Genomic DNA, 288,358 nt, shown 5'->3' with positions numbered 1-288,358 from the left:
TTGGTGGATCCAGAGGGGCCCCAAAAATACTCTGAGTTTAGTAAAAACATTAAAGTCTCTCCTGAGTCACTCAGAAGGTATGTGTGACATCACATAACGCCGCTAGTGACTGCCTTAAACTGCACATGGGTTTTTAAAAAGTTTATGCCTATGTGCTCCAGTGTCACCTATCAACACTAGAGCACATATGCAAATTCCATGTGCAAACTGAAGGCAGCACAACGTGTGATATGCTGGGTCCCACCAGGGCCATTTCCTTTTGTTATGCTTATGTCTGCATTCCTATAAAGTGCTTCTGACTCATCCTTTTTAATATCTTAAAGAGTGAAGATAAACGTTAGTAAAATAATGAAGATATAATAGTTTCTATCATAAGCCTGCATCTATGCTGTGGTGTCTGAGTGCATTTACGTAATTAAAACAAAGAATTCAGCATAAGAAGTAGTGCTAATGGACGCCTCCCCTCACCCTTTACAACCAAGTGCCATCTGTCATTTACAAAGAAAGCTGGCTTTTCAACTACCTTCATTTTTATTAGAATTTATTATTTTTTATTTCCATGGCAGAAAGCCTTTTTTGGTTCCCAGGCTACAATTTGGGTTATATAAATCAAGTAGCGCAGAAAAATGTCAGGTGTTTGTTGACTAGAATAATGAGTGTTGCTGGTATGTGCCTCTGCATGAGAAATACACTTAGCACTAGAAAACCTCACTGAACTTGGGCAACCACTGCCCTGACTGACCCTTTATCTACCACATTATTCAGATCGTCCACAGGGAGCAAATCTTTTCTTCCTTCAGGATTTCCTTCCCATCTTCTGAATCTTCACTCTCACCTGGTCCTCACCTTCATGTCTGCACTCCTGTTTGAAAACAGGAATACCAGCAGTCTCTGTCTGGTCTTTTCCAAGATGTATGGAATGATCGGTTGGTTCACTGTGATTCATTGTTGTTGTTTTCCTTTTTTCCTTCCTCGGCGTGGGTGTATGTGTTAGACACCGCCTGGCAGAGAGAACGGCGAGGGAAGGAGAGGTTGGGGTGTGGGTCTGAAGCTGGAGCCGGGGGGACTCTCTGTACGTGATAAATGAACAGTTTCTGTTCCTGGGTCTTATCCTTCAGCACTTCTGCACCTTTTGGGGAAAAAGGGAGGAAAAAAACCATAAATCCTGGTCTCTCTGAAGCTGACACATTTTCAATCCATTCTCTTTGAGTTTTCTGGGGGCAATGCTGCCAAGCTGATCATCTGTCCTCAGAACAGACAGCCAAGGTGAGCAATGCTTTCCTAACAAAGATTATAGGAGTGATGGTATCATCAGCAGATGAAGCTGGAGACCACATTGTCCTCCCCCTAGTTTAATAATGAAATTTGTTTCTATGTCCTTTTGTGCTTCACCTTCTATCCATAGTTCTAACTGTGCTACCTCAGTGTCACAGGATCTTAATGTACTTGTCACGTAGCTCCTTGCCCTCATTTTACGGGCAGGGAGTGAATCATAGACAGGTCTTTCTTGTGGGATCTGTGGCCACTGCTTTACAGATCTGGACTTGAGTGACTTAAATAACGACAGTGAGAAGGGAATCAGGTCTGGGCTTCCCCAGCCCCCCTGACCACCACAGATGCAGCGGATCAGAAATGCTCCATCCAGAACAGGACAGACCTTTGCAGCAGAAACAGCTCCTTTTCCTGCAGCACCAGGAGGTTCACATCCCTGGGTTTAATAGAATAATATGATAATAGAATTATTTGGATTAGAAGGGACCTTGCAAGCTCATCCATTGCCACTCCTGCCATGAGCAGGGACCTTGCAAGCTCATCCATTGCCACCTCTGCCATGAGCAGGGACATCTCCAGCAGCTCAGGTTGCTCAGAGCCCCATCCAGCCTGCAGAGCCCCATCCAGCCTGGCCTGGGATGTCTCCAGGGATGGTTCATCCACCACCTCTCTGGCCAACCTGGGCCAGGCTCTCACCACCCTCAGGGGCAACAATTTCTTCCTCATTTCTAGCCTATCCCTTGCCTGTGTGAATGGGCTCGATGGCAGAGTCTCCCCACAAACGCAGCTTTTCCGTCGCTGTTTGCAATACCCGACTGCTCCGCGGTCCCCGGTTTCTGCACAAAGCGACCGGTTCTTGTAAAACACAGCAAGAAATTCCTGTGGTGATGTTTCAAAGTGCCAGCACATGTGGCCTGCTCTCTGGGTACATATTTTTACTGTTTCCATTTCAGCATGATTTAAGGTTGTGGGGAAAATAGTTACAAAGGGAGAGAAAAAATATCCCAAACCCCAAACTCTCCAAGACTGCTGAAGTTGGGCAGTTTAATTTCATACTTAGCAATCACAATCTGCACTGAGATAATTAGACTCAAAAGTCACAAGAAAAGCTCCAGATGTTTCCAGACCTGTTCAGCAGAGATTCTGCCTTTGATTGTGACAGTTTAGCATATGAAATAAAACTGTCTATAGTTGGAACCGGAGTTTAATTTCTGAGGTGAAAAAAACATTTGCCTCATAAGAGGAAGCTGTCTCAGAAAGGAACAAATAGCTTGTGAAAACTAGCAAGATAAAAGGCACAGTTAAGTAAAAGTTAATGAGTTTTGCCTTCTGTAGGGTTAAAGTCCTGGCTACAACTGAAAGGCCATTGGGGTATATGAGAAACTATTACTGCACACAAAGATAAAAATAAAAAAACCCTCTCCTTTTTGTCTGTTACAGTAATAGCAATAATTCTGAGAAACAAAAGAGGCGTACGGATCATCCCTGCCCACCAAAGAATTTGAAAGAAAGACATATGGATAAATCACAGTACTTGCAGGTTTTCAGCTGGATTTTCAGAATTTTTCTATTTATTTCAGCACTGGACCAGAATGAAGTCAGCAATGACACCATGAATTATTCCTCATCTCCAGTTCTCAGGAACCAACTGAAGAGGCTGTAGAATGACTGAGAAAGGAAAAAAAAAAGCAATTATGAGAGAAGAAGCTAATTAAGATTCTAGACTATTGGAAAATCCCAGTGCCACAGAATATGAAAGGTCAGGTAACTAAGAAACAGTCAAATTTAATTTACTTTCCCCTTTAGCTTTCCAAGAAAACCTCTGCAGCCAGAGAATATTTCAGACCCAAAGGAAAATTGCATGGAAATATTAGGTGCACTTTAGAGAAAGGGCTTATTTAAACTCTTTCTCAACAGCGCTAGAATATCATTCTAAACTACGCAGTTATCTTTGAACTGCCAGAATATAAATCAGGAGAAAACCAGCAATTATCCTGGTTATCCATCCTTATGTGGACACACAAAATCAGAGTCCACTCTGGCTGAGTTTTCGTGCTGCAGGGCTGGAATCCAATAAATTCCAATAGTCGCTGTGAAACATGTGGTCACGAATAAAATCTCTCCGGACTGGTGAGGAAAAGATACGACTGTGACTCTGCCAAAAGGAAAGAGGTGAGCATGTTCAGAAATCTTTATTATGTTACCTGACTGGCTGCTGGGAGAGCCGGTCACATCCTGCCCAGTGGCAGCTGGTATCAGAGCTGATCTCTAGGTCTGGGAGCTGCGTTTATCACTTCCCAGCAGGAATCATTGACTGGGGTAATATAGTCCAATGGTTCACTGCAATATCACATCACAGACTGGTTGGGGTTGAAGGGACCTCTGGAGATCATCCAGTCCAACCCACCTGCTCACGCAGGGACACCAGAGCAGATCACACAGGTCGGTCCAGGTGGGTTTGAATGTCTCAGAGAAGGAGACTCCACAGCCTCTCTGGGCAGCCTGGGCCAGGCTCTGGCATCTCACAGAAAGAACCTTCTTCTCATATTCAGATGGAACCTCCTGTGTTTCAGTCTGTGCTCGTTGCCCCTCATCCTATTGCTGGGCACCACTGAACAGAGTCTGCTCCATCTTCTTGACACCCACCCTGGAGATATCAATTAGCTTTGATCAGATCCCTCTCAGCTTTTCTTCTCCAGGTTGAACAGCCCCAGCTCTCTCAGCCTTTCCTTATAAGAAAGATGCTCCAGACCCCTCATCATCTTCGTAGCCTGCTGCTGGACTTCCTTATCCTTCTTAAGGATAATCATATCATATTGTGATATGTTTTCCTTTCTAATAACATTTGTAATTCAGACACAATTCATACAGTTTTGGTTTTTTTTCTGATAAAATATCCTACTGAGCAGTTTCCATATATGGTCAAAGTTACCTAGAAAGATTTTTGTAACCCCTACCTGTGTAATCAACTGCTGCACAATAACATAAAAACCTCTTGCAGCTACAATTAGCCTGGATGGATCCGAGTCCTCAAGTAATTTTTCCCATATTGTTCTTGTTCTCCAGCTTCCCTTTCATAAGACATGCATGACTGACTAGATTTTACAAACACACCAACAAAGTCCAACTGAAGTTCAAGTTGTTCCCTGAGCAAAACTGACCCAAATCTAAATTTAGCTGCTCCTGCATATGCAATAGTGTTATTTGACATTTTACATATGTTTGCAGCATCAAGCCATCTAGTCCCTCTTCCTCTCATCCTTTTCTTCTCTTCACCTTTGCCCAGTGCTTCCTGCCACCCTCTCTCATGACTCTTCACTGCACCCAGGGTCTCCTTTTCAGTGCGTTGCTCAATCTTGTCATAGTTGATGCCTCTTCTCCATAGCAGTCCATCAGACGCCTTTGCTCTAACGTCCACCAGTTTCTTCCCCTTAACAAGTGAGAAACATTTCTTCTTTCAAGTTTCTTTCCAGTGTGCTGGTCCTGATGCAGTTTGGCTGGTCACTGTGCAACCATCATGTCACTCAGCCCAAAGGGTCAGTGTTTCATTAGGTGACACCAATGAGGATGGGTGAAGGGGCAATAGCCTTAGCCTTAAATACATTTAAAGTAATTTGCTAATATTATCTTGTCTAATGATAAAAACACCAGTTCTCTAGAAAAACTGAGCATCACTCCTACTACAGCAGAATATAAGCAGCACATCCCCTTGATGGCCATGGCTCCCAAATCAAAGATGGCCAAGAAAGATTGATGGATGCTAATTTTCTCTTAATGTATAGCTGAATGAAACCACACGCAAGTAAAACCAAGTTGTTTTTCAATGCTAGGGAATAAGCCTTTAAAAATGTGACTCATGGAACAAAAAAACATCTGCAAAGGATATTCTCTTTAGGTCCTTGGAAAAAAGTCAATAGTGAAACTACATTGTGTACTGATGTGGATGCATTTCTCTGCTTTTGCAAACAGAAGTTTCCCTTCTGCATTTCTTGGAGATTGAGATCAAAACTGAATTTTTCCAGAGTCTGAAGAAGGGAACTTGTTCTTTTATTGGTGTTTCTCTGTTGTTCTTCATACTGATATCTACTCACCCTGCTTTGTTAAGGCTCATAACCTCCCTGTGAGCTGGGGGAGGATTATTTTCATTTTTCAAGGAGGACACCTGAGTTTCAGGAACTGACTTTTCTAAGGTCACACGGTGCAACAGAAGAAGGTACAGAAGCAGATATAGACCACGTGAAGTGCAGACCTGTGCTGAAACTATCAAACGGGTTTTCTGGGAGGAGGAGTTGGACCCATAGCTGAAAAATATCCTATTTTATTATGGACGCAGAAAAATCTTTTCAGAGAAAATCAATGTTTAATGAAATAGCAAAAAGAGAAACTGTTTTTAATATAGCTTCTGCCTCCAATTATAGAAGGAGAAGTTTTGTTTTCTTGTAGTTTGAACCACAACAGGATTCAGATCCTTCAGGAATGCAGCAAGACATTAGGCATGTCTTATTTATACAGTATATGTTATATTGTTTAAAGATACTTGATAAGACTTGTCTTCATAACCATCTGCTTCCAAACAGAATTCACACAGAATGCAACTACAGTTATTTGGACAAATGTATGTGCTTTCTAGATTTCACTGGTCTTACAGACAAGAAAATAATGGAATGCCTCCCAATTTGATTAGTATGAAAATATAATCTATTTATATTCTGTTATTCAGAAGAACACACTGAAATATGTCTCACTGTCAGACACAGACGAGTGTCATTTCTGCTAGTCCAGGTCTTTTGGTGAAATAGGAATATTAACATTTGTTTTTTGTAAGGATGTGTAGAAATCTTGTCAGTATGACTACTAGGATGCAATTCTGATATTCAAAACTCCAGGGAAGAAATTAATCCCTAACATAGATATTCTGAGGCTTTGGTGCATGGGGACAAAGCAAACACAATGGGTCACAGTCAGAGCACATCCTGTGAGAGCAACACATATCTTAGTTATCTTCAGGCATTTATATATTTATCTGTATTTAAGTTCACTCTCTAAGCTCTCCATAGAGTCCAAAGAAAGAAACGTCCCTGCAGCCATTTCTGCCATCCTCTTTTTCCCCATTGGCTCTTAAAAAAAGCCTAAACCTGAAATCTTGGATGGATGTTCGTCACCTGACATTGGATAGATCATCCCCCTTGCCAGGGCAAGAGATGCAAGTGCTGTGGCAGCTCCTTTCTCCTGAGCATCCAGAGAGGTTGGACAGCTGGCACCAGGACCATCTGGCCCATTTTTCACTCTCCCAACCTTTGATGTCATGGGATAGTGACTGTGCTGTAGCAAGTGGCCTGGGTGTGATCATAAGGATTCACTAAGGATAAAATCTGGCCCATTGGGGCATGATGTATATTGCAAACCAGAAGAGCATCAGTGCTGACAGCCTTGTGGTCCCTTGTGCCTTCCTCTGTGGGGTCTGTGCAGATGCAGTTAGAGGTTGTAGGGATGCAGGGGGGTTGGGCTAGGTGACCTTTGAAGGTCTCTTCCAACCCAAACTATTCTGTGATTCTATGATTCTATGTCTTTGAGAGGTTTCCCACATCCCACCTTGAGCATGTCTTCACTTGATGGAGAAGATCCTGGTGGCTTGGACCACTGATCAGAGACAGGGGAGGAGGTCCATGAGTCTGGAGCAGTGTAAGCTGCGTGATCTGTGGGTTGTCACATTTCACATCTGTGACAGGAATAAACCAGCTGGACGTGAACTGCTTTTCCGTTGGCTGGAAGATAGGGGCTGGATTGTGCAACTGGGGTCGGTAATGATGAGAATCAGGCTGTGAGACAGGAAGGCACACGCAAGAGGGGACTCACCCCAGGAAGCTGTTGCGGTCACATGTGGGGTCATACGTCACCGAATGTTGTTATCAGGAGAGACAAAAAAATCCACTAATCCAAACCAAAGCTGCTGTGCTGCCTGAGCAGAGGGAGCTGCTGGGGACTGTGACGGGCTCATCTGTTTGGAAAGCAGCAGGACCAACACTTTGTTCCTCTGGCACTCTCCACCCGACAGGCAAACAGGAGAGAAGGAGCCTTGCAAAATGTCAGCAGCCTTGTCCATCTGTGTTCTCTCCTTCTAACCTCTCAGGGTGTTTCCATTTGGCTGTTTGCAAGCACTGATGTCTTGATTTCCCTGTCTTCATTCTCAAACATATTAACATCCAGTATCTCTGAGTTTTAAGTCTCTCTGTATCTTCTTCCCCAACCCAGGTTTGACCGCTTCCTGCAAGACAACAGTTTGTTCATAGAACATGTTCTTCCTAAGCCAGCTCCTTATTTGGGCAGCTGCCTTTCTCTTTTTTTGTCTGTTTCCCATGCTAAAAATGATGTCATAGACTTTGTGTGATGGTAGAAACCTTCACAGTTCTGCTTTGTACTTTCCAGTCTAGCAGTGCCTTCTCCAGCAGAAGGAGAAACTCCAGAGCCTCTCATCCCTGTGGGATCACCCAGTTTATCCAACAGATCTTTTCAGTCTTTTTATTTGGGGTAAAAATTGGACTCCTGTCCAGAGAAACTTTGGTTCCTCTGCCTCAAAAATTGTACCCAAGTGGGTCCTCAGCTTTGGATCCTACATTGTAAAAGGCACCTCAGATCAGTGCTATGGAGCTATGGTTTCATCATCAGGAGGTTGCAAGCAACCCAACTGGGTGACACTTCAGACAAGCAGGAAAGAGAAAAAAACCAAAACAGTTAAAAATAAAAAGTCACTGGAAAACAGCTGAGATTTTTAAACATCCTGAATTTGATTCCTTAATCTCTTTTTCCAGGCTGAAAAATCCCCCAAGTGAGAACAAATGTATCTCAGACATTAAATACTTCCCCACATCTTGGAGAAAGCCAAACTCTGCAGAAACTGGAGCTTAGTGGGCCAGAAATTACATTTGGTCTCCTTCTGAATACCCTTTGCCACACTACAGACACCACAGCCCATGCAAACATGTGTTTTGGCGAAAACAGCATAAATCCTCCAAAACAGATACTAGATGTTCTTCTCAGCTAACAAAAGAGCGCTAACAGCACGTGTCAAAGCAATGAGGAGAGAAGACATAAGGAAATGGCACTGAGCTCCATGGCATTCTTCATGGTTAATTGGATAGACAGAGGCCAGGCTTGGGGCTGTATCTTTAACTTTTAAAGTGTTGCATGGAGAATTAAGCATTAAGAGGAATGGGAGTCATCATGAAACAAAACAGAAAACCTGGTGTACCGCTATGAAAATGTAAATTTAAGGACAGTGACTGCCAAGAGAGAGATAATTAGGTGAACTTCTGGCCTTATCTGCGAACTCTGCTGTACACTGTGTTGTTAAAAGCAATCTCCTGGTGAAAAAGAACGTCTGCCTCATGCTAAGCTGTTTAAACGGTGTACTGTAATTATGCATACAGATGTTTTAAGAATACATATGTAGGAAAGCACAGGTCTTTAATTATAGGTAGGGCTGCATTCAGTGCACTTTGTTCCATTGCAAACGAGCCTGTGCTGACCCAGGAGCGACTTTCCAAGGTCTGTTTGGGGAAGGCACAAGCCGCTTTCTTTGTACCATCTGAAAGCAGTCGCAGTGGCAATGACCCTCTTTAAAAGCACTTCTTCAGTCCAGTGCAATAAGAAACTGCTGGCTTTCCGCACAAGAACTGATCTCCTCCTGGGAATGTCGCTCTGGTGGGACAGTGGCACATTTGGCTCTTGGTGCTTCTCATGGCACAGCCGAGCACTCACCCAAGGGGCCTGACAACCCCTCACTCCAGACTGATCCTCAGGGAGAAGTGAAAAATAAGGCTGAATGTTCCCATCCCAGTTTAGCCCCACAGCTCTCTGAACCTGCTGCCCCATATTTTTGCCATCTTGTTGGACATAGGTTAGGTAGAAGGTTTTTACACTGAGGGCAGCGAGACCCTGGCCCAGGTTGGCCAGAGAGGTGGTGGGTGAACCATCCCTGGAGACATCCCAGGCCAGGCTGGACGGGGCTCTGAGCAACCTGAGCTGGTGAAGATGTCCCTGCTCATGGCAGGGGTGGCACTAGATGAGCTTTGAAGGTCCCTTGCAACCCAAACCATTTTATGATTCTAGGTGATGAGCGGCTGGCTGAGAAGATGTACAGTTGTCAGACCATCTATGACTCTTTCCTTCCCCACTTCTCTTTTCTACCTGCTGAACAAATCCAGCCCGCAGAGACAAAGTCACAAAGCAGGAACAGTGGTAATTACATGGTATGTGGCATTATTATTGTTTACTTGATTCTAAAAGGAAACCATGCTCCCGCTCCCATGCTCAGCTCAGCTTCTTGCGCCCTTTCCCAGTGAACAGTTCATCAGGGCAACGTCCCTGACTATGCATAAGCATGCAAAAACTTCAAGAGTGGAATTAAAATGCATTACCAGGACCAACAACATCAGCATGCTTAAAAAGTTGGTTAAGTAAGAGCAGGGGCAAAAGCAATGGCATCTTTCTTAAAAGTGATCTGCCTCTTGTGCATCCAGTTACGGCTCAGCACTCAAATATGGTGCTTTTTTTTTCTGTTAGCCTTCCAAAGCACACTTACCTGATAAAGAAAATCAAGACTTATTCCATTTTCTGCCTTGTTTCCTGTGCTCAGACCAGTTACCAACTCAGATGGGAATGGAGATGGGAGAGAGCTGTGGTACCCAGTCACCAGGAGTGCAAGAAAGGACAAGACCAATTTGACTCCCCATTTTCTTCCAGTTTTCAAATTGTAAACCAAAGGACTCAGCATGTAATGAGTTCATTAAGGGGATTAAGCACTTTTTAAAAATCAAAAATTAATTATTTGGAGACAGCAAATACCATACAAGTGTCAAGAAGATATTGTTCATATAAATATTTCTCTTTTTTTCACTTGGAAAGCACTCTGCAATGATATCTGAACAGGTTCAAGAAGGTGTTGGCTGGATGCACAGAGATACGCAGCTGAAGTAACAGCATGGGAGCCATGGGTTTGTGAGTTTTTTCATTTTTATTTTTGTTAAAAGAAAGTAAACTAATAAACAGGAAGGAGGTGCCTGTGGAGAGACCACAGTACATGGAAGGAGAAGGGAGAAAAGGTTAGAGGATGGTTAACAAACTTAAATGTGAGTGTTTCCAGACTCTCTTGGAACTGGATGAAAGGCGCTGATCTCCTCCAGGCTATTCTCAGTGGTTTTGGTTCAGCATTATTTAAAATATGCTTTCCTGCAACAGTTTCACCATTTCCTGACCTTAAAAAATCAGAATAAGGGAACTATTTCAATGGATTGGCCACGGTGACGTCTACTGATAACTTGAAGCAATGGCCTTGTCCATGCTTAAGTTTGTCAGCCTAGCTTTGCCCCTGAAATTATACTAGATTTTCCTAGCAAAGGCTTTCAATGGCAAAGAGATATGTAGAACATATAGCAGTACAGTGAAACATTTGGGTGAAGTATTATCTCAGGGTTTGGGGTTTTGCAGCAGAAGGTAGACTCATAAAGGACATTCCTCTCTACGGGCAAACTGTTTAAAACTGTCCATGTCTCTGTTCCTCATACACTCAGAAAAAACAAACAAACAAACATCTGTCTAAGTATCTGTGGTTCAGGCCATATTTATTCTTCTTTTTTTTTGTGTGTGTTCATGTTGCCAATAATTTCAATCATTTTTTTCTTTTTAAATACTTTGCTGTCTTGGATTATCCAGCCAGTAGCAATGACTCGAGAGAAAGAAGTCACTACTGCTAGGGTGGGTAAATCTTGGGATTACAAATTATAGATCATTTGCAACCCAAATGGAGTTTTGAAAAGGACCCTAAAAGTAATACATAATCGGAGGAGCCATGTCTTTCATTAGATCGAGTTGTCTCCGGTGCCAGAATCCACTTCTCAGTGAAACTTCTGCATTTTGTGTCTACTTCTATCCACAGAGAGTGTTCGCCTTAACTGGTCAGTGATGGAGGAGATGTCCACAGCAGATAGTGAGGGGCAAATCTAAATAATGAAGCCACTGATGGGACACAGAAATGTTTAGATAGACAGCAAAATTGGATCTCACAATGGTGTTTTTATATTTGTATTAATATATATGCTGCATTCGTCCTAATCTATTTTACATGGAGATGAACTTTTTAATTAGTAGGAAGACATTCTCTACACTTTGCTTTAACCTGAGAAAAGTTAACTTATTTAAATTGACAATTTTAGTTCTCTCATTTCCTTGAACTACAGCTGATGTGAAAAAGTTATACAAATGAACCACGGATGCGATTGCGGGATGGAGACCTGCATTTGCTCTCCTGCTTTTGCAGAAAATGAGAACTACTATGGAAAACCAGCTAAAGGACAATAGCGATGAAATCTTCTGTCTTCTTGGCAGGTGGGAAGTTCATCTCTGGAGTGTCACAGCACTCACAAGTGACATCAGGTTGCATAGAGAAACAAAGAAGTAATTGGGCATTTTAACTACCGTACCTTGTCTTTTAAAATAAGATTTTCTCTTTTAAGTTCAGATTTCACATGAATTTCCATCATAAATAGATCTCCCTCTCTCTTTCTCTGCCTGTTTTAGTTCTGACTACCAGAATTTGTAAATAACTAAATTTTACATGCAATGTTACGATGAACCATAACTAGATTTTTTCCTGTACCTGGACAATAATAGAGATTTGGAAAATACCCCTATGTCATGATGTGCCCACAGTTTTTTCTATGTATGAAGATGCTGTAATGCCATCTCTGCTCATTAAAATGTGTATTGACTTATTTTACAGATATACTAAAAGCATTGGCTATGGCAGAGCAACTCAAAATTCTTTGGCAGACAGTGCTCCCCAGAATTTACCTTCCCTGGCACCAGAAGGCATGTTCAGAAACTTTCTCTGTTCTGTGTTCAAGTTTTATGGCCACAAAAACATCTGCAGATATTTGTAAGAGTAATGAACCACTGGCACGTATCTGCTATGCAAAAACATCTTCTTTAAAGTAGTGATGAGAATGGTCCAAGCCGTGGACTCAGGAGCAGAATTTAGAAGATTTTTATGCTTTATTGGAGATTTCTCTTTAGCCTGCTCATGCATAAGAGGTGATTCTCCCATTCTGGAAATACTCAGTAGTTGTTCAGTAGTTAACCCTATGTATGGCTTTCTGAATCTTAGATTGGAATGTAAGCACTATCTTGGAATAAAAAGTCTAGTCTAGACACTTCATGAAAAATCAAGGATCATGTCCTTTGGAGTTTTTAAATTCAGTTCTGTCTGTAATTTTATCTCCAAATCTGCAAGCTCATGGGTTACGCAATGGCGGAATCAGTAAACGCCTGCGGCTTTTCAAGCTTCAGCCTGTGTCCCTCTAAAAACACCCAATTTCTGTTTATTCTCACATCACTTTTTGCGCAGATTAATTGAACTCTCACTTGAAAAGTTTCCAAAGGTGCTGGGAAAAGCCTCATACCTAAGAGGGTTTGCTATCAAATGAGATACTGGAGTCAGAGATTCAACAGAAACTTTAGAGCTGAGGCTGATGCTACAGGTGGCATCTGCGATTGGATTTGCCTGGAGTTTCTCTCCATTCCCCACTTGACCACAGGCTGCAAACAACTTGAGAAGCTGAAATGAGGAATTATGCAATATTACATTTTTGTATAAAGTTATCCTTCTTTAGTTAAACAGATTCCCTTCTTGTCTCCGTCACCATCTTTGTATTTTAGCCATGATGGTCTAGGGTTTAAGTGAGGCGATGGCTTTTTGGGGGAGAGAGTTTATCTTTTATTGGATTCCTGTAAGAGAACAGATAAGCACTCAAGCACGCAAGTCCAAATGTTCAGAAGGGAATTGCTTATTTGAAAGCTTGCCCTTTGTCTCCATTTTTTTTCATCTTGCCTAATAAAAGTACTTTTTCCTTGCAAAACTTGCCATGGCCAGCCCTGAAATGCTACACAGAATTCTGTCGGGGAACAGCAGGCTGGATTCCCAGTAGGAAGGTGCTCATAGACAATTTTTGAAGAGCTGGAATGCCAGCCACAAACATGAATTACACGTAGGTCTCATGGAATCAGGTGGGAGCAGGTCTGGGGGTTTTTGGCTGCAGACGCTCAAGCCCATTCCTTGGCAGCGTTACAGGAGTAATATTTGTACAAGGATAAAGCGCAACTTTGTCAAAGCATTTGCACAAATTAAAAACTTTGTTTTCCTTTGCTATTATTTATAATAGCGGTCTGAAAATAAAATAAAATAAAACAAAACCAACCCAAAGTTGGTTTGCCTATGAAAGAATTTTAATTGGTGCTCATGGCAGGACCTAGTGGCACTGTGGGTCCTTTCTCATGGACAAGGGCCCTGGGTTTCCTCCTCAGGCACAAGGAAAGTGGCTTGTTATACATTTTATCAGAGGAAAAGCATCACTGAAGAGTGGTCACTTCTGAGATCTGGCATATTTTACTCTCATTCTCTAACTAGTTAAACAATATCCTTGTCATCTCCAGGTTAGTGCAGTCCCTCACACATTTATTCAGACCCAGGACTGAAGATATTCCTTGGATAGATACACAATAACCTGCTTGGCATCAGCCTTCTTGGTGGGTGCATCAACAACCTGAAGATCTTACACATATATTTACACATCTCTCTCATACAGAGAATTTGCCCCAGTATCCCAGTATAATTATGTGGCTTCAGTCCAGCCCTTTTCACCACTACAGGAGCCTGCTGCTGTATCTATCCACTTAAGCTTTACTTTTCAAATATTGAAACACAAATGCTTTTAAATGCATAGGCTACACCTTGTGTGAACTGTGAGAATGAGGAGGAAAAGGAAAGTGTTTTCTTCTCATTGGGAATTCTTTATTTGTAGCGAGAAATGGGCTTTAATACAACAGATTTACTCTGAGTGATCTGTCTTTGCTGAGCTGGAGAACAAGTCATTTTTGCACCCATAATATGAAACAAATTTCTGATAATGTAGGTAAAGATTTCTTGAATTGAACTTCAGCTTTAAAAGAAAAAGGAAATAGCTGTATTTAAAACCTGTGGTCACATCGGGACCCTGGAAAGGTCTGCTGATGTTGAACACTTTGCTGGCAGCGGCTCAATACATGGGAGGTGCACTCTATGCAGCAAAGAGCAGAAAAATAACAAGTCAACTCTCCTGATTTCTCCAGAAATGAACACAAGAGAAAGACATTACATAGCTTTCTGAAACGAATGATCCCATAAACCTCTCACTCTGAGAAATAAATTTGTATACCTGCATAGGCTCATAATGGCTGAACACAGGACATTATTTTCAGATGTCTTGGTAGCTGATTAGAGCTATTTAGAAAGTGGCAGTTTCATTTTGTAGGCAAATGCTGGAATTCCTTCATTTCTTCTCATTTTGCACTGGAATAACATGCAGACAGTTGCTGATAGAATAATCAAGAAACAATAGTATTATAGTAAAAAAAAAAGCACTGATATCTTAGAGAAACAAAATCTTGACAGTTTCATTAGGAAACCAGAAAATGTAGTAAAAAATTGATATGTCATGTCAAACACTGCTACAAATGTGCACTTCTCCAGTTCCTGCTCCACGTCTGTCCTAGCAAGGGCTGGGACAGCGTGCATGGTTGTGGCTGCATCCTCCAGATTGCTTTTCTCTTGCACTGAGATTTCAGAGAATTTCCCAAGGACGCTGTTGAACGTGCTGGTGCCTGAATCCCTCGTGCCGTGACACCCGGTGCAAGATCAGGCTGTTTGATGCAGCAGATGGTCCTTGTTTCTGTCCCAGCAGCGCCTCGGGGGGATGATACACAGGGAGATTTGTCCTGACAGGTTCTGGGGGGTGAAAAAACATATTTTTTGGGATCTTTGATGTCTGTCTTTCTCATCCCAGCCTCATTTCCTCTGTTCAAAAGGCATCTTGGTCTGGATTTGATCCTGGCTCTCAAATTCTACCTTACCCTTACAATAAAGCAGTGGTGGAAATGGTGGGAAATGTTAGGGCATGAAGTCTGGTATAGACAAGAGTGAAACAGGTCCCAGAAAGTCCATTTTGCTCCAGAGCTCTTTAAAGTGAAAAGCTTCATACATTTATTCTTGCTGACAGGGTTAGAAATGTATGAGGCTGTCAAAAACAAACTCAGATGCAATGCTGTGTCTGTCACCATGTTGGTGGAGTTTAGATACGATTGAGAAAAAGAATTTGTTTCCTTGGTAGCAGAAAATTGCTTATTTTACAAGGTGCCATGGAGAGTGTTATCTACGTGGGATTTATAGGGTAGAGGTTTTAATAATGCATTTCAGCAGGAAAGGAATATATGTTTTATGACATACTTCCCAGAGTGGTGGTTGGCTTTTAAATGCATTGTGCCTTGAGAAATAATAATGCACCTCTCAGAGAGCTGTGATATCACTTGCCCCAAGGGCAGGTTGGATTTGCAAAAGGGTTGGAGCTCAAACTGTTCCCAAGACATGGAGCATCTGGACTGTAGAGGCACCCCAGCTGCCAGACATCCTGGTGGGACATCATCAGGAACACCCATGTATTAAAGTGCCCCATTATTTTGGACAGTACCTCTTTGTGTGGAAATGCCATTAGCACCAGTAGTGGCGTTGGAACCATAAAAAGCTCTTGCTGTAGGATAGTATTAATATCAGGATCCGGTCCTGTGAAATGCTGCTTGCTGACATCTGATAGCAACAGTGAGAGAGCGCGTAGTCTTTGAACTAGATTAAACCAAGATCAAAATGGTGCTGTTGCTTTTATATTAAAGGCAGAAAACACAGTATAAAGGCGCAGATATTTGGCAAGGGGCAGCTCTGCCAGCTGAGTGGAACGGACAGAGCGGGCTGAGCGGGGAGCAAGGCATGTTGCGTGACAAACAGCTAACGGGAGGATGGCATCAAGGAGGTGCAGAGTTATTTGTTGCTTAATGAAGAGCCTCTCGAGGTTGAAAATTTACAGTCCTTTCACAGTTCAATTTTGTCGGGGCATGGAATAAAAATAACCATTGAGAGGGGTGTAGCGGTGTTGCAGCGCACGGAGGAAGCAGCTCAGACCTTGCAGACCTCCAACACAAAATCATATTGACAAGGGAAGGCAGACTGAGAACACCAGCCAGCAAAGGTCATCTGGGGCAGAGCATGGGGGTGGTAATTAGGCTACTAATTAGATACTTAAGGGCAAGCTGGGGAAGGAAGAATGCTTTGCAGTAGGAAAAAAAGGAAGAAAAAATTCACCGGTTCCCTTCAGACCCGACTGCCTCATGATTGCTGAGACGAGCCAAGTCCTGGTTGAGATGAGAAGAGGTCTGAGCAGCTGGCAGTGCACATTTTCTTCACCGCAAAAGACCTGAACTTCAGAGAAGAACCTGCTGTGAGTGCTTCTCCACCATCCCCAAGAGAAAGCCCTTGTCAGATAAGTGGGATTGAAGCTGGATTTTGGTGAATGAGGGGTGGGAACAGAGGTGTTCTAGACAGGGATCATCCTTTGCAAACCAGGACGTGCTGCAGTCTCCACACAGCGTGTAGGTAACCAGACTAAAGTAAATCTAAAAAGTTTGAAAATATTCCCTGGGTAAAACCAGGTCCCCAGTGAGTTCAAGAAGTTGAATTTACATCATATAAACAGTACAACTTGATTTTTCTGAGGGAGCTGGAGTCCCTGCAGAATCACACACCTCATTGACTTGTGCTTGGCTTCATCCTGCTGCCCTCCTCCTGGTCAGATTTAAAAAATCACACTCATTTAATCTTATTTTTCCTGGGCTGAGAGATCAATAGTCCAGTCACACACAAATATAATCCAAATCTTCTTTCTGTACTGTTTTAGTTGTTATCACAAAAAAGGGCTCAGACTGAAAAGAACTTTCACAAAACATTGTTGACTCTGCCAGGATGGATCAAAACTAAATCTGTAATATGGTGAGAAGAGAGAATTCAAAGAGTGAGGAAAAAGTGAAGCCATTTAAGACACAAAATAAATGGGTCACTTTAGCTGTGGTTCTTCCACCTCTATGTTTTATCATGTTCATATTCTTATTATTTGAAGTAACGTCTCTGACGTAAATTAACCATAGTACCTGCAATAGGAAAAAGCTGCTCAGAACCTTAAGAGTAAAGTCAGTATCCTTTAGGAAATGTTTAGTGGAGCAGCTTTTTCAAGGTACATATGAAAATGGTTTTGATGGAGGTGCTGGAACTGATGGAAATTATTATTTAAAGGGCAGAGTATCTCCCATTGGGCTGATCCTGTCCCTGCGTCTGACTGAGCCAGGGTCTTGTCCCATCTCCAGATGTTTGAGACATTAGATGCCCTCCTGCGATAAGAGCATTATAAAAGTGACTGAAAATAAAGATTTACAGGTGTGTGGGCTCAGCAGGTACTAAAGTAAATACTTGAACATGGGCCCAGTCTATCCATAAATAAAATCAGTGAACTGTGCTGGGCCAACCAGGCGGGAGGAAAACTGAACGTAATTCACATTACACTCTGCTGCAATGGTATTTCATGTTTCTGTACACCTTGAAAATACAGCTTGGTGTCCATGTACACACTGTACAGCTCACATACATAATGGAAAATCTTGCCCCAGAGTCGATTATCCTGAACATCCGAAGCTGATGGGGAAAAATGGTTTTACAGATAGCCATTGGAAAGAGCACAATGCCTTCAACCCCATTGAAAAGACCTCCCAACAGAAAAATTACACTCTAAAAGAGTAAAAGACTTGACCGTGGAGCTTCTCCAGTTATATTGTCCCAAGAATTCAGCTACTTTGGTCAGAAATTGCATCCAATTCATTTAATACCGTATGTGTCACTAACACTTGTCCTCACAGTCTGTTTTTTATTTTCTTTTTCACTAGAATTGGGCTGAAAAAGGGAAGACTATGAATAAGGGAGAGGACTTCTGGAGCAGCTAATAACCTGTGCAGTGCGGGTAAGAGGGTGCTGGCCCAGAAAGTTTATCAGAGGTCACCTTTTCATCTCTCCAATAGCAGAAAGCACCAGGAGCCATCGCTCAGCTGGTGACTGGTTTAAAAAAAAACCCAAAACAAAACAACATAGATTGTCATTTTTCCTGCAGCAACACTTGCCAGACTCAGCTGTGGGACTCCTCGTTGCCTGAGGAAGTCTCCAGCCGAGCTGCAGGGAACACGGCGTACGGGCGGAAAGAAAGGACGGCTCTTTGTTTTCCTGTAATTTGGGATTGCTCTGTGCCGGCCCTGGAGCCTGCGTGAATAGCTGAGCATAAAGCTAACTATTTCTGTTATTTATTTGTGTTATTTATTTCTATTATTTATTATTTTCATTTAATTGTTTATTTATATTTATTATTTGGGGGGTGTCCTGTGCAGGGAGGGGAGTTGGATTCGAGGATCCTTGTGGGTCACTTCCAACTCAGGACATTCTATGATTCTATTCTATGATTCTGTGAGTTGGAAGGGACCCACAAGGATCATGGAGTCCAGCTCCTGTCCCAGCACAGGACACCCCACAGGTCACACCGTGTGTCTGCAGACATCGTCCAGTCTCTTCTTGAACACTGTCAGGTTGGGGCTGTAACACCTCCCTGGGGAGCCTGTCCCAGTGCTCCAGTGCTTGTTCCAGTGCTCAGGACATTATATATAGATAAAAAATTCTATATGAATTAAAAATTCTATAATTAAAAATGCATCTGCTTCTTCTCCTGGAAAACAAGAAAGAAATCAGGAACGAAACCTTGATTACAGAATTGGAAATAGAAGAGCATGCCAGGAAAGAGAGGAAGAGGAGACTGGGTAAATAGTTGAGCATAAAGATAACAATTTTCACTATTTATTTATTTATTTATTTATATTATTTGGTGGTTGTCCTGAGCATGGACAGGAGTTGAACTTGATGATCCTTGTGGGTCCTTTTCAACTCAGCCTATTCTATATCAATTAAAAATTCTATAGAAATGAAAAGTTCTAAATTAAAAATTCAACTGCTTTTCCTCCTGGGTAAAATAAAAAAAAACAAACAAAACTCAGGAATAAAACCTTGATTACAGAATTGGAAATAGAAGGACGTGTCAGTAAAGAGAGGAAGAGGAACCTGGTTAAATAGCTGAGCTTAAAGCTAACAATTTTTATTATTGATTTAATTCTCTATTTCAATTATTTATTTATTTTGATTATTTAGGGGTTGTCCTATGCAGGGACAGGAGCTGGACTTGATGATCCTTGTGGATCCCTTCCAACTCAGGGCATTCTATACAAATGCCAGGGATGCAGAAGAGCTGAGCAGAGCAGGCTCTTCTTCTCTGCACCCCCGGGAGGAAAACCCCACCAGGACAACAGGAAAGGCTCAACAAATACAAAGCATTTGGGACTAAATCAAAATTGCAATTTGGGATGGAAATGCTGATGTTTTAATCAGTGTTGCCACATCAACGGGAGATTATTTTTATTTTCTTGAAGGAAGCGGGGAATGGATGGAAATGGAGAATTTTATCTCGCAACAGACCTCCCACCTTCAATAAATGTGCAGGGAGTGCAAAGGGAGTTCAGAACGCCTTGGTGACTATTGAATGCCTTCCCAAGTTCACCATTCAATACTTTTATGTTATTTGCAGGTAGTAATTGACAGCGGCAGTTTAATTAAACAGAAACAGCAAGACAGTTTCTTGCTAAAAGGGCAGGCAATAGTAATTTTCTAGAAATGGATCCCTCCAGCTCTCCGTGAGGATAAACACTCAGAGCACTTGCAAATTCTGATAAGCAGCTTCAAACCTGCATTGTTATCTTGCTTTTTTTTATACTGTGAACTTGTTGGAAGGAATAAAAAGAGCTAGAAATCTTTATTATTCTTCCTAAGGGATTCATTGCATTCTACTTTGCGATGCTTCATCATATTACAAATTTTCACTGTACATGCTTTTAATAAATACTTATTGTTATAAAGATAATAGCAGTCTTATCACAGTAATGACTTTGCAGTAGTGTAAAGGAAAATAAATATTAATAAAGTTAACAGTAACCTTGGTACAGTAGAACACCGGTAAGTGGGAAATTTTCTCAGTGTTTTATAGTACAAGAAAGCTCTGCCAGCATTGGAAAGAAAAGTATATGAGATAGAAATGTAGATATTTTTGAAAAAAAGCTCAATGATTATTTCCTATTATAGATCACTGCTGTCTGTTTTATTAAGATTATTCTCTCAGCCCCAGTTCTGCCCTGAGGTATTTCTGCTGCCTACCAGCACTGCAATGAATGAAGGAAGGCACCATCTGGGCACTTGTCTTCCAGTGTGTATATAGGTCTTCTGGGGTTCTGCATGGATCCCAACATATGGGTCAGACTGACATTTCTTTTGGATCCAGAATCAAAAAAAAAGAAGCAACGGTGCTACAGCAGTTTTTCTAGGCAGTTCTGCATTTTCTCATCAGAACATTTTCCTTTTCCATAGTTTTTCTCTGTGGTTTGTACACCAGCTGAGCCCATCGGTGCAAGGCAAGAGCAGTTGTCCTGGCACAGCCCAGAACGCTGGACTAGCTGTGAATGATCCATATGTTCGATGTCCATTGCTGTGGGAGAGACATCCAACTTGTCCAGAAGTCTGGCTGCTTCATGGAATCATAGAATGGCCTGAGCTGGAAGGGACCCACAGGGATCCAACTCCTTGTATAACTCCATCATACACGTATGTAGCTGCACAGCCTTTCTTCCAGCCCATAATTACATGGGATGTCCTTCTCTCATGGATAAAGCAGGATACCAACTACTACAATACTAAAAATATTGTTGGAAAAGACACCCTTCTTTTCTGAGCAGAGCTATCCCATCTGGGTTGCATACTCATTTATAAACATGCATTGACACCCATCACTAACCTGCCTGAAAGTTGTGCCCCATCATTTTTAGATGTAGCTCTCAACTCATCAGATGAATCAGAAGAGGTTAATACCTTTTTTGACACTACAAGTCTTGCAAACAAAATCCAAGTGAAATAATAAATAACTTGGTCCCCAAACAAAAGATCCATTCCAAAATATGTTCAAGCAAGTCATCACACACATTTTGCCCTAAATCTTAGATTATCAAGAAAGGCTCAAATTTACAGAGATTAACTCCAGAAAACTTCAAAGACATTCCAATGTATTTTAATTACATAAAAGAATATGGGCAAAAACTCTGTCCTCAGACTCTTGCTTGCTATGAACCACTGGAAATCCTGGGCAAGTGGACAAAATCCTGAAATTGCAGCCTATCAGAGAAGAACATTTTGTTGAAGTTAATATATTATAGAACTCATTTAATAAATCGTTCAACCACACAGAAGTTTGCTCCCTCTTAAAAGGAAGCGTCACCTCCAAGTAAATCATCAAATACTTGCATCCCTTTATATTTCCCAAGCATTTTTCATTGTTCATTGTAGGCTGAATTTGAGAATGGGAGCACGTGAAACTGAGTACCAAAGCTTTTTGCATGATTTTACTACAGCATGTGTTGTGCTGGCCTAAAAACTCCTACAGGAGCCATTGAGACCAGTTGTCATATGTTCTGCAACAGAAAGAATAATCTATTCTGAATATACAGCTCTCAAACATACGGTCCTTTGCTAGTCCAATATGAGAGGTAAGCCAGCTTGCTGAAATTGCCATCAGAGGGAATAAGGATATTGCAAGACTTGAAATACGAGGCATAGAGATTTAAAATTTAAAAACCAAGGGTTTACATAAGGTTAAGCCTGGAATTTTTTAAGTCTTCAGAGTATGATAATTTTAAAGTTATTGTCTTTACTACGTTGACCCGTGTCACATTGTTCATTTGCTTTTATAGTTTGTGGACATTTTTACGCACTAAGGCATAAATTTAACAGAATAAACAGTGATTTAAAAAACTAGAGATGGCAACTGCAGAGCAGCCAAGCATTGGTTCTGATAGTGAATTTAACTTTAAGGTTTCCTGGTTTAGCAGATGGCAGATCTCAAGCCTGACATTGCATTAAAGTAACTTTCTTGAGTGCAGTTTTTTGGTAGAGCAAAGCATGTGGTCAAATTCACAGAAAAATCTGCATTAGCTGATGCTGTTACATTATCCATAACATTCAGCCATAGTAATGTCTTGACAAAAAGGATGTATGTGTGGATATATTACTCATCTCATCTCAGATATTTGGGCTTGGCTTTCCAGTTTGGGGAAGGTAGCTGGGTTTTACGATGGGATGGAATACATAGACATTCACCTCTCTGCACCGGCATTGCTAATCTGTCTTTCTCCACCTCTCTGATTTACAACAGTCCTTAAAATGCAGACTAAGACCTCTCGGTCGTGTTTGTGTCTCTGTCATGTTTCCATTTTTGTCTGGCTGTTACGCTTCCAAGCAGTCAGGAGCTGGCAGCCACTGTCTTAAGCATAAAGGGAATTGAATAAATCAATAATAGCCAAAGGATATTGTGGCAACCAGAGGTGTGAAGGAAAGTGGCCAGGTTTCCAAATGGCATCATTAAATATGGCAATATCACCTTGGCGAGTTAATACAGCACCAATTGCCCACGATTAACATGGTATTTTTACCACCCAGAAATACTCCAGGGAAATAAACATTTCTCAGCATTGCCAGGAAAGCCGAATAATTAATGAACAAAATGATGATAAAATGCAGAAAGTCTTTGTTCTTGAGCAAAGCGTATTAGTTTCTGGGACATGAGGCTCATTTGTAATCGGGATCTAATTAATATAATCAACACAAAGACTAAACACTGAGGAGAAGATTTTTCTGAAATAAAGATTGATTTCTGTGCCAGTCCTTCGATGTGAAACACTCACAATTGTATTTTTGCGTCCAGGAGCAGATATTTAGATGCCTAAATATCCATTTATGCATACCAATGGGCAGTTTGCCTGTAAAACTAGAAGAAAAGGAGCAGAGCAATGGGTTTTCCAAATCCAAACTCCCCGATGGTGCTTCTTGGCTCTCACTTTAAGGAGAACTGGCTCGATGTGCTTCTCTGTTCTCAGTAGTTCTGGGTAGAATTCACAAGCCATTGATGTGCTCCATGGCACCAGCACGAGTTCTTTGAATAAGGATGAGATTTTTGTCTTGCCTGCTCTATAGTAATGCCCAATGTTAATATTTCAGTTTTCACCAGAAGTTCTCAATGTTCTTTTCAAGCCTAATTAAGGTTCATATCACACTTAAGAATGAGGCAGATATCCTAATGGCAGGAAAAATGAGGATGAGAGAAGTGATGTGACTTGCTTGATATCACATAGTTGCAGCCCCGAGACTGAAATGCAAAGATCTTGAGTCTTGGTAGCTTGCTCTAACCACTAATGAATAATAATGACCGACCATATTGATAATTAATAGCACTTTCACCAAGCTTAATACATGTAAAGTGCTGCTGAAATACTAATTCATTCTCCCTCACTGATCATCGCGGGTATGCGTGATCTTCATTCTGCAACCCGCTCCTCTTTGCATACTGGAAAACCACTGAGTTAATCAGATATTGCTCCACGGTGGAACGCTGAGCTTGGAAATGGTTTCAGGATGAGGTAGGAAAGAGGATGCTCAGCGTCTGGCTTTGATGTAGGGGTGCTTGAGCTGAAAACTTGGTCTCCCAGCAGCAGAATCAGGCTCCATTAGAAACCCATTCAAATCATCTGAATTAGAAGCTATTTCTCTCTGCTGAGCCTCTGGAGAACCAAACATCAGAGGTCTCAAGCTAGACATGCGAATATTCTCCCTTAAGTGCTTATTATTATTCCCATTTTGCAGGTGGGTGAACTGGAAAGGACAGGACTCTGCTAAATTAAGTGAGCTGCCTGCAATGGTTAGGCTCTGCTCCCCCCATAAAACTCCTGGAAATGTGTATGAGAAAAAGAATGCAAAGCTGAATAAATCTCAAGGGAATACGTTTAGGTTGTAAAAATACAGAGATAGTATCATAATATCTCAGAGTGCTCTTGGAATATATGGTGAGTCATGAGCGCCGTATATTAAATGGTCAACGCTTATTCAACAAAAGCAATTTTTCATGCGAGACCACAGGAGTCACAGGAATTGGCTTTGCACCAAACTGCCTGATTCAGCAGGATATTCCCAATGTGCAGAAGCTTTGCTGCTATGTTTCAGCTTTTAGGTACTGGGAGAGAGGATGTAACCTGCACTATGAGAAACTAAGGGATTCCTTACAGGTTTAGTATGGTGGTGTTCTAACTATGGGAATAGAAAAAAAATACACATTAAGAATAGATAATATATGTATGAAATTCATCCCTCCCTTAACTATTTCTTCAGCTTGTATGATGGAGACTGACTTCTATCTCTCTGTTTTCTACCACCTCTGGTATTCTTCCCAAAGCCGAAAATTCTGTAATGACTACAATAGTCATTACAAATTATAATATAAAGAAGTGTTTATCAGTGTTTATCATTGCAGGTGGACTGGAAGAATCATTGCAAATTCAAATGATTTTGTAACGAAGCCTGAGTTAGCAAAAAAAAAAGGAATATTCATTTTTTCAGAAATTAGCAGAAAGAATAACTCTTGGAGAAAACACTTTATGTCAGCAAAGAGGTATGTGATTTATCTTTGTAATAATGTTTTTCATAACTTTGAAGGTAAAGACAGTTGATCTATCTTGATATTTTTCATACAATATCCAGCAAGTTAAATGACTTTATTTGCATATCTAAACCAAAGGCTAATCTAGCATAAGTGTGCTTGGGAATTCATCTCTTTGCAGCTGTGCAGGGTCAGGACCCCTCCTGTGGTCCAGAGGGAAAGGAGCATGTCATGGCCATCTCTTCTTTTAAAAGCAGGCTGACCTCATGCGTTGACCTCATCGGTGACATCCTACCTATGGGAACAGTCACTGACTGAGCCAGGTATCATCTGAGCCAAAACCGAGTGTGCAAAAGCGTGGCAGAGTGAGACCCCATAGCTGCACTCCACATTTTGTCCCTCCTACCCCAACAGTGGCCAGGTAGCAACTTCTCATCAGGTTTGAGGGACACTCGTGTCCCACTTGGGTCCCCTATCATATAGGGTTTGCTCTTTATACATGAATTTCTATTGCAACAAATGACAAGTCCATATGGTAAGCACTTATCCCATGAGCTCAACATTAACAAATCAGCCTTGATACTTGAAATATTTATACATTAGCGCTAAAAAGGACAGTTATTTTTTTTGTTCAGCAATACGAGGTGTTTATCCAGAATGTAAATAATTCACAAGGAAAGATTCATATGTGAAGGCACATCCATGCACATATATTAAATATATATTTGCTTCATGCCACAATCTGTGGTTTGTTTCAATTCTGAAGCCTCTGCTGAAGTCTGGGGTTTGCAAGGGACTTCAAGGTTAGGCACGAATGAGTAGCAACAGATGGGAAAGAGGAAAGATTAGAGTATGCAGGGGAAAGAGATTATAAAATACAGTTAATCTGTTTTTTCTTGAGGTCAAAATTAGTTAAGGAAATAAGGCACACACGTAATCCAAGTTCTCATTAAAACACATCCCTGATCAAATTTTAAATGTTTCATTTTGAATTCAGGAGCTGGAGGAAAGGCAATAAATGACATGAAAGTTAAAACTCCGGGCAGTGGAGTGCACACAATGTGGCCCAGTGACCTACAATTCCCTACCAGTGGCTCAGTGATGATATATATTAACATGCATAATAGATCTGGAGAGTGACAGTTTAAATATATGACACAGAGGGGAAAAAGAAAAGATTATTCTATAGCAGAAATGCAATGGCTCCAAGGCTTACGCTCTTCCCTCCTAATTCACAAGAGCAATAGGAAACAACAGGATTGTTCATTTGGGAGAGGAGAAGCCAGAAGCAAAGTTCCCATTGGCTTAAGACGCAATGACCCATGTCTTTAATCAGGAGCCACACGCAATGGTGACAGAGAAGCCACCTGATCATTTTAGCAGAGACCTGAGATATCTTAGAGCATCTTAACCCATTTACTCTGCTTTTTAGCTATCACAAACTCTTTGATCAAAGCTCATGACCTGTTACAGATTTCTAAAGACTTTAAAAAAATTTTTTTAATTAAAGCAAATAATTTATATAAGAGCCTGAACCAACCTAATGTCAAGCTCCTTGGCTGCTGGCTTGCCTAGTTTTACTGCTGCTGTGATGAGCCCTTGGTTGGTGTCATAGAACCATGGAACAGTTTTGGTTGGAAAGGACCTACCAAGCTCATCCATTCCAACCCTTGCCATGAACAGGGCCATCTTCACCAGCTCAGGTTGCTCAGAGCCCCGTCCAGCCTGGCCTGGGATGTCTCCAGGGCTGGTCCATCCACCACCTCTCTGGCCAACCTGGGCCAGGCTCTCACCACCCTCAGGGGCAACCATTTCTTCCTCATGTCTAACCTGAATCTCCCCTCTTTTGGTTTAATACCAGCACCCCTTGTCCTGTCATAACATGCCCTTCTGTCCATCCCCATCCTTCTTATAGGCTCCTTTTAAGTACTGAAAGGACACATATCTAAGAGTTACAGGAGGAGCAGCGTGAAACCCTCCAGCCATCGGCACATCTGAGCTATTTCTGGTACCAATTTGAACCATCTCTATTTGCCTTCTCAATCGTAACTCCTTATGCATATTATAGAGAATCCCAGTGCTGTGCATGCAGCAGGTTCAAAAGCTTTCCCTGCCCTTGAAGTCACACACACGTATTTCCAAAACCAGCAGGATTCACCCAGCTTCAAGCCTTCTTGTTGCATGTGGTGCCGCAAAAGCATTATGGTAATTCTGAGCGCTGAACCATTTAAAACCTATTTTAATTGATTCGCAGCTACTTCGTGATTCCAGCATATTGTTAAATCAGTGGCAGATAAAAGTAGCAGGAGGTAACTTCTTTTGTATTGCTGCAGGGAGAGCACACCTAAAATAAGGCATTAAATTCTGGGTACCTCATTGCCAGAGAGATGCAGACAAATTGGAAGAAATTCGTAGAAGAGCAATAAAAATGATTAAGGGTCTGAAGAGACTGAGTTATGAGTGAAGATTAAAGGAACTTTATATGTATCGCTTGGCTAAATGATGACTAAGAGGGAAATTATACCCTTCAACAAGCACTTGGAGGGCATAAATATTACAAATAAAAAGGAATTCTTTAGGGTGCTGAAGGACATACAGCTTGGGATAAAAGGATGGCATTAGGCAAAAGGAACCTGTCTCCGGACATATGTCGTTAAAATCTAACAGACCATTTCTGGGAAACCAAATTGTGATACATTTATCTAATCTTTTCTCAGTAATAATTTTTGCCCATTCTAGGAAAAAAGGCATAGTCTTCAACTGAAGACTGAGCAAGAACTCCTAGATGCAGTCCAGGGATGTGCACACCAAGAAGAATAATTCCCAATCCAAGTTGGGAAAACAGCAAAAAAGAATTCTGAGTATTTGAAGGTTGATATACCCTTTACCGAGAGCCAAAGGATGTATAAGATATGAAATTAGCGATCTGTATTTTAGGACTGTGCCTTGTTGCCGGGATACCATGGGGAAAATAAAAGTAACAATGCATTTCTTTAAAACATAACATTCCATTCATTTCAGTGAGAATCGTACCAATATTTAAATGAGAGGACAGACCACTACGAAGAATAAATCTTTCTGCTGTTTTCTCATAGCACCAACTTACAGGTCAGAACCCAGTTGGAAGAAGAGGCAAAATACTCTTCTCCATGGGAGCTGAGGAGCTGTGGCTGCTTGTCCCAACCCCAGTTTGTGTTAGGAAGTAACTGAGTGTGCAACGGGATGGAACGTCTGCATGAAACTGGGCTTTGCTGCGCCTCCGCTCAGCAGAGCGGCTCAGCGGCAGAGCCGTCTAAGTCCTAAAACTGTGAAGTACAACATATATATCACCTTGTGGTTTTTCAGACTTACTGCATGGAAACTCCACGGCTGAATTTAGAGGTCCCCACCCAGTAAATTATTTGCTTCCCGTCCCAGTTACCCCTTTGCTTTTCTGACCAAAGGGGGAATCATGAAGCTTCTCGCTCAAGCAGCTCTCTTGGGGAACTCAGCACGTCCATTTGCTCCTCGCAGCTTGTGGCAGAAGGGTGACAGAGACATTTTGGGGAAGTTTTTTGTCTTTTCCTGTCACAACCCACATCCGTTTCTGGGGAGATTACAATTTGACGTAAGGGTATCGGTTTCTGCTGGTGCCCTGTAGCAACATTCCTTGAGCAGAGCTTTGGGAAGCGGCGCCTGGTGACGGGAGGTCATGGGAAAAGGGCTCCCCAAAAACAGCAGGAGTGGGAAGTAAAAGTTTCCCGAGTGCTTGCGGGCAATGAACTTCCCCTGGTTTTTGGATCTGGGAGAGAAGAAGCAAAAAAGCAGAAACATCTGCCTTTCTGACCCCTCTTCATGAGAATAACCAAAAGATGCTGAAGCTGTAGCAGGCACACAGAGGAAGAGCAGGCTGCGACCCCGGATTAGCATCCCATTACAGCGGTGCTGTGAGGACACAATCTGATTTGTTTATCCCAGACTTAAATCTGGCTATAAATGCACAGCTCTGCTGCTGTCAAACCCAGCCACTGGACCTTTTTGCCAGGATTCTGCCCCAAACCACCGTCAGTAGCAATTCCCCTGTGTGAAATAAATCACCTTTAAAATTCACATGCTTGCACAATGAGTTATGTGCCTGCTTTCCAACACTACTAAAGGGCTCTCCCATCTTTTTTTACCAGATAAGCAGAGCTAAGAAACGTGCACAAACTTGTTTTAAAAGGAAGATGATCCCCTACATATTGCAGAGTGAGTACGGCAATCAGCAGAAATTGTTTACAGAGGTGAAGGTCAGGAGCTTTCATTTTATGAAAACAAATCTAGTTTGAGACAGTTCTACTATAGTTCTTATAATGAAATCTCTTCATTTCTTCCCTCTCTGAACACCCTGAGTCATGAGAATTAAGTCCAGTCTTAATTTTTAGATTTTTTAGATTATTTACTCTGACTGTTCTTTTTCTGACTATCCTTGTTCATGGTAACACAATCAGTTCCTGTGCCATAAAATATTGTATTTCTTTCCCTATCTTACCGGTTTATGTTGAAGATAGCTCCTAAGTGTCCGTGAGATGGGTAGACACAACCTTTATGGAGTGCCTGGAATTTGGTCTACTGTGTGTAGATACCACCAAGATACTCCAGCTGATGGTTGGTGAGGAATAGCAAGAACAGAGACTTCCCCAGGGAATGAAGATCTTGTTTTCATGAAAGCTTCATCCATTTTCTTTTTTTTTTCAAAAATACATAAAAAGGAAGGGAGTATAATTATGAAGAAATCTGGCTGAACATAATTGCTATTCAGAGCATCCCAGGAGGCCTAAAAAGGCCTTGTAGTGCAGCATGTTTAACCCAGACCAGGAACACTGAATATGCGTGAATATTTTATAAATCACAGGATTCAGCTAGTCAGGTGTTTTATTCTGTGAGTTTTTCTTAAACAAAGGATTAGGTGAGAAACAGATGTCACCTAAACAGAGGTACATTGTGCTGTAGGAAACCTGCATGTTTTTAAAGTTGGCCTCTTATTTATATGGTCTTACAGGTATATAATCACCCATTTGAAATCCTTAAGCTGTTTGGCTCCCAATCATAGCTGTGTAATCTGGAAGCTTCTGTTTTGCATTTTACTATTAAATTACATATGGTTTTGCTTCAAAACAGATTCCCACAAATTTGTGTAAGTTTCAGATGCTTCTGAAAGTTACAACCAAAGGTGGACTTGATCACAAAAGGAAACACTAAAACGCAGTATTCCCTGTTCTTTTATATTTAGCTAATGTTTCATCACCCCAGCTTCTTAGAAATAATGTTGCTAAATATTAAGCATGCAGATTTAAGCCCAACAGTGGGCTCACTTAGTGTAAGGAGGGAAACAGGCAGAGCTTTCCTCCTCCAGCGTGCACACACAAACCTTGGCCAGCTGCAGACACTCACAGCTGCACAGCCACTTCTGATACCATTAGCTTTGCAAGCGCTGCATTAAACTTTCATGTGAAACTGTGTGCGCTGCGTCACAGGACATATGTGCATATATCACATGGCTGACTTAATAAGCAGACTATACGTTTACAAATACGTTATATTTATGTATACATGGTAGGATTCTCTTGGTTAGGAATGAACTGATTGAGGCAAAGATTTTGGCTTCTTAGCCAATGTTTGTGCTGCTGCTGTTTCAAAACCGGACCACAGCAGCGTGTCTGCGAGCTACGCAGCACGAAAGTCTGACTGACTCAAGCGATGGAGACCTGGCAGTGTCTGAGCCATGTGTCTCCTCGGGGTGACCTCTGACTGCCCCCGCCACAATTTGGGATGCTGGTTTTGGGATGCCGTTTGCTTGGCACAGCTCGAATTCCTGCAGGATCGCTTAGGAAAGGCCCATCTCCATCCCAAAGCAACCCCAGCCCGCAGCTGGTGCTGCCGGGACCGGCGACCTGCGGGGGTGATACCCAGCGAGACCGCTGCAACCCTCCCCACCGGAGCCGCGGGGGGGCTCCACGCCCCTTCCCCCGCCGAACCGAGCCGAGCAGCCAAGCGGCTCTGCCAAATCCCCCCCCAAACCCTCCCAGGGGAGCCGCTGGGGACCCCCCGCCCCCGCGGAGCCGGCGGGGCTGAGCCGAACGGCAGCACGCCGCCTCCCGGGCTGCGCAGCGCGGCCGGGGAGCGGCGCGGGGCTGCTCCCTCCCTCTCTCCTCCTTCTTCCTCCTCCTCCGCCCCCCCGCAGGGCAGAGCCGGCGGAGGCGGCGGGCGCAGATGGGCGGACGAGCGGGCGCGGAGCGGAGCGGAGCCGGCAGAGGTCGGTGCGGCGGGAGGGAGGGAGGGCGGGCGCCGCGGGGTTGGGGTCCCCAGGCTGCTGCTCCCCAAGTTTGTAGGCGGTGGGACTTTGCGGGAAGTTGGGCAGGCAGCCGGCACCAGCGGGCGGTGCGGCTCGGCACGGCGGAGCGGAGCCCTGGGGGGCACGGTGCTCTAAACCCCACCGCCCAGAGCAGCCGGCTCTGGAGGTGCGGGGACACCTCCGGCTGCTCCCCAGCCTGAGTCCATTGTGAAGCCTGACGGTGCCCTCCCAGCAAAAGCGGGGTCGGCAGTGTCCCCTGCACCGCAGCGGGTCCCGGGGGTGCGGGCTAGGGCACCCCCCGGTGTAGCATCCCCCGGTGCTTCGCACCAGAGTGAGCGGGGGGGACACACTTGTTTAAAACGTGCCCCTGAACAGGTTAGTGCTCCGGGGAGGACGGAACGATGACAAAGGTAATGCAATTTGGTGTCGTCTCGCCGGGCAGATCCTGCTGCCTACCGGGGAACCGCTCGGTCCCTAATTTGCGCTGTTTTACGGTGGTTGGGGAGAGAAGACACTTGTGAAGCTGCTTTTTTTTTCCCTGAAAGATTAGTTTAATTCCGGCAGGGCATCCTACCTGGAATTAAGCCGTGGATGGATGTTGCCATTCACTGATGCATATTTTTAGGTGAAGAGGGGTATTTCTTGAATGCAAGCTGTGGGCTGTTAAAAATAGCTTCACGGCGTGCTTTTGCTGAGAATGCAGTCAAGGTTCAGGGATGGGTTATTATGGTTAGAGTCTGTTAAGCAACGATTCACCAGCTGAACTTTGGTAGTGTCTTTTTTTCGTGCTGCTTCATTATAATACTACAGCCATACTCTGCAGTGAATTGACTTTCTCAGACACTACTAGATTTGTATGTTAATAGGACAGGATAGTATTGCTAGGATGGTGTATCTAAACACCTACCAAACTTTTAGATATGCACATTTATTTGTATTTTTTTTATATAGTTCTGTGGTCTAAAGGCATCTTCATATTGATTTGCTTGCATATGACATAAGGATGGTTTCACTTCTTGAATTGTTAGCCAGACAAAAAAATCATTATCACATCACATAGAACTAACGTGCGCCTTTTGTATTTTGCGTCTAAAAAAAGCAGCTTAGCCAGCTGAGCGGATTACAGCTTAAAATTCAAAAGTTTGCTGGAACTGTTGGTCAAGAGTAAATATTTTTAAGGTTTAACTGAAAATCATATGCGCTCGTTTGCGTAAACAAACACCCAATTGAATAGCACAGCACTTGATACTGACTGGGGACTGCTTGATCTTTGGCAAAAAGGGAAATTTCCATCAATAAGAGGTCACAACATGGCTATGAGGTATACATATGTTTTTACATCTATGCTATTTGTATACATTGATATATGTATTTTATATACAGACAGACACTGTATATACACTGGAATGGAATAGTTGTCTTGAAGCTTTTTTTCTTTGCCAGTGATTAAAGTGTTTTCACACATCTCTTGCCCTGAGAGCTTCTCTGCTGCTGCTGGTGCCATTTCACTCTTGGGCATGGAGTCAAAGGATTCATCTGGCTCGTCACATGCCAAAAGAAAGAAAATCAATTTGAATGCAGAAAAGAGGAAACCAGTTGTATGAAGATTTAGTAGTGAAACTACCTTTTTTTTTTTTTTTTAAAGAAAAAGGCACTTAGATCCTGGGTCTGTTAAGTGCAGTCATCACGCAGTTCTGAAATCAATAACAAAATAGATTTATGGTTCAGGTTTTGTAATAGGAGGACTAATCACAAATTCAGAGTGTTTTATTTGGTGGTTGGTAACAGGAACATGATGAAACAGTGGAGATTTAAATGACAAAACACTTAATTCCACTAATGCAATGGAAGACAGTAATGGATTTTATCTTCTTTGCTAAACTAAAAGTAGATACCTGAAAACTGAATAAATGAGAAGGCTGAAGCAGACTCTTGTATTTGGATTATTATTTCATATGATTGAAGTGGAAGGATGAAGTTATATAATCCACTAGCAGCATCAGCAAGGAGGGGATTATGTTGGCATAATCATAGAGATGCAAATAAGATACTGCTTATATTTTAACGTTATTTTAAGCAACTTGTGGCAGGAGCTCTGTGAGAACCAGGCATTTCAGTGGGCAAAGATTGTTTGTAGCCCAGGTGATTTCAATGTTGGCACATATGTTTTTAAAGATGGACTGTGTCTGAATACTAAAGTATCTCTCAAAAGTATTTTTTTAGTATTTAAGATCAAGTTATTAGGTGGGTGACAGCAAAATCTTCTCAAGTTCATGATGTATTGCTGACCATAATACTATGAACTCCCCAATGAGGATTTCTTATCAAATTCCTCTGCTGACTAGAAAGGGAATCCTTTTTATTATTATTATTAACTGTTTTTCCTATGCTGAGTGCTTCCTCATATGTTCATAGGAGCAAATTTTAAGATGTCGTAACTCAGCATTGTGTTACTATTATATTCTGTGTTTTTAACGTTGTTCTGATATACTGTTCTCTAGAGATAAGCCAGCAGCAGAGTCCTGATCTTGCCTAAATGATGTATTGATTTAGGAAGTTAGAGCATCCAACTGTGTTTCTCTTTTGGTGCAGATACATAACTTGGGTGAAGAGACCCATGACTTCAACAGGTGCCAGTTCACTCCCTCTCCCTCCTAGGTCTTAATTACACTTACAGTTACTGTATCCTTAAAGGCTGTAAAACCCACAATCTCAGTAAATCCCAGATTCTGAGGAAATGTGTGGTGACATCATTCAGTGCTGCTCTGGATACTCAAGCGATGTGAATCCCCCCATTTCTGACGTCCTCTAGAGTTTGCAGGAGCTGTACCTTGGTTTAAACTGGATGTCTTAATTGCTGTTGTCAGGCTTCAATTCTTCCCTTAACCCACCTATTTTCCTCTGTACCTCACACAGTGAGGGATAACTCTGAATTCCCACCATACTCCTTGGCTGGAGTGAAATTGCTCAGCTGGAAGAATCCAAAGTGCTGTGGAAAAACAAGGTAGATTTCCAATAAGAGAGCTTTTTTAAAATTAGTTTTTAATTTTTTTTTTTCTGCTTTCCCCCACAAATTAGTACTTCTTATTTATTTATGGTTTTCAGTGAAGTGCACTGTTTTTCTTACCGATGAAGTGCGGTGCCAGATTTGGAGTCTAAATACTGCTATTCACATGACGGGACAGGATCTGTAAGCTCCTACAAATGCTTATCTCAAAGCAACCTGAATTATACCAATCTCTCCACTTATACTGCAATTTCATTACAATTAACTAAATACATATAGCCCTGTTGACCCATTCCCTTAAAAATATGTAGAGCCGTCTACGTATCGAACAGAAAGTGTGTTGTACAGTCACACTGGCTGTTTGTCCCTGTGACCTTTTCATTTGTGTTTCCTGGGCTGAAAGATACGATTACAATTCCATCCTGGTTGCTCAATTTGATTTTTACATGCGAGGGAGACATGAAAGCTACTGAGGAGCGGCAGGCGCGTTGCAATGGGAGCTCTGTAATCCTCTGATTACACAGCTGTGCCTGACACACCACTAAACAGCACTTTAGGGGCAAGCAGTTAATGCTGCTTTACCATGGAATATTTATCAATTTATGTTACACCTGGTTTCCAGCAGCTCTTGAACGTGGCTTGTAAGCACTAGTCTTAAGGAGTGTGGCATCCTCTGTAACAGGAGATGACCAGGTGATGCACGTGATACTTTGTGAAGAAGAAAAATGATGTCCACGTGGGTGCCAGCGGCTGTTGGCAATGACAAGGCAGCTGTGGTGGTGATGAGAGACCAGATGTGATGGTGAATGTGAACAGGAATGGTCCATGCCAGGCTCTGTCCCAATGCTGTCCCTCTGTCCTGTTGCAGCAGTCATGGACCCACCAGCCCCAGCCCATCACCCTGCTTCTTCCCATTCCCAGATCCAACTTCTTGAAATTCCCACAATAACCTGAACAGGCTGAAACACGGGTTTTCAAAATCTCTAAAGTGGCAAGCCTGCTGCTTTCCTTATGCACTTGCCAAAAACGAGGTAGGACACATAAGCTAACCCAGCTCCTGAAATATTTTTGGAGCTCCTGATGCAACAAGCCTTCATCCTTTGGATTGCAGAAAGCAGCCAAAGCCCCTGAAGCAATGTGGATGGTGGAGAGCACTTGGCTGCCAAGGCGCCCGCCTTCTGTGTAATGGGTTTCCTTTAAAATGAACTTATTCATGTGGAGAAATGTGGTGATGGAAAGGTAGGGAAGTGCCACAGGCCTTGGAAATTCATGCAAAGGTGGAAGTGAAAAGCAAGAAAGATTTCAGATCTGATATGGTGTCCACAGTCTGGAGAAGACAAGACACTAAAATTCCTTGACAAAAACTCCTGGAAACATCTGGGCAGCCCCAGCCTGGGCTTTCAATACAAACTCTGAAAGCAATCTGAAATACAGGAGCCAGGGTAGGTCCTAGGGCTGTAGACCCCTAAACTGTGCACCTTTGGTATAATTCTGTTTTTTTCCTTAAAGAGCAGCAAGTTCATTCAGTGCTCTTGCTTGGCAGGGTTGCAGAATAGAGATCTAATGGTTCACTACTTCCTAAAATTTACAGTTGCTGTGTTATAAATATGCTTCTATATACCAAGTGCTACTAAATACATACTTTTTATTCTAAAATGTATTGTGCTGTCATTTGGACTCATGAAATATGCACATTTTAAAAATAAGCATGGATTTTTTATGCTGACTGTCTAGGTTAATCCTCCCTATGAAGTGCACACCGTACAAGGTGCAAACCTGTACCTAAATAGCAAAATACTCAAACTGACATTTTTAATTTGCTTCATGCCTTACAGTGGGGAAAGAGATGTTTCACAAGGAGATCTTTTTCCTGTAAAGAACCTTGATGTTCAGTGTGGGTGAATGTACCCTGCTATCTTACCATCAAATTAGAAAAACTGATGAGATTGAAAAAGGCTTTTTCACCATTATTTTTTGTTTAATATATTGGTGCATGGTTTAAATCTGCCAAGTTTAAGTCTTACCTTGGAACTCCTCAGGATTAAGTGGAATAGAGGGAAGGACATTTCTTTCAAATAACAGCAGTCATTGTGTTACAGGTGAGTTTTAACCGGGAAGAACTCTGATATCAAACAAAAAGAGTGAAGATAAAATGTGAGATTCAAAGATATAGCGAGAAAAGAAGACTGCTTTGAGAAAAATGCGAACTTCTGTAAGGCACATAGGAAAAATAATAGAGATTTATCTGCAACATGTGTACTTAGGAGATGGAAGAAGCCTGGTAGACGGTGGTGTTGAAAGAGTGCAATGGAAGTGGGCAGCACTTTAGATGTGAGTTTACAATATTGGATGATTTCAGATGACTGAAGATGATGATGTCCTTATATGTTCTTCATGCCTAGTTTAAGTTCAGGTCTTGGAGCACTGTGCGGGGAAAAAAACCCCACTTAATTGAAGTGCTTTAGATCTGGCATCAAATTAGTAGTGAGATACCAACAAATAGGAGAGAATTCAGGAAAAAGCGCAATAGAAATCAGGATTCTGGAAGGTTTTGCACACGGTTTGAAGAAGATTTAAGAACCTGGTGTTAACCTTGCTGTGCCTACACTAAGATATAATGGCCTATGAGTGCCAGAATTTATTAATCCGAAGAAGGAGAAGGATTCTGTTTGACTGGTGCAGACAGGAGGTTTGACTTTAGCTGGAAATTGGAGGAAATGGAGGAGGAAATTTAATAGATTATTAGGAGTGTATATCACCTAATGAGATGGGTTTGCCTGCAGGGCCAACTCTTCACAGGGGAGCTTCATCTACTGAAAAATCTTTAACGGGTCTTAAAAACAACACTTTTTTGGACATCTGTCAAATGCCCTATCTAATATTCCTTTCCAGCCTCTGCAATTTTGGCTACTTGGTAGTTGAGAAATTTGTCTTCCAACTGAGATACATAGATATTAAATAGATAATGTTAAGTAGATATCTTTAATGTTAATTAAGTTAAATGGAAAATGAATTGGAAACTTGTGGATTTTCAAGGAACACTCTGCAAGCTCAGCTTTTCATAGATGTATTTCACCACGTTAGGCTGGTGGTTGTGCTTCTCTTCCAGCTTCAGTCACTGATCAGTGCATGTGTAGGGCTAATGCTGCACAGTTCGTAGAATCACAGGATGGTTTGCATTAAAGGGACCTTCGCAGCTCCCCCAGTGCCCCCCCTGCCCTGAGCAGGGACATCTTCACCAGCTCAGGGTGCTCAGAGCCCCGTCCAGCCTGGCCTGGGATGTCTCCAGGGATGGTTCATCCACCATCTCTCTGGCCAACCTGGGCCAGGCTCTCACCACCCTCATGATACAAAATTTCCTCTGGTGCTACTGGCTGTTTCCTTCAAGACAGTGGCCTGAGGAAATTTCCTGGAGCCATTTCTGGAAGGGATTTTGGATGTTGCTTTGTGGAAGTGGGAGAGGAGCAGGTTGCGTGTGTACATTGGGTGTTGAGCCCCTGCAGAGCTGATGCCAGTTCAGGTCCCCGAAGGAACGTGGGTTCACTCTGTGAGGTTGTGCTTCAGGCTCTGGGACTCTTTGCTGCTTTTCTGGCTCCCTGGAGCTCTGACCTGGGGTAACACTGTGATATCTGGGTCATAACTACATCTCTTGCAAGCGCAGAGGTTGGAGAAAAAGGCTGAGTGAAAGCACTCTTGTTCAATAAAGGTTACCAGTAGCAATTAGAACACAAGATACATGGTTGTCTCTTCATTTAAAGAGACAAAAACACGTTCTTGAGCAATTCAGCATTGAATATTACAGCTTTATGCCCTGAGCAACTCATCGGAGCCATTCATAAACTAAATAATTTAGATGAAAAATTTCATAAATTATAGAGCTATGGAAACAGTTTCTCAGGTTGAGGATTAACTTGCCTGAGGAACAGATAAGGATAAATCAGAATGAAACCACTATCGCTCTTGACATTTAGTATTAGAATTACTTTGCAAAGCTATTTATACCAGCTTTAAAACAGTTTCAACAAGAAATGAGACGTGAGAGGTGAACAGAAGGGGACAGAGGAACCAAAGCTCATCCCTGTCATTATAGGAAGGAGTAAAAATTCATTTGTCTAACATCAGGCTATTTTAAATACTGAAGTGTTCAACTCTTCAGAGAAGATTTTTGAACATTGCCAAGGAGATCCGCAAAATTAAAAATACACAGCATAGTAAAATGAAACACATATTGGTATCCATGGAAATCCCACGTGGATTTCTCTTGCATTAGGGTACATCAAGTGTAATTCAGCTCTTGGTTTCCACTGGTGTAAGTGGCACCAGAATTGAAGACATTGAAAATGTTTTGAGTTTGTTTTGGAGAAGTTCAGAGTTCTCTGCTTGATGAATTGTGTGGCTGTAGAGGTGAGGCTGGTAAAACTTAGCAGTGGTCTGCTGGAATGCAGTTCTGCCTTAATTCTCCACTACATTTTTATTTATTTACTTATTTATTAAAAAAAACAACTAACCAAATGACCTCAAAAGCAACAACAACATGCCCACCCCCCCCCCAACAAAACCCAAAAAAAAACCCCCACAAAACTACATATCAGTAACTCCTCTTTGGGTAAAATATCCTTCTCTATACAGCTTCAAATCACCCACTGTTATTTTATGCATACAACTTTAAAAATGGAATATTCCTGTTGTTTGATATCAGAGTTACTAGGTTGCAATAGCTCATTTTGGTGTAATACATGGGAATGCATAAAAAGCGTCTGAGTTTTGATAGCTTTTTCTTTTAATGGTACTCATTAAGTGTGTGTAGTAATCTATCTAGTTTCCCAATTATTTATCTTGCTGTAGTAGTATATTGGATAATATAAAAGTGTACTATGAAAATACAGGTAAGCGTGTGACAGTGATTTTTGTTGGACTGTTACAATTCATAGATTCTCAGGCTTTTAAGTATTAGAAAATTAATGGAAACTCCATGACAATGTGTATTTGTGCATTAAAAATACTTGTCTGTTACTGAGACAAGAACATCCCAACCCTAATCATTAAAAATGTTACACTGCAGCATTTCAGCAGCTTTCTTTGTGCATTTTTAAAGACAACAACTAATTCTGAAATAGCAAATATCATTAAGTCGCATTTAACAAAAAAATGGAGGGTTTCAAATTAGGTAATATAAATGCTGTGTTCATTCCAAACAACTATTCTCAGGATGAACCTCTGGCTTCATTAAAGTCAGTGAAATGTCTTCCTGCTGACTTCAGCATGCCAGGATTTTAAAAAATAAATTGAAATGGGATCTTAAAAAGTTTTCTTCTTGATGAATTACTGGAGCTAAAGTCGTTCAGCTGTACTTTTCTGTGCATATGTTCTTTAGTTCAGCCAGGAAGTCTTAAGGTGAAGATAATGTCTGGTGGGGACGAGGGTATGCGAGAAGGAAACAATATTTCTCCTTGAAATAATATATCAGTAGTTGTGGTATCCCAGAGGTCCCCTTTTATTGAGATGCTGCAGACATGTGCTAAGGGAAGCTGGCCGTGCAGGTGGACATTCCTCTTGAGGATATTTATGCCTTAAAAGTAATGAAAAGCTCCAAAGTCTAACTCTTTATTTAAAGTATTGCGTGACTGCATTGTGTGGATAGGAGTTTGACCAGACTTTTGCATTAAGTGCAGCATTCAGGCATGGGTTTAGCGTCATTTTTAGTTTTGTCCTTTTGGCATCAAGGATTTTTATGCAGCAATTGAATAGGAGGAAGGAATTAATTTGATTTAGCGATGTCAAACTGCAAATGAAGTTCCTCCTAGCACATCCTTCAAAGAATGCTCAATGGCGCTGCATTTAGCCTGCCATCCGCTTTATTTTTGCAGGGATATTTTTGAACTTCCTCTGCTGATAAATATTTAGAGTCTGTTTATATTTCATTTGATTTCTGTTAGATAGTGCTTACAGATTTATTTTTTTTTTCCCCATAAATACTTATTACTGAAGAAATTGGTTTTGCGAGCCTTGAAATTGCAGTGGTAGCAATTTTGTGATTTCAACTGTAGCTGACTGACAGTATATTTATTAATTGTCCAAGAGAGGCTTATAGCTTTCTAAAAGAGAACTTTATTTTGGGCTAGAGGAGTTAGAAGGGGAGCTGTAATTGCTTTATGTCTGGAGTGCAGATTTAGGTGCAGGAGGTCTGGATGGATTAGATGTGGCCATCGAGGATCAATAAGGTATGAACAGTGGAAAGGCTGTTTTCTGTTTGTAAAAGGACATTGCTAAGCTCAGAATGGAAATCGCAGCTATTTTTTTTGCTCAAATTAAAATCTAATGAAAAACAATTCGCAGAAAGCTGAGTTGATATTAATTACCTTGAGCACTTGAAGGATTTAATTTGCAAAATTCTGTGCAGCCTTTTCTTGCAACCTGGTTCTATATGATTGTCACTGATGTTGCCCAGCTAAACCTCAGTGCAGTTTTGCTACGCCTTGCTAATTCCTTTTTGGAGTCATGTTTTTCCTGATGTGACTGTGGCAATCCCACTTTAATTAGATAACAGCAGTTGTCACCATGCATAAGGATCACGATGTCTAGGGGTCTCAGAAGTATCTGTGTCAAAATAAATAAATAAAACATCTAAGAAGCTTTACCAAGAAGCAGAAAACTTAAAAATCGAATTGGTTAGCAGCACTGAAATCCCAGAATGTCAGGGATTGGAAGGGACCTTGAAAGCTCATCCAGTGCAATCCCCCCATGGAGCAGGAACACCCAGATGAGGTTACACAGGAAGGTGTCCAGGCGGGTTGGAATGTCTGCACAGAAGGAGACTCCACAACCCCCTGGGCAGCCTGGGCCAGGCTCTGCCACCCTCACTGAGAAGAAGTTTCCTCTCAAATTTAAGTGGAATGTCCTGTGTTCCAGTTTGAATCCATTACCCCTTGTCCTATCATTGGTTGTCACCGAGAAGAACCTGGCTCCATCCTCCTGACACTCACCCTTTACATATTTATAACCATGAATGAAGTCACCCCTCAGTCTCCTCCAGCTCCAGAGCCCCAGCTCCCTCAGCCTTTCCTCACACGGGAGATGCTCCACTCCCTTCAGCATCTTGGTGGCTGCGCTGGACTCTCTCCAGCAGTTCCCTGTCCTGCTGGAACTCAGGGGCCACAACTGGACACAATATTCCAGGTGTGGTCTCCCCAGGGCAGAGCAGAGGGGCAGGAGAACCTCTCTGACCTACTGACCACCCCCTTCTAATCCACCCCAGGTACCGTTGGCTTCCTGGCCACAAGGGCCCAGTGCTGGCTCATGGTCATCCTGCTGTCCACCAGGACCCCCAGGTCCCTTTCCCCTACACTGCAATGAGTTACCTTATTATATTGGAGCCTATAGCCACCAGATGTCACTCGTTTGGTGTACAGCTGTGCTAGGGAGAAATACACCCTTGGTGTGTAAAAGATAAAAAAAAGTAACAACTTGCTATAAGTGGCTTTGTTTCTGTTTGTATTCAGAATTGGCAACTATCTTCCTTGATAAATATTTTCATCTTAAACCAGATTGTATATATTTGTTTCTCACAAATACGCTAGACTTGCATTTTTTATGAGCCTTAAATGTCAGCAGTGACATTTTGAAATTCAGTCTTTAAGAAAATAATTAATAGACTTACTAAATACTCAAAAAGATGAAGGTACACTTTATGAGAATGACAGTTTTATTATTATGAACTGCACTATCATTAGAGACATTTTAACCAGTGGCTTAAATATATATTCGTCTTCATCTGAGTTAAAAGCAATGAGATGAGTCTTAAAGTCATGCAGGACTGAAAGCAAAGTGGAAGAATGTATAGAGAGGGGAAGGACCACTTCTAAAATTAAAAAAGAGTATACACTTATAGAATGATGCAGTTAACCCTCAGGTCTTCAAGGCTTCAAATAAAAGTATAAATAAAGATGGATGGATGGATGGATGGATGGATAGAAGGGGATATATCTCTAAAGTGGAAAGGAGCACGTGGTACCCAATGCAAAGCTATTTTTCCCAACCCAAATGAGCAGGAACAGTGTCAGCGAGCAGGGTGAGATCACTAATTGCTCATTTGCACTGGCTTGTGATCTAGGTCTTGGTGTTCAATGGTGTTTTTTCCTCCCATTACCAGAGATGCTAAACTGACTGGTGCAGACCCTCTTCATGCTCCATGGTCACCTCATGCTCAGTTATTTTTTGGTCTGTACCCAAAGGCAGCACTGTTAGAAAGAGGAAATTTCATTTTCTGGACTTGAAGCAGAAAGACTGAAAACTGAGTGATTTCCGGAAGGGTAATGATTAGTGGTTTTGTGATTGTTTTTTCTTTTTTTCCCCCCCTCTGGTACCTCTATTGTGTGTTTTTACATTTTAAATGTGCCTTCTACCTCAGCTTTCAGTTTAGGATGGAGTCACACTCGCTCTATGGATCTCATGCAGGTTGGAGGATGTAAATCCATTGCTTTGAGTGAATGATGTGAGGGCTGCTCTCCAAACTATTTTCCTTTTGAGTCCTCAGGAGCAGCTGTTTTGAAAGACTACCTACCTTCATTTCTCACCTGTGGTGACAAATGTACTCTAGTGTGGCATTCACTAACTGCAGGCAAAGTCTATGGCACAGACTTTTTTTCCCACCTTTTCTTCTACGCTTGAGCAAAAGTAGAGGTGAGCAAACCACTCCTTAACTAATAGAAATGGGGTGATTTAGTGTTTTAGCAGCTAGTATGAAAACAATTGTATTAATGAGGGCTCCAGTTGTTTATGAGACTGATGGTTTCACTTTCCTGCTATAGGTCTTGCACCCTTGGTCCTGAAAATGTCACCTGCCAGTGTTGGCCCTGTTAAGACCTGATATGGCTCTGGGATGGGGAGTGTGATGGCAGCTTAGGAGAGCCTGAAAAAATTACCTTCTATATCTTTTGAGCTTATAGAAGGACTGATATTCACTCCATTTAATAGGGTTAACAGGGGAAATTCAAAGTCAATGCTGTCTGCCTTAGACGATTTATTTAGAAATTGGATTGCCGGTGATTTTCTATTGTGTACAACACATACCTGAATTTTGTTCAAAGTCCCTCAATCCCCATGTAATGGTATTCTGGATGATGTTAGGAGATCTAGATTTTTCTTGGATTTCTACCTTTTTATGCCATATGGTAGTATAGGTAACACATGTCAGTACTCTGTCATTTTGTCATTCACAATTTGAAAAGTGCCTTTGAAAAGCACTCTGACACCTGCCATTGCTATTCACTCCAAGAAAGTGAGTTCAGTCCATGCCCCATGGGTCTGATGCACACGGACATTAAAGTCTGAGATTACCCCGAGTCCACTGTGTTTGGCACAAATGTTTGCAACTGAAACCAGTTTTTCAGGTTGGGCAGAAGCTTCTATATAAGAAGATTAATGAAATAATATATATATGTGTGTATATAAATATATAGTATTTAAAAGTTCATGTTTGGAGAGTACATTTTGTCTGTTCTAGATCAGCTTTGCTGGCATAGCTTAGCCCTGTAACCTTTAGGAGGAAAAGTAAGAATAACTTTAAAGTCAAGTGTTCACATGTAAAGGAAGAAAAACCATATAATTGTAAGGTTTTATTATGATTTGCTATTGTTATCAAAGTCTGATTTATAACGCTGAGCCATGCAATAAAGAAACTGAGGTCTATTATCAGCACGTAATTTATTTTTTCACTTAATGAGAACTGTGAAATTTTCTGAGTTTACAGATTATTCTGAAACTCTGCAGTCACCTTGATTATAAATGTTTTGAATACCAAAGGCATTTTTCAGGATTTAAACATGCAAGAAAGTTGTAAATTAAATCAAATGGTCCGTAGTGAGGACCTGGGATGAATGGTTTTCTAGCATGCCTAATTTCTCCATGTATTAGTGAAGTAAGCGCTATATAAGCAGAAGGACTGACTCAGTTATTCACACAGTAGGTTTCATTTTTGTCCACTGGAAAGAGTTTGTCCACCAGGGCCAAAGAGCTGATGCCTGTTCACGTTCCTTGTTGGCCCTGTGTGGTTTGAAGCCCTATTCCAGCTGTGGGACCTGCTGTATTGAAGCACCTTGGAGATGCCGAAGGGGATTGTCACAGTGGAGATGCCAACTCCCCCTTGAAAGCAAAAGCAAAGAGAGGAACTCATGGAACAATTGTGTCTCCAAAAGGTGGAGGGTTTCCATGGGGAGAGCACCACAGCAATTCATTATTTAAAAAAGCAACCAAAATAACCAATTTGGCTGCCAAGCTCATTGGCCAGACTCTCACATCTGGGTGATGAGGCTGTTGCATTGATGTTGGGGCTATTTCTGTTGAAGAAAGTGGGATTGGGGCAGCTTTGCTCTTCTGGTACCTCCACTGCAGAGGACACAATGCAGGGTGGAGGTGTCATGGTGTCCAAAACTGCTCCCACCAGCTGCTGAGTTGTATTCCTGAAGCTTTGATGGAAGACGTGGCATTTTGTGGCACTTTATTGCATGTTCTTCTCTTTAGATGTGGACGTGGAGTAATCTTTGTAGAAGATGGTGATTGATATAGCTTTTTGTGCAAATGTTGTGTTTTGTTAACAGCATACTTGAGGGTGGAAGGCATTAAATGAAACTGAGACACAATTTAATAAAAATTATTGATAGACCAGGTCAATATGGATTCATTTTTCACATTTCTCTGGATTTGAGTCACTAAAAGAACCATCTTTATTTTGGCATAGTCCCTGCTGCAGACATAGGTTAAGGAAATTGTAGTTTATTTCAGAAAAAGAATATCCCTTCCAAATGCATCTGTATGCTCTTGATGCCATCTTAGTCTCCTGCATGTCTGAGAGCTTAGACTGCATCAACAGCATAAACCAAGTTATTACATTAATCTCGTGAAATCAAAGATTCGTGTCTCTGACTCAAAGTTGTGTAAACACTGTTGGCAACAGACAGATTTCAGAGGAAATTCATTTGAATATGTGGGAGGTATTTTTGCTGGAGATGGTTTTTGGTTAGATACGTTAATTCTGCTAAAGGTGGAGTTTATAGATCCTTGCAAAGTATTTTGTGAGGCATATTCTGGAGATATTTTGAGTTATCTGCAAAGTTTTATAAGGTTAATGCTCTATGACATTTTTTTCTGCATCAGAAACTAAGCTTTTGGGGTTATTAACAGTCATGTATCTGTTCTTGAAAAGCTGGCTGCCAACTGCACTTGATGGAACTTGTGTCACTTCAGATTCCTTCTGTGAATTGCTTCAGTAAATGGTTTATTTCAAGGAGTGGAACCTGAGCTCCAGAACTAGTGCCGCTCTGATTTCAGCTGCAAAGCCCTAAAGCCACTCCATGCCCTCCTCCATTTGTTGAGAACCAACTATTTCAATAAGCAGTGCTGTTTAAAAATACAATCTCCCTCTGTTCACCTTTGAGTTGTGCCCTGCTGCCCCCAGGAACACGGGGATTTTTCGGCAGTGAGAGCTTTTGGGCAGAGAAGAACATTTGAGAACAGTTGCTCAACATTCTTCCTTAAAACTGTGTCCTCTGGGGGCTCAGGAGACGTTCTGTCCCACAGAGCAAGTGAGAGGAGCATCCCAACCCCAGACATAAAATTGTAGAATCACAGAATAGTTTGGCTTGGAATGGCTCTTCAAAGGTCATCTATTCCAACCCCCCTTCCATGAGCATCCCTGTAGAGCACCCAAGAGGTGTTCATATAGGAGTCCATGAGGACTAACCTGTGAATAGGATATTTATGCCATCTGGGAGCTGCATCAAAAGTGGCATTTCTTCTTTTTTTTTTTTTCCCCAAGTCTTATGAGGAGCAGCTGAGGGACCTGGGTCTGTTCAGCCTGGAGAACAGGAGCTGAGGGGAGACCTTCTGATCTCTGAACTGCCTGAAAGGAGCTTGGAGCACAGAGGGGGTTGGTCTCTTCTCCCGAGTAACAAGTGATAGGACAAGAGGAAATGGCCTCAAGTTGCACCAGGTGTCATGGTTGAGATGGACAAATGACAACCAGGGGAGGTTTAGATTGGATATTAGGAAAAAATTCTTCATGGAAAGGGTTGTTGGGCATTGGAACAGGCTGCCCAGGGCAGTGGTGGAGTCACCATCCCTGGAGGGGTTTAAAAGGTGTTTAGATGAAGTTCTCAGGGACATGGGTTAGTGCCAGAGTTGGGTTGTGGTTGGACTCGATGATCCTGAGGGTCTCTTCCAACTGATATGATTCTATGAATTTCTCAGTGCAAAGCCTTAAAAAGTGAGTTTTGACCCCTCTGCAGTTTAAGCAGAGGAAGAGTGGAAGGTTGGTTTGGGACACTCTCCCTACAACAGAAATTAACTAATTAACATCTCCATTGGAAAAAAAAGAAATCTTTTCCAGAGCTTGCCTGGGATCACCTCTGCACCACAAATAAAGACCATCTAGTTTGCTTTGCTAAATATTGCCTTTATGTTGCAGAAAATGTTGCAGAAGAGACAGGGTGTGAGGGAGCACAGACCAGATTTTTCTTGGGCCATTCATCATTATGCAGCTTTTTTTTTTTTCCTGGTTTCTTTCCATGGACCTTCAGTAAAGTTTGTTCTCTGATCTTTATCTTGTTTGTTTACAATCTGCAGTCCAGCTAAATGCAATGTAAAGCATGAAAAGGTATTTGTGGTTGTGTTCTTTCCAAGTGGAAAATAAATATACTGAGGCCAAACAGGGACAGAACCTGCAGGATACACAGTCAAGTGAAGGGAGTCAGCGACTTAGTGGCTGAGGAACAGATTTATCTTATTATTGTTTTGGATATTGCAGTATTTACTTACTATGTCCCATACACAGCATGGCTTTTTGTTCTTGTTATTACTGTTGTAAATGGGGGTCTTTGCGCAGTTCCAGGATTCCCAGGCTAGAGTTTACTATGTTATGAAAATTGTATTGAGAGCTGTGTTTTGTAGAGAGGCTGGTGAAAGGATGAAACGAGTTCTCTTTCATGTAATACTGGAAATCAGAATGAAGATATTGGAATTCCTTTGAAGCTTGTAATAGAAGTGGTATTCTTTAGCCGTAGTGATCTGAAAATAGGAGAGGACAATAATGAGTGTTTAATCCATCATTAAATGGCATTCGGTTCCACATCACATATGTGCTCTGCCTATAAAGATATATGTTGTTATCAACAGAAAACAGAGCATAGCCACACAGAAACTTCTTCAGAATGATGGTATCTTGTAAGCTGGTTAGTAAAATATATTGCACTTTTGTGCGGTTAAAGAGCATGTGATATAGATGAGTGATGGAGTTTAAGCCTTCGATGAAACACTCATGAATAATGGTAGGAGATTTGGAAGCAAATGTTGCTTGGCTTATGCAGAATAAACACCTTCTTAAGATGCTGAAAGCAATATAATATACTCCATCAGAAAGCTTTTGCGTAATTACCTGTAGCCACAAGTTACCTGCAAGAATTGTATCTGGTGATACTGTGTTACTCTTGAGATAACTAATCTGCAATTTCTTGAGAATACTTAGACCTTTTTGGGTTCTCCACTGGACTTTGAACCCCGAACCTGCTTAACTTTGGTACAAGTGTGTTTTTCTTTGGTACTTTAATGGTCTGAGATATCTGCTGTGTTGTTGCTTAAAGAATTAAAGTTGTTGAACAATTATAAAAGTTACTACTAAGCTTGGAACACTTTTTTTTTTAAGCAAAGACACAGTTGTGATTTGGCGTCAATGAATAGTTTTTGTTGACTAATTTGTGTTTGAATTGACAAGAAACTTTAATGACAGACTCAAATACTGAGTTTGTCTTTTCAGGATGCAGCTGTGTATTTTTCCTTTCACCCACTCAGCACTAGATGGAAGATGAAATGCCCTATTCATGAAAAAGTACTTACATGGTACTTATGTACAGATGAGACATGTTTTTCCATCCATTTTAATGCATGTCTCATGGAGAAGGTACCTTCTATGAGTCATCATAAAAAAATTCAGATGACTGTGTTAAGATACTGAAGTTTATGGAGAAAATTTGGTTTGGAGGTGGAGGAAAATCCCTTCTCAGTCACTAAAAATCAAATGAGCAGCTGTTAGCGTGTATGTCACCCTAGAATAGTCACAACAATATCGTGTTTAAAACAATGTTAAGTATCACATGGACCGATCGGCTTCAGAAAGACTGCTTATTTATGAAGCGTGAAGGTATATCAAATGAATCCTAGTAGATAGCATTCGTTTGCATTATTGCATGCAAAAACATTTTACCACACCATGAGATAAACAGGCACTAAGGGCATTATGTTACACATATTCTATTTATTCCATATAATGTTATTCATCCCTCAAAAGCAGCATTAAATTAGCAGCTGATCCCTCACAACCCACAAGATTTAGCAGTTCACACTGTGTACCCTTTGCAAAGTGGCAATAAGTATTAGATTTCAGATGGTGGGAAGAATATGTTTCTCACTTTAAATCGACTTGAGGTAGCAGCTGCTAAAATCAAGTAAAATCAAATGTGTATAAAGAACAAGATGGTAATAAGAGTAACATAACTGTGAATGCCCACTATTTTGCTGTGTGCCGAGGCTTAAAATGCTTGGCAGGACTGTTGGAAATAGTCTCAGAACATTTTTCTCCCACGTGCCAGTTCTGGACCAGTAATCAATGCAAGAGACAAAGACCCTTGTTTAAAATAACTCTTCATCACTGAAGGATATTTTTTCCTGCAAATTCAACTGCGCTGCACTAGCTCTCCATCTCTCCCTCAAATAAGAGTCAGCTGGCGCTCTGAATGGCAAGATCCATTTTTCTTCAGCACAACGAGGCTCTGCTGTTCGTCTCACCCAGCCTTAGAGGTGTGGATGGCAGATGCCTAAATCTCAGGCAGTCACTCGAACTTTATGTTGCAGCCAACACAGAGAAATTTGCTGTCCAAGAGTGATTTCCCCATGTTCAGATAAGGTGATGAAAATGAGCATGCTGTCCTCACCAAACCAAGCTTTGCATGAAGGAAAACCCCCTATCTCTATCGAGCAAGTTGCTCCAGAAGAGCTATTTGAGTAAATTACAGCAATATCTGTCCAGAGGCTCCAACAATGAAGCCTGAAAATAAAGCAGGATGGGCAGCTGTCAGGAGGAAATGCATAATGAAAAATAGCCTGCATTTGATAAGCAAACCCTGTCAATACTAGGCTGATTCTTTGCCTCTGGAGTTTTCTAAAGATAAGCACTTATTTATTTTTGATTGCAGCCTGACTGCAGGCCGTATGGGAGCTGTCTTTAGATATGGTATTTTTTCCCACCTGCCCACCTCCGAACCCCCTGGATTTGTTTGATAAAAATATCTGGAGTGGAAATGCTTCATAATGGATTCAGCCTTCATGCTTCGTGTTTCCCCGTTGTGTTAGTACTTAGAATAGGAATTTGGCTGATTTGTGGGATGATAGTGTGATTTATTCCTTGAAAGAACATAGAGGTAAGAATTTCTATTATCGTGAAGTACTGTGACATTCTATGTTAGGAATGAAACCTCAACAGCTGTTTGATCTTATTAAAAATGGAATAAAAACATTTGCGGCAAACCAGCCTTATCACATTCACTCTCTGCACCTGAAGTTCTATTTCAGGTGATCCCTTTACCTTTACACTGAGCTCTTTGGTTATTTTCTTTTTTTCTATGTAACAAAATAAAATAAATATGGCAAATTCAACCTGAAGAATTCTCACTGAATAAGTGATTTATTGTTCTATGCACGTCTTTATCTTATTCTTGACATTATTTGTCTTTCTGCAGATTTAAGAAAATACACTTTTTCTTAGCAAGGAGTTAAAGTTAAATCCCATTAGCATCAGTATTTCCTGTGTTCTGTCTCGCAGTGATTCGATCATTTTAATAAGGGACTGACTGGGGTTTTTTTTCTGTTATAGATGGGATTTCTGATTGTATTCTGAATACCAGAGCTTTTAAATCTAGCTCCAGATTTTTGGGAGAGGAATCTGAGCCCCACAGGATGGATCTGTTGGTTTATCTCTATTTTCATGGAAAGACCTCAAGGACTATGTATGATATATTGGGAGGTTGCTTGCAGCTACCATGAGAATTAAAGAAATAAAATTAATAAACTTCGACCATGTATGATGCTTTTTGAACCTGGCTTAAAATGGCTTTTCTGTGAGAAAACACGCAGTAATCTATGTAAAGACAGTTTTTTCTATAGTGTGCAATTTTTTCGTGTTCAATATCAATCTGTCAGGGTTTCTGTAGCACAACACCATGTGAGATGAACAGAAAGCCAGTGAAGTGAAAAGATGAATTGCTGGAGATGTTGCACATCATCAGCAGTGAGTTTTGATCAGGAGTTGAGAAGTGTGTCCTGTAGGCAAAATTCTACTTTGAGAATCCTTCTAAATACATGAGAACAGAATTTTGATTCCCGTTTGGACAAGAGGAAGGGTTTAAATACATTGATGTGAGCTCTGACCTGATGCAGGGTGAGGGATTCACGGTGCTTGGGACGTGTGAAGTTACAGGTCAGATGGCTTTTTTATTTTATTTGTTTATTTTTTCCAGAGCTTTTGGACCTGTTTTTCAGGAGAAATCATCACAGTGCTGATGCCCCCAATCCCTACACTCTCCAGAAACCTTCAGTATAAATCTTGCACAGAATAGCTTTTGGAAAACAACCTTGCGTGGATCCAAGGCAGGTTCTTAGTGCAGAGGAATTGTTGGCACAATCTCATCCTTACCCTAAATGTGGAGGAACCAGTTGGTTACCTTTGAAACCTGTACGGTAGTTTAGATCTAATTGGGAGACTATGACGTTTGGAGTTTCAGTAGGCTGGCTGGCTTTTGTTCTATTTTCCTGTCTGGACTTTTTATTCTGCAAGTCACCCAAAAATAAGTGATGGATCTGGTTCTAGAATGATTGAAATCAGTTGAAATACAAAGGAAAAACAAACAGAAGTGGTTAACATTTTTAGTGATATTTTCCTCCCCAAAAAACAGTTTAAGTCAAAAATAGGTAATAGCAAGCTTAATTATTATTTTCACATTTTCAAGACAAATCAAATGATAACGCATCCAAGAATGTGGATGTGGCACATCAGGAGCACAAGAAGCTGGACTTTGATAATTCCCAGGAACCTGCACAAAACATCAGAGGTAACGACAGGTTTCTGGGGAAATGCAGGTCCATGCTGTGGCTGATCCAGGACAACCTCCTGCTCCCCTTCCCACACCCCCTCTTCTTCCTCGCTTCCAATAATCTGTTTATTCAGCTAGTGTTTATACCCTAATTGAGTGGTGATTCAAGCTCAGTAACTATTTCCTGAGCATTGCAGCACAAATAATAAGCGTGGGTCCTTACTTGATTGAAATGACTGCTTTTATACACTGATTTTCGGGGAGTTTGCTGACTTTTTTTTGCACGTGGAGGGTGTCATTTGTTCCATTCTCACATTTTCTTTGGAAGTTTATTGATGAGGAAGGAGCAGAGAGTGTTTGGATTAGATCTTGAGAGAGAAACCAGCTGGGTTGTGGAATAAGCCCCGGTTGTTATTTAGGCGAGAATGCTGATTCAGTGGTGATTCAGGAGGTTTTCTTTGGCATTAAAAGGCTTTAGAACTGGGTCCTTTAAATAATATTTTACACTGGAACAAGTGTTCAGCAGTTGTTCAACAAGTTGAATGTATAATCATGGGTTATGACCATACAGTCTAGTTTTAAAAATGTGATTGCTTTTCAAGTGATTGCATTAAAAATGTTTGTAGCGGGTGTACATAATTCTTGGGAGTTGTATTTGTTGATTTATTTTTCTTTAATTAGTTTTCTTAAGCAAATAGAGGAGCTTTACATAACTTTGGTCTGCAGGAGTTTGCTGAGCTTTGTAATGAGTCCTGTGGCTTTTCAAAACCACTGCAATAGCGCCTTTTATTTCTGTTTTTTTTGCAAGGAGGTTGCAGAGGTCAGCGGTTCATGGTGCTCATTTTATTGACATGTCTTCTTTCTGGGAGCTTGTTCCTTTCTCTGCTGTAAATAGATGTGAGTTCAGGCAAAGTTTACTTCCAAAAATGTTAACTTGAGGAGCCAAATGTGTGCGATGAGCAGGACAGAGAAAACCTACGATTATTATTCCTCTCCTTTCCTGAGCTTTATTTTTTAAGGTCAGGTTTTTACTACTTGTACTGTTTATTTATTAAAACAGTACAACCTGTCCACTATCAGGATGAACTTCCTCACACCGTACAAATACTTCACTACACTTGTACAAATACTTTATTTAGCTTGTGCTGAAGAAACCATGTCTGGGAGCAAAGTCATTGTGCAGCTCAGCCTGATACAATCCTTATCCCTTCCAGTAAGGTCGGTAGCTAAAAAATATCTATAAAGGTGAAGTTTTGCAGGTTTTTATTTGTCCAGAGGTCATAAACATATCTTACACAGGCCGAAGAATTGCTTTTGTGCAGGGAGAAAGCTGGTCCCTGCTGCCATGGGCCATGTTGCAATAGGAGGAAAGGGAGAGGAATTATGTGGTTGTGCTGCACTGCTACTAAATATTGTGGGGTTTTTTGTTTGGTTATTTTTTTCATATGAAAATATAATGAAGGTTTTACTCAGCTGGCCTTGCTCTGCCCTTTCATGTTTCCTTTTCTCTTTATGAGTCATGGAAAGTTCATTATGGGACAGTTGTAGGCAGCGTTTCACTTCAAGACCTGCATGTTTTTGTGACTCATGTCACATCCCTGTTCTTCACAGGAGCTCTTGAGGGTGAACTGTTACTAAAGGGAGGTTCATTCTGGAGCGTTTGTGGAGGGCGTGGGGTCAGCGCTGCTCTGAGATTTCCAAAAAACACCAGCAGTGCAAACTGAGAACTTGAATTAAACAAATCTCCCTGATTTGACTGAGAAGGATTTAGGCAGTCAGAATATCTCTCCAGAATAGAAACTATAGATAAAACAACATAGTTGTTGCTCAAAGAATGGCATTAGATATCATCATTAAATTAGGAGCCATGTGCTCCTTCAGAAGTTACTAACCAGATCACATCCAGCAGTATTATCTTTTTTTTTCTAAAGATGCTTATCCATATTTCTATAGCATCTGTAGCTTTAATTTAAGAAAGAAGGATAGCCTGCTGGAGAGGACATGTTCCACACATCTGCTATGGGTGATGCTTCAGCAGAAGTATCTTCTTGTGGTGCAACTGCTTCGCATCACATATAGAAATTACAGACATCACAGCAGTTGAAAGTCTTCCCATAACAAGGAAGCAACAAAGCAAGAACGTCAAGTGCTCTTGTGTTTCCACATTTTAACAGCTCTAGTTTTTTACTTTTGCTGAAAAGTAATTAGATTCCTTGGGAAAAAGCCCATTTCTCTCAGCTCTAATAAGCACATCAACATACATATCCTTGGTGTGGTGCCTGACATGAGTAGCAATAGGAAAACAGACAGAAAGAACAAAGAAAATGTGTTTTGTGAGACCCTTGTGTGTGGGAGCTGTAGCTGAGGGGCACAATTTAGCTGAGTTTCATCCCATCTCACCTGAGATTTGGTGATTTTCTACCTTGTTCTACAGATCCATATTTTCAGGCTGTGATCTGCCCAACGGGACAATCGTAGCTCAGATGTTCAACTGGCACAGATATATCTGTCCCTCTCTCCTGCCCCAGCCATGGCTGGTAATAAATGCTCAGTGGAAGAGTATAAGAACAGGTATTAATAGATTTCTCCCACTCCCAACCCTTTCTACCTCCTGGGAATTGAGGATCGCGACCATTAATAGATTTATTTTCCATTAATTGTCTAATGCCTTTCAACTGCATTCATACTTTTGGCCCCAATGAGTTCCACATTTTAATTAAATTGCGTGAACAGAGGAAACCAAGTGCTGTAGCTCCACTGACATCAAACAGAGAAACAGTTATACATCAAGCTGAGAAATGTGTTACTGGGCGACTTGAAGTGTGTTTATAATAGGTTAACAGCTTGCCACTCTTTCATGTGCTGCTAGGAAAAGCTGGATATGATTAAAAGTAACAAGGCTAGTATAAAATTTAGCCTTAAGAATACTAGCAAAAGTTTGTTTCATCTTTATTTTAAAGAATTAAGAAAAAACAAAAGCACATTAAATATTAAGGCTGGTGACCTGAAGAATAGACCGTACACTTAGATGTCCAGAAGATGCGTGTGCATGTAAAATCTCTTCCATCTGTTTTATCTTATTCATAGAGGAGGAGAATTTTAGTTATATGACTGAGCATATGAAAGTAATTTATAGCTATTTTGATTATAGTCTTCCCTTATAATCCTTTAAGAGAAAGGGGAGGAATTTTATGAAATGTTTATTTAAAAGAAATAGAATTTCAAATATTTTCTATACCATGGACAAAAAATATGTGAATGATGACAAATCTTGCATGATTTATTTTTGGAGGAATTTCTCTCTTTACCCTATTTAGCTTCCCATATGGCAATGAGAACGACATGGTAGATCCTGCATTTTATGTGGTTTCTTGTAAGGCTCTAATAGGCAGCTGCTTGCTTTTCTGGTACCTCAGGTGTTACCTGCCATTCTGCAGCCTGTGCACCCAACAGGTCCTCTTCTAATATAAAGAAATATTTGTACAGGTAAATTAGCAGAAGAAAATTCTTGCCTGTTTGCTATTAAGTTCTCTGTTGCATATAAAAAAATTGTTGGCTTGAATCTGCTTCGATTTGAAACAGTGGTGCAGGTCTCCTTGGGTTCCACAGGAGTGTATTGAAATCAAAGGTAGCTATTCATTTTTTCCCCATTCCACGGTGTGTCATCTCTTATATCCATGTTTCCTACTTATGAAGATCCACATTTTTGTGGGGAGGACTGCTTTTGGCCAAGGAGCTTGAAAAGGTTTGCGCTGATTTCTGTTTTATGGTTAGAGCTGGTCTACACTTATGTACAACAGACAAATACTGTATAGACGTGATCATAAATAATTCACCATTCATTTCAACAGGAGGCAATTACATGCTACATTATTCAACAATACACAAAGACATTGCTTGATGTGTAAAGAGAGTAATATTCTGCCAGTGAACTGACAGCAGCTTTACAGCTAAAATATAAAAAGTTATAAATGGTTTATTACCAACTCAAATCTCATAACCTTTATTCTGCCTGCAATTCACATCCTTCTGCCTTCTCTATTGAAATACAGAAAAGGTGAGGTATATCTGTGGTTATGAGTCCTGGAATTGTTGAATGGAAGAAACAAACTAACAAAAAGATATTGTAGATGTCTTGATTTTGAGGAAAATGAGGGCTGTGTATGCTAGGAGAGATCCCAGCCTTCTGGTGGGCATCCTTCATTGCCTGGTAAAAGGTTGGGGAATTAACTTTTATTGAAAATATCTTGGTAAAGAGAAAGTAGAGGCCTTAGGGAACTATATCCTGACTTTTATGTGTTTATTACAGCTGGGTTTTTTTATTTCATGAACATGACAGTGGAAAATCATGTAAAAAGGCATGTCTGCAACTAGCAGCTATTTAAAAAAATCTACTTCTCTATTAGCTGAGTAGTATGTCATATTGCCCTGTGGTAGATCGTCAAACTGATAATCTAATTAAGCAGCCTGTTATAGTGCACACCCAGAGGCTGGCAGAGTTATGTCAAACCAAGACCAAAGTTTGACATAAATACTTTTAAACAACCCACAAGTTTTCTCACTTCCACCCTTCTAATGCTCTTCATCATCCTACTGGGACAGGGGGGCAGTGAGTGAGTTGCTGTGTGGGTCTGAGCTGCTGGGCAAGGTTAAACCACAGAAATCCTGGTATTTTCATGTTTAACAAGTACAGAAATGATTTATTTGTTACAGGACAGAAATAGGTATATCTGCCAGAAGTCCATACAATCAACATTGTTACAATTAAACAACTACCTACTGTTTCTGAGATGTTTTGAAAAGAACTTATAATGTAGTGTTATGAAAGTACTTATGTAGATATTTATTCTCAATTTCTGTGGTGCATTGTACCAGAACTGACTTTAAAAGCTAAATATTGTTCTGTGAAAGACTTATTAGCTTCAAAAATGTTTTAACTTCATTTTCAACTTAATGTTTTGAGTGAAAAATTCAACTCAGAAGACTATCTGGAACCTCCTTTCAACTGAGAACTTCAAGAAAGAATTCAAAGTCACTTTTTGGCTGTAAAAATCATGGTGTTGAAGGGTTTAAAGGAGGGTGGCATATACCCTGTGCTTCAGCCCCTGGTTTCTATGGATGTGGAGACCTTAATGGGACCCATGAGTGCTCAAGTCCATGCCCATGGTGGGTTCTGCATGACTCTTCCATACCAAAGTGCACACCATGAAGAGGATCTGCTGGATCCAGGGTCTTGCCTAAAAGTTGCACTGCTGATTGTACTTTTCATTTAAATAACACATCTTGCCATTTTTAGTGAGTATGAAGTTTTCAAAATGTATTTGGCTAACAGTGCTGAAAGCATCTTGGTGGCTTTGCAGTGTGTCACAGGTGGTTAAACTCATCCCGGAATCATTTGGGCCAGAAAACAGAGATACTGTAATGAGCCTTTGCTTGTGTCTATTATTTAATCCCTTCAATTTGCTGAATATTTTACTTTTGGCATTTGATTTTTTTCTTTGGCTTTTCATCTTATGTGCTTGAAAGGAACTTGTTATTGTCCTCTTAACTAGGGTTCTACCCACTTCAGGGCAGTTAATTTAAGGTTCCCATGCACAGATCGAGGGAGAACATTTAAACCTGTGTTACTGGACACTGTCCACAAATGCTTCCAGATTTAAAGAGCAGATTAAGATCTATTAGGCTAGTGAGCAGCGGAGGAAAGTTGTGTAATGTTACCTGTGGTAGCAACTGTTCATTGCTGTGAGCAGATGGGTGACTGACAGGAAAGGGCATCTCACTGTGAACTTGAAGCCAAATATTTCCTGATTTTAATATTATGAATGGCATAATTAATATACTGGGCAAATAGAAGGCATCCTTCAAACAGAGTTGCGAAATTATGTGTGGTACATTGTACTTTGATATGGCTTTGAATGAGGGTAAATATATATATGATGTTCAATGTTCTGTGTGTATCTATATATATGTTTTTGTTTCTTTAGGTTGTGCAATGAAATGCTTTGAAACCACCTCTGGGAAGATGAAGCTTCCAGTAGCAGTGGTCTGTTTTGGAATCCACTTGTTTTAAGAACACCTTGGAATTTCTACCCATATTTGCCTTTCCAGCGTAAATTGGTGGACAATGAGTTATTTTTATTTTTTGCATATTTTCATGCTACGTAACAATTTTTCATCCTTCTCATTTTGTTCAATGGGAAAAACTTGAGCGAGTTCTCTTAGCTGTTTCTTACTTCGCCACATTCCTCTTACTGAGCCAAATTCTTTGAAACCACATCCACAGTACATCTATTTTTGTGTGTATCTGTGTGTGTGGTTTTTTCTTTTTTTCTTTATATGGCATATGTCACTTTTTGAGTGCTTTTAACTATTCTGGTTTGAACCTGTCATTTTGCATTCCTTAGTAGCCACAGAATCACTCAAGAATTAAGTAACTTCAGATTTACAGAAGATGACTCATAAGCTTCAGGAACATTTTTATGGCTGCGCTTGGCTCACTAATACAGGAGTATAACAGTAGTAATATGAGGTATTGCATTAACTGTTGCATACATCTATTGCCAAATGACTTGCACAGGCAGTGTTTCAGATGCCGTGGACCTCGCCATAATAACCAGAAGTGTCCTGTTTGCAAAGGAGAAAGTAAGATCCCTTTGTACACCGACAGCAAGCAGATGAAGTTGCTCGCGGTTCTGGAAGTGAGGACTGATCACAGTGAAAGCTGGAATGGATTTTTCTGCTTGAGGAAGGGGAAGCTATGCAGCTTAATATTTGGGTTGATTATAATGACTCTAGTGATGGCATCCTACATACTGACTGGAGCCAAGCATGGCTTGTTGTTAATATCATCTCCCTTCCATTACGGAGCTTTTACTAGCAATCCAAGCTTAATGGACAATGAAAGCCTTAGTGACATGAAAGACCATTACCAGCCTTCTAAAATGAATATTTCATATGTAAAGGATTATCCAAGCATTAAATTAATTATTGACACCATTACTTCGAAGATAGAGTTTATAACAAGACAACGCCCTGATTTAGAAGAGCTGAGGAAACAAGAACCACATGTAAGTATGAATTAAAGTGTGTCTGAAACTGCTATGTGCTTGCTTATTTCAAGACTTTTGAGTCAATTTTTTACTGAGATAAAAAGATATGCAACTGCTCAGATGCTCGTATAATGATTTACACCATCTAGAACCTGATTTACACCAGCTGAAAAGCTGATATTGGAGATCATGCCCTTCTGAGTCATGGGTAAAACAGATGAGTTATATAAATGGTCTTGACACCCAAAACAAAAAAAATCAGCCAATATTCTGATAGCTGGACAATCTCATTGAATTTTTACCTTGTCTCATGCAAAATTATTCTAACTTAGATTTGCCAGTCATCTTAAATGCTAAATAGGAAAGGAGCCTTTCTAATAACTGATTACCAGTGTGCCTCCTTGAAAATCCAGTCATTGCAAACCTTGGATTTCAGAGTTAAGAACTGGAAGTTAATTTGGTTTGAGTATTACATGTTTGACTTAAAAAACTGATCCTTGCAGGGGAGTTGGGGGTTTACTGAGGTCCTTCCTGGTCTTAAAATCAAAGAATTTCTAAATGCATTTCTCTTCCAGTCTAACCGTTTGTGCAGGATTTGGTTCCAGTGTCATCAGAAGAAATAAGTTAGGTCAGCTTCATAGTTAAAAAAATAATAAGGGTTAAAAATGGCCACATGGTGTTTCTATTGTGTTCTCTTGCTGTGCTAAACTAGAAAAGTATAACTGTCAGTTTTTTGCTGCCTTGACTGAAATTGTTGTTCTTTATGTTGCAGATGTTTTCAGTAATTCCTAACAAATTCCTTCCAAATAGCAAGAATCCTTGTTGGTATGAAGAGTACAGAGGAAACACAACCACAGATCCTTATGCAACAAACTCCTATGCACTGTATTCAAAGCGCTTTCGAACCATATTTGATTACCTCAGGAAGGTATTTTGGAACCACTTGTACCATTATAAGGACAAACACTATCGCCTGCGCTGTCTCCCCCATTTCTACATCATTGGCCAACCCAAGTGTGGGACGACGGACCTGTATGACCGGCTCAGGCTACACCCCGACGTTCGGTTCTCAGCGATCAAAGAGCCACACTGGTGGACAAGAAAGCGATTTGGTGAGTTAACATGTTCAGACAAATTGTCCCTATTAAACTTTGACATTTCTTGTATATACGTGGGATGCTATTTAAGGATTTGCTCCATATTAGATTATCTTGAAACTACTGGAGTGAATAGTTTTGAAAAACGCAGGTGATGGATACTCAATAGGTTTCATCCTGCTTTTGTTTAACGGTGTTTTGGGTTGAACTTTTCAAGATGATGCACATTTCATTTGGTTTATTTGGAGTGGTTTGGAAAATCTAGGAAAAAAAAAATAAAAACACTAGATAAAACCAATCCTGTGAATTTGTAAAAGCAGGAAGAGGAACTACTAGGTTGTGATGGGTGATTTAAAGAATAGCAGTGATAGATTCATATTGTAAATTCTGTAATGCCTTTCTTACATGAATAAATGATGGATCAGGATTTGAAATGCAGGGGGCTTCAATTCAATAAATACAGCTGTGCTTTGTGGTAGGAGCTTCGTTAGTGTTACAGCTCCAGGCAAGCACTGAACAGCAGAGATGCTCTGCATTAGAAAGCGCTCTCAGGCTCGGGAACCTTCACGTATTTTCAATGCTTTATTCTGGGGTGACATCCCTATTTCATGAGGTGACCCTTCGCCTCTGAAGGCAGCCTTGAAATGCTGAGGTTATGGCCTGCTGGAGCAAGACGCATCCAGCCCTTGTGATTGCGCCTTCAAAGGGTGTCTGGGGGTGACGGGGCCAAGCGCGTCATTTTATCCAACTGAAGTGTTTATGTCCTCCTTGTTCTCTCTTCCCTGGGTGCCAAGGAAGGTCAGTCTTGTGGTTAGAGACTAGATGAGATGCAGAAGATCCAATTTCAATTTCTGACTCACTGTGCATTCGGTGCTTTCCTCTTCAATGCAGATGTATGTGTATTCCACCCCAGTTCTGGATTTTCCCACTGCTGGGTCTAGCTATTAAGTGCTGGTTTGCCTCACTTCGTGTGACTTTGGTATCAAAGATCACTGGCTTTTCAGTGATATTACTATTTCCAAGAGGAAGATATGGGTTATTTTACAGTGACATTACCTTCACTTCTTCCAATTTGCTGTTGCTTTACTGCAGACACTGCCTTTGGAACAAGAGAAAACCTAGCACTGTAGTGTAAATTGTTTGATGAGGACTTTGCATCACTGCTTTCCTTCGATGCTTTTCTAAGCTTCCTCGAAAAGGGAAACTATCTCTTCTAATGAACTGCCATGGCTACAGATGGGACAGACTTTCTGAGGGACCGGGACGCCTGCAGTGCTGCTTCTGTTCTTTATTTCAGGGTCGTACCTTCAATTCTTTCTTTCTTCTCCATGTGGTATTGCCGTTTCCATCTACCTTCCCTGTGCCCTGGAGCCCAGAAGAACCTCTGAGTTCCTGCAGATGGGGGCTTTGATCCTCACTGCTCGGTGAGGAAGAAGGCTTAGCCACAGATCTGGGATTTCTTATAGCTCATGGAGAAATGCTTTTGTTGTGTTCTTAGAATTTGTATTTCCTTCCTTTGCAAATGCCTTAAGAAAGTGGGTAAAATTAGTATTTTAGATATTTTTTAAATGTTTGTCATAATCTAAGAGTTAAAGCAATATGACGAAAATACAGTTTGGCTTTTGAGAGAATTTGGTCCAGTTTAGGAGCACTCTTAGGAGACACTAGTGTGAATGGGGGAGCTGAGCTGGTTACAAAGTCACACAAGAGAAGCATGGTGGTGCCCCCTGAAGCCCAACCAGAAGTCCCTCGTTCATCACAGTCAGCGGCTGACTGAAGACAAATGAGAAGAATTATCTCCTGACCTGAAGGTGAAAAGTCGGATCAGTGAAGAAAAGAGATTTTAGACTTGGACGCCTTCCAGTGTGAATGCCGTGCTGCTCGTGTCTGGGTGTGTAGATGCAAGGACTGTCTGCAAAACCATCTGTGGAAGATCGTGTCTTCCATGAGAATGCTGTCAGTAAAGGCTGAACCAAATGGATAGGTTAAACTAAAATCCTTTACACTGAATAGTTCTCTACACCTACTTTAGCCCCAACATAAATGTCTGGAATTAATGTTGGAGGAAGTAGTGTATCTAACCTCACCAAAGCAAGACCGGACTCACTAAAGCTCAGAACTGGACCTACCAAACAGGCAGAAGACTGTATGAAATCAGACCTAGGTGCATATAACTTCAGAACAAGGATGTATTTCTGTCTCTGTGCTGATATTCACAGACCCTCCACTGGCGTGGTCTTGTGGGGACCAAGTGCAGATCCTTGAAGAGAACTTCCTTTGCATAATGAGAATTTTGGAAATTATTTTGTAAAGGTCAAGAGTGAGGAAAGCTTGCTGAGTTTGGGATCTCATGGGAGGGAAAGATGACCTTCCGATTGTCTTAGGCTGTCTGTCATTGAGAGTGAAAGATTAAGTTTTTCTCCTGATGGCTCAGTTCTTTAATTCTGCCTCAACAGTGCATAAGCTAACGGTTGCTGGTTTTTGTTTGTTTGTTAATTTTTTAAGAGAGAGAAAAAACCCTCATAAAACAAATATGGCAAATAGACTCAAATAGATTAACAAGTGAAACTGAAATAGCTCGCTTCATAAGCCAGCTAGTTGGTATGTCTCTCATGCTCCTGGCTATTAACTTGGTTTAGTTTGTAGCGCTTATCTGGAGAAGAAAGTCTCTTTATTCTATGGCATTCTCTGATTCAGTGGATTTTTATCGGACTGACTAATTTCAGATGAAGCTAAACAGCCATCCTGGGGAGGCCCCATTTTGCAAATCACAGCTTTTCTGTTCTGATGGGATGGTTGACAATCCACAGGACTTTGTCCCAGTTTGACTGTCTCTTTCCTGCTCTTAGCCACAATCTTTGTTCCCATGAATGGGGTGGCAACAAAGCAAGGTAGTACCATGCTTGTACCTTTTTTGCCCAAAAATCACTGCTGAGCTTTCTTCTACCCTCACTACATCCCCTAAAGGGGAAAATCAGAGGGAATGGACAAAGGAACTCCCTTGCTGAGATTTCCTCTCACGTAATTCATAATTATTGGCCTTGCCAGAATGGGAAAGGGAGATCTGAGAGGTCCTACTCTAATCTCTGAGCTTTGCTCCTACTCTGTTGTCTCCCCAATACTGTCCTTGACCTCTGCTCACTTGAGAAAGTCTCTTGTGGTATGGTTAGGGGCAAGAAAGCAGAGACAGACATGAGGATCATGTGTAGAAAGTGGAGAACTGAGACTAGAGTGGGAAAGAAGAGTAGGAAAAGGAGGATAACAATCACAGTTGTGGCTTAAAGTGCTGGGAAATGCAGGGAGAAGGCGATACTGAACACACACTGGAGTGTAGGGAAGGAGAGGAGAAAAACAAGATGCTATCGTGCAGCTTAGTTTTCATTTTGCAAAAGACAAAAACATGAATGATTTACCAGTTTTTTGATTTTGTTAAGTGCGTGTTGATTTGCATATTTGGCATCGGAGCCTGTTCTCAATCTCAATACAGTAAATCTAGTGGGAGTCCTGTCTTACTTCAGTTTATATTGGTGCAAGTGAAAGCAGTATCTAGTCTTTTTTATATTCATTTCAAGAGCTAAATTTAGAAGAAAATAAATGCAAGCTATTCATGCAGGAACTGTAAATGGAACATATGAGATATTTCCTATCACTTTGAATTTATGGCTAAATTGTATAGTGTCTTGGACCTCAGCTACTTCATTATTGGCACTTTTATCTGAGCGTTACACTTCATCGGTTCAATTTTGTGCTGACGTTGGCTGGCTCAGTGCCAGTCATGTCAATGAAGCTGTCTTGGTTTACACCAGAGTTCATCTTGCCCTGCTATTACTATTATTATTATTATTATTATTATTATTATTATTATTATTATTATTATTATTTTAACTTCTCTCTTTTCACTGTTTTCAGGAATCATTCGTCTGAGGGATGGATTTCACGATCGCTACCCAGTGGAAGATTACCTTGATCTGTTTGACTTAGCAGCACATCAGATTCAGGGAGTGTTGCAGAGCGAAGCAGCGAAAGAGCGTGGCAAGACCAACAACATCATAATTGGTACAGCAAATCCAACCTCTGATAAATGTCTCTGGGTTGTCAGATTTCATAGCTAGAGCATAAGAGGGATGTTTCCCCACATATGAATGGTTCACAGCTCAGAGCCCCTGATGTTGGTTTTCTCTGGTGTGTGTGGAAGTGCAGAAGTTCTTGCCTTTTCCTGGAAGGTGGTTACTTGCTTCATTAAAAAGTTGTGATTATCTTTAGAAAATGCATGACCAAGCAGTGAATGTCTGATGAACATCAGTGTTTAATTAAATCTTTTTTTAAAAGAAGAATGAGAATGGCATCAGTGACTCCTTCCAACATTGTTTTATTTTGTTTTGATTACGAGGGGTTTGCCTGTAGTGATGGGATTTGAGCTTCAGGTTCAAGTGCTATATCAGTGTGTCTGGGATAACACCCTAATTATGGTATTACAACATACAATGGGTGCTGTAGAAATCCTGTAGCTGACTGGAGACAGTTTCCATGACAGTGACAGCTCCAAGAGGCTCTTCTGAAGCTCCAACATAAGATACATGTAGGAAGGACCACCAGTTTTTGTGTCATCATCCCTGTGGTGGACTGAAATAAAAATGATTAAACCCCTGACCTTCTGAGATAATCTCAGTTTCAAGAGCAGGAATATACAGAGACAAGTTATTATTTCTGTTCAGGGGTGGAACCTAGAAGAGCAGGACAGGATGCTATTTGAAGATAATCTTACAGTTTCCGTTGATACTAAAATACCTGGATAGCATTAAAATGGTTTAGAAATGCTGTTGTATTGTACTTTCCGGAGGTCCATGGTTAGGACTGGGCTTTAGGGAGCCATCCCTGGATTTCTTTATGTGACACACAGTGGTCAATCCACCATGCTCATCCACTGTGTCCATGGTGCCATTGGTTTACAGTGCCCATGAGGAACATCAGCAGAAATTTCTAAATTCTACTTTTGCTGTCTGCTGACACAAAGAAACTGAAGGGAAGAGAGTTTTACCCGTCTTACTCTGTCACCTCAAAGTTTCCCAGGGAAATCAGACACTTCCATGGTAATACTAGTTGTGCAAGAGACAGTTCCCTGTTGAAAAGAGGCTTTTCAAGTAGCCCTGAAGTAATTATTCTAGTGACAAGATTTTTACTGCCTCCCCTCAGAATAATTTTTTGCCTCATTCTAACAAAAAAATTGAACCTATTGTTGGCTTGATGAAATGTTGACGTCTTACGGTGTTTAAACCAGAGACTTGGCTATAGTCACATTTGTTCAGTACTTCCTCAGCCTCCATTTAAACGTATCATTTGCTTTATTAACATTGAGGAAAATTTGCAGGATGGGGCCTTAAGAAATGTTGCCATCAAGGACATCTGCAGATTTTCCTTCTACTTACAATATCTCCTGTCCTTTCATGAGTGAAGTGCTTATACTAATTAAATACACTAATCTAATTGGCAGCGTACATCTTTGATTACTTACCTCCTGTTACAGCCTTTTCTAGAGTTCACTTTGTGTTTCATTTTTCCTGTAGTCTCATTTCTTGTTTCATTAAGGTTCTGTTCGCTTTTATTATTAAGTTTACAGGAAAAGTCCTGAATGATTATACTCATGAAGTCAGTCTTTTATGATCTTGGTAAAAAAAAAAAACAAACAAAAAACCAAACTAAATCAAACAAAAAAACCAAGCTAGCTTGTCTAAAATGAATCTGCATGAATATCAGGTTTGCCTAGAATCCTCCATTTTCTTATTTCAGATAACTAGAAAGAAAAATCAAATTAAAACAATAAACATTTCTTTACTTAATCATATTACATTATTTTGAAAAGCTAAGCTCATCTGGATATTGAATTTAGTGGGTAATAATTGCATTTTCCCCCCAAAACCCCAATATCTAGAGATGAACCAAAGAGAGAGGACAGCGCTGATTTAGCCTGAGGCATTCTGAGCGGGACTTGTATATTTGTGATCATTAATATGATAAATTCAGAGGAATGCCTTATGAAAACACAGTATGATGTTCATCCATTAATGACTGAATGAAGAGGTTATACATCCAATCTTTAGGCAATTTAGTAAATCATATGTTCTTTAAGTCTATAAAAAAAAATAATATATTTTTGGTTGCGCTGCAACAATTTGACATAATTACTATAGCAATGATTAATTTATCTCATGTTTAGTATGGCTTGTTCTCTTTGCAGATACTAAATCTGTATTATAAACCAGAAAGGAACATTGTCAAATTGTCAGGAGTATTTTTGGCTGCTTCAGAAATTTAAAAGAGTCAGTAGAGAGGAGAATGTTTTTGTTTCTGCTTTTTGTGTCCCACCTGCCTGATTCTTGACAGTCACCCTGTTTTGGGAAGATTTGCTTTCTTAAGCCCAGCCTATTTTGGTCTGATTGCATTAGAGCAGCACCTTGAGTACCAGTTGATGCTCTAGCACAATCTGGTCGTGTGCCTGTGATCTTCCCTTGCTTATGCGCTACCAGCAGATTTTTGATGGTGGCAGCTGATTCAGCTAAAACAACTTACGTGATGTTAAGAGAATCTGCCCATTGATTTTACTTAGTTCAGATAGCACACGTGTCAGCAGATGCTCTTAGGTTTAGTCACTATATGTGAGCTAATTGGAATAAGTCCAACAGGGCATCAAGTATGATCAGAGGTCTACAGAGTAGAGAAGTATGAAGAAAGATCAGAATATCTATTCTAGGGAGGAATTGATTGCTTGATGAGGTTATAGACTTTGGCATGATTTAGGCAAACATGTTTGAGGAAGTAGTTAAGCCTGGCTTTTCCTGTCCTGGAGATGTAGCAGTGACTTTCCAAGGTCGCTCACATCCCTGGAGTGCACGATTCTGTAAATCCATGTGTGCAAAGTGCTCGCACCCATTTGCATTAAACCGTCTTCTGATAGCAAAGGAATAGCTGCAGGATGCTTTTGTGGTCCAGCTCTCTCAGCTCTTGTCCTATATTTAGTCTTTTGTGTTTCTGCTTTGCCCAGTGTGGGAGCTGGGCTAATTGAGTTTTAATTGACAAGTCAAAGCCCACCGATGATTAGGCAGAGCTTTGGCTAATTAATTTAGAATGGAAAAGCAGAGCTGTCATGAACACCCAGCTTTAGCCAATGGACCCCATCTCCTCCTTCTGAAAAGAGGCAAAATAAACATGACAGAAGATTAATGTGTTTTCTAACAACTCCCAGACTTTAATAATGAATCACATTATGTTAAGCTGAAGTTGGGAGCCAGTTCCTTTTTCATGTTGTGCTTTGGCCACCTTTTAAAATCTTTATTGGACTTTCCCAGGAGAGAAAAAAAAAGAGGAAATAATGTGCAAGTCTATAAGCCTACAACATTATTATTTCTTCATCTCATTCTTCTTGATTTGAAAAACCTCATTATCAAGAATTAGCTCTCATTAGACTGTCAAAGAGTGGAAATTTCCAAAAAGCTGCTGTGTATGTTTTATTAAACAGTAGTGTGCCACATAAATGCCAGTATTACTTAAGAAGATGGGGAAGATTACACAATTCAAAACATTGTATCAGATCATTTATTTAGCAGCTGAAGCATCATATACCTCGTTCTGGCAGAGTCATTGCTGATTGTGTTTCTCCCTGTTGCGTTACATCCAGAGTAAGCTTCTTCAGGAACTAAGGATAACAGAATCTGGCATTTAACAAAATGTGTTATTTATTCTATAGACCTTTTCTCTACTCATTATTAAATAGTTATATTTCACTTAATCTGCATGAATAATTGCAGTTATATAAGAAAGCTCTGATAATGGATAATTCTCAAAATGGGATATTTCAAACAGCAGTGACACAAGTCAGCTGGTCAGTGCATTTTTTTAACATTGCACTTATTTTAAAATATTTCCTATTTCTATTTCCCATTTATATTTATATATTTCCAATTTATTTTTCCCATTTATATTCAAAGTTTCCCATTTTTTAAATATTTCCCATTTTCCTCTTTATGTTCTAAACACTATTGATTGCCAGAGTGGTGCTTTCCACTCTTTTTCTTTAGTTTGTGTCAAGTTGTACAATTTGTTAACAAGTCACTTCTCTTAAGATCAGAAACATTAAACCCAACCCTTGGGAGCACAATGGGTCTTCAGCTGTGACCAGCTCCTGCCTCCTTGCTGGAGGGTGGAATAAAACCCCGAGCAGCCCATTCTAGCCCAGATCAAATATATTTGCATGTGTTAACCACTAAGAGGAAGCAGTGTGATTAGTGGACAGTAATATTTCAGGTGGAATTACATAAAACCAGACTGTATCTCTACATTCACAAAGGTACAAGGTGGTGCAACTGCTCTGGCTCTGGGGAGCATTAGACAGATCAATTTGCAAGAACCAAGCTATGCTGAAATTAATAGCGTCAATTTTTATCAGTCTACCAGGTTCAAAATTCAGCCAATTTGCTCCAATGCAAAGAACGAAATGAGTTACTAGAAGAGATGTTTTTGCTTTCCAGGAGAGGCCAGCGCCTCGACGATGTGGGACAACAACGCTTGGATTTTCTTTTATGACAACAGTACTGAAGGAGAACCTCCCTTCTTAATCCAGGATTTTATCCATGCCTTCCAACCGAATGCCAAACTTATCATCATGCTCAGAGACCCCGTTGAAAGGTAAGCAAGGATCACATTGCTAAAGTACACCAGAAAATATTCTTACTAGAATAATTTTTATTTGCTCGTGCTCTCTTGGATGCAGAAAAATGTGCACGTGGTATTTGACAGAGTTACTTGGTTTCTGATGAGAGCTGCCAACGGGTTTTATTCTGTGTATTTTGGCATAAGTCATTATGATAGTGTTTTAAAGAGGGGCATGTGAGTGTAAATGCCACAGTGAGTGCCATGCGTGAACACCTGAGCTACTCTGAAAAAAAGAATTTATACCTTGCCAAATGCAATATAACTTCATTACCTGAGCTGATATGCCCTGGTTCTCAGCAGGGGTCACTCGATAGAGTATGGCACTGCATTTACAGGTCTCAGCATAAGTGCTCCTGTGAAATGCTTCATTTCACATCGAATAGTAAGGTTTGCATCTTCAAGAGGCACACTGTTCAGAATGATTAAAAGATTGCAACTAGCTCTAGAGACACCAAATGATACAAACTTTTTTTAAGCTTAAAAACATGCGGTGCAACACTCATAGAAAGCTGCACTAGGCAATCTGAGCTTGCACAGCCGACAGCTCCTTGGGAGCTCATCCTTGGTCTTCCTGACTTTGTTTGCAATGAGAGGGCTCTGCTTTTGCACAGGAGTGGGCTGTTCTTGAATGGTTCTCTGTTGTGTTAGCCAGGAATGCCCTTCTTTCTACTTGCATTTCATTTTTTCTCTCCAGTTTTCCTTTAGATATCTAGGGCATTTGTTTCCACTGTGTCTTCTGAAGGTGGATGATGAGGAGGGTAATGGGGAGGGTGGAGGAGATGGAGGCAGAGTCTAAAAGGGCTGAGAGTGCTTCCATCTCCTGTGTCACAAAATACAGCTCTCAACTTTTAACAGCATGTCCTGACCTCAGGATTTAACAGATGGTAATTTTATTCGAGAGAGATGGCTGAAGTGGCTTCCTCATGTAAATTAACTACAAATTCCCTGATTGCTTCAACCACCCTCTGTAACATGAGTGTAGCTCTTTGCCAGCTTTAGTAAGAGCGAGACAAAAAGTCAGCCTCATCTCCCTGACTGTATTTATGATAAATTGGTTTATTTTTGTTTACGATTCCCTATGCCCTTGTTGCTGATCACTCATCTGAACTGCTGGAGCAAAAGCAGTAGGGGCAGCCAGGGTGGAACCATCAGTGATGCAGTTGCTGGGAAGATGTAGGTGCTGCACAGGGTCTTGGTCCATCCCCTAATGGGGAATATCTGGAGGACAGCAGATTTGTGATGCTGGCTGTCAGGACAAGAGGAAATGACCTCAAGTTGCACCAGTGGAGGTTTAGCTTGGATATTGGGAAACATTTATTCACAGAAAGTGTTGTCGGGCATTGGAACAGGCTGCCCAGGACAGTGGTGGAGTCACCATCCCTGGAGGGGTTGAACAGATGTGTAGATGAGGCTCTTAGGGACATAGGTTACGCTAGATTTAGGTTATGGTTGGACTCGATGATCTTAAGGGTCTCTTCCAACCGAAATGATTCTATGATTCATAACGGTGTCATTATTTCATTGTAATGGATGGTGATTGAGGGTAATGACTTCAAGTAGCCGGAACAGCTAAAATCCTGACTGGCAAAGGTTTTATTTCTGGGCAGATGTCCCCAGAATTAAAAACAGATGGAAAGAAATACAGAAAAATCTCGACTGCCCTGTGGAGTGAGAACTTGTCTTTGCGAACATGGTTTTCCTTAAGATGTCAGCATGTCTTTAAAATAATGGGTTTATTTTAATGGATGATTAGAAATACTAAGCAGTCATATTAAACTTTTAAATGAATCTGCAGATGGGGCTGTGTTGTCCATGATGCCTGCTGGCTGATTATTTTCCCCCAGCAAGAAGCTTTTTCACCTTCTCTGTCAGGAGTGGTTGGTCCTGCCACCCAGAGGACAAGCTGGGCAAACTTGAGTCCTGTTGATGTATTAATACACATTTTTCTGCACAGAGGAGATACCGTTGTGTGCCTAACTTAGTTGAAGTTGGCTGGATTTTTGTCCCTTAGCTTTTCCCAAGGTCATCCTCATACCCCGCACTGGCGGATTGGCTTTTTGGTGGGTCTTCATTGTTTCATATGGGAATCAAAATCCTGTTCTTGCAGAGCACTAACATAAATAATGTGTAGAGGGGCTATTCCTGTGCTTAAGTGCTTTGCTGGATTAGGGCCTAAACTTCCTAAATTAAATGATGAATTTTTAAGTACCTGTGGAAATCTAGGGAAGTTGAAAAAATAAATAAAGTGCAATACAAAAGGTTACTGCAGCAATAAAATGAGACCCAAATAAATTTACTTTTTTTAGGCCATTTCTTAGAAGCCTGTCTCTCTTTGAAAGAGGCTGAAAGGTAGCTAGAATTTCTGGAATGCTGTTGAGAGGTGGATGCTATGGAGGCATAATATTTGTGCTGCAAACACACCCAGGGATGTGACTTCTCAAGTGTTAAAAAACTGCCTTCAAAATACGGCAGTTCTGGTCATAATTTGTAAACATAAATATGAAAGAAAGTTGAAATATATTCAGTGGATGATTCACAATCTGATATTTGTGCCATGTCAGAGCATTTCCTTTGTCTCTTTGGATCATGTTTATCTTCAAAAAGTTTAATCAAAGTTTCAGGGATTAAGGCTAAAATAGATATTTTATTGCCTGTGGGTTTTGGGTTCCACAGCATCAACCCTCAAAAGGACTTGAATTTAGATTTTTTAAAAAAATTATTTTTTTTAGTTATATTAAGCAATTGTAAAACTTGTATTAAAAATGTGCAATGAGGGGATCCTCCTCTAACTTTGAGAAATTCCCGTTGCTGGATTGTTTCTACCCATGGCAGTGTGGAGCACCAAATATAGAGGAGTACCAATGTCAGCTGAGACCAGTGCTACTGCTCATAGATAACACAATTTTGAAGTCTATAAATTTGAACTACTTGCCTTCAGGAGAAAATATTGGCTCACACAATCACTAGGGTCAGGTTCTCAAGGGATGCTGACCTTGGAGGTGGGGATGATGCCTAACAAATCCCTGGGGTGGATGTTACTCTGAGCCAAAACCCATCAAAATGAGTATAAAATGTGTTGCTGTCAGTGGGGTGACGTTACACACATGTACCCTTTCTGATTGCCATTGTCATGTAAATAAAGCTTTCATTTCCTCTGCCTTTTACTCATACGTATCCCATTTGCAGACTGTACTCTGATTACCTGTACTTTGCAAGTGCTAATAAATCCGTGGAAGATTTTCATGAAAAAGTGGCAGAATCCCTGCAGCTGTTTGAAAATTGCATGCTGGATTACTCCCTGAGAGCCTGCGTCTACAACAACACCCTGAACAACGCCATGCCCGTAAGTATTTCCAAGAATATTTTGATTCCTTGCTTCTTTAATGGTACGTTGTGTCAAGGTTATTAAAATACCAAAGCAGTGCGCCAAGCAGCATCAAGAAATAAAACTTTCTCCCTTTTCATTTGTGAAGCGGATGGCATAAATATATATGTAAGCATGTAAAAGCTGATGTACTGGCTCAGCTGTCTCCTCAGTCTGTTCCCTGATGAATGCCAACAGTAATAATACAGTTTTTCTATTGTGCAAGCATATGGAGAGCACATTTAGTGAAGATTACAGTTTAATGTGTAAGCTTTTTGCAGACCTTTCCAAAAAAGTAGCTCTGGCGAGGATTGTTGTGGTACGAAATTGCTTCAGAATCAGAATAAATTATGTATTCTTTCGCAATAAAAGGCTACCAGTAACTAGATAAAACCTCTTTTTTAAAAAAAATATATATATAAGCATTACAGGCTCAGTATTCCAAAAATTCATATTTTAGTGTAGAACTGACTTCAAAATTTGCTTGGAGCGGGGGAGAAAAAAGTATCATGTCTGGCCTGTTTGCCATTCAATCCTATTTTATTTGCTCAGGCTGGGAAGGACTTAGAGGGAATACTTCCCTCCTTTGTCTTGGGGATGAAGTGCCTCCTCCGTTTGATAAAATAACCATAAAGGAGTGTATTGCACAGGCTTGAGCCCCACAGCAGCAGGACAAACAGGACATTCCTCTTATGTTCCCTAGCAGGTAGGACTGGAGCTGTTGGTCTTTGGTGGTGGCCTCCAGGACCTCCACAGACACCAGTCATGGTACCATCCAACCATCTGCTTGTATAAATGCTTTTTTTTCCAGTGTGGGGAGAGAAAAGCAGAGAGGCAACCAGAAGGAAATATTTTTCCTCTTATCTTCATCCTCAGGGTGCAGAACTGATCTTCCTTTGTTGTCTTAGGCAGTCCTCTGAAGAAGATATTTTGGAAAGGAATGGAGGATGCCTCATTCCAGGGAGCCACAAGCAGGTGTTCATAAATAAACACAAATGCTAACTGTGCTCCTCAATGGGCTTTTTTAGCTGCTGCTTCAGCCAAGTTATGTCTGTTTTGTGCATGGTTTGCTATATATTGAAAAAGTAAGGAATCTTTCCCCTGGCAAACTCATCAGATTGCTAATTGCGCAACTACGACAGATGAATTTTGTTTTGTTATTTGTTACTATATTCCTGAAATAAGAGAGTTGTTGTACACATTGCCACTGCTGAGAGATGCTAACCTGTAAAGAAAGAGGCAGCTTATCCTCACTCAGAATTAGTGAAGAGCTTATTACCAAGAGTAAACCAAGCTAAGCCGAGGTGATCAAAGTGCAGAAATGGATATTACAGAGGGGAGAATGACTTGGGAAACCCTACTGATGCCTTTGATGTACTACAGGAAGCACTAGAGCTTTGTGGAAGGAGACAATCTGGTTCAGAATAACAAGGATGAAAAAGAAGTCAGTACCACACACTGTATAGGGAATAAAATCTTGCTGATCCCAGGAAAAATGAAAATTATGGGGATATAGTAGTTAAAATTCCTCTTTCTGGTGGAAAGCTTTAAAAAAGATTCTAAGCCTATGTGGGAAAGTACTGTGATCCCAAACTATATCATGTAGCTGATGTTTTCCTTTTGCTAATCCCCATCTCCCAGGAGCAAGAAAAGCAAAACCCATCACTGGGCCACCTGTTGCCCCAGTGTTCAGTGAACTGGGGTATTAACTGAGGGCTGGAGTGCTGCCCTGCCAGTGTTATTACGTTAGGCTGATGTTTCAATCAAATAAGATGTTTAAAATCCTTATGTAGCACATATATAAAGATGTCTGCTAAATATGGAGGCTTATTGTTATAAGACATACATCAGAATGATAATTAGGATAATAATGACTTAGCAATAATTTAAAATATGCCTCTTTTTACTGGAAATTAGGTATTGAAGTGAAAGAGGCTATTGTTATCTGACTTCATTGTTTCTGCGGTAATGCGACTTGAAGATGTTAAGTCTCTTTTATGAAAGATGCTTATGACTTGGGATTCATGTTTCTCTCTTCTGAGCCTGAAGGGATTTAGAAAAATATTTATAAGCACAGTTGGAGGTTGGACTTTTAAGAACACCAGACTACTCTTTTTATGTTTCAACTTGTTATGTAAAATTGAGGAGGGAAGAAAAACAGAGATTAGGTCAGGACAGGCTGAAAAACTGCCTTTTCACATCTTTGGTCTAACACAACCTGGCACGCTCGGTGCATACTCAGACATTGCACCATTAACACTGTCTAGCAGCCACTGCTACTGCAGCTTAGATCTAAACCTAATTATTGCAATCAGAGGATAAAGCAAATACACCCGAATCTAATTCTTGCCACTGAATCGAAATATTTGTACTACTCACCGCAGCGTGATCTGGTGCAGCTGATAATTAGCGTGAAATAAATAGATTTAGGGTCTGGTGAAGGACTAAGCATCTTCCCTTCCCCTGCTGTTCATCCAGGGGCTGGAAGCCCTCAGTGTCTCCATGAAGGATGGGTCATCCCAAGGACAGAGGACCATGGAGACAAGGTGGCTGAGCATCCTTCTGCATCTGGTTGTCTCTGTGCTTTTACATAGACCTGTGGCTAATGCAGCAAGTGCACAGCCAAGCCCTTAGTAAAGTGACATCTCTAACAAGTAGAAAAGCCATCTGCAAATATTCCCTTCAGCTGCACTGAAAACAAGAGGAAGATTAAAAAAAAGTTCAGATATTGCCTTTCTATGCTTCCTCAATAACATGTGTTTGGGATTTTTGCCCAGGAGATAGAGGGTGAGTGTTGGTTTCTTACTGCTAGAAATGTTGCAAGGTGAATTAAATCCTTCTTTTTGTTGTTGTACTTACAGGTAAGGTTACAGGTTGGCCTCTATGTTGTGTATCTTTTGGACTGGCTGACAGTTTTTGACAAAGATCAGATACTCGTTCTTCGCTTGGAAGATCACGCATCAAATGTGAAATACACCATGCACATGGTGTTCCAGTTTCTGGATCTCGGTAGGTGCCTTCTGCCTGTTTTAAGAGAAGTGCAAAAAATCATTGTTATCCCACTCCTAGGTAATTTTTTGCTTTATAAAGAGACAAAACAGAAGCATGGGAGTCTGTCTTGAAGGATGCATTGATCTTATTGCCCAGATTCCCAAATTCCCATAGGAAGGCTGGTGTTAGAAGATCTTAATAAGACTATTCAGAATCTAGGGCTACATCCTAGCACAAGGAAGCCAGTCTTGCTTCTGAAGGCAGTCAGGGCTTGTTTGTCACGGGCTTACAGAGGCGCAAGACCTGTCCAGTGCAATTTAAACAACTTTCAGTGTTACTGTGGTGTGCGTGCTCTTGCCGACATGCACCAATCCAGTCTCTAAATCTGAGTATGATGAAAGATTGCAATTCTAGCTGGGGAGAAGGGGGAAACTGTTTTTGCTATGTTGATTAAGACATCTGTTGCTAATCCTTGGAGAAACGCTGGCAGACAAAATGTTGCCCAATGTTGATTTGACAGTAGCAAGAGGATGGAAACGTGGCTGCAAAATAGTCTGGCTGGTCCAAACACTGGTGTAGACGATGAGAAAGTTTGAATGCGGCAGATTGAGCAGATGAAGAGCTTGGCATCTTCTTCCTGGATATGGTTTACACTGGAAAAGTCTGCGGGTTTTAATCCTGCTGAAGCACATTGTCAAGGGCTGAGGCTTATTCTTGGAATAGGGGCATCACTATACCTGTGTTACCACTTTAATCCTGCTGATAAGCTCAAAAACAGACAAAAAAAGGGCTCACATGAGTGAAGGTGTAGGGCAACTCATCATAAATGCAATAACAATCTAAAATAATTGCAACTACAAAATGGACAGGGAGTTGTATTCAATGTCATAGCTGTTTTCTGAAAACAATCTTTTTTCCTTCAGAAATGATTTATGCTGCTTGTTGTAGACATGATTAATTCATGCGAAAGGAAAAAGTATTATTTCCATATTTACTAACAGTGATTTATTTTACTAATCTAAGCTTGTATTCAACATTCTGAAACATCATCCCTGCTAACACAAATTCCATTTGTCTTCCCTTGGCAGACCTTGTGAGTTAGTCATTTGTCTTCTTTAGCATGGGCATTTTTTGTGACATATTTTAAGATAATATTCTATTTATCCACAGGACCTCTAAGTGAGAAGCAAGAAGCTCTGATTACAAAGAGTCCTGCATCAAACACTAGACGACCTGAAGACAGAAGTCTTGGACCTATGCTACCAACAACAAAGGCAATTTTAAGAGATTTCTATAGGCCTTTTAATACAAAACTGGCACAAGTTCTTTTTGATGACGCTTTTTTATGGAAGAGGACGTAATATGTAAATTTAGTGCCACAAATAACAGTGCTTAAAGAAGTTTTTATTTTTTTAAATTCTATTTTTGTGCGTGGACATTTACATTTTTGCCATTCCAAAGAGAAGCCGATTGATGAGCTGAGACTCTCACCTTCAGTCAGCACACGTCACGACACTTATACCACATTTTACTTGTGAGAATGTAAAGCATCTTGCTTGTCAGTTTATTGCAACTTCTTTTACCCCGGCAAAAGAGCAAAGTGGAAAAGCATCAGTATGAAGATGATATCTTACACTCTACACGGGGATATTGAAGTTTAACCTCCTCTAAGATGCTACAACACAGAATTAGCATCAGTTTCTACAGTTACGCTTATAATCTCATTTTCAATATATGATATTCATTCATTTTTTTCAAACTATCAATGTAATTTAGTCATTAAAGTTTTTAATGGAATTCAACCTAAAGTTTTGTTTCTTTTTGTCTGCATATTCACAAATAGCCTTCACTCACACTAAGGTTTTTATGTTTCCTTAATTCTGAAACAAAGATAAAGGATAATTGCATTTGCATAAATTTCCAAGTCTAATTTATATCTTCAAGATAAATGGACTTTCCTAGCCATGGTTCTTGTAAAAGAAAACTTTATATTCCAGGTAAGAATGAATGCTGAAATCTAAATAACCGGCCACATTCAATGTTCAGCACAACAAATCCATTGTCTATGGTATTATGTTCATATAAATAGAAATCATCTGTTCATATCACTCACATATTTTCCCAGGAAACCTTTAGTGGGCTTGGTGTAAAGTCCATTACTGGCAGTGGAGAACTTCGATGGTGTTTTCTGTTTGGTCCTATACAATTACTCTCCTCCATTCCAAAGAAATATGCATTTAAAAATATTACTAAATCATGTTATTAAATGTATATATGGACAGGGTGCACAGTAGCTTGCATCCTCATAGAAAGGGTACATTAACTAATGAATCAGTCGCACGTTATTTGTTGCCCTCTTCAGGAAATATGCCTACATCTAGTTTAAAAAGTTGAGATACGGAAACTCAAAGGAAAACGAAAGATAGATATGAAGAAACATTGGACTATCCGAAAGTTTTTATTTGACTAAAATGGCCAGATTCCTCTATAAATGTGTAATAATTCCTTATTTGGTTGCAAACACACCTGGTTAGGGTTGCTGTCAGCCACAGCCTGCAGCCTTGGTGAGGGTGGAACTGGTCAGCAGAGTCTGCCTAAGCAAGAGAGGTTTTTAAGAGACAAATGCAAATGCTTCCTGTTGATAATTTCCTTTCAAAGGTTTTAAAGGATTTAGTCTCCTGTTTGGAAAGCCTGAAACAAGTAATTTAGGGAAGCAGTTCTAGAGAACCAGAATGGATTAGTTCTAGTTCAGAAATGCTTACAGACCAAAAATAGAGACCTGAGAACAGACTATTTTACCAGTATATTGAAAAGCATCACAGCCGCATGAATCAGAAAATCAGAATGAATTTACCACTGCTTACAAACATAGATTTTTCAGTCAACAATTTAGTTACTCTTAAGATTTCTGCCAGTTGTGCCCTGAATTAGACTCACCACTCTGTGATCAGGATAACTCTGTACAGAATATTTGCTAACCTGATCTGCCAGGGTCAAATATTAATATTTCCATTTAGTTTGCACCTACCACTGTGATCTGATGATATTACATTCATAGCTTTTAGGGCTGGTAAGATATCTGTCATTATTATTCAGCATGAATGTTAATTCCATTAACAAATCACATGCCTAGTTTGTACCACACTGATGTATGGAGCTGAACTCTTAATTTCTGCCAGCAGACCTGTTGGGGAATTCTCTCTGTCCTTTTCCTGTGTATAGAATCTAAATCAAAATAATGTTTCATCATCAAAATTTCTGCTTTAGGTTGAATCCCCACCACCACACTGCTAGATCAAGGTCTCTCCTAGTTCCACTTCACAGGAAGGAGAAAGGTTGAAGGTTTCCTATATCAAGGTGGACAGTGGTGACCAAGGTGCCCAAGTGTGGAGGAGCTCAACAGAAGCAGGTATTAACTGAATGTTAGCATGTGTGTAGCTCAATAACACATGGGAAAGGGGCTGTAGCTGCAGATGATCTGTTTGTTAGGAGCCTGTGGTCCTTTCAAAAATGAAGTCTCCAATGAGGCTGCTTTCACATCTTCATCTTTTTCATGAGCTCCATAATATGATCTCTTGATTTAACGCATTGCAACTCAATACTGTTGGGTTCAGGCATGACTAAATATCAAAAAGCAGCAAATTAACTGTCAAGAGGGCAACTTGGATGTAACAATGTTGCTCTCTAGTCCAGACTGTAAAAACAGTATTGATCTGGTGAGTCAGAATAAAATAAAATAGCATTGGTTTTCTTGAGGGATGTGATGGTGCTGGGTGTCAGATCCCTCTTCCCCATCCACAGAGCAGACAGTGAACCACAACCATTTGGTGGCTTCACTGCAACGTCACAGCAAATCTCTACCCAGGATAAGGCTCACTCCAAGTTCTTCCAGTTCCCTTTACCTTTCTCTTGAGAATTCTAGCCATGAAAGAATTCAATATTATTATCATTATTCACTGTAGCACTGAGCTGACCTATACACCCAGAACAGTCATATGCTAAGAAATTGAACTTACTATCAAGACAATATATTTTCAAGTTTGGCAAAACATAGCAGCAGCTCTTTGCAAAGACCTCAGAAAATGTGTCTCATACTGTTTTTTCTTACTCTTATCTCTACTGAACAAAAGTAATCAGGTAAAGATGCAATTTCCCTGAGCGCAAAGACACTGAGGAAATGGTCGTTTCCAAATGTTCTCGCTGCTACTGCAGAAGAATGTGAAATGTGTTTTCTGTAAGACCTCGCGTGTTTGGGCCAAGCATCCTGGAAGCAGCACAGTAAAAACAAAGGATCTACTGCTAAAAAAAACAGGCACTGGTTTACATGGAAAATGATACGCTGTTATCTGTTGAGCCCAGTGCACAGGCTTGTGTGCCTCAGCTTAATAAACTGAAGATAAACAGTGAAGTTGTCACAGTTCTCAATAGATCTTTCTGCCAAGAAATTAATCCATCTTCCAACTAAGCCAAATGCTCTTTTATTTAAGATAAGGCACAACAGTGTCACACACACAAAAAGTGACTCCTGCTAGATACCCATAACACAGGCATGTAAAATGATGCATTTCGGAAGCAGCTGTGTTTTCTAACAAAAATGCTTGTGTTGCAGTACCATCTTGTGGTCAACACGGGCAATACTGTGTGCTGTGGACAGGGATGCATTTTCGTTTACTACACTGAAAAAAAGTAGAGGCAGGTGCAAAAAGTATTTTCCACTTCTTTTCAAATGGCCGGAGGAATAATATTTCCACTGGATCCCAGGAGCTGGGGACCCTCTGGAGAAATGCTGGCTCCGCACAGCCCCAGCATAATAAAATCATACAGGTTAGAAAAGACCTTTAAGACGAACAAGTCCAACTATAAACATAACACTGCGAGGTCCACCACTAAACCATGTCCCTAAGAACCTCATCTATGCATATTTTAAACCTCTCCAGTGATGGTGACTCCACCACTGCCCTGGGCAGCCTGTTCCAGTGACTGACAGCCCTTTGTAGGAAGAAATTTTTCCTACTATCCAATCCAAACCTCTCCTGGTGCAACTCCAGGCCATTTCCTCCTGTCCTATCACTTGCTACCTGGAAAAAGACACTTGACACCCTCCTTGCTACAACCTCATCCTTGCATTCCCTCCTGGGCAGATGCTGCATGGTCCTGCATGTGCTTCAGTTTCCCCACGGGGATTTGCCAGCACCACTGCAGACCGTCATGCAACATGTACCTCTGTGCTAAGGGAATTTTTGGGGTCAGGTTATTGTAGCAGTACTTCTAGTTATTAATAAGCAGTCAGCTCAGAACAGCTGCCAAACTGCTGTCAGCCCTGCCAAGGGCTTTGATCCCACGTCTGTCTGTACTGTCTCTCTGCTCACATCAGGGAAAAGATGTCACAAGTGGTTGAGGCCAGGGAGGTGCTCACCTCCACCGATTCCACAAGTGTCCTGCTGGGGACCCCGGCTTTTGTTACAGCTTCTGTGAAAACTGTCAGCACTCTGCACTGCCTCAATCAATAGAAAGGCCCTTAAAATGATTGCCAGCATGGCAGGGGCTTAATGGATTGCCTAGCTGAAAGCTGTCGTTGAAAATCAGAAGCCTGCTGTGTATGTATTAAGCCACAATTAACAGAAAATAAGGTCTGGAAGAGACACAGTCATCAATGTATCAGATTTCAGAGGAAGGACACGCTTTCCATCCCTTGCCCTTGTTTTTTCTGAATCAGTTTTCTCAGTGAAAAAGTTGCATATTCGAGCAGATGTAGGTGTGTTGGAGTCTCTGGGCTGGCAGGGGCTGCTCACACTCCCAGCTGTGCCAGGGCAGGGGGGCACTGGGGATGCTGGGATCCATCTGCCTTCTCTGGTTATCATCACCCACCAAATGCACTTCTCTCTGATGATGGCTAAGGAAGAGGGATAAGATTTGTGTGCACATCTGTATCACCATTTTGAGTCCTCTGGTCCTTACAGAGGTGAGAATCATAGAATCATTTTGGTTGTAAGAGACCCTCAAGATCATTGAGTCCAACCATTAACCTAACTCTGACGCAAAACCATGTCCCTGAGAACATCATCTCCATGTCTGTTCACCCTCTCCAGGGATGGTGACTCCACCACTGCCCTGGGCAGCCTGTTCCAACGCCCAACAACTCTTTCCATGAAGAAATTTTTCCCAATATCCAATCTCAATCTCCGCTGGCACAACATGAGGCCGTTTCATCTCATCCTATTCTTGTTACTCAGGAGAAGAGACCAACACCCTCCATGCTCCATCCTCCTTTGAGGCAGTTCTAGAGAGTGAGAAGGTCTCCCCTCAGCTCCTGTTCTCCAGGCTAAACAACCTCAGTCCCAAGCTCATGATGTGACTACTTTATTATGTTCAGTCTCTGAAAAAACAAGCACTAACCTGGCTCCATAGCTCCAGAAGAGCTGTGTCCTTCATCTTCAGTCCAAATCTCTAACCCAGCAACAGGACCCCACAAGCTGCAACGCTGCTTGTTCCCTGACTCCCCACCCACTCACTCACTCTCCTTTTAATTACAAGTCACAGGTGTGGAAGATCTAGGGGAAAAATGCTGCAAATACAACTCTAACAGCTTTAAAATTGCTGTTTAATTACTGATGTAGCTGCAGCAACGATTTACTCCCTAGCAGGGTAATGCAAAGCTGCTGCAGAGGATGTCTTCCCCAAGAAAAACATGGGCAAGCATTGTCATTTGCCATCAAAGCGGGGGCAGATTAATTAAGATTTATTTCCTCAGTCTGGGTACGTCTCACATACTTACAAAATGATCTCTTCCTCTACTAATGAATGGGAATGAGAAAAGCGAAGGGTTGTGCTGGTACTCAGAGCATTGCAGTGGAAGAACAAACCCAGCCTGAGGGCAGCTCCCAAAACTTTATTTATTTCAGGCTACAGAGGCCTAAGCCACAGATTATTTGCAATTAGCATGGGGTCTAGCTTTTGACCAAGATAAAACTAATGCATCCTCATTATGGAATACTTTGGGTTTCCCAGAGGCCAAAGATTTAGGACTATTTGCATCACACATATAGCAAGACATCCTTCATCAGTGGCTGCTCCCAGTTTAGCCAAACAAGTGGAGCCTTTTTACCCAGTGAAGTTTTTGAAAAAAAGAGATTGTTGAAAAAAGATAATTACATTTAAAACTTCAATGTTTAATTTTCTTGGTTTATAGACTTGTTGAACACATCCATAAGTCAGACAAGTGCACAATATAATGCAGATCATTCCCAGCTTTTCTGTCTTCCCAGCTTGGCCATCATGGTGACACATGGCATGTCTATATTTATTTATTTTACTCTGGACCTGAATTGACTTCATTTAAGTGCCTGTTGCTTTCTTGGCTCTTCTATGAGAAGACCTATTACCGGCTACACACACACAGTTCTATTAAATGGGCATTAATGCAGAAATATACTCAGATATCCCAGCCATGCTACCTGAGGCCTGGAAGAAGCCAGACCTGGGTGGCCCCAATTACCTGGGTGGTTAATTTGGTATACACTTGCTAATTCCTCCTCTAGGATGTTGAAGTCAGAGATAGAAAGGAATAAAAACTTATGTCCTTGATACAAGCAGGTCCCCCAGGGCTGTGCAGCCTTACAGCTGAGCAAAGAGGCAAAGGCTTCAATACAACAGCTACAGAAAGGGACAGAGGAGGGGAAAAATAAGAAAGAAAAGCTGCAGTTGAGTCAAATGAAATCCTGGGGTGGTGAGACAAATCGATTGGGCAAAATTGCATGGAGGAAAGTAAACCCAAGCAAGGTAACAAAAAAATAAATAGAAGAAATCAGATAGAGAGAGATGTACGGCTGTCAGATGAAAAGATGGATTTTTTTTGACCACCTGAAAAGGTTATGAAAGGAAAATAATGATATAACCTGGGTAAGCTGTGTTGGCTTGTCTGGAAAGGTATAAGCTGAGCCCATTGCAGTCTTGGGTTTTGTTGTGTGTTGCACTGGGAAGCTTAACCTGAGAGTCAGGAGCGATGGGGACTGGATCTGCAGAACTGTGGGTTTGTCACCTTCCTCTGCCTGGTTCGTAGAACAGAGTCCAATGCTTCATTTGCACTTGGGAAGGAGCAAACTCTTAAAGGGAATAGAAAAAATATTGAAGGAGAATGACTGAAATAAGAACAGGAGCGACTTGCCTGGATTAAGAGTTCTAAAAACAGATTAAATGCTGAATTTATAGCTAAGAAGAGGAAAGGGCTGGCATTAGAGTTCTCAGGTGTCTCTGCCTGCAGGCTCTGGATGGGAGAACCCGTCCAAAGGCAGGACTTTGGGCCAGAAGCTCTGTGACAAACAGCAAAACTATAATATGGCTTTTATTTTAGGCCCTGTTTGTTGGAAACCATGCTGGCGATGTTGCTGACAGAGGCCATGTGGGGCAGGAGCAGAGAGGTGGGGTGCAGCACAGCGCTTGCCCAAACCCAACTGCCTGCAGCATGTTTGCACTTTGCCACCCCATCCCCTCCAGCTGAAGCTTTGAGAGATCATTGGGTATTTATTTTCCAGGGGTGTAAGACCAGTAAGAAATGAGGTGTGATTAGGATGCCACAAGAGGGCAGGGCATCGCTGGAAATTCAGCTGCAGCCGGTCGATGTGCAATGGCCAGACCCAGCTTCGCTGCTCTGCAGCATCGTCACGGAGAAGGACACTTGGGAGGTGGCAAAAGAAGGAGGGACGTGTCTGATGGTGACTGCAGCCAGGTGGGCAAAGCCTGCTGCCCTGGCTCGCAGCCTTACAAGAGGTCTGCTCACAAAGACCTTTCATTAGAGATTTCCTCAAACTGCACAGAGGTGGAGGGAAAGCGGATCTTACGCTATGTAACACAAACATGTATATAACTCAACATAACTCACACATAACTCAACATATATAACTCCCAGAGGAGCCACAGAAATGCTCAGAGGGCTGGAACAGCTCTGCTGTGAGGGTAGGCTGAGAGAGTTGGGGTGTTCAGCCTGGAGAAGGGTCTGGGGAGACCTTACCGTGGCCTGTCTGTACTTAAAGGGGGCTGATAATAAAGATGGGGACACACTTTTTAGCAGGGCCTGTTGCGATAGGACAAGGGGTGATGGTTTTAAACTAAAGGACGGGACATTCAGACTCGACATGAGAAAGGAATTGTTGCCCCTGAGGGTAGTGAGAGCCTGGCCCAGGTTGGCCAGAGAGGTGGTGGATGAACCATCCCTGGAGACATCCCAGGCCAGGCTGGACGGGGCTCTGAGCAACCTGAGCTGGTGAAGATGACCCTGCTCATGGCAGGGGGGGCACTGGGGGAGCTGGGAAGGTCCTGCCAGCCCAAACTATTCCATGATTCTATAACTAAATATAACTCAATACAGCACAAAGAGCACCAAGAGAGTTATACAAAAGGACCACAAGATGCTCAGCAATACAATTTACAAGCAGCACAACATCGACACTATTCATAGAGTCATGGGCATCATGATCCCCCTTTTCTCTCCTTCATGAACCTACCAGGACTGGGGTAGTTCATTCTGATCCACGCTGCTGAATACAAACTCCTTCTCAAACCTCAACACAAGTAATAAGGATTTTGAAGGTATCACATTAAAATCTCACTTCCTTGTTGTAATGGGCAGATATAAGGCCAACATCTTTATGTTTATTATTTCAGTACATTATTTAGTTATCCTGTAGCATGATATAGCAGGAAAATAATGTATGAACAATTCATCCCCACTGAAAAATCATTCTGGGAGGGCTGTACACTAAGCATTCAGTTCAGTGTTTATTGAATCTTTAAGCAATACGTGTTAAGGTCTGTGTTGTCTCACAGCGATATTACCAAACTGATTAATGTTGAACCATCTTTTGCTTCCGTAGTACTACCAAAGCATAAAAAAAAATTCTTAGACTGAAAAAAAAACCCCTTATATTTAAATAACACTTTCCAAAATAGTGCATAGGAGTCACTCCTTGACAGGGCTGTGTCATATGGCCTAGGGTGAATCCTGCAACATTTTTTCCCAATGCAAAACTAAATGGGCTGATTAAACAGTTAAATGTGTCTTTCTGACACTGGATTACAAAGTGCATTTCATTTCAGCAGGTGGAGCTGCAGAGCAACCCTGGCCTGACTGCGGCTGAGCTTTTGTGATACTGTATTTGAGAAGTACTGAACTGACATTTACATCGAGCTCATTTTCAGTAGTTTTCCTTTCTTCTATATGTGCTACAGAAGCGTATATTACTTAATGAACACCCCGGTAGGTACATGTTGCAGTGTAATTAAAGGCTGGAGGGCTGAAGGCAGCACAGCGTGAGCTAAGGCAGGTATTTGAAACAGAACAATTCAGCAAGAAATCAAAATCCTGAGCTTCTGAAGCCAGAAGGTTCAAAGCACTTGGACTACCATAAGCGTACTAGCATGAGAACGATAAAACCTCAGGAGGCAGGAGCTGTAGGTGCCCAGCACCGCAGGAGACAGGATTTGCTGAAGTTAACTGCTGGCACAGCCAGGAAATTGGGAATTTTAACACTGTGGAGTTCAGGAACTGAAGCGCTGGAAGGACCAGAGAAGTCAGGATAGAGAGAGATGAAAGCAACGGTGGGGGTAAGTTGATTTATTTAAGAGAAACTGTGGCTTGTGCCAGAGTGATTTGGTCCTCCAACTGTAAAAGGAACAAACCAACTGTTGTCTTGGCAGGTATCTAAGAAATTTTAGACTGTAAATCTTCAAAATTCCAAGTGCCCTCAGCTGTGGGTGTTTAAAAATCTGTTGCTGCTCTCAGGACTACTTTTTTGAAGAATTGCGTATTCTAACTTGTTCACTTTGTCTTTACCGTTAATAATGCTGCCTCAACGATTTGCCCCGGACAATAAAATAAGCAGCTTGTTTTAGTTATCAAACTGAAAGGAAAGGAAGATGATCTGGCAGATAATGCACATCTTTGGGACTCGGATTTTAATGAGTGTGTCTTCCCCAGACCCCCATCTGACCTCAAGGAAGCCTCTAACAGGACCTGGCTCACCTTGCCTGCCCTCCAGGCTGGCAAACATCAGAAGGCAAATCAGCCACCTTGCCTTGGCATTATGCCTAAAATAATATTTTCCCTGAGAGGAAAAGTTCACCAAAAGTTCCTTGTCTCATGAGGTAAACTGGCACTTGAAGAAAGATAGAAGTCTACTTAGGAAATGCAGCCTGTGGATGGGCAAGAGACCACATGGAGCTCCAGGTGGGAAGAGTGAAGGACAGTCTTAAGAGCTCTAAAGCCAAGAACCAAGAAAATAATGAGTTTTTTTTCAATAATTTTCTATACTTGGAAAGGTGCACTTTGTTCAAGTGTAATTTTGCATGCATCTCCTCTATAGTCATCCCCTCTCCTCTTTTCCCTAATAAACAAAGCAGATCCTCACTGCATTTAAAGATCAGATGTCTGTCATTTCACTGGGAGTATGGCCAAAAAAAAGAGGGGGTTGTTCTGTATTAGCAGTTCAGAAGACCAGAAATCTATAAATTACAGAAAACTTTGAAACAGTTTCCATTTCCACAGCAGATAACAATTCCAGGCTTTCAGATAGCACAGTTAGTGCTGCGATTAGCAGCATCAGTTACCTGCACAGTGCTTCAAGTTTTCTCTGTGACATCTTTGCAATACTAACAATAGATACTTTGCAACACTAACATAAATACAGGAGCTTTCAGGATTATCACAGAATCACAGAATGTTAGGGATTGGAAGGGACCTCAAAAGATTATGTTATGCAGTCTTTTAAAAGGCTTTCCAATTGACATGATGTTACAATATCTACCATGTATTTTAAAAGAAAAAAAACCTCTTCCTTTGCCAGTGGATTTTATAACATATTGCCAGTTTTATAATGAAGAAATACCACATTTTTATTTAGCCCCATTCAGGCCTGGTTTTCCTTACATGTTTGTCCTACTTTTCCCCAGAGCGAGCAATTTCTAGACACATGTTGCAGATTTTCTGCTCGCTCAAGCCCCCAGAATAAGCTGAGGTGGTTTCTCATTATCTTTGAATCATATTCATACTAGCCCAGTTTTAATGACCAGATGTAACACAAATAACATGGGTGCAGGTTTGCAGGTTAGGCTGGCGCAAATACTTGAACTATGCCCTTCTTTTGAAAATGCCACTCAAAGAAATCTTCATTACAATTAGTATCCTCTAAATAAAGTATAAATTGTCTTCAGACACAATATTGGGATTACTGAGCCCAAAAGGTGAATGTGAATGCTCATGACAGTGCCAGCACAACTGCAAGGGAGTCAGGATGGATGCCTGGACCGGGACCTGGAGTTGCTGCCTCACAGCATGTTTTGATACCAAAGTCTTTTCCTGCACTTTGTAACACATCAGGAAGAATATTGAAGTATAAATTTTTTTTTTCCCCTGAATTACAATCTTTCAAAGTTGTTCCATGTTTAGACTTTGGAAAATGTATAGATTGATATGCAAACCCAGAGAATATTAACCAAGAAAAGCATCTTGGAGTGAGTCACAACAGGAAACTTAAATGCCTAAAATGAACATGTAGTTATATTCACTGCAGTTTAAAAATCATTTCACATGCTTACAGTCAATTTGAATAGGCCTAAAAGGCGCAGCAACACTTATTTCCAGCATCTACTATCTTGTTTTTATGATTTATTTGATATATTTGGAAAAAGAATTGTTTTCAGGTTGTTCCAGCGTGAAAATTAGGCGAAAGCCACCCCTGCGGGGTGAAGCCCTGAACTCCTCTACATGTTGCGGTGATTTTGTTTGCATATGGGAACCCTTTGCCTTTATGAAGTGTACATGGCAGCCCCAGGGATGCACAAAACCCCTTCGCATCCTTGGTGCACCACACTCGCCAGTGAGAGAAGGAAATGAGAGAAGAAGAATTACATCCAGGCTTGTGCTCTAATCCAAACAGTCCCTTTGTGGCGAGATTATTCTCAGTGAAGGGAAAATCCATTTGGCTGGTGTCATTTCCCCAAAGTGCCAGCTATTTGCCATGGTTTTGCATTTGCTGGTGTTATGGCACTTGTGTGATGGGTGGTTGGGTTTCACAGCACTCTGATTAGAAGCAGTAGATACAGAACACAGAATCATAGGATAGTTTGGTTTGGAAGGGACCTTCCAAGCTCATCCAGTGCCACCCCTGCCATGAGCAGGGACATCTTCACCAGCTCAGGGTGCTCAGAGCCCCGTCCAGCCTGGCCTGAGATGTCTCCAGGGAAGGTTCATCCACCACCTCTCTGGCCAACCTGGGCCAGACTCTCACCACCCTCAGGGCCAACAATTTCCTCCTCATGTCCAGCCTGAATCTCCCCTCTTTTAGTTTTAAACCATGACCCATTGTCCTATCAGGGACAGCGAGAGTTCGGTGGAGCTGAAGGGTTCCACATCAGCCATCCCCTCCCTAGCCTACATGTGAGCTGGTTCTTGCTTTGGTGGTCCCAGCCTGGAGCTCTGCTGGAGCAGGGAGAGTAGCAGGAAGGTTTTCCACACTGGTGAGCTGTGGAAATGCTTTGGAGTAGGGTTCAGTGCAGGCAAAACACCAACCTGGCTGGTTGGCAGTCCCTGCAGTGAGGATTTTGTTGCTTGGTCTGAGGCCAGTATTAGTGGGGACTTAATGGAGCAGAGTCCTGACACTGTCACCCCTTTCTTCGACAAAACCTGAGCAGAGGATCCATCTGGAGCTGTCAAGGACCTAACAGCAAATCTAGCAGCAAATCAGTGATTTCTGCTCTTGTACATTCGCCTGCTCTCCGTCTTTGATTATTGCCTGTCCAGATCAACGTGCAGAGAAGCACAGTTCTGTTACTTCAAAGGATTTCTTATTGGCTAAGGATTAAACAAAAATTCAATCAAAATCACAAGACAATATTTCAAGTGCAACCACTTGAAGTTCCACTCTGAAAATCAAGGCTGCACAAAATAACATTGCAGACTTTACACTGAAAAATGAAAAAATGCAATACAGTCACAGTAAAACAAGGAAAAGGTTTCTTTATATGCTATCCCTGCAGATACAAGCAATAGTGAAGAGCCTGGATCTGCAGGGTCTGTTTCTGCCCTCTGATAGGTTGCTAAACACTGGGATGTGCTTTGTTGAGATATATCATGGTCCTGTAATTATTGCTTAGGAAATAATACTACTGGTGATCCACTGAAAGGAATAAAATCCCCTCTGAGTGCAGGTGGGTAAAACCAGAGGGAGAACTGGGGGGCAGGTTTCCTGGGACTGAGGGCAGGAGCTACAGTGCTTCTTGGTGACTGCCAGCCTGGCTGTGACATACGCACAAGTCCCGTGTTGGGTGAGGATGAGGGGCAATTGGCATGGACTGAAGCATTGGACATTCCATCTAAACATGAGGAGAAACTTCTTTCCTGTGAGGTGCCAGAGCCTGGACCAGAGATGTTGTGGAGTCTCCTTCTCTGGAGACATTCAAATCTGTCTGGACATGATCTTGTGTGATCTGCTCTGGTGACCCTGCGTTAGCAGGTGGGTTGGACTGGATGATCTCCAGAGGTCCCTTCAACCCCAACCATTCTCTGATTCTGTGAAGAGACAGTGTCAGAGCTTTGCTTCCCATCAGCACACATAACCTTCTGGAGAGGAACCCCACATGTACACCATGGGCCATGTGGGGACAGCAGGAGAAAGTGGGGCAGTGCCAAAGCCATCTGTGGAGAGAACAACAGAAGCTCCTGGGAAGCTCTCCAAAGGTCTGACCTGGACCTCCTCAGGATATTTCTTTTGGTAAAAAGAGGCTTTCTTCTCTACTGATGTGTGAGGGTGGGATGGCACGAAGCCCAGTCCCTTGGTCTGTGAGGACCTGGCACTTTGCAGAAGGAGGTCCCAGCTGTGGGAAGTGTTTCCCTGGTGGTGGTCCCACCACGTACTGGGGGAAGGTCACAGCTCAGCAAGATCTGAGCAAACAGATGTGCAACCAACACATCTGCTGGGAGCCGTCTGGTGAGCGGGAAGGCTCTTGGCCGCTGCTGGAGGGACACTTCTCGCAGCCAGAAACTTGTTTTTACCAGCCAGCAAATCTAAACAGAAAGCATGGGTTGCTGTCTTGGCCATGTGAGTCGATAGGCTGAAAGTGGCCTAGTTTTAATAAAAGAGGCACTTTCAGGTGAAATGTTGAATATTCTCAATCCCGGGAGAACATGTCTGATCAAAATTTTATATGGCCTTGGGATCTTGGTATTTCATAAACAAGGCATTTCCAGATGCATAAATAAGACAAGACTGGAATATAACAAATTGCTTGTCCAGGCAAAAAAATAAATGTGGAAAGAAAAGCTTAGGAACTTACTTAAAATATGTGGAAATTTATATACATGTTTTGGAGTTTTATCCAACAGCAATACTGTTGCTCTTGCAAGGAATTAGAGTAATCAAGAAGTTACTACATTGTTCCTTCTCCCTGGGGAGAGCTGAGGTCCTGGCTGCATTGCTGGGATAGGTGTTGTAGTCTGCAGGGTGTAATTCACTTCATATGAGGTTTTATGGACCCTTCTGAATTAAACATCTATTTATATGGCTACCTTGCATATATGGGATGGGACCTGATGATCCAGGTGGTCCCTTCCAGCTTTCTAGTGAAAGAAAAGTTTGTTGTTCTAGGGGTCTTTTTGATTTCCATGAGTAAATAAAAGGTTATTATTAGTCATGATGCTATAATGCTAAAAAAAGTTTTGATCTCTTTGTACTTACCATCTGCCTCCCCAGTGAAAAATAACATGATTTTCCTTTACCTGAAAAATTAAACAAAGCAAAAATTACTATTTGTGCTGATTTTTTTCCAGTCTGTCTGTACAAAAAGTCATTTTCCAAATCCACAAGTTGTGTTTCAGGTCTTTAAGGAAATAATAAGAGATCTTTAGGCTGGTATTGCTGAAGTACTCTAGGGTCTTTAAAATGCTGCATTAATTCCTATGCAATCTTTTCCAACCTTTTTAGATATTGTAATGACTCAGGTTGTTTTCTCTATTGTATATTGCTATTATTCACACACACACAGAGGCACTTCCTAACTTCTGAGACTTTTTAATGCTGTTTCAGTAAGGGTTTGGGCACCCAATAGCCATGTGATCCTTGGCATACCATTGTATATACAATGATCCTGATGAAAAGATCATTGCAAGTTTTGGAAGAAAATATCTTCATTTTAGAAGAACAATATCCTTGATTTTTTTGGATAACTCACTCCTGGCACCTACCAGTGAGAGGCTGCTTCCCTTTTTGCCTCAGCTCTCATGTTATTTATCAGGTACAGTTGCTCTTCTGGCAGCAATATTGCAGTTCCTGACAATTTTCTGAGCCTCTTATCTACCATACCCCACACAGCTACTTAGTGAACTTGGAAATTGTGCTGAAAATCAGGCAAATGTTTGGAAGCATTCTTGCTTGGAAAGCCTGAGCAAGGTTTCTATCTCCTGCTGCTTCCAAAAGCCACTTATCTGCAAAAAGTTCTGATCAGGTTGTTAAATCCCTCTGATGCTAATGTGCTCCAGGTGGTCCTGTGCTGCTGGGAGCTGACATGTGTTTCATCATGGGGAGACACAGCAGTAGGTGCTCAGGGAATGGAAAGGCTGCAAAGGCTGCCAGTTGTCATTGGTTCGACAAGCAGAATGGTCAGCGCTGATTTGGATGCTCCACCACAGGTCCCGTGCAACCTCATAACATCCAACAGCACCCTTGCAATAAACACAAATAAAGCTGAGAAATGCCGAGATGTAAATATGTAAAACCATGTGCTAAAAGTTGATCTTGTTAAAAGTATTTGAAGCCAATATTTGTTTCAGTCACACTGGAGATTAATTTTCTATCAATTCCTCTCTGCTTATTTCTTGCATCTACTACATTTAAATTACATTTCTCAGACTCTGTCAGAAGCTCTTTTTAGGCTTCAAACTGTTACACTATCTAGCTACTGTAACTAACTGCTGTACAAAATATCATACTAAAACTAAAAACGGACTATTTGCTCATGAAACTGTCTTGAGAACTAGAGAAACTTTCAAGCCAAGGGACAATTTTATATTGATATCTCACTGTTTAGAGAATTTTCTCACTATTTCTGTTTTTATAAGTATTATAGATAGGTTTAAATTTTCCATTTCTAAGGAAGCACCTTTTTCAGGTCAGTATTGCCTCATTTAAATTTGATCTTGTTTCTATTAACTCTGAATTCTCCTCAGGTTATTTGAGACCCACCATGTTTTTATTACAGCTTAATTGTGATTGAGTATTGTTTGATACCATTTGCAAATATCATTTTCATCATTATAATTATGCCTCTCATCCTCAATGTACTAGTCATTAGTAGGATGGGTTAGATATAATTATTATGCCAAACAAGTATTTTTTCAGATGTCAAGCTGCAAATCCATTCTGTGTGCAACCTGGATGCAACTTCTGGGTCTTCTGGGAGGGAAAAGGGAGAGCATTTCCACCACAACTGTGCACATTTTGCTTCTTGATATTAATCGATTCAGCTTTGTATTTTAATACTCCCGTTTTTCATCTACTGAATGCTGTGCCTTCTCAGCTGAGAAAGAGTCAAGTTCTGCATCTGTTTGCCTTTTTTTGGGTAGTATTATCATTAATAAGAGACCTGCACTTTCATTTTCAAGGGCAATTTGTCATACTGTATCTCCATGTTAAATGATTGATAGGAAATCCAATTTAATCCATTGCTTGTGGAAGAAAATCCAACTAGAATTATAACTAGATGAAGAAAATGTGAACTATTTTGCTGTTTATAAGTGAACGGCACACAAGTCCAAATCAAAAAATGTCTTTGAAAGTTAAGTTAGGACTGCTAGTACTAGACTGATTCTATTCATCCATCCAAAATATTGGATTTTATTGACATTACCAAGTACAAGGCTATGGTCTTTTAGAAATCCTCCGCTCCTAGCAGTCTTTACTATTTCACATCACCTCTGGGTTTGTGTGTGAAAATCCAGGAAAGCATCTTAACTTTTATATAGGGTGCTTTTCATCCAGCGTATCAGTTGGACATGTCATTTGGTCAGGATGCTGCTTCAGATCCCTGACAGATGTCAGTTTTACTGAGCACTCCTGGATACGGTTGGAGATCCCCACTCTTGGACCATGACGTAGCTGCAAGAAAACAGAAAATTAACTGAAAGTATTGGATTTCTTACATGGCCAAATGTTTTTTAGAGCAAAAATATTATATATTGCATGCGCACTGCTGCTAATCTCGTGTATTAAAAGATGTGAGTCCAGTCCCACAAAATGTGAGATTAATTAAAGTAAAACATTCAGGCTTTTTCTAAAGTTTGCACTTTCCTTTATCCATGGGCTTCTGATTTCATTTTCATGTTTGCCTTCCCAGGCATGTGGTCTAGAAATGAACTTCTTTTTAAAAGAAATTTGAGACTTCTATACATTAAATAAATTCAGCTGATGGACCCCTGAAGAAAATATTCATTACTAGGCAACTTGTAATAAAATCTTTCATCAGAGGCATGGTGTGTGCAGTGTTGTTCTTCGTGGGCTGGCTTCTTCGAGGGTTTAGTGTGTGATGGTCTCTGGTGGCTGAATGACCTCCAGTCATCTTCCAAGATCAAGGCAAATGCTGGAGGTCAACACAAGTCCACGGATTGGCCTCGTTATCACTGCAGGTGGGTTGGATACAGGTAACATTCCTCAAAAGTCATTTCTTTGCATTCAATTATTTTAACAAGAGATTCTATTTATATTTTTGACCTTAAAAAAATCTTTCTATGCTTTTACTGTGACAAATGCCATATAAATAAAAATGCCTTGTTTTTTGTTCCCTAACACCTGAGACTCTTAGGAAACATGAAATCTGTGCAGAGCTAAGGGAGGAGGAACTGCCAACACAAGAAAATAGAGAAGGCCTTGAAGCAATTAGCCCCACATGTTTTCATTTAATGTATTTATTATGATTTCTATTTAAAAGCCAGCGCTTGCCCAGTTACATAATGTTATCATTTTGTGGATGGCAGGACTGCAACTGTCTTTATAAAATATGATATTATTGTGGTTCGTTATACAAAAAAATTTTCATTTCTGTTAAGTTTAAGGAAGCAGAATGAGGTTGATCTTGACAGTTTAGAAGGAAACAGATAGAAGTTTTGTAAAATAGTAGTTGAGTACTAGTTGTACAAGTGAAGTGAAATGTCCAGGAGGATACTTAGTTATCTGTGTTGGCATTGTTGAGCTGATTATCAATGTACATCCATGACCTTTTGTCATCCAGAGATCAAGACTTGGAGACGTTACCATGTCTTAAGAAAATAATACAGCTCATCATGCCCTTCTCCTTTCCTCCCACTCTTCTTTATTTATCCCAACATTTTGTTGCATCTTCCTCTCCCCTTTAGACACTATTTTCCACACTCAATTACATTATCTTTATTAGTAGTTTTGTACTGGTACATATAAAATCACCACATGCATTTCCATATGTGTTTCTATACAATATAACATAACATATAAGTTTCTAAACCTTGACTTAAATGAAGAATAAAAGGAAAGAAGTCAGATACTTCATTAAAATTTCCAGTTTGATGTAAAAACTAAAGGAAGGCAGGAAGAGTACAAACGTTTTAAAAAGAGTAGAAGAAATATCATTTCAACACATCATTCTGAAACTTCCTGCCTCTTTGCACTGATTCCTGGCTGAACCGTTTGCTAAGACTCTTTTCAAAATTATGTTTTGAGAATCTACTGTCTTTGCAGAGTTGGCATTTTACATCTGAAAACAAGCACAGACATGGGAGTTTATGTTTCTGTTGAATACAGGACCAGTTCCACTGATGTCAGTGGTGTTATTCGAGCAATAAATGACTGTTTGACACTTTTTTGTTTTTAAAAGGAAGATTCAGATCAAAATCTGAAGTGAGATATCTTTTCCTATGAAAAATACTTTCAATACCTGATCTCATTCTGATTAATGCCTGACAGTGCTATAGACTATAGTCCTTTTTACTGGCAGATAGTTCATTTAAATCACCAGAAAATCACAAATGTCAGGAAATGGAGTACTTGGGCTTTTATATTGTTCGGGACAAGGCTTGTATCCAAAATGGCCAGAGTCTTGAATGTATGATTTCTTGGCTGTAGCATTCTAGTTTAATTTAATAAAACAGTGGATTTTTGAGCATATTGTCTCTGGGAATTCCTGCTATTGTTACCACGGATTAGCACATCACATAATCACAGTCTTATAACTGTTAATTGTTCTAAAAAGCAGGATAAAAATTATATTCCTGACACACAGCCAACTAGAAAATTACCCTCTTATTAATACTTTAACCTGAGAATAAAATAACCTGTGACTCAGGACTCAGTAGAACATTAAGAAATATAATAGGGTCTTTTCTTCTTTTTATTCCCTCTTTCCTTCAATGATAACAATAATAACAACAACACAGGCGCTACCATTTATAAAATGGAATATATTTTCTTGGTTGCAACACAATGAGATCGCTTAGCTTGCCTGGCATTTGTTTATGGAAATCTCTATTAGCATTTAAGGTTAATAGTCTTTCTCTCTTCTTTTTTGCCTCCCTAATCAGAAAACTGGAATAATTTTTCTTCTTTTAAATAGAAATCTCTATTGAGATAAAGTCAATGGGATGCGTGTCACTAGCTGCAGCTGTACCACCACCAAATTCAATACGTGTTACCCATGTCACATACCACACAGCACAGCAGTGGCACAAGGATCTGCTAACTTGAGAGCTGGGCCACCAGACTGTCCCAGGTCTCATGTTCTTGGTGACCCATGTCCCTGTCTCCAGCACAAGAAGAATGATGAGTAACTTTATGGACCCGTTTCTCCACAGATGGCAGCATCTTCTGCTGGGGAGCACAGGGTGATCATAGAATCATAGAATGCTAGGGATTGGAAGGGACCTGGAAAGCTCACCCAGTGCAATCCCCCCATGGAGCAGGAACACCCAGATGAGGTTACACAGGAAGGTGTCCAGGTGGGTTTGAATGTCTGCACAGAAGGAGACTTCACAACCCCCTGGGCAGCCTGGGCCAGGCTCTGCCACCCTCACTGAGAAGAAGTTTCTTCTCAAATTTAAGTGGAACCTCTTATGTTCCAGTTTAAACCCATTACCCCTTGTCCTACCATTGTTTGTCACCGAGAAGAGCCTGGCTCCATCCTCCTGACACTCACCCTTTGTATATTTATAAACATTAATGAGGTCACCCCTCAGTCTCCTCTTCTCCAAACTAAAGAGACCCAGCTCCCTCAGCCTTTCCTCATAAGGGAGGTGCTCCACTCCCTTCATCATCTTGGTTGCCAGGGTGAAGCAGAGGAAGGTTTTGGGGTAGATCATCACCTTGGCTCCACAAAACCTGACCTCTGTGGGTACCGCATTGACCTCTTCCCAAGAAACCTTTGCAAAGGCACAGAGTGTATTCCCTCCTCAATTTGAACAGCTTTGAATCCTGATCGTTGTTTTCTTTACTTCACTTAAAGAATATACTTATATGTTCTTTTGTTACTGGAACAACCTCTGGAAAGCATAAGGTGACTGCAAGCAACACAACATATTTTATTAATGTACTGTGGTTTACTACCAAGACAAATTTGGAAAAATCTGTTCTTTTTTAAATATAAAAAAACCAAGCTGTGTTTGAAATTTGCAAAAACTGTTTAATAACATTCCTGTTTCTGAGTGTGCATTTGTTCACGCTGATTGATATGAATAATAACTTTATGGAAGTTACGCTGGAGAAAAATGAGTGTAGGAGGAGAACTTAGGAAAGGAATCTGAAGCAGAAACCACAGCATCATGGTGTGGGGAAAAAAGGAAGTATTTGTTGTAACTTGTATGGGAAATTTATCTACTGCACTGACATTTTGAGGCTGTATTTGAAACTGCTGTGAGAGTAAATGTTATTATACAAAGAAAAAGAGATTGTAGGACCCTGACAAAACTAGATGTCAGCAATTTGATTCATTGCCTCAAGTAATTCTGTGTGTAAACAGAAGCCCCCAAACTCACTCCTACATACTACTGGAAATGTTCACTGTTTTGTTTTGTCAGCTGGATGAAAGTCATGTCACAGTTTGTTTAAAGAAAAAGCTTTTTGTTTCAGAAAACATATTCCCCAGTAAGTCACAAGAGACCAGTCTGTACAGCAGAACATGCAACAAACTGAGATCTAGGGTAATCCTTACCCTGAGAATACAAGGGTAAACAAAATATATTTTCTAAGCTAAAGAAATCCCTGCCTTCCTTGGACATACTATGTGATGAAGCCACAATGGTTATACCTTCTAAAATAGGAACAGAGTTAAGAAAAGAAAAAAAGGCTTCCATTAATGTTCTTTCTCTTAAGTCTGTCCCGGGGCTGTTATTTATTCCTTGTGTTTCTGCATCCACACCAACAGTGTTTGAATTCAGCGATATTTGCACACAAAATGTATCTGCCTTTTCTGAGAACTCTACATATCTTTCACAAATGTATTGGTGACATTTTCCTGGGTGCTTGCGATATTCTCTCCTTCCCAATATTTAAATTCACATGCTCTTTGGGATCTGCCATACACATTTCAGAGACATTCTTTACCACTTAGTGGTGACAGTAAAGAAGAAAACATAAATCAGCCGAAATAGTCCAGCTCCTCCAAGAGAACAGCAAATACGACAACTCAGCTTCAATTACCCTCTTGTATCTTGGAAACATTTTGAATACTTCTGGCTTGGTATTTTCCCAAAAAGTCAAAATTGTCCAGACACAGTAATAGAAAAATAGGGAACAATCCATCTCATTTCTAACTGAAGCAGATCAGAAAACACTCTTGCATTTATTTTTCTTGTCCGAGTCCCAAACAATGTCCCTCAAATCTGTGTTTTGCTTTTGTGAGACTGAAGTCAGACAAAGAATGAAAAGCAGCCAAATATTGAATAAACATTTCTCAGGGAAGGTGACTGTGATAGTCAAGCCACAACAAGTCCCTGGCTTACTCTCTTCTTAAATTAAGGGAGAAACTTTTCAATACATAATAATTTTCTACAGACTTTTTAAAAACTACTTTATAAAGCCCGTGAAAATCAGCCTTTTACAATTCTATCAAAATACTGCATTTTTTAAAGAGGTTTTAGCTACTCTCTGATTAGCTGAAGATAGAGATGTTTGAATAATCTTTTTTTCAATTAAGATTTGATATTTTTATTAAATATGGATGTTACCATTAGAATGTTTTCAGTTTTCTCTCTTTTTTTAAGGTTGGCTCAATGACTATAATGTCAAGTTTGTGCCTATGGGCTGCATGGGCTATTGGCAGGTGCACAGTTCTGCCAGTTTATTACTCCTGTAAAGCACTTCTGTTACAATATAAGGTACAGACAGGCAAAAAGAACTTTATTTTGATGTTTTTGAAAAGAAAAACATTGAGATGACAGGTTGCCCAGGCTAAAGAATAACGACCAGACTGAAGATACTAAAATTAGAGGTTTCTCACCTTCTCACCTTCTCACCTGGCAAAAATTCTAAGTTGGCAAGGGTTTGCTTTAATCAATTTGTATCCAAAGCACACTCATTGTTTTTCTTTTTTCAAAGGAGACTGAATGGTTTGCAGATAGGAGATTGAAGCTGACATCTCTCTAAGCCTTTTTCAATAGTGGTCTTTGCCACCCTGTACCAAGAAGATGCTGTTCATTGCCAGAAAAAGCAGCAGGTTGCTGTTCAAACACAGCACTCTCTGAAAAGGCAGCTGCAACTCCTCACCCAACTATTTGTTCTTCTGTTTCTGACCCTGAGATTTGCCTGTTTTCCCTTTCATTTACCAACTGACAAAATCTCCTGACTGTTAAAGCATTTTAACCAGAGAGAGAAGAAAACACAGGCAAAGGCAGAAAACTCGTAGTCTATGAGTTTTTGGTTGGAAGAGACCTGAGGATCATTGAGTCCAACCATAACTCAACATGGGCACTAAACCATATCCCTGAGAACCTCATCTCCAGGTCTGTTCAACTCCACCAGGGATGGTGACTCCACCACTGCTCTGGGCAGCCTGTTCCAATGCCCGACAGCCCTTTCTGGGAATAATTTTTTCCTCATTTTCAATATCTAAATCAATCAATATATCAATATATCAATATTCAAAATCTCCACTAGCCAACTTGAGGCCATTTCCTCTCGTCCTATCACTTGCTACCTGTGAGAAGAAACACTTTGCTTAATATTTATTCATTAATTGAGATGGAGGGTGGTAATTACTTCACATATTTCACACCTTCACGCCACATGTATCAGCGAGATCACCACCTTTCTCCCAACCCACGTCAAAGCATCAGCCAACACAAATGATGTCAGAACTCATGGCCTCCTCCTCCATCATTACCATCTCCACAGAGCTCCCATGACTGGACGGGTGGTGGGACAACCTGCTTGGGGGTCAAAACTCAACACACTGAATGTCTGAGAATTCCATTTAGTGCGTGTGGTGAAGGTGGTAGGACTCAGCTCAGCACCCTGGTCCCAACTGCAAGAGCACAAGGTTGGCGGTAGATGTAAAGGAATATGTCCCACACGTTGCAAAACCTGCGCCCTTTTGACAAGAGTTTCTATTTTCTTTTGCGCTGGATGATGCTACAGAGTCCCTGGAGCCCAGCTGGGTCTCCAAGCTGGTGAGCTCATGATACTTTTAATAATCAGAATTTATTCCCATGTGGCTGGGTTGATAGACGTACTGACAGGATCTACCTTCAGGGTAGAAATTGCTCTGAAACTGTAACAGCAGCACTGAGGAATTGATGAGAAGAGGTGCTGGGTTTTCACATCTTCCCCAGAGTTTGCAGAGGAAGGATTTCTCTGCGCCGGTGCAGGATGAGAGTTGGGCAGAGAAACTGAGCTAGACACAAACCCAACATTTCTATTTTTCGCCTTTTTTTTCAGGAAGCAAGCCCGCTCAGTTGGGGGCTTTTGCTGCAAGGCATTCAACGTAATGAGGTTATTTAATTCCTTTCTTTAGTTTATTTTGGATGCTCTAAGTCAACTTTTACAGCCCTGGCAATGCAACTGCCATGACACGGCTCAGCAGCGACAGCCACGTTGGGGCTCACAGCAGTGTCCTTAGGGGATCTTCAAACTGCCATGGATTTCTAGGGGAACAGGGGAACCATCAGCCACTGGGCAGCGATTTCAGATGCCAGGGTGGCTCATGAACACAGATTAGAGGGTGGGAAGGACATTGTTCCCCATCCTCTTTGCTTTTCTGCCCAGCTCTGGCTGCTGGAAGCAGAAACTTCACTTTCTCGTTTGTTCCTCCTAATTTTCACCATTTCCAGCATGTGGATTTTACAGTTAATTTTATTGCTTCTTCAGCTATGCTGTTTCCTTCTTATCCCCTGAATTCCCTAAGCTTTATGTGCTAGCAGGGTGGCTGTACACTTTGTTTATGCCAGTAAATCTGAATTACATTCCTTAACCCCATTTGTATGGAAGATTAGTAGCAAAACAGGGTAAAGACAGGCAGTAAGTCAATCAGTGAATTAACCTCCTGGTTAAATGCCATTGCATGTGACAGGACAAATGCATCATGATCCCTCTTCGGTTTGGAAATGTAAATTTCAACAAGGCAGATTAGTGCAGTTTATAATGACCTAGAATGTTTGCCTTAAAAAATGATACCCCAGATGTTGGCCAGCAGACAAGGATTCAGCCTCCAGAGTCTCAACAATATGCTTGTAACATGACAAATGGGCTCTTATCAAGGAGTGGAGACTCCAGGCTCAGTATTGATTTCAATTTATGAGCATATTTCAAAGGCAGCAGAGGGTTTATTTAGCGCAAATGACCACCTGAAAACAATATTTAGCTTGCTTCCCAGGGCTGAGCAAAGAGGTGTATGTGCAAAACTGTGCATGAAAAGCTGCTCCCACATTGTACAAGGGGGAAAATCCAAATCCATCCAAATGACAGATAAGAGAGATCATAGAATTATAGGTATTTTGGGTTGGAAGGATCCTTCCCAGCTCCCCCAGTGCCACCCCTGCCATGAGCAGGGACATCTTCACCAGCTCAGGTTGCTCAGAGCCCTGTCCAGCCTGGCCTGGGATGTCTCCAAGGATGGTTCATCCACCACCTCTCTGGCCACCCTGGGCCAGGCTCTCATCACCCTCAGGGGCACCCTCAGTAAAACAGAACTGCCTCCTGGTCCCCTTGGGACAGAGAAAGTCAGGTGAGAAAGGTAAAGGAGGAGATGAAAGGCATGGAAGAGAGGCATTGAATGGAGAAATTGCAGTTTGGATGGCAATAAAAGAGGAATAAGATGAAAGACATTAGTGGAAGTGTTTTGAAATGCTTGTGCCTCCTTCACTCTATGGAGCTTTTATATGTAGTTCTGCATTTCTCACAGTCATTAATAGTCTCAGGCTCAGGAAAAAGGCCCCGTATGTCTTTTCATAGGCTTGCCAGCTAAAGAGGGCAGAAAGATCACTTATGACCTTTCTAAACATAGAATAGAGAGAACGTGATTATCTCTGCAACTTGCAAAGATGTTTTCAATGCAAGCAAGTGGCTCTCAATCTTCACTTTGTTAAGCAGAACAAATGTGAAGTTTCTCATTATATGGCATCTCTTCTAGGCTTTGAATTTTATATTACTTCTAAAAAGTTCTGCTTCTTTTCCTTTTCTTTGTAGAACATACATTTTGCAATGGAACAGCTCACTCCCAATTCCCATTTAAAATTAGGGCATCATACTAGTTTTGAAGATCCTGTTTAAGGGCTTAAAGGTTTCACCACTGACTATTACTTTCTTCTTGATTCATCTTTCTCTTCTGACACCTCAAATTTGATAATACCCAGCTACCTCAACCACATGGTCTGAGATTCACTGCATTATGACTGTTTAGCTTATTAAAAGATACAACAGACACTGTTATGGCAATTGCTTAACAATAGGTTATTATGGGATTTCTGTTCCATTCTGTCAATAGTTTTGCTTCTTATTAGAACACTGTAAGTTGTGATGTGTAGAAGGCAAAGAGCCTTTTATAAACACCATCAGAAATGCGAAATAGCGGCTTTCTTTTGTTCTGCAAGAGTTCAGTAAATTTCCATAAAAGTCTAACTTGGCATCCTCATATTTATAAAGATGAATAGATTTTACTGTTCATTATCAGAGAAGCAAATACTGACTCAGTACTGACTCACAGATAACAAAAGGCCACAAAAGGACAATTCAAATCCTTGGCATTACGGGGAGATCCAGACATAGAAACTCTTGCATTACTATTGCACAAATGATGAATATTGATGAATATCAGTTTTAACAAGCACAAGACAGGCAGGACTGTATCTCCAACCTGAGTAGGCTGCATATCGAAATACTGAAATTGAGCTCAGCTCAGCAACGGCAGTTTATCTCACCTGCCAGACATAGCAGATCCTTAGACCTGGGCTCATCTGATGCCTTTTCTTCCTGGATGAATCTAAGACCCAAGGGAATGTGTTACACTATGCCACTTGGACCACGGATCACGAATCAAAAGAATAGCTCATCCCTGAGCTTTTAGTAAAAGATTTTTTTTCATACATCATATTTCCAAGTTATTTTGCATGAAGCCCTTTGTCATTTTCTTAAGTATTAATTTAGCCTCAAGGAAAGAAAAAGAAAACAGTTTGGAGATTTTATCATCATTATTTCAAGACTTAATTTTGATGTTAGTATCCGGAACTGAACAAAACCATTTCACTGGATTATAACTCCATGAAAAGATATTTCATCATCCTGTAGACAAGCTGAGACAGAGCCAAAGACTCTCTGCCTCTGCATGTCTCTCCTGTTTTCTGCTTTTCTGATGAGAACATAATGAGGCAGGGCACTAAGAGATACAAATACCCACAGGTGGTCTCTGAAAATCCATGCAGAGATGACCTAAATGGTTATTTCTTTATCTGCCCATTGTGCCCTTTGCTGTAAGAACTTTCCACAGCACACTATGAGGCTTTTGCCAGCTCTGCTACAGTGACAATGACCTGTAGTGGCTGTGGATCCAGCATTTCTTGGCTCCTGTGGAGTCCGTGGGGTGGAAATCTCTGGGAATCGCCTTGTCCCAGGCACCTGCATAAATATGGAGACACCAGCAGCAAAAACTGGGTGTGAGGATTCCCTAGTGCAGAGCATCAAACCTGTTCAAATCCAAAAAAACGAGCACTTCCCCTTACTGAACTGGATTTGATCCACTTCTGCATCCAAACTTAAAACCAGAAATCCTTGTTACAGGCTTAGGGATATCTATAGTAGTAATGAAAATAGGAACACATTGCTAATTTGAAATACATTATGATTTCATTTCCAGAGACAGACTCTGCTAGCTGATGGCGATAAACATGAGTGAAGCCGGTAGGTGGCTAAAAGCAGCATTTGTGGGGTGAGCATTACCCAGGCCTTATGCCCATATTGCTGCTCATGTTGAAAAACATGCTGGTATAGCTGGGGGCCTTATAGAAAGTTGAATCTTATATTCCTATCGTGAAAAAAAATAAATAAATAATTTTCTGTTTCAACAGCTGTAGGAACTGCTTAGATGTACCCTTTAATTTCCCACATCAATCAGTTCAGATTGTTTTTAAATGGGGATCACAGGGGAGCCATATGCTCAGAGATATTCTTAACACATTGTTCAGCCAAACAGAACTGAACTTGCTCCTTAGGAGGCTAATTTTTCACTGTGATGCTGTATTCTGGTTGAATCTCCTAGCAGTTGGTGGTCCATTACATTGTATGACAAGGGCCATTTCAATGAACTCCTAAATAAAGTGGCAGAACAGCCCTTGTCTTGCTTTCTTCTAATTGCTTAAAACATCTCCATATGCGAATGGCAGCACAGAGATTTTTGCAGCCAGCAGAGATAAAGGTAGCTGATCAGATCAAAGCAGCACATTGTTGTGAAATACTGTATTCCTTATTTGAAGAAAGTCTTTCCTTTGTCACAAAGACTGAAAAATGCGGCTTGATCTGCCTTTTGCTCTTGGAGGGACAATAAGTCCTTTTTAGGTAGGTTCTCACCCCTCTGAGCACTCAGCAAAGTTGGTGAGTTCATCTCTCCCTTTAATCTGTAAGCTCCTCTTCTGCTAGGTTCAAGTTCTACATTAGTAATTTGAAGGATGTTACTGTATGTTACATGCAGGTCCTGCCCCAGATCCCTTTGTGTGCGAAAAATGATGTGTTTCCAAACGGCGCAGTCAGCTCTGAAAATCCTCTGGTATTGAAATGCCCACAGTTGTTTTGAGAGAGAAATCTTCACAATTGTCTATATTGTTTCAGACTTGTATTATGAATGAGGCCCTCAGAAACAGAAGGGGAAGGATCTTTCAAGTTAATTGCAAAGCTCTGTTCCCTAAAGCTGCCCCTCCATCCTGGGAAAGTTGAAGGATAAAACAGATCTTCATCTGCCACCCGACTCAGCATCTCAGGTGGGACACAAACATCAGCTCTGCGACACATCAGGAAGGTGCAAAGCATAGTGTCACGTTGCCTGCAATCAAATGCTCTGGAATGCAAAATTTTTACATTTTCTGATGTTATTTCTTTGTGTGAAAGTAGAGAAAGTGAGCCCAAGAAAATATACTAAAAGAAACGGCAACAAAGGCAAAGCTTATATTCCAACTTCAGGCCAATAACTTGCTAATTTTTGGAGATGCGCATTAGCGCCCTGTTGCCTGGACAGGGTATCCCAGGAGGGAAGGACAGCCCTTCATCTGCTCTTGCAAGGGAACTGATTTCTGCATAAGATAAAAGGCCAAATTACCTCGAAGGAAAAGGAGAACGAGCTGTTTTCAGGGCTAATGGAAATGCTGGCACTGGGCATTGCATAAACATAGCCTGCTCCTTGTTTCAGGAACATGTAAATCAAGACTGAATCCATTCTGAGCAAGAGAAAAACCATTATAAACTGCTGTACATAAAAGGGAAAAAAGGCAAGAACACTGTTTCTTTTGCTAATGGCGTGTGCTCTCAGCATGGGAGATATTTTATATAACAACATCTGGTTACATAGTGCAAACAGAACAACAATTTACACAAGGGCATGTGAAAAGATTTGACATATGGCATTTATGAATTTCAAAGAGCTGACTGTATTTAGTTTTCATTCAAATATTCCCTGTGTCCCATGAAGAGACTGCATGTATAGGCTGCATAAATGACTGGATTGTTTTGGTGTATTTACTTGTGATGCTGAGCTAAGGTAACCTCCAATCGGCAGACTTGGATTAAACACAGATTAATGACAACTTCCACATACTATAGAGAGATACAGCCACGTTCTTTAAAAATAAATATCAGTAACAAGTTCAGAACTGAGAAAAAATTATCCCAATTCATGGAAAAGGATTAAGCACCGAATACATGCTATTTACTTTATTATAAGAAACTTCTTGATGTGACATTAGGCATCAAACATTAATACTACATTTTGATCTAGAAGTGGTGTGGAGTCTCCCATTAAGCAGGACCATTTCTTGTTGTTCAGATGGAAAACATATCAGAGCACTTGCCTGAGAGAAGATGAAATTTGCATCATAAAATAGAAATCAGATCTATGTCAGTCATTTGGTTGAGATCAGGATCAGCTACTGCAAGAGTATAAACTTCCTGCATCTACATGCACATCTGCTCACTTGTCCTCTTGTCTCACAAGGTCCTGAGTGCACAAAGTGGCCTCAGAAATACAAGTTGCATGACTAGGCAACTTTGTTGTTGCTAAATTACAGATCTATAATGTCCACTTCACACTCGTATGGGAAAAAACTATCATTTTCCAGTGCCCAAGAACCATGAGTTGGCTGATTTCAACTACTTTACCTTGATTGCTCTCAAATCTTGAATTCAAGCCTCAGATGGTATTTCCAAACACTCTGTAAATGTATAAGCTTATGAACTTGTGTAACTGAAACCAAACCAAATGTGAAAATTCTGTGGACAACATTTCCATCAAAACAAATTTCTAGAATACCAACATATAAAACCTAAAAATTCAAATAAAGTTAAACCCCCATCCTTAGCTCATGACATTTTCCATAGAGGAATAAGAAGCTGCAAATTTGGGAAGTATTTTATGGTTATCCATTTTGATCTAATACACAATACAGGCTTGAAAGGGAGTTTTATTAGGTTATTTCTACACTAAAATTCATAACTTTTAAGGACGTTCTCACTTCCCTATCACATCTGTCAACAGTTAAGATGTTCCAATGAAGTTTAGCCTTGCCATTAAAAATTTGTCTGTTCTGCTTGTTATTTGTTTCATCAGTCGATTTCAGCTACCAGAGCTGATAATTCTGTCATCTGCTGAGCCAAAAGAACCCTCTGATGCCAAAAACCTACTAGTACCCAGGGGGCTTATAGCCCACAGTCAAGTGTTTGGTTGCACAGTGCAGAAAAACAGAGGTTATTTTAGTTTTTGGAGGGTGATATTTCCTATGCTGGCATCCTCCTTATAGCTCTGTTCTGAAACGTTTCTAAAACTGCCAAGAGTTGTGTGGGTTGGCATTGCAAACACTGGCATTTCAATTGTGGTGGAATTAAAAAAATACTTTTTCTCCTGTCTCTCCCTATCTCAAGTTTTTTAAGTCTCAAGTTTCGCCTCAAAACAGTTATTCTTCAAAGAACTGAGAAAAATGGCTCAAGTTGAGATGTTGTCTTTAGTGTGAACCAGGAGCCACAAGACATGTATTGACAGTGTTTGCTCTTATAGACAAGGTATCTTTCTGTGGTATGCCTGGTATTGTTTTGGACTATATTTCATAGCATAACCCCTTCATCCAGAGTAGAAGACATACATGATATTTTAAAAATGTAAGATGATAGTGCCTGCAAATGCCATCAAGGCTAGGAACAGTCCAAACGCTCAAGCTTTCCAATTTATTTTCATGTGTCTCATAAAAATATGGTTCTCAGTAAAAGTGTGGAAACGGACTTTTAACAAAAGCTCTGCTTCTGCAAAGTGAAAGCAATTTCACAGAATCACAGAATGTCAGGGGTTGGAAGGGCCCTGGAAAGCTCATCCAGTGCAATCCCCCCATGGAGCAGGAACACCCAGATGAGGTTACACAGGAAGGTGTCCAGGCGGGTTGGAATGTCTGCACAGAAGGAGACTCCACAACCTCCCTGGGCAGCCTGGGCCAGGCTCTGCCACCCTCACCATGAAGAAGTTTCTTCTCAAATTTAAGTGGAACCTTTTGTGTTCCAGTTTATATCCATTACCCCTTGTCCTGTCATTGGTTGTCACCGAGAAGAGCCTGGCTCCATCCTCCTGACACTCACCCTTTATATATCTGTAAACATTAATGAGGTCACCCCTCAGTCTCCTCCAAACTCCAGTTCTATGTTAGTTGAACTTAATCTCTGGGAGTTATTTCTATTTTGGCTGCTGGTCCTCTCACCCTGACGGCTTTTCCTCGTGTCACCCAGCTGAATGCTCCATCCTCTCTGGGGGCTTCCAGGGGATCAGTTGTGCAGAGCAACCCATGATGAAGCTCCAAGGAGGAAACGAAGTCCCTTTCTGACAGGCAGGAGTGTCCCACACTGTTACAACCCCCTGCCCACCACAAGAGTTAAGGAGCATATCAAGGAACAGAAATGAGGAGCAGACAGGGCAACATGGCTGCCACATCATTGAGGACAATCTTTCTTCCCTCTGACAGCTCAGAGAGTAAATTCACTCCGTGGAAGCCAGGAATGAGTTGTCTATCCCAGAAAACCTGGGCAACCAGGATGAAATGCCGATTGTCTCCGACTACATGTGCTTCAGTCTTGTTTGACCAGTTCAAACCAGCATGTCCAGTGTATGCAGCTGGGGCAGCCCTGATGGGTCTCAGCATGAGCCATGCTAGAGATGGGTAAATGAACATGTACACTCATTGCAGCTGCTTTCATTATGAATTACAATGGGCATTTATGTACAATCTCATTTAAATGGACCCATCATATGTGAGATAATTTCAAGGAAATATTCAGGCAGCTGAAAGTAAATGGGCTCCTTTGAACCATACGAGCTGACCTTGGTTCAGTCGCTGTCACCGATGGTACTGCAGAAATTTCTGTGGATCTTACTTTATAGTGCCTCCTGCATTAATTGATGCCCAACAGTCCATCTGAACAACAGCCCAGCAACAAGATCTTCCTCACCTTTTCCTGATGCTCAAGGAGACTCCAAAGTTCTAATCTATTAGTCTAAATCTTCACATCATGTTAATTGTGCACATGTGATTAACTTTGTTGGTACTCTGGGTGTTGTTACCAAATCCCAGTTTGATTCTCTAATTAGCCTGTCTTGTTAATTAAATATGTTTTTATATCAACGTTTTCTCTAATAACTTTTGTTCAAAATTCCCTGGCTCATCGCATTTTGAAAGAGAACTGGAGATATTTGAAGTTACTACTGATTTTCTTTCCTACATTGTTATTTTTATGAAATACAGATTACTGATGCTGTGGTTAAGGAACAGCCATAGCTTAAACTGACTTATTAACAGGCAACAGAGAATTTATGTAGGGAAGATACATCGTAAGTAGCTCGATCACAATAAAACATGATTTATCGTATTTTTTATTGCAATGGGTTATTATGTAAACTGTCACAGTTTCTGTTCTGATTTTGAGACAGATATTTGGCCAGATCTTGGAATGCAGCTACTTCTTGGTGTCTGCCTACACACAGAGCTGCTTAGCATGGCCCATGGACTCCAGGGAAAATCAGCAAGGCTAATGCACCTGGGGACTTCCAAAACCCCAATGTCCATGTGGTGAACCCCAGAGAGCTGTACAAAATAAGATACTAATAGAAGAAGGAAGAATAAAAAGGATAAAGTATATCATGACTCACCGTTCCGACAACACGAGGCAAATGATGGAAACTCAGTGATTAGCAACACGAAAGCTGCCACGTTAATTGCTCTTGGAAATGGTCAGGAGTAGTGAAGTGGTCTGAAATAAATGACAGTGACTGTCCCTGGCACATCTGCCCCGCAGTGAGCGCTGAGGTCCTGGTGACAGCTTGGCATCATGATGGACAGACAGGAGTCTTGGGGAGGCCACCGAAAGCAGAGAGGATTTCACACTCCTGCAGCTGTTCTCACATGAAGATGGTTGTTCACGGGGCTGATTCACTGCCCGCCTGGGGAAAACAGTAGTGTCTTCCAGGCATGTTCTAAAAATTCTATTTACAGTTTAAATTAATCCATCAGCCCCAGGCTTGTCATAGGATATATGCTGGGAGAATCCAGGGACTCAAACGGGTCTGGACAGGAGGGATTGTTTTTGGAACAAGTATCAATATAATCCAGAAGCAAGAAACACCCTGAAATAGCATCTACCCCTACAGAAAGGGACACACACCCTCTCACTAATGATCTAGGATCATCATTTGCATCAAGCTCATTTGCATTTTGTACTTAAAGGTTGGCTTGGCCATTGCTGCTGTTCATTTCATACTACAGTCTGCATTTCCTTAGAGATTTAACAGTAGCAATTTGAGCTAATCCGTTCTGACTGCTATCATGTGATAGAACTGTTAATCATTAACTATCCAGAGCCACAGAGAAAGAAGAGTTAATTAATACTGTAGGCACCCACATATTTCACCCTTTGAATAAGAAAAAGCTGCAGGATGACATCAGCCTCTGAGAATGTCAACAGACATTCTTAAGAGTTTCTGCTGCTTTTGTCCAAGAGCATTCAGCTTCTCCCAGCTTCTGTAAAGGGAGTTAAATATCCAATTATAACAATTTTTACCAGCCAGATTATGAGCCTATTCTTCAGAATTAGCCTGAATGAGTGATAGGTGTGGGGAAAGGAGAAAGTTACACATCATTATCAGCTGCATGTTTTTCTGGGCAGAAACAAATCCCTGACCTCATTTTTAAAGCCTCATTAGCAGCACCTGTAAAGGAGGTAGGTCAGCCCCGCATCCAGCCCTGTCCCCATAGACTCGCCATCCATCAGGCTCTGGCTGTAACATCTCGTCCTGATGCTGGGCAAAGGCTCAGCAATCTATTTTACATCTAAACCGACAGCAATTCACAGCCAGTACCTCTGAGAAATCAGCACTGACAAAGCCAACTACCTGTGAGAAGTCCGGTTAATACAAATGTGGTCTTCTTGTAATGGGAACCCCAAATTCAGGAACTGTGAAGCTTTCAGAAAACTAACTTTTCCTTTGCCTTTATTTTGTTATCTCCATCCCTTCCCCCTCCTGATGTCTGTCACAGAGCCTTTCAAGAGCAGCCTTTATAATGTGGCTTGATGGCAAACACAGTCCACCTGTGAAGCTTCAGCCATACTATTTAATACAGATGTGTTTCCTAATAGTCAGTATTGTTATGTTATATAGGGCATACAATTTACAATTTTAAATTTACATATATAAGAATTTACATATATACATATAAAACACAGCCACCATAATAAAACTAAACATTTAAGAACATTGCACTTCAGTAACCTTACCATAACCTTATAAAACCACTAAGTAATCCTATACCTTTCTATAAAAACATACGCACATAACACACTTGCTATATGCAGAAAGTTATATTTTGATTATAACTCAAAAATTTTCATGCTGAGTTTCTCCTTTAGGGAAATATTCTAATTTCAGTGAAAAGTATAAATATTCAGTTTTCCTTCATTTCCTTTGAAAAGTACCACTTATATGAATCAACTGTTAATATAGCTGGCATCTTACCTTTCTTTTTTTACTTTTGTAGCAAAGCAAAAGCATGATTATGCTTTATCACCATTTTAGCCAGGAAATTTGCACTGAGACGAGACCTCAAAGGAGGAGGGAGACGTTTAAAATCCCTTTTATAAAGAGGACGTCTGTAAAACCGGTTGGTAGTTTATAATTTGTAGGTCCTCGAAATATTTTCGAGAAGGAACTGCAACCAGGTGACACTATTTGAACAGATGCTGATTTTTCCTGCCTCCTTGTTAAGATGGTGGAGCACCATTCCTTGTCAACTTATTAATGATTATTCCTAATATAAATTTTCAAACCCAAAATTATCTGGTAATATTGAGCCTGTTCTCAGCTTTCTGTGCTTGTGGTTGCACCATGTGTTGTTGCTGCTGCAAAGAACCTGGTCAAAAGAAAAATATGCAAGGAGCCCTCCTGTGCCTGGAGGAAAGGGAAAAATTCAGAGAAAAAACAAGTTTTCCTCTCTCTCTCGTCATAAACCTAATTTTGAAAGAGTGCGGTATCACTGCTTATCTGTTTAAAGATGGATATGCAATTCTTATTCTCCAGAAGTAATAGCTCTCTACATTTGATTTATAGAAGCACAATTACAGTCCACTCCGAAGAGACCAGAATCACAGCTATCCCATTTTAAACCTTCCTATATAGCACAGACATTTATTTTCTGACAAGGAAATGAAAGGGACTGACAGACCAAGCAGGAAGGTCTGTCTGTAAAGGCAGAGTTACCTCAATCGATTACTGTTGGGAAGGTAATAAAAACTTCTGGTTTCATCTTATTTTCTTTGCAAAAACAGCTATTGGAAAAGAATGTGATGTGGAGAACACCAACACTGTATTAAATTAAGGAGCCATGTGAAATCAGAATAACTGACTTGCCTGAAGGGGAATTGAGATAGAAATTTGGGGGATCATTAACTGATGTAGCCTGAAGAAAGTCTTTTTGGCCCAATGGAGCCCAGCGCTGGCTGTACCACTGGCCACGGGCTGCCCGGCACCGCGGACACGCACAAGCAGGGCTCTGTAAACACCATCTCATTAGAGCTTTTTGAAAGGGAAAGTCGTTGTAAATTAGAGCCGAGGGTGATGTTTGCACAAGGTTTGCAGCCAGAGGACTTGGCATTCCCGGCGGGTCACCGGCAGGATGCAGTTTTGCAGCTGAACCCTCACACATGGTTTACCTGCAGGAGATGAGCAATGGCGATGCTGTTTATGTAGGAATAAGTATTTAAATATTAGAAAGTTTAAATCAACAGCAACACCCGCTTCCAATAATCGTAGAAATTACAAGGATTATTTTTCCAGATTAATGATTGTCAGTGGAATTTGGCTGGCTGGCTGGAAGCGACTGTGTCTTGCTTTGCCCTTCTCTAACCTGCTGATTTGTTTTAAGTTTCTGGTGTTTTCCACAGCATTTTCAACATAGCCTTTTAAGTATTTTTTTCTTTTGTGACAGTCTTAGACAAGTAGGCAGGAGGTATTTACACATGATAGGACGAAATATCTAGAAACAAATATTTTCCATTGCAATTACGAGGTTGGCCTCGTCGTATAAATTATTTATGGAAGAATACACTTAACACCATTATCCAGATTTTCCAAGATAAAGGAAGATGAAGCTAAAGTTGCTGCACTGTAATCCATTAGTCTGGTATGTATGATGGTTCACAGTTACAAGCAAACCATGTAGAAAGTTGCTGTAAGTGATCCTCCAGATGACCCGACCTTTTAAGGTTAATTTTCCACTACCAAAGTGAAGATCTGCTACAGCAGAAGAAAACTTTCTAGGCACATCACATCCTTCTTCCCTGCTGCGCTGGCCCTCAGGTTGCTTATCACAGAATCATAGTTTACGTTGAAGGGACCTTCCCAGCTACCCCAGTGCCCCCCCTGCCATGAGCAGGGACATCTTCACCAGCTCAGGTTGCTCAGAGCCCCGTCCAGCCTGGCCTGGGATGTCTCCAGGGATGGTTCATCCACCACCTCTCTGGGCAACCTGGGCCAGGCTCTCACCACCCTCAGAGGCAACAATTCTTTCCTCATCTCCAGCCTGCATATCCCCTCTTTTAGTTTAAAACCATCATCCCTTGTTCTGTCGCAACAGACCCTGCTTTAAAGTGTGTCCCCATTTTTCTTATCCTTTTAAGTATGGAAATGCTGCAGTGAGGTTTCCATGGAGCCTTCTCTTCTCCAGGCTGAACACCCCAACTCTCTCAGCCTGTGCTCATAGGAGAGGTGTTCCAGCCCTCTCATCATTCTGGAGACAATAGATGTGTGTGGATATGGGAAGGCTCACGAAATGGAACATTTCACACAAAAAAATATGACACTGGAAAACCTTTAATTTGTCTGAGCAGGTCCTTGAGTGTCTTGAATAACTAATGTTGCCCTGCAATTAATTGCTGCGACATGCAAGAAGGTGTATGGGCATGTAATGGAGATGACCACTCATGAGCCTCATGTCTACCTGAGCATTCTCCTCATGGCTCAGAGCCCTTCACAGGTGTCCACAAACCATGGCTTAGGACAGGGAAGGACTTTCCCACCCTGCTCAAATGGTCCTCACCAAGGTCTCGAAGCAAAGCGCCTACTGAATCAAGAACCAAAATAAATGCAATCCTGGGATTAAGCAAAGAAGTGGCTGACAGCTTGTCTCATTGTAAAAATTCAGGGAAGATGATCTGCTGCCAAAGGCTGTGTTTTTATTAGTTTATGAAACCAATCACAATGCATACTCACAGCTGTTAAAAAGCCCAGAAGTTCTTAGCTCCAACTTGAATTCCACATACGGCAACTTCATTGGTAGGACAAGTATTGTGAGTGAAGCTTCCTTTTCCCCCTGCACTTAGGACAAATATATGTGATTTAAATCAAATGTTCCTATAAAATTCCCTTCTGTTTGATGATGTGCTGCCTACATGTCTGGAGCCTCACTCAGAAGAGCTTTTGGCACTCTGCCCTCCTCCTCTGCCTGTTTGGTTTGCAAAGGGTGCGGAAATCATGTTCCCTTGGTGCAGAAATGGCAGCTTTGGACCATTGTTGGCTCTTGCATGAAAACAGCAGCAATACCTCCCCTCTACAGATGGTGCATTTTCCCCTAGAGGACACCTGTGACAGGAGTTTGGCCAGGAACAGAGGGACTAAAAGACCATTGCAGCCTTTGGGAAAAGGAAGCCTGAGGCAGAAATGAGAAAAAAATATCCTAAGCTTGCAGCGAGTATACTGGGGGGACTTGAGGCATGGGTAGCATGTACAGGCATAAAGGACACTGAGCATAATTCCTCCAGCATCTCCATCTTATGTCCCCTATATGGAAATCCTCTTTAATGACTTGATGTCTATGGCTGCTCATCACAGTGAGTTCAGTTTTCCTTCCTATCTCCTGCTCTCCTGTCCTGAGTTGTGGCTTCCTTTCACACTCCCAAATTGCTATCTTGGCAAGAGGATTTGTGTGCTTGTGTTGGCCTGAAGCTGTCTGCATGTTGAGAAATCAGGTAGCTAAACTGAACAGAAAATCATTAAATTCGCCGTGCAGTTTTCCATCTCTGGGGTTAATAATTCAGCCAATTTTCATACTATGTAAAGGGAATTTATTTGCCGCCTTGATTTTTCTGCTCATTCCAAATGAAATCCAGCAGGGATTCCAGCACCACTAGCAACAAGTGCACTGTGGATGGACAGACATCTGTGGAGATGAGCAGACAGACATCTCGGTGACAGAGCACTACAATTGCTGGGCATTTCCAAAGATCCCACTGAAGAAATTATCTTCCATGGGGTTTCAGGGAGTAAGGATCAAAAAATGATGCTTCTGTAACGCGCTGGGCAGTTTGAATTGCTTGGGAGATAACCCAGGTGTACAGGAAGGGTATGACATCTTTTATACAATCACAGTTTTCAGATGAATGTTTACAAGTGACTTCTACAATTTATAAAACATCATGACCTCATATGACTGCAATCTCATTTAAAATACATGTAAAGTACCCTTAAAAACTAAAGCTGTCCCTCATCATTAATTAATCAAAATATCTGAGTGCATGATGGAGTTCTCTGGAGAGTGAGGAGCTAAGTTTTCATTTTTCCTTATTTTCTTGCAAAGAGGCCTTCGGTAATGTTCCCTGCAAATGATCGGGAGCCTCTTGTGAGTTTCTGTGGGATTTTTTCTGTAGTGAATGAAATAGGGGTGATGAACGCATTGAAAAACGTTTCTTTATATTCATTAAAAAAAAAACATATTTAATTTGGCTTCGAAGCACCTGTGAAACTCACTGGGGAAGATAATCATGGTGTGGTGTTACTCCTCTATAAATATCAGGCCAACCTCAAGGCTCAGATCTGCAGGTGTCCCATTCCTTGGGTTGCCAGCCTTGCTGCTGGCTCAGACAGGAGATCTGCTGATCTCATTCTAAAACCACTTCAAATCTGCTGAGATTTCCCATGAAATGGAGCCCTGGGACTGTGGCCACAGAGCAGCAGAAAGGAGCAATGAAGCAGAACAGAGTCACAAGCATGAAGGCAGGACTCAGTAGCAATATTTGTATTAAAATCTAGGAGAGTGACACTGAAGAATCGAGGAGTGTGATGACTGTATAACATCTCATCATTTGGAGAAGCAACCTGGCCCTTGATCTGCCAGCCCTTTGGGTTCAGCTTCTCCACCTGTGGTCAGTGTCACACAACATCATGGCCAAAGAAGAGGAGGCCCATCCCAAGGCAAATGTGTAGGGACCATGGGCAGGAGAAGATGAGACAATAACAGCACATAACAGCATCCTTAAAAATGCTAGTTTTGTTATCAATCCAGTGACTGTAGTTAAAAAGAAGTAAGAAAATCACTCGTCTGGATGCTGTTGCAAAGGAGACAGCAGTTCTCACTATTAGTCACAAGTGATTTCCTTTAAAAAATATTATTGTTATTACCATTATTTCTGAGATAAGCTGTTTAAGTCCTGATGGATGCTTCTTAAAATTGCTCTCTGCTCAGCTGACAAGGTTATCTGGCCTTAAGCAAAGCCAGATTTTATGTTTTACTTGGACTGTGTTTGTCAGAACCAGTATAAAGCAAGCAAAACCAATGTGAACTGCACTATGGGCTGTATTTAGCTAAGTTTCAACATTTCCAAAAGTCAAATTCAGTAAGACAAATGTTGATGAGACTCTTAATGATACAAGCCAGTTGAAATCAATAATATCTCTAATAGTGTTGATCCTATTAATTAGTGGGATATACAACCACATCATGAGAAATAAACTCGGTCTTGGAGTTCTTGTAGTTTAAATATACAAAGGAGATTAAAAAGGGAGATGTTGGCCTCCCAAAGTTCCCTTTCAACTCAAGCTATTCTAAACTAAGTACTTAAAATAGATGTAAAAATGAAAAGCGATTTTCACCATCCTGTTTTCTTGGCAGAATTAGTGCCGAAGACCTATGCAAATAAATATATTAGTGCAGTTAGAACAGTTGGGCATTTGTGATATGAGATGGCAAAGATTATCTGGAACTTTATAATTCATGCTATGCCACATATTAGTAAACATCTACATAGCCCTAAAGCTTCACTGCATCTTTAGAGCCTATGAATTCACCTTTCAAACAGCTTTATGCAACATGCTGGCACAAGCCCTTTTTAAATGACTCTAAGTCAGGTTCAAACAAGCTTATTACACAGCTGTGAAATTATACTGTCATATCTGGTAATGTAAGTCTAACATGAATCTTTGCTGCCTTCTGTATGACAATGGAAAACCCATTTCGGTGCTTTTCTTTCCCATAAATTCCTGCATTTTCACTGTTTTAATAAGTGAGTGCATTATGGAAGGTATTTGTGTTGACAAAATATGTAATTATGAAGTTAAACAAAATCAGCTCTTCCCATCTTCTAACAAATACATCAGCTATAAATAATGAAACTTTACTAAATTTTTTGTTACATTGAATCTGTTTGTATTTGAACATAAGCAGAGACATAATTATTATATTGAAGTATCACATAATGTATTTTTTACCCCAAATTAATCACAGCCATGAATACTGCTTGTAGCTGAAAGGAATAATTCCTTGCTATTCTGTCTTTAAAAAGCAATCCTTAAATACAGAAATCTTAAAGACTACTCCTGATGAGGTTGCATTTCCCAGCCCTATTGCTTATATAATAGCATGACAAAGACAACTTGTATGTGTCATCTTCAGTTCCAATGAAATTTTGTCCGTGATTTCTCAAGCTGTTGATGCTGAAGCAATTCCAGGAAAAATGGCCTTTGAGTAGGTTTCAGGCCAATTCCGCATTGCATTTCCCCGCTCCTGCCTGGGATGTGTTAACCGCGCTGCTCATGCTCTGCATGGTACACGTACAGCAACTTTAGTCCAGGAAATACCAGACTGAAATGTGAGAGTCATTACTTTTTGGAAATCCAAATGTTGGCAGGTAGGCGATGTCCATGGGAATTTGCTGGAAGTGGCTGTTTTCCTACAAGTAAACCTAAAAAGACATCCCAGCCGCACATCACCCGCAGCCTGGCTGTGTGCACAGCGGGGGCATTTCGTCCTATTTATCTCCAACCATTCCATAAAACTACTGTCATCCAGTCATGTCTGTCGTCTTAATGCTGCCTCAGTCTTACAGTTAAAAAGAAACGCACATAAAATTTGCCCATTTTTGAACAATGCAAAAAACTCGAAACCATTGACTAATGCAGACCTACAGTCTTTCAAATGCTAATAAATCAAAATAAATAGTGTTAGAGAAATTATATTATTAGTCCTCCTTTTTGCACTGCTAGCATTACAGATTTTTTAATCACAGGGCAGCGTCTTCAGTCCCTGTTTGAGTGATAATCCTGGTGGCTTTGATCCAACAGTGGCTGCCAAATGCCAGGGCAATGTGTTGTCAACATAAAATCCACAGCATTCTGGGGCATGAAGAAATGTAGTTCCCATCATAAGAAAAAAAAAGGCAAAAAAAATGAAGGAAAAAAACGCACTACTGCATTCTTTACAAAAATGCCAGAAATTCTTTTTGGTTTTGTTTATGTCACTGGTTAATCTTGTCTTTCTTAAAATGCTGTTTCTTCTCATCTGTTCGGCACCGAAGGAAAAAGTAAAGAAAACTCTGGAAAGGAGTACATAGAGATTTTTCATTTCTCCAGCAGAAATGGATTGATGCAGATGTATCTAACATAAATATCTCTAAAATAATGACATCGGTGCAGCCTCTGCCCCATATTCAAAGTATTTCTGCCACGAACTGAGCCATCACCTGAGATGATGCTCAAAACATGAACAATGCATGACTCCATTTCTTACTAAGAAAAGGATTCATATAGTGAAAATGATATCATAGCACAGGGAAGTATAAGAGAACAAGGAACTTTTGTTTCCATGGCAATCCGAGCTCCTTCTTCAGACAGAAGCACAAAGGCAACACGCTGAATGATCAGCCGAAGGTTGTGTTGCTCTTACGAGAAAAGTTTGAGAGAATACACTGGGCTAATTTCCTTGGTCAGGCTGCAGGCTGCATTTCCAACTAGTTAAAACAAGCAATTGCTAAACGAAATAATTGCCTTCATTAATGTCATGTGTTTATTTTAAACTCTGTTTTACTGAAGGAAACAGCAGCCTGCTCGTGAGGGATGGGAGCACAACCGGCCGTTCTTCAGGCTCACTCATATTTTGCATCATTTGATCCACTCAAAGAGAAGAGTTAAGATCCCACCTATTTTTGGCATCCCTCATCCAGTAAAATAATGAAATTCTCTTTAATGTCAAATGCCTCTTAAAAATTAGTAAAATGTCTCCATATGAGAGCTTGGTTTTGTTTCCAGTCCTCTTTTCTTTTTGCCATAAGAGACACTCTTTCAAGGATCTGCCTTACCAACAAGTGCAAATAGGCTTTTAAATGCCTAGAAACCCCAGGGACACATTCAGTGTATGCAGGTAAGCAGGACAGCCAGCTGCTATCTGTCTCTGCTACATATGTAAGAAACAGGCAGCTAAGAGATGCATAAATGTTGAAGACACTTTTCTTTGTATTTCCCAACGTCAGTTTTACATTTCCATTTCCCTGGAGATGGTTTGACCTTGTTGACAGGAGGGGTAAATGCTTTATGCGGGAAAGAAAATGACTGTTCAAAAAGCGTAATCCTATTTTCTTGCTCCGTCCTGTGCTCCGTGATTGACTACAGATCTGAAGTACAAAGGAACAGAAACTTTACTGGTGTTTGGGAGGAAAGTTATTTTTAGTGTTGTTTTGTTGCCAAGGCATATAGAAACCTTATGTGCTACCTCAGAAAGTTACTGTGGAATGGCAGTGAAAGAGGGATGCTTATCTCTTCATCTTTTCTTACCAAACACAAAGCTTTAATTCTCCAATTAAAGAATGATGCCCATACTCCAAATGAGAAGTTACGCAAGTCACCAAGCAGTTTGTGGTTGAATTAAACATAAATGTGCGACCGTTGACTCTGGAGTATAAACACAAATTAAGATCTTGAACCAGGGTAGTGCTTACACATACAAATTTGCCTCTCTTTTGTAAAAAATGCATTAGTGAATCTGAATTTCATGAAGTGATGGTTGCCAACAACCAAACAGGGAGAAACAAGGCTGCAAAGGTGAGGGGGAGGAACGCAATACGTAAAGGCCGGTTTTCCCAAACTCAAACCACTAGTTCCAGTAAAGCCATCTGTTTGCAAAATGGTATATGGGAAATAAGAGCTGGGAAATACCATTTTGAGGCATAAGAGGGCAGGAAAGGGTGGTTCCCATGTCCCCTCTCTCTGCTGGGACCAGCTTGGGGTGACGTGGGGACTGGCCAAGCTAAGCCTGTGACTAATGGCAAGGGGGAGCTGGGAGTGCCTCTTTTTTCTAGAGGTGTTGTTGAAATGGGCTCAAAACACACAGCTTGAGATGCATTAACCATCATCTTTCAAATAAATCCTTCTTGGGAACAGAGGGGGAAAGCCCCACTAGTTTGCAGATAACAGCACAGTGTGTTTCACTTCAGCAGGACGAAGATTAAAAGCAAAGTGTAGAATGACTTATTGGTGTTGTCCAGAAGGGGAGGATAATGCTAGTTGCAGTTGTTCTACAAAAACATTAGTTTGCTTTATCTCCTTCCACATCGACTGCAAGTTTTTAAAAGCTCTTGTGATGCTTCACAGGCAAAAAAAAGGAACAGCCCCTAGGCAAAAAACATCTGAGCCTTCAGTGAACTTAAAGACTCCTGTGCCACTTGCTTGTATGTTGCTAGGATGCTGACGGAGAGAAATAAAATGGTAAACACATCTTACAGTGAGAAAGAAGACCAAAATTCTGCCTTGAAACAAACTTTTGTGTGGTTCCAGTTGGCTGGATGCATGGACACCCCAGAACCTGACGTGGGTCTGGAAGGAGCAGCAGTGCAGCCATACCCATAGCCACAGAATGTGTTAAAATTCAAGAGAAAGAAATATACATGAACAGGTTATTGGCACAGGTCAAGACCTAGCGATAGATGTTGATGGATATGTTTGATGAATAAATCTTTCTTAAGGTAAGTACACACAGAGTGAAAGGAGAGAGTTATTTGTGGTGCCTGGAGGAGGTGAAGGAGTGGTACAGCACTGCTTGAATCCACCAGGAAACTCAGAAATTATTACATTATCTATATTTTATATATACATATATAAAATGATATACAAAAAAGAAATGAAACACTGCTGGCATATGATCTGCGCCCTAATTTTACACCAACACCTCACTTAAATAACATGAACATACAGCAATGAGTTGTTGGATACGTGAATAACAAGGTATTGTGATGGGTGATCTGGGTAACATCTGGATGGATATTTGTGTCACTTAAATGCATTTTTTTACATGTATTAAATAAGTAAAGGTCTTATATTGTCAAGACAAAAAATTTGCTGCTATACCATGCACAGCTGTAGTCATGCATCTACATATATACAGCTATTATGCATACTCACCTATTAAAAAGGTCCAAATCCAATATGACAGATATATCCAATATATAGGATAAACTAAAAAAAAAGTCCACACAGTTGCCTCTTCATAGAAAAGGTATTGTGTGGGAGAGAAAATATGTGATGTCTATACACATAACGTTATTGAAATGTAAACATGTAAAGTTGCCAAAAGCAAACAATTTACAATTCCCACAAATCACATTCCTCAGGTTTTTATTAATGTACATTGGACTCTCTAATTTATGAAAATACTTCTTGTTATGCTTGGAAATGTAAATCCTCTTTTGTTTCCAGGTATCCTTCTTCAACCACTGCAATGAGTTAAATAATAATTTGCAGCTAAAGCTTGTTAAAAAAATAGGTCATTAAGGATGTCATGGAAAAGTCCATTTTTCTGTTACTTCTCTAGGTATGTGAATGTCTGCAATGTATGCAAAAGAGAGACTGTGGTGCAAACAGTAACAAAATCACACACACTTTCTGTGGCTTGTGCTCTGTCCTTCCAAGTCAGGAGGAGAAGACTGGATACTTTGGAAAGGGAAAACAGAACATCTGTGAAATCGCTAAAATGGGATATCCAGGATATTCTTCTTGCTACTGAATGCAGAGAACAAACAGCCCATTTCACACACCATGTCCAGTGGGTCTCAGCTCCCACAGCTCCCCGTCACTGCACACCCTGCACCAAAGGGGACAAAGCCACCTACTCCAGATAAAACCACCTGAAAAGTTTGATGGAAAGCAGTTTTTTATTAAACAAATTTTCTTTTTAAAATATGTAATTCAGTAAAGCAGTGAAAAAGAAAACTAATTTTTTAATTCCTCCACTGCCCTGGGCAGCCTGTTCCAATGCCCGACAGCCCTTTCTGGGAAGAAATTTTTCCTCGTATCCAGTCTAAACCTCCCCTGGCACAACTTGAGGCTGTTTCCTCTTGTCCTATCACTTGTTATTTGGGAGTAAAGACCAACACCCTCCATGCTTCAACCTCCTTTCAGGTAGTTGCAGAAAGTGTGAAGGTCTCCCCTCAGCTCCTGTTCTCCAGGCTGAACCCCCCAGGTCCCTCAGTCCATCCTCATAAAAATTATCAGCTGGCCTAATCAACCAAGAAGACCTGAATTTCACTGTTCACATCCTCGCTTGTCTCCCTACATGCTGCATGGTCCAGAATCTTCTTGAGGCCCCCTTAGCTGAGGCCTCTGTTCTGTTGACTGAGTGTCCCAACCCTCCTGCTCCCCCATCGGGGTGGAGGAGACGGTGAGGAGAGGGTCGTTGGGGCACAAAAAGTGTTAAAGAGCCATCAACTGCACCATTGAAAGATCCAACTGCCACACAGATGTGATGCTTTCTCCTAGATGACTGGACAAGGGCAAGAAATACAATATACATGATGAAAATATAATCTGGTATTTTCAACACGGGAGTAAGGATCCACATTTCACATGAGCCAACTGCTGCACATTTCCTTCAGCACTGAAGATTATTTTAGAGGTATGGAAAAGATGAAAGATAAGATTTTACTCTCAGACAAATTGATTCTATTAGCAACACTGGGTTGCATGTGTGCATCTGCTAGCACAACACATCCATCCTAAACTGTTTGGATAATCCAGAGAGAACAAAAGTCAGGATCACTCCAAAAAGAGCAAAAAGAGTGGGGAAAAGAGTCACTGATCAAAGGTGTCCCACCTGGTTTTCAGCTGGGCTGAGTCCAGGGAGCTCCCATACACCTGAGGAGAAACCTCTTATAAATTGGCACAAGCTATGTGTGGAGTTATATTAGTTATATATCACTAATAGATAGCAATTGGCACTAATACAAAGTGATATATAACTAATAGATATTTTTATATATTCTATATATAAAACTATACATATATAGTTTTATATATATACAACTAATACATATTTTTATATATTCTTTAAACTAAGTGATATATAAACTATATATACTATAGTGCATATATACTCTATATATAGTATAGTGTATATATAGACATTATGTATATTAACTAATACAAAGAAAGAAGGCTGAGATTGGTGCTGGAGAGGGATCCTACATTTTTACAAACTAAAAAGACCGAAAAAAAATACCATGAGAGGGAATATAGCCCAACACATATGGAATGAGGATGATTTACCACAGCCCCACATCCCATGCAGCTTCGTGTATGCCCAGGGTCAAAGTCCAGGCAGGGCTCTGTGTGCTCCCCCCCCCCCCCCCCCCCTCTATGCACAGCATCTCCAGGGGGAGGGAACCCCTTTCATACACAGGCTGGGTAGCAAGGGCTGGCTGCCAAATTTATGTATGTTTTTAAACAAATGCTCTCTTGGATAATCTGCGTGCGGGGAGCCTTAAAAACTGTTTGGGGGTTTAGAGGAAAGTGTCTTGTAACTTTTTTGGGGGAAGCAACAACAACAAAAAAGTGAAAGGAAAAGAAAAAGAAAAGCAGCGAGTTGACTGCTCTGCCGATCCCACCTGCCAAACGCCGGCGGAGCGGAGCGCTGGTCCGTCTGTCTGTCTGTCCGTCTGTCTGGCTGCCGAGCCCGCCGATCACATGCAGCCCCGTCCTGCCCCCTCCCTCCGCAGCCTCCGTCCCGCTGCGCAACTTCGGCAAAACTACCCCAAAGCGGCGGCTCTTTGCTGCTCCAGCCCTCTAGAAGGGGGGTTTCCCGGCTGCCAAGGCTCTCTGTTTTCCCCTCTTTCCAAATAAAGTTCTGAGATTTGCAGAGATTTATGCAAAAGCGAAGGATAATGATTGCCCCGAGCAAGAAAAACTCATGTTCTTCTCAGCTCTGCTTCGCTCTCTGCGCCTTTGGGCTGGTGCTGCTGGGGGATGTGTCCCAGGCTGTACCCATGGACGATCAGGATTATTACCTGCAGGAGATTAGCAACAGAGATCATTATTATTCCTTCCCGTATCCTGGTGAGGAGTTTTTTCCTTTCACGGAGCAACCTGGAGAGGAAGGACCTGTTCGTGCTGCAGAGACAGAGGAGCACCCAGGGTTCAAACCCAGCAGGAAAGAGTTAAAACCGAAGAAAAACAACAAAAAAGGAAAAGCCATTCTTGAAACTCCACCAGGTAACTTTCCACCTCCTCCCCCAGAGCTTGGAGTCTGCTGAATCTCATGCTGACTGTGACTTTTAGCATTAATGAATATCCAGTTAATGGCAGTCTTGGTAACAATAACAATAAATGTGCTCGTGGTGAGGATGATGACAACACATTAATTTTTAATATCCCACAGAACAGATCTGTTGAACCTTTATAGATTGTTTTTAACCCTTTCCTCATCAAGTAAAGACATCAGAGTGGTAATGTGTTAATTGTGCTTCACTCTAGCTAGTATACAGACTTTTCCTTCTTAATTACACTTGACAGCTGGCTTGCTATTAAAGCTGCTGTTCTATAAGCAAGAAAGACAGATTCCCCAGTAAAAACTGGTTGTATATGGTGATGCTTTACATTATCTCTTGTCATTTTAACCTGAGAGGTTCCTGATTTAATTTTACTTACAAACCTGTGAATTTCTTTGAGATGTCACTTGACAGCCCTCCAGAGGAAGATATGTAAACAAAGATCTTCCTGTAAAAGACTAAGCCATAACAAGCTCAGTGTAATTATTGACCTGTAAAATAATGAAATTAAATAGCCACAAAAAACCCTTATAAAAACAGAAAAGCCACCCTTAATTCCATTTTCTGTTTTCTGCATGTGATTGGATGCAAATATGCAATGATCAAAGTTTGCAGAAACTTGATCCACTTTTACCATCCAGTTGTTCCCATTACAAGCTAATTGCACCCCCCCTTGAAAGAAGAGTAATTTCTTTCTCTGTTTCCTAAATGAATGGTGGGTACTTTTTGGTTTGGGACACTTAGAAGTGAGTTTGGCCCATGTGCTGAACTTCAGCATTGTAAAATCTGGGGGCAAATCCCACATCTCTACAGCTGAACTCCCTACATCTGAACTTTAATGGCTGGAGCACATGGCTCACATTAACTTTTCTCAGTTACATCTAACAGAGAATAAACAAAGTACTTTCAATGTAATGATAACACTAACAGAAATTAATTAGCAAAGATACGGGGTTTTATAATAATAAACAGTAATAAGAAAATAACGTTTCTGAAATCTGGGAAGCCATGTGGGGCAGGCAGTTTGGATTGCTGGTGTAACTCAAGGCAGAAGTCAAGGATGACAGCAAATATATTAATACCTCACCCAGGGGAGCAGAGACACGGGACATCTCCACCCTTGGCTCCCTCAGGCCAGCAGCAGCTTCCCAAGCAAGTACTGCCTGGCTTATTGGGTTTATTATCTAACCATGGGCAACACATGGGTTTTAAAGCTACTTAATTAGGTACCAGGCTTTTTCTTCTTCAGCATGTTGGAGACAGTACAGATTTCCAGCCTGTAGTGGGATGTTCTGGGGTTCAGCTCTGTTTTCACCTTCCCTGGTGCCTTTTTCCCAATTTCCCAGGCACCGTGGCATCACATGTACTTCACCAGACATGGAGCACTGTGACAGCGATGATGACAGTATCCAATATGTGAGGGCGATGTTCATTTATCTCTATAGACAGGTGTCTTTCTTGTTCCTCACCTGCACTGAGCACTTTACAGGGGCAAAGGAGGCAGAAGCCACATGGGTAACAACCTCCTTTAGGGTGCAACGCTTGTCTCTTCCAAACCTGCTTGGGTATATGCACTGGAGACAGAGCGGTACAGAATTCTAACTATATTACACAGCATGCTGAGGTCTTACAAGCAGTCTGAATTTGGTCATCGCCTAAGAATGTTTGATTTTACACATGGAATGGCACTCGTTTTTCTGTATAGGAAATTAGGGAATTAGAAAAGGAAAAAAAAGACCTCCTCAAACCTTCCTCGGAAAACTTCCTATTGTGTGCCAACTAATTGACTTGTGCAAGTTTTGTCTTCTAATTTGGTGCTTTTTGCTTTCCACTCAGTTCAAGGAGTCATTTCTGCATTCAGCCAGGTGAGGTCCTTCCTTGGCCTCCTCTTCCTCGGCATGGCCAAGCACAAGGTCAAGGGGATCACGGGAGAGGCTCGTGATGCACCACGCAAAGTAGCTCGAATAGCTCAGTCCCTCCTTCCAGAGCAACTTTGTGCTCTTTTGACACAGCTCGGCTACCGAGCTTTCACCAGCCACATGGAATAAGAGGTTTTAAAGCCTATGAGCTTTTTAAAAAAACAGCCAGAGGTACAATAAACAACTGATCCCCTCCACCAAACTTTCTCTCCTTGCTCAGTGCATGGAGGCTTGGCACCAACTCAACAAGCTAGCTGTTACACTTTAATATGGGAAAATTCAGTGTATTTCCTTGGGAGCAGCTGAACTATTTTAACTGCAATAGCCATAATAAGCCCTAAGGCAAACACCCAGCACAGAAAATGGTTACCATTTGTTAAAGATTTAAGGAAAACCAGGAGGTTTTTAGCAGGAAGCATCAGGCAATTTTAACTGCAGACAGTGCTAAAAGTTCTGGCTATAATATTTGGAATTTCTCCTTTCTTCTCTCCCAAAGGCAGGCAAGGGCCAGGTCCTGCCTGTGCAGTGACACTGATGCTTGGTACTATGTCACCGGGGGTCGCTTTGAAATGAATATCTGGAAATCTGGGCCCTTGCAAAGGTGCCAGAGGTGCCTAAATAATAATACATGCCTACAATTTCTCACATTTGGCCTGTTAAGGGGACAGCTAGAAATAATAATAGCAGTTGCCAAACAGATATCCATGAATAGGAGCTATAAACCTGGCTGTGTAAATACATATGTTGTCTATATATATATATATTTATATGTTTATACATATATCTGGAACTGGAATTAATTTATTGGGCATGCAGTAAACACAAAAATTTGCTTTTTGTGAGGCTTGCTGGCAGCGGGGGCATGCGGGATTAATTAGTTGTAACAAACAATAGTCTGGCTGGGAGCTGGGATGAAGAAAGCGGAGGAACGGGAACGTGTGATCTGCCCTTTGGCTGAGCAGCTGGTGCTGATCAGCCCCAGCTTTGAATCAAAGTCGAAATCAAACGTAGCAGTTCTGAAGGACACGGCACGTAACAGATGCCACGAACTCAATTTATTTAAGCTAATTACTGAAGGTGGTGAGAATATAGATATTTTCAATCTGTAAGATACTGATGTAGAAAGAAATCCTCTTGATGTCAGAGAGGTTGCGATGTGTTTTGGGTTTTATAAGTATTATTAGAATCAATATTTGCAAATACTCGATTCAGGTAACAGTTAAAAATGTCAGTCTGCCTCCTTGCCCTGTAAATGACTTATAAATGAAGTGGTACCAGGTCATCCTTGGGAGGTAAGCAGCTGGATTGACAGGTTTCTGTATATACATATTTCCATTTTCTAATTCCATCCATGTTTGTTTAGGCTTCTATCCAAAGCTCATTCAAATCAGTGGAAAGAGTCTTGTTAACCTCAATGTTTTTCTTTTATGAGGCCCTTAATAGAGTTTAATATACGCCATCCCAGCTGCCATCTGTGGGGCAGATCCCTGCAGATGCTTTGGGGTCTGTCTGCAAACATTCACCATGTGGAGGTTTAGGGGGCTGCAATCCCCATGACATTGCTCAGTGCTTCACGTTGCTCTGGGTCACCACCCGACAGTTCCCACTGTCAACCCGATGGCGCCCAAATCAACCACAATTACATCTGTAATTACTCTTCTATACTTCTGTCACTTTTTGGTGTAGCTGCCACATAACTCTAGAAATGCAATGCTACAGACTCTCTGTTCTGTATCTCCTTTCATGGCTAATGTGATACCACGCTTGCCAAAATACTGCCTACATAGCTCTCTTTAGTCCAAGACTATCTGTCAGTCTCATGGAGAATGCAGGAAGTTGGGACCAACCAAACATTCCTAAGATACAACTTTGATTTTTAAAACTTATATTGCTACAGTGTCTGTGTTTTGACCATGACTCAATTCTGATTGCCTTTAGAAAATAAGAGAGTGATGTTTATTTATATGGCAGTGCTCAGAATGGGTTTACTGCACATTTATTTTGTATTTCATAGGTCTTCCAGTGTTTGATCTCTGCACAATGCAGCATATGTGTGTGTGTAGTTACCATGATTTCCTTTGTCTTGTCTAATCTATTGCTTTCCTCAGGCTTGATGAAAGTCTTCAGATGCATCACTGTTTACTTGCTCCAGATTTGTTTATTTTTGTGTAATTTTGCCACCTGTTCAACAATGTAATTCTTAAGGGTTTTGGTGTGTTTATTTATTTAAAGTTATGTAGTGCATTAGGAGTCTCTTGGATGGGTTGTGATCTCACTGGACCCCATGTCTGAGGAGGAGTCAATAAGGAAAGGCAAAAATAGGATGAAATGGCCAGTGCAAGCAGCTATGAAAACTGTCTTGCAGAAATATTTGAAATGTATGAAAGTAGACTCATAGTGCGTTAATTAAGATGTTTATCAAGATATGAGATAATGAAGGGTTGGAGAGAGATCAGTAAGTGAAAGAGGAGGAAAAGCTGAATCAGAGAGATGTTATTCAGGAAAAACTAGAAAGATTTTGGGACAAAATGGTGATAAAGACCTGAAGAGGGTGTGAAGTTAAAAACATGACAAGTTCATGGTGTTATTGGCATTTGAATGGTGAATTTGTTGACTAGGAACATGAGCATGATATGTAAGGTATTGAACTAATAGCTGAAAGCACTGAAGAAGTCACAGGGATACAGCAGATTTCCAGCTAGAACAGATGTAAATATAGAAGGAAAAGGTGGCCAAAATTGTAGTTTTAGATGGGATTAGCTAAAGCAAAGGTACAAAGAGGGGAGACTGCAAACAAGCAGACTAAAGGCGCACCAGAGAGCCAGGAGGAAGTCTAGCAGCAAAGAGAGTCATTAAATTCAAAGTTTTCCAGAGACATTTGAAGTTCAGCATGTTGAACTTTGCTGGCATGATGAAGATGGGGTGACGCCTCAGAGCTCTGGCTGGGAAGAAGAAGTCATTAGAAATCTTGGCAAGGTGCCTCGGAGTGGAAGGCAAGGGCTGAAAACCAGACGGGACGGGTGGCTGGCGTGGGTCTGCGGGGAGCAGAGCCAGCGGTGGCTTTCAGCAGTGTGTCGAGGAGCTTGGAGGAAAGGTGTGGAGGGAAATGGGGCAGGAGCTGGGAATACAAAAGAGATTCAGGGGCAAAAGGAGGCTTTTGGGTGAGAGAACTGAATCAGAGGGTAGAATGAAGGCTGGGGGTGACTGTGTGCATGGACTGGGTTTTAAGTGAAGGCTATTGAATCATAGAATATCGTGAGCTGGAAGGGACCCACAAAGGTCATCGAGTCCAACTCCCGCCCCTGCATTGACAACCCCACAGTTCACACCATGTGTCTGAGGACATTGTCCAGTCTCTTCTTGAACACTGTCAGGTTGGGGCTGTGACACCTCCCTGGGGAGCCTGTTCCTGTGTCCAGCACCTCTGAGTGAAGAACCTTTTCCTCATGTCCAACCTAAACCTCCCCTGGCACATCTTCCTGCCATTCCCTTGGGTTCTGTCATTGGTTGCCAGTGATAAACAACTCATATAGGAACTAAGAAGAAATAAGCACAGAGTTATCCACATGCTCAGTTAATTACCAGTGCTGCTGTTTTCTATCCTGTTTTAAACCTTGTAGCTGGCTTGCACTTCTGAGAAGCCCAGAGAAAGTGGAGCGCTCCTGTGTCCTGGAATGTAAACTGTCATTTCAAAGCTTTTGCCAAAACTTCATATGCTACCAACTTTTATGAACTAACTCATTTGCCCTAGGTGCACATTCCATAAATTTTAATATGGTCTGTATCATGTCCTGATTGCCAGATGTGACAAGCGAAGATTAAAACATGTGGCTTTTAATGAGCCTTCTTTCATCTACCAGCTTCTATTTTCTCTTCAGCACTTCTACAAATATGTAGGATTATGAAAAGTAACATAGCCATTGCATTTGAGAGCCTGTTCTTTAAAGAATGTCACAACAAAAGAGGATGAAGGATGACTAAGAATGAATAATGTGAATAATGAAAAATGCCCTTGAAATTGGCCAAACCTTTTTGATTAGCATCTTTCCTTACCCATGGCTTCAATGGCTAATGAAACAAGAGAAAAAAATCAGAATAAACATGTTTTATTATACTAGAGGAACCCGCTTTCTACGATAATTTTCCTAGCAGTTTTTTTCTGAATTCAGACTAATTTTTAAGGTGAGAAAAATACCTCTCTATAAAAGGGATGGTTTCACTGAACAGATTCTAGTAGTATGAACCTGAATCTAGACTTGTACCTGAAATATCAGCATATTACAAATCTCTCATTATGCAAATTCATTCCTGGTTTTTGATGGTATTCTCTGTTCAGTGAGCTGGCTAGACAGGTCAATCTGATGGTTCACAATCAAATTTCACTTATTTCTTTTGGTTTTGGAATGAAGATTTCCGTCAGCTATGTGAACTTAGAACCTGTCAAAAAGATGAAGTAATGGAAGTTAGGGTGCAGAAGCAATGATTTATTGAATTTTCAGTGTCTGAGCCTTTTCTTCCTGGAATTTTTGAGCCTCGCTCAATACATTTTCTATGTAAAAAGCAATACCTAAAGCTTTATTGTCTGGGTACAGAGCTGAGATTTGATTTTCTTACATACTGGTTTCATGTGCTTGTGTTATTATTATGCAAAGGATGCACCAGATTTGGTCTTCTTGTCAGGCCTCTGGTGAGGTTATGTCTTGTGATACTTGTTTTATAAGCAAGACTTTCTGAAATGAACATGTTTATATGTGCCCTTAACACTAGGGTTTTGGGTACTCAAGGCAAACAGGAACAAGCAAAGCTCTTATGTAGCCAAAATTATTTACCTTTTAAAATGCAGTGATTACACATGGAAAACACTCTGTAGCCTTTACTCAGCTCAAACAAACATTCACCGAAAGAAAACAGAGGTGAGAGAAATAATCACTCATGTTTGAAACCGACAATCACCTTTACTCTTTCTGTCTCCGGGAGCTGCCTTAATAGACAGTTTGGTCCTATTTAATTCAATAGGTCATGAATCAAAGGCAACATTTGAATTTGCTTCATGGTTGCTTTTTTTTTTCATGGCCATTATAGCTGTGCAGTTGTATCTCCAATGTAGAATTTACTTCTCAGTAACCGGCTTGAACATACTATCCATGCCCAGGCAAGAATAAAGTGCATGGAAAATGGCATAGAGGACATTTTGACCAGCCCCAAGATGGGTATCTAACACTGCTAATGTCTGATTTTTTTATGCAAGCACATTTCTAATTTCCTTGTAACACAGCAAAAGGAACATTTACGATCCCATTCCTCTGTGGTTTTATCATCCCCGCGTAGGGAAAAACAGGGTACTCTTGATTTCTGCTGTGTGCTAGAAGGGATGAAGCACCATCAGAGAGGAGCAAGGCATTTTATTCTTCGTGCATTCACCAGGCAGTGCTAAATTAACTTGACAGGTGTAAAAGGAAAACTGTTTCTCTCTTCTACCCATAGCTAAAAATGGGAACAAAAAAAAGGTGAGAAAAACAAGAAGGGGAATGACGAGATGCCAGATGGTGGCTCTGAGAGTCAGGGTGCCTATGGAGACATCAGGGGAAGTATATGGGGATCATTTAAAGCGTCTTTGGAGTACTTGGGTTTAGCTGTTAATCCCTCTAGCCTTGTTTGAATTAAATTTAACAGGATATTCTGGAGAATCTGCTGATAGATATCTAAGTCGTCTTTTGGAAATAATTTCTTTCTGGTGGGTAACATACTACAATTGGCAAGCAAGGATTTGTATCATGTTACTGGGAGTTTGGACTCGATGATCCTCATGGTTCTCATCCAACTCGAGATATTCTATGATTTTAGGTTAAATGGAGATCAGAAAAGATAAAGGTTTCATTCCTTATTTCCACAGTGATCAACACAATTTTTCTAAATAGCAAGAGGCTTTGAAGTGACTTTTTGGTTCTGGAGGGGTGTTTAAAGGAGCTGTCTTATAAATGGGAATCAAGCTCAATACACTGTGAAGTATATTTCAAAATAATGTCTTGTAAAAAATTATGTGAGGTACTACTACTAGGTCAGAGCTGAAGAAACACATTTTACTCTTGGATTAGGCAGAGTGAATGATTTCCTATTCTGACACACAAGAGAGCCTCAAACCTGTGGTGCATGATCCGTGTGGGGCTGCGTTGCAGCGTGTCTGCTGGGATTTGCTATTGCAGAAAATCACACAAAAACAGGCAAGTTTCAGTGGATTGTGGCGACCTCCAGTAACTATTGCTCAGGTATCTGATTTAGTAGTGAAAGCACACAGATACAGTATTAATCTTCTATTTACTTGTGGTTATTTATGGTATGGGAAACCTCTAAATGTACAAGTCTGTAAATAATAGCAAATAATACTGCTCTACTGCTTTCACACAAGCATTAGCAGGATGCTGTGTTTCTAAATTTGCTGCTGCATCCAGCAGTCCAAGCGAGGAATGCAATCAAAGCTGTATACAGAAGGTAAACATATTTCAGGTATTGGCAGCTTATGCTTCTTTTTACTTCATTCTGCTACACAGTGTGCTCACTGGTTTCCAGTTACTAATAATGCAAATATTACTTTCAGAGTGAATAGTGTACCTGATTAATTTAGCTCTTAAAGATCTATTTGGTATTTATCTTGTATTTTTTTTCATTAGCATGAGTTGCCTGACAGACTTCTTGTATGACCGTACATCAGCCTTAGGCTGCTTGTGAATTACGTGAGGTATGTACCTGGCAATAGTATTGTTCTGCTATAATTAGCAGAATTCCCAAGGACCAGCTTCAACTAACATCAAAACTTCAGTCTTTATCAGGTCAATATTAAAAGGTTATGTGCATTTTTATATTTATAAACACCTAAAAAATACCGTTTTGAAAGATGTGTGGTCTTTATTTTCAAGACAATGGATTAAAATCTGAGAAGCTCCTGTCCTTAGAAATATGGCCACAGGTGGTGATCATTTTGGTAATGGTGATTGAAACTGTAAATGATATTTCTCTACTTCATCCATTGGGAGTTAATACAAATATAAAAATAATCACCAGGGCAGGACTTCTCCTCTAGCCCTTAGTTGGATAATCATGCTCATCTTAGTTTTCCAGCCCTGATTCAACTTCTTTTGAGCTTCATGAAAAGAGGAGTATCTCCTGCAGCATGGGCTGGGAACACGTGTGTGCCTCACCTTCATGTTCAGCATCTTTCCCTGCAAAATATGTGTTGATTTCAGCAATGAGAGTCCTTTAGCCATCTGGGCAATTGCTTGAAGTCCGATGAAGGGAGATATCCTGTTCCAATGCCATGTCTGCTGGCCATGTTTCTCCCAGAGCCTGGAATGCTGGACACGTTTGGAGTGGACTGATCTGTTCAGAAAATGTGGATAGAAAAATGCTCAGTTTGGAATCCTAGTGCATGGCAGACAGGTCTTGACCATCCAGAAGGAGATACTACTGGATATGCCCCAAAGCTGGACACTAGGTACAGCCTTCAGCTGTTCTGTGATGGGTCTCAGTTGGGCTTAAGCACCAGAGCCCTGTGTCCAGCTTGTTCTTTGGGACCTCAATAGCTCATCTAGACAACATCTAACAGAGCTTCCTAAATCTAATTTTTTTGCCTAGATTATAGGGCTTGAGCACTTCCTGTAGACAGTTTCTTCCGCACACTCCCACATACCACAAATTTATTACTTTTCTTGGCATTTCCCTTCTCTTTGACTCCACAGGGTTTATCCTCCTGGCTGGGACCTAAAAAGGAGCCTGAGGGAGAAGCCCAAATGTTGGGCTTGGCTTTCAGAGTTTTCTTTGGTCTGTGGAGTGGCTCAGGAGGTCTGTGGTCTCCATTGTCCCCAGATTTGCCTTTTACCTGTTTCCTCATATGAACTTTAGAAAGCAAAACAGTCTCCCCTTTCAAGGGGAGTTATGTTTGACAAGAGAGTATGGAGTGAGGCCAAGCATCTCCTCCTTCTAACGCATCCAAGGTTCACTGTAAACTACCTGAGTGTATTAATCACTGGAGACGATGTTGTTTGTAATGGGAGCAACTGAAAACTCTCTTTGTCATTCTTTGCCAGAAATTAGAGTATTTTTATGTTCTCCTCTTCAGGGATACAGTGTTTTATGGTGACAGGTTTATGGCTTCTCTCTACTGTCAGGGTCCTCCTAAAACATCCGTCAAGTCAAGGGAAAAATTCAAAGTATCTTAGAAGACCTGATCTCAAATTTGGAGGTAAGCACTCCCTACCAACACCATTATGACCACCCCTTATGCCAGGTTTGGGTTTAACACTCTCTTTTTTTCCCCCAAGATAATTTTCAAAAATATAATGAGTTTGCCCCATACTCATGAGACAGGATCTGAACACAGGACCAGACTTTAACCTTCTGAAAGATTTTTCATTGGCATAGAGCAGAAACTTTTGTTTCAGCAGAAATAAATCACAGAATCATAGAATGGTTTGCATTGGAAGGGACCTTCAAAGCTCATCCAGTACAATTCCTGCTGTGGGAAAGGACATCTTCACCAGCTCAGGTTGCTCAGAGCCCCATCCAGCCTGTCCTGGGATGACTCCAGGGATGGTTCATCCACCACCTCTCTGGCCAACCTAGGCCAGGCTCTCACCACCCTCAGTGTCAAAAAGTTTCTTCATTTCCAGCCTGAATCTCCCCTCCTTCTGTTTAAAACCATCACCCCTTGTTGTGTGATAACACACTCTTCTAAACAGCCTGTGGATCTTCGGACTTTCAGACTTGAGCAAGCAGATGAGCAAACATGCAATTTTAAGCTCGCTAATAACTCACGTTTTGTATCATTTGAAGTTTCTGACACACAGCTTTGAATCAGTGAACCTTCTATGTGCTAAATGTTTAGCTTGTGATTATGAGCCTTTGCTGGACCGGGGCTGAATTGTTAAACAAAGCAGAAAAGATGTTTAGACAGAATGAATTTTGGGAATCTTTTGCAGGCTACACAAAGCTACAAGATCATTAGGGAGCTGGAATAAGGAGGAAGGACCTCTGAAGACTCAGTCATTTGAGTTGGAGAGGTGCCCACACTTGGAAATATTTATCTGAACCTTGCTTGAACTGTTTCAGCTCCCTCGCATGGAGCTGGAGCTTCTTAAGAGCTTCCCTGCTGAACCTCCAGTTCTTCTCTCCGATCTGCTCAGAAGTAGCGAGAGCCATGTCTTTCTCATGGTATTTTTAGCGTTTCACTTTCTGTGGGCAGGAAGCTCAGAGGCTTGTGAAAGTGCTGAGTGCACAGAATTTAAAAGATATTAACTGAGTTTTTAAAACCAGAGAATCCTGGTGCTTGCTTGGGCTTGGGGTATTTTTCCAATTTATTTTTTTTTGGTTGTTGTTCACTAAATGGCCTTTTCCATGACTAGCTTGAGGGCAGGTAGAGATAGGGAAGTAAAATGGATGGACTATGATATGTGCCATTGCCTTTCTGGCAACGAACATCTGAAAGCTAAAAAGTCATCTGGAAGCTGAAATCCTTTGGGAAGTCAAACAAAAGCTCCTGGGAAGCCCAGCTGAGAAATCTGAGAAAAGGAGAGTCTTACTGCAGAGTGTGTGTGTGTTTTACCTCCTTAAAAATCATGTGTTTTTCAAAAATTAGGGAATAATAAGTTGTCTGTGCAAGCTGGGCTCTGTGCTTAGATACCTTCATCGATAGTGCATTTTCCAGTGGGATTCCTGTGCTCCCCTGGGGTTTGTGTCTCCAGAGTGAGCCTAAACACCAGCCATAGACCTGGTCGCAGGGGCAGCATCCGTCCTGCACCCCAGCAATCCCTCTCCTCTAACTCTGCTCTTTAGGATTTTTTATGATTATTCTTTTTTAAGGAGGGTAGTCACATTTCAACCCAGGCCTGGATTTGATTCTCTCAAATCTTAGAGACTGAATTCTTTCTTGAAGTTTTACTTCCTTTTGCTTTGAACTCTTAAATACTTTGCTTTCAGGGTGCTTCTCAAGGGTGCAACGGTTTGGACGTAGGGGGCTTTAAAGGCAAGAAGAAAGCTCTGTTATATGAGTTCCTAAATCTTTTGCTTTTCAGGACTTCTGGGAATATCCAAAGGACCTCCGGTTATTTTCTGTGTGCACTTGGCCAGTTCTTCATCCCTTCACTAAAACAGTTTTCCACTGTTTGGGACTTTAAATGTATCAGCCACTTCAGACTTCAGTAATGCCTTAGAGCTGAGCTTCAATCAACCATGCAATTAAAAGAAAGTCCATCAGAAAGAGATTAAGTGAAAAGCAACAAGACAAGTAAACTTATTTTTTTTTTCTTTTACTGAGCTCTAGAAAGTACAATCTGATTTATTTTTCAGGGTTGGGAGGGAGCACAAAGTTTGAGTTCAGGTTAATTGTAACCACAAAACTTTCTTCCGAAATCATTGTCTGAGCAGTAGCTCCAGGCACTACAGTGACTTCTTTTCTTTATGAGAAGTGTTTGTTTTTATTCGTTCCGCCTATTATGCCATATGAAATAATAACAACAGATGTGATTCTAGAAAAAAAGTATATATGTCTAAACTCACTGCTAGAGCAGACACACCAGGTCTCCATAAAACTGAGACTTACACTTTATAAAAGGTTTTAAACCCGAGTTGGATTGATTTTAGGTATTTCCTGTCACAGGGTTCTCTATATAGGTCAAGTATTTAGCCCAGATGTGCAACCTGGAGGAGGGTTAGGCAGCAACTGAGACCAGCCTGTGCAGGATGACGACTCAGAAATAAACTCTGAGGCTTGAACCGTCCTTCCCACCCTCTCAATGAAGCTTCCTCACAGTTACTGCTGCGAGAGGAGGAGGAGGGATATTAATTGCAAGAGGTATAAGCACAGTTGGGTTATGGGGGATGATGGTTGGCTTGGCAATCTCTGCTGAAGTGGTCAGCCCACCTTTGAGGGTATTCTTTCTCATGCAAGGAGGTGTGTTTGCAACTATATGTTTGTGTACATGCAGAGAAGGCAATTGTTAATGTCACTTCTGATTAGCAGCATAATCTTTGGGAAGGTTTAAAATTGGCAAGGATTAGTTTTTTTCACAGACCGGCAGGGGAGGAATGACTCTGGGAAGGATGATCTTGTGCTGTTCACCTAGGTCTCACTGCTACATCTATTCCGCATGCTGTTGGTAAATGCCTATTTTTAGTTTTAATCATCAAAAAATGAAAGATGACATTTCCACTCCCAGCTAAGATGACTAATGTCGGTCCGCTGCCTAAAGGCATTGCTTATACTACTTCATCATGCTGGCTCTGAACTTTGCTGGCTCCCACCAAGAGCTAAGTCAGAAAGCTAAACTGGTAGAAAACAGCTTATGATGGAACCCAAAACTGCATAGCAAGGTGATTCTATCTCCATCCCTGATTTACCTGTGTTAGGCTTTGGACCGCTTCATCGAAAGAAACTAGAGCATCTGTTTCAGTACCATATTCAGCATGTTTTCCACTTTACAGAAAATAAATACAGTTTAGTCTATGCTAGATTTTATCTTGATTAAAAGTTGAATAATGTTAAGTATTGCTGACCAGGAAGTGCCTGATTTCAGTCTTTCTCAAGTATAAATTTAGTTCTCAGGAGTGGAGGGAGCTATAGTAGCGGCGATAAAATTTAATGGCTCATCAGTGCTAATGAGACCTCCTTTACAACCTCGCAGGTTGTTCCTGCTCTATGTGTGTGGGCTTCATGTGTGTCCTAGAGAGAAGGTGGGAACTGGGTGATGTCAGAGTGGTGCCTCCTATTTCTGTACAACTGCACAGTATCTGTGCAATACCCACCTATAGATATAATTACTTCTGTAAGATGTTGGTACTACAGTTTTTGAGCAGGCAGGGGGAAGAAAAAAATGTGACCACAAGCCAATTTTATACAACTGTTTTTATGCAGTTGTACTATCTTTGGTAAAATATGCTCAACTGGAATCATTAAATCGGTTAAACTTTAGCACTTTTGGGGGTGTTTCATTTATTAGGCCAGGGTGGTATCTTAAGATAGTACCTATTTTTTGTGTTTGTTAATGGTATTCCGAGTTTCAGTGTTTATTTTTAATGGCTAGACCTAATGTTCTTCTTGTAGAATCTTTGATCTTGCAGGATACCTCAGTGATTTCATATTTCAAAGTATTTCTGGCACGAATTCATTGGACAGATGCGTTTTTAATGGTAATTTTAGTCCCATACCCAGCCATTGTGTGAGCGGTCTGTCTCAGTTTTTTCTCCATTGTTTGGCTAAGCTTATTTGTTTGGCTCTGGAAAAAAAAAGGAAGAAAATAGGATGGTTCTAATTTTTGATGGCTGTGCTCAGTTTTTGTGGCTTTAGCTGGAATTACAGAAAGTCTTCATCCTGTGCTTCAGAAAAACATCACAGGAGACATTTTAAAATTAATAGCACAGAAGTCAGCCTTAGTCAAAGCTCATAATAAAAAGTTGAGAATTGATAAGGTATTTTTCAGGCTGTATTTTTTTTGCCATTAAAGGGAATAATATGTCTTTTTCAGAGTGACTAAATACCCATATTCTTTTGTAGAGAAAGTGGAGGACTTGTCGCGTTTGGATAAAAGTGAGAGGGTACTTTGTATCACGAGCATCTAGAAAACTTTTTCCTGGGGCTATGCCTAGACTGATACTTATTGCCTCCATATGCTGGTGGTCCATGCTGAATGCAGCTTGTCCTCCCTCTGAGCAACCTGATCTGGGTGAAGAGGTCCCTGCTCCTGGCAGGGGTTGGACTGGATGAGCCTGAAGGTCCCTTCCAACCTAAATTGTCCTGCTCCTCTTCTCCTAAAAAGATATGGGGAGAGGGAGATGAAGACAAGAGCTATGGACTGTGCTTCCACCCACCTGGAGGAGGCCGCTGCCTGCAGGCACCTATGGGTATGGTTGCTTCTTCCCTCAAGAAGAAGGACAACAGGTAGCAAGAACCAGAGCCAGGAGAAACAATGACAAATGCTTCTTGTGCCCAAGCCTAATGATTTTGTACCTGTGGGATCAGGCCCTTGTATTGCCCACATCATAAATCATGTCATCTCCCAGGTGGGCTGTACGATGGCAGCAGTAGGCAGCTCAGGGAATGTCATACAGTATCTGGAATGTAGATGAGCCTCTTGAGTCTGAAAGCTTGGCCAGAAGTCTCTCAGAGAACAGGATTTCTGGAAACTCCTGCTTCCAGCTGTGCCAGGAATAACAGAAGCTCTTCCTGCTAAATGTGCTGTTTTGTTGCATCTAGAACCAGCCACAACCTGGGTTTGCGAGGAAGCAAAAATGTGAAAAGTAATTAAAGAAAAAAACAAAGTGTACTTTCTGAACCTCAGAATGTTTAGTTTCATGTCAGACCTGACCTAAAGGATCAAGATAATTCTTACTTTATTCTTTATTTACCTTTAATCTTTCCTTAACCTTGGAAGGAGAAGAAGAGATACTTTCACATTTCATAGAGTCTGGACCCTGCAACTTTTCAAGTAACTGTTGTGCCCAATCCTGCCAGCTGGTGCTCATTGTTTAGGTGGTGTAGAGAAACCATGGAAGTGCTCAGTGCCTTTGTACAATGGGATGTCCTTGTGTGTCACTGGTATCAGACATGATGAGGACACAACTTTGGTGGCCTTGAAAGCGTCTTAGGGCTTTCACTCTGGTTCACTACCCCCAACTCCAGTGGTTATGGCTTTAAATCCACACCTTCCCTGCCCAGGACTGGCCTTGCGCCGTCACACAGGAGATATTTGCCACTTCTCAGTAACTACTTCCCTTTCTAAAAAGCATCTCCCCTCCCCACAAGCTGAGACTTTCAAGATGCAGCTTCTTGGCCCTGGATAAGATGGTTGCAAAGAAGAATCATATCTAACCATCCAAAGCAGGTCTGAGATGCCAGATAAGTGACATTTGTGGGAGCCTCACTCAGGCTTTGCTCTCACCTAGAGCCCATGCAAGTGTTGCTCCTGATCTATGGAGGCTTTGAGTCAGACCCCTAACAGAACTGGCTCTTGTGGCTTTTAACCAAAAGCATTTGTGGCTTTTTATTTTATTTTAATCTTCAACAGCAACCATAAAGAGAAGTGTATGTTGCAGTGCTGTGATAAATATTGCCATTTCCATCTGAGAGAAGTCCCTGACATCTTAAACCCCCGTGCAGTATCTGTTGCTTGTCCTAGAAAAATATACAGCTTTGATGCAACATTAGAGAACAATTAATGTTGTCTTAGGATAGAAAATTTTGGCATCTATTTAATCCTTTATTTGATCTTTGATCTGGGACTATAATTCAGTATTTTAGCTTCTATATAGGGGATTTGTTATAAGTGCACATTGCTTACTTTGTTCTTTTAGTACCCTGGGAATGGGTTTATAAGAAAAAGCAAACAAAAGCAAACTGTGTGTGCTTGAAGGACCTTCAACTGCCTCTACTGCTTTAATTAATCTGGGGTGCATAGGGGCTGGTGTCCTGAATTCAGGCCAGAAAAGAAACTGGAATGTGTTGCTTGCAACACTTTGGATGTGAACAAAGTCAGAGAACTGCTCAGACTGAAATCCGCGGACCTGTTTCCAGGGAGAAAATGGGCCATACCAAGTGTAGAGTGTGACTCATGAACATCTGTGGAAATTTCACACTTCCACAATCACATCATCAAAACAGCAAAATTTAGCTAGACCATGTTCCCCCCCCACTAATGTCCTAAGACTGTAAATATAACAAATTATTTAGAAAACTGAGAACCTTGTTCTGTTTCATTCAGCCCCCACAAAGGCTGTCTACCACAGAAAAACAATCAAAAGATCCTTTCAGCAAGTAGCAGGTGAGCAGAAATATGCTTTTACTGTTATTTCACCTTTCAGGTGCATTGCAGTATTAAAATACTTTGCATACTTGTGAACTAAGTGTTAGTTGAGATACAGGAATTACACTGCCAGGGTTTCCTTTAAAAGTTTCTGCTGTTGGGAGATGAATTATCAACCACACTTTTCATAGGAAAAGCTCTAAAGTTAGCTGTTAAGGGAAAATTTATTATATTGACCTCATTAAGAATTTTTATCCAAGTCCGTAAGAATAGTATGAATAGTATAAGAAGTATTCAAGTCTTCTTCCCCTAAAATAGATGCATTATTGTACCTGTATCGGTAGCTTCACAGATTTGCATTTTCTTTGTTAATTATATGTTTAAGTGTTTTGCTTAAACAAGGACTAAATTCTGCATTTAACCTGGGATGGCTCAGAGAAAGAAACAGGGAATCAAAATCTAAAACTAAATCTGTCTTATTTCGTGGGATTTCACCATGAGATACCTGATTGTATTGTGTTGGCTACATTGGAAGGGTGATGAGGTCTTCATATTTACCATAGTGATGTTCTTCTGTTGAGTTGGGTGGTGCAAGCTCAAGCCCCAAATGCAAAGCTATAGATACCCACAACAACAACAGCAAAATCCTGGTGCTAAAATCATTCTCTGTGTAGAAAAATTTGTGTTAACTCACTGTCAGCTCTCCTGTGACCTCCCCTTGTCTTCTCTGAACTGCTGCATCTCTTGCGTAACATCCTTTCTCCCCAAACAAACGTTTTGAAATGCAAGGAGATTATTACGCGTTTAAAAATGACAAAGCTCCTGGAGCTAAAACACATTTAGAATCATAAAAAAATAAATAGTCAAGGTACATTCTGCCTCCAAATGTCAAGGAGACTGTCAGACTGCACTGGGCTGATATTTGAGGCATTTCTAGGTCTGAGTATCACTGTGCATGAGGAGTTAGACAAGAACAGACTTGCAGGAACTGAAAAGGATTATAAGTAAAGCTTTTAAAAATATAAGTGAAGAGGAAACATGATGCTTCTTTTCTTTCCATTTGAAAATCTGAACATATTCTTAAATTGATGGAAAATATTCTTTAAATAAAACAATCATTTGTCTGCCATGCCTCCAAAAGAACAGCACAGAGTGATTTCCTAAATGCATCCTTATTAGATACAAAAGCTATAATGACAACCTATGTTTATCTGACAATCTTTATTTAGACCAGAAGAAAAGAAAATAAGTGACTAATTTAGGCAATGAAGATGAACAGGGTTGTTTTCCTTGCCCTGTTTATACATTTATCTTCTATTTATGGAGCTAATATGTTTCTAAGAATGCCCATTCATACAGTTTTATCATAAAGAACAGCTAAGATTGCTGCAGAGCAGCTACAGTTACACTCCAGGTGTAAAGACAACCAAGCTGGCTCTGCAGAAGGTGGGTTGTTTGGATGAGAATTTCAAGGGAAGATGTTGCATCAAGTAGGGTACAGCCATCGTGAGGCTGAAACTGCTTTCAAATCTGCGCCAACATCCTTGCACAGTTGCAAGATGAGTTGATGTTGGCTTGAGATGGGAGCTCAGCAGCTCCTTTGGTTAGTGCTCTCAGTATTGGCAAACCCTAAATTGTAACTGGTAAGTTGAGGTTTCAAGAGATGAAGTTGCAATTGAAGTAAGTCTCAAAAGTCTCCTCCTCATGACTTCGAGGGATGGGCAATTGCTCAATGTCAAACTATCAGAACTGCCTTGCTGCCCTTAGCTGAGATACAATCATTTCTCCATCTAGCAGAAGCATAATTGAAAATAATGGACACCGAGGTACCGCCATTTAACATAGCTAATGGAAAGCTTTTTTGAAATGGAAACCTCACAAGAACAGCGTTTAAGATACACCTTATTAAGTCTGAATCCAAGCCCTGTCTCTGTTTCATTCTTGGAATTAATTAATTTGATCCAGATATTTTATTAATGGCTTGTTTCTAAAGTGAATACCTATTGATGGTTGAAAAATAACACGCAAAATTGTGGTTGGATAAAGTCCAGGAAGAGAGAAATGTCCAGAACTCAGCTTCTTCCCTCCACCTGCAAGGTTAATGCTTGTTTTTTGGTCACTCTAAAACATAAATACTCTAGCTGCAGTTTCTTAGTAAGTTGTTACGTACATAATACGTGGATTTAAATGTCAATTTCTGTATTTTATAATGATTACTTTTTCAACCAGTTAAAGAAATGACCAAACAACTGGGTCATTTCCAAGCGAATCTATAAGGTATGAACTGCCCTTATAACTCATGATACCCAATTTCTGTAGCTTCTGCGGTGTTTTTCAAACTGGCACAGAGAATACAAAATCACTAAGACAGCCTCATTGATTGTGTGCCAATTTTCATTGTTATACAAAGATTTCTTAAAAGATAAAATATAATAAAGCAATAGTTTTAAAAGTACAATTTCCATGAATGCCATAAATCAGTTTCTTTTCCTGTATGCCTTTGAAAAAATATGCTGTCCTAGTTATCTCTAGTAGCTTTAAGAAGTGGGGGGACACACAGCAACAAAATAATTTATCTAAAATTAAATTCACAGTATTAATAAGGATCTGTTTTCAGTGGTGAAATGGCTTCTTTAGGTGGATTGTGTGGTATTATGATGAGTAACTTGGAGTCAATCAGGTGAGACCACACTGAAAAATTTGCCTCCACCACCTCTGTACATTACAGATTGATGTTTTGGTCTAATATATTCCTCTTTTCATCCTTTTGTTGACGGTGGAATTTATAAACATGTGGGGAAAAGTAATATTCCTAAAGTGTTAATAGTCAAATATTAAAGCTATAAATAGGAGATCTAATTTCATTTGAAAGCAAAATCAAAGGTCTTGCCTTGTGGAAAGTTTCACAAATCTCATACATCAAAGCTACTGCAAACAATAGGCTTGATGGCTCCAAGAACATCGTCCTGGTTCAGAGCTGCACAAACGGAAACATCTAAAGGTCAATGGTCTTTTATGGAGAATCCTGCTGCTCTGTTGCTGGTTTGGGAATTCTTTCCATTAATTTTCCGTCAAGTGTTGGAGCAAAATACTTGATTTTTCTTACCAAGTTATAAGAAAAAAAAAATCTTTACATGGTTTGGTAAGTTAATGAAGTGACAACTTAAGGTTTAATTCACCTTGAGAAAAAGCAAGCTAGGTGCTCTGCTACTAATTTAAGTAAATTAAATAACAGGGAAAAAAAACCCTGGATACTGTTAAATGGATGGTAAAGATCCTAAGGATCTCACTTGAAATATCACAAATCTTGAGAACATTGAGAAAGGGCAGTGTATTGTTAACAACGTATTGCAGTTTTCATCAAAGGCATCTATATTACATATTGCACTGCTCCTGCCTTCTCTTAGAGCCTAATCTTGCCTTCATTGAAAACTCCTGTGAAACTGAGCATTTCATAATATTGACCTGTTAATATGATGTGTTCACAGACAACACAAATAATTTGTCTTTGAAAAATAAAGAGCAGTCAAGCATGTTTAACTGAGATCCATATGGACGTTTTTGAGTCTATTATTAGGCTTCGGTTTCTCTAGAAACAGAGATAATACACACAAATATATGCAGGTAATTTTTCTCAGTCTGTAGATGCCCATCTTGCAGTCTAAGGAACCTTCCCTGAAGTCCACAGTTTTATAATAAATTATTAACATTTCAGTTTGAATAAAACCAAACCCACTTCTCATGTGTACACTGACAGGTGTATGTCACTCCAGGTAACTTCAGCCAGGTCTGACAGGCAGCTGTCAGGCTTAAAAATAGTGCTTTTCCTGCAGGTTTCATGAAAATAGGTCTTGTACAGAAGAGGAGAATGGTGAGGGAGTGTGGATTGTGCAGCCATATGTCCTATGGATCTGGCTCTTCACTTTGTGGGAAATGTTCTGCCCTTTTATTAACTCCTAGCCATACCTGCAGACTAGTTCAGTATAAACATCATATTAAGTGATATTTTCTGAACTGGGTCTATAAAAGCAGCTTGCTCTTATTTTCAGTTCAGACCTGGCACAGGTATTTCTAGGTGGCTTTTGAGCACCTGGGAATGGTGAGACTATTCACAGAGCAAAATATACCAAAGTGCACAAGAGTTTGCAGGATTACACTGTGAGATTGATTTCCAGACCTGTCCTGAAATTGTTAAAGAAAGGCAGGCAGTGCCCAGCTGTATAATTTACAACCAGTGGAGATCTGTCAGAGCCTGGGACTTCTTCCAGTCAGAGTACGATGAAAGATGAAACGCTCTATAAGGAAATGTGATTAAAACAATCAGCCACTGAAACAAAAATCCTCTGAGCTGCTTCTTCCTCTGGCTTTCCTTATACATCCTGTCTCTTCTCTGTTTTGGATAATTAGATTGAAAGGTCTTTGAAATGAGGAACTGTCTACATTTTGTCCCTTGTGTAAGACTAAGATCTCTGTTGGTACTTCAGAAAAACCATTAATATTTAGGATTTGTCTTTACTGCCTCTGATTTGCCCTGGATTTGTGTGAGAACTTTCCTAAGGATGAACAAATACTAATGTGAACTGAGGGCACGTAAAGTTATACCTGAGGGGTTTCAGGTTGTCATGAGCTAAGGAGGAACATGAAAAATCTCATATATTTTGCCAGTTTGTGCTTAGTAATGCAAAACTACATGTCAAAGTCAGACATGTCAAGGATGAGGTTCTCAGGTACATACCCTCATGATGTTTTGGTGAGTGATTAAAAATGTATATGTAAGAGGGCTGCAGACATAAAACATGGGAGGGAGGTCTCTGACAATTCTCCAGCAACCGTGGCACAAATGAGATGAGGACGGATGGTTTGAGGACCAGAGGGATGGTTTGGGGACTGGAAATGTTGCCTGGGCTCCATGACTGGTGCTTGGCCCCTGTCTGTGTCACAATCTGTTGTGCAAGTTACAACAAACCTCCCAAACTCCACTGCAGAAAAAATTCTGGTCTCTACCCAAAACCAGAAGTGATATGGCCATGGCAGTGCAAAACCTAGTCTAACCTAACAAGTACCTGAGCTAAATATGAAGCCTGACACGGCTTTCCACCTCTGCCCCATGTGGACTTTGACTTCAGGGTCTCTAAACTGTGCTCTGTTGTACCATTTAGATGCTTCAAAAGTGTCTCCCTGTGCTTTTGTCCACCTCCTGCAAAACACTGAGAGTGGGTCTTCCCCACCTCACCGTGGTATTTTGAGGATAAATACGCTATACATTTTGGGGAACTGTGGTGGCTGAGATGATTTTAAACCAGAATATTTTTCTGATAATCACCAAGTAGACTCTTTCCAACGTCTTATCTTCCAAAGCCAAAGCTCCAGGTTGTGATGTGTTACATTACTGGCTAGTTGCTAAAGCAATGGCATCTGCTTTTCTTTCTTCAAGGCTTTGGAGCTCAGATAGATGGCCCCTTGTTTCAAAATTGCCCTTTTTGTGCTTAGTCACAACCTCTGCAGAGCTCAGCGGGTCCGGTCCCCCCAGACCTCTGTAACAGATGCTATTGTGCAACATGAGGGACTGGGATTTGAGTTTCCAGAACAGGGTTTAATTAGAAACATAACTTCATACAGTAGCTTGGAATGAGTACAGCGGGGAAAAAAATCAAAACGAGATGAAAAAGAAAGTGCCAAAAGAGAGAAAAATAAGAGGCTGTTTTACTGGCATTCTGTACTGAAAAGCACTTGACAGGAAAAACTGCCTATCTGTGAAAAAAAATAAGCTTATATCAAGCAGTAATAACTATCTGAGATCCTCAAAAAGCCAGATCCTCAGCTGGTGTGAATCAGCATTGCTTCATTGATTTTATGAGAGCTGCCATTTCTCATTGACTTCATTGAGACCAGCTGAGGCCCACAGCCAGTTTGGCACAAGCAAAGTCCAGAAACTTTGAATACTTGTTTGTTTTCGTGTTGCTTTTCCTTTAATTAAGTTTTAATCAATCTTTTGTTTTGTAGATTGTCCTCCACTTGGTCTAGAGACATTAAAAATTACTGACTTCCAGCTCCACGCCTCTACAGCAAAGCGGTACGGCCTTGGGGCCCACAGAGGAAGGCTTAATATTCAGGTAACATCATTTTTAATCCTAAGTGGGAGAATGGCTTAAGGTCGTGCTGTTGTATAAAGAGAACCAATGGATGGTTATTGGTTCTGACTACTTTGTCAGCTCATGTAATTCAAATGAAGGTGAAGCACCAGAATTATAGAAGTGAATAAGGTTGATGGATAACCTTTAGATTCGTGGGGTTTAGATAGAAAAAACCTCCAAACTTAGTGTGCTGAGGGTGCAAATCCAAACAGACTTCTATGAGGCAGCCCAAAAATGTTCCCTTCTCAGCTGTAGGAAATGGGCCCAGCTCCCTTAACAACCAGCCTGGAAAGAAGCTCACACAGCAAGTTGCTTTTTTTGTTGTTTGCCTGTGGATAATGACAATAGTTAATTGAAAGTGTGATTTTAAGCGAAGCACTTGCCCTAAGGCAGCTTTTCAGAGACGATGATTATGCTACCGAAAAATGCTTCAATTCAGAAGTCACTAGCATGCAATCTGGTTTAGATTCTTTTATTTAATATTACAGATGTGCTTAGGTGCTTTGCAGGACTAAATCCTATTTTCCCATTTCTTGTGGTTTTGTTTCCCACTTTATTAGTGCTGTTTTCTGAATTACAGTCTTTTCCAGTGTAAAAGTGTTACTTTGGTGTAACAAAGTACAATATTTAAAACTCAAAAGTCATAAACGGTATGCGAGCAACAAGCCAAAAGTAAAAAATCTCCAAAGTTTATTTCATTTATTACTTGTCTTTCATTATTAGACCCTCCATTATGTATTTTTTTCTTCTCCAGCTGAAAGGGGTTTCTAGTTAATGAACTAAGACTGGGCCTAGGAAGGACGAGCTCTAACCAGCTGTGTGATTCCACATGATGCCCATTGCAGTGTAATGGTGGGCAGCTGCTAGAAGGAGGGGCCACTGTTGGTTAAAATCCCACTGTTTGTTTAAAAGAGTTTATTTTGGTACAAAAACTCAGTAAGCCAGTTTGCTCTGCAAACCCATGAGCAGCAGAGACAGCTGGAGGTGGGAATGGGCTCTTCTCTTCCAAGTCATCATGCAGGTACAGAGGGGTGAGGTCTCACCTGCAGCCTTGATGTTTAATTCCTTTTGAGATGTGAGTGAGGTAGTTTGCTTCTTTACTCTGTGTTCTTTGCTGGGTAAAAAATCTTTCATGAACTCAGAAATGGAATGCGGATGATATTCAGGTGGGTTCTATAGGAATGTTTAATTACTTTAGTACAGTTTTGTTTATATATGTGATAAGACCAAAGACTGTGATGCAAACCTCTGAATTCCCTATTGGGTGTGGTTTCTCCTTTTTCATGCTGGTGTTGAAGTCCAATTTATTTAAACACAAGAATATTCATACTGGTTTCAACTAGCAGTTCATCCAGCCCTGTGTCCTATCATTACCTTAAAATAGGGGAGTGTAAGAGTCTTACCTATGTTTTCTCTAAACATAGTCTACAGCCTCCAACAGAAGCCAAGGGCATAGTCTTGCTGGGAAGCAAGCAGAAGCAAGTTGCCACTCAGCTCATCCTTCCCCAAATCTCCCAGGGCTCAGTTTAGACCAAGCGTGGGCTTTTTGGTGTCCTGTCTCCAGGAGTTCTCCCATCCCACCTTCACCTGCTGGGTAGCAGCCATACCTGGGTCTTCCTGGTTTTAGCTGTAATGCTTCTGCCAGTTTGGTGACAACAGTTTCTTTTGCATTTTTTGGGAGAATAAGGTCTCCACCTCTGCAGCGTGGGGGCTCTTGTCCCCTCCCTGGAGTGCCAGGTAGAGTCTTTGCTGTATGAACCTGCTATCTTGTGCAAATTGCTTTTTTAGTCTTCTTTGTTCAAAAGATGGTGCTTTTTGTGGCTGTGAACAAAGGCTTTACAGTTTCATGCTTCTGCTTGATACAGACTTAAGTGTTGTAATTTTCCTGAGCTGTATAAATTCTGCGTGGATCAATTCTCCTTATTATCCAAAAGCTGGTTTTGCTCTGTTTTGGTGTAGGGACTTAATTGACGTCAGGACTGTGGAAGGCTCATATACAAATAACCCACTGTATGCTATAAGTACAGTAATTCTTTATACACTTTAACCACTCAGTTACCACTATGACTGACAGTGTTAGAAGTATGAGCTTGCATCTGTTTTTTTCTTCAGATATTGCTTAAAATTTAGCTTAAAATTAATAGCACTTCAACATTTTTCAAAGCTACTTTGAATATGCGATTCTCTTCCCTGTCATGTGGCTTTTGGTGTTTAATTTTACTTTGCATTAAAATTTCTGAATTTCAGTAGTATTTTAAAAATATATGTTTAAAACCAATTATAAAATCCTATTATTACAGGTCCTGCAGGGGTCTGATGTGTCAGATGGGTGACGAGATCCCTGATGATTTCTGTTCACCGCTCCGCAGGGCAGATTGCAGTGTGCTGGGGAAAGGCAAAGGCACCGGTATTTAAGCAGTTTTCATCCTGTTTAACACTGCACATGAAGAAAAACACTTTTCCCAAGTCAGAGAGACTCTGGGAGGCTGATGTTTCACCACAGCACTATGTTACATATGTGGTGATGAGCCATTTTATGGGCTGCTGCTGTTGTGGCATGGTCTGGGGGATCACCACATCACAATATTCATGTGACTGTTGTGTTCTTGCCTGAAATAAGACAAAATCCAGTCTCAATTTCATCATCTGATGCGAAGTCAGCTGAGAAGCTTATGGCTCACCCCAGGTAACTGGCACCACTTCGGTTTACTGGGAATCCACAGAATAATGAAGTTTTTTCAAAGGCTTCTGAGGGTTATTTTCTGTTGATGTTTTTTTTGAAGTATATGGAATTAACCAGTTGGTGTGTGCTTTATTCCAAGGAGGAACAGGCTCAGCAGGAGATAAGACCTTATCTTATAAGAGATAAGACCTAGGATGATCTTCTCCTGTGACCTGTGCTGTGTAGGACCTGGTTTTCCTCCCAGTCCGGTTGGATGTGGTGATGAATGTGGGACCTCTGGAGGGCAGGAGCGATGTTTTGGGTTGTAGAGCCCAGTTTATTGGAGATCTAGCTTTCAGCTGCAATTGTGGCATAACCAGTAGCAATTTAACATCATCAGGAAAAATAACAGTGTGAAATAATATTCAGTGAGGAGCTCTGCCTTCAGGGTTAAAAGTCATTAGTATTTGTCACTTGTAAAATAATTAGCAGGATTAAAACCTGAAATAATTAGTCAAATTGCATTTCTTCCCCTTCCTTATTTTCCTGGTTGGAGAAATCTAGACATTGAAGATTAACCAAGTAATACAATTGTGTATATGCAAATAAGCAGGTTGCATTGTTTTTTGTCACTTCAGTTCTTCGTTTCACTAGTGCCTTTTGAACAGCTGCGTTATCAAAACACAAGCAAAAGACAAAATTATCCAAGCTATTCTTTCAGCCTGTGTGTTTCAATTCTTCTCTTTCCTACTGGAAGTGGTTGCTATAAATACCTGTGATGAGTAATTTTTTTTTCTTTTTCTCCCAAATTTCCTATGGTAAAATAATATTTATGATCACTCTGCTGGGAACTGAGAAGAATTTAAGCAGGAGTGGTTTGATATTAGGTTTATTTTTACTCTGGCTCTGACTTGTAGCAGAAGACTGAAATTCTTCAGTTGAATACATTTAGGCGGTGACATCTTTCTCCTCATTATAAGAGAAGGCTTTTGAAACAGTGATTATGTGAGCAATTATTTATTTTGTTTTGCACATGTCTAACTCAGAAGACAAACATGAATTAAAATCAGAAACAATCTAATTTGTAAAGGAATTGTAGCCTTTTGATTTCCCTTCATTTTGAGTACATAATAAGCAGTTGATTTCTTTTATCTGAATTACAATTTTACCTCCTGACATTTATAGGTAACTTACTCAAGAGTGACAGAAAATGTCCCTTTTGCTAGGTCAAGAAGGTGTTTTTTTCCTAAGACTCTGCATATTGAGAAATGTTTTTGCATTTGGCCGCAAATGAAACTTCAGCTGGGTTAGAATTCGAGTTATTCTGGCAAATTCAGAGGGAAGAAGGGTTTGCTTCAGATCTAGTCCGTCCTTTCAGTTTCCATTAGCTCCTTCACCCTCTTACTTATGAGGGTAATGCAAGTGTTCAGAATGTATAGCTTAAAAGTTATGTATGTCATAACTTGAATCCATTATCTCTGTTAATTCAATGTAGTTTTTACATTCAAGTAAACATCTTACTACGAAAAGGTATCTTGATCTATATCCTTTGATTGAATACTTGATGATGATTGTTCTCATCTTTAGGGAATTAGATTTTTTCAAAGAAATTTTATAGCAATTTTAACTACTAAATTGAGATTTTATAGAAACAATATTTAAAGTGCCCTTATGGCAAATTCAAAACTTCAGGCACCGTAAGGCAAAAAATACAGGCTTGAAAAGCGAATTTTTGACATAAATTTATTAGAATTATTTTCCCTCTGAAATATTACTAATAAGAACTTCTCATTGATTAAACTCCTTTTTTTCAAGTAGTACTCTGTGCTCATTATATACAAACATTTGCTTCTTTTTACCTAGTAACATATTCTTTAACCTCAAAGAAGCTGATGTCGTTAAGTAAGAGACCAGGAGGAAGTAGCAGCGGTTTCTACTTTACTTTTTGGGGTGGTATCTTTGCCCCTATTTAAGGCCATAGTACTTTAAGTTGTGCATAGCTGTAAGCATGTCCTTTAGACTCCACATATTTGACATACAACTTAAGCAATATCTTTATTTAAGTCCCGTTGACACCATGGAGATTTGAGTATGTAATTTAGAGGGGTTTTGCAAATCAGCTCTTCTTTCTCTCCTCTACTTCCCTCTCCTCACCGCAGTGTTGAGGAGAGGTTTAAACCCTGATGAGCATCACATCAATGGGAAATATCCTCAATTTGAATGAGGACTGAGGATCCCAGCTGAAGCAATGATATGGATACTTGGTCCACAGAAATGGGTGGAATTTCCTTGGTGTGAGGGGGATTAGCACGAGGCTGCTTCAAGGTGCTCTGTAGGTTTTAACACTTCCTGGCAAGCATTGATTTTAAACCCTAAGGCTACTTCAAATTCCATCTCGTTTTGAAATGCAATGAAACCTTCTCTTGAAAAAGATTATAACTCAGGTCAGTGATCATATTTATATTCTTGTGTTTTCCTATTGTTCAGTTCTTCTCGAAGAATTTATCTTCCATTGTTAAGAGAGTTTTTCTCTGTATCTTGTACCTCAACTTTTATACAAACTTCACTTTAAAATATCAGAGTTAACGCATAGAAGTAAGTGGTTTAATGTAGTTTTGGTAGATGGAGGAAAACAAGTAATTTTTAAGCTGCCCTACCTCAGATTTCAATAACTGAGAAAACAAGAAGTTTTAGGGATTGAATCTGTGGATTAACAGGATGATCAACTGATCCTCTCTTTCTGAATTAGACCCACCCAACACGCATTTTGGTAGAAACCATCTGTGAAAAGGCAGTTAGACAAACATGTCCATCTCTGCTGCTGTAACCAGCTATGACTGTAACATCTGCTCATACTGCTCAGTGGGAAGCTGAAGGGTAACTCAGGAAATTTAGTTGATAGTTGTGTTCTTGGGTACTTCATTTGTGTTTTACATATAGACACACTCCAGCTGAAAATATACCACTGAACAGAGCTTTAAGATCTGTCTCTGATATAAACCTACAAAGTTCTCCAGACTCTTAATTTATACTTGGGAAATATTTAAGGATATCGATTCTTGGAATTGCATGGATGGCAATGATAAATCCACATTAAACCCAGATGAAATACCATAAGAATACATGTTGCCTCAGAGGACCATATGGAAAAGCTTCTGTGCTCTCTATGGCAGTAGCCAACTTGGTGCCAAACATTTCCTGGGCTTTAGTAATAAGATAAATATCTAAAGACCTCAGTTGCTATGTTTCCTTAAGTGCTATTTTAGATGTATTTGGAATACAGCTTACTCAAAATACCTTGCAGCTATTTCTTTGAAAGTGTTGAGAAGACTGTTTGTCGGGGTTTTGCCAACATAAATTGGGATATAGATTGGTGTACAAGTTGGAGTACACTTGAGCATTCCTGAGTTTTAACCTTTGACAACCTAGTGATGAAAATAATAATTCTGGAACTGAAAATTGGTGGGAAACAGTATTAGTATTTCCATATGCCTTATACTTTCCTTGGCTGCTTCCAGGGGAAATCAGATTGCTCCAGCACTGACCATTTTTTGCATGGGCTTTCATAACTCTGAAGATAATTTGTTCTGGATAAAGGCTCTATGAGGCCACAGGTGCAGCCAGGTGGACTGAACTGATGCTCTGTTTATGCTTTCTATTTTATATCTAATGATTCTTAGGTTTTAAAGGGACTTTGCAGAATTTCTCTCCTCACTTTGAGTAAGAAAATACCTATTGAGAATAACAATCTCAAGGGTCTTAAACTGGAGCCAAAGGAGTAAGTGGAATGAACGATGACTTCAATTGTTCTTTTCTTTGTCCCATGAAAGATTTCCAGTTTCTTGGTTCTGATTTATGAAGATGTTTTTGCCTTCTTTTCAGGCAGGTGTTAATGAAAATGATTTTTATGATGGTGCTTGGTGTGCAGGAAGAAACGACCCTTATCAGTGGATTGAAGTAGATGCTCGAAGGCTAACAAAATTCACTGGGGTCATCACACAAGGAAGAAACTCTCTTTGGTCGTAAGTACACGCTTACTTTTCTCCATGAGATTCTGAGCTTTCAGACCAAAGAATTCATGTCATATTGTTTTGGTTCTTCAAGGAAAAAAGAAAGAATGGAAATGCTGTATGACATCAAATACTTGAGTGAAGGAACAGTAAAAGGCAAAGTGATTATATATGGCATAAAATACAAGTTTAAGGGTAGCAAACTTCTGTAGTCATTATCTACATCTGGCAAAGGAGTCAACAAGATTACCATAGATTATTTACCTTTATGCTCACCTTGTCAAATTTGCGTGGGTTAAACTTTCTCATTCTTTTCTAAATTTAACTTGATTAGTTTGGATGCTACTTTATAGATATTAGTTTAGAATAACCACTTTGAGATTTCCTCATATATAATCACCAAGTAATTGGTAAAATTCCAAAACAACATGATTTATTGTGAAAACCCACATAGTGTGTGTCGACCAGGACTGAAGTGTTTGGTAGCAGGCACATTGTGTTGCATTGATGGAAATAACTGTTTTGCACAGATTTGTGTGCATTTATTCATTCGTGACCTGCTCCTGAGTGCAGGTGCCCAGATTGCCCTATAATACAGCCAATGTGGAGGAGGTGAGAATTGTAGATGAGGAATAAAGTAATCAGCTGGTATAAAGAGGAGCTGGAGGTGATGGTTTATTTTTTTTTCCCCAATCTTTACAGTGTTTGTTCAGTCTCTTAATTTCTTGTTACATCTTGATGAGCTACGAAAGCAAATAATCTCACTTGTGCTTCTGGACCTTTTGACTAAGTGTGCAGGAGATGTACAGCCTTAGATCCACTCTGGCCATATCTCTTGCTTAATAGAATGAATGTGGCATATAATGAAAAGAAAACCAGAAAAATACCATTATAGCTAAGAAGAGAGTATCTTTTTTTCCTTCTATAGTTTAATTTTCTGGACTTCTTTTTTTGTGTGTTTCTTTTAACATCACTGTGAGTGTAGGAGCCTTTTTGGCATTAAGGTTTCTATATTTATTCCACATTGTTCTGTGTTAGGTAAGATAATTACTGTAGCAAAGTCTTATTCTTTCCTATATTCATACTCTTGACACTGCTGTTCCCATCAACACCAGTGCTGCACTGTTTTGTCTTGTATTGCTATTTTTAGTTCAGCTCTATTGCGAGTTTACAGCAGGACTTGACGCTCTATTTATAGTTGGTGTTCACAGTCGTCTTTTTCTTTGGTTTGATTTTTAAATTACTGGATCTTGCTTTTTCCCTCTTCCCCCACAAAGAGTTGGTGGGCAGAACCCTGAGGGTCTGCAGGAAGAGCAGAGTTGGTGCTGGGAGAGCAGGTCCAGGCTCCTCCTGGATTGTTACTTGGTTTTGGGGAGAAACGGGCATGTTTCTACCTCATAGGAGTACAGATGGTTTCAACTGGACCAGCTGTGCTGTGGGGCAGGCTAATATTTTCTGGAAAACGTGTCCTGTAAGATCAAGCTCTGTCCTATGGAGGGGTTGAGGCAGTAGGAGGAATAGTCCCAGGAAGGGGTGACCTTGTTCCTCGTGTCCAGCTTGCACACAGGGGGCTGCTGTGGAGGTGGCTTTTCTTGACAGGTTATGATGGCCACCATCTCACTTGGTGTCTCTTGAAACAGCCTTAGCTGTGGGACTGGCTTCCCTGGAGTCCACCTCATTTTTCTCTCGGCTGTCATCAGGTGGAACAGATAAAAACAGAGTAGTTAATGTTTGTGCACGCTCTGCTTCTACAACGTGTAAGTCCTTAGATTTTAGAAATAACTTGGTACTCCCTGAGGTACCAAAGTAGATGTTCATGCTATCAAAAGGGTTAGGGCTGATGTTTGCTGCCCGCATCTGGGCCAAGAGTGATGTCCTGGGCTTTCCAGAGTCTCAGCACTTGGGAACATCATACCTGGGAAGGTGGCACATGCTGCTCTCTGAATTACTCATGTTGTTGCATCTGAAAGATGATCTTCTCGGCATGACTTGCTACCCCAATTCCCCCAGCAGTAAGGAAAGCAAGAAGGAGAGAAAAATGAAATCCTAGCATGGAGAAGAACTGCTCAAAGGGAAATTGAATTGAGACAACAGTAGAGACCCTGGGCTTGGAGCAGAAGCTGCCTTAGGATGGGATTCAGAGGCACTGTTGGAACCTTTGGTGCTTGTGCCAAACTCAGGAATCAATGACCTGACTGTAGCCATGGGGCTTGCATAGAGTGATTTGCCTTTTGTGAAGCCAGACCAGGAAAAACAGGCTGGTAGGACTTTTACTGTGTGGGCAGGTTCTTTTGTGGCTGTTTTGCAGTAATGGGCACTGGAAGTGAAGGAGACTCATTCGCTTCCTTCTTTTATACTTAGCTACTGACTGTGATGACATCAAAAAGGACTATTTATGATACAAAACTTCATACAAAAAGGTGTCATTCTGTTACCTGAGGAACTCCTCAACTTCCTGAAGTTATGCAACAAGAATATAGTGCTTTCATAACTAATAGAAATGTATGTTGGAGAATAAGCTTATTTCAGGTAGCAAAGCCAAAAAAATACCCCTCTGATCTGTGTTGTATTAGAAGCAAAAGCCTGCCAAGCTTGAAACCCAAGGTAAGGCTTTTATTTAAGCCTTGGAGACTTTCCCAGCATTATATTTTAAAAAAAAGATCAAGATGCTGAGATATATGCTAAATTCATCAATGCTTTTATGAGATAATAATAGAGAATCAGAAAAATAACTTTTTTTCCCCCTTTTTATTGAACACGAAACTTTAACAAAGTGGAAGAATTTACTTAAAGTCCTCTCTGAGCCCTTAAATTCCTTTCGTGGTCCCCTTAGCGTCCTGCTGCTGACTTACTGAGGACATGTAGAGTGATACGGGAGGGCAGGCAAGGACACTCTGCTGAATCCTGCAGCAAATAACTTTCCACTTCATTGCAGGGCTGCAACATTTGAGTTATGAGCAGTCTGGCCTTTGTTTCTCTTTGTAATTCTGATGCTGTAGCCAGAGCTGCTGTGGAGGTGGAAGCAAATCTTTGCTCCTTTATAGCAGCCCTGGCAACCTTAGTCCAGTTCTGCTGGTGTCCTGCTCCACCCATAGACTCACATAAGCCTGGCTTATTGGATTTTGGGACTTTATGGGCAATGGATGAATTGAAGGTTACACTTGACACAATGCAAACAACACAAAAATGCCTGGGGCCATCAATTTCTGTATGCTGGCAGGAACTGATCCACCTTAGTTATTGCTCTCCTGGTCTCACTTGGGAAGTTGCTGTTTCTTGTCTTGAAACTCTTGTGCTTGAGATATGGGAGCCTTGAGGAGGAACAGGCCAAGGTCTAGCAACAGCTCTTGAAAGCATGAATGACCTGATTAGAGAGAGAAGGAAACCATTTGTGGTTGGTAACGAATAGCTGAGTTGTTTAATAATTTCCTTTTTAAGGAAAAACACTTGTGAGTCAAATTCTGTGCTCAATCTGCCTGGCTGTGAATTCTATGATAGTCACATGGAATCAAATCTTCCTGCCTTTTTGTTCTTTTTTTCCTTGTGTAACAAGGAAAAAACAGACTTTGAACAAAAACTCTTGGATTTGAGGAGTCCTTCTTTTTATCAGTCAAAGCATGTGGACTCAGTTGCTGTTGTTGGGAAACCTCAGGCATTCTTGGGATACCTGGAATCATGGCAAAGTGCTCTTTTACCATCATAAATGTGTATATCATCCAGAAGATCTGCAGATATCGAATTTCACAGATGAAGTGGAGCCCAGCTGCAAGAACCAAGACTTCTTTTTGATTTTTGCACTGAAGATATGCAAATCTGAGAAGTGTCACAAGTCTTGGTCAATATGAGTAGTGCCTTGACAGTGAGCAGAATATCAGTTCCTTTGTATGAACAGAGAGCATCTAGAGATGAGTGTCTCTGGGTAGTTACCACACTGATTCACGAGGAATATCCAGTGGTGGGTAGAGGGACATCAGTGACATCTCTTTGCAGAGCTGTTTTATTTGCTTTCTCAGGCTGGAGAATGTTGTGTGAGCAATGTGACCTTTTAGAAAGGCTTGTGACATCCTCCTCTGAGGTGGATGGTGCCATAGCTGGGTTACAAGAGGGTTTATGGCTGAATATTTGGGGGAGAAATACAGCATGTCATTCTTTATATTGTTGCCAATCGACCTTTAAGTTTTATGAACTGAGTATCTTCTAAACAACTGCTCAAGGCTGCTGAGTGGGACACTGGAAGTGCTAGTGTGGAATTGTGCCATATATTTAAAGAGATGATGTGATAGTTTAAAATATGCAGTCTCTTGACAAAGGGGGGAAAAATATTAATCACTCTTAGCAGTTTGGCAAGAATCTAAAAAGCATAGGAAGCTTGTTTCCCACAACCCAAACAATCTTTTGATAATTCAACATCATCTTTTGTATTAAGAGAAATCCCACATGTCCAAATAGACTCAGTGTGTACTGACTGTAATATATTCTTTGGACTGTTTCAACACAGAGGATGTTTTGGTTTTTAGAAGAGGATGCAATGTTTCAGTGAGTAGGATTTATTTGTGACTTGATGTATTTTATTAAAATTAGTCTCTCAACCATGTTAAATTATGCACTATCACTGCATGTCATGAAATAACAAAATGTCAATAATAAAAAGCATGGATAAAAGAATCTGTGCTGAATGCTCAAATTTCGAAGCAAAGTTTGGAAATTTTTAAGTGGAGAAAAACAAACAATACCAAAGAAACCCACAAAAACCAAAACAAACAATGTATTTCCAAATATGTTGTTTTCCAGACCTCTCAGCCTCATCTAAATATTTGTGATTTTAAGCTTTTATGGAAGATATGTATTTAAGAAAAAAGATGGAGAAGTGGTAATTTTCAAAATCTGATTTGGATAGAGGTTAGTCCACGTGCCTCGCAGAGCATAAAATGGTTTTAAAAGGCTGGTTGGTTGGAGGAGATGACAAATCGATGGTGTTGCTGGGTGGAAGAAATAATGACAATGACTTATACACATTACTTGCTTCTAAACTGACCCACTTTTAAGCTGGTCATTTTTATATATCACTAACGAAGCAATGTTTTAACTAGAATCTTGTGTAGACACTGTTACACACTCCCTTGCTTGACTTGTGCTACTCTATAGGGATGGCAAATAATAACTATCCAGTGGATTTGATCATGTGTCTGGTCATGCTTTTGCTAAAGAACAAGATATTTGTAGCTGAATAGGAGAATAACTTTGCGGTTTTCTATAGTACACCTTCATCCTCAGCCTGCTCTGTGTGCAGCGTAGCCCTTCATCATCTCCCAGTGCACCTTTTGACGAACTGTCCATAGGGAATTGTGGGTCTGTAGCAAGCTGCGTACCTTCCAGAGATAAAGTGGAGGATAACTTTAGGTCAGTGCAATTAACTTTCTTCTAATTTTGTTGGTACGGCATTCTGCTCTTTCTTCAGTCACAAAATTAATGTATTGCCCCAAATTTTAGTTTATTGCGACAGCCACTGGCAGTTTCTCAGGAGCTGAGATTTGTTTTTATGGACAGTCTGCATGTGAGGATTGCAAGATGGTGAACTTCCTTGCTTAGAGAGAGTAAAAGTCCTTGTTTCTTCCTCAGTTTATTGGCCATTCATGATATTAAGATCATGGTCTCAGTAGTAAGTTTGTCTTCAAGAAGATGTAATCACATCAGCATCTTCAGTATTCTAGTAATCAGAGTATAAAGAGCAGTGATATCCCATTCAGTGTAAGTACATTAGCATTTGGGACTGTAGAGTGGTTACTCATAGGTATTCGAGTTGTTTCTACAGATACTGAAGAAAACAGAATTTTGCACTGTACATAACAAGAAGGGACAAAATACAAGAATAGCATAATGCTGCATTTGAAAGCATAGTAGGATAAATTCTAAATCCTGTCCAGCTCACAAGGGCAACAGACATAGGTGACATTGACTTTCAAATAGCAGTACCTCCTATCCCTACACAGAGGCTGTGAAAACACACCCTGATGAAACTTCAGCAAATTAAATGAAAATGTCTCAATGCTTTATCCATATCATGTAATAAAATAAGCAGCTGCTGTGTGCTGACTTGCATTGTTCGGTGCATTAAATCAGTACAAACTGTTATTTGCCCTGACTGGGTGACAGGACTGCAGAGATTGTTACAGCTTCCCAGAAGTTGAACTATCACAGAGTGAATTGTTCCAAATCTACCGAAATCATATCAAGTATATGGGTGGGAGTTACAAAACAACCTGAATTTGATGCCCAAAAATCTCCCTTGATATATTAATGTCACTAGTTAGGTATTGCACTAGGGTTTAGGATTAGTTTTCTAAATAAATTATGTTTCCCTTTAACTCTGGCTTGGTGGAACTGTCTCACGGGTGTTGCTGTTACAGCAGAGTCAGCCTTTGGCAGCTTCAGCCTTGAGTGCTCTCTTCTATTTACCCAACTTCAATTCTTGTCCCATGTTAATCTACCACCTCCATTCTTGTGCTTTATTCAGGATTTTGGTGCAGCATTTGTCATTGCTGATGAACGCTCACCTGGCTTTGGGCAATCGTAGAATCATTTTGGTTGGAAGAGATCCTCAAGATCATTGAGTCCAACCATAACCTAACTCTGACGCTAAACCATGTCCGTAGGAATGTCATCTACATGTCTTCTAAACCCCTCCAGGGATGGTGACTCCACCAGTGCCCTGGGCAGCCTGTTCCAATGCCCAACAACTCTTTCCATGAAAAAGTTTTTTCCTGATATCCAATCTGAACCTTCCCTGGTACAATTTGAGACCATTTCCTCTTGTCCTGTCACTTGCTACTTGGGAGCAGAGCCTGACCCCTCCAGCTCCAAGCTCCTTTCAGGCAGTTCAGAGATCAGAAGGTCTCCCCTCAGCTCCTGTTCTCCAGCTGAACCCCCCAGGTCCCTCAGCCGTTCCCATCACACTTGTGCTCCAGCCCCTTCACCAGCTCTGTTGCTCTCCTGGGAGCTGAGTTTGTGACCAGCTCAGGTAATCCTGTGTAGGTGGAGTCCTGACAACGTACCCAGAAGTTTATTTATACTTTCACAAGTTTGACAAAAACGTCAAAACTGATGATGTTGTGTTGCGGGTGTGATTTGTCACGAGGTTCTTGCTCCAGTTCTGACTCTTGCCAAAGACTTGGTGACTCACTATGCAGGGCTGGGAGGGAGCAGGTCACTGCTGTCCCCAGGAGAAGGGCTCCTGCCCAGTTAACCATCGCTTTGCACTGGGAGAAGGTGGTGTTGTGTGGATAGAACCCGGTTTGCGCCATGACGCTCACTGGAGATGCTCAAAAGAGGGAGGAAAGGTTTTTAACCTCTACAGTGGGAAGTTTGAATTCAAGTCAGCCGCAGCCTTCAGGAAAAGGATACATCAAATGAATGCAGACATCTGTTGCAACAGATTCACTGATTAGTCACAGCCTTGACTTGTATATTTTGCATGTGCATTATGAGTCGTTGCAATGAGAATGATTGTGTCTGGGGTCACCTCGAGGACATCAGGCAGATGCTCCTGTCCCCTCCACTCATGCCCTGAGGAGCCTTCCCAAACCAGCATCCCTTCTGTATGCACCAAGCGGCACTTGGCTGCATCTTCATGTGCGCTTGGTAGATGTGAGCCCCTTCAAAATTTAAATGTGCTCACGACTGTGCACACAAATGGCAGCATTTGCTGGTTACAGTCAGGGCTTTTCATTTTTCATTCCTTTAATATTCACGGGAAGGAGACAAAAAGACATAGTGAGGCAGTGACTATAGTTCAGATTTTTCTCCTCAAATATGTGACTGATTCACAAAGGTGTGATAGGCATGAACAGGAATGGAAAATTAGAAATTAAAAAGTAATCACAGCTTGGTTGTGCGCAGCAGATACAGAAAATAAGAAAGGGGAAAGTCTGGTGTAGGAAGAATTTCAAACACACACAGATCTCTTTACAAATAATGGCCCAAAATCACAGGTGTTAAGACCATCAAATCTCTGGGGCAGAGGATGTCTGACCCCACATAGGGGGCCTGGCACCTTCTGAATGTACAGCAGCAAAAGGAAACACCTACATCTGCCACCAGATTTTCTGGAAAGGTGAGGAAGTTGGAGATTAATATCTTGTGAAAACCCGGCTGGGACTGGCAGCCATTGGGTGGGAAATGCACTTGCAACCCCAACTCCTCACTGAGAAAAGAGCTTTGGAAAATCAGGGCTTAATTCATTCTGAGCAAGTGAAATTCTGCCCCTCAGCTTTTCTCTGTAGGGCCTCCAAAGAGCCACATTTCACAGCAGTATGTTAATTTAAGTTAGCTAGAAGCAATTTTTAAAATTAAACATTCAAAGATATTCAATTATTAAAAAAAATACCCCTGCTTGCTAGTCAAGCTCCATCTCTTAAATCATGTTTATTTTAATTAGTTTCTAAAACTTGCTGGGCTACCTGTGGTTAGCCTGAGCATTTTTTAACTTGGCTTATTTTTGAAACTGTTGGGCAGTGGGTGATTTAAACTTTTATCAGCATAAATATTATTATAGAATATTAATATTAGTGGTTTTACATTTAATTGCATGAGACTACAAATTACTTTTTTTTTTTTCAAGCAGAAATCCATTTAATTGCCAGCATGCTGATTCTTTTGCCTGAATACGGTTTAATCTAAGGTTTGTCTAGCATTTTTTTAGTGTAGAGATTCCACTGTTTCAAGTATTTTGGCTTGTTAATTTATATATAATGGGAGGATACACATCTGTGTGCCTGTCTCTTTCTATTCTCTATTAATTTTCAGGATTTCTAATGCAAGTAAATCAGATTAACCTGACAGTAGAAGAATAATATGGTCAGTGGGGGCCAAGTCCATTGCAGATGATGCCAACCTGAACTCTGCCAATGTTTGCTTCTTATCCCCAGCATCTCCACCACTGTGGGCTTGAGCTTCTGCTGATGAGCCCCTGCCAACCTTCCTTTTTTATCTCCAATCACGAGGGGTATAGTGATGTGGAAAAGCATCCTTAGAGACTAGGATAAGTATATCAGGTTTATTTCACTTGTTGCATATTCAGCTTTCCATAACTGAGAAGCTTGGCTTTGAAATATTATGTGCAGCAGATGCTGTTCAAACAAAATAAAACCGTATCCAAATAGTCAGAAGTCTCAGCTGATGTGCTCGCCTGCTGGAGGCTGGGCAGCCAAAACTCTGGCATCCCTCCCGCCTCCCTTTTAGTGCTCACTGTGTGCTGTGCTGAGTTGGGATTCATCTCCGTGTTCAATACACAGAAAGAAAAGTACAAAAATTATTCTGGGGAAGGCAAGGCAGAAATATATTTTGCTGTTCTGGTGCTGTCCTGATGTCTTTCCCTCTGCTCGGTAGCCTGATGATGTACTTAGATAAGGAAAAGCGGGTTCTCGGGACAGGAACCTGCCAAGGCTATAGATCTGCTCTTAATTCTCCCTTTTGATTCAAGTTTTCACTCTATCCCTAGGCGAGTCACTTAATCCCTCTGTTTGTCTTTTTTTTGGATGGAAATGATCAAGCTGGACATTTCCATGCATCACAAGAAATTGAATTTAAAATCTAAGATGTCCAAATAAGCCTTGTCTAAAGCTAATGTGTTACAGACAAAACCCAACTAATAAAAAAGAATAAGAAAACCTCACCACATTAAGTAAATTTGAATTGTATTTGATTTTTGCATTTACTTTCTGTGAAAAGGCATGATGAATCTTGGCAATAGATACGGAGCTTTTTCAAGTAGGTTCATCCTGAAGAGATAAGGATTATTAATGGGAAGCACCTGAATCCAAATAATTTCTGTCAAATCTGTACCTCATGATCCTTTTCTAGCACTGATGAAATTTGTGAGGCAGCAGTGGTAGAAGGAATTTGTGCTGGAACATGAGATGCAGGTAACCTCGAATGCTTTTGGAGGTACTGCTGTGTAATAATTTCTGTATTGCCTAGTTTACTGCAAGAAAGAGCTTGATAATTAATGCATTCTTTTTTGAATACTGGTGTAGGTCTTTCTCTGAATTATGTCTCCTTGGCTCTATAAAATTGACAAGTATTTGAGGAATATAACTGTAGGTCCAGACAGATTTTATAGAGTGAGTTCAGAGGAACTTCTCTAAAACAATGGTAGGCATGTCCCAAGTACTATAAAGTTTTATAGTTTTATAGAATCATTTTGATTGGAAGAGACCCTCAAAATCATCGAGTCCAACCATAACCTAACTCTGGCATTAACACATGTCCCTAAGAACCTCATCTAGGCATCTCTTCAACTCCTCCAGGGATGGTGACTCCACCACTGCCCTGGGCAGCCCGTTCCAATGCCCGACAGCCCTTTCCGTTAAGAAATTTTTCTTGCTATGCAATCTAAACCTTCACTGGCACAGCTTGAGGCCATTTCCCCCTGTCCTATCACTTGTTACTCAGGAGAAGAGACCAACCTCCTCCATGCTACAACCTCCTTTCAGGTAGTTGTAGACAGCAAGAAGGTCTCCCCTCAGCCTCCTTTTCTCCAGGCTTTCAGCTTTCTACAGACAGCTTTATCATTCAGTGCTGATGGGTCCCCAAAAGATTCTGTGTGATGTGCTGCGGAAATTTATATCTGCAAATCCCAAACCCAATGAGCTGGATATTCCCATCATCAGGTGACAGCACAGATGATGTTCCCCAATACTTCTAGCTCAAGACTTTGCTTTAACTGTCATGTTTCTGTGGTGGATTTCCCCAGAAGCTTTAGATTTCTGTGTCTACGTGAATAAACTGAGCACCACGTGTATATTAAACTCTTCAATTCCAGGAGGCGCCGTGCTGACTGTGAACAGCCTGCCTGCTGGTTCGAGCATGTGCAACACATTCGTCGGCTTCCTGGGAGCACCAGACCTCCTGCGCTGCACATGTGTAGACAATCTGCAGCTTTCAGGAAGATTTAGTGTCTGAATGCTCCTCTGGTCTGTATCTTTAGAAACGTCTGGTATTTAAAGATAGTCTGCTGCCTGATCGGGATCCCTGTGCTAAGTTTTTGAGGTACCCTGAGTACATAAATACATGCAGAGTTCCCCTTCCCCACCACAGGGAATGTGATTTTAAGGCAGAAGGTGCCATTTCAGAGGGGAATCTGAATTTACAGCAACCTTCTTAATATTGGCAGAAGCTGTTTTTCTTACGATGTTGGGGAAAAAAAAGGGGGAAGAATTTAAGCCCCTTGAGGCATTTTTGCATTTAGTGCCAGTGGGAGGAGGATCTGATCACCTGTGATGGTTTTATTCTGCATCTCTACAAATGCAAATTGGATGCTTGTTGTGTACAGGCAAGCACAGTTAATGGGATGTGGTGTGTGACCTCATATCTTAGCCTGATTTATCTTGTCCCGTGACCCTCTCGTAGTCCTTCTGTACTGCAAATGTACAAGACCAAATGTAGTCCCATTTGTATTTTAATTGGCAGACTGCCTCTGAAAAGCGGATTACTTGTCACTCAAGAAGGAATATGCATATGACTGATTAGTATACATTTTCTTTTGGGAGAAGTTTGACCCTTTGTAACTGTAGGGAGTGAGAATATTAAAATATGGTAAATAAAAGTCCTAGATTGGAAGTATTAGTGTAACAGTAACATCTTCTTATGCCAATACAATGAGCTGATTCTTTTAAAAACTGTCTATACGTGCTATGATTTTCTTACATATTTCTCAATTATACAGAATGTCCACTGTTGTTTTGTTTTCATGCGGCTGTGATATTCTGTTTGAAAATCTTTTTTCAGGCCTAGAGTAATGAATATGGATGTATTGTGTTTGTCCTCCTAATCTTATTTGTGCAGTTGAAGTAAAAAAAAATCTGTAATACTTCAGAAGCAATAATGTCTTTTTGGTTTGTAATATTGCCTCACAGAATGGTCTGGGTTGGAAGAGACCTCAGAGATCATCAAATCCAACCCTTGGTCCAACTCCAGTCCATTTACTAGATCATGGCACTTAGTGCCATGTCCAATCTCAGTTTAAAAACCTCCATGGACAGTGAGTCCAGCACCTCCCTGGGCAGCCATTCCAATGCCTGACCACTTCTTTTGGTCATTTACTATGATTTTGAAAAATGGCCAAGAATATAAAAACAAACAAACAAAACCAAAACAGAAAAACAAACCAAACCACAACCAAAAAACCACCCAACACCACCATTTAACGTGCAATGAATATGTACACAACCACCCCCATTCAAATCCAATGTTTTGTTCTCAAACTTGGTTAATTTTTCAAGCAGGAAAAGTTATTTTTCTTCTTCCTAGAGTCTTGATATTTGCCATTTCCAAAGTTTCTCATTTCCACCATTGCTAGATGTAAATCTGCCTTCAACTTACAATCACAGTGAAATTTTCTGGTGCAACTACCAGGATTTTGCAGAAGTTGAGGGAGGAAGGTAAAGCTCTTTACAAGAGTTAGTAGAAACTTTTACAATGCACTGAAATCACTGTCTATTTTGTTGTAAATAATTTTACTGTACGAAGATCTGAGATGCCAGCGTGGCACTTCACAGATCTCTGGCAGATCTGCTACCCCAGGACGTTTTCTACTGACAGGCAGACAATTAGTGTTTTCAGAAAGCTGCTAGCTTGTTAAAGCTGTTTAACAAATGTTGAAGTAGTGTGTGCATTACAGGTGGCAGATATATTAATCTTTTCAATACAATAATAGAGAGTTCAGTCTGCTTGGCTATAGTCAAGATTTTTCCATTTAAAACAGCATGAATTTAAAAAAATCTATTCATTGAAGAAGGCTGGTGAAAGATTTGCAAAAGACTGATTTAGCGTGTAAAACAAAGCTGGATTTGTTCACTGATTTTCTTGAAATCTTGTGATAACTCATCTTTGACTTTTGAGGGTATGAGTAAATTACAACCAGAAGTTTTTTTCTAAATTCTGCTAAGCACCTAGTCTTTGGTTTATAGGCATCATTGTAAGTCTGTACATAAGTTTGCATTTTTTATGTAGGTGGGACCACTGTTACTCAGAAAATTAAATAACAGATGGAAATCTAAAGTTATACATTTTCTGCTGCCATGCACTGACTTAGGCATTATCTGATGGTCTCTATTTTGTAAAGACTGAGTGAACTTGTGCTGGGCTTGTGGGTGATGAATTTATTCTTCTTCCTTCCCTGCCTCTTTTTTGGTCTTTGCTAGAATCCTGACTCTCTTTTACTGGACGTGTATAAGCTAGTTTGTCTCTTTAAACATAAGCACAGTGAGGTCAACATGTGTGTTCATAGGTAGTTTGATAATATTTGTTGATTTTAAAAGAAAGAAAAGCAAAGAAAGCAGCATTAGTATGGGTGTAATATAAGGGGAAGCTTTGCTTAGGTGTGTCTGTCCTTCTAGATGATCCCTTTTCTCCAGTCCATATGCTCTTCCATAAGTGCCCAAATTGCTCCTATTCTTTCTAGTCCCAAGAGATTCTTCTTTCTAGTCCCAAAAGCTTTCCTTATCGTGGTTTCATTCCCAGCAATCTGACTGCATAGCTTAGGTGAGAACCCATGTCCAAAAGCGACTGCACTGGAGTGCTGCTGGTTACGCACCATCAGTTTATATACGTGAAAATAGGATTTAATCATCCTGGACTGACTTGATGGTACAAAGATACCTCCAAGCCACAACTCTCCGACAAGTCACTGCCTATTGAAACCAGCAAGGTGTTAGGGGAAAAAAATTACTGCTGTGGTTTCAGATCGACAAATATGAGAAGAGAGTCAGGGCATCACCTTCTCTATAGCTGTATACAAGTTACCATGGGGAATGCCCAGACAATACAAAAGCTACAGAGCTTTAACTTCACTCTGAAGTTAGGAAGCAGCATTTTATTTCTCCTCATACTCTTCTTTAGTTGAATGCAGACTAGACATAAATTTAAGTTTGAATGAAGATTTTTGCTTTTTTAGATTAAAGGGGATTTTGCTGTAAATCAGATAACAGGCTACTAAAAAGATCAGCCTACTGAAGATTGATCTAGAGATTGTAGTAGCGCACTGGTCCTGTGATCAATTGGACTCTGCTGTGCAGACAGAATTGTCTCTGTTCCTGTCTATTGCTAACAAATACGAGAATGACTGCAGGCTCCAGTCATTCTTGTGTTGGAAGAAATGGAAATTTTGCTGGTTGAAATCCACAAGCTTTTCATCCTAGAGGACTTATTATTTTTTTCCATCTTTTCTGATAATAACAGCAGAAATAATAAATTTTCTGTAGTTGAAAAGGTAAGATTTTTGAACACTGGATGTATCTGTTCTAGATAAACCATTTATCCCCAAATTTGCTTATAAAATGAAAAGGCAACAGTAATCCCACACCTCCTGGAATCCCAGAAAATTGTCCTGTTGTTATTTTGCTTTGATATGCCAGGCTTTTTTAATTATCTGTTGAATCTAGATTTGCATGTCACTTTTTCAGCCAAGTGTCGACATGACTTTGCCAAGTGGAATTTCCATTGCTTGCAGTCTTCCAAGCTTTATTACATTAAAAATAACTTGCAGTCATTCTAAGTTATGAAAAAATAACTTAGATACTCTTTGTCTTTTTCAAGGAGTAACTGGGTGACCTCTTACAGAGTATTGGTGAGCAATGACAGTCATGCATGGACTGCTGTCAGAAATGAATCTGGAGATGTGGTGAGTATCACAAAATAGATGTTTTGTGAAGATAAACAGAGATGGGAAAGTGAGGGGTTGTCCACATGGAGTTTTCATTTGCCAGATTCGTCAGTATAAGGCTACAAAGCAACGTCTCTGAGCGATCCCACTAATTTTAAGAGCAAATCATGTAATACAGAGGGGAACCCAGAATATCCTATGCAACAAATCTATGTGTCTGCCTATGGATGTGAATGCCACCCTGGCAGTGATCTTGCCTGTGATGAGACACGTTTCTTGTTGCATGGCCTGTACAGATGTTAGTGTCAGTCTGCTGGTCCCTGGGGACATCTCCTGCCCATGAGGTGACCTGCCTGGACACCTTCCTGTGTAACCTCATCTGGGTGTTCCTGCTCCATGGGGGGATTGCACTGGATGAGCTTTCCAGGTCCCTTCCAGTCCCTGACATTCTGTGATTCTATGAGGAGGGAGGGTTTGAAGCTCTGGCTCCTTTCCCCCTTTATCAGAAGCATGTGGGGGGATTTTGGTCTTTGAAGAGCAGCTCTGGTCTGAGCCACCATCAACCTGGGGCGGCACTAGATGACTTCATTTGTTTCTATTACCAAAAGTGATAAAAGACTTTTTGCAGAACTGATCTTGCCATTTCCATATGTTTGGCCTGCATAGATTTTTGAAGGAAACAATGAGAAAGAGATCCCAGTTCTCAATATGTTGCCGGTGCCACTGGTTGCACGTTATATCCGTATAAATCCTCGGTCCTGGTTCGAAGAAGGCAGTATCTGTATGAGACTGGAAATCTTAGGGTGTCCTTTGCCAGGTAAGAGTTTTGCTCAGTCGATGTTGTGCCCAGACTCAGAAATTTTATTTCCTTTCGATAACTTGCCTTTGATATCATACCTGTCTTTAGTGAGTAGAGTTATGCAAAAAGAAACACAAAGTATTTGTCCAGATACATGGACAATATCAGGATACCTCTTCCAGTGCAACTGCACAGTATCTATAAGTGGCTTTATTTATATTGGGCTGAAGTGCAGTGCAATTAATCTTACTGCAGGTACATGTAGTAAAGAGGCAATAGAGTTACACACCGGGACAGTCACTTGCAGATATCTTAAGCTTCTAGGCCAGGAAAGAACCATTATTATTATGTAATCTGATCTTTTTTTTTTCCCCTTTTAATTATTATTTCACTGTGCAGGCCATAAGACTTCCCTGAATTAATTGGAAGGCAAATACTGTGACTGAAGTGGAGTTTATCCTGTACGGGGGAGGGAGGGGAGTCAGAGGTGTAAAGAATTTCTAGCAAATTTCAAACATTATCAAATCCAGCATGACCCCTGCTAGGTTTCAGGTGAAGGTAGATGCTCCTACCCTTGGTTAAAGACTCTGGAAAAGACACAACCTGAGGTTAAGCATAAACTTTAGATATTAGCTGTTTCTCTTAACATATGAGTGCAAAGTGCAATTAAGGTTTTGCTAAACAGTGTGTACAAAGTGAAACCTTGTATGAGGCCACTTAAAAAAGAGGGGGGTGGACATTCGGTATTGAAAATTATGGCAAAAATGTTCCTATTAAGCACATTATAAATAGTCTTATGATGGATTTGTCTACATATGTATGCATCTATATAAATATTGGAAAACCTGTTTGTTCAAACTTTTTCTAAGTTGCCCACTGCTCATTCTGCATCTCTCATCTGCCTTTTCTTTTCCCTTTTTGATCTTAAAATTCTGGCACTTGGGGATAGCTCTCTCTTTTTGTTACAGGGGGCTATGAATATTATTTGCAGAAATATTAAAGCCAGAAAGAGAACTGCCTTTCCCAAGCCTATCACTACCATTTTAGCTGCTCCTGCTACTGCTCAGAGACTCGCTGCCTCCAGTTCCATATTGATGTAGGGTCTTCACATGCCAACCAGAGGTAGCCTGATTTTTGTCCTCATGAAAACAAACAAACAACAAACAACAAACCAGTCTGGGGCAAGGAAAGGATAGTTTTCTGATGAAGAGAAGTATGGGGCAAGTACTGTCATCAAACAGTCTGCAGGTGTATTACGATGACTCAGTGGAAGTTTGGAGTACTTAGAAACTGCATTTTTGAGGGTAACAAATACATCTTGGCCTTGAGTGGCAGTGACCAAGTGTGTCCTGTGTATGTGAATATTCATGTTTTCAGTGGGATTCTGATTTATTTCAACTGTGGGTTTAGGAAACTTCAGCCCTGTGAGTTGCTTGTTTCTCACTGTGCTTTTTTACCCCACAGGGGCAATTCCTGAGCCTGTATTTCCCCTCAGCTCTTGAAAGGACTGGTGGGCTGTTGGAAAGAGGTCACCTATCCCAAATTCCTGTGTGGGTTTGCAGAGGATCTGTTCTCTATAACAGGGTGAGAGGCTGAAGGAACAGTATAGATTTCTTCAGCACCATGACTTTACTGGTGTGGAGGACACACACGAGGGTCTCCAGGGAATAATAGAGATGATGCTCAAACCAGTTCGGGAGCAATTTGTAGGGAAATTTTCACAATCCTTTTCTATTCCATAAAACTGTACTTAGAGGAAAGAGCAAAAATGTTGATATTTGGACAGGTGATTTTTATTAAGTGCAGCAGTTATTCCGACTAGATTTTTATTTGGTATACAGCCCTACAGGGCTAAACTCTGCTAGGCAGTGTCAGCATTTGTCACCCTTCAGCTTCATGGGGCTGTATCAGTGGGTGAAGGTGCTACCGAGGTACAAACGTACCTGCAGTTCCACCAGCGCTGCAGTGGGTGCTGTTATATCTTGTCACAGGTCTTGGATTAGATTGGAAACAGCATCAGTGCTTCTTCTTGGTAGTCATTTATGGAGTTAACTGCCTGCAGTGGCTGATTCAGTTTATTCCTGAAAGAAAATACCAGAATCATTCATTGAGAAACACAATGGGAATGGGATGTGTTTATTCAAAATGTAATTGGACTGAAAGAACTAATAGGTTTTGATAAGCTGCTGACCCATCTTTTTTTTTTTTTTTTGCTCAGAAAGGACTGACATTTCTTTCTTCCAGCTCATTTTATTCATCGCACGCGAGGCTCTCAAAACAAAGCTGTTTCCCAGGTTGCAGAGGCCTTTCCGTGCATGTTTTCTTCCTGTAGGACATGACTTACTTTTTGCAGTTTCCTGTAAATGGGCTTCTTCTCCCATTACTGGCGTCATCTTACTTGTCCCAGTTTAGATGACTGGCTGGTTTGGCCACAGGTCCAGCCCCTTTAATAGAACTGCTGTATCACGCTGTATTGACTGTGTGACTAGAAACCAAGGGTTTTTTTTTTCCTGACAAAATTTTCCTCTGTAAAACTGAGCAAGTCTCCTAAATTCATCAAAATCAGGAGGTGGAGCTCTAGCAGTTCACACTTCATCCTTTCCAAAGCCCAAAGACTCATTTAAAAAGTTATGTGATGCTCAATTCCCTTGGATACTTGGTATGTTTTCTGTTATATATGTACCTTGAATGTGAACATACAAGAAGTCATGTTTTCAGTAGAAGCAGTTTGGTCATCTTTTTGAGATCCCATGCACGTGTCCTCCTGAGTTAATGACAATGCAGGGACAGATGGGGCATAGGGAAATACTCAAGAAAAAAAGTGGTGTGGAAGGAAAGTCAGTAATTTTTCATACCTGCAGATTTATTTTCATGTCTTTTAAACTTGTAATGGTAGGTTTTATGTCTTTATTAATCTCTGCATAAATTAAGTGATTTGCATTCAGTCTATATGATATGTCATCTTTCCATCATGTAGGCTCACAAGGGAGGGTAAGAAAGGAATGAGAGATAAAGAAGAAACCTGAATAAGATATAAATTTAGCACTGACAGAATGTGATGAAAATGGTTAAAGGCAGCTAGGACCCATTTAGATAATTGGAACAGAGAAGTTAATTGATTATCCGATCGGTATTATATAAGATGATTGTAATTTTTATCAGCGAAATATTTATACATTATTCATAGCATATGTTTTTGGTGTATTGTGGGTTAGTTTTGACAAACAACTTTTTCTAGACTGCTGTAGTAGCTCTACAAAAGAAGCTGTTTTATCCAACCATGTCAGTACTTTCTTTCAAGCAACAGAAATGATTTGCTGTTTCACCAAGGGAAAAACATTTCGCTGTAGAGTAAAGATGCCAGAAAGTCCTACCTATAGCAGCGAATCGGTGCTGCCACTTCTTGCTGGGGAAAAACAGGACAAAAGCACCAGCATTTAATTCCCTTTCCAGTTTCCAAAAATGCTGGTATTTATATCGATGTAGACTGACATGCGCAATCTTTTGCAGTTGCCTCAGAGGGATGGATGTACTTTCCTTCCCTGTTCTTTATCAGACCTAAAGAAAATCAAAAAGAAACTGCCTATGATCAAAAGTGCTGAGAGACAGGAGAGAGGAAATTAACTGAGCTCTTCATGCATTTATTTATAGTGTAGAGTATTCATGGCAATAGTCAATTATTTTAATGGAATACATTTGTGATTAATTTTTAATAGTTCTTATATAGAAAACTATCACTGGTATCATGATTATGCCATCACTTTCAACCCAAGATAAAAGACGAACTGCTCTGTAATGGAGTCCCGTGTTTTGCAGTGGATGCATCTTTCAGTCCCGTTTTCATTTCTTGTCTCTTCTCTTGCCAGGCTCCCTGGTTAAGTCTACGAATGTGCTCGTTTTGCATAAAACTGTAACTTTCTACAAGTATTTTTCACTACAAGTGAACGTGCACATAGCAGGACTAAATTCAGCTGATTAGTCCCGAGAGTAAATTTTTACTTAGAGTGACAATCTGTCGTTGTGTTCTGCTTTTATCATTGCAAAGCTAAAACTTAATCTTGAGCAATTGAAAACTTTTTTTCTTGAAGCTTGCTTGAGCAAACACTGAATAAAAATGACACCAATTTCAATAAGTCTCTTGGGAGTTATTTGCAATATATTGGAGTTAAGGCGATATATTATGTTTCCCCATAGTCATCAATACAGATGTGTAACATCCTCTAGCAATGCAGTGGGTGTCATTAAAAGGTTTTCTTTCATTTTATTTGTACAATGAGATGAATACTATTCTGGAAGACTATTGCGAGGCCTCAGAATTACCACTATTACTAGAATCAAACTGTAGGAAATCATTAGGAACAACTACCACAGGTTAAGAGTTTGTTTTTTCTCTTACACATTATTATCGTTCATTATCCTTAATTGAAATTAGTTGTGCAGTGTTCGAGTATGCATCAACATACACAAAAGAAAATCCATATATAGCTGCAGAATATTATTTCCCTGTTGATTTAATATGTGATGTGAATGATCATGACTGCCATGAAATAGATCATGTGGAAAAAAATTCACAGTCCTCTGATATGTCTGCCAGCAGATGTTTTCAAGATTACGCGTGTGCTGTCTGTGACATGTTCGATTTTATGAAGACGAGTCACATTCACTTATATTACACAGAAATGAAAAAAAAATCAGTCATTTGCAAAAAAAGGCACAGTGAGGTTTTTAAGGCAGTCTAAAGGATTTAAACTAGACTATTCATTAAAAACTAATCTAAATCACTTGGAATGACTTAATTATCTCGTCCATTTGGCATTATGTGAGCCCTGTTTCTGAGCTTGCATGCTCCATCCCCCTACAATTTCTGTGAGGATGAAGCAGGTGAACAAACTGTGTTGGAAACGGATGCAAGTTTTACTTAATAAATGAGAGTATTCCGATCATATTGTTTTATGAGTGTTGATTCCATCTTCAGGTCGTGGCAAAGCTCATTTCGTACCTTTCCATGCAAGTTAAAGGAACATTTTAAAATTAAGAAGGTCAAAAAGACCAATAGATGCTGTTGTTGTTAGCGTAATAACTGGAAACCCACTGGAAGCATCAGGGCTCCACTGCTTGAGGTGATGTCTAGAGCTGTAATATAACAGAAAATTCCTTCTATACGTCAAACTGCTGAGCTCTATGGTACTTTTTGTAGGAAGACCCCAGAGCTCTCATGCTGGAAAGTAGTTGGGCATTGTAGAACGAGATCAAACAGAAGGCAGAAAAGTCTTCTTAATCATGTGTCCATCCGTATAAAGAGTAGAAGTATGATGGTAACAAGCTACCTTTACTTGCAAAATTAATCAACTCTACTGGTAATGTAAAGTGGTAGAAAAAACTTATATATTCCATTGTATAAATGAGAGCGCCATACATTTGCAGGATCTTTTCTCCTTGGAAGAAAGAGAAACTGTTTGAGGTGTTGCCATGAATAAATGAGTGTACTTCAAATCGAATTCTTCTGTGGTTAGAGATTTTTGGTCTCTTATTCTCTGTTTTATGAAAGAACCAGCTGCGCAACAGATCCTTGTGCCTTTCTACATTTTAGCTTTTAATTTGCTAATCTTTATTCCTGCTGCAGTAGAAATCTCAGTGTTCCAAGCAGACTCACAGTGGACCCTGGCAAAATAGGAGTGTTAATTCTCCAGGGAGCTGGCAGGTTGCGCACTGGTTTTGAGGGCAGACCAGTGATACAATTGTTCTCACTGGGCAACTTTTTGAAGTTTCCACCAACTCTACAGCATTCACAATCATTCCCATGATATTCATGTTTGATGTATTGAAAAAGTGCCAGACTTTGAAAGGAATGGGATTAAAGTATTATGAAAAAAAAATCAGTTGCTGTATATTTTGGCTCGTGGTGATAGAGAAAGCCTTCAACATCCTGGCAGTTTTATGATGTTTATTTTTATCCTTTTACAACACAGAGGTATTTTTACAATGCTGAAGAGATTTTATGTGGCATTAAACACACTGTGCATAGCTAGAAGCATTGGATATTTTATAATTTCCATTTCTCAGTCATCAATGTAATAATAATAATTTCTTAAATTAACATGGGTTGACCTTTAAGGGTTTTGATTGGACTAGATGATCTTTTGAGGTCCCTTCCAATCCCTAACATTCTGTGATTCCAAAGTCTTCTGCAGGGTCACGGCAGCATTGCTGCCGACAGTGGTTTTGCATCAATTTAGCCTGCAGTTAGGCTGGAAATAAGACCTAAAAATGCAGGTGCATTATGTGAAACTTAACCCTCTTGATTCTTCAAAACTTTTGTTTTATAAGCAAAGAAATCTTGTTTCCTCACCCGATTAGGTTCTAATTCAAATCTATTTCCAGGTGGTCTTGCTATATATAGAATAAGTACTTACTGGAAAGCACAGACTGTATTGAACAACTAGATTTTGTTGAGGGATGATGTTTTCTTTTACATTTTTCAGTAATATTTGTGGAGTAGCATTCAACTGACCTTCTAGTATTTCTTCTGTAGATTAGGGAACAGAAGTAGAGACAAACATGTGAATGAAGAGTAAGTAAGTGGTAGAGAACGTGGGCAATGTTACAGTGAAGCTTAATGGACTTTGCATGTTTCATTTCATAAATAACATAAAGAGTTCAGAGTTTGCTTTCCTGCCACATAAAAAATTTTATAGCAAGAACTAATTTGAGTATTTAGAAGGTTTAACATCGCAAATATGAAGCTTAAATATCTGCAGTATTTTTATGTGTTACAAGTTTTCAATAATTTGTTTGTCATTGGAAGACAGTACCTATGTATTCTTCCTAATAATAATAATAATTATGCTTTTCCTACCCGCCCAAAAATTGCAACTTTTATGTGGTACTGTTTAAAAAAAATCATTTTTCTTCTCTAGGGACTGTCTTTTGGTTGTGTTGCAATAAGACTGGATTATATTTAGGCTTTGATTTTTGTCTTTCTTTTTCTAAAAAATTTAAACCAAATGAAGATGATTTTTTGGAAGGGAAGCAATTTATCATAGCAGCCTGACAGCCACTGGTTTGACAAACGATTACTCAAACTCCCAGACATTCCAGATATGGCAAATTAAGGAATGTTTCCAATGTTTCCCAAATAGACTTGTTTACATCTAAAAATGAATCAGAATAGATCAAGTTTAGGAGCATATATATTTGTCAGGAAATACAGAGCTGAACCCTAACAGTCTTGGCTGGTTTTTATCTAGGTGAATGGCCTGGAAAGTCAAGGAAATAAAACTTATTGTTCTATCTACATATTCTGCCTTGATTCTTCAAAATGCAAACTATAACTTATATCCATATAGAAATAAATATGCTAATTTTAAAGTAACAAAGACCTCTGACTCCCACTGAAAATGTTTAGGAATATACTCAGGAATGTTTAGCATTCACAGTAGATCCTCTCTGTATTTTGCAAGCACTGCGTAGGCTCTAAAAATACTCCAGAAAACTAAAAGATAATTCCTTCTATCTTATAACAGTAATTTAATCAAGTAGACACAAAACATTTACTGGGGCTTTTTCCTCCGGTGTGACTTTTTTTTTCCCCACTCTTTTATCTTGCATCTGGCTCATCATTTTCCAGCATCCTTTGCCCTCCTCTGTAGCCTTAGGATGCTCTTCTGCTTTCTGTTGCAGTTCAGTTGGTGCCAAGCAGCTGTTCAGCAAGCTGATTCCTGCTGCCTCCTTGCTTCTCTTTGAGTCCATATGAGCTGATTTGAGCAATAACCAGAAATATTTCAAATTTGTTGTTTTGCTTTTGAAAACCTATTTTGAATGCATGTAGAACAGTGGAATTCAGATTTCTGCATTTCTTCATGCGTTGTGGCTAAGCATCCTTATATTCAAAACTAATAAACAGATGAAAATTCTTTTATTTCTTTTCTCAGACCCAAATAATTATTACCACAGAAGAAATGAAATGACAACCACAGATAATCTTGACTTTAAGCATCACAACTACAAGGAAATGAGGCAGGTAGGCAAAGAGGCCGGTGCATCACCTCCTGGATATGATGGATGGGTGCAGGCTTATGGAATCTGAATTATACCTGTTAAAAATTATATTAAACAGTGTCTACAATCTATTTATTTTTTTCTGTTTTAACCATTAAAATCCCAAAGGCTTAATTTGTCCACCATCCAACCTTAAACAAGTGACACTCCATGACAGAGGGAGCATTTACACACAACGTGCCATCATTTTTCTTCCATGTATATTTGAGTTATGAATGTTCAGTGGTTTCTTCTATCAGATTTGACCCTGACTTAGCCATCAGAATTCTCCTATATTTCGGTGGTTTTGGATAATCAGAATAAACAGAATCCAATTCTGTATTCACAGTTGTGAAAATCTGCAAAAACTGACCAAAAAAAAACCACTAGTAAAAAATATCCTGTTAGTATCATTTTAAACCTACAAGCCAGCCTTGTTAATCTTGTTCATTTTGACATCAAGTGGGTTACCTTGTTGTTGTTTTTATTGTTGTTTTTAATCTTGCTTCATATCACCACAGGCAAAGGTGTGGGTTGTGCTAAAGAAATATTTCTGCCCACTTGCCCTTCAAATATAAAGAAGGACTTGAAGTGTGTGAATCATTTGCCGCATGCTGAATTTTCAGTGTATTTATACTGCATGAATCACCATTCATTTTTATTGAGCAATTGTCTACTGAGTCACATTTATTTCGGCAGAGATTTTGTGGCCTATATTTCTTAGTACAAAGATTAGACAAGTATAAACTCAATTGGCATAATTACTGTCAAGAACAATAAAATAAAGTGTATTTCAGATCCTCATTGCAGAAAGACAGGCTGGTCAGGTATCTTTGGAAGAAAAACACAGCTTTAAAACAGATTTTTTTGTCTACTTTTCTTGCAAGTAGAAAATTTTCGACTGCGGCTGGTCAGTTGTGAACTGGTTTTGAATGTGCTTTTCCAGTTCCTGGTTTTCCGTGTGTCAAAATAGTTAATTTATTTAGAGCTCATTGGATTCTAATTGGGTTCTGCTGCTGGTAGGCAGAAGACTATATTTTGCCTTGTGATAAGTCTTAGATCCCCGAAACTATTCTTAGAACTTAATAATTTATTTTCTGAGTGTAAAATGGAAGAATAACTGTCAATTTCTGGAGTCAATTAAAAAAAATATACTGTGCATTATTGTCAGTTTTGCTTGCTACTTCACCACCAACTATCTTAGAAAAATGCTGTTCTTTGGAGTTATTTATCATTAAAATTGAAAATGGAGGAGAAAAATGTGTTCCCTGGGCCATTTTTGGGATCATCACATTACATTGCAATATGTCAAGTATTTCTGAGAGGGAGGGATCTTCTCTGTGTCACATTATCTTAACAGAACTCTCTGTTTAGGAAGATGAAATTTATAGTACCAATTTTTTCTTTTAAAAGAGCATTCAAGATTCTTCTTTTAGTCAATGGGAACACTCTCTGTATCTTGTATGCAGAAGGCAGGATTGTCTTACAGTCCGAAATATTTGCATTCATTCTGTATAGGAAGCTGTTAAAATAATTTATAGATATCCCTGGGAATAGTTTGAGATGGACATTTGAGTACAACTCTCTCTTTGAAATAGCTAACCTGGTCATCTATTAGGAAATAGCAATGTTAATTTTGAAACACACTTAACTGGATGTCACTCATATCTTCGGACAAGCCAGACTCTGAGCAGCCCTGAGGTCTTGTGTTGCTCTTCATGACCAGCTGTATTTATGAAGTGATGTAATGATAATGCAGATAATTCTTCTGAATTAAAGATCACTGTATATGTTACTAGTTGGGCAGGTTTATTTTAGGGCGAAACAACCAAATGTAGAAGATTAGAGAGATACCCAGTGAACATCCAGGTTGCATGCAAAGCCAGATTGACCGTCTCTGTCTGATAGTCTCCAAGCTCAAGGAGGAGGTAGTTTCTTGTTTTGCCCACAGCAGAACAAGAAATACAGAGATTTCCACAGACAGTAAAGAATAGTCATAACCTGAAAGGCATTGACTGAAAAGCCTTTTGCCTCCTCTAAGTGTAGACGGCACTTAGACCTGGGTTTAATGTACCTTTTCTGTGAAATGGACCTTCAAGAGACCAGTTTTGTGAGGCTTCTTTGAGGACCGTGTGCGGTCTTTTTTCCAGGACACTAATAGGGTAAATAATTGGTAGTGACAAACAAATAGGAACTGTCAACTCAGAACTGTTAGAGAACATAATTGTGGAAGTGTTTTACAGTCCTGCTGCTTGCTAATAAAGCCCTGACTGACTGTTACCATCAATTGTCTTTGACAGTTTGTGCAAAGCACAGAGAAAACACTGTGACATTTCAGGTGACCTGTTGTGCCTTTTGTAGGAAATGGATATGAGAAAAGCAAATATGAAATATGTTTATTTTCAGTATTGCACTTTTATATAAGCATTTAACTACATTACTATATGCATAGTGTTATAAAAGAGGCACAGAGAGGTGTGCTACAGATGCCCTAACTCAAGAAAGGGTCTTCGACTTGGAAAGTAATCCCGTGCTTGCAATTAAAGAGATGATGGGGAGTTTTCTGAAGCCAATACAAATGTTTTCACTCATTGTAATGCACTTTGAACTTGATTCTAGGCATTTTTCTCACTAGTGATGAACTTTTAACTTACTTTTAATGGCTTTCCTGAATCAATGCTGCAGTGCCAGGGATTTTAGGAAAAGCTTCAGGCCGGTTTCAGAAACACCCCTGCAATGACAGGTTCATCTTCGCTATTTCATGTCTTTGGGAGCTGCCTGGATGCAGCAACACATCAGCCAAGAGGGACTTTCCTGCAGTTTGAGGAGAGTGTAAGGAGAGGAATTGGTAAACACAAAGCTGAGACTAACATTATTTATACATTATAGAAAGAGGGCGTCAGCTGGCTAAAATAGACCTCCTTTTCATGCAATATCTGTACTCATTGGCAGAGTGAAAAAAGTAGTATTTATCTCTATTGGAGAAAAACACTGTATCTGATCTGAGAATAATCCATTTAACCCTTTTGTCAGTAGGACATGAACTAATCATCTCCACACAGTAGACCTTGGATAATTTTTGATCCCTGAGGCTCCAGCAAGAGTTCTATAGCTGCATATCCATTTATAGTATTTTTGGTTCATTATGAGCCAGTTGACCATGAGAAGTTTGTCCCACAAAGTTAGTAATTGACACATTTAAATCAAACACTGTAAAATGTAAAATACTGTCCTCTGTTTTCACCGTATGTTTCAGCCAGGACAACAAATGGTGACATATACACTTACGTATGCCCAAAACATTAAAAAGACTTCCATGGAAATAGCTGGGTATCCATAATACCAGCACACTGATATGATGACAGTGGTGAAAAAAAATAGATATGGAATTAGACAATACACTGAAAGAGCATATCTGACTGTATTTTGCAGATGAATGCCGAGTTTAGATTTGCAAAATAAATTCTCATATGTATAAAACCAACGTGTGAGATGAAGAAACGTACAGAAATAGCATCTTTTCAGTCTCTTTGCAACATGATTATAAATAGAAGTGAAGCCTTTTATGAGAGGAATTTTAATGATGTTCTTTCCAATCTGAATCTTGTTTCCACTTAGATTTGGTAAATGGTGGCATGGGAATCAGACACATCTAATTATGGCATTTTTTAAATCATCAGCCTTGTTATCATCCAATATTGTTTCTAAATTAACACTGTGTGAGCAAAGAGTTTTATTATGCTACAATATTTCTTCAATAATGTATGCACCCTTGTTTGTGAAATGATTGTCTAATTAATAGTCCCTAGGGTTCCAATTTACAGTAAATTCCTAATTTCTTTCTTTAATGCCTTCCAATGGAGAATAAAAAAAAAAACACAAATAAATTCTTGTCATTTAAAGCTATTTGCAATGACAATTTTTAGTCTTGTTTGTAAATTTTAATGTTTACCTGACATGTCAAAGTGAAGTGTTTATGGGACAATTTAGACTCCAGATATCCTTATCTGGATGGCATCTTTGTAACTCAGTTGAAATAAAATTCTATTGGACTTCCCCCTCAGGTCCTTAATTTAGTGAAAAAATGACAAATACATCTCACGTAAGGAAGATCTTGAACCTCACCTACGCTGTAGTGTTTCAGCAGACACGATTCAGCTTGTTCCAGCTGAACAAACATTTTGTTGTGTGACAGCAAAGCTTTAACTCATGAACTAAACAGAAAACTTTTATATCTAAGAAGTCACCAGAAAAGAAAACAAAGAGTTTTTGCTGCAACCAGTTTGAAATGAAATACTAGTGGATCTGTTTTGGTGCTTTATTGTCTAACTATATGCCATTTTTTTCGTTTGCAGTTGATGAAAACTGTGAATAAAATGTGCCCAAATATCACCAGAATTTACAATATTGGAAAAAGCAACCAAGGACTAAAGCTGTATGCTGTCGAGATTTCTGACAACCCCGGAGAACACGAAGTTGGTTAGGATTTAGTCTAACTAAATCTGTTGAAGGGTGTTGGGTTTTGGCTTTTTTGTTTAATCCTCGTTCTCTGTATCTGCAGTAATTATCACTGATGGAATTATATTCACGGCAGCAAAGATTTCAAATGTATGTGGGAGGAACTTCAGCGCTATATTTCTAAATTGGGAAGAGGAGGCTGAGCACAAATAGAAGGCAGTTTGAATGTGGGATCAAATTCTTTAATGATAAAGAGTTTTATTCTTTACAATAACAAAATAGAAGTGAATTTTAGTACTGGGGAATGAATTTTAGTTGTGAGGATTTATGTGGCTTTGGATAGAAATTTGCCCTTTTTTTATATGGGGTGAACACATTGCAAGCAAGGACAGGTGAAATCTTCCAAATCATCTTTCACCGGTGAGTGTCGGGGTACAATACCCTACAGTGGTATAATTCTTCAGAATAGAAACTTACTCAGTCTTTGATATGTCTGTGGAGAAAAATAAAAACCTCACTATGATTGGGCCTGGGGCAGCTGTTGGAATAAAGGCGTCTTGTGCTTTGCCATGTACATAAATACCCTGATACATGTTCATCCCACCCAAGGAGGAATTCTAGGACGTGCTCCTAAAACACTTCTATACTTTGCCATAAGGGATGAAGCACAGTAGATGTAATCTCTCAGTAGACTTGGGGCTGATCTTAACCTGCACTCTTTGAATCTCAGATATTAACAGCAGAATAATTAATCTAATCTACTGTGTCTACTTAACTGTCTTTGAGAGGCCTTCAGAAAACAGTGTATCATGGGCCAGACAACTGAATTATGGAGCTTCTTTAAAATAGCTGGCACTATTCCTAATCACCTCTAAAGCAGTTGACTGCAAGTATTGTGGCTTTCAATATAACCTAGGAAAATATATGTGAACCTGTTATTTGATGAGTGAAGGTAAAGGAGTGTGTGAAGTCGGAGATCAATTACTTACAGTAGCTGACTTAACTTTTAAGAGCTTTAACATCTGTCCCAATGAACTACCGACAATGTATTTTTAATGTTATTTTTAGACAATCAGAACTTTAAAAATCTACCTGTGACATGCTGAAATTGTGAGTATAATTAAAAATCTGTTTAATGGAAAGTGAGTTATGGAAGTTTTACACAGTGGCTTTAGATATCATTGATACGTAAGCTTGTTTCTCTAAAATAACAGCAGAAAGTAAATATTTGTTTCTGTAAAGCTGCGTTTTCACCTATCATTTGTTCAGTTAAGGCATTTCTTCAGTGAAATGTTGCTGTTGACACGGAATTAATTTAGTTGAATATTGATTTACTACTCTGACTGCACTTCTGCCCCATGTGTCTTCAACAGGTGAACCAGAATTTCGATACATTGCAGGAGCTCATGGGAACGAAGTGCTTGGCCGTGAGCTAATCCTGTTGTTAATGCAGTTCATGTGTCAGGAATACCTGGCTGGGAACCCGCGCATTGTCCATCTCATTGAACACACCAGAATCCACCTCCTGCCCTCAGTCAACCCAGACGGATATGACAAAGCTTATAAAGCGGTAATATCATTATGAGCATATCAAGGAATTATTTTAGTTGTATTAGATTAATGAAACATGCTCCTGTTGTCATTATTTTTTTTTTCAAAGGTCATATTTTGCAAGCAATGAAAACAAACAAATTAAAAAATAAGCACATCAAAGCAAACATGAACTACTGAAACATTCAGAAAAAAAGCTGAAAGAAACAGTATTTGATGTGACATTGGCTATCGGGAAGGTGTGTATGGAAAGGAAGGTCTCTAAAACTGCCAGAACAAACCATACTGAGGTGTACAGATCGATGGGAACACCATTATGGAAAATGGAAAATTCATGCAGTATGTTTCTTATGAGAAACCAAGCTAAGCACATGAAAATTTGCATTCTTCCGTAGCTGAAATTTAATAGTGTGTCTTTAAGGAGAGCACGATGTGTTGGGCATTGTAATAATTCAGTCTGAAAGAAGACAGACACCAGGAGGAAAATTACAGGGTCTGGTCACATGCAGTGGAAAATCTTCCAGGTCAGTCCATAGAAGACTGGAATACAAAAGCTGGACTTACAGCCATGGAAGGGAATATATGGCATCCCTATTGCAACCCATGGGAAACCTAGTCTTAAATAGAAATCTTGAAAACCAACCAGAACATTTTGGCTAAGCCCAAGTAATTTTTCATGGGTTTTGCTTCATCTTATTCAAGGTTTCATACAAAATGAAAAAAAAGCACCAGTTATTTGTTTCTGTTAATGAAAAAATTCAACCTTTCACTTTTCTGTGTAGAGTTATCTCTGACACAATCCCACTTTGCCGAGGGCTCACAGGTTGTCATGTTCTGCATTAAGTTTTTTCATTTTTTTTCCCTTTTTTTTCAATCTAAGGGTTCAGAATTAGGGGGCTGGTCTTTAGGACGATGGACTCAGGATGGCATTGACATCAATAATAATTTCCCTGATTTAAACTCTTTGCTCTGGGAGTCCGAAGATCAGAAGAAAAGAAAAGTTCCGAACCATCACATCCCAATCCCTGACTGGTACCTGTCCGAAAACGCCACCGTGAGTAAGACCCTTAAGAAATGAGTAACTTGTAGGTGAAATTACATACCTGGTCTAAGCTTGTTAGTCAATGGAAATAGAAATTACTGTTCACCTCCATATTTTAGAGGCAGCCTTTGGGAAGGGAACTGCTTCCCGGAGGATCCTCCTTTCCCTGAGCTATTGCAATAACCTGGGAGAACCTGATTTCCAACTTTTAAGTGGCAACAGACAGAAAAAGTGAAGCCCGCCACAGAGCTCAGTCCTGTGAATCAAGCTTCTCCCTAGTTTTGAGGCATAGATAGGCTCTCTGCAAACTCATTCAACATACAGATTTCTCCTGGGGTTTTCTAATTGCTCTTATTTGAAAGACGTTGTTGCAATAGGGCAAGGGGTAATGGTTTTAAACTAAAGGACGGGACATTCAGACTAGACATGAGGAAGAAATTTTCAACACTGAGGGTGGTGAGAGCCTGGCCCAGGTTGGCCAGAGAGGTGGTGGATGAACCATCCCTGGAGACATCCCAGGCCAGACTGGATGGGGCTCTGAGCAACCCGAGCTGGTGAAGATGTCCCTGCTCATGGCAGGGGTGGCACTGGGGGAGCTGGGAAGGTCCATTCAACCCAAACTGTTCTGTGATTCTATTATATTTTTATTTGAAATAACAAATGCTGAGGCATATGCAAAACCAATGCAGTGGCTTATGCTAAAGTCATTTATTGGATCGTAGTGCCAAAAATTTAGCTTATTTTTACATGGTCTTTTAAATATAATGGCAGCTATTTATAGTGGCTGAGATTCCCTCAGTTTGAGGGGAAGGCAGTTAATTGGGGCAGTTCTGTGGGCTTTACAAATTTCCGTGTTAGAAGTCTCATCTTTCAGAAACCCATTTCAGCAGGGACAGCGGTGTCAAGCTCTGACATCTTTATCAGTTGCTGCTCTTGGCCTCACTGTTCAAAGATGTTCCTGTTGCATAAATTGCAAACTTTAAGATTTTGTTAGTTTTTATGGGTTGTTGATGACCTCCAAAGAACAGCAGGCAGGCACTCTAATTTAAAGAAACCCTTCTCCTTGGCCACGTCCTTTGTGCTGGCTAAGAAACTCAGGAGGACTCAGTAAACTGCAGGACTTTTGCATCTGGTCTACCTTTGAAACAAAATTATCAAGTTCCACAGGTCACAACAAAGCTGCTGTTTCTTTTTCTCCCAGGTGGCGGTCGAGACACGGGCAATAATAGCCTGGATGGAAAAAATCCCTTTTGTGCTGGGTGGCAATTTGCAGGGAGGAGAGCTGGTGGTGGCGTACCCCTACGATATGGTGCGGTCGATGTGGAAAACCCAGGATTACACACCTACCCCAGATGACCATGTCTTTCGCTGGCTTGCATATTCCTACGCGTCCACACATCGCCTGATGACAGATGCGAGGAGGAGAGCGTGTCACACAGAGGATTTCCAGAAGGAGGATGGCACTGTTAACGGGGCCTCCTGGCATACCGTGGCTGGAAGTAAGTGCCTGTAGAAGCTGTAATTAACATTACTTTGATAATTGGCCAAGAGGGCCAACTGTGTTTTGGGGTGCGCCAAGCACAGCGTTGCCAGCTGGGCAGGAGGGGGATTGTCCTGCTATGCTCTGGTGCAACCTCACCTGGGGCACTGTGTGCAGCTCTGGGGACACGGGATAAAAAGGAGAGTGTCCAAAAGAGGCTACGAAGTTGGTGAAGGGTTTGGAGGGGAAGCTGTATGAAAGTGACTAGAAGTCACTGGGTTTGTTCAGCCTGGAGGAGGCTGAGGGGAGACCTCATGGCGGCTCCAGCTTCCTCACAAAGGGAGCAGGAGGGGCAGGGCTGAGCTCTTCTCTTTAGTGACCAATGACAGAACCCAAGGGAATGGCAGGAAGGTGGAGGTTTAAGTTGGACATGAGGAAAAGGTTCTTCATCCAGAGGGTGCTGGACACTGGAACAGGCTCCCCAGGGAGGTGTCATGGACCCAAGCCTGACAGTGTTCACAAAACAACTAGACAACACCCTCAGACACATGTGAATTTTGGGGTTCCCTCCCTGGTGGTTCCCTCTACACTCAGGACATTCTATGATTCTATGAAATATGCTGATGCCATCACTGCCTGGTGTCCATTGCAGTGGGCAATGGTGGTAAAATGTGGACTGAGAGGAATATTTCCACTTCTGAAGGTCTGCTTGTTGCATTTCATCGGAGGATTGAAGGAGACTGTGTCACTGGCCGTTTCCTTTACTGCTGAGGTTTCCAAAAGTGCCCGTACAATACATTAGTTTTATAGATTCTGTACATTCAAGATGATTTCTCAGGAGAAAACCAACCCGGTCCAAACCCACTATCAGGGGGAGCTTGTCATCCTTTGCCCATTCAGTGGGTGCCAACAGAAAATTACTGCCCAATATCAAAGGTAACCAGTGTCAGAAGCAGTGACTCCCACACTGGTCGGGAAGCCCAGGGAGACACTCTGGTGGCCCTTGGGTAAGAAAATGATGATTTCAGCCTCCTACTCTCTGAACTCAATCACAGATCAGCCCCTACTCACACTTACTTTGAGTTGTAAAAACATGCCATGAAAAGCTGCTACTTGTCTGCTACCGTCATATTAAAAAACCTCAACATGCTTACACTTAAACTTTGCACGGGCTCCATAGGCATTTCTACTGCCAGAATAAATTACAGATTGCATCGTTCACCACATGCCCAAACCTGTTGCCCAGTCAAGGAGCATGAAAGGGAGACCAGGTCCTATAGTGTAGAGAAAACATCGATTTCCAGGAAAGTCCAATTAAAAGCACATTTTTAACTGCAGTAGGCGCAGTTATCTCCATGGGTGTACATTTCGAGCAGACTTGGAACAGGAACTCTGCTGATTCATCACAATTCTGCTCAAAATCTTTGGTTTTTTATAAGTAAATCGGTTAGACAGTGTACTCTCTGAAATTTAGAAATGAGCTGTGCATCTGCCTTCACTTGAATGGCCATAGGAACAACTGCAGCAGTAATGGCAAACAGATGCGGACCACGTTTTTATTGGAATTGGCTCTTGTTTGTAACTTGCAGGTAGCTTCACTGCATAAACATTTCTAAATTTTGGACACAACTTTTATCCTCTTACATTGGCATGTGTGAAGTTAATGCTGGCCAGTCTTTAAAGGCTAGAGCCAAGAATTAACTTTTCAAATATTTCTTCAGGAGGTTCAAAAGTGCTGGGTGTATTCAGAGGGAAAGACTGAACTGCTTAGATCACAAGGCCAATGTCTGACAGTACATTTCTAAACATTTCTGCAAATTCTAAAAAAAAGAAAACCAAAACAAACCACTGAATGCTAATTTGATTGCTTAATTATCTAATTTATTAGTTTAGTTTTCCTAAGTGCTGTGAGAAACATGATTATGAATTGATCCAGAAAAGATGATATTGGCCATGTCACTAACAGCCGTCACACCAATTTACATTAAGTAATGATGTACAATATAGATGCTGAATAGTATTTTGATTTCTTAGTAATAATTGCATATTGGAATTGGTTCAGCAGATTTGTTTAATTGCTTTATGGTATTTCTCATTATACTTTACATCCTGTTCTCCTTCATTATAATCAGACTTCTAAAATCATCTTTGAGAAAAATGCTAGAATATTGAGTTTACTTTCAATTCTTTATACCTTGCACTCCAGACTAAACTTCAAAATATGTGTTTCCATTTGGAAACCTTGCGGCTGTCCAAATATGATTCTAGATTTGGAGACAGATTTCCCCTGTGTTTTTTCACTCTGTAACTATACAGATGTAGCTGTGTAGCTCGCTCCACTTTTTCTCTTTATTTACCTTTTAGATAATCATGTAGCACTCGCTTCTCCTAACCCCCGGCTTGCCTAATGTCTGACCTGAAGGTGACACACCAATATTTTGCTTGCAGAAAGCTGCCCCCCTATCCTTTGGTGTGGGTGACATCTCCTTGCTGTACCGCAACTTGAAGCTGCCCATCCTCTCACTCCTCAGCCACCTGCTTGTGATCATGCACATAAACTTTTCACTGCTTACGCTATGGGAAAATTTATAAGGGATTTTTCTGATTCCTTTTCAACACCACAGAGTCCTCAGAGAAGTTTGTGCACCACAGATATCTTGCACAGATATCAAACATCTCTTCATGCCTTTGAAACCCAGCCAAACTATTGCCTGCACATACTCGGGACCGCAAAGCATGGGAGTTCTTCAGCAATGTCACATATAATATTTCTATGTTGGGTGAACTGCACAAAGGCAAAGCACAAATTAATATAATTTTGCTTCTCTTTTTTTCAAGGCTGGATTTGCATGTTTCAGATGCTACATGGAGAGTTGCTTTTGGCAATGTGAAACCATTTTCTTAAATATATGTATTAAATCTGAGCAATTACTGTGTATTGCAAAACATTTCACAACAGATGAATCAGGATGCAATACAGTATATGAGGGGAAAATAATTGTGAGTGTTTCTCAAATGAAGGGGAAGCACGTTCATGCAGCGTAGCATATGCCACTGTCTGATATTTGGGCTTTCCCCATCAGGAAAGTGGAAAGCTTAACATCTGTATTATATAATCCTCCTGTTCTGCATCCAGAAGGCACTGGGGGCTCGTTACATACTTGACTACTGCTCTGTGGTAATTGGATGGGACTAGAGGGGTTTTTTAACTCTTTTCAGTCAGAAGTGCTCGGTGAATGCATTTCCTGCTAATCTGTGCCATTTAAAATATAATAATAAACGATCATTAATAAATGCTCTCTGTAACGTGGACTTATACTGCAGCTCCTCAGTGGCCAGAGGCACTAAGGTTTGTGGGTTTGGATCAGGACACATTTCTAATGGAAATCTCTATTTCAGAGCAGCAGTGCAGATTCCAGTGCTCTGCAAAGCCATAATAGGGAAAACCCAGAATAGATCCTTTCATTCCTTACAAGCTAACAGACACCATATATAACTTAAAGGAATTTTTACTACCTTGATTTTTCTGGCTTTTCAATCATTTAGATTACTTACATGGGAAAACTTTTAGACTGAGAAACTATTTCAGCAGCTACTCGGATAAATCGTACATAGCAGTCACCGTGTGCGCATTACTCTGCATCCTGACATTTAGGGTTCAGTTCAGTTAATGGTCCCACATCCATGGAAGGCAACTTAGACCATCCCATTTCTACCCATGGCAAACAGAAGTGAGAGCTGCTCCATGGGATTGTACCCAGGATTACTGAAGCTCAGTACTTTCTTAAAATCCTTTCATAACATCTTCCTAGTGTGCCCCTATCTTCCCCATCAATATCGTAGAACCTTTATCTGGAATGAGCTTAAATTTTTGTTTGTTTGTTTAGTTGGTTGGTTAGGTTGTGTTTTATTGTGTGTGTTTGGCCTTTTTTTTCTTTATGATTTACAGGGGTTTTTGACCATAATGTACAAACTTTTAATGCGAGAGAAACATTCATGGGTTATATTTCTCCATTTAATTTTGTTGACCCAAAAAGGAGAGAAACACAAAGTAGGATGGATTTTATTTGGTGTACATGAGATATGCCGTGAATTATTTTACTGAGCTTTATAAAACCCACGGTCCCCCTTTCTCATTGTCCCTTTACAGGAGTTTATGGCCACCTGCCATAGCATTCAGACATATTTAGATGTTTACTTCAGGAAAGCCTGATATGAGAAACAGATTATATGTTAAACTAGGAGCTAGTAGTATCTATATCTAGAGACAGCCTTCACTTCTTTGCAAACACGCAGACCTGTAGATTGTGTGGCAGGGTACCCTGGTGAGAAAGATTTTCTGCTAAATCTCTATTTCCTATAAGTTTTGTGATGGCAGAACAATGCTGCTCTTTGCAGCAAAGAATTAGGGATGTGCTGGGTCAGTCTGTTGTGTTTTCTGTTTTGAATGTGTTGATGGGATGCTGTCTTTAGGAAGTGGGGTTTTTTTGTTAAATGTACAGCTCTGATGTTACTCTGATGCTTTGTTACAGGATACATGACATTTGTAAATAACTTCTGCCCTGCCAGATCTGCACACTAAGCCAGCTAGAAAAATATCCAGTTTGCGTTTAAATAAGTTCTATTGTTTTGTATAATATAAACAGATCTGATCAATGCATTAAAAGAGAGTATAAAAGTGTTTCTTTTTTACTTCCTATTGACAGGTATAAATGACTTCAGTTATCTGCACACAAACTGCTTTGAGTTATCCATCTATGTTGGCTGCGACAAGTATCCCCACGAGAGCGAGCTGCCCGAGGAATGGGAAAACAACCGCGAGTCCCTGATCGTTTTTATGGAACAGGTATTCGACAGGAGAACAACGGCTGAATAAATTGATGGCTCCTTTCAGATTGAAAGGGAGCTTCATGTTTCTGATGTTTTTCTTGCATGGCTAATTAAGTGATTATTGGTGTTTGTGATAGAAACCTTACTGTAAGCAATACTGGTGTATCACTTCAGCCAGACTGTTTTAACGTAGGAGAAAGACAAAATAAAGAAGCTTGTTGAAATTTGCCGTGAGTGCAGAGCTTGTTAGAAATGATTGATTGCCAGAAAGCAAAAACAAACCAAAACCAAACACACACAAAACCAAGCAAATAAACCAAAACAAAACCAACAAAAAGCAATGCAAACCAAAACAAACAACCCCACAAAAAAAGCAAACAAAGAACCCCAAACAAACTAACAAAACCCGTTATGTCTACGGCTTTATCTGCTTTTTATCTATCTTTTGAATTTGTTGCCTCAGGAATCCTAACAGTAAGGTGGTTCAGAAGTAGCATATGCCTGGGAGGCTGATACTGTGCTAATAATGATATTTCTAAATGGTGTGAACCATAAAGTAGGAATAGAATGCATTTAATTCATGTATGAGATTAATGATTTGTTGTATCTTCCTAATGATAGCACTATTCATTGCTGTGCAATATTTAGTTTTTTGCTTATTCTCTCAACAGGTACATCGAGGCATCAAAGGCATAGTAAGAGATGTGCATGGAAAAGGAATCCCAAATGCTGTTATTTCAGTAGAAGGTGTTAACCATGACATTCGCACAGGTAAAAAAAAAAATAATAAAATAGCGGTGCAAATGAACAGATTAATGGTTTAATAACAAAATAAAGAACTTCAGCAGATGGCGCAGAATCCAAAGAGCACATTGCAGGAGGAGTGGGTCACTTCTTTCCATGGTGCAGCTGCGTAGACAAGAACAGAACTATGACTTTCTTCTCTGCTCCCCTTCCTCTTCTTCCCACCTCTTTTAAAGTAGTTAGCAAACAGCCTTTTGTCTGCCCCAAATCAATAGCCTGAGACTTATTGCTCCTTTTCTCATGTTAAGGGTAATGCAAATCTAACCCAGAAGAATTATGGCTCTGAAAGACAAGGGTGTAGGTGATGCCTGGTGGGTGCAAAGAGAGTTTCTCTGGCTGATAACAGTTGTAGGACTGTGAATGTGTTGGAGATGTGATTTGGAGCTGTGACCAGAGGAGGAACAGCTGTTGTGGGGAAAGGGAGAGTTTCACAACCTGAAGAGTCTCCTGCAAAACATCACGGCTTTATAAAAGATTATTTCATAGGATTCAGTAGAAACACTGCATTTATGGGTGAGTTTCAGCCCAGAGAATTACTTTTCAATATGTATAGTTTTTAAAAAAATGCACAAATGGCTATTTGCCTTGTTAGCACAGTCTTGGTCTGTACTCAGACACATATTTATACTTGGAGCAAACTCCAGGCCTATTTAATAGCCTAGAAAGCATTTATGGCACTAAATAAAGAACTGCTTTAAATAGACACTAGCAACTACAAGATTAATAGTAATACCTAGAAATTGTTGTTGGCAGTTAGCAGGCAGGATAGTGTTCAGTGGCCATTGTGTTCGTGTATGTATGTACTGTGATTTAAGACACACAGTTGTCTTAAAGGGAGAAACAAGAGGGTGTAGCAAGGAGAGTAGAATGTGGAAAGAAATATTAAAACAAGATGTCAGCAGGAGTCTTCAGTGATTGCACTCAATGCTGTTTGCAATAAGATAACAAGGTGTCTGTTGGATGTTTACAGAAAAGTAGCATCATGATGAATAACCAGAATAACCATAGTGTTGTGTACTCTAGGTTTGATCTAATATTAGTAACAGCAATTGTATGTATTTTTCACATCCTGGCTGACATTCTGGGTCATTCATTAGCTGCCAGTTTCACTTGCTTTGCCACTAAGGTATGATATGTCACGCTTTGACATGTAAACTGATTTGAGGCTATGGAATGTCATAGAGCTTTAGATAAGAGACTTAGGAATCTTTAACATTTGCTAAAGTAGATTATCTGAGCCAAATATGAATCTTGTAATATCAAACTTAGTTTTTATTTTATTTCAGTGCTACTGTGTGTCTGTTTTAAAATAAAATATTGAATGACAGATATTTAATTAGGCAATAAAGATTCTGCCTTAAATATTTTAAAATAGTACCACTGGGAAATGATAGGAGGAATTAAAGTAATCAGTTGGTTTTACTTGTCTTGGAAGCCTCGGCAGTCTTGAAAGACTGCCATAAACTGTAAGTTGTATTACTCTGTCAACAGAATTAATATATTGCTCTGGTTGAGGTCGAGGAAATGCAATAAGTGATTGATCTCTAGCTCTCAATACACTGGATTGTCACCTGAAAGAAAACTTAACAGTTTAAAGGCAGCAAACACACACATGGGAGCCCCAGTGACATGGTAATAATGGTTTAGGAACCCAGAATCCACCCTGTAATGCTCAGGGAAACTTCAGCTATTTCCATCCAGACTCAGAGCTGAGATTCTGTAGCTCAAGACCATCTGCAATTGTCAGTAAAAATAAAACTTCTTATTTCATTCTTTTAAATTCTTTTCATGATGAGACATTTAAGCTGACACTGTTTGGGAATCACTTTGTAGGTGGGAACATTAAAGTTCTATCTCGTTTTATATTATGCAGATAACAATGTATCTCTCATTAGTCTTTGAAACTGGAGAATGGATTTTGGATCCCAAAAGCTAAAATGACATGTAGAATCCCAGAGAAAGAAGGCAAATTGTCAGCAGTCTTCTTTCATTTATACCTTTTAAAATGAAAAATGTATCCCCTTAAATCTCTGAGTTGCCTTCATATAAAAATAGACCTGGCAAGAGAAGAATTACGACCTCTATTCATATAAGTTTTGTTTAAAGTGAGCTAAGCTGTAAGGTATCTACTGTTTCTTTGATACATTAATGTGGTCAACTACCCTGTATAGCCAGACAAATGTTGTCTCTAAATGTCCTCTAATAAAATTTACTTGTTTGAGAAAATTTCTCTGCTTCTTCCCATGGACAAAAATGTGCATGGAAAACAATTTGGTTTTTACTTTCTCTTGAATGTACAAAATACCTTATGGGAAGAGAGGGTTGCTGGCGTAATATTAATGAGCTAATTGATCTCATTGATTCTGAGAGAGCTTTATGGAAAATTATTCCATTTTCTCTTGATGCAGATGTAACTATTGATTGGGTCTGAGTGATTACATGTTGTTCTGGTTATGTGGCCTGTGCTCTATGAGATAACCTTTGGAAAAGAGTTCATCATTTCAATGTACAAATGCACCTGGACACCTTTTTTCTTCATGGTGCAAAGGCAATTTTATGAGTCACTTCCTCTAATTGCACTTTTTGGAAATCTCAAAGCAAATCTTAATGAAGAAATGTAAAGTGTCACAGCCATCGTTCAAAGGCAGATGCACTTTTCTTTGTGATTTTTGCAATAAAGCATAAATAATTTAATTTCACACAATGTTCAGAGAAGGTTTTATGAATATTTTGGAAAGTTTAATATGATTTCAGTATACATTATGTAACCAAGCCAAAATATTTTGAAGTAGCATTTAGGAATATTTAATAACACTAGCCTAAGCTAAGCATAATTCTGGTATTATAACTCTCCAGACTAATTTCTGGCTGCCTGTTCAGTAGAGAAAAGTTACGTTTTAGTTGCATTATTGCTAGCTTTTCCGGAGAGTTTTTTGTAGGTAACAGTATATTGGGGTAGATTTTTATAATGTATTTCAATTAGTAAAATCTGGTCCACTTAAGTGTAAATGTGTAAAAAAGGTCTGTCCTATCAAGCTAAAGAGAGTGTCTCTCTTAATTGAAGTGTTTATGGTGTCATCTGACACATTTAATTTACTATGATGCTCTCTTTGTATTTTTATGCATTGTTATTTTATCTAAGCAGACATGGCAATTCTCTTCCAGACCCAACAGGAGAAGATAGATGTAGCCCGTCTCCAGCCTTCTCTCACTGGAGCCTATTCTTTTAGCAAACATATTATTTATTAAATTTATTTGTATTTTTAATTGTGTTTCTTTTGCCATCTGCTCTGAAATTTTTTATGTACTGCATTTAATCTGATTTTTAAAAAACAAAACAAAAAGCAAACAACATACAACCTTTTAGTCCGGTATTAAATTCTGGGCAATGACAGCTGGCAGAAATACTAATGTCTACTTGTAAATGGAAAGGAGGTAAAGTGCATCCTGCTAACAGCTTAATATCCAGCTTTGCAATAATTTCCCTGTGGTGTGTGAATGTGTAGGGTTTTTTCTAGTCTTGTGCGGGGTTGTATGAACCGTCTGTTAAATGTGTCAGAAAAATGTGGGTCAGTTTTGAACTCCAGGGGCTAAATAAAGCCGGGCTCTGAGCAGGGATGCGTTCACAGCCACCCATGGGGTGATCTGTAGCCTTTTGCCAGCCCTGTAGTATCGCCAGAGCATTTACAGCTAAAAACAAGCCCTTAGGGATAAATTCAAGAATCCTGGACAGCTTTTTGTTTCAGCTTTTGGTTAAGGTGCCAAGGGATCAAATAGTAATGGAGAACTGAATAAAGAGCTTCTCAGAGACCCCTTCCTAAATATGTCTGAGTCCTGAGAAACAGAAAATCTGGACCTTGATCATCACCCCAAGTGGGGTTAAAGTGGCTGAAAGAAAAACCTGAGCAAGCTGGTAATACAAAAATTAATCTGGTTGAGCGTGCTTCTTGTACACAAGTTCACACGCATGTACTGAGATTGCAATATGAGGTTATAGTTGGGTATCACTATTTTTCTAATGCCTACTGTTTGCAAATGTATTCACTATTTCACCAAGCCCCGAATTAAAAGAATATTTCTCTAGTTAGTCTGATCTTTCCCCGAATGTACTATTTTCATCTAAATCATCTTTAGTTTTTGCAACACACTGCACTTCAAGCAACTCAAGGCTAGTGATAGTAAGGTTGTCGGTTCTTGTCAGTGTTAAAAAAACAACCCCTCTTCATACAGGAGATGCTGCATTTCTATTTATATACAGAATTACATATTTGAATATGCACTTTCATCCCACTGGGTTTGCCCAGGATAGAATGCAAAACTGATATTAGATATTAGTGTTTCACCTTTTCAGTTCACAGCTAAGCATACTTGCTAGTTACAATAATATTTAGAAGTCTAAAACTATCCTTGTGTTTGTATGGGTAACATGAGGTCATATATGGGGGAAAAAAAAGAAGGAAACAAAAAGTCCTGCTTCAGTGAGGTGTTAAAATACATCTTGCTTTACACATGAGTAGTTTAGTTGAATGTGGGAGTGGAGCTCTGTTCATGCATTTCAAGGTAAGCAGGTGGTTAAATACCTGGATGAATTACAGTTTGGAGGAAAATTAGTGTAATAAAATTCAATGTAAGATTTTATGAAAGGGGATATTTACTTACATCTCTAAGTGAACTGACATTATGCATTCACATGTTTGTATACTAAATAGCACCAAGACACACATGTCCAGGTGGTCTGGCTGGGATCATAGTGTGATGTGAGTACTTCTCTGGGGCTTCTCTTTATTGGCAGTGACAAATTAGTTTGAGGAAGATCTTTTATACCCTTCAAGAATCACCAACTATTACAAGGTGGCCCTTTGCTTCAGGATCTTTGTGACTTAAACTGACAGAAATCTTAGGTCAAATTGAAGCCTGTTGTCATTTCCTTCACCATTTGGATAATCTGTTTTAGGTCTGTTTTCCTGTAGGGTTGGCAGGAAGAGGGTATGTGTAACCTGGTGCTCGGTGCTGGTACGACCCCACCTCGAATCCTGTGTTCAGTTTTGGTCCTCTCACTATAGGAAAGCCCTTGAGGTGCTGAAGCAAGTTCAGAGAAGGGAACGGAGCTAGTAAAGGGTCTGGAGCCACAAGTGTGACGGGAGCAGCTGAGGGACCTGGGGGGTTCATCTGGAGAACAGGAGCTGAGGGGAGACCTTCTGATCTCTGAACTGCCTGAAAGGAGCTTGGAGCATGGAGGGGTATTGGTGTCTTCTCCCATTTAGCAAATGACAGGATGAGAGGAAATGGCCTCAAGTTGCGCCAAGGGAGGTTTAGATTGGATAGTAGGAAACATTTCTTCATGGAAAGGGTTGTGAAGCACTGGAACAGGCTGCCCAGGGCAGTGGTGGAGTCACCATCCCTGGAGGGGTTTAAAAGACGTGTAGATGAGGCTCAGAGGGAGATGGATAAGTGCTAGATTTAGGTTATGGTTGAACTTGATGATCTTAAGGGTCTCTTCCAGCCAAAATGATTGTATGATTCTATGTGTGATAGGGGACAACCTCATTGACACACTTCTGGTGTGAGGATGCAGGGTTGCTGCCTGTGGTGCCATCTAATCCACATACAGGCATTTCTGTATCCTTCCTCACCTTCCTCACACCTTCCTCAAGGGGAAGGGGCCACTGTCCTGAAAACCATCTCTTTCCCTACCAGGAGCCGATGGGGATTACTGGCGCCTTCTCAACCCGGGGGAATACGTGGTGGGCGTGAAGACGGAAGGCTACACCACCGCCACCAAGACCTGCGAAGTCGGCTACGACATGGGAGCGACCCAGTGCGACTTCACCATCTCCAAAACCAACCTGGCGAGGATCAAGGAGATCATGAGGAAGTTTGGGAAGCAACCGATCAGCCTGTCCATGCGGCGACTCAGGCAGAGGGCCCGGCAGTGGCGGCAGCGGCGATAGGTCCCGGCGTCCATGAGCTTCTATCAGCCTGGCTGTAGTCGTAGTGAGAGTTACATAGCCCGTCTCTTCATACGTATTTCTCTGCACAAGGCCTTTCTGTTAGCGGAGCTGGACGAATAGTGGGTTTTTTCAGTTTGGCAAAAAGTCGGAAACAAAGTGTAACCAAAATCAGCCCTGGGTTGGGTGGAGAGTCAGGAAGAATGCAGAAGGATGTCTCGGGTGAACCTGGAAGTAGGTTTTTTGCTTGTTGAGTTATTTAATCCTTTGTAAAACTGTTTTCTTTAAAAATAGAAGAAAAAAAAAAAAGATACTTATAAAGGAAAAGTGTCATTTTGCATGAAAAACTGAAAAATGTTGTTTCTAAAGTATAAAATTGGTATATTTTTACAATTCAAAAACAGTTATGATGCTCTTTACATTTTAGTCTCATATGGGAGGAAAGCTGAGAGCGGACAGCTTCTGCTAAATATCATTAAAATTTGTGTCAGAATTTCAGTCCCCCTTTCCATGATAATCCACCTTTTGCTAACCACCATAATATTTGGGGAAAAAACCTGAAGCGAATAACCCACCTGTGCTTTCCTGCTTGGGTTGTTCACACTTAAGGGTATCTTGTGATTCTTGAGTTTAATGCCAGGAGTGTTTTCTCCTCTGGCTTTTTAAGGCTGTGTTTTTACTCCATGAACTAAACCTAGCAAAAAGTGCATGGGACGAAGACCACTGTGGTGTGGCAGCCCCTCTCTAACCCGGGAGAAAGACTTGAAGCAAAGCTTTTCTTGTGGATACAGCTGGTTGTATCACGTTTGTATTAATAAGAGGAGAGGCTTGGTCACTGGTATGTGCATAGTTCAAAAAATCCACCTATATATATATGTATTTTTTTTATTTTTGACCTGCCTAAAAGTGCCTTTTGTGCTCATGCATACCTTGCGCCACTGTCTTCCGTGACGTGCAATGGATTTTGTATTCTCTGCTCATCTTGCCATTGCAGCTGCTACTGCTTTTCTGGCCTTACGACTCTATGGGAGAAGGATTTGTGCTTTATTATTGGTTTTTCAGCAACAAAAATGTACAGCAGGATAGGAATGAGGTTCAGGAAAGATGCAGATCAGGTCTGGGAAAGAAGAAACTAAACAAACACTGGACAAAGTATCAGCTGGTGAAAAACAACTTTGCTCCATTAGCTTCAATGTTATGACCGTAGTTATACCAAACGAAGGGCCAGCTGTATGATTTTAAACAGTCAAAAGTCTGTGGCTAAATAAACATCTCTTAATATGCTTGGTAGAAGGACTGCGGCATACACTTCCAAATACAGTTCTGTTTAAAACATTTTAATTGCTATTACAGTTTTTGTCTATTTGATATGATTCTTGGAAAAGACATTCACCAAAGTATCATTCAAGACTGAGGAAAAATAAAGTGCAAGTAGAAAACTTACTGTTAGAATACCATGTGCCATCTGTGTGAAAAGTTTTTTCTTGTCAACAAATCTTGTAAACACATAAAGGCAAAAGATTGCAGAATGAAGAATCATGAACCTTGATTAAGTAATCCTATTCTTAAATTTCTTAGACAATTCCAGCCCATGCTTATTCTGCAGATATCATTAAATAATAGCAATGTATTTGGCAGCAAGGGCTCGAAGAAAATAGAAGAATGTTTACATAATTTTCTATAACTGAAATTATGGAACTCAAGCTCCCAGACAGTATTTGTTAAATTAAGTAATAGAGGTAAACAAATAATCCAGTCATTACATTAGCATTTGGAATTATGTTTTACTTATTTCACTCTGTTTACCACCCTTACAACGTTCTATGTGCTACATATTTTTGTATAGCAAATATAACAGCAACTTGTCAAGAAGTGTTTTTGGCAGCTGAGAAGGGATTAACGGCGTCTTTGTGCAAGTAGCGATGTGAAATAATTTTGGAATATGAAATAATGACAGCAGACATCGTTAGCAGTTTAATTTGGCTTGTTCATTGGCATATGTAGATTTTGTTACCGCCACAACAGATCAGGGCAATACATGATTTTTTTGTGTTATGAACTCATGGAGTTTCTTAGGTGGCTTCTAGGTGGAATCCCACAAAAGCTCCCCAGTGCTCTTGCTGGGGTGGTTGCCATACACAGACAAACAAGGAACTAACCAGCCAAATTTCAATCACTCTGATAACCAGACTGAAGGTGGAAACCACTATCTCAGTCCTGGCAGGTCAGTACTTTCCACCTTGAAATAACATTTCAGACTGGTTTGAGATGAGATGTACTTTACAAACCTAGAGATCCCTGTGCTTTGTGCGTAGGTATGAGGTTATCTCAATGCGAAGTTATTTTTGATTTGATAGCAAGAAGTGGATTTGATGGGAAATTCCTTGATATCTATTAGATAAAATTAGATGGACTGTGATTGCTGAAGACCTCAGTAAGATCACCTGCTGAAGACAGTGGTCTTGGTGCTTTTACTGGCCATGACTAGTGCTTACACATCCTTCGCACAGCAGGACCAGGTCTAATGCCGGTGACCTTACTCCAGTTTAGTCCAGGCATTATTAAATAAATGGCCTGATAGCTGTCAAGTGTACTTGTCTGTGCAATTATTTTGTGACTGTCCAGCACCTTTACACTGGAGAACACTCGAGTTCAAAGGAATTTTACTAGGAACTTCAGATGTGTGAACGTCTCATGCTGAGAAAAGATGCTTATGCCTGACCTGAATATAATAATATTGAACTGATGTGTGCCCTATTTACTGCTATTATTATGCACTCAGGAGTTAAAATGCTCATTTTCTTTCAAATGCGTAGCACTGATATTTAACTTTTAGATAGATCCAAACCGCAAACCAATATATCTGGATACTGATGTTTTCTATTTATCTACCTTTTCCAGGTCTTTAGAACAGGTAATTTTTTTTGTAAAGTCTGTGCTTTTAATCTCTTCTTTTTGGTGTTATAGGAAATTAGGCAGAAACAATGGAAATAAAACTAGAGGATGGATAGCGATCCTTTTATAATTACAAATCCATTTTAACAGCTATTTCTATGAGAACTCTGCTAAATTTTGATCATCCCTGATATAAAAGAAGAAAATACAATCCCTTCCCAAGTTATAAGAAATTCAGCTACACAATCTCACCCATACTGTAAAGGTTAAACAAATAGAAGGTTAAACCAGGACGTATTCCACCCTCCAACCATCAGTCATCTGCTCCCATGCAGAGCCCTGACAATCGTAAAATACAGTGGGAGCTGGCTGGCTTCTCCTTGGCTATCCACGTCATGCTCTCCAGCTATTTATTTTTTATCTGTTTAATTATCATAATTTTTGTCACCTTGTATCTCAGTTTTTCTCATCCATCTTTCTAACTACCGGTATGGTAATCTTGCAAAGGCCAGTCTTGGTATCTGCAAATCAGCCTGGGAATGCTGAAACCAATGAAACTGTATCTACTAAAATTATATGTACTTGTTGGTATAACTGTAGTGAATCTTGGTAATCTCTAACCCAAATTTAATCTGCTGGCTGTTAGGAGTATCTGAGGGTCACATTTACCAGCAGGGTGAGCTCTGCATGGGTAAAATACACTGATAGAAATGAATGTAAATGAAGTTGTTGACTATGCTGGTGAAGAAATGCAATTTTTCATTGGATATTTTAAGCCTGTCGCATATCTTCAGCTTCTGTCACCAACTACTTTACATTATTTTATTCATGTGTAGTTGTGCTTTTTTTTCCTCTAGCTTCAGGTCATTATTTTCAGTGCATTTGGGACATCTTCCCAAAGTGTGGATTTCGGCAGTCAGCAATGGAGTTATACAGCCAGATTTACTTGCCCCTTTTATCGCGGTGTGGTAGGTGGTTGACCTTTTACAGAAACACAAGGACAGATATGAGTTCATTTGAAATAGAGTACAAGTGGTTTTACACCAAAAACTTGGAGTAGTTAACATTTCAAAGTTTACGTTAAATAGATCTGCCATGCGTCTGAAAATGCCCAACTTTGGAGGTAAAAGGGCGTCTTTACCATTTATCAGTGTGAATTTAGGTTGCAGCAGTAAGCCAGAGGGAGAAAGGGTAAAAGGACATAATATTGTACAAATATTGGTGGCATCACCTTCTGCTTATGTTGATGGCTACACCAGCATGGACACAGCCCAAAGAAGATCTATTTCACACTCACTAGGAGGATACAGCTTTCCAAACGTCTTTTTCCTTTCTTACTGGAGCAATTGGGTAGTTGGAAAGAGGGTCAGTGATTTTTACAGTTGATTTCATGGATAATTTAATACCACTTTTGCCTGTGCTTCTTTGTCCTATCACAGTGGCAAGCAGTTTTCTCAGGCCTTTCCAGTCCTCAAAAAAATGGCTATGAATGCTTTTTGGCTTCAGGTGATTAACTTACTGAAGTTTTAGGTCTTTATTTTGTATTTCCTTAATTTCACAAGTTTAAAGCACATCTGTACGCTTAGTCTAATGTGCTTATTTGTCTTTAATTTCTTTTTGAAGGTCATTTAGCTTGAGATCACATTTTTGTATTTCACTGTGGTATTATAATATTATTTTTATAACAGCGATATTTATGTTCAATGAAGCCATCATGGTGAATGCAATCTTGTGCCTGGAACCATTCTCTGCTATTTTCCACTGATATAATCACCGTTTTACAGCACGCATAGACAGTTTATACTGAGATGTACAATCCCACCAAGTTCACATTCAGATTTGCAGGACAATTTTGTGATCAGTTGTGGTGGCTTCTCTGTCCTCTTTACCTGACAAGTTATTAAATTTTATTTGGATGGAGATTTGGATTACTGCTTCAGATGAAAATTTTGAACAGTGTTCTTATACTCATTATCTGTTCTTTGCTCATTAAGCAGAAAAAGGATATTTTTATGCCTTTCGTAAATTTTAGATGGGTGGTATTGACTGGACGATTTTTGGTATAACACTTCAGCTCATAACTACCTGGAATGAATACATTTATCAGTAAAAAATGCCAAGAATGGGAAGAAGCCTGTAAAAAAAGTTAAGGCAGTGAACATAAAGGTACTTTATAGCTGCATGTTTATGTATTTAATCTGCCTTTTCAGTTATATGAGCGCCTTCAATGATCCGCTATAGTGTCAGGTTAAATCCGTCTTCCCCTCGCCTGTGTCTGGTGGTTTGTACAGGCTGAATTAAACAATATCCCACGGTTTTCTGCTCAGGCTGCTTTGCTTGGCTCTACTGAACTGACCTTCAGAGACCTTTCCAGAATTTACCTCTCCCCATTAGCCAGGCTCCCAGATGAAGGTCCAACCTTCATCTGCAGAGGTCATTGGAGCACAGCTGGAGTCCTAACATCACATCTGGAGGTGACACTTGGGCTCTCAAGGTGCCTTGGCACTTCTGAATGTAGGTTTTTTTCAGCAAAATACTACAAAGGAGCATGGCATTGCTCTGCAAATGCCTACCATTGTAGTGTAATACTATTCTAAGAGAAGGTGTGGGCAATTTAGAAAGCTTTGTTTTCCTGATCAGGACATAGGTAAAGAAAATGCTGAAGGACTGATGAACAGCAAATATTGAAAAAATAAGGTTCAATGACAGCTCCGTAACAAATACTTTGCATTCAGATTTTATAATTTCTGCAAGATTTTATGAAGAAGTTATAGATATATTTATAGCTGTTTTGCAACACCTGTGAAGTCCATATGAAAATAAGTACTTTTCTCCAGTGACTTAAATAATAAATCATCCTGCCCTTCACTCCATACGGAGGAATCACAATGTCCAGGGGCTGAAAGCAGCTGAAAGATGCTTTCTCAGAGGGTAAAGCATCAGTGTGCACAATGGGTTTCAAGGCCAGAAAAAGCTATATGGAATGGGACATACAGATCTAAAGAAATATATACATGTAAAGACCCAGGATGTACCTTCAAGCATGGCAACTTGGTGAGCATCCATGTGGAAACCATCTAAGCCTGTGACAAAAAAATATACAGGATGGGCTGTTCCATGAGAATGAGATACAAGAAAACCAAAACAAGCAAAATCCACCACAACCCAAAACCCACTTTGTTACTTTGCTTATTGCAAGCAAAATAAGCAAAAAACCACCTCCTCTATTTGTTTGAAATAATATTTATGAACAGTAATACCAAATCCCAGTTTTGAACAGAAAGCTTTCTCTTTTTTGTTGAATTCTTTTACATTCCAAATCTGTACTGTATATTCTGAAATACTGATGTTGTTTAGAGAAAGGAGTTAGTAACAATTCCCACCTATTGTTACATGAAGTAATATCAAACACCTGATATTCTAATTATTGTAGTCATTAACTCTCACTTAATTTGCAGCAGCTGCTTTCTAGAATTCAATACACCACTTATGTCAACAGCACAGTCATTCTTATTGACTGTATTAACCCAAGAGCAACAAAAAAGAACATTCAGAGTAAACCATCATTTAAAGATCCAACAAAATCCAGGCAGCCTTATTGTCAGCAAGTAAAAATATGAAAAATGGAATTACTTTTTGTGGTTTAGATGTGACAGAAATTCAATACCTGGGTTAATAAGGATCAATGGCAACATAATCTCACTTGAATAGACCAGGGAGATTTAAATTTGAGATCTATTTCTTACCACAAGGATCTGGATCTGATTACATGGCTTCAATGTAAAAGGCATTAAAATCAAATTCCAATTTATTACAGTTTTGTGGGCCCTCTAACTCACAGGTGAATGGAATCATCAATCTGGTTGTCTCCTGTGGCCACAGCTCTAACCCAGCTCACTAGCAAAACTGGTAGTTTTATAATACATTCTGGAAAGGAGTGGAATTTGAACAGAAAAACAGATTCTGCTTCTATGATCTACCCTGTATTTGCCTAAATGCGAAAGATTATTTTTCTCTATTTGGCTGTGTGATGAACATAACGGTTTCTGTTAACATTTCAACCCCCTATGGTTGCAGTGAAGGACCAAGAGCATCAACTCAACAGCTCCGCCAGCAACAATGGGTAAGCTGTTAAATATACCTATTCTGTTTAAGTCAAAGGGTTTTGCTATTGTTTGTTGCTATATTTTCATTTTTAAACACCAAGTTCCTTGTATGTTAGAGCTTTGAGAGCTATTCTTCAGAGACATATGATATCTGGTTTTACTGAAATTTCACAGCAGTGATTCCTTGCAAACTTTATAACACTTTTGCCCTAAGAAGGTCATCAAGGCTCAGTTTAATGACTCTGAGTCACTGGAAATTTGAGTACTGATGGTACTATATTGGCAATAACCATGCCACCTTCAGCATTAAGTGGTGCGCAGACCATAAATGATTTGGACAAAATCCAGCATTATAAAATCAGTTTCTTGCTAATGAAAGTGTTCATACAAATTAATTGCTGAATTTCCATCTTGGCTTCAGAAGCAATCTGTCATTCTTAAAGCAGTATGAGTCTCCAGAGAGTACTTTTCAGATTATCACATCCTTTAGATGTATTATTAATTCCTTGATTTGCTGTTAGCAGACTGAAAATCAAATGCAATAGGTGCTTGAGAATGACAGAGTTTCACCTGGCTGCTTGGTTGGCAAATTTTCCCCATGTTTGAAAATGCACCATTAATACTGATTGATAAGAATGACCATAAGCCAGGTCTGCACAAAATATAAATCAATAAAGCTTCCCTGGAACTCATCGTTGTATTCTACAGGGAGCACGGAAAAGAGGAATCAAGTTGGGATCTTCTCTTCTCCTACTTGTCCTGCATAATCCTCTCTGAACTTTGTCCTGAATTTTCAAGCAGTCCTTGCTTTTGAAGAATTCAGCGAGATGATAAACAAAAAACAGCCTAAGTTGTGGCATTTCAACATTTCCAGTCCAAGCCAGAGAGTTCAGAAGCAGATGTTGGCATATTATTTTTCCCCAAATATTGATAACTTCAGTTGTTCAAATAACAGAAAATTACTCTGAATTTTCAGATCTGGCAAGAAGCAGACGGTATTTTTCATATCGAAGGAACTGGAAGAGCTCTGGTAAAAGCTCAGGGCATGGTCAAAGGAGCATTCCTTTGATGAATTTGTGTTTTGATACAAATTCCGTGTTTGGTGTGAATGAGGAGATGGTGTTACATCCTTTTCATGGCAGGAGGATGGATGTGAGAAATAAACCAAACCAGGGCTCCATTCACCTCCTGTTGTCCAGAATATTTGTCCCATGCCAGGCACAGCTCCAAATCATCACTGTCCCATAGTAAACAAGCTGAAGAGAGGTGTTGAGGTTCTAAAAAGATACCATAGAAGTATCACAAACTGCTGAGGATGTTGAAATTATCCATTCCCAATTGAAAATGAAATAGATGTCTGTTGTTAGAAGGAAAAAAAAATAATGAACTCTGGGAGGAAGCAGCAAATAAGGATGTGAAAGATGGTAGAGAAGAAATGAGTCTCTGTGACCCACAACAATACTGGTGCATGTGTTTATGTGCCTTGTGTGGGCATGTTGTATAGCTTCATATGTTTACTTTCAGCAGATAGAAGCAATTAGGAGGAGAGGCAGCCCTCGGGGGGCATCAACACTGCCGAGCTGCCAATTGTTTGACATTAGGAAAACCAAACTGTACGAATGTGGCCTTATTATAGTAACAATCAGAGCAGAGTGTAGGAGGCTGGAGTATTTATCAGCTTTCCTGATTATATCTTGTTGGATTTGTTTCTGTGATAACGCTGCAGCCTGAGAATTCAAGATGTAGCGGTTTTAACATTCCTCCCACCCTCCAAAAAAAGAGAAAAAGGAGAAGAAAAAGAAAAGAAAGAAAACATAAATACCCCCCCCCCACACACACACATTGCTGTGACTTCTGTATATGAAAATGCTACCTTGAAATCTTTAGGAAGTTGCCCATGGTTTTATATGTCAGGTTGCAAAGAGACTTTAGAGAGGAAACAAAAAATTCTCATCTGTTGAAGCTACACAAAGCCTACTGACATCAAGATGGGACAAGATAGGACAAGGGGCAATGGGTACAAACTGGGACACAAAAGGTTCCACTTAAATTTGAGAAGAAACTTCTTCCCGGTGAGGGTGTCAGAGCCTGGCCCAGGCTGCCCAGGGGGGTTGTGGAGTCTCCTTCTGTGCAGACATTCCAACCCGCCTGGACACCTTCCTGTGTAACCTCATCTGGGTGTTCCTGCTCCATGGGGGGATTGCACTGGATGAGCTTTCCAGGGCCCTTCAACCCCTGACACTCTGTGATTCTGTGATTTTTTTTTTTCATCAAAATTTGTGGCCCGTCCACACTTGAATGTTTTTAAAAGGTCCAGCACATTGCGTGTGCTGCTGTAAACAAAATACTAATAAAAATGTCATTCTAGCTTTGCCAACACTGTATTTATAGAGATGTCCCTGGAAGAAATTCAGCTTTTGTTTTTATAAAAACCTTCAGAATTGCAGAAGGAAGCTAAAGATCAGAAGTTTGCAAGCATCTGAAGAAACCATGGCCAAGTACCAATTGCATTTTTTTGGTAATTTAATTATTTTTAAGCTGAACTCATGACTTTTCATGAGCCAGGCTACCAATTTTTAAGATATTGAACTGGCACTATGATGAGAATATTTTTGTTTTCACTTGTTGCTTGCTAAGATAGCTTTTCTTATAGGAACTTTGTGTTTAACATTAATATTGAGCTTATAAGAACAATTCATCTGCTTAGGAGATCACTTTAATCATGGTACACACGGTACCCTGTTGCCTTTGCCTCTTCTTCCTCTCTTAAATTTTATGCACAATATCTTAATCAATAAACAATCTGCCTCCCAGAGACAGACCCATAGTCTGCTGAAAATCACCCTGTTTTGGTAAAAAACAGTTTTGTAATATTTGGCAAAAGAGAGTAATGGAGAACAGCACCAGTCCCAATAGAGACAAATGTCACAATGAGGAGACGTGGGGATGATGTGGGTGACTGTACATTTGTTATGGATTGTACAGAAAACTCCCTGTCATTCAGCTGTAACTGCCTCCCTTCATCAATTAGCCATCTCCCAGTAGCTGATCACTAATTTGCGGTGGTGTAAAAGACCGAGGGAAACTGTATGAAGGGCGAGAAGATAACAAGAGAAAGCCTGAAAGAAACATCCTGCAAAACATCACGTTCATGCAAAACATCCCAGAGGGAGAAGAGGTGAGAGAAAAGAGACTCAAGAGCAAGGAAACAATGTCCTTGTTTTTCATTCCTCCTGTGTTCAGGCAAACAGTACTCCATGTACACATAAACTCAGCAGCATCACTAGTGCTTGTTTCTATATTGTTTTCTTATGAATGCAAAGTAAGCATGGAGGGCATGGTGGCAGCAATGTTCGCAACAGTGTGTGCTAGTATTCAGTTCACTGATACGTTGTTCCAAAAGCCAAGGCACAATTTTCAAACTTCTGCAAGCTGAATTAACTTTAACACTGCACATATCTGCATGTTATAAACAAATGCATGTTGGAAAAGCTAAGAGACTAATTCCAGAACAGTACTGTATTTCTTGAGTAGAGCTTCATGGGAAGCATTCCTGAATAGGAGATGCCTTCTTCAATTTATAGAGCCTTTCAAATTACCGCTTACGCACATTTCTTTCTGCAAGGTAAACAAACAAAAAAGTTTATTGAAACCTCGATATCGAAACATGTTCAACAGTTTAAAAAACAAACAACAGAGCAGGAGAGGTCTTCACGGTCAGTGTGGTAGCTAATACCTTTTTCTTATCACTGATTCTTAAGGAGCACAAGAAGATATCTGAGGTTTCTGTCTTCATCCCTTTGCTCTAAGGCAGGAGCAATGCCCATGTATACCCTCTCGGTCCAGGAAAGAAACATAAAGCAAACTATTCTACTACATTAAGAGGCTGAACGGCTGCCTGGCTGCTCCCTTGCTTCACGCACAGCCAGTTGGACCAGAAGACTGAAGGACGTAGTATGATGAGACAAAAATGTACAGTCTCTACATAAACAGAAGTCAGGACGCATATCTATTTTGATGGCTTAATGCTTCAGTGCTCTGTCCACCAAGGCTGCTGCTGCCGAGTTAGCACTGAGGCTATTTCTGTTATGCTGCTGCTGTAGGAACGCTATGCAAACATATTTTAATGATGCGAAAAAACTCTGATAGCCTATTGCAAACCAGGCATGGCAGCAGCTTAGGTGCTATTCTGCAAGGTGCTCCGTGGCATTTCAGAAACTCTATGCTCAGGTCAGCTCACTGTAAGCAATAGTGCTCATGACCCCCTCAACCCAAAATATCTGAAATACCTTGAACTTCAGTGACTCAGCAGCTCCTTAAAACTGTGGACAGGCAGGGGACGATTTGGAAACAACAAACAGGGCTGAATTCAATCAGCCGTTCGCAACAAGTAATGTGTGTGCAGTTAAAGCAGATAATGTGAAAATTATGGCGAACACACAATCACTTTAATAGGATGATTAAGAACTGCAGGCTCCTGGGGAAAACATCTCAGCAGCGTGTGCACCTGCATCTATTAAAAGAAGCAAAATATATGGATTAACAAGCAGTAACTCATCAGCCCATATGAAGGTCATGGCACAGGCCGGTAGGAACTAAGAGGGAAAGAGAAGATATGTTGTAAGGCAGCCTGGGACGATGTAATGAAGGTCTTGATGTTGCTGGTGCAAGCCATGGTATGGAAACTCTTTAAAATTGATGGAGATTTTGGAATGCACATCACATTTGGGGTTATGGAGCTCAAAAAAGTAAAATTAGAAAGTCACAGGTAATATCTTCACCACCTAATCAACTTACTACCTAAGTTGCTCATTTTTACTATAGGGAAAAATATGCCTCAGTCCCTGGAAGAAGCCTGTGCAAGTTGGCCAAAAATAGAGGAGAAAACAATCTAAAGTAATCAGAAGTTCTTCTGAGATGATGATCTCACTGCCTATGTATATTCATTGTTTGCTGGTAGGCAGCAATGTTCTTTGGGTCCTCTTGACACAGGAGAAGTGAAAATAATTATAATTTCAAAATACTATTTTTTGGGTAAAGTTATTTGACTAATTGTTAACAGATAATAGATTTTATTGCCTCCTGTGGAGGAATATATTTGTATTTGTGAAACACATACATATTTATATGCTATATAAATACATAAGTATATAAATAAGAAAAATGCATAGATATACATTCCCATCCTCTTCTTTCTTTTGCATTGCAAAGGAGGAACATAGTTTGAGTAAAAATAACTTTAGACAAATACTGCCTGGCTCTACAGAATGATCGTACATTAGCAGTTCCAGAATTCTAACAACACGAGCTAAACAAGGCCCAAGAATCTTATTAACTGTGTTTATACACACCCAATAATTCATAGCTGGAAAGAGGCTTTTAGGCAACTGGCTGGTGCTTCAGCCAGCAGTTTATCAGACCTGACACACAAGCTTTTGCTGACGAAACACTTGGACTGCACACATGCCCTGCTTTCTACCCTTCTTCAAAAATAAACTTCTTTTGTAAGTCAGCACTTTGCTGGCCAGACCTCCTGCCCTGCTCCTCCTCACGTTCTATTGCAGGCACAGAGGCGGGAAACTGGGGAGACCTGATTTTTCCATTGCACTTATTCACATGACACTTTTATTGTGATGCTGAGCAGCCTCCTTGGGAACATGTCCTAAAATGTCGATGATAATTTTTGTTGGCTTTTAGTCCTATGTTTATTTTCCCCGCTGAACTAGAGGGCAGCTACTGCTGACTCAAGGTACGTTGCAAATAGCCATGTTAAGGCTACCAAGGTCGCAGAAGAAGGTGGTGTTTTGTGTGATTACCAGTGAGAAACATCAAATCTGATGTAAGTTTCTTGATAAGCAAAATTGTGAAGATATCCAGGAAAGTGAGACAAAGGCTTGGAAATTGATTTCTCATTCAAATCAAGAAGGCAGGTACATCCCTTCTATATAGATGTACATCCTTGAATTATCAAGCAACACTTCTTTAGATGGAACATCTACCTGCTGCTAAATACACCATTATTTAGAGAACTGTCTGAGTTCAGCATCATTTACATTTTCCTTTAGATTTAGGTACCATCTGCTGCTCTGTTTTCTTTTGCCTACCGTCACAGTCGTAAGCATGTAATTACCATACTCCTACTCATTTTTTCTTGTTCTTTTTCATTACAAGCTTAATTTCAGTCAGTTTTTGTCTTTAGCTTGCTTAAAACCTGCAATTATTAGAAGACACTTAATGAGATCAACGACAATGTTTCGTGCTGCACAGATATTTTTGAAATGGATTAAATGAGGACAGACAACAAAGTGCTGAAAGCAATCTTTCTATCAGAAAAATAGAAGAAGAAAACCTTGGAAAATTAGCATATCATGATTTTGGATGTATTAAAATCTTTAAATTAACTATTTTTTTTTTTCTCATAGTGGTAAAACAAGAATTTGCAATCCTGAGAAAGTATATAGCTCGGTAAATAATCAGTGCAGCAAAGTGCTGCCCTGGCTCTTGCTCTTCTCTCCAAGTTCAGAAAAGATTCAACTCAGATCAATGCCCAGAGCGCTGCCAGGTTTTCTGTCAGCTTCTGGTTTGTTCTGCTGTTGGCATTTTTATTAGGTTGTATGTTGACTTTTGCAGCATCCTCTTTCTCTGAATCCACAATGTGCAGGTGGATCTTTTTCTAGCAAAACACCTTGTGAGAATGATTGCGGTAACTGTCGGCATTTTATAATTTAAAAAAAAGGCACCTGCTTTTCGTAATTACTATTTTCATCTCCAGAATATCCTGGAATTTTTAGCACCTGAAACTGCTGGGAGGTTGATCTGACAAGCAAAGGCAGCACGAGAGCAGGAATTGACTGAATTTGGATTGGACGTAGAGAAACGGCTGCTTAGACGGTGATTCTGCAGCATCTTTGTCCTGGGGACTGTGGCACACAGGGCTGGTCTGGGGGAGCAGGATTCTTGTCCTCATTCCCACTGAAGGGATGTGGTGACCCTGGCAGGCATGTGATTCCTGGAGGACTTTGGGTTTGAAGTCTTGGAGATGGTTTCTGCTTCAAGGCTTGGAGATGCTACTACTTACACTTATAAAACAGAGGGGTATGTAGGTGTTACAAAAATAAATGGAACTGGGGGAAAAAATATCCTTTTAGGATATGTTCATTCCATTCAGACAAGAATACCCACCTAAGAACAACAAGGGAGCTCTTGAATGACATTTTCAGAAATGAAAAGGACATTTGTTAAAAAAGCACCAACCTGCCAGCCTTGGTAAATAAATCTTGCAGGTTATGTATAGTTATGTATATATAGAAAATACCATCAAAAATTTTCATCTGTAGGACACTGAGTGGGCAAAAGATAAGATTTTTATAACCAAAATCTTGAAAATGTGGGGATTTGGGTTTGTTTCTTATCATATTTCTTAATGTCCTGAAGTCTTCTCAAAAATATCATCTGACACCGTTACTGTTGACTCATTAGCAGCTTGGAAATAATGCAGCTGAACTATGCCAGCAGCCCATCCATCTGCATGGAGAGTCTTATTGTGCAACTGTTTATCTATTTCAAAGGGGTTTTGGAGGAGAAAAAGGCTGGAAACTTTATGCATTTTTTTTCTGAAAGTTTCCTTTATATTTGTGGGTTTTGCTTTTGTTTGGTAAGTGGAGCTTTAGCTCTTCAAATTCTCGCTTATGAAAGTGTTTTCTCCCGTAACTGTACCTGCATAAGGAAGATTAAGAGCTTTACAGTTAACATCAAGGTTTACAGCAATGTTAGATATTAGAGAGGATAAACCAATTGTAGGAACAGTGAAACTTTGAAATAATCTGGAGAAGATAGAGGATTTGTGGAACAACCACCACTGGGAGTTTTAAAAACCGGATGAGACTAACCTGTGCTGGAGCTGGATTAGTTATACCTGAGCCTACCTGAAGACAGGGAGCCCCAAACACCTGATTCACTGTAATCTTTTCCTTAACGATGATTTTCTCATTTTCCAGTTCAAAGCATTGCAGCTGGAAGTCATTCTGTTGGTGTACATATGACAGATTAGCTGTGATTGTAAATCTATTGTTTACACTTTCTTAATTGCAAATAGGGAATTTCATAGTCAAACTCTTTCAGATCTGGGACTTCATTCCATGGTCCCCTGGACTCAGTGGAAAGTCTCTACAATATCCTGTGAGTCAGGTCCCTTCAGGCTATCTCAGGAACATTCTGCTATCATTTGCTCTAACATTTTATTTTGGATACTTTCCTATGGACCTAGAAGAATTTTAGCACCTTAAACCATAACACAGTTACGAAAGAACTAAAAAATCCCCAAAATAAACAAATTTCATACAAAAAATTTTCAGCAAACTTATGGAAAGAAAGAGTATACATTTTAACATCAGGCCATGTCACCTTACTTCAGAATCTTACTGTGTCCAGTATGGGGGTTTTGATTAATCCTCTGGAAATGCCTGTCTCCATTGATTGCAAAGCTGTCCTAGGCACTAGCCAAGACATATCACCATATCAGCTGGCATGAAAATCTCCCTGGCAGAGAAGCATAGCCAGAGAAGCAAAACTCGCTGCTGAAAACAAGCCTACAATGTACTAATAGACTCTTCTAAATAGCAGTGAAGGCTCTCATGCAAGTGCATGCTTAGTAGACCAGATTACATTAATCTATTGAGAAGTATTAAATTCCCTAAAGGTAGAAGGAAAACTGGCTTCCTAAATTATCAAGGCACTGGTCTTCCCGAAGGTATCCGAAATGTTTATGGTTGTTGGCAACTCTTACACCGAATAAGAAAATGAAAATTCATTTGACATATTTTGTCCTTTTCCACATCCATCTGAACAATGACACCTTCAGAGTGGTGGCTTGAGGACTCAGTGATGCAGGTGATGATGGAATCGGAATCACAGAACAGTTCGGGTTGGAAGGGACCTTCCAGCTCATCCAGTGCCACCCCTGCCATGAGCAGGGACATCTTCACCAGCTCAGGTTGCTCAGAGCCCCGTCCAGCCTGGCCTGGGATGTCTCCAGGGATGGTTCATCCACCACCTCTCTGGCCAACCTGGGCCAGGCTCTCACCACCCTCAGTGTAAAACATTCCTTCCTCATATCCAGCCTGAATCTCCCCGCCTTTAAGCTTAAAACCATCACCCCTTGTCCTACCGCAACAGTCCCTGTTGAAAAGCCTGTCCCCATCTTTCTTATCAGCCCCTGGGGCAAGTGTGGAAACATTGAGGGTGACTGACATGCCTGGAGGGCGAAAATGCAGGTTCCATTTCTGAAATCCAATATTTGAAGCATACTTTGTCTAAAAGACGATAACTAATTGGACTAGAGCAAGTTCAGATGCTATCGTTTTGTTGGGCTGGCTGTTCATATCATTAACCTTCTTTATGGATGGTGTGAAGTTGTGTGGATTCCAGAGAAACTTGCTTTTAAATGAAACAGTTTGATTTTGACAGTTTGCCTACCAGGAGTGGAGGATTTACAATAGAAAGAAGAAGGAATTATGAGATAATAGTACAAACATTTTTTTAGCTGGATCTTGTTCCCGTGGGTCTTCTCAAACACGAGCAGAATGAGGGTTTTATCCCAAGATGTTAGTGAAATCCTGTGATGGTCAGTTTGATCAAAAGGTAAATTTAAGATTTTTGAGAGTATTAAATTCAAGCACACAACCTCAGAAATGGGTAGAACAGAACAAATCAAGCCAACATTATCTCTTCCCATATGCCATGAAAGTTTGCCTATTTATACATAGCAACAGGAATTACTGCTGTGTAGAAATAGTACATGATTATTTATTTTACAGTTTAAGAAGCTTACAGTACAAATGAAATCAAAAGTGACATATATGCAGATGTAGGAAAATGCGATGTAGCTGCTGTTAGTATAATGGTAATTAAATGTGATACCTGGACAGCAAAGGTGCAGAATTAGTTTTTAAATATTAAGTTGGATGTAATGACAAAACTATGAGGAAAGATGTCAGAACATAACTTGTCATCTTGGAAAGAGGTTCTCTAAAGCGCTTTCAGGAGGTGATGAAAAGAAAAGGAAATCTGAAAAGAAATATTTGCAATTTAAAGTGATGAAACTCCTCACAAAAACCCAAAAGCAAATAGCATTAGCTATCTCCAACCTCAGCTGGAAAACTGTACTATTTAGGTTGCTTAAACTTGGAATGATATGCAGTGTTTTCTCCTCGTTTTTCCTTCAGCTGCAGCCTCTGTGCGTGTTCAGAATGGCCAAAGTTAATTGATCCTAATTATCAAATATAATGGTTTGATATACACACATTCAATTATGAGGCTTAAAGATTAATAAAGTAATTACCTGGAAAATGCTGTGCTGAAATATCTGAATTTGTAGAGTTTAATTTGAAAAACAAACAAACAAACCAAAACAAATAACCAAACAAAACCCCAAACATTCCTCTTGAATGCCTTTTCTTTCTGTTGACACAACACTAAATATGAATAGCTGTTTGTTTACTGCCAGATAACTGGTTTGCTTTCTTTAATTTTATCTTTCATTAGAGTCTTTCTGTTCAGTACATTGGCAATACTCTGGGAGAGATAATAACACAAATAATTCGAGTTAATGGCACAGATATGGGTATTTCTGCATTGTTTGCATGGCACATCTGCACATGCCCATTGGAAAACAGACTGTACAGTCACATACAGGGATATAACATCAATTTAGGCTCCTTTTCTACATTATATACACCACTAAATACAAATGAATAACTGAGTAGTGTTATTTTTTGATGTGTCTTGCCATGCTGGACTCATACCCACTATATTGCTGCCATTACAGCTTGTTTCCTTTAAAAGTCTGGGTAGCAGAAGTTGGCATGAAGCTTTTAACTGGGTCCTGGCATGATACTGGCAAAAGAACAGAGTCTTAAAACCATGTGGATGGTGAGTCCTTTGAAACAAGATTCATTTTCCAGGATAATTATTCTGTCTCTGCTAAATCTCCAGGCAAAACTTTCCAGGAATTAATATTCCTTTGCATCAGACTTTGTCATGTGAAAGGCAATATTTAGGTCCTTCCTAAGGGATAAAAAGCAGCGGTTGTAGTGGAGACCAGAGCAAAATAAAACCTCCCACAGATTCAGAGGGAACAGCCTCCCAGAATTTCTCCCATTGTCTCAGCAGGTTTCTTTGGGGTGTTTGTTTGAGTCTGGAGCTCAGGAGGGATCCATGATGCTGGGAAATGTCTTCCCCGTGTGAAAGGACATTGTGACATTGAGAGTTTGCAGAGCCAACGTGTCTCCAGCTTCTTCTCCCAAAGAAAACAGTGGAAGCTTTGCATTTGGAGCCTGATTTATGCATTTCTCAGTAAAAATTTAAAGTGGTTGTGAGCTGAACATGAATAAATTATTTACCCCATCCAGCCCTGCCAGGCTTTCGTGGTGTTAATCTGTGGAGACCATCTATGTGTGTGTGTATCAAGAAGGGATGGCACACACGGAGAAAGATGCAAAACAGAAGCTTATTTGCTGAGCTGTTTAAAATAAAGGGGGGAAAGGAGAACCAAAGACATAGCACTAGTTAATCATGTTGGTTTCATCAGAATTTATTCCATGTCTGAGAAATCTGAGCTCTTCTGGGGTCTCCTCTGCTTTTCTACAGCAGAGATTTAACGTCTGTAAGGGAAGCAAAAGAGCCCTTAAGAGGCCTAATTTGTGCACTGGAGTGGAATTTAATCTTCAACTCGAATCTGTGTCTAGAGATCGCAGGGAGGAGATCGGCAATATCACTGCTGATTTCGATGAGTGTCTACCTACAGCTGAGAATTGAAGTTATGATGTTGTTATTAAAGCACAGTTAATGACAAAACCCTGTGAGTCAGCAGAAGAACACAAGAATTTGGACCTTACGTAGATAATAAAAGGATTCTGCTCTGTGGGGACTACCAGCTATTCCCTCTGCAGGGTATGCCTTGTGAGTGGTGGTCAGGATGAGTCTGGAACCTCCAGAGACCTTTCGGTGGGTGGCTCTTTGGGTGGGCAAGGATGCTCAAGGAGCAGGAAGAGGGACCCCTGCACTACCAGCTCCCCTGCCCAAACTTGGTTTTGCACCAAGTGTGAAACCTACTCAGGGTGTCAAGGAACAGCTAAATTTAAGTAGGACTGTGTGTATTAAGACCAGACATACGTGTTAACACTAGACGTATGCTCCTCTTGTGAGGAGCGGCTAAGACCCCTGAGGGATTCAACCTGGAGAAGAAGAGGCTGAGAGGAGACCTCCTCACTTCCTGCACCTGCCTGAAAAGAGGTTGGAGCATGGAGGGGGTTGGTGTCTTCTCCCAAGCAGCAAGTGACAGGATGAGAGGAGATGGCCTCAAATTGTGCCAGGGGAGGTTTAGATTGGATATTGGGAAAAATTTATTCCCAGAAAGGGCTGTTGGGCATTGGAACAGGTTGCCCAGGGCAGCGGTGGAGTCACCATCCCTGGAGGGGTTTAAAAGATGTGTAGATGAGGTTCCTAGGGAAATGGTTCATTGCCAGAGTTAGGTTAATGGTTGGACTCAATGATCTTTAGGGTCTTTTCCAGGCGAGACGATTCTGTGATTCTAAGGTTCTTCAGTAGGGTCCAGAGCAGGGCCATAAAGTTGATGAAGGATTTGGAGAGGAAGCTGCATGGGGAGCAGCTGAAGTCACTGGGTTTGTTCAGCTTGGAGCAGAGGAGACTGAGGGCAGAGCTCATGGGGCTGCAAGTTCCTCAGCAGGAGGGGCAGGGCTGAGCTCTTCTCTTTAGTGACCAACGACAGAACCCAAGGAACATGTGCCAGGGGAGAGTCAAGTTGGACATGAGGAAAAGGTTCTTCACCCAGAGGTGCTGGACACTGAACAGGCTCCCCATGGAGGTGTCACAGCCCCAACCTGACAGTGTTCAAGAAGAGACTGGACAACGTCCTCAGACACATGGTGTGAACTGTGGGGTGTCCTGTGCAGGGACAGGAGCTGGACTCCATGATCCTTGTGGGTCCCTTCTAGCTTAGAACTTTCTAGATTTTATGATACTAATTATTTCACTTGTGTTGCTCATATTGCAATGTAGTAATATTCTATTGCAATTGACTTTGTAGTTGTTTTCCACAAGCGAGCAGGATTGATCAGGTCACATCATTGCAATGACATTACAGGCTTGACTTTCGCAACAATGAAGTGAAACAGACTTTTTAAAACATTAACTTTTATATTAAAAAATATCTCACACCAAGTCATTTATCATAATCACATTTCATTAACAGTAAATTTAACAAAATCACAATATACATATATAGTATATATTTATTTGTATATGTCACTGTATTAACCATTAACTCTATGTAATAAAAATATATTACAATGTTTGATATGTATTCACAAAGCGCAAGCCATTGTAAACAGAATACACAGCACAGGCCTTGTTATTCAAAAATTTGAAGTCAGGATTAAAATTTATTCTATTGTATTCCTTTAAACTGTAGGTACTAATATAGGAAAAAAAAAATATGTCTCTGCTTTTATATGAATGAATCTGTATCTATGAAATACCTATTGGGAGACTATTGCAGTTTAGCTGACCAGGGCCCCTGAAGTCCATGTTAACTCATGGGCACTCTAGAGCAAGTTGTAATTACAGATTGGTCTGTGCATCTCTCTATCCATGCAGTTTAGAGAGGTTCTATTTATATTGCCATTTTTTCCTAAATAAATAGCCCCTGCAATTATAATATATCCCACTGCTATACAAAAAAGTAAAATGCAATAAATTATAATGGTATATTTATAATAATATAATTAAAACATGCCATATCTGTAGCAGCTATTATTGTTACAGTATTTTGAAACTATCTTTCTTCAGACTGGCTGGGTGCTCTTTGAAATAAGAAACCATCTCTTTTTGTTGTTTGCAAAATAGAACAAGGTTTAAATACACAGGGTGGACCTTTTATACCTCTCATTATATGAATGGTCCCTACTCATCCAAGCAAGGATTTGTAAAACCAGCCCCTTACATTTTGTTTTTTCAAAGGAAATAATCATCTAATAATCTAATCTAGGGGAAGATGTTTATATCTAAATGCATCTGTAAAGGCTGGTAATACATTACATTCCTGCAAGAATTCAGGAGGACATGAACAGTGATTGCCAAATATGTGGGATTTTTCACCCTAAAATGATCTTAAGAAAATAAAAACACTGTGAAAAAAATCTAAGGTTTAGAAAAATGCCCTGTGTATAAATAAAGGTAAATCAAGGCACCTTTTAGTTATATATTTCTATTTTCCAAGGCAATCTGTGATAATTTTTCAAATGTCTTATCTGGGAAGCCCTATTGTTTCTGTTATAAAAAGATCCACTCTTTACTCTGGCCGATGCAGGTAACCTTATTTTACTTGAAAGAGGCTGAGCTGGATGCCAGAGCATAGAGAACTTGACCCCAGCCTTGTCACATGTTTGTTGTGTGACCGTAAGGACACAGAGTATTTTACTGACTTTTTTTCCTAACAAAAGTAATTTGATTATTTATTTAATTATTTATCTATTACCCCCTCTGTTGCTAATTGATTGCATTAGCAAAGCAAGAGGAGTAGAAATTACCTGTCTTTGCATAAGTATTTTGTGGTCGCAAGGTAATGTAAAAACACTTTGATATCTAACAGGGCTATTTTTTTTCCTTAGGACCTCTTGCTGGATCCAAGTCCCAGGAGGATGGAGACTTTAATTTTTTTGCTATTTGTATGATTTTTAATAAAGGTTTACTTCAAGTACTAATGTATAACTACAGTGATTGGAAACCAGTTTCCTAGTATTCAGTAATAACTGCAAATGGAGATCGTTTTCCTAATATCTCTTTGTAGATTATTAATCAACTATGTGGACTCATGCCTTTGGGAACATTGAAACCATGTGCAATAGTATTTCTTCAACAAAAAAATATAATATTTTACTACAGAATTACCACACACATGCTGTCATACACCTGATGCATTTGCTTCTCAATACACGTATTTCTGAAGTGCACTTACAGTCTATAGGGCTAACCATCTTTCTTATAAATATAGACATGTATGATAAACTATAGCAACCTCTCTTGTTCATTAGATCAGCAGTATTTGCTTAAAAACCAACAATCCTAAATACATATTTACATGGTACACGCCAGGACTATAGGTAAGTAATAGACATTTTACAGAGATTGCAGCAGCTTTTTTCTCCATGTAAACTTTTATACCCCAACAGGGACAGCTGCCTTTTTGAGCAGGATGATTTTCATAAAGAAACTTCACCCATCAAAGACTTTTGACACATTAAATGCTGAAAGCACACACAAAAAAATCAAATTAAAAAAATAAAAGGATTTAAGGCTGAAATGTTGTCTTCACTTATCCAGGCTTCAATAGGTTACAAAGGTGTAATCTCTGAATCTGCAAACACATAAATCTGTGTTTAGCCCTAATTATTCAGGGCTACCTGCTGAAGCAAACACATAGTGACCATAGGATCAGGATCTAACTGAGCTTTCTGTTCTGTGATGTGCTGAAATATTTAGTGACTTTTAGATTCAAGTAAAAATGAGCTGACATAGGTGTGTAATCTCTGGTTCTGCTTTTAGGCTTCAGTTAATTACAAAGACATTTAGTGTGGGAAGAAGACAGCTCTAACAGTAATGAAAAGCAAGCCATTTCCAAAGGGTTGTTTCAAAGGTATTCACTGCACAGACAAAAATATATAGGACAAAATATTCAGAGCCTTCTTCATTTAGCATTAAGAGGGGTAAGGACCTATGAAACCTTAACCATGTAAGTCCAGAAAGAAATTACTTTCCACAAGGTGTTTAAACCTCCTGGGCTTTAAGAGTTAAACTGTCTCCTAAAGTAAAGCTCAGCCAGGTGTAGGTGATTTCTGATCATTCAAATCATGTGAGTAGTTTCCATATAGCCCAGCTGAAAACCATTAGTGTCTTCCCAACCCAACCAGGATCCTCCTGTGCAGTCTCTGCTGCTCTTGCAGCCTCAGCTCTATGGCAGCTGCTGGCCTTTGATGGAAATATTACCTTTCTTTTGGGGGTAAGTGGAAATCTGAGAGGTCTCTGCGTGGAAATAGGTCACTAGGAAAAGGCCAGTTCAGCTAGGGTGACACATATTGCAATGGCAGCAAAGCCAGTTTATAGTTCCCAACCTTTCTGACCCCCAGCTTCCCATTCACAATTATTTCTGCTCTAATGTTTTAACCTCTAAAATTGTTCTGATGCAGCTGCTTTTGAAGTGAAGTCTAAGATGTCTTCCCAAAAGTGTTTTGGTTTTTTTTAATAATTATTTCTAGGAAGAATTTATTCATGACCTAGGATCATTTCCCAGCACCATCGCAGAACAAATGATGTACTGGCAATACTGAGATGTTAAATAACAACAACAGGCTGTGATGTGCCTCTGGGGAGCTGGATAAGTTGATCTCCAGAGGTTCCTTTCGACCTCAGCTGGTCTGTCATGCTGTGATACACATGGCTACTGCTGTAGCAGTCGTCAGGCTTCATAAGGATATGTCAGGAACTTTCTTAACATCTAGATTTGGATTTTTTTTCAGAAATAATAGCTAGAAAAAGTCTGATTAAGAGCCACCAAAACCAGGTCGGTGGGGTCTTTTACTCAAAGAGTGAAAACAGGGATAGGGCTTATTTAGAGAAGAATCATGTGGTTGCCTGACATTGCAAGTGGGCATGTAGGAGCTCACTAAATCTTTTTTACACCTTTCCATTTTTAAATACCATGAAAATAGGGCCCTACACATTTAGAAGACAGATCAATAAAACCTGGATATAGCCATCTAATGGGACCTGATCATCAGGTGAGACAAACAACTGTTATATTGATTTCTATTAGGAGAGGACCTGGTACTTGTTATTTACTCAATAAACTCTTATCAGTCTCTCATTGTTTTGGCCAAGCACAATTATTCAAATCTTCACATTCAGACTGGGTCAAAAACATAACGTAAAATGGGATCCTAGTTCACAGTTAGGGCTCTGAGATTATATAAACAACTGTAAAATGAGCAGAGGAAAATCTTGGAATCAGCAAAATGACAGTGGACTAAATCCTCTTAATTGTCTGCCAACGTTCTGCTTGCTAAATTTACGAGATATGAAGAAAATGTTAATTGAACATGCATGTGGGAAATAGATATTGCATATGGATTGCAGATACCAACAAACTGAATACTGCATATTGCCAAAGAAGCTGCACAATTTTTGCACATGCAGTTCTGTACTTTGGGCACACATTGTAGCCATACTTTACAAAATTTTTCAAAAATATTTAAAGAACTAATGGAAAAATCCACTCCCCCCACCCTAGGCATACACGCGCATTTGTGTTAGACAAGAGAACAGTTCTGCTTCATGGTCAGAGCTAATAAATGTTGTGCATTACGTTTACCATCATTATTCTAACTCACTCGAGTGAAAGTGTTGTATAGTACATATAATACTCAGCAGATACAGTTACTCATATCTACATTCATCACTGAGACACACATTTTAGGAAATTTTGCCAGTTGCCTATAAGAATTCAGCTGAATATCTAGCACTTAACGAGCCACAGTATCATATTTCTAATATCTTATAAAATTTCATCAGGAAATGTTAGGTTATTACTTTTATTTTGTACACTGAGTCGGTTTGCCAAGCACCAGCATTTACAACTCTCGCTTGCTTCAGATGGTAGAAATATGACAATGTGTCAGAGAGCTGATGTAAGTAGGGGGAAATTGTATTTATTCTCTGTTATAAGATTAATTCTAGAAGAAAGGCACCATGAAGGAAAGACAAATTTTTAAATGCATACAAGGGGAGAGATTTATTGCTCATGGTAACACATAAATCAACCGAGGACTGACTGTGATACACAAGCATAATGAGACAAGTCCAATGCTGTATTCTTCTCCATCATTTACTAGCTGTCCTAAATGTACTTATTTTTTTTTAATATATATATATATTATTTTTTTTTTCCCTGGGAAAATATCTTATTCTACTTGAATAATTAATTTAAAATTTGATTTTTTTCTGGGGCTAGGTTTATCAACATACAAACCTCCCATTGACTTTGGCAGCAGCACCACATGTAAGTTAACAGCTGTGGATTTTAACAATCATTCTGTTGCAATTTACTAAAGTAAAAGTGGTCTTACTAAAACATATAAGTCTGATATAGAGCATTTTATCTTCTTAAACTCACCAATAATCAACTTCCTAATATCCTTTCAAAATACAATCAAGCCATCAAAATAACTTGAATATCTTAAGAAACAAGTATTAACTGGGTGTTTTCACCTGTTGAACCTGAGAAATTCATGTTAAGCCTAAGAAGTAAAACGGTTAAGATGAGGTAGACTACTTAATCTGGCTAAGGGCTAATTTTAAATGTAGCGTTGTAAAAATTTACTTAAATTCTGTAACTAAATTTGTGTATATATCTTATTGTGGTTAGGCTGTTCCATAACTTTCATTTCTGATGTTAATGTGCTGTTGTCTTATGGACTTTAAGTCACTTTCTGGAGAAAAATGTGTGCAGAATTAAGGTCAGAATTGGTCATAAGTCTCTTGCCAATCAAAGTATAAATGTGAAACATTCAAAACCAATATTTTTTATCTGAAAAGAATTTCAAGAGTTTATGAGATGATACACTTAGTGGTTTCCTAATTGATTATTACTAAAAGAATCACAGCAACAGAAATGGTAACTGATTAATTATTGCTCTTGATAGCCTACATCTTAACAAGAAAATACTTAAAACTGTGTTATTTCATAGTGTTTTCGCTGTGTTAAGAGAGAACTCATTGAAAATTGCACCAAGGAAAATAATTCTTCATGAGTCATGGGAGCATCACCTGTTCATGTGACAGTTATGAAGCCATCCACCAAATGTATTTAGAACGAACTAAATAATGTTTACAAAAATAAAGATACGGTGGTAGCGTCTGAGGAAGCATGACATGTAGGATTGTCATGGTTTTGCAAATTTTACTGGTATTTAGATCTTTTTTAGCTGCAGCCTGAATTGGATGCATGGTAAATGTTAATAACATTACTATGCAGAGCTACAATCTAGTGCTATAAGGATTTGTATTGAAACCTCCTGAAATTTGTACATTTGGATTATTGGCTGCACTTTCATGGTGGGAAGGAGGTCTATTATTTTTGCCTCATTTGCTTTGGAAATAATACTTTTAAACTTAGCTTTAGGCTCCTCTTTAAGTAACACATCTTTAGGAAAAAGAAAACTATTAATAACACTTCAGAAAAAGAGGGTTTTAAACTTTTTTTTCCCCTGGGCACAGGGCCCAGTTCTGCAGCTTTGGGCGAAGTCCATCACTTTATAGCTCAGCTATACTGGAAGGTAGGCAGGAGGTGTCCTGACCTTTCCAGCCTCTCTAGCATTTTTATTTTTCTGCAATTTAATGGGGAGAAAACTAATGGGATTCTGTGGAAGTTACTTAAAAAAAAACCCCATAAGAGTATGGCTGAATCCAGCCTGTAGCATACTTCAAAAATTATTTTACTCTTCATTCATTTCTATAGGATTGTTCAAAAATCTGTCTCAAAAGAGATTGAATGCTATGTTGGGCACTCTATGAGTATCTAGGTAAAGATTTTTCTATTAAGCTTTTCTATTAAGAGTTTTTCTATACAGGATCTACTCAAGCAAATAGTTCAGGGCTGTTTTTGTAAAGTCAGGTTGGCAGCTCCATCAGACGGAGCGTTACCTGCAGTCAGTGAAAAATACAGCACAAATATCCCTGTGCAGCTTTTTAGAGCGATCTTATGATGGCACCCTTTTGCTCCCATTACTTTCACGAGTCCGCCTGCTGAGGTCCAGATTCTCACCCTATGGGTATATGTAACTGCTGATGGAAATCAATGGGAGATTTGTATTTGTGAAGCCTGCAGGATCACCTATCAACAGCACTTTTATCTGGAGGCAGGAGGTACAAAGCAGCCTGTCTCCCTTAGGTGTTACATGGGCTATTGGAGGGACACGAGATGAGCTTCAACCTGTCTGTGACTGCCTCCCAAAACCTTGACAGCTGAGAATAGCTACTAGGGATAGGCCAGTTACTTTAGTTTCCCATATGTCATTTCATTGGGTCTTCTAGGTCCCATACCAGGCTCCTCATTCGTTCAGCTGCAATATATTCCGATTGTGCGATTCGCCTGTGAGGGCAGAGGAATTGATGGAGCTTCTTTTGAGGATCTTGTTTATGATGTCTTTCCACGTCTTCTTGTACTGATGCCGTAGCAAAGAGTACACAAAAGGGTCTGAAACAACTTTGCTGTAAGCTAAGCACTTGGAAATGATTCCCCAGTGGGAACTGATGTGAACTACAGAGGATAATTCAACGAGTCTGTGGAAAGAGGAAGGTTGAAAGAGTGAATATTCATATTAAATACATGGAGCAACAGCACAAGCGTAAGCCAATGACACCTCTCAAAAAAAAAACCCAAAAAAACAACAAAAAACTCCCATGTATTCCTGGGCAATTACAAGAGAACAAAAGAAAATCAATTTCATGAAAACATCAGTGTAGTGTTCCTCTTATACATTTCTAAGACTGCAAATGTAGACTTGAGGTCTGTTTTCCAAGAATGGGACTACACAGCTCCTATTAAAGTGTCTTGACCTCCCAACTTCAAGGCATCCTTGACTCTGTACCTTTACTGGGGCTGGAAGTGGACATTGGATGTGTTGCCTCCATAGATGTTGAAGAATACAGTGCAAAATGGAATAGCTCCAGCAGGATACGAGGCAGTCTTCAAAACAGCCCACTTATTTGTTATTGGAATGCACCTTTTGGAGACAAAAAACTGTCTCCAAATCTCTGATGTGGAGCTGGGTTTTGAACTCATCTGCCTTACTCAGGCCATCGAGATACTTAATAAAGGGACATGGCTCTCTCTAGAGCTCTGTAACCCAGCCCTATCTTTTCTGTCTACTGAGAACCCTGTTTGGGATCATAAATACTCTGAGGCAGGCAGTTCTACAGTTCATAGGAAGCTTGCTGTTGATGAAAAGTAGCATACAGCATCTATTGGTAAAGTAATTTCCTACATAACCTACCCTCAACCATAACAATTTTAGCCTCTGTGCCAGCACTAATCTATATGGACTTTGATGACTCTAGGTTTTTGAGTCCTAGTAAGACCTCTTGTTAGAAAGCAAAGTTTCTCATTTTATATTTCACTTAATTTTTTTCATCTAATGCTCTTGTTTTGAGCATTTTTCTAGTCATAACATCGTGTTTCTGTCAGTTGAAGTTCATCACAGGCTGAATATAACTCTAAAAAGAATGAAAGGAGTATAATCTCTCCAGGTATGTTTCCTTTTGACTTTCACACTTATTGTACTCATTGAATCCATCATGACAGCAAATTTAACCACAAGTATTATAAAAAATAATTTCTGCCTAGCTTAATATACTTTTCTAAGTATTAAGCAAAACCATACTTTGAGTACTGAAGTTTGAAATCAGGACACAAAGTGCCAGTGCTTGGTTCCATGGAAGTTGTATTCCCCTACCATTAGCTATCTAAAAATCCAACATCTAGTTTGAACTCGTGGTTCTAAGTCCCCTCTGGAGTATCTGAGAAAGCATCTTGCTCATGCTATCAAGCCTTTTTAGCCAGTCCAGCTCCGAGAGAGAGAGTTCGATGCCTTTAGACAGTTTGTCTGGGTCATAGGAAAAGCACACAAGTTAAGAAAATCCATCATAAAGTATCTCGAATTTAAAAAACTAGTCAGTTTAAAGGCCAAACATATCTATTTGAAACAAATTTAACAAGGCAAAACTTTTAACTGGTTAGGGGAGGGAGGGAGAGAGGGCAGAGCTTTATCTACTCCTCATGCCTACACTAACACAGAGAGTTCATTTGTACTGAGACTTAGACTATTTTTGACAGTGAAATACTGATAACTCCATAAAGTTTTCTTTCCCTGTGCCTCTGAGAAACACTGAAGGTCAGTTCTGCTCAATATGTCTGCACAGCTGTTGAGAAACTATTGATTTTTCTAGAGAGCGAACAGCCACGTGTGCTGCTTGAGAGCCCCATTGTGCGATGGCAAATACGATCTTTGCTGAAACTGTTTTCAACAGCAGGTGCTCTTAAACCTGCCTGGAAAAATACTTCATTAGCTATTGTTTCTTTAAATCAAATGCCATTTCCAAGGAACGTTCTGAAAGGTGGTTCCTGTAGCAGCAATTACAATAGTGTTGGTACTTCCAGCAATTTAGAGATGAGGGGTTTTTTTACTCAATCATTTTATGCTCATTCCATAAACTTTCACTCCATCATGTTGTTTAAAATAGCACTGGCAGATGGCATGGCCCAGTCATTTCAGCACGAAAGTGGGACTAAAGAGCCTTAATTTGTTATACCACTGACTACGAGCTGCTGTCTTCTCTCTCTGTTCTGGTTTGCCCAGCCTGCAAACTCCATGGCAAAAGCTCAGTCTCTTCCCAGATACGTGAGCTGGACTTAGCACCATGGCTCTGCAGCCAGTGCGACGGCTTAAGCCACTCTCACAGTATTGGTAATTCTAATATTAAGCATAATTTTGTGTGCTTTGTACTAGCAATTTGATCACTCTGTGTATTGCTTCCACTGGAAGCGAGGTACAACTGTTCAATGATGCTTTTAGGGATGGTGACGGTAGGCGAACTACTCTTTGGGCTCACAGATTTGTGAGACATTTGAGGTGACCAAGCTAAGTTACATGAAAATACTTGGGAATTGCCCTTGTCGCTCCACTGGTGCCACTTCATAGAATAATAGAATGTCCTGAGTTGGAAGGGACCCACAAGGATCACCGCGTCCAGCTCCTGTCCCTGTATAGGACAACCGTTAAACTTGGCTCAGCTGATCACCTGAAGCAGCTTTGAGATACCAAAGAACCACCATCTGTACCATTTCTCTCTCCTTTCATCTCAACTGAACAAATGTTGTTCCTTCAGCCTCTCCTATGGTTGATATCTTTCTTACAAAGTAGGATCCAAACTCAGACATAATTATCATCTACTCAAGCTGCTGGAGTGGTCTCATCTGGTGTATTCTCTCCTGTTTAATAAAACGTATCTTATGGCACCCATGTTAGTATGCTCTAAAATGAGAACTGACTATTTGGAAATTGTTATCTACTGAGTCATATTTACTTTGTAATCTACCATGAGCCATTCTTCTTGTTATTCTCCACATATTTAATGCCACCTTTGCATTTTGAATTTCATCATGTTTAATTTCATCTGGTTGATTTACTTTTATCAACTGCTTTACAGATGTGAATTTCATGAAGTTTAATTAAATTCAGTGGATGCCTTCAATGACTAAATATGACAAATTTGTGTCTGAGTCTCTGTCAATCAATTTTATGAGATGTTGACAATCTCCATTTAAGGCATATCAAATAGGCACTTCAGGATTGCAAGGCTAGACTTGCTAATTTTACCTTCATTGACTGATCAACTGAAAAGCCTACACTTGTATCAACAACATTTTAAATATTTTCTTTTACTATGTTCCTTAAGTGTCCTTGATATTGACATATTTGCTATTCTTTTGTATTATTTTTTATAGTAAATTGCACTTGCAGTTGTCAAGCAGCACAGAAATGCAAACCAACCCTAAACTATGCAATTCTGTTTAATGTAAAAACAATTAAATGTCAGTCTTTCAAGGCATGTCACATACTTCATTGCCTTGGACAGAGGGTTTTGTTTCTAGTTTATGAGCAAAATCATATGCATAGCTTCAATTTTCATGAAAAGTTTCAGCCAAAAAGAAGACATTTTCAGTCAAGGAGCATTAATATTTCATTGCCACCTGTAAATGAAATTCTGCAGTATCAGCTACATAATTCCTTATCTTGCTTTCATAAGCCACTCTTCTGCTGTCTCATCTTCAACACATTTTTATTTCAAAGCTGTGATTTGGTGTGATGCTTTGTTAATATTTTAGAAACTAATAATTTTGTAGCATGTGCCATGTCAAATGGCTATCCAATTATGTTATTTCATTTTCAGTAAACAAATGAAAATTCTATGTTGAAGGCTAAGACCTTGATCTTTTATGCAGATAATGCACACTGAGAACCCTTTATATATATGTGGAATTTATCTCTTTAGTAAAATATTTTACTGAACGTGTATATGTTCAGCTAGAAACTACTACAATGACATGTCTGTTGTGCTTTGCTTAAACTCGAGAACTGAACTGAGTTGGGGAGAAAATGCTAAATAGACCAGAGCCTCAAACAAACTAAAACATCTTGTTGGTTAGGAGTGAAAAAAAGCTGATGCTGCATTTTAGAGCTGGTAGATGATGAAGTTCTCACAAGGAGAAATTCAGTATCACAATTAGGACTTAGTTATTTGTTTTGTCTCAATGATATGAATAAGCTGACCATGAATTTTCTCTTGATGTTGATTTTACTTTATTTCTTGATAGGCTGAGTCTTTTGTATGCTGTCTTGTTAGTGAAAAAGCTCTATTTTAATGGCTGCTTTTTGAAATAAAAGTAACATCACGATGATTCTTAGCTGATTTACCCTTAGCTCGTTTTGCCTCTTAAGTGGTGCGTATATTACAACTGGCTAAATTCTGCAAGAAAGCAGACTTTTGTAGCTAATCATACAAATCTCTTGTAGCACATCATGCAAACTGTTGGTTTGAGCTGTTGCTGTTCCCCAGAGCTGCCGGAACCACCACAAAGATACGAGGACAGCAAGAAACAAAGTCCAGCTCATAGTAAAAAGTTTTCCTAACCAGAAAGAAAATATCTCCACCTCTCTTCAGCTGAGGCTTTTGACGCAGACTAGAAGGCCACTTTCTTCAAATATGTCAACCTAAGATTGCATAGGAAAATCTTGCATTTCTATCTGCAGATGGGCAAGGACATAACTTGCAGAGGAATCTTGAACTTGCTTGTCTACCTGAGCAGGATCCACATGCAAAGCAAACAGGTTAAAAACACAGTTTGTTTCCACCTTATCCCCCAGAGATGTTACAAGAGAATTTTAATCTTCTTCTGCCTCATCCACCATCATCCTCTGTAACCCGAGGGCTTGGGGCTATCAACTTCTTTCTGATATTACTTCAGGACTCCTGATTTAACGCCAGTTTTCTTACATATTGACAGCATTTATTAACTTCCATGAGGAAAGTTCTGTATTTCAGTATGCAACGCCTGGAGTTGGGAATGAATATAAGAAATTGGTATGACTTGTTTTAATTTTTCTTATGAAAAAGCTCCTTGGAGAAAATAGCTTTTAAACGATGTTATTTAATCGCATAACAATAAGCATAACAAAAGAAAAGATGTGTACTAATAGAATTTTTACAAGCCAAGAAACAAGCTATGCTTAGAAATAAATAATACAGAGTAATACATCTGTCATATTGCTACAGTGAAGACATTGAATCAGGAAGAATCAGATTCAACTGATATACTACTTAAGGTCAGACACTGAACTAATCAGAAAGGTGTTTTCTTGATAAAAGAGGTGCCTAATCTGATTTTTACCTTAATGTAACCTGAAAAACTCTGGTTTACCCAGAGAAGAATTTATCTGGCTGGGTTTATAAGCACAACTTCACTGGCTCATGGAATTGCTGGACACAACTATTTGTTTTTAGTGTGGAAGCAGAGACATGTCGTGATAGTAACACCGTGTGATTGGCTGATTTCAGGCCTTGATTCATGAAATATTGAAGGGCATGTTTAATTTAAGCATGTCGCTTATTATTAGAGCTGGCTGTCCAAATGAGAGGCTGAGCAGCACACTTCATCGGCTGTCTTCTGTTCTCTGCCCTGAAGTGTGATTGATTGCCTCTGTCTTGTGAATGCAAAGCACTGGACATAGTCCAGAAAATAGTAATTCCTTACATAATTAAGCTCAAAAGCCTCCTAAACCCTTTGGTTTCAGCACTATATGTGTGAGGCAAAGGGAAGCACAGTAAAGTAGGTTCATGTGTTGCTGTGTCCAGCCATGTCCCTCAAGTAGCTAAAGAGGGAATTCCCTCTGGTGTGCAGTGATTTCCCAAGATACATCAGAAATTAAAACAAACACCAGAGAAGTGACAGTCTTCACCCTGGCATGCAGGCAAGCATCTTCATGCATTCAGGACCCTATGCATTGACTCTTCTCATCATCACTCTCGGTGGCAAAACTATTAGTCCTGAACAGACTGAAGAAGCAGGAGAACATTTAAGTGATCCTTGTACGGACTAAAAGAAGGAGGCTTGGGATTTTTCTAACCCCTTTTCTGTATCTCAGGGCTACTGGGACACAAATTAGGGTGCAACAGCATTAAGAGGAGGTGGGGAGGTGGTGCCCGAATGGTGTGGAGAAGCACAAAAATATTTCTGACAGTTCTAGTTAGAGCACTCGGTGTCACTCAGGATGCAGCCGTAAGCTATTCTGTGACTGTGATAATTTTCACTGAGTTCAGAGACCCAACATAAAATAAAAATTAACCATTTGCAATGATAAAAACACTTTAATATCTTGTAGCTTGAGAACTAAGGCTAAATGTTCATAATTTTAAATCCTTTCATACCCTTTTAGAGTGTGTGACATGGAGTGTCTTCTTGTGACTACTAAGTGAAAGGTAAATCTAGTAACACTGTTGCAAATGTGTTGTCAACATCACTACAAATAAACAGCATGAATCAATTAGCTATTATTATAACGAGCATAAAGTCAATGTGACATGTAGGTTTCTATTTTTACCAAAAGACTATAAGATCTTCCTGTGAAATGTTTTGTTAGAAACAGATCAGGATATTATACCGAATTAGGAAAACTTGGTGTTGGCTACATATCCACTTCTACTGAGTTCTAATTCAGCTTTTTCTATGATTTTTTATGATGGATCTGTTGGACTGAAATCAGCCCAGATAACTTCTATTTGATAGCAGTGGAATAGGAGATACCTAAAAAAATAGTTTTTTCTTTCTCTGTTCTGCATAGCAGCATTTCATTTTTTTCAGGGTCTTTTAAGAAGGAAAGCAAGTTGTAAATTTCCTTCAACAACTAGATAACACTTTTCAGGATATACTCACTTTCTAATATTTTATGTTTCATAACATAACTATGTTTCATAGGAGTAATTTTGTGTTTCCCACAGGAGCCTTTTCCAAAGATAAGCTCATAGATAGACAGACATCTGACCATAAATCACAAGAATTTTTTTTAGTTATGAGCCAGAACACATTTGATGTTTATGAATAATAAACTCTATCCACTTAGATAAAACTATCGTTTAATTCTGTAGACCGTGTTCTCACCTCAGCTGGTTCTTGTTGGCCAGATTTTCACAGTCTGACCTATTCAGATAAATGTCTTGCCCTACAGATCACCCCCTGAAACTTGGAGGCAATTGGAGGAGTAAGCACCTACTTTACCTCACAGGAGACCAACATATCAGCTGGTCTGACTGAACAGACTTTGGCCCACAGACTGTGTCAGGATTGCATTGGAAAAGCGTGATGGCATTTGTCATAGTTTTGTTAGCTCAGTAAATCCAATCTGTCATAGGAGTGGAAACGTTGCACAAAGTTTTCACAGGAGACTGGAATAATTTTCTAGTTCAGAGTGCCCTACTTCTCCGAGTTAAAAGTGCATCTTGATAGTCTTTTCCAGTATGTAGGATCACACTTACCTTGTAATTACGTAAGGTGCAAAACAAAGTATAAAAGTACCAATAAAGGTACTTATTTTCTTTGTTGCTCGCTGCCTCCGTCTCTTTTGTTCTTCTAGACAACGCTCTCTTACGCTGTGTGACATTCAACACAAACAAGAACATGAATCATAATATCAGGTAGCAGATTTTAACCACTTTACTTATGGAATGATGGAAATCAATCATTCTAGTAAAAGCGCCGTGTTCACATAAGCCAATACCAGGTGCACAGCGTTTATATGGGACAATAACAAATATTAATGTGTTGTGTGATCATCTTACCCTCCAAAAATGATTACTGAGGAACACGTTTATATATTTTTATATACACACCCCTATTATATCTATCTATATATAGTCAAATTTGTGGAATTCAGCCTTGAATTCAGTTGTGGCTCCTTTTTTAAGTACTATAAGCTGTACTTGCTGGCTAGAGTTCACCTCACAATATTCAGAGATTTAGAAAATATCCAGAGCTGGGTAAGCAACATGTTACTTCCCTAGAAACAGCAATTCAAACACCACTATCTTAGACAGGAGAACCTTCCCAGCAAGATAAGCAATAAAATCATAATGGGAAAAAACGTTCTCTGAACATTCAGCTCAATATTGGAGCAGTCACCATCTCCCAAAGCTGTGAAATGTGTGGCCATAAATCTTCCAGCAGCCACTGTGCTGAATGCTCTGCTAAATCAGGAATCGTATAACAAACCCACAGTGCTGTGATGCTCTGGGCAAGACCAGTTGTATCTCCCAGATCTATCTGTACCTGAACTGGTCCTTTTGGGAAAGAGCGAACCCACAAGCAGTCCTGAAATCCCTCTCTACCCAGCTCATAACACTGCTATATGTTGACTTATTGCTCAGGTCCCATGGTAAAGCAACCACATCTCGCGCAAATTGAATGATCTGGCCCACGTGCCAGACCATTTGTAACTGCTTGGCTTTGTCCTCTCTGTTTTTATCACAAATTTACTCACTTTCAGGTTCCACACTCATATATGTTAATAACTCTGAGATTTATGGCCATAACCTTACATTGTTTGCTGTACCTGCAAATGTTTGACCATCATCTATGTTACGTCCTGAGGATGTCAACGTGCTTTAATGGTCTCTGTGGCAGTGAGTTCTTATGTTACATTTTGATCGGGTTAAAGAAAATGTGTTTCTTTTGATCCATTTTATATGTGGTCTTACATTGCCAGTCCTCAGAGCAGCTACCATGGTGGCAAAACGAACAAAAATACTGGAGAAAAGTATTTTTCTGCTTGAAATAACAAATATTTTCACTCCTAAAGGATATGCCTAAGCAGAATTAAAACACATCTAAAAGTGTTACATGCTCTATGACTGAGTTATTTGCAGTGAGAAACGACAGCTGAGAAGGAAAAAAATAATCCACCTTTTCAAGGGAACCTGTGTGTTTTCATTTCTGCAAGAGCTGGACTTGGAGTATTTTTAATTGCAGATGGATGATCTTAGAGCTTCAACAACTTTGCTTAAGACCTGTGTTATTAAATCCATAGTATCCCAGGCACACAGCAATATAGGAAAAGATATCTCCAAAGTAGGTTCTATTAGGGTGTTGTTAAGAATTAGAGGGTGGTGTATTTTTTTGACTTGAACAGTATCCCCAGTTATATATTCTTCCTGCTGTCTTTGACTCCTGGAACTCACACAGGACTTGGGAAGCCCTGATAGACTTCAACCAATTTCTTTTGTTCAGCCTTTCCAGATGTAGCTAATAAATACCACATTACAGAGGAAGGTATTTTATCTCATGCCTTCACATGGACAATGTATACAGATGGGTATTTTCCTTTTGCACACACTTTCATGCACTAAGATAAGAACATATATGCAAGTTCCAGTAGTGACACTAGTTATAGAACTGGATTATTGACTAAGCTTTCATTTAGAGATTTAATATCCTGGAAAATACCCTTTGAAGGTTTGGTATTTTAAACAAAGTTTATGAGATACCGGACCTTAAGATCTGTAAAGCTGGGTACACCAGAAAAGATAGTATAGACAATTTGGGTGAAGAAATACACGGGTTAAGCATTTAACTGAAGTCTTGCCCAAAACCTCTCACAATACCTAAGATATCTTGATCTTAAGAACAAAGTCAAGAAAAAGCAGTATCTAGTAAAAATGCCTAAGCTAACTTGAAAGGACATGTGCCCCAAACATTCACACAATTTTGTGTGGTATTTAGAGGTTTCCTCCGTACTCGTCTTAAATGATCTTCAGAAGATCACTCATGTCTTTCCAAGTCACAGGTAATAAAGCTATCTGTCATAACGCCTGTCGCTAGACCCCCTCGCGGGTGGATTCTGAGTCATAGGAAGCAGAAAATTGTCTGTACACATTTCTCAGTGTTGAAACTAGACTGTGCGAAAAGCCAGAGAAGTCAGGGTAATCTAAGGTGGGATTACAAACTTTGTTCTCTCAGGTGCCTTCACCCATCATCCACATCTATGCTGTTAGGTACTACAGTAAACACTGAAATTCTCTGTATAGATACCACTTATGTAATTCAAATGATGCTTTCTTTTTTATGTCAGAGCTTCATGAGCATCACTGACTGCTCCAGGAGACCTGCAGCCCTTGTGTAGCTCTCACAGCAGCGAAGGCAACTCAAGGTCTAACCCTCTCGGCAGTGATAGTTGTCACCAGTTAAGGCAGCACCACCATGGGCCAAATCAGCCACCGCTTCTGTAGTCTGGGAAAGAAGGTAAAACTCCTTTCTTAGACAGAGGCATTAGAAAAACGTGATGCAAGAGGTAAATAATGGTTAGTAACACAGGTTACTGGCAGCAAAGTGCAACTCTGAAGAAAGGAGGTGTCATTCACATAGCCCTATTGAATCCACCTCTCAGTGAGACGTTTACAAAATGCAAGAATGCCCTCAAATTAACCTAGACATAAAAAAACACAGAGGAGGAGAAATACCATTGAGATTTTTGCCTTGTTTCTAAACTTTGCTCTGCAGTCCAAGCATACTTCAAGCATTAGGCAGAAAAATTGCTATTTCAAATAGCCCTATGTCAATGCTCTGTAACCACCACATCTCAGAGTGCGTGCAGGAGCTCAGACCAGTCAAGGTACACTTTAGCAACCAAACAGCACGTAGGGCAGGAGGGCGTTCTCTCCTCTATGTGACTTGGGGGATAAGAAAAGATTTATACATGTTTTTCTCAAAAGCACTAACAGGACTTGCCCAAAGTTCTTGGCCCACATTCTTGGTCAAGAGACAGATCAAGCAGCTTAACTGGAGAATTTTGAGCAAATGTTTCTGTTCCTCTAACAGTTTACTGTCCTGCCCTGATCTTTTCAGGTTTATTTGCCCTAGGCTTAGGAATCCCCAAAATATGACCTTTTTTTGAGGACAGCCACATGTGCTTTAGTCCTGCAGCTCTGCTCCTGGCTGGCTGCAAACAGAGGCAGCTGATGTTTATCTCCAGCCTGCAGAGCTGTGGGGTCAGGTGGAATATCTGGTGTGGGACCATCCTTTTCAGCTGCTCCTGGCTTTCCTCTCTTCCAGGCAGACTTCTTCCCCCATATCAGACGCCTCCCTGCACTGCCAGCTGCCAGCATTTTTTTTGAAAGCCATTTCCCTTCCTTTCAGTCTCCGACAAAGACTGTCTGAACCTTAAGATCCTGTCTCTGACTGTCTCCCAAGCAGCACACGCATCCCTCACAGCCGCTCTGTCACACTATCTAGCCAAACTGTTCTCTCCCTTTTTTCTAGGCAAATACATCAGACCTTTTCTTTCTAATCACCTGCTTCTGCCACATTGAACACTAAGACAAACTAATTTCTCTGAGCAAACTGCACTGATTTCTTTCCACACTGCAACTGGTGCCTCTGGTTTCCCCTTTCCAGAACTAAATTGTTGATCCTGCCTCCCCATCCCAGACATAGCTGGTCTTAGAGCATCAGCCCTGGCTCATCCGAGCCTCTCAGCCCTCAGATCCATCAGTCACCCTGTCCTGCTCTGTACTGCCTCAGCTGTGCAGGTTCATGTGCTCTGTTCCCCCTACCGACCCAGGGAAAACTGCGTCTTCCACCCTCCCTCCATCAGCCAAACCTCCATCCCTTCCAGATCCAGACGTAGCCTATCCAGGCAAGATTTATACTTTGTGCATAATCCCTGGTCTGAGTCTTTTGCACGGCATCCCAGCTCACATTCATACCCGTTCAGTGCTTGTCTTTGAGCCCGTTATCCTCCCAGCCCCACAGAGACTTTTCTCCTCCTGTTCTTTCTCATTTGAAATGAACTTTATATAATCTCTTGATGTCGTATTAACATTGTCACTGAAGTCTCTCTCACTCTGATTTAAATATAGGCATTCTAGCGTATGCATTTTGCAAATGTTATTTCCTTGCAAAGCTACCTTCAGGAAAGATAAAGTTACAGAGAGCCCAGTGATAGGGAAACTGCTGGGGAAGGAGCAGCATACAGCGCCCAGCTTCCCCCCAACTCCGGCTGGAGGGACAAGTGCAGCCTCAGCCTTCTCCCTCCTGGGGATCCGGCAATGTTTTGGTTGACAGTGCCAAAAAAATGCAAGTCTATTAACCACTAAATCCACCTTCCGAGACAAAGGGTAGTTATCTGATCACTATCTCAAAGGGAAAGTGCACGCTCAGCTAAAACTGTCTGTTTCTTTTCTCTCCCTCCCGAAGCAAGTCCTTAAGCATAACAAAAAAAGAGTTGCTTTTACAGCCCAGAAAACAAACACAAGTAACAATAAACATGCAGAATAGAAACTGGTAGGAAGGATGCTTGTTTTCTCCCCCTCCCCATCCTCTGCTGTGATACAGATCAGACCGTACTTAACATAACACTGAACCCCATCCTGGCTTTCTCTGCAGCGAATACTCTCACTTGCTGAACACGCAGACACCTTACCTGGGATGGATGTCCACAAGCAGCACCAGGGTCTGCATAGTGATCACATCAATCCGCTTACAGTGGAACCGTGCCACCTTCAGCACTTTGAGATATGTGAAACACAGGACTATAAGGGAGAGGAGGAAGCTGAGGGTGTGAAAGACCCCAGTGAAAATCACAAACTGTGTCCTATCCTCTGGTCTCTTGTTGTACAGGGTGCAGGAGGCATAGAGGTGATGGAAACCCACCCAGGAGAGAGAAGCTGCCACTATCGGGAACGACACCGAGTGTAACCACGTGTAGCTCAGTATGAGAGCAGCGTCTCTGTACCTCATTTTGGAATGATAACTTAGAGGGAAGACCACAGCAATCCACCTGTCAATGCTCAAAGCTGCCATGCTCAACATGGAGTTCGTGGTGAGAAAAGTCTCCAGGAAGCCCACAATGTGGCAGATCTGATCTCCTCCTGGTTGACTCTTGTAAATGATCCCAGCCAAGGTCAGGGGCATGTTCAAAACAGTCATCAACAGGTTGCAGAAGGTGAGGTTGAGGATGAACAATCCCGGGACCTGCTTGCGGATGTCAGCGCTGTACAGGAAGCACATCAGCACCAGCATGTTGGCCAGCAGGGCCACGAGCATCAGCACCACCACCACGAAAGCCAGGATCACCTCCCAGATGCTCATGGTGCGTCCAAGTCACAGGAGGGACATCTCCAAAACTGCGCCGCGCCGGCACCCGGGGAACATGGTGCGAGGCGCGTTCACCTCGCCCTCCTCCCCAGCCTGCTCGCACTCTTGCATGCCCTCCGTATTTTTAGAAGAGCTGCAGGTTTTGGGTGTTTTTTTCTCCAACCTCCCCCTCCTCGCTGCTCCTTTCCACGTCAATGCTTTCCGAGACGTGCACAAAAGCACTGGGAATGCCCATCAAACTGCGAGGAGGGCTTAAAAAATATCAGCAGGACTGAACCACTGTCTCCATTCGGTCCATTTGAAGGAGGGAAGGTTATTCTGAGAAATGCTCTCCTGAGATCCCTAATTATCAGCCCAAAGCTTGCAAGCAATTCACCGAGTGAATTGTGCTCTCTTTCTCTCTTGCTTTCTGTCTCTCTCTCTCTCTCTTGCTCTTTCTCTCCCCTCCCCTCTCCTCCAACCCTCACTCCCTTCCAGGCTGAATGTAACCTGCTTTTTATGATCACAGATAAAAACCCCATTAATGGATTAAAGCATGCACACTGCTGGTGATTCGCAAACGTGATTATGTCATGCCCACCCCACAACCCCTCCCCTTCTCCTTGCGATTATGACTAGACTTTCCTCAAGAGAAATCCCATGCTTTCATTTAATTGATTTAGCCATTAATTTGCAAACAGCCATGTAACTGAATTCCTGCAGTCCACTGTGTTTCCTATATTTTGGTTTATCGCTTCCACAGTTGCTGCTTGCTCTCAGCCAGGGAGGGGGCTTTCTCTTCTCTCCATTAGTTGTGCTCAAAAAGATGGGCAAAAATTGATGTATCCTGCTACCTGTCTGGAGCTGTCTGTCATTAGGCTACCAGAATGGTTTTGCTGCTCTAGTTCAGCGATTTGCGGTCCTGTATCTCCAAGCATGGTGCATGAAAAGGAAAATTATTGTCTCTCCTCCTCCTTTAAAAGCAGGGAAAACAAAGCCCCAAATGCCACTGTCACATGCCCAAGGTCACAGAGCTGGTGAGTGGCAGAGACAGCAACGTCCTGCCAGCCTCGCTATTCAGTCACGTTTTCCCCCCTTCAACAGCCTTTCCTTCTTCCTAATCAAAGATCCCTCCCTGTGAGGGTGAGCAGCCTGTGAGATCAAACCCAAGAAGCAGCTTGACAAAAGCAAATAGGACCGAGTTTGTATTTCACATAATTAGGTGTCAAAATTAAGTCTCTTTTAAAGGACAGAGGGGGGAACTGTTTTACAGTTGCCTTTCTGTCTCTTTAAAACAGTTTTCACTGGGAATACTGAAAAGGTTGCGAGCAATCAGAGCAGATTTCTCATCAAGGCAGCCCAGCCTTAATCCCTGCACAATAAGAAGGCAAAAGATACCCTGCAGCACAGTTGTTGTGGCTCAGTAAGTGCCTCTGCACGTGTGCGAGAGCTAGATGCACAGACGGATTTTTCCCCTGTTTGGCAGCCCTTGCTGGAGCCGTTCATGCTCGATTTACAGCAGCTATTCCTTGCAGAAACTTGGGCTCATCCGCCCAGCAGCAGAGCTGTCACCCTGCACGGTGTCAGAGCTTTGCGTGTTGTCAGAAGACCCCTTCACTTCCACTTTTGTTTCATTTCCTTAAACCAGGTTTTAAAGGGTTGATAGAGACAGAAGACCGTCACCAGAGACGGTTCAGACTGTCCAGGAGGTTTTACCTGGTGTGCAGATTGTCTGGGCACGCACTCAGCAGGGGATGTGCGGCTCAGGGTGCAGAGCCTCAGTCTGTCTGTCCATGAACCCTGCAGGCTCCTTGTCCCCAGAACACAAGTACATATCTTCACACTGCATGGATGAGAAGCAGGACTTCAGCATCTGGTCTTTTCCTGAGGCAGTGATCCAAAGCCACCTGAGAAAAGCCTAAAGGTGACCCCTTCTTTAAAGAAAAGGGGGTCTTTACTTTCTTAGGAGAGGTAGGCAAATGAGATGAGAGAGAAGATGCCAATCTTGCTGCTGCATGGCACCAGGATGTCAGTGAGTTTCCTTCTTGGGCAGGAAGCAACAGCCCTGGCTGAGGAAAGTCCTTGCATCAACAGCCTGAGCAAGGTGTCCATGTTACAGTACCTTAAAGCTCAGCGAGCAAAGACAGCTGCAGACTCCCAGGAAGAAGCCATATGAGCTGGGAGACACTGAGAAGACAAATGTGGGAAGACTTGCTGGGAGACTAGGAAGAACAGGGAAAAATGAGAGGAAAACCTCGTGAGGCAAGTACTCACTTGGTAGAGGGGAATCTCCTGCCCACCTGGTGTCAAGGTGCTACCTGACTCCTCCTTCCCACACTTAGCCTCCACCCTGGCTCAAATCAATCCTGCAAGTCCTCCAGCTGCATAAACCATTCAATACCCAGCAGCACAGGCACTGGATAATTTAGCCGTTTATCTTGCCATGCAACACCTGGGGCTATGGGTTTATTAGGATGGTTTCCTGAAGAAGCATGTTGTTTTCCCTTTGGTGAGCCATGGTGCCTCCTGGATTCAAAAAATTCTACTTGTGAGTAAGTAATGGATGTGACAGGAGGTCTGGCATCAGTGTCAAGCCTGGGTGGACAGGGAGGGAGGAAATTCATGTCTGAAGAGAAAAGATTAAGGATGACAGTTAGTAAAAGAGGATTCTCCCAAAGTGATCGATAGCTGGGAAATAATGGGAGGCAGAATGAGTTAGTGAAGCAGTGATGGAATATGAAAGGTCATATTTAGGGCTGGCATGGGTAGATACTGCAGTGGCCTTGTTGTGAGGAGTCCAACATGGAGCTGATGTTGAGGATGTTATGGTGAATAAAGGGTAATTATGGACATATCCTGAAGGACAGAAGAGTTTGGCAAGACCATGGACTGGCTCTGAATCTCTTTACTGGAAAGCAGAGAAGCATACAGCAGGATATACAGCTAAATAGCTGCAGGATTGTCAAGAGGAGACCTACTGTCTCCCCTCATAGCTTTTTATGAGAATGTAACAAGGTGGATGGATGATGGCAGAGCAGTGGATGTGGTCTACCTTGACTTCAGTAAAGCCTTTAACACAGTCTCCCACAGCATCCTCACAGCTAAGTTGAGTAGGTGTGGTCTAGACAACAGAGTAGTGAGGTGGGTTGCAAACTGGCTCAAGGAGAGAAGCCAGAGAGTGGTAGTCAATGGTGCGGAGTCTAGTTGGAGGCCGGTATCTAGTGGAGTGCCTCAGGGGTCAGTACTGGGGCCAATATTATTCAATATATTCAATATATATTATATATTGAATATATAAATATTTATTATTTATATATATATATTATATATATTCAATATATATATTTTTTATATATATATATCAATAATTAACCATTTAGACGAGGGAATAGAGTGTACTATCAGCAAGTTTGCTGATGACGTGAAGCTAGGAGGAGTGGCTGACACACCAGAAGGCTGTGCTGCCATCCAGAGACCTGGACAGGCTGGAGAGTTGGGCAGGGAATAACCTAATGAAATCTAACAAGGGAAAGTGTAGAGTCCTGCATCTGGGCAGGAACAACCCCAAGTTCCAGTATAGGCTCTCTATTAGAGAGCAGTGTAGGGGAAAGGGACCTGGGGGTCCTGGTGGACAACAGGATAACCATGAGCCAGCACTGTGCCCTTGTGGCCAGGAAGGCCAATGGCATCCTGGGGTGTATTAGAAGGGGGGTGGTTAGTTGATCGAGAGAGGTTCTCCTGCCCCTCTACTCTACCCTGGTGAGACCACATCTGGAATTTTGTGTCCAGTTCTGGGCCCCTCAGTTCCAGCAGGACAGGGAACTGCTGGAGAGGGTCCAGCGCAGGGCAACAAAGATGATTAAGGGAGTGGAGCATCTCCCTTATGAAGAAAGGCTGAAGGAGCTGGGTCTCTTTAGTTTGGAGGAGACTGAGGGGTGACCTTATTAATGTTTATAAATATGTAAAGGGTGAGTGTCATGAGGATGGAGCCAGGCTCTTCTCGGTGGCAAACAATGATAGGACAAGGGGTAATGGGATCAAGCTGGAACACAAGAGGTTCCACTTAAATTTGAGAAGAAACTTCTTCTCAGTGAGGGTGACAGACACTGGAACAGGCTGCCCAGGGAGGTTGTGGAGTCTCCTTCTCTGCAGGCATTCAAAACCCAGCTGGACGTGTTCCTGTGTGACCTCACCTAGACGTTCCTGCTCCAGCAGGGGGATTGGACTAGATGATCTTTTGAGGTCCCTTCCAATCCCAAACATACTGTGATACGGTGTGATACTGTAACTAGATGCACCTGCTGCCGGCTGGACCCACAGAGCTGGGGCCATTGCCTGAAGGTGCTGGGTGCTCCATCGGCCCAGGTTGTGGAGCTGAGGTGGGAAATGAGCAATAAAGGGAGATGAGATTTCCAGGCAATTTCTGGCCAGTGTAGTGATTGTTTGGTTGGTTGCAGGACCAGGGAGTGGGAAAACAGCTGCCCAAGGTGCACCCACACAAGGGCAGGAGGGTCCCTGCCCTGCACTGCCTCCCTGGCAATTCTGGGGGTGATTTGGGGTTATTTTGCTGCAGCAGGGAGGCCAAGCTGGGTCTGTGGTTCCCAGTGCCCCCTGCACCCCACCCCACACAGGCAGAGAGCAGATCCGGAAAAACAGCATTTAATGGAAAGTGAAAAAAAAAAGAAGGTCCCATGAAAGCCACTCCAGCCCCCCTCCCCCGCTAAGGCAGCATGCCATCACCTCAAACCCCTCCAACCCGCACCCCCCCGAACACCATCCCCTGCTCTGGGTTTAATCCCCCCCTGCCACCCACGCCCTGCGCTTGCTGGGGGGCTCAGACTCGGGGCTGTGCCCCCGTTTGTGCCCCCGTTTGCGCCTCCGCTGCTCTGCCGGGGCAGACTGGGACCGCGGCAGCTCCATCCCTACGCCCCACAGCTCGGGGGGCTCCATGCCCAGGATGTAGAATTCCTCCATGCTCAGCACGGCTGCTCTGATCTCAGGGACGCTGTAGTCGGGTGTTAGCAGGTCCTCGGGCAGCGCCAGCGAGCTGAAGTCCTGCTGGGGCACGGCGGCAATGGCAACACCGGGCTCATCAGGCTTGGGATCTTCCTTGCTGATCCGCTCCTTGTCCACTGAGCAACCAAAGAGCTTCAGGGCATCTTCTAGAAGGATCTTGTCGGGGACCGCGAGGTGGCTTGTGGGGTCCACAGCGGCTTTGTTGGGATGGGCAGCTGAGCAGCTTGGGGGGACATTGCTGGAGACACTCAGATGTGCAAATTGCCTCTCAAGCTGCTGGTAGCCTGGAGTTGGCAGCACCGGAGTGGCTGCAGCCACCGCTGTGCCCTGGTGGTTGTAGGGGATGGTCCATTGAACTCGGAAAACCCTGGGGTCAAAGCAGCAGCCACATGGTGCCCTCTGCAGCCCTGTGAGGGGGAGAGGGAGTTGTCATGGGCTGGGGGGACCCTCCATGGGCTGGTTCCCATCACTAATGTCCCCTGGGTCTGCTGGTGGCCGGGACATCCCCATGGGGTGAGCTGCTGTGCAGGGAACGGGGTGGCAAAGCGGGAGGAGACTCGGTTCCGGGAGGGGAAACGGGAGAGATGGCCCCGGGTACTGGGGAAATTCTCAGCAAATGGGATTTTCTGGGCACATATGACCCAGGGCAGGGCCGCTTGGCCACGCTGGCTGGACCCCCGTGCCCGATGTGCCGAGGACAGGGGCGGTGGGTGCTGGGAGTGCCCGGGGTCGGGGATGGCGAAGGGGCCGAAGGTATCGAGCAGACAGGGTGCCAGGGGTGCCGTACCTGCTGGTGGGGCCTGGGGGGGCGCCCAGGCTGCAGGGAAGGTCTGCTGCTGTACGGGTGGTGGGCACAGCGGGGCTGAGCCTGCAAGAGAGACAGGAGCCATGGCCGGTGCTCACCTCTGTTCTTGCCCTCATGAGCGTCCAGGGCTGCAGGGGTCAGGGTGGGTTCCTACCTGGGGGAAAGAAGCCTCGGGGGAGCATGAATGGCTGTAGCAGCCGCGGAACCGGGGGGACCTGGGAGCCATATGCTGGGAACATCATGGTGGCTCTGGCAGTTGGTAACTAAGGACTCTTTGGGGTGTCCCAGGAAGGAATGTTGGGGCTCCCAGTGTTCCACCCCAGCCCAAGAGCCTTCCCAGCTCCTCCTGGGCAGGGAAAGGGTTCATGGGAGTGGGTGGGTGGTGGGTACAAATGCTTTTTGCTTTAAATATTATTTTTCAGGGGGAAAAGGAACAAGTCAATGCAGCTGAGCTGTGTGTGGGGACCAAGCTGCATCTTGTGCCACACAGTGAACATGTTTGTGACTATTGCCTGTGTTTCTGTGCACTGGAGTGATAGTGAACATGTTTCTGACCATTGCCTGTATTTCTGTGCGCTGGAGTGATGCAGAGACAGGAAAAAGGGACCTCAGGGACACGAGGGGGTGTCACACAGCATATGTTCCCCAGACTTACTCCAGCAGTCCCCTGATCAGGAAACCCGAGCAGCCCTGGATGCCCCTCGGAGGGGCTGAGCTTTCCCAGGCAGGTGACACTTGGGAGGAGACGAAACCCACCATTGTGTGCTCCCCAAAAAAAGGGCTGGATGGTGCACATCTGCCCAGAGGTTGAGGTTGGATCTGGGCAACAATTTGTTGGCCTAAATGAATGAAGCATTCCTAGTACTATGCTATGCAGTTTGCTCATTTATTCGCCTTTTTTTATCAAGCTCTTCTGTGTTATACACACTTGTCGGGTAAAGAAAACATTGTTATCAACTCCCAGCGTTTACAGGAAAAATGTAGCAGCTAAAAAGGGCTTGAATCTACAACCAAGAGGAAAGGAGAAAGCTGAAGTTTTCTCTTGATGAGTGATTTGAGTCTCAGTGTGTATGTTTAACTCTGAAGGCCCAAGTACTTTACATAATTGATTCCCCTGTTGGTAATCCCTGCAGCTGAGGATATTTGCTGATGCTTCTGGATTTATTTATCATGCATAGCTAAGAAAGCATGATTGATCCATCAAATAGCTTCATTTTATACAAAACAGGAGGAAAGAATATGCCGTGTATATTTTATCACTGTAGAGGAAATGTGTTGCCTGTGAGGTCCTAACGGCAGGGACTGCAAATTTGGTTTGTAATATTTGAGTGACAGATTACATTATGAATTAGCAATAAACCTTACTAATAAATGCTGATTATCACCAGTAAACTCTGACAGTACTAAGTCTGAGTTTAAAAGATCGATGCTCCTTTGGTGTGTGCTACGTTATCAGGCACACAAACCACAGGACTTTCTGTTGCATTTTATATCTATTAAATGCAAAGATGGCCCTTTGAAGAGAGTGAGCAGATAGAGCAATGGACTTCTAACCAAGAGACCTGGGTCCTGTGTGACCATGGGGACACCCGTTCATTAAACCTCTCCCGTCTTTGCTTTGTCCTGTAAACTCATGTACACAGCTAGGCTTCGACTGTGAGCCGAAAGGTCTTATCTTAATCAAATAATGATTTTTATCCACAAATGACTAGTTCTAGAAGGATTACACAAATCTCTTGCTGTTCTCTTATAACAGCCTACGGCTAATGAATTTGTGGCCTACATACCATATGCAGTTTACTCTGACAGAGATATGATTTGTGCTAGTATTGTACCAAACAGGAGATGTATTGCAGAAATATGAAACTCCTCTAGATAAGAAGTTAATCTGTTGCTTTCTATGTAGTAATTTGTATTACATTTTTGTCTATATTTGGCAATGGGCAAAGGCGTGAAGCTGATTAAACCTTCAATATTCTGAGTAAACCTTTCAATTTCAAAAAGTTTCTACAGCATGTGGACAGATATGTTCATGAGGGGACAAAGCTTTCTCTGCATGTTGTCCCACTGAGACTTTGAAATAGCTTCTTGGTATAAATGACATTTTCAATGTCCAACATATCCTATATAGGAGGCTATTTTGATGACACAGCTAAAATATCTAAGGCAATGATTTCACAGGAAGCTAATGTTTAAGGCTTTATACCACTGAGAAAGGTACTTGAGAACCTAACCAGAAAATGCATTTGAGGTCTGATGCATTTCCTTTTTACTGAAGGTTGTAGCTCTTCAATCTTTCTCTGTCATATTTGGGAATCTCTGTTTCATGCTTTCCCTGCACTTTTCTTCTCTTTTCTCACTTTCTCCTTTGATCAGCAGTGTACAAACTTTACAGGACTTTTAATAACAGGAGAATTGACACATGGGAGAGATTGTTTCTCCTTTATCTGTGTCTTAGCCAATTCATAGACAACCCGTTTCCCCTGGAAAGCCAGTGTGCCTGCAGACAGCCCATGGGTATTTCCTCCTACCTCCATCAACTTTTTGCTTCACAGCTGTTTGGAGAGTTTGCAATATTTTCATGAACTGTAGAACCAGGTTGTTTCACTTTATTGTCAATTAAACTAAATTTTAGTAACAGCAGTATCTTCATTCTGATTATTTGAAAGTCAAGTGTCACATTGGAAAAAACAAAGTGTTACCCTCTTTTGAGTGAATGGCTTGTAAAATAATTGTTCTGCTGGATCAACACTAATGCCTCACTGACTTCAGCTGTCAGAATTTCTACCATATATGTATAGTAGGGATAACGTGAGTAATGACTTGTGTAAAGTCTATATACTTTCTCAGGATGGCAGACAGACCTAGTGGGGCAGCTGGCACTGGTAGTTCATTGAACCATTAACAATGTCAGAAGCATTGAAGAACACTTTTCCCTCTGCATTTGCAAAATCGTAACTTTGGAGTCACTGTAAGAAAAGCAATCTGAGCCTTTGGTCACCATGCCAGGCTTAAGAAGAAAAGACACAATGAAGCTCTTTAAGTGCTCCTGTGAGTTGACTTCAGTCTATCTTCAGCCCAGTATCATGCAAAACCTCAGCGACTTGGCTTGGTGGAGAGAGAAGCTGCAGCTCTGTCCCACTCAGCCCCTGGCAGGGTGTCATGGTGAAGAAGTCACTGCTACACCTTTTCTGTCACCTTCACTGTCCAAATTTCTTTTGCTTCAGCCTGAATTCTTCCCATTCTCCAAAAACTAGCATTATACAGAGTGGCTTCTTGCCCAATTCCTTGCTCCCTGGTAGGTGCGATGTGTTTCATGTAGTGAGTGCTGCATGGTGTGCTGGGACTAACTGGGGGTTACTGGCCAGCAGGATGGTTCCTGATGGGCCACTTCTTTGGGGAAATGGGGGGAGAAACCCTCTGCTGCTTTGCTGCAAGTTGCAAGTGTCTCGACAGCTCCAACAGCTAGCAGAGCCCTCCTGGTGAATTATTCATGCTCAGGTTGTCACTGTTAGTTTGCTTCATGGAATTAAAGAAACATTGGGTCCTGAGGCACATGGCTGAAGCTGGATGGATTTTTCAGGGCTCTTAGGGCAGCTAAGGAAACCAAACCAAGCCAACAGCACCAGCAAACCAAGTGAAACTTTGAGTCGGGGCTTTTGTGGGTGACTGTGTGTGCAGGTGGAAGGCACAGCTCTCCCTTTCCCTGGGCTCTTCTGAACCAGGGCAGAGCTTCCTTCCTGGGGACCAATTAGTGGATGAGCAAACTCCATCACTTGGTGAGAGGAGGAGAGTAACTTGGTCCCTCTGTGATACTCCTGCATATGCAAGATGTTAAGTGATGTATTTCAGCATGGTTTGGGGTTCACAATGTATAACGTGGAATCATCCTATGTCATTATCAGAAATGATGCAGATAGGAGGGCTCAAATAAAAGCTTTGTTGATAGACTAGTTTTATTTTTTTTTTTTAAGGTACACTACAATTTCTCACAAAAATTATCTTTCTTAGCAAAGAATAATTGGTTTTATTTCAGTTTTTAAAAATATGTAAGAGACTTCTAGTTTTGTTTTCTTCTTTTTTTTTTTTGTTCTCAAGCTGGTTTTACTCCTCATTCCTTTTCTTCCATGACAATGAATGAAAGAATAACTAAACTGAAAATTAATATCATTCTTTGAGAGATGTCAAAACAACAAAATAAAATAATAAAACCCTTTATAAATTAGTATTAAACTAATATATCCATAATATTGCAGCCTATGGAATAATATCAGTGTTTTCAGAGAGGAGAAGTAAACTTTTTGGTTGGCTCTTTGACCATTAATCATCTGCAGAGGTTAGAACTATTCAGTACACTCTAACATACTTTCTGACCCAAACCCTGGAAGGTGTTTCTAGAAAGGCTGATTTCCAGATTCCAGGAGCTATTGAAATATTATCTAATGTGGTATGTGCAGAAACTCATGAGAGTTGCCTTCTGAAAATTGGGAAAAATGCTTTTGAGAGTCTACTTAGATGATGCCATCATTATTTGCAAGCTGCATAGCTATTCTGATGTTATTCACATGAAAACATGTCAATCAAATATCACCCGAATTTAGAAAACTGTTATTATTGCTCTGAGTGTCTCTGATGTTTTCCTGTCACTGTTGTCATAAGGATGGGAGCAAACTGATGTGCATGTGGAAAGGGGCTCTGTGAGCACTCAACAGTGCTTCTCCCATGAGGAGACATAACAAGGACTCTCTTAGATATTGAGACCCTCTTGACAAGAGCTCAGCCATTCAAAACTGATGGTGACAATCTTTCCTTTTCCAGGCTTGCCATGAGGATGTGTCACAGTCCCTCAAAAAAGCGGAGCTGCCTCGGGACTTGGTGTAGCAACCCAAGCTCAGGTAGGAATGCACTCCAGACTCATGGCTGGCAGAGGTCCAGCATGGGTTTATGGCTAATGAGGGTGACTTTGTCATCTTGATTAACTTTAGAGACTCATGTTCGTCTTACTGTGTGGTTGATCTGCAATAGCAATGCTAGAGGCCTCCAACAAATCCAAAGCCACTTTGTCTTAGATATACCTAAGGAGGAAACCTTTGCCATGAGAAATTTGTGCTTCTGGAGTTCCTGACAAGATTTGGAGACCCCTGTTCAAATGGGAAGGCAATGCAACTGGAGTGGTACTCATTTAGGGAAAGAAATTAAGCTTAGGAGTGACCTTTAATGCACTGCTCATTGTGCCACCTGAGATGTGACAGTCATCCTGGGATTTAAACTGTCATGGGAAAAACATTGGATATTTGAAATGCAGGGAATACATTTTAGAAGAAGATGGACGATCATTAATTAAAAGACCAAAAATATTCTTGGGTGTCTAAAGACAAGTAAAACAAATATTTTCCCAATGTTTGTGGAGGAAAGGCAAGACTGAATTGACTAGGTACTTCATTTTATATTGGTCTTGTGTTTTGCTAACCAAGTGATATCTGTCACATCTACACTCTTCTAGGCAGAATTTGTCCCCTTTACCTTGTAGTTCTTCAAAATGTCAGAGCAGAAATCACTTTTGTCACACTTGCTCTTTTTAGATGTGCAGTATTTCAGTTTCCTCTCATTTTAAACTGGGCTGACTCCTTCTCACTCAGCAGAGACAAAAATAGAGGCTTCCAACAGAAGGTTTTTAGAACTATACGTAGATGGCAGTGCATGTTTCTATATAAAAAAATCATACATGAGCACCCACTGTCATAAACTTTCATTTACCATTTAACATTTAGCTAGGTATTTTATTTAATTTCTTCTAGTATAGTGATTTTATGGGGATTTTCATATCTATTCAGTTCTTTGCACAAAATTATTAAAAGTATTATCTTGTGACTGAAATAAATGATTTTTGCATCTTGTTTTTCTGCTGAGCAGAGTACTATTTCTGCTCTTTCTAATAAGTTCTGCAGGAGAAAACATTGTTATACATATGGGGATGCTATAACTAAATATGTCTGCTTTATTAACGAAGGATGTTTGGATCTCTGCCTCAGGCTGGGCAGAAGAGTTTGGGTTCAGAAATGTTTTTAATATACACGATCCTATGTATTTTTATACACAGCTTTCTTTGGTCCCCTTACTGTGCTGGAATTGTGGACTTCAGGGCTCAACTAATCCTGTATCATCTGCAAATTCTCCACATATTTTCAATACACTGGAGGGGTTACTAATGTCATTCCAGCTCAGGGAAAGTAACACTCAGTTCATAGGTCTTTCAGAGACTAAAAGACTCATTGCAAAGGAGCTTATTTAAGGCTTAAGTTATTTCCCTTTAACAGCTCTTCTGGGTTTGTGATTCCTTTGAATTTGTGATATATTGATAAGGTTTTTATAATGCTTCTTTTAACTGGGAGATTTCTACAGGTCCACTAGCTTTAAGGACTTTGAAATTCTAATTTTGATTATTACAATAACTGGCTTACCATGGTAATGAAGAAATTATGCAATTCCTTCGATAAGCCGAGGCAGCCTTTTTAAAATAGATATGCTATTTCCAGGCCCTTAGTTTGGGAAGCACTATTAATGAGGTACAGCATGCCCTCGCTATCAGTTCTGCCTTTTAATCTTAAAATATTTTTAGCTTAAATGTTTTTAGTTATAATAGAACCTCTGAAACTAAGTCAACATTTTAGAATCAAAATGGAGGGAGGAGAAAAGGAGGTAAATATTAAACATACTTGGTTTCTGCGTTAATTTAAAATAATCATTTGACCATCAACCACAACCAGCAGGTTCTTAGTGTCATGTGAAACTACCACATATGAATTTTATCAGCATTTGCTTTGTAGTCAAGAGGGATGGAGCGCCAGTTTCTGTTCAAAAATATTCTTGCCACCTTGCATCAAATTTTTAAGATCATGATAAACCAGAAGAGCTGCTTCTATGATCTTGTATTGACACTGAACCAGACCTTATCTGTGAGATATGCTATCTGTTGTTTCACCAATTGCTTTCTACAGCTGGGAGCAAACACAACATTCATCCTGTTGCAAACCTTGTGCGGTGGCTCTCCTCGGGCTCAGAGCAGAGCACGTTCCAGAAAAATACTAATGCAAAACTAATTGGTGAGACAGTCCCTGTGGCTGATATATTCAGGTGCTGCAGCCTGCCTGGAGCAGCAGGAGGTGTATCAGACCCACAAGTGCTCACACAGGTGCTGGAGTCAAGAAGTCAGAATGCTCTGCAGCACTGTAAATGAATTTAAGCAAAATGAGAATGCAAGGAAATAATGTGATAATAGCATACTGAGTTGGACAGGGATATTGCTGAAGAATCAAGCAAAATCCTCTGGATTTCTGTTGGGCAAACACATACAGCAATGTGTGTAGATGACTGGATCAGAAAGCTACGGATCAAGAATTAGTTTAACTTGCTTGGAGATTAGTGCCTGCTAAGAAACAGAGAACACTCATTTCTTAAATTTCATCTTGCTTAATTTCATGTAGCTTTTAAGCTATCATTCATGTGCATAGTCAATAAAATATACTGCTATTGATTGATTAATAATATTACAAGTTTTATATTTAAAAGACTACCTCTTAAAAATTGCATGGTGATGAAGGAAGCTTCTAATGTATTAGTGCTTTTTGGAAAGAGTACCCTGTTCATCAGAAAATAATGAATCACTTGATAAAGGACTTCAAACCCCCTTTTTATTTTTCCCTCCAGTTTTCATTATGACCCAAAGACCAGGTTTTACTGAGCCATCCAAACTGCCTTTCCAGGTTTGGTCTCAGCCACAAAAATGAAAGATGTTCTGAGTCTCCTCTTGGTGACATCAGTGGTCAAGCATCCATATATTTAATAAGATCTTGTTTTCCTGCTTGTCTTGAAGTGAAGTAGGCTTACAGAAGGGGTGAATGAGAACACGGCAATAAATACAAAAACTGGTTAACTTTTCTTTACGTTAATATTACCAAACAAGAAGAAACAGGAGTTAAATTTCCAAGAGCAAGCCCAGTAAGTGACCGATTTCAAAACAATAACAATTTTGGAAACTCCCACCAAAACAGGGTATCATATCCATCTACCTCTTTTCAGTGTAAAAGTCTCACATTAAAAAAGAACCAGTTCTGTAATAGGGCAGGCACAGCCAAAATGACATACCACCACCCTTCTTCTATCAATATGTGTAGAGCATATGGATAGAACTCCTCTACAAACATCATAACCTTTCAGTCAACTATAACTCTGCCTTGTCATTTTTATTTATTTTTTTTTTTTTTTAAGATGCAGTAAATGTTTAAAATAAACTCAAACAACAAAGTAGCAAGTATTGGCTGTTTCTCCTGTGTTCTTATCAGTCAGCATACTCCATGTGGGTTACTGATAATGAAAGAAACCTTATGTAAAACTCCTGCAGAGAGACGGAGTCAAACTGGCCTCCAAGATCAGCAAGCCACTGATGGAACAATTTGGAAAACGACCCAGTTCACAGTAGTACTGTGCAATTATTAGCTGTAAACAAACAGCTACAGCTTCAGTTTATTTTTAACTAAGGACTTCTCAGGACTCATCTCAAGTGAGTTCCTTCCTGCAATGGAAAAAGTGAATTTAATCCACATTCATATAGATTATTTTCATGAGTACTAGCTAATACATTTGTCTTTTTAAAACATTCTTCTGATAAATGTTGAGAGCAGCCGAGAGAAAAGAAAAAAGCAACCACACAAGAAGATTTAAGATTTGCGGAGGGAGCAGGTGAGGACAGAGACCCTGAAGTGATCTGTTATATCCTTTATATCATAATATTCTAGAACATCTTTGACTTATATTAAATTTCACCTGGTAGTTGAGAGTCTAGCCACAAAATCTAATTATAAAGCAGAAAAGAAGAAAGTGATGAAGTTTTGTCTATGTCCTTAATCACTATTTGATTTTTATCAACCCTAGGCATAATAAACATCGCCTGCAATTATCTCCCACGCAGAAAGATTACTTCCTTTTGTCATGAATACCTGTCATCCAGACCCAGGAGCCCTGGGTTGTTATTACTCAGGGCTCAAGGAACACCTGCATTTTCTTGGCAAGCTCTGGAAATGATAATGCTTTAGCAGTATTCATGTAAGAATTTCCTCTACATTCATGAGTATCTCATTGATCTGGTAGCTATAAAGAAAGAACTAAAAGAGTTGCTGACATTTCACAGTGCTGGGGATCTTCCACTCTTCATCACGAGTTTTAGATGGATTCCATTATCGCAGAAAGTCCCCTTTTGTTATTTGTGGGAAAGCTGAAACCTCCCAAGGATTTGGACAGAAAGCTCCAAATATGTTTTCTCTTTTGTGCAAGAAAAGAAATCTAATTATTTCTAAAATATATACGTGTATATATATGCTCTTTTCACTTTAAGTTGGTATAATTCAGTTAACTTTGAGGAGTTGTCCATTCTCAATGTGCGGACCCCAGGAGGTGAAGAAGCACTTGCAACCAGGAATATCTCCACACCTGGAGACAGAGGTCCCTTCGGCTCTAGAGCTAGATGATGCTGAAGGTTTTCCTCTCTTCTAGGTAATTTTCTTTAAACTGAAACCATGTCTTGAAAATTGTCTCTAAATGCAGAGAAACTGAGGTTGTCTTAATACATATCCTCTGCAATATTTCCTCATTTGCAAGCAGTGTTGCTACTTTGGAATTCCAGCTATCATAATTTTTCTCCTCAGTACATAAACTTATTCCCTTTATTGATACCAGCTGTGTAAGGTCACAGTGATTTTTGAGTTCTGTTTCTTCCAACCTTTCTTGCAAGTTAGTGGAGGGAAAAAAACAGAATTTGAAACTCTGATACTTTCCTTATTCTTTTTCTCAGTAGACCTTTTTAATGTCTGACAAACTGTCTTTGGTGTTACCTTAAGGGAAGGAAAGAACATTGCAATGAGTTGTATTGGAGAGCACGCGCAGAGAATAAACAATTCAATCCAATTAGTATAAACTGCATGTCTGCCCCTCAGGAAAACCTCTAACATATATTGGCAGGGCAGAGTTTCATGTGTCAGTGACCCCTTTCAGATAAAAGACCTTTCAAAGCAGCATTTCAGATCTAACTGCCAAACTGCACCCTAAGTCTCTTAAAGAAGAGGATGTCTGCACTGAGTCTTGACTGTATTTTCTCAGCAAGGATTTTTGTCCGAAGGGTCTGGAGAAGGACCAGCTTGTTGGCCATGCTCATGCTCTGGAGGAACTTGGTAGAGGTGGTCAATGCATGCAGATATTTGGAAACACCACTGAAGAAGTTGGCCAAGAGAGCTCAAGTGTTCCATGAAAGAGGTACATGTGGACACACACTGTCTGGGTTTTGAGGCAGATTTGGCCAGAAATGGTGCTGATGCTGGACATTTGAGGTGAAAGAGGAACGTGTGCTTTAGGGTGTACGAGTAAGCCTGTCCTCTGCCTCCTGGCACTGAAGGACCTGTTATCAAGACCAGGTAAAGGCCTCATTTATAGTTTCAAGAAAACCATGACAACACTCAAAAATCACTGAAAAATCATTGTTACAGCTGTGCCCTTTTCTTCTGGCCATGACCCTAATGTGTCCTCCCTGCTCAGTGCAGGTGAACATCTGCCTGCCAAAGAAGACTTTTGGGCTGCCAAAAGAGAAAAAGACCTGTCCTAGGAGCAGGATACAGGAATGCAGCACTGTGGGAAGGCCTGTTTTACATACACAACATGCATTTTAGTCCTCTTAGTCCCAATATCAGGCCAGAAGATCATATTTAGTAATACCTGTCTGTGCAGCACTCAGCCTGCCTCCCTGGTTGCATCTAATATAAATCAGTTGGAGAGTATGGTACCAATCTCTATTCACATGTGTGTGAATTATTTCCTTATAGGTTACTCAGAGATGTCGAGGTGATTGAAATGGCAGGAAAATCTGAATCTTTAATTCCAAAAGGCTGGGAAATTTCTGTTCCTGAATTCCATATGGTCCCTGGTATGATTTCCAGAAGGAAATCTCATAAGAATTTGCCCATCTTAGGGGCAAGTATAATAAAAACTGCCTTAAAAAGATGCGATGGGCTATTGCAACTGGAGGAGATGATAAAGCGATGTTGAAGCAAATGCGGGTGCATGATCAACAAACAGCTTGCTTGCTCTAAGAAAATGAAAGTGTAATTCTAGAGGCAGCGCACCTCTCTTAGCAGGAGGGACTCCAAGCCATGTATTCCCAGGGTTCCCAAAGCAGGATAAAAGCTCATATTTATCTGCTGACCCATGAGTCAGCTAAAATCAATATATTTATTTTAAAGTATGGTTGGGATTTTTTTTCTTTACAAGCTTCACAGGATGAGGATTCCACTGCTAAATCTCAGCTTTAAAATATTTATTTTCTGACAAGACTTGCATCACTGGAAATATGGGTCTGTAATGAAAGTGATGCCACAAGTTTATAGCACGGCAAATACAAACATGCAATGACAGTACCTCAGAATTATACTCTGATTTTTACATGTATGTTGTACAGGAGACCTGTGACAGCCTCAGCTTGCTCTCGGTTATCCAAAGAGATCCCACAATGGAGAAGGCAGAAAAATCACCTCTTGTCCGTTCCTGAGCTAACAGGAAAACTGGATTTGTAATTTAGTTCATTCTTCTTATGCTTCTATTTTTCCTAATAGAAATACAGCTATTTCTTTCCTCAGCATAGTTGTAACCCTTGTTTCTGTGATCTTTCTTGGTAAATTACTATAGATAAATAGAAATACAGATAGAGATACAAGTAATATCCATGGATATTCCAGGATGTTACCTTTATTCACCAAAGGATAGAAATACTTGCTGTGCAACTTTATTTAGCACAATATTACAGGACTTTCACCAGGGAGAGCTGTATTATAACATGGGTGAAAAAAGCGCAGGACCTACAATAAAAATTCTAAGAGACAATACATTCTCTAAACTGAACTTTAAATTTCTAAGAGATTTTGGTAACAAAAAAATATCTCTCATTTCTTCCATTTTTTTATTGCCCTATCACAGGATCTTATACTTTGCGTGTAGAAACCCAAGGAGGCATTTTCTGATTATCTGATTTTCACAATAACATAGAATATATCATCTCTGTAACTCCTGGATCAGATGTATCATATTAGCTCCAAGAGAAATCAAGAGATGGATTTTACCTATGTGAATATTAAAGGAGCATGAATTCTGAGAAGGATGGTGTTTATATGATCATGTGTATGTATAGGTGGGTACGGGTTTTGAAAAGCACAAATGGGGAATTGTGATGTACCTTACAAAAACCATAACCTGCTCAGAATTTCAATCATGTGAGCAAAATATATTCTAGCTACATGCTTGGATCACCTGGGATCTCTCCTGACTGCAACCAGGCTGCAGAAAGGGCACGATTTTATCTGTTGCTGTCTCTACCAGAGGAAGATGCTTTTAATGTATAACCCTCATTATTTAATACATAGGCCTCACTATTAAGTTCTCCTTCAGTGATCTATTGAAAATATGTTTAAAGAGTTTGGGTGGGTTTTTTTTAACAAGAACAACATCCTTGTTCTGCCATGTTTGCCAAGTGTGTTAGCCCTGAGCATTTAATTTTCAGGTGAGTGTGGTAACATTACTTGTTTCGTTAATACAGCAAGATAAAAGGGTCAAGCAAAATGTATAATTTCCTAATAAGACTGAAAAATTATGGTTTCTGGGTTAGGGTTCTTTTCCTTCCAAAGAAAAATCTCATAGGTGAGAAAGACATGACAAGAAAAAAGGCTTTCTCAACTAATACACTGAAGAAACTGTTCAGGAACAGTTAATCCCCCTACAAAGATATTTCTTGAGCAATTCTGGAAAGATTAGATAGGAAAGACTTTTACTTATGTGTCTTGCTGTTATTTGCAGCATGCGTAGGAGGTGTCAAGACACAAGTCTGCTGGGGTTTTGATATTTTAGGTCGTTCATTCTTCTGTAATCAGCATTATTTCTCATTCGTTTCACTTCTTTTTCCCAATACTCACTTCAGACTTTGATCCCTATGGCATACAGTATTTAAGACTTGATCCTAACCTTGCTGAAGTTAGTAGGAAGAACAATGGAAAGACTAGTGGAAAGACTCTGAGGACTTTTAATTAAACCCTTTTAAGCTTTTCAGTAAACAGGGAAAAGCTTCTCAAATAGGTAAAAATAACCGAGTTTAGTTGCCTTCCTCTATTACTTGTGAAAGGCTACCTATGAGTACTTCTCAAACTGACAGACCATGCACCAAGTCATGAAACTGTAGGCATGGCCTTTAGGTATATTTATACCAAGTAAAATGGAAAAGTAAACCCAACAGTTAGTACACAACCTGTCAGTCATTCATGAAAAAGAGTCTGAAAAGCTATGATCAATGCTAACAACAGAGATGTTTGAATTGCAGATTTATATTGTTGTGTGTGTGATGCTGTCTTCTATGCACTGGAAGTATGTAGAATATGATCTGTTTACTCAGCACAACCACTGTATTTATGCTTCTTGCTAAAGACAAATTATAGAAGGTCCGGACAGAGATGAGAGTCCAGCAGATACCAGTGTTCTCAAGAATGAATGTTCCATGACCTTTACTGGTATGAGATATCACAGGGCACGAAGGTATATATGATCCCAGCCATCCCAAAGTAGATAAACCAGCACATGGAGTAATCAATTCACCATGGAACTGCAGAGATTTTTTTGTTACTGAGTAGTCTGTGATGTGATTGACCAGGAATTAACTGACCGTAACAAATAAAACTAATTCGCTGTAAAGGGAAATAAGGTAGAAGTCATGCAAAAGATCTCCTTGTGTGTGTGTAGAAGTGGGTCTCCACTGAGTTGTGAAAGCCCAAAACATGAAGAGGTTGTTACACTTTCAATAGCCATGGAGATATTTCTCTGCACTGGACTCCTACACCACTATTGTCTCTTGATGGGACTGAAAGATGAGTGACAGCCAATCCCTGTAAGTGTTTGATTTAATGACTTCACCAACTTCCACCACATTTTTCTCAGCAAAGTGTCTGCCAGCTTAAAGGGTTTTCTTCAATCATTTTTTACTTTACTTGTTGATAACTGAAAATCTTCAGTATATATCTGTGAAGATCCCTCCATTTTTTCATTTTCCAGGGGAAAATTATGAGAACGTGTCTCAGTTCACATCTCTTGGGTCCTTGCAATCCGCAGTGTTCTCTGTACAAGCTCAAAATAATTTGTGTCTTGTGATTACACTCTAGCTTCTACGAAGTGTAGCTAAAACACCGTGACCACTGGATCACCACAACCCTCTGAGAGTAGTCTTAATCTTTCCTGGCTATTTTAAACCACATTAGGCACAATAAGCCAAGGATAGCCTGATTGCAGAAGTCTCAATGAGCTCACGTAGTAGGACATGATGTTTTCTTTCTGATATAGTTTTGCTACTCTAATAACCAGTGTTCTCTACATGATTGTCCAGATGGGGTCATCTTCGTTTTGAGTCTGGAGCAGGGAGGAAATTAATGCCTTTGGAGCTGGAGCAACCAACCAGTCATCAACCTTGTCCCTCAGAAAGAGAGCTCACGGGAACTCACTAAGATGCTCTATGTCTGGGTCGAATTAATGCAATCAGGGATATGAAAGTAAAGACCAATCCAAATTTGAAGGTTAAGCTGAGACCCCTTTTAGGAGTTCGACTTCTTATTCCCACAAAATGATCAAAGGAAAGCATATTGTTCATATCTGCTGTGAAATATGGCTTACCACATTTCAGAAATGAAGTAGTTGTGTTTTCATGCTTCTAGTATGCTTATTGCCCAAACAGCCTGAATTATATAGAGTCATGGATTTATGTAGTACTCTAATTTTTAAAAAATTGGTTTATGTTCATAAACATGAACAAACCTCCTAAACAGCAATTATTCCTTTAACAAAAAGAGTTTTATATTTGCGTGGCCTTCTAGTAATGATTTTAAGTATGCTAAGAAGAGTGTACTAGATAAGACACATTACAAGCTTTACAGTTAATTTAGTTAGTTTAATTATAAATACATATTTTATTCAGCTTCTTATCTGAAATTTATCAGCCTCAAGATACTCCGTAGCCGAGGTGATCATTCAATATTTAATAAACTGTGTAGGCATAGACTACCATTAGACTTCAATAAGAGTGGTGTTTCAAAGAGCATTTTGAATAAGGGCTGATCCACACCCAAGTGGTTTGTGTGACACAGACATGCAAGGAAACTTTTCCAGTACTGGAGAATAAAACAGGATTAGAAAGGCATGGAAAATTGTCCAAAATGGGGTAGAAGTCCTCAACATCATGTCCAGTTTAATACAGGCTTAGCAGACAGACTAGTTTAAAGAATCAGTGGTTCTTCTCTCAGCCACTCACCTCCTTCCTGAGTCTCCATCCTTCCTTGTGGCTGCCATAACTTGCTTGGGAGGGTCAATTTTACTATTATTTACTGTTATTTTACTATTATTATTTATTTCCTGGACCTGTAGAGGAGTAACCACAGCAAAATCAGCTTGATGTCTATGAACCATCATGATTCCAGGGAAACAACATTCAGATGTTGTGGGCATCTGGTGTGAAACAAGAATGCAATGCAGAGTTTTGATTTAGTTTAACGAATCCAAATGAAACACTTTGACTAGGGCACATCCAAACCTTTAGCTTCCATTTAAAAAGTTAAAACCAAATGTTTTGCCGTATGCATGCTTTTTTTTTAAACTTTCCGTTCCACAAGTCATTCAGCTTGCTGACTTTTCAGCCCAGCTGAGGAAGAAAAACATCAGGCTTTTCCATGGAGTGGAAAAAGAGCTGGGGAAAAAAAATGCTTATGCTAAACCTAATTGGCAGCAGGGAATAATATCAGATTTCTGAAAAAATTAAGAAGTTTATGTATGGCAACCCTTGCTGTTTAACTGGCAGGCGGCTGAAAAATGCAGCTGGATTGTGTTCCAAACTCCTGAATTTCCTGAAGAAAGTGGCACCATGACACGAATGCCAGAGCGACAGCGAGGAGAGGACCATGGTGCCTCGAGAAGTAGCAGGAGATCCCGATCGCTGCCAGATTTGCAATGTTTCTACTGAAAAACCAAAGCAAAAAGCTTTTAGTGCCCCACCCAACTGCAGCTTTTCCCCCCACCCAGCAGCTGATGAGCACTTTTGTCCCTTACAGAAAGGATTCTACTATTGGAAGAGGGTTTAAAACTACAGATAGAAATTCCAACATGTGAGCCACGTACCGTTGCATTTTCCTAATCCTAGAATTAATGAGAGGATTTCTAACAGCAGCATCCCTATGGTCTGTCAAACCTCACACTGTTCCTATTCCATATGGAAAAAGCAGCCAAATGTATTGAATCCAATTAAGTTTGCTTTTAAAATTAGAATGGGGGAAAAAAATGGCAGTGAAAGTCTGGGAAAATTTTCAGACAGAAAAGAAGTGATGGGTTTTGCTTTCCCATAAACTTGATAAAGGCTTAAATATCACTATGCTCTAGGAGAGCTTGAGTAAAGTGTTGTGTTTGATTCTCAAAAACCAACATGAAAATGATATTTGCAAATAGAAAGATTTTTGTTTCCACAGTGAAACCCTCAGCAAACATTATCCTCTCTCCCCCTCAGATTTGTGTGAGTTCCACTGGCTCAAATAAAATGTATTTATTTCCAGAGAACCCTTTCAAGAAAATTATTTCAAAATGAGTTGACTTTGGTTGTTATCCTACATTTTTTCACACTTTATTAACTTGACTCTTAACAGATGGCATTTAATGAATAATTACACAGTAATGAAAAAAATATTTTGCATTTAAAGAAAGCTTTATGCAGATTAACTAATCAATTTAGACACTATATCTCATTTGTTTATAGTACATCTCCCAGTTGGAATGTAATTATCTAACTTTGTATCTATATTTAACCATCTAAATTGAAGGGAATAAAACAGAGTTGAAGTAACTAATTGTCAGCATTACCCACTGATCTGTATTGAAAGATTAATCAGTACAGAAGAGTATGTGAGCTTAAAATATTCTAGGCTTTTATAGATGCTGAAGAATAAAATTTGTGAGTGTTTCCCTCTGCTGTGGTTACTCCATTACACAGTACTATAATCTACACCAGCCACTGAATATCTGTTGAAATGTGCAATTATATCGGAAATACCACAGTCATTTTTCACAGCAATAAAATAGTAGATGGAAGCTAAAAAAGAGACTTTCAGGGTACTGCCAGGAATGATGCACCTCACTGTTTAGCATCAGGAACCTACTAAGATGACAACCCTCGTCTGGCTGCCTATTGAACCTCTGGAAAACCTGACACTGAGTATATAGATTTTCCCAAATTTGGGAACAATGTTTTTCAGTTCCTGGTGAGTTTCTTTGCACTTATACAAGCACTGACCCCCCAGTTTCCCCACCCCTCAAGAGCCACTCACTACTTTCCCACCTCTCCCTCCCTTTCCCTTGCTTAGGTCTCCCATAACACTTCTGTGCATTCTTCACCCCCATACACATATCTATTCATTTTTAAGCTTTCAACTTGTAAACCAGAACTAGCAAATCACTTCAATATCATATTTGTCACAGAGCTCAGCACCCTGCAGTCACAAATTAGGTGCCCATGCTTCCCTGTTACGTGCTGCAAAGGGCACAGCAAGAATCAGCACCAACGTGAGGAGCTGCAAGCGGAGCTGATTTTCTGGGGCTCTGAGGTGTGTTCAGGTTTCACAGTCCTTGCATGTTCTCATGTCTCTCAACTTCTGCCACTGAAGATTTTCCATTCTTCTCAGCCCTTTACTTTTCCTTGAAATGAGCTCCTATAAGGAATAATGTCCTGTATGGATTTAGGAAAAAAACATTTTAAAAGCCCTTTAAAAAAAAATCAAAAGGAATGCAAAAGCACTCAATGAGCATCCTGGGGCACTGGCTGGTGTAATTTATCTTTTTTCTTTATTTTACCTATCACCTCCCTACTCTGTCTATCTTGGCTTCCATATTCTGAAAGACCAATATGCTAAATCTTTTCCATCCAGCCTAATGCAGCTTAAACAGCCATAGGGTTTGGTGTTCTGTATATACTCATTTTGGTGTTCTGTGCATAGTCTCCATATATTTTTCAGCTCTAGAAGCAAATTGCAGAAGAATTTAGGACTAATACCTAGGTGACTTCAGCTCAGTACATTAAAATTTTAGGCAAATAAGTGAAATTACAGATCAGTTTTCAGGTGGTCCCTTATTTCTTCTAACATTTGAGATGGGTTGGAAGGACTGATCTGAACAACTGCTAGAATAAATACTTCAAGCCAGTTGGGTTTTTTTCTGATTTATAGCAAAACAACAAAGATTAAAAAAACTGCATTGTTGCTGTTCTAAAATGTGTTGCTGATATTCCATATGACACCAAAGAGCACTCTTAAAAGGTCATTTAACACATTAAATAAATTTAACTGGATGAATGTCTATACTAAGAAATCTGGACAACCCCAACAGCATGTTCTGAGTAGCAGTAACCTTTGCTCCCTGGTTATAAAATGTATTAATTGAATATAAATAAAAATCCGTGAAACAACTTGCTTACTGTGATCTGCTATGCTTGAAAACTACCTTATCTTCATTTTTTTTTTCTCTTACAGTCCTCCAAAATGTGTTAAGGAATGAGCAGAAAGCTTAATGATAAGGAGGGAAAAGGTATTATGTGTCATAAAACATCATCACCCGAGAAAAGCAAAGTATGCCCCCTGTATGTAGTATAAATATATGGGTAGAAATACCTTTTTTAGTTATTACCTGCTACCTGTGGCTGAAAATACTTGCAGTTCAGTAGGGATGGTTATCATGGGAAAGCTAGGGAGAGGGCAAGTCAAAGAGATCTAAATTGACCCAAATGGCTTCAGATGTAGAAACAAGAGGGAAAACGTGGTAATTGTAAGTGATAAGTCTCTTGACTGCCTGTTGCCACAGTTGCTCTTTGGGTGACAAGTCACTTTAGGGAGGAAATCTAACTGTTCGTGGCATTCTGCCTACAGGGAGCAACTCATTAAGAACGCAAAATGTCAACCTGTAGGAAGGAATTAACCCTTCTCCAGGAGGGAGGAGTGTTAATCACCAATGGAGAGCAGGGCAAGAGTAACAGGGAGAAAACCTCTTAGCTAACAGTCCATTTTGCTGTCACCAAATTTTGAAGATTTGCTAAAGGTTTTTCTGCCAGCTCTGCAAACCCAGAGCCTGTTGAGACATTTATCCCCTTCCAAACTCATCCTACTTGTTGTTTATCAGCTCCCTATTCTTGTGCGACAGCCTCAGAGACAGCACAAAACTGGAGGAAAGCTGTTCTGCAAGGCTGCTCCAACTCACACCAGGGTTGGTGTCCTTTCTGGCCTCAGACCACAGAGGTGGCTCACAAAGCCCTCTCTTATCGTCCTTGATCCTTTAAGAATACATACAGAAACAATGGAGAAAGAGGCCGTGATCTGCTGCTCATCCTTGTGGTGAGCCACAGATTTCAGTGAGCGAGATCAACTATGTCAGGCTTGTTTGATTATGAAACCCAGATAATATCCCAGAGGAAGCCATGAGAACAACTCTCTCCATAATGTGATTTCAGCGGGTAATTCTCTTCTACAATAGCTACATGAGAATAGTTGTTTTTCACTCAATGCATCAACTGCCTGAAAGGAGTTTGGAGCGTGGAGGGTGTTGGTCTCTTCTCCCAAGTAGCAAGTGACAGGACAGGAGGAAATGGCCTCAAGTTGCTCCAGGGGAGGTTTAAATTGGATATTAGAAAAAATTCCTTCGTGTAAAGGGTTGTCGGGCATTGGAACAGGCTGCCCAGGGCAGTGGTGGAGTCACCATCCCTGGAGGGCTTTAAAAGACATGTAGATTAGGTTCTTAGGGACATGGTTTAGTGCCAGAGCTAGGTTATGGTTGGACTCAGTGATCCTGAGGGTCTCTTCCAACCAAAATGATTCTATGATTCCGTGATTCTAAGTCTGAGCTCAGTGCTTTATTGAGAGCAAAATCCTGAAATGGGGGGACCGTGGCCTGTACCTATAACACCAACACCCCGAGGTGGCCTGGCAGGGCCCGGCTAGGTAAAGCTGGCAATGGCTTGCTGAGCTCCAGCCAGGAGAGGTGATCATCCTCTAAAACCTTTACAACCAGCAGTGATTGATAAAGAAAGCTACTTAACCCATGAGGTCTGGATACTGTAAGGAAGTAGAAAGGATTTTTTCCCTTCTGTGCAATTTGGCCCCAGCTGATGAGGAGACTGGGGGCAAAGACCTAATGTGTTGGTTGTAGAAGTAAATTTGAAGAGTGGAACGTGAGCTGGTGGACTCTCCCTCCTGACCCTTCTCAGCAAGCCAGGATGCTCTTTTTGTTATCTATGATGAAAAGATCCACTGGTTATACTATTAATAAAAGCAATACTAATCAGGGAGAAAACAACCTGTATGTCTAGATGATGAAACAGCAAGGATAGGATCTGGTTTTCAAACCCAAGCCTAGCTACTGCCTGATTAGCATCTCGCATAAAGTGCAGTAGCAATAGTTACGCCTGGTGTCAAAAGAAGGATATAATGAGGCATGAGAGAAGATGGCTTTGCTGTTCCCAGCCTGAATTTCTTCTCTTTGGGAGACTCTGCAGCAACCAGCACACCAGAGAGCGGGGCTGTGGATAGAGCGGGCGGCAGCACATCTCATTGCGGATCAGTTAATTAACAGCAGGTTTCACGACTATCACTTCTCGCTAGATTTTCTGCCTCCTACACTCCCCACCAAAACACCCCAAAGCTGGTCATTCTCTGTGGGGAGGCCTCTGGCAACATCCCCCTGCAGCCAACCAGCTGAGGCGACGCAGAAGAGATTTTGGAGAGGTATATTAATAAGCTCTAAGTGATGTTGCTTTAAATCTGCAAGGCTAGAAATTTCTGTGCAAAGCTTATTTTGTTCATAAGTTCTGCTTATTTGCAAACGTGTTTTAAACAGACACGCTCCTATTTTAAAGACTTCCATAATAATTTGATTATATGTGCTACAGAAGGGTGAGACTGTGCTAAGATGCTGTGAATCAGTTTATCTTGGCAGCAAGTTTTACAAAGTGTATACAAGGTTATGAAGTATTACAATACTATTTTCTGTCAGGAGCTTGATGCAGGATGAGATCTTATGGGAAATCATGCTAATAGAGAGGTAATTGCCAAGTTGGATGAAAGGCTTACAGCTGCAGAGAGCTGGCTGCCGTAGGAACGGAGGAGAGGATTGTCAAAGGAGCTGAAGGGAATCAGACACACAAATCCTAGTGAAATGTAGCAGCTTTGGGGTGTCTGAAGCTTTGGTAAAAATCCTAACCTAAGCAAAGAGCGTAATGATAGATTTTTTATGCTGCAAAAGTGCCTGCTGTTTGAGGTTGGTCCCATTGCATGTGAGGTCCCCGGAGGTCCCTACTGCTGATGGAGAAGTGGGCACTGTTACCAGGTAATGCCGCCGGCAATCACCAGCTTCATTTCATGCAGACAGACCATTTCAGGATAGCAAGGCACCACACATTATCTGAGCACAGGTGTTATAAGGCAGCCATCGAAAGAGGCAGCAAATGCTCCTAAGTTTAGAGAAAGTTGGGTGGGAAAGCAGAGAGATTGAGTGCTGGAGAAAGCATTTTCTTGCCTTGATTCTCCCTGCCCCTTCTGTTTAAGTTGGGGAAATTATTATCACTAAGATTATTAAGGAAAAGTACTGGGAAGGCTGAGCTGTCATACAAAGACAAGTGCTGGAAAAAAGCCATAAGCAGGAAATCACTCAGACCAGAGGAGCTCTCATCTCAGCTGATTGTCAGAGCTTCAGAGCTAATTGCAGAGGATGTCACAGTAAATTGGCCCTTACACCAGACTGGTGAAAGGTATTGACATGCCTATCCTAAGAAAGGCTCAGTGGCGTTTATCTTATTTTTCTCTCTTAATCAATTCCAGTCATTCTTGTGTGGAAATGAGGCTGCCAGAGAATATTTAGTGACCTCAAACCCCTTTTGGAACTGGTGCTTGTGGTGTGGGACACCTCAGAGGTCAGCAGAGACTGCCTAAAAGGACTGAAACAGCACAGTTTGTGCACCCAGATTGCTCCCATAGTTCGAAATTGTACCAGTAAAAAACAACAACAACAACAACAAAACATAAAACCAAAAAAACAACCAAAACTCAAACAAAACAAAAAGGTCATTTTTTTCAAAAAGAAGTTTCTTTCTGAATTACTAGGGAAATGCCAACCCCACTGGAAATTATAGCAGCACCCAGCAGTGGTGAGTTGGTGCAGGGTGAAGTTGCACAGGGCCCTTAGCCAAGGACAGGACAAATGAACACTTCTCATATTGCAGATGGTCTGGCTTCCCCCCATGCACAACCATTTAAAGCCCCTTGTACCTCCCCCAGATGTGACCCTGGCATGCAGAACACCAGGCTCGGGTCTGCAGCAATTCTCTCTTCTGGATGTTCACTGCCATGTGCAGATCTGCCAAAGCTCAAGAAAGAAAATTGCTCAAAAATTCCTCCAGCAGACCTGGCTCACACCTGCCCTGCTTTGCCCTCCTCCCACGCTCGCTGGCTGTTTAGGGACGCCACAGAAACCCAGCGTTATTTTAATTTCTTTGAGCAGCTATCAAATGAGTCAGGTCTACTGGGCTGAGCAAGACCATAAACAACATTATTAAGAAGAAGAAATTTAAGCTCACTAAACTAGGAATACAACCCATATAAAAGCACATGCTTTTTGAATCTGTTGCAGTGCTGAATTTGAATTTATGGCAGCATGACGATGCTATCGGATTTTTAAGAATATGCTATGCCAGCCCTTTCAGTAATGTAACCCAGTATTATTATTTAATAAGTTCCTTCAGCCAGAGTGTTTGCAAATAAATAAACCAATAAGTTAAGTGCAAAAACAATTCTGCTAAAAGGATGTGCTCTATTTGCTCTGCGCAGGTATTGCTAATAATAGAGGTATCATAAAATGACTCAAACTGTAGCAGAAAGGTTGAATGCTTGAGTGCACACTGCAGAGGAATACCCGGCCACATAGACATTGGAATCGTGTCCTTTCAAATTAGCGTGGGGAAGTAAGAAAACGCCACATAGCCCTGGTACAGCCTGTCCAAGCAGGAGGGGTTGAACAGTATTTCTGTTCCTGTTTGCTGGGCTGTGTTTGGGGAAGAGATTATTCTCTTGGAAAAAGAACCTCTTTAAATGACAGGCACAATATTTATTCATCAGAAAATGTGCATTTAACAAGCTCAGCTGGCTGCCCTTTGCTTGGGCAGTTTCAGGAAAACCTTTCTAGCAATGCATTGCACTCTGCTTTCCTAGCAGGCTGGGGATGCCATCCGCTCTTTCGCCTCTGCTGGCTGTTTTCCACTTATTTGCTTACTCTTTTCCATCCCAGTTAGCTCTGCGTAGCCTGGAGGGAATGAACTAGATTCTCTTTCTGGGGCATCATCAAAAGAAATGTTTACCGAATTGCAGAGAATCACATCTGTGTGAATCTAGTGGCAGCACATGTGCACTGCAGTGGGCTGCAGAGATTTTATTTTTCCTGATAACATGGGAAGAAAAGCCTCTCCGACCCCAAACCCAGGATCAGTACATAAGGCTGGCAATCATTCAGCAACCCTTTCCATCTGCTTGGAAACAAAAGCATTTGAACTGAGACCATTTGGGGATTATAAATCCCCGGGTACCATTTAAATAATGTTTTGAAACACTCTTCCTCTGAAACAATCTTCTTCAGTTTTCCTCCATCAGCTACAAATTACCAATAGCCAGATTACCAAGTGCATATTAAAAGGAAATTTTTAGTTGCTTGGATTAAAAGTGTCAGCTAGAATATTAAAATATTCAAAATAATGTACAGTTAACATGCATAATTCTTGAGGCAGAAATTATTTTCCCTGTTCCATAAGGCACCAAATTCACTCTCAGCAGTCAACCTGCACTGATAGAAAAAAGACTTCCCTCTACATCTAACTCCTTGATCTCCAAATCCAGTTTTCTAAGCAAACTCTCCTTTTGAACAGATACCATGAATAACAACTCAGTCAAATGCCATTCTGGGTAATGCCAGGCTGTGTTGGTACTATAGCACCTGCATGGAAACAGCTCCTATTTTCTGGAATCCCACCTGAATTGGCCAAAGAAATAAGCATATGCAAAAGTCAAAATATTCACTCACATTTATAGATTTGAATCACATCAAAGTAATTTTTTGCATATGCACCCACTGGGTTTAATCAGAATCTTAATAAATTTCTCTTTCAAGATATTTACCTTTTATCAAGAATTAGATAATGCCCATCTTAGAATCATATTCCTGATTCAAGCCCTATTCCCTGATCAATCCTTCCAGTCTTGATCCACAAATGAAATCTCAAGTGTAACCCCTCGGCAATATTTGGGTTGTTCTTTAAGTAAGGTGTTCAACAGGTAAATCATCAAGACCTGGTTGGAAAACATCTAGTTTATCCAAACTTTCTCTAGCCTGTTTTAAATTATTCACTGACATCTTGCCCTTTTGTTACCAGAATTACTGGATTAGAGTTGACCTCACAAGGATTAACGCAAAACAGCACTAAGCGCTCTTTTCATAGCATCATTTATTGATTGTATCTAAGACTCTGGTTGGGGCTGGGGCACATGCTCAGGTTCTAGAGGGTGCCAGCAAACTGCTTTCTCCCGAAGGGGTAAATCAAATATTCACACATGCACATCCCAGGAAAGCTAGAGGTGCATTGAGAGATCACTTTTAGAAAGTTAATCATTAATTAATATGAAAGGCACTAAATTCTTAATCTCAGGAGAGGTTTCCACTGAAGGCTGGTGAGGTGGATGGACATGCAGAGGAGAGGGTCACATCACCAGCACATCCTTTCCACGTGGGATGTGTCTGAGATACCTGGGAACTGAGCAATCACATAATCTCATATGGGAATAGAGAGGAAGAAATATGGAGGTGAGTCTGACAGAAAAGGAGACGAGTAGATGCCATAGATACCAGAAAGTGAAATTATTAGGTGGGGGAAAGTAACTTTAGCAGATACACTTCAGGCTTATCCAGGATTTATGGTTCCACAGCGCTCCCAGCTTTCCCCTTTCTACTGGTGAAACTCAACTAGCTGGCTTTCTTCCCAGCAAGATATCCATTGGCTGGTCCTTGACTATGCACCAAGATTTATTTGGTTTCCCACTCAGCTGGGGAGTAAGCATTCCAAAAGGGTTTCTTCCTGTGCACTCAGCTTTAGAATACAATTCCTCTTACCCGTAGTCTTTTCTACGTTTTGTTTTATTTATTGAAATTACGTGGGTTTTATTTCACATATATTTTATTGGAAGAGCAGCACTGCTAACTGAAAGGCTGTTTTCACTTTTACTGGAAAGGCTTTTCTGAATATTAGCTTTGGATTGGCAAATTTTCAGTAATTTGTACTCTCAGCAACACATTGGTATGAAAATTGGATTTGGGCAATGGGCACTCCCTGAGCTACTTTACTTTCAGTGTAATGAGTTTAGCTAGAAGTTGAGCATATATCATGCTCCCATCCATTGCTTTTCTGCTCAGGATCAGCTGCACTTTTGGGGACTCCATCTTTTAACTCTTATTCATGCAGAGTAGCACCCAATAATGGGATAATACCATCACTTTGATTGACCTGTAGAGCTTGACAGTTTAAGCCTCCATTAAGAGAGTCCTATAAAAATTAGGGCATGATTTGATTGTGCTTATACCACAAGATGACCCCAATTTCTTCTTAAAGCACCCTGATTTCAGTGGCATGCTTCTTTGATTGCTAGACTGGTATTTTAATCATCTGAATAATTAAGTACCTCTTGTTAAGACCTGAAGTAAAATTTAGCAAGAAGGAGGAGGAAGGATTATGGTCTTTGCATCAGCTCTCATGGCTGGAAATGTGGCTGGTGGACATCAGGGTACAAGGGGATCCTTATATTCTCTTGTAGTGAGAAAGATGGTACCTTTCTGAGAAGAAGCATTGGAGAAAAAAACAGCCTTTTTTTTTTTTGAGGCATTAAATATTAAAACAGAAAAAAATAATCTTTTTCTTAAAGTCTTGCATCTTTGCCATGTGAAATCTTATTACGAATTAAGACTCTTCTCCAAATGGTGGAAATTCTTGTCTGCCTGGGACCTGTCTCTCTCAGCTGTAAACACCAGGAAAATTGAGTTAGAAACAGCAGCTCCTGAGTTCACTCCTTCATCTCTTTCCTCTTTTCTGAGCCTGGTCTGTCACTGGCAATCCTCTCCCCTACCGCCTGCTTTTGTAGCCCTACGGGGGAAACCACATCATTTAAGTAGTCATAAATCTAACCAGATGCCAACTGTGTTCACCTGCTACATGGTAGAGGCAATACACTTATTAACTCCACTCATTTGCCTAATGACTCTGATGAGCAAGTTCTTCCTCCTTTAACAATTTGCAGGCCAGGTTGTGATGCCTGGTCAGACCAAATGACTCAACAAAGAGTAAGAATACATCAGCTCTTAAGCCATCTGATGATTTTTGGTATTTTCTTTCTGTCATTGAGACACAGATATTTATCTCTCTAAATGATTAATATATATCTGCAGGGTGGTTTTGGGTTAAAGTTAAAAAAGGTAGAGAAGTAATGGTGGATGCTGATTTCAGACCCTAAAAGGAGAGATAAATGTTAAGCAGTTTCTCCATTCCCATGCTAGCAAAGACCTAGAAATAACTCATAATGGATCCCATGCCGTAACTAAAGGAAAGAAGATCTGAGAGACATGTGTCTGTCCTACCTGCAGTCATTTAAAAATAGAATGTCACCTCCACAGCCAGTGGAGGCAAAGAAATTATGGATGACTTTTTTTCAACTATCCCCTGTTTTTGGATGGGGTGATACCCCCTCTGAACCTGCTTGTCTCACTATTGATGCTGAAGTCCCATAACCTAAGGATCCAAGACAGCCAGTTCAGATTTTCAGGTTGCTTACAGTAATTAGATGGGTTCTTCCTAAGGATTAATTAGAGTATCTTGCTAATCTTCTCTTCAGAAAATATCTGTTGAAGAAAAACAAAGAAATAGAAGTCTGTCCACTTCTGTGGAGAAGTTCTTCCTGTAAATGAATACGCTTGCAAGTAATAGAACTTAATTACTTCCTCTAAACCATCTGAAATCCTCACTTCATCCTTCTGCATAAAGGCTTGCTCACAATACTTTGCAAGAGCTCTGAAGACCTCATTTTGCATACTCCAATTAATAATATTCTAGAGAGACTGCAGATATGAACAGCCTTTTTAAATTAATACACATATTTCTGTGCAAGCTTTTAATCAAAGAAGACAGCATGACACCTCCAGAGGCTGCTATGCCATTGTGTTGCCAATAACATTATATTGTTCTATTCAAAATATATTTTATTCCCCTATTCTCATGATCTTTTCAGCTCCTTAGAAACTGCTTCTAGTTATTAGTTTTGTCTGTGGTTGGTCTTCAGTTTAGGAGATTGATTTGGAATGGGTTTTTATCATATATATATATATATATAAAATCTTCCAATGCTGCTGTAAATTATTTTAATCAAGTATCTTCATTTCATGTGTATTTCATGAATAAAATGCTTTCCTTATTTATATCCCTGGGAAGTGCTGAACTCCCACTGACACCTGGGAAGCTGAAGGTCCTCCAGGCCATTGCACGTGGCTTTTGACAAGCACATGAGTCCAGGCGATACCCACTACCAGTGGTGTTTGTGGGATGTTTCAGTGGGGGCTCCCACAGGCTCTTCCAGGGGGTGTTACTGGCACTTTCCCAAGAAGGTTCCCCCAGATTTTCTCCATATGCCTGTGACAAATTGCACGTCTCTGGAGTACACGTGCTGGAAGATATGGTGACTGCAGTTGACTTGTTTTAGAATCATTTGAGTTGGAAGAGACCCTCAGGATCATTGAGTCCAACCATAACCTAGCTCTAGTACTAAACCATGTCCCTAAGAACCTCGTCTAAACACCTTTTAAAGCCCTCCAGGGATGGTGACTCCACCACTGCCCTGGGCAGGCTGTTCCTATGCCTGTCAACCCTTTCTAAGAATAATTTGTTCCTAATATCCAATGTAAACCTCCCCTGGCACAACTTGAGGTCATTTTCTCTCACCGTATCACTTGCTACTTAGAAGAAGAGACCAACCCCCTCCATGCTTCAGCCTCCTTTCTGGCAGTTTAGAAAAAAACCTTATCATCAACGCACCCACAAAAACAGCAACAATGCTGCTGTATATACCATTCCTTATAGCTTCAGACCAAGAATCTTTCCAAAGGAAGAAATATCTCACCAGTTGTCTTGGATTCACAGAAATCTGAGGAATATAGGACGGTATCTGAGGAAGTACTGATTTTAGCAGAGGAAGGGTTGAAATCAAATCCTCATCATAGGAGGTACTGCCAAATTTTGAGAGATTCTTGGCTCAGAAGAGTTTGCGATCTATTTAGGGGCACAGACAAAGGTTTTTGAGGAAACTCTAGATTTAAAAAAAAAGTGCTTAGCCATAGCAGTGATCAGAAATAGGAACCGAACCATTGGTTCTGTATTCAGGAACTGCACCATGAGCTGTTGCTCTTGCTTCTCACCAGCCTTGCTTTCCACTTCATGAGCAGACAGCGGTCCTTGGTGTGCCTGAGGGTTGGCATTGGCACATTTTATTTCTCTATATGTGAGCATAACAATGTATTAAATATGTATACTCAAGCATGCTGCCAGCTGTGTTCCATTTGTAAGAATGTCTGTACCTGTTTACCTGAGTAAAAATAGCATTCTCTTCCAGACTACCTTTGTATTTCCTCCCATAAAGTCTTCACAATTATCTGTGCATTATAAAGTGACCTTTCTTATTTATGGGAATGTTTTTACAAAATATAAACTCTCATATCACTATGTATTTTCATGACTATTTCCCCAGAAAGTACTTCTGAAGGCTGGTTGGGAGCAAAGGTGACAGGGAGGAGAACACAGTGTGTACAATTGGGCTTTGCAGTAAGGAATTATTGAGAGAAGTCCCCAGAAGACACTCACCCCTCTGTCTCACTACTATGCTGGGGACTTGAACTTGTGTTCCCAGTTCCCAACCGGGCCAGTGCAGCTTAGTGGGAAAGAGGAGACAATAACCACCCTGACTGTGGTCCATAGCCCAGGGTGCAAACTTTAATGCATGGACCCTTCTGGTCCCATGTAGATGTTTCCCCCTCTTATCAAACCACCATGGTCTTACTCCAACGAGTACGGACTCTCCAAGGATGGTGCAGTCTGTAGACTGGTTCTCTTCAATGGAAACCCACAGGGAGATCAAAGCTGCAAATCAATGTAATACTAAATTTTTCAGTTCATCTGTACAACATAATCTGACATGTGATTCCAGTAAGTTTGTAGCTGGCCAAAAAATGCCCAGCAGAATAAAAAAAAAGAGGTTTACATGCCTTTTTTTTCTTCCCCCTTTTTCCTTGCTTATACCACTGAGTTTTGCTGTGCAAGTAGATGGATTTCCCATATCTCTTGAATCAGCAGTGCAAAGCAGCAAAAAACTTTTGACAGTACGTGCAGGGGAATTTTTAGACTTGAAAACAGACAAGCCATTGCTCTTGAAAAAAATTATCAAGGATACATAAAGGATGGGCCAAAAAAGACTGTCCTGGTTCTTCTGCTTCATCTCACACAGCGAAATACAAAATGAGTCTATCACAGAAATATGTAGATCCTACCATCTTGATATTTGTGCTGTGAAGCTTAAATATCTTTCTCACCCAAGAAAAATGTCAAAGGCACATAGAAATAAATTATTTTCTTCGTGTTTTAGGCAGCTGCATCTGCAGCTATGGAGAGCTCTTCGGGAAGCTTTCCTTTTACAAAGTTACAAAAAGCTCTGACAAAAAATCATAAGCTGGTGAATTGTATTTTTCTGACATAGATTAATTAATTCTCTTTAACGTGTAAAATTAGCCTGAGTTTTGTGTCGCTGCTTGGCTATTCCCTTCTCCTAAATGCATAATATACAATTTATTTTGACAAGTACCAGTGGGTGATGCACAAGGGGACTGCTGCTGGCTGGGGGCAGGGGGGCGGCTGCTTTTTTGGCCAAAGCAGAAGAATATTTGGCTCAGAGAGCTGGAAAACTTCTTCCAGCCCCACCTCCTCTTTTCCTTCTGAATGAATGGGTTTATTTTCATGCCTGTTTATGCAGCATGGTGTATAGCAACCACTCCTTTTATGTTGGAAATATTATGGTTTGTCATTGACAAAATAGCAACGTAAATTAAAGAAGGTATCCACACTGTCCTTAGCCAAGGGAATAAATATTTTCCAGTAGAGCTGCACCAGTTGCTCAAAAAAGGAATGAAACCAAATGAATTTCAATGAATATCATTATTCTAAAGAAACTGAAAACAGAACAGTTCAGAAGACTGTTGTGATTTTAAGAATGTGTCCTGGGTTTATTCTTATTTTTAAGAAGACAAATGATGAGCAAGGTTAACTCAGATTAGAGAAACAGATGGCTACTGTTTTAAGAAATGTAACTGGAAATGTATATTTTGAAATGGTCAATGAAATGGATAATAACATTTTACTCCTTCAAAGTAACACTTGTTGAGTGATATTCACTGTTCTCTTACCCAACTTGTTTTGCACACTCTGTTTTGTTGTCTATATTTTTAAGAGTAAAACCTTGTGTATTTGCAAGTCTTACAAAACCCATCCAGGCTGAAATGCCTTGTTTTTTCCTAAAAGGTAAAACTACTTTTTTCATCAATAAGCTGAAAACTCTTCCCTATTAAATTATGAATTTACACCAGCTAATTGGAAAGCTATTTTGTCATTCAAATGCACTTGGAGATTTTGAAAACTCTTCTCCTAGGGACAAGTAAGAATGCAAAAAACCCTGTGATTCTCCCCAGCAAAACTCAGTTCAAAACCTGCGATAGAAATAGGAATTAATCTATTCTTCATTTAGCTTTGTACTCTCCCAGGTATTTCAGTAAGCAAGGCACACAGAAAGTGCCTTTCTTATGAAAGGGCCTTATGCTTCAACAGCTGAAATCAATTTTCTCCCAATGTTATAGTCACCACAGCTTTCCCCAATATTAATGACATGAGAAGAGTTTGGTTTCATGGTGCTGTAGAAGCAAGTGAGGAGCACAGAGGTCTATAGGAAGGACTTTTCCTCTCCAGTGCAAGTGGAAATGAAACAAAATCAAATCGTTGCTTTCCAGCCTCAGGTTTTCTGCTCTCTCAGTGTCTGTAGCAATATAAGGTTGGATTCTTGCTGTCCATGTATTTGAAGATGAGTTCAAATGTTAACACAAACACTTTTGATTTTAATAGAGCTCAGCCTTTCACAACAGCAAGATAAATATCAAAAGGGGACACAGATTAAAAGATCAAAAAGGAAAGAGAAAAAGAAAACATTGAGCAAACTCAAGTTTTATTGGCCTACTTTAAAGCTCAAGTTGCTTTCTGAAAGGTAATAATTTCCTTGTAAAAGTAACTTCTGTCATAGAAAATATAAATCCAAATACTTCACATAAGGCAAAGCTATAAGATTTGGCAATAGGGGCCTTTCAATGGGCAGTGGTGAGCAGACTCATTAATACAAAATACTAAATAACATAAGTATTCTGGAAATATATACAATGTGAATCTACATTAAGAGCCACAGAACAAGTTATCTGTGATCCTGCAAATCCTTGCTTGTACCCGCAGGACTTTTCCATACCAAAGGGATCAAGTTTTCTTTGCTCTCCTTCTCATCTTCTTCATCCTCTTGTATTTTGGTTGGATGAGGCAACAGGCTGCCACAATTATGCCCCCATATTTATTCTCTTTTCTGAAGGTGTTTTGTTTCAAATTCCAAAAATTATCAACAACAATTTGGGATTTATTCTAAGGACCCTTGTCAAGTAGATGCAGGATGAGCTGGTTAATCACTCTGCTTTACCACATCCATCCAATTTCAGCACATCCAAACACAGAAATCACACAGCAAAAGAGCCCCTAATGGTGATGTGTTATATACCCTCACATTTCCATGCTCCTCACCTTCTCGCTACAACATAGAGAGGTGGAACACATTTGAGCAAGATATTGTGGGGAGGAAATCAGATGGTAATGAATTGGTAGTCATATACTTTAATGGACTCCATCAAGACTTCTTTGCAACTTGAATACAAAGTTGCATACAGAATGTGGAGGTCATTCCCATCATTTTAAAATAATACAACAAATTGGTTAATATTGAGTTGACTCTTCAGGAAGCTGTGCTTTTTCACTGACAATTATAAAGAAAACAAAGAAAAATTGAACTAAAACTATTTGAGACCTAAAAACAAAGCGACAAAAAAATTGGGGGGGGAGGGAGAAATTGTTTGTTTGGTATTTCTAAAAGTAATCAATAGGCATCTTCTCTATGGAAGAATTAATTCTTTAAGATGGTATGTAGAAGCTGACTACTGAATGCAGTATAATGAAGAAGCAGGCTAAACCAATACTGATAGAATATATATAATATACTATAATATTATATATATTATGTATATTATGTTTTATAGATACATATGATAAGTTTTGCACAACAACAAAATCATCATAAGGAATATAGTATTGAGCACAGGGACGAGTAAGCAATACGAAACAACCGGAAGGATCAGTATCATTACGGATGCTCACCTTGTCCCTTCCCATTGGGTCCCATGGGCCGCGGGTTCCCACGCATGAGGAAATTACTCCACAGAGTTACCCAAGTCATCACTATGGTTGTTGCTGTACCTTCAAAGAAACCACAAAGTCACTACATATGTATGGTTTTTTCCTTATTTCGCATTTTTTAATATTTTAGATATTTTAATTTATTTTTTTTTCTGTTTCAAAAAAACAGCTGCTGCTGCCAGTAGTTAAAACTTTTCACTGATTTTTTTTTAAATTTAGAATATGAAAAATGCTACAAAAAAGCATGAGCTTCCTTCAAAAACTAGTTTTTGTGTATATATATATAGATAGATAGATATAAAATAAGCCAGCTATTAACTGAAGACAAATATACCAAAATAAAAAAGAAGTGTGGAAACTTTCCACTCCAAAAGTGAAAGATGAGTGTGCTAACACTGTTGGGGCCCTCACAGGACATTGTGATGTGTGATTTTCCTCTAGGGATGCCAGGAGCTGCAGAGCAGCCAACCCAGGGACTGTCACAGTCTCTCTGGGGCTTCACCAAAGAAAATCAAACCATAGCACATCACCACAAGCATTTCCAGCCAAGAAACCCAGCACCACAAAGAGGAAACTGAAATACCTGAAATAACATCAGCTGGGGCAAGTTATTTCATTTTTACAACACAAAGCTATCTCTGGAAGATATAAATAGAGGTGTAATTATACACAGGTGTGTTTAAATACAGGTGTATTAAACCAACTAAACCTCTGCTGGAGCTTAACTGATCACTGCTGGCTAATTATCCAGCTGATGGGATCAGCTGGTCAATGGAACTGAGATATCATGAGCCAAGCTAATTATTTGGACTGTTAACATTTTAATTGAACTGAATTACTTTTCAATTTGTACGTCAGAAAGTCTACATGCAGAAGATTATAATGAAGCAGCTATTCTCTGTTATGTGTTAATTGTCATATTTTTCTAAAGGATGCTTCTTTTTCTATTATAAAGCCTATTTCTATTGTAAATATGGGATTTTTCCATATAGACTGAAGTCCCCTGCGATTAGCCCACTTCTCTCTCTAACTGTTGTTTAAGCCGCTGAGAGACTCCAATTGCCTGAGGGATCCAGCTATCTTCAGTAAGGTTTAATTTTATTTAATTTCCTATTTAAAGCTTCTCTGACCTTTTTCAACATACAGATGATAAAAAAATACTTTTACACATGCATATATCAAATGACGTGTCCACCTAAGCTTGCTAATAAAACTGCACAGCTCTGTGACTGCTGGCCCCTGGCTATATTAGCTGTCTGCTTGCCTTATTTGTGAGTTATAAATAGCCAAAGACTGCATACTCACTGTCTGCTTACATTGAACAAACTGTGATTTTAATTCTCTCAAACAAGCCTGTCTCCTGACGTAGGCCTGTCCTGAATGCTCAGTCTTACCTGTTTTCCCTTTTTTTGTGTGTGTATTTCTTACATGACTGTGATATTCTTAACAAAAATTCCCCAACTGTAAAATATTCCACAATTAGCAGAGCTACTGAAGGGCATTTTTATATGGTCAGCAAGCCGCTTGTTGCAAAGCAATCCTCTATACTGTTTGTTAAGTTCTGATTTAATAATATTACACATTACACAACTGAAAGGCTTCCCTGTTTCTGACATGGTCCTCCCAGCTTAGCTTGTATCAAGAAGCCATAAAATCATCCCAAGGTCCCGTTGTACTAATTTATCTGCAAACTGAAAGCAACAGGTACTCAATTCAAAAGGCTTCCAGCCTCAGGATGAAAATGTTTTTCGGGTGAACTAAGGTAGAAAAAGGCTGAGGACTAGATTCAGTAAAGGATTAAATTACCCAAAGAAGGATTTCGGTGGAATTTGGGACCTAAATCTAAAACTTCAAGCTGAAACCCTTCAGTTCCCTGAGCTCATACTGTATCTGGGCATCTCCCTGCGTGACTGGGAAGGTCTCTGGGGTGGTACAAGGATGCTGAGAGCTGCATCTGCCCCTGGTTTCTCAACATTTACCTTTCTGCTAAAGTTCAGTAAGTGCTCATGTGCTGTAAGGCATGCCCAGAGCACACCAGACACCCTGCCATACTGCTGAGTAACACCACATTGTGAATTCGAGGAAAAGATCACTCCACTTTTTTAAATGCAATAATGTCTAGGGAGGCCAAAGGGGAGCAGTAATTGCCACGGCACCGTGCAGAAAATCACAGAAAGCTGCCTCTTCTGTGCCATCATTTCAGGAAATTATGTTGAAATGAATTGGTGTTTGCCTCTTCTTAAAAAACAAGAATGCGTTCCCAAAAATCTCTGTTCCCTGACGAGTCATCTGGTCTCCACTGGCTTCCTGAAAAACATGTAAGAGGTACTAGAGTACTCGTCTTGGAAAGACTCGCTTGGGATAACTGATCCTTCGGTGCTAAATCCAAAATCCAGACTATCGTACCTCCCATCCACTAATCTCTTAGAAACAAAGTTGATCTTGCCAAGCGCAGTCCTACAAAGTGCTGAGCTGCTCTTGTTCATCAGGACCTGGGTGGACTGAGGTCCCCAATGGGACACACAGTGACACATGCCACCCCAGAGGACTATTAGTTCAAGACCAAAAGCAAACCACAGAAGTGGAGATATCTGTAGAATAAATTACAAGCATGATTAGTATGTGAAAATGACTTAGAATGAGCAAGTTTCTCAAAGAAATTGCAGCCTCTGGGGAAATCATTTACAATGGCCATGATGAGTAATATCTCACTCCATGACTCTGTTGACTTCCATCTTCCCCTTCCCCTACAGTTATTATACAATGAGCGTGAGAAAGATCAGCTTAAAATTGGCATGTGTTTTTAATGGCAAGAACTAGTTTTAGTTTTATTGAGAGTCATGTGGCATTTGTATTTTGTTCAGCCACATTACCGGCAAGCTCACTCAAAGGTTCTCCATGAAAATTTTCCATGTATTTGTGCTCTTGGCTGGAATCTTAACTCATGCCAATTTTTAAGAGGGGACATATGCTGAGCACAAGAGATCTGTTGGACTCCACAATTGTTTCATATCTAAATAGCAATAAAAATGGTGAATATTTGAGATTTTTAGTTGTGTGAAGAAACTAGACAACGGTCTTTTGCTATGCAAACCTATAGGAATGGTGCTATATGCAAAGGTTTCTTCATAATCCCACCTACTGCAACAATTAACCCATCCAACAACACAGCAAACTACAGTGCTTAGTAATGCAGTTTGCGTCTTTTTTTCAAGCATTGTGCCATTATATCATATGTTAACATGAAAATAAAGTTGTGGGTTTTTTTTTTCTCAGTGGCATTAATGGAAAAGTTAAGTTCAATACTTTTTCCCCTTTCCTTCTTATACATTATTTGCTGTTTTCTTATCTGTGGTTGTCAGCCTGTAATTTGATAGATTTCTTAGAAATAGTTGGTGTCAGATGTCATATCATGCGGCCAGTTTCCTTGGCTTTCTCTGATGCAAATTGGTTTATACAATTCACATTTATGAAGCAGCTTGATGCGGTGATTTCCATTTTCATACCCTCATTCACTTTCTTAATTTGTTTTTTTCTGCAGTGCTTGTTGTCTTCCTCTCTAAAAAAAAATGAAGAACTTCCATTAATTTTGGGCCTTATATGTCTTATCTCCAATCTTTTCTGTACAATAATCCATCTTCTTTCCTTTTGATAGTTATCTGCCTAAACAAGCTTTTGTTGTTTGTATGAAAATCCTTCTCATTTTATTCCCTTACTTGATAACATCTAGCACACAGAACTTTTTCTTATGCTTTTGTTTTTCCATTCCTCATAAACTATGTTTTTCTTCCAGTATTGCTTTGTAACACAATTATTCTTCTGGCCAGACCTGGTGCCTCATCCACCATGTTCTGTGACTTCTTTGGAATATTAATTCAGCTGTGGATAGCTTTTGTACCTTTAATTTAAAGACTCATGAAACTCACCAGGTTACTGTGTTTAATTTCAAGGAGCTGCTTATTACAACGTACCTGTCAGAAAATGAAAATATTCAGACTCTCAGCTAAACTTTTTGATCAAAACAAATTATGGTTTACATGTGTATCTTATTGTTTGTTTGCTTTCACTGTCTAGCCCATGTTTATCTAAGGGCTTTTGAGCCTTGCACACCTCAGCACAGATGAATAGGATGCCTATAGCTCAAAAATTTCCCTTTGCTACTGTGTTGGTTTGGATTTCCTCAGGCTTTGAATCACAGCCAGAGAAGCCTCCTTGCCTTTAACCTCCCAAGATGATGATGATGATAATGATTATTATTATTATTATTATTATTATTATTATTAATTATTAATTATTAATTATTAATTATTAATTATTAATTATTAATTATTTTCCCCTGCATTATAGGCCTTAGAGTTTATAGATTAATGCCCATAAAGGCAGCCACACTGCTTCTGGAAAGGCAGTTTGTCATCTCTGTCAGCACTCAGCTCCGTATGTTGCCACTTCACAAGCAGCATCCCGGGATGCCAGGTGATATAAATGAGTCGGGCTACATCGGACTGCATACAGTTTACATTTCATCTTTTATAATCAAAGGCGTGATTTCTCACCCACATTTTTCACAGAATGCATAATCACCATGTAATTTCTGGTTTACATGATTTACAATGCACTCTAAATTCAGGTAACTTAATAGGCTTCAAGAGGACAGCTTACATGGTTGATCTGATCAGACTAAATGGTCATGTACACTTTATAACATCTTTCATCTAAAGAGTATGAATAATACCCCTATTAGTCTACCCAGGAACATTTGAAATTCATAGGGACAACCAGGAAGAAAAGTTTAATGGCCTTGAAACAGAGCTCTCACAGACAAATATTACATATTATATTTATTGTCTGACTCAAGTCTCCACTGGTGTGAGGTTCCTCACCCACAGATGTTCACACAAGCAGGTTTTCTGCTGCAAGAATCTATTCCTATCTCTCCAGCTGTTTTTCTGTGGCCACCTAGACAAGTCATGTTTTCTTTCTGTTTACTACCACTTATCTGTACAGTTTTGGAAATGGGACGGTCCCTTCACCTGGACCTGGAGATGCTGCTGAAATCCTACCTTAGAGCCACTCTATGCCCTAAAATAGGTTTATCAGTTTGATTCTTCAGGCAGGGACCTCCACAGCTTCATGCCCATCACCTGGGGCACAGCTAAGGGACAATCAAGCCAGAGACATCTTTGTCAGGCCAATATAAAGCTACTGCTGGGTTGAAAGTCCAAGCCTCAGGTCCCTCTGTCCCCACTGCAGAAGATCATGAGACTGAAGGTAGGGGAAAGTATCCATATCCAGCTAAGAGGTGACACATCTCCAACCAATAGCAGCACACTTCCACTGTTTGGTGTCACCAGGGGTGGCTGAGCTCTGATAACACATCAGCTCTGCCTTTGCAGAGCTATAGATGTCACTAATTCAAGTACTGACCCTGCAGCCGCCCAGAGACTAGTGTCGAGAGAGTTCATTAAGTCATCTGGCCCATCATCTTAGGTACGGCAAGCACATCACAGCATGATGTGCCATGTGGAGATCATAGAACACCCCAGGTTGGATAGGACCTCAGAAGATCATCTGCTGTTCTTAGCTTGGGTGAAACCATGACAGCTTTGCTCTGGAAGCTGTGCCAAAGCTCAGGGCGCATTCTTCCTCCAGAGACTGAAATAGAGCTCAGAAGCAGAAGGCTGAAGATGCTGATGTGTCCTCAGTGTAGAGACAAGGCTGGCCTGTGATAGGGTGCCTGCCAGGGAACCAGAACCCCCGCTGCAGACAAAGGCAAAACCCCTCTATTCCCATCTGATAAAAACTACCTTATATATTCTATTATTTTATAATTATATTCTCAGAAAATCAGTGGATATGGTAACTCCTAACAGTGAATGGCTGTCGCTGGTGACCAGCTGGTGTACCAGCACAGGTGGGTCCCAAAAAGTGCAGCTACCCCTGGCTTGAGAAGGGGCCTCTGTAATGTCCCCACATGGGACATCTAGACAGCTGAACATCAGGGACAGCTTCCTGGGCCTTTAAATTGTCAAAAAAACCCCCATGAGATTTGATAATAATTCTAATTTGATCATAATTATAAGGGCAACGAAGCTGGGGAAGGGGCTGGAGCACAAGTGTGATGGGAGCGGCTGAGGGACCTGGAGGGTTCAGCTGGAGAACAGGAGCTGAGGGGAGACCTTCTGATCTCTGAACTGCCTGAAAGGAGCTTGGAGCATGGAGGGGGTTGTTCTCTTCTCACAAATAACAAGCGATAGAATGAACGGATATGGCCTCAAGTTGCATCAGGGGACATTTGGATTGGATATTGGGAAAAATTTCTTTACAGAAAAGGTTGTTGGGCATTGGAACAGGCTGCCCAGGGCAGTGGTGGAGTCACCATCCCTGGAGGGGTTTAAAAGATGCGTAGATGAGGTTCTTAGGGACATGGTTTAGTGCAGTGTTGGGTTAATGGTTGGACTTGATGATCTTGAGGGTCTCTTCCAACCAAAATGATTCTGCGCTTCTATATTTCGTGTGTTGGTGCACAGCTCTGAGCCTATTATGAGTATGTTGAAGCAACGGAGCTCATCTGACGCTCCTCAAAGCGACAAAACAAATGCCGTAACTCAGAGACTATCAGGCGCCAGGATTAAAAAGGACTTTGCACCGTCCCCAACAACATCAATCCCGATGCTGATTAACACTCATAATAGTAGAGAGTGATTGCAAATGTCCAAGTAGATTTGAAAAGGATACAGAGTAATAATTAATAACAGGGATAATAATCAGCTGATGACTATCTGAATTAATTGCCATTCCATTGAATAACAGAGATGCCAGAACTCATCGCTCTAATTACTTTTCTTTTGGCAAACACAATCAAGAAGGGCACATTTGAGCAAACAGATCTTGCCACCAGCAATAAAACCTATAAGCTACAGTGACTGGCAAAGTTTACCTCTCAGCATATCAGTTTGGGAGCTATAAAGCTGGTCTAGCAATTACCTATTGTTGTTAGGTGGGGGAAAGCACAGAAGGTTAATATATGTGGCATCTACACTGTTTAATCTGGTTCTCATGTGCCCATGGCAAACATCATATTGGAGAAAGGAATGAGAAGTCCAATTCAGAAGCAAAACCTCAGCATTCATAAGGAAAAGAGGAGTTGTAACTCTTGCATCTTGCTATTGTTCTGTAGCAGTTTCTCTCCTTAGCTCATGCCAAGTACACCATCACTGGATCTCAAAAGCCTGTTGTTTGTAAAAACAGTCATTTTTCACAGGCTGCCTCAAAAAGAGACATTAATTGATGTTACAGACATTGTGCTGGGTATTCTCTTTTGTCCAACCCTCTGAAAACTCACTGAAGCTCCTGCCATTTTATCTGCTGATGCTGGAGACATATTTGTTTAGCCAAGGACAAGGTGTATCTGAAGAACACCTTAAATCTTCCAGCTGATCTTGACAGCACATTAGGTTTAACGACTGAACTAATTAAGAAAACTATAAAAATATATAGCTACAGTAAACTATTTAATCAGGAAGTTATTAGATACAAATAACTGCTTAAGGGAAAGATTCTGCACTATATGCTACAGTGATTTCATTGAAAGCCTGTGTGGATAATAGGAATGTATGCTCAGTTGCTTCAGTCCACTGTTGCTGGGGGTGAAAAAAAGCCCACACATGTTGCTATCCCCAAAAACAAGCACTGGTTTGCATATGTTTTTCTAGGATGGAATATTTTTTTTCATTTGGAAGCTCTTAGCCCATATCTTATAAGGAGAATAAAGGAGAAGACAAACAAGTAAGATATGAACAGACTTCTGAGAGTAAAATAGAATAGGTTATGAATATCTGCTGAAAAGAAAAAGGTTTCAGCAAGTTTAAAAAATGAAGAAAGTAAAAAATTGTGTTAGTAACCGATTCTGGGAGATGATAATGCTGTAAGATTTGAGGAATATACTGTTGTTGCGATAATGAAGTTGCTCCATATCCAGAGGGCTGGGAAAAGAGTGATCTGCTGTGTTGAGTGTGTTTATGGACTGCGGATTGATGGTGCAATTGTCGCTTGACATTGTGCAACCAGAGTGCATCTTTACTGCAGCTACTTGCTGCTGATGCCAAATTCCCGAGAAAAGCCCCCAGGCTGGTTCCCAAGACTGCCACTAAATGTGGGATCTGGGTAACTTTAGCTGTACACCTCTGGTATTCCCCAGCTGTCTGAATCTTCAGGTGGATACATGGGCCAGGGTTTCACCACCCTCATTGTCAAGAATTTCTTCCTCATGTCCAGCCTGAATCTCCCCTCTTTTAGTTTAAACCCATCATCCCTTGTCCTGTCATAACATGCCCTTCTAAGAAGTCTGTCCCTATCCTTCTTATCAGCCCCTTTTAAGTACAGAAATGTTGCAGTAAGGTCTCCTTAGAGCTTCTCTTCTCTGGGCTGAACATCCCCATCCTCTCAGCCTGTCCTCACAGAAGAAGCAAGAGCTGTTCCACCAGCAGCTGGAAAACGTCCCAGCTGTGGAAAAAAACACGAGTGACATTTTCTTACGAAGGCTGTCAGCTCGTTTCACTCTGAGAGATCATTTCGTTAGCTTTTTAACCAGGATGTGGTACGGCCCCGCCGGTGCCGGTCCGTGGCTCGACGGCTCCTCTGTGTGGCCACAGGACGTGACAACAGGAACGGGTCTCCGAGGGTGCTTTGCCGGTTCTTCAGTCAAACACCCATCCTGTCACTCTCATAAATCACCTCTGAGGAGTTCTGAGTGTTCAGTGCTACAGCACGAGAGGTTCAAAATCCGGTTTTCAGAGCATAAAAAGACATCCTCCTTACTACTATGACTAATTGAACACTACTAATTGCTAATTAAACGTTACTAGGTAAACATTAGTGACACGCTTGACACAATAAAAGCTATTAAAACTCTTACAGATGACTGTGGGGTCTCCAGACACTCTCTGTGAAGCCTGAGGCACCTCCTTTCACCCCTTGAAAAAACATCTGATAAAATGGATTATCAGCTCTCCTGTAAGCCCAGCAGCTGCCGGCACAGCAGAAAACACACTCAAATTAGTATTAGAGCTATAGGAAATCCATCTTCAGGTATTCCAAAACAGTAAATCAAGCTAGGAATATGTAAGACATCATTAGGAGTTTAGAGATGAACTCTTCTATATACTTCTAAATCACTGGAAAGAAATCTGTTGGTTCATTTAACCTTGGGCACAGCTCACACAATTTGGGCTTTAAAGGCATATTAGGTCTGAATTTCTCAAATGTTTTTGTAGCCTGACTTGTATTTACTTGCACATTAATTTACATAAAGGGGTATCTATTCCCACTCTGAGTTTTAGCCACATAGCAACAACTTCTCTTTAGCTATGAGAATATGTTTGCATTTTTTCAATAATTTAATTTGCTGATTATAGGTAAAACCCTTGTCTCACGGAAATCAGCATTAATTTTGCTAATGACTTCAAGCAGTTGGATTTCAGTCTGTGTCTTCTAAGGCAGAACAAATGTATCTTTTAGAAATTGTGCTGTCATTAAGTCTCATTACTCCTGTACAGACAAGGTTAGTCTCAACTTCTATAATAGGTATCATGGATTCATATTATTTGCCTTCATCCTATCCAATTCTTTCTTTGCTTTCAGAGGCAGCAGGACCGGCACCCTCCAACACACAGCAAACATGCAGGACATCACCCTTGTTGTCCATGGGATGCTTTGTTCATCCTTCCAGCAGATCATTATCACTCCAGGACCCTTACAGCATTTATTATAGAGCTGCATTCTGTAAAAGCTGCACTTTTTCACCAGAGTTATCAAGAGATGATGCAAGAAGTCTGGAAGAAGGGAGTGAGCTGAACTTGGTCTCTCAAGCCTCAGTTATCATGGAGATTATCTTTATTCTCTTAACTGTGAACTTGGATGATTCTTGAAAAAGGCATATGAGCTGGAAGTAATAGGAAAGAATATACCAGTTTAGGCAGCATTGTGGTGGGATTTCAGAACAGATTAAGAGGTTCACGGCTTGTTGCGAAGTCCTTCTTTTAAATGTACATATCACCTTGCTGCCTCTCTGACTTACACCCCCTCCATCCTCCCTTTCAAACTCTCCAAATAAACGCCTTCAGAACTTTTGGAAAACTAGCATGAATAAATACAGCTCAGTCTAAAAGGGAGCTGCTGACTCACGCCTGCACTGGCAGGGTAAGACTTATTCCTATAGCAGCAGCAATGAAGAGGCAAAACCATGTGCTGCGTGAGCAGGGGTTGCAGCACCCAAGGCACTTCCATCACAGAGACGATCACCTCAAATTTTTTCTCAGCCGCAGCATCCTGCCTCATTAGAGACAGGAATATTCCACTATCAGTTTTACACTTACACTGTATTTCATTTTGTTATGGCAATCTTTTTCAATTTTTAACATTTGCTTTTCAGAATGTTTCCTACCTTGAATAAAAAATGAAGTCATAATATAAATCAAACTAAAAATGGCCTGTGCTTTTCCTTTTCAGATGCATCTGTCTGTTGTAAGTTTAGTGTTACTGATCTAGTAGTTATTTTAACTGCTGCTTGGCTTCAGCCCTGTTGATATATTGGTTATTTTTATATATGGTAGGCCATTTATGTGACTGATTTTGCAATTCATGCTGCCTGATGAAGGACATCCCTTGAAACAGACCTCGTAGCTATATTCTCAAGATGAAAGCAATTGGACAGAAGTACCTTTCTGAAAAGAGGGACCTCTATTACATCTATTTTTTTCCCCTGAATTGCGTGCTCAAGCCAATTGGTTGGGTTATTGGAAGAAATGAAACAGGGAAAAATTGATAGGATTCGGGTGTCGGTGTGTGGCATTAAAGTCATTTCTTATCCTTAGCAAATGGTGACTGTTGGATCAAATTCCAGTATATGGCCAAAATATAGTACAAGGGAGAAAATTATTATGCTTAGCGTGCTAGCACAGGGTTAGGGGAGGTGAGTACAAGTGCATCAAAAAAGAGCAACCAAATTATACAGGTTTGTTATTTTAGGCCGCCAGTTGCTCAGTCTCCCTGCCCATGGAAGAAGGATGCTGCAATAACTGTAATTTCACAGATAAGTTGTATTTTAAGGGCCATTTTAGGTGTCGATATGAAAAATCAGGAGCTGAGCAGGAAAATATCAAAGGCTGGCAACAGAAATAGACTTTACATTGGCAAAGACAGTTATTTAGGGTTATTTTAGGTTATTTATGAGGTACAAAAATGGGACCAAAAGGCATGCTAACTTCAGCGAAATCACTGATTTAAACACATATGACCTGCCTGTTAAGGATGTACATTTATGATTCCTTGATGTATGCGAGAGCAGGTGTACAACTGCTTTCTAAAACTTATGCCATGAACACCACTGGGACTTGGCTTGTTCTTAGGTACATCTTGCTGAATTTGTTCTATATGAAGTGTTGGGGGATGATGTGACCTGGTTTTATGTGACATTGACCATTTCTGGCCTTCCCCATTGAACGTGAGCAGAAGAAGAGTTGTACTTCATCAAGTTTATTGACATTATTATCCCTTCTCTAGTAGAGACTTGCAACAGATGCTTAAGGAGAGCAAGACAACTTATAGTGAAATATTTTAGAGTAATCACTAATCTAGGGGGTGGTCAATGACCTGGGGACTTTCTGAGTCAGAAATAGAGATTAAATATTTAAATCACCAAATGGGGTTTTCTTCCATGACTTTGTCCAATACCTTTGGGAAGCCGGTCATGTTGTGAGTGTCCACATGGTGGCAAGGATTAACTGTGCACTGAGTGAAAGAGCAACCCCTTTTTCTTGGTTTAAACCTGCGTCTTAGTTTCATCCAATGCTCCTTAGCTTATGCACTCAAAAAGCAAACGAACAAATCATTCCTTGCTCCCTTTCTCTGTGGCGCTCCTATTCCCCGCGTGATTTTCTTAGCAATCCATCAGGGTGAATACTCTCCATCAACAAGTGCCAACACATCTTACACATCTGTTGAGTGGCATCTGGTTCTTGCACATCTGGTTGAGCTGTGCCTGCTGGATACCTTGGGCTGAATAAACCCCAGCTGGCTGAGACTGGGCTCAGTGAAGACTGAGGTACCACTATGTGTTTATGGGGATGAAGGTTTTGCTGACAATGGATGGAGCATTACCGCCCTCCTTACAAGGAAGTTCAGCAACTGAGGTAATAAATCACAAACTGCTCTGTTTTCCCAGGTGACATAGGAATGCATTTTTAAAATTTCTATTCAGTTCAGTGACTGCAACTGCTTCTGTCAGATGTGGACTAGAGTAAACAAGCCCATAACAAATAAATATACAGTATTTATAAATTAATGTTGTTTTCCAAATAAAAAAAAAGAGCCTTGTTCATAAAATCTCACTTTGAAATAGTCATCCATCTGGATGCACAAAGCACAACATCTGCCTGCTCCAAGGGAAATGTGTTGATTTTGAAAGCCACACATGACATGGCAAACCAAGCAGACTACTTTATTTTGGTTTTCTAATTTTCAAGCAGAGTCAAGTCCAAAAACCAAGAATGACTATGAGGTTATTCAGACTGAAGGTTTTGCATGGGACCCATCTCTGTTTTCAATGTGCTTGGAGAGATTCCTTGTGCTCAAGCTAAATGTGAAATTCTACCAAATTTCATACTTTTAGGACCAGTTTCCCACCACAAGCACAGATGAGACACCAAACTGCCAGGACCTGTTGCTAGAGCATCACTCCGTTCACTCAAACACACTGATCACCATCCCAGTCAATTGAACCTGTTACAAAGATTTTCAGGGATACGTTCTACTCTGCTTCAGTCATTTTCTGGTTGCCACTGTCATATTTCATCATCAGGTCGCTGAGGGCCTGGGTTTGGGTTAAAAAATTGAGTGTGACATGAGACACTGTCATTATTCAAATATAAATAAAGATGCTAATCCAGAAGGTTATGAAACACCAGCAGCCCAGCTACAAGCTCTGTCTGAACACTCAATGAACACTGAACACTAAAATGAAAACTGGTATGATTCTCCCAGTGAAATG

General features: G+C 40.5%; 3 protein-coding genes across 3 annotated transcripts; 2 read left to right on the top strand and 1 right to left on the bottom strand.

The window, feature by feature from the left end:
• Window positions 1-57,725: 57,725 nt before the first annotated feature.
• CHST15 (carbohydrate sulfotransferase 15) lies at window positions 57,726-75,814 on the top strand (the record flags this gene model as incomplete). Its single annotated transcript, XM_080348011.1, has 7 exons — window positions 57,726-58,313; window positions 59,068-59,407; window positions 63,302-63,448; window positions 67,915-68,071; window positions 71,285-71,441; window positions 74,324-74,471; window positions 75,624-75,814. The coding sequence occupies 7 exons, from the start codon at window positions 57,726-57,728 to the stop codon at window positions 75,812-75,814; spliced, it is 1,728 nt and encodes a 575-aa protein (XP_080204137.1).
• A 47,106-nt stretch (window positions 75,815-122,920) lies between these two features.
• Window positions 122,921-196,426, top strand: CPXM2 (carboxypeptidase X, M14 family member 2; the record flags this gene model as incomplete). Its single annotated transcript, XM_080347790.1, is given in 15 exon segments — window positions 122,921-123,248; window positions 130,708-130,721; window positions 130,724-130,811; window positions 146,013-146,122; window positions 152,688-152,827; window positions 167,408-167,492; window positions 168,141-168,291; window positions 176,205-176,293; window positions 180,666-180,789; window positions 182,142-182,338; window positions 183,200-183,373; window positions 184,563-184,860; window positions 189,548-189,687; window positions 190,343-190,442; window positions 196,173-196,426. Coding segments are annotated over 15 exon segments (2,292 nt in total).
• Window positions 196,427-223,604: 27,178 nt separating this feature from the next.
• On the bottom strand, window positions 223,605-236,780 carry GPR26 (G protein-coupled receptor 26; the record flags this gene model as incomplete). The annotated part of the gene is made up of 3 exons (XM_080348322.1): window positions 236,082-236,780; window positions 231,145-231,258; window positions 223,605-223,836 (listed from the first exon to the last, which is right to left on the bottom strand). Exons 1-3 carry the CDS (start codon window positions 236,747-236,749, stop codon window positions 223,605-223,607), a joined length of 1,014 nt encoding a protein of 337 aa, XP_080204448.1. The 5' UTR covers window positions 236,750-236,780.
• Between the last annotated feature and the right edge of the window lie 51,578 nt (window positions 236,781-288,358).

Source organism: Nesoenas mayeri (genome assembly GCF_963082525.1).
Source record: "Nesoenas mayeri genome assembly, chromosome: 7".
In the NCBI taxonomy this organism is placed as follows: domain Eukaryota; kingdom Metazoa; phylum Chordata; class Aves; order Columbiformes; family Columbidae; genus Nesoenas; species Nesoenas mayeri.
This window is presented reverse-complemented; position numbering and strand designations above follow the sequence as displayed.